Raw genomic sequence first — 288,358 nt, 5'->3', positions numbered from 1 at the left:
GCGGAGCCATCAAAAGTCACTCGCAAATGGGGTTGCTTCCACTGCATGACCGGGACCACAGACTGGACCAGTACCACTGGTGGTGGTGCCGGTTGTTGTCCAGGGATGGGGTGTCCCGGGGTCGGCTGCCCGGGAACCGGTTGTACCGGGGCCAGCTGCCCCGGAGGCGGTTGCACCCGAGGTTGCCCTGGAGCCGGCTGCACCGGAGCCAGCTGCACCGGAGGCTGCTGGCCAGGGGGTTGTTGGCCTGGGACCGGTGCTGGTGCCACTTGAGCTCGCTGTAGGCGACCGTACTCACACATCAACATGTCCATTTGGTCCTGCATACGGGCCATACGATCCAACAGCTCTCGGTTTTGAATCCACAAAGCATGGATCTCCTCCTCAGCCCCCCCAGTCCATCGGGCTTGGCTGACTCGGTAGTTGGTATTCCAGTCACCCTCCTCTGCATACAAGTCCTCCTCCTCCGAATATTCTTGCACATCAGGAGCAAAGGTGAGCCGTTGCCTGCGCTCTACTTCCCGGGGCAGGCCAGGTTCTGGGAAGCCCAAAGAAAACGAGGGGAAAGACCAGTCCAGTCCCCTGCTAACTTTTGACTGCGCTCCGAGCGGCGGCCGCAGCCACCAACAGTTGCTCCTCCGCTCGCCTCCGGTCAGTGAGCGCTCAGTCCACCTCAAGTTTGGCGACCGCGGCAGCTGTCACAATTGGTTCGGCCGCTTGATCCAAGAGCATTTGGATTTCCTTGTGCTGGCCCAACAGCGGTTGGATCTGCTGAGCAAGATCCGCAGAGGAAGGACCAAATTCAGGAGTTAGTACCTTCTCGACGTCGGCCGACGTAGCCGTGGTCGGCGTGAAATCCATAAGAACCAGGACTGTCCGGGCGGCAGCATTCTGTGCCTCCTGGTGGCATAGGGTGGGATCCGGAACAGTTTGCAGGACGTCTCCCCCTGAGCCCCCGCCATCGGGAAACGGAACTTGGGCCCCTGGATTGGGGCCTCCGACTCCTGTTGCGCCCCGCTGAGCACAAGCTCAGCCAATAACCAAGTTAGGAGAGCAAAGTCCTCTTGCGCCAACCAGGCCTCCTCCAGCAAAGTATCCAGTCCCAACAGGTCATTGTGGGCATGTAGATCAGCGTCCTGAGTCCTCCAGGGGGTCGCCGCTGCCAGGCAACACCACTGATCAATCACCAGCCCAACCAGCCGGGTGGACTCCGCTTAAGTCTGCTGCGCCTTCCTCCAAGACGGCACGCAGAAGGTTGGGGTCCTCGGAGAGCTCGTCTTTCGCTCCAAGCCGAGGAGACAGGTGTCCAGGCGAACCCTCCAGGGCTCCAGCCAAAGTTAGCAAGTAAGGATATAGACTAGTATCCTAATGTAAGCTCTAGTCCTGCGGCAAACCCATAAACAGACTTCAACAGACAGCAAATCCACAACAGCAGTTTTATTGGGAAGAATCGACAGGTTTCAGAAGCCATATTCAAAAGGATACTAGTAAGGGTCAAAAGCAAGGCAAGGCACATATATGGGAGAGCAAAAGGAGATAACCGGTTACCCAGGCAACCCCCCCTCCAACAGGCGGAAAGGAGCACTTGGCGATTCCACTATGGGAATCTATGAAGACTAAACATGGGACATAGACTGGCCTTGGACAGAATAGCACAACAGCACCTGGAAGCAGCACACCAGCACTACAGCATACCATCCTCATGGCCTGCTCCTGACAGCGGCCCACCTTCAACTTGTGGTGAGGGATGCCCTGGGCCTGGGCTCCCAACAGGAATCTGGGCTGGATGCCGCGACTTTTGATTTCTAGCATCTCATCATGAAATGCCGGCAGCTCATGAGTCACTTCTCATGCAGTGTGAAGGACAACTGCACTCTGCATGACATGCAGGCCCAGGAAGGCATGCCAGATCACTACATGAAGGCCGACGTCGACACTTGCTGGAACTCCACCCATGCCATGCTTGAGCGTTTGGTGGAATAGAAGAGAGCCCTCAGGGCATTGTTCCATGAGACCGATGACGTGCATCAAGAGCGGCAGCTCAGCCAGAACGAATGGCTCTCTCAAACTGTGGAGGTCCTTCAGCCCTTTAAGAACTACACGCAGTTGCTCCTCTCTGACACGGCGATCCTGACTCTGTTCGTTCCCGTGATGCACATGCTTCATTAGAGGATGGCCCAGTTTCTGGAGCCAGCTGAAGGACTTGAAGAGTATGTTCCAGAAGAGCGCATCCTGGTGCAGATGCTGCAAGCCATGTCTTCAGCCATGTGTGACCCGTGCATCAAGGGCAGCATTGACAAGCGGGCCGACCAGCTGCTGCACTGGAGAGATGAGCTCTCCCAGCGTGTGCAGTGAATGCAAGCCGAAAGGGGGACCTTGCCAGGGGAGGTGGAGGTGGGGGGCCACCAGAGTGTGTGCCGCTAGAGCGTGCCTGGGTGTGTGCCACCAGAGCGTGCCTGGATGCTGTGTCCAGCCTTTGCTCTGTGCATAGTGTAGGTTTGGTACCGGATGGCAAAAGGGCTCCCACTTTTGATTTTGTTGTGGTGTGTTGTGTTTAGGGGTTTTTGTAAAGAGTCTCAGCTCCATAGACTTCTCTACCTGCAAAAATCCTCCCCCAGGAGCTTCGCAAACCCCCCCATTGTCTTAAATTTTCCCAGCCCATTTTCTCCTTCCCTAACTAATGCAAGCCCTACAAAACCACCAGACAACCTAACATCATAACCCAGCTACCTAGAAGCACAACAAACTAGCAGCATGATGACCTTAAGCAGATGATGAGAGGGAGGGCATCTTGGCCATCTTCTGGGCATGGAGTAGGGGTCACTGGGTGTGTGTGTGGGGAGGTAGTTGTGAATTTCCAGCATTGTGCAGGGGGTTGGACTAGCTAACCCTGATGGTCCCTTTCAACTCTATGATTCTATTGTTGGCTCCTTACCTTAATATGGCTGATTTGGCCATCTGGATCCATGCCACAGAAACATCAAGACTAGACTACTGTTCTGCACTGGTGTGCATTGGTGTAGGATGCCACAGTGTAGGATGCCACATTGGTGTAGGATGCCACAGCCTGAGAATTATTGAGAGCCGGATGGAGCATGCTTATTACTCCCATTCTTCAGACACTCCATTAGTTACCAGGCTCAATTTAAGATATTGGCAGTCACATAAAAAGCCCTTCATGGCCTTGGTCCCTCATATCTATAGGACTGCATCTATGCTCTGCCACAACAGCTTCACTCAGCTGAGCAGGGCTTTCTGCAGGTGCCAATCCACAAATGGGCATAATCAACTGCCCATACATGTGCCCCCCACCTTATGGAACCACCTGCCTGAGGAGGTCAGGAAGGCTCCTACTCTCCTGACTTTCTACAAATTATGCAAAATTTAATTATTCAAAAGGGCTTTTCAATGCAGGAAATAGAGCTGCACTATACTAAATGATTTGTGAAATTACTTAGATAAATGATTAGGGATTGTGGTTTGTACTACTCTGTTTAGCTTGCTGGAACTAGGATCTTACTATGTAATTTTAGCATCATTGAATGTGTCATTTTAATACTTATGCTTGTTTTTAGATTTCTGATTGGTTCTACAACTCTAATCCTATTGTATTGTTGGTTGGATGTTCCATCCTGTTGATTGTACTAACTCTGCCTTGCGTCCCAGTGAGAAAGGCAGATTATAAATAATGTAAATAAATAATGTAATGTTAATATAAATAAATTGAGATGGGGTCTCTGAGGAGCCCTTGCAGGTCTTAAGATCAGGAGACCCTGTGTGCAATATGTGCTTTCACTGCAGCTTTGTGATTTGGCAACTAAAGAAGTAATGAAAGGCCAGAAATAGTGACCAGGGATGGTATACTTTTCTATATTTATATGAAAAGCCTCATACAGCCTTTTGGTTGTTCCGTAGTCCGGTAGAACCATCCTAGTTCTGTCTCTTTGCTCATATGGGCAGGGCTGGTGCCAGGCTTTTTTGCGCCCTAGGCAAGGCTAACTACTTGCATGCCCCCCACCCCCCCGCTAACCAATTTTTAAAAACAGATATCTTGTAGAAAAAAATTAAAGCACAAAGCTTGAAATTGCCAATTTAAAAAAACCTGCAAAAACAGCAGCCCATTCCTGAGGGGGTGGGGTGAACCATGGTGGCAAGGATGGAGCAGCTGAGAAGCCTCCTCAGGGGCTTCCCAGCTGGTGCAAATGGGGGGGGGAAGCCTTTTCCCCAAAAAATTGAAACAGGAAAAAGGCTTCCCACCACAGGAAGCCAGCTGGGTGACTTTGGGCTAGTCACAGTTCTCTTAGTGCTCTCTCAGCCTCACCTGCCTCACCAGATGTCTGTTGTGGGGAGAGGAAGGGAAGGAGATTGTAAACTGGTTTGATTCTTCTTAAAAAGTAGAGAAAATCGGCATATAAAAACCAACTCTTCTTCTTCCTTTGAGGGGACTATTCTACTTATCCTGTTGGGGGGGGGGGGTGCCAAATAGGTTTTCTTCCCCACTGCTGCCTGTGCATTAGCCTTGTATGCTAATTTATAACCCCAGGAGGCAGACCACGGTGGCCTGGTGCCTTGTCTTAAAATAAAAAATATAAATTGGCAGTTGCATTTTTTCAAGAAACTAATCTGTTTAAAACTGTGCCCCTCAGGTCAGTTCTGTGCCCCTCTGAGGTCTGCGCCCCTAGGCGACTGCCTAGTTCGCCTAATGGTTGCACCAGCTCTGCATATAGGGTTGCCCTGGGTTAGTGTTTGTACATTATGGAGGATCAGCTGCTAAACTGGTCTTCTCTCACTCAAGGGCATGTACATTTAGGTATGTACCTGCTGGGTCCTAGGTTTAATAAACAGCTCCTCATTCATTAATGCAAACACAAAATCACAACTCCAAGAGTGCCATTCTAAGCAGAGTTACTCCTTTTTAAACTTTACTGGACTTAGATGTAACTCTGCTTAAGGTGGCATCGCAAGTGTCTCAGTTCCCCCCCTCAGTTCCCCCCACCCACACCATATTGATGATTTGCACTGAAAAAGATATCCAGGGTATTAAATGCCAACATTTCAGCATGTGTTCTCTTAAAAATTCTGTGTACAATTCTGTACAATTGTGTACAATTCTGTTGCACAAAGAGGAATACTGTATTATTACTACCTTTAATTGCAATCTACAACTATATAGATTAAAAACATTCTGAAAAACTTTAACATATAAATTGAGTAGAACGAAGTCTTGAGTTCATTTCAGGAGTACAATATGCGAATCAAAAGGCATGTATTTTAAATGAAGCTTTTCAAAAGGTTGATTTGGGGGCAGGCAGCTTGTTCAGAAATATCAAATGAACTTTTCAGTCCTGGTCCAGCTGAGTTGTGATTGCATACATCAAAGAAATACCAAAAGGTTTGCATTTGTTTATTTCTAACATCAATCTCACAATGCAAGTAGAACAGCTTCAAATATAAGTGCTGTGTGTGAGTCATTCATGTAGATGTGATCAAGTCAGACTTAATTACCATTTTTTGTCACACTGAGCATGTCATAAATCAAAGGAAAAAATCAAAAGGGGAAACTCATTATCAAGATGCTGAACGAAAATGTCGGAGGAGATATTTGGGTTACTCCCTGATCATGTAAAGGTCCCCTGTGCAAGCACTGGGTCATTCCTGACCCATGGGGTGACGTCACATCCCAACGTTTCCTAGGCAGACTTTGTTTGCGGGGTGGTTTGCCAGTGCCTTCCCCAGTCATCTTCCCTTTATCCCCAGGAAGCTGGGTATTCATTTTACCGACCTCGGAAGGATGGAAGGCTGAGTCAACCTCGAGCCGGCTACCTGAAACCAACTTCCGTTGGGATTGAACTCAGGTCATGAGCAGAGCTTGGACTGCAGTACTGCAGTTTACCACTCTGCACCACAGGGCTCTTCTCCTGATCATGTAGCCAAATTTTATATTTAGCAGATTGTCAGAGATTTTCAGGACTCATCTGAGCAGAGATCCTTCTTTATCAGTAATGAAGAACAGTACATAAATAATGATGGGACTTGAATCATACTCAAGGAATCACATATAGTTCAGGTGAAAAGATGTTTCCGATGTTGTATTCTATTTAAAAGTTTAATCTCTGAATGCCTAGATTCTGACATCCTTGATTACATGCTATCCATAATGCAATACATTAAGGGATTTTGCAGTGCTAGTGGTGATACTGATACAGCAGGAGAGCCCAGCAACCAGAAGGTCCTTGGTTTCTCTGGATGTAAGCCACCCTGAGCCCGACCTTGGTCAGGAAAGGGTAGGTTTACAAACAAACAAACAAACAAACAAATAAATGTATTATTTATTATTTTACTTAATTTATACCCTGCCAGAGGCACCAATTCCTGGACACCCACCTGCACCCCCAATCCCATGGAGGCAACCCAAGTTGAAGATTTCTTATGACGGTTCGGTTGAGACTCTGCCCCGATTCTTGCATCATGTAGATAGTTACATGAGGGAGCAAAGACAATTCTTCCCTACCGAGGATAGCTGTGTCCGTTTCGTTGCCTCCCTGCTAACGGAGAAAGCGGCCGACTGGATGATTCTCCAGTTCGATACACGGTCCAGCTCCATTAGCTCCCTCAACAATTTTATGTTTGCCTTGAGGAGGCGCTTTGAGTATCCCTTCATGGGAGAGAGAGCCAAAGCGGAACTTTTGCAACTCAAGCAAGGCTCTCTGCCGGCCCCGGATAAGAAACGATGGTTTGCAACCGGTCTCTTGCCCAAGAAATGCACCTCAATGGAGACCCGCCCAAGTCATCGCTGATCTGATACCGGGTCTCGCAAGACAATGCCGGGAGCCCGGGAAGATCAGCCAGTTAACGCATGCATTTATTTCCTGTATGCATTGTCTTGTCTTTACCGGTAGTTAACTTCTGTATTGTTTCTTTGTTTCTAAAACCTAATCAACCCCATTGTGTTTACCCTATATATGTACCGATATTTCCCCATGTCTGTATTCTAGCCTTAAGTCTTTATGACCTGTTGCTGAGGCCTGACATTAGGTCATCTGGCAGAAGAAGGTCAGATATGGCAGGGCGGGGTATAGCACAAGTCCAACACAAGTCCAATCCTCAGAGACTTTTGGGGCAGAGCCTGAGGAGGGTGGGGTTTGGGGAGGGGAGGGACTTCAGTGCCATAGAGTCCAAATGCCAAAGCGGCCATTTTCTCCAGGGGAACTGATCTCTATCAGCTGGAGATCAGTTGTAATAGCAGGAGATCTCCAGCTAGTACCTGGAAGTACACAATAGGACATATGAGAACACAATAGGACATATCGTTCTCTGAATGACCTGTTTCCAAGAAGTGAGAAGTTAACGGCGCTTCTAAATTCCGAGCGCGTATCCTGGATCTGTGTTCGCAGATACGTGTTCTCACTGTTCTCACAGTGCTTCCTACCATGACACCAGAGGCGTGGGTGCGCTGCCTCTCTTCTGCGGAGAGGCTGTTCGTGCACGCTATCAAAGGAGTTGGGCGGCGGACACGTGACCAGGCTGCAGCGAGGAATGAATTACGGAAATCCTCAGGGATATCAATTTTTTTAATCGATTGGTTTTTAATTTGTTGATTTGTATTTGGGGAGGGGCTGTGGCTGAGTGGCAGAGCATCTGCTTGGCATGCAGAAGGCCCCAGGTTCAATGCATCTCTAGTTTAAAGGGACTAGGCAAGTAGATGATGTGAAAGACCCCTGCCTGAGACCCATGATGTAACTGAATAGTACCTGCTGTGATCATGCTCAACCAAAAATATACATGGAACGTAATATGGAACATAATACTGAACAATCATTGAAGCTGCAATATCACCTGCTGAAGCTACATAAACAGCTAACAGCACACCAGCACCTAAAAGAAAGAAAAAACAAAGATGAAGAATTTTTATTTGTAATTATTGACACTTACCAAATAATTGGAACAACCATACTTACCAACTGAAAAAATTCTCCTTGAAACAGGACTCATACCGGACACCTGTCTTGATGTGGTTGTTTAACTGAACAATTCATTTCTATAATTTGTGTTACATATACACATCCTATATACGTAATTTTGTTTTCTGAGGCCTTTGTGAAGTAACAAGGTTGTAATATATACTTGTGAAGTAACAAGAATTTTTGGGTTATAATATATTGTGCTTTAAACACCTTAAAATAGTCTATTTTATTTTTTGCCATAGTGGCTGTCTATAATTAATTTAGAAGTAAGTCAGCAAACATGAGGCCTAGTCAGAATATTGTAGGACTTGAGGGAAAGAAGAATTTTGGTAGGCTGGTTGATGTTTCTCAGAAAGTTTTAGTATGTTTATAGCCAAATTTCACCAAAAGTGAAATTAGGGTCAAAGTTAGCATGTCATTTTTAGGTAAAATAATATTTGAAGGAACTTGAAAAATTTCCATAAGACCAGTGACATTTGCCAAGGAACTTTCACATGAAGATCCTACACATTTCTGCTAGATCCCCGCTGCAAAGCTTGAATTTGAGAAAAACCAGAGAAATTCCTATTGTTTCTCTTTTTTCATGCAGTTCTTTCCCCACATAGACTATCAAGATATAATGTAGACACAATTTTAGTATCCACTTGCCTCCATTTTCCAATGCAATCGGAGTAGCCTCATGTCAAACTGTAGCAGTTTTGCTACTGCAGATGTTTTTAGAATTGCAGATACACATTTCATGCTGTCTCTGTAGAGAGACTTTTTGTCCTTTTGAAGAGGAAAGGATCAGTAATACAGCTGCCCCCTCTTTTATGAACATGGTCAGTGTCTTACAAATACAGCTACATATCAACACAGGAAACTTTCATGCTATGGCAATACAGAAATGGGGAAATCTTTACAAGCTGGTGTCTGCCTGTTATGCAGATGTTAAAGGCATGCAGGCACTTTTCTCAATAGCTGTGGCAAACCTGTTTGTTGCAAGAAATGAAGGAATTGTACAGGAATTTTGCTGTCAAAATTGTACTAAGAAGATCTGTCCTGAACTACGGCCCAGTGAAAAATAGAAGATTCCAAATTCAACCAAAATTATTTCTGACATTCAGTAGCCTTCAGAAACTTTCTGATTTGATTATATTTTTGTTTTGGATTGGTTTTGGTGCCTTGTCTTCTGATTTCATTTGGGGGGGGATGTGAGGGGGAGCAACTTGTGTATGGCAGGAATGCCAGCTAGGATTGCCAACCACCAGGTACTAGCTGGAGATCTCCCGCTATTACAAGTGATCTTCAGCCGATAGAGATAATTCACCTAGAGAAAATGGCTGCTTTGGCAATTGGATTCTATGGCATTGAAGTCCCTCCCCTCCCCAAATCTTTGGTGAAGATTGGGTCAGGGGATCCGAAGTTATGGGGACTGGAAGGCGTCACCCCCATGCCCCCATCCCCCCATTAGAAAACATTGGAGCCAGCCCCAGAGCTGCGGAAAGCCACAAATGTGTTTAAATGGCTTTAAATGGCTGAATTATTTGGGAATCCAAGATTTAAACACGAATTCCTAAGGGAATTCAGGATTTGGGATTTCCCGAGGGGGGAAGGCCATTTAAACCCGAATCCGAATTATACCGAATTTTTTTTTCAACAGCCCTAGTTCTAACCTAGTGGCTAGTCAGTAAAAGCCTGTTTGTGCTACAAAGCATTGAAGAAAAATAAACCACACTTTGAAACCATAACTAGCCAACTTTGCTGGTTATGTACCGAATAAAGACTTGATGAACCATAACTAGCTTAAGTTTATGTGTGTCAGCCAAGTTTCTCCTATGACTATCTAGAAACCTATGCTGCTGATCTGTTCTTTGAAACCCACCTGTAAATAAATAAATCTTCGGTGTTGTTTGTATACAATTCCTGCCTCGGTGATCTCCATATTCTACTTGCTCACCACAAAACTTACAAAACAAAAAACAAAGGGGAAGGTTTATAATTGAAACAAACCTCGTTCCCTAAAATCGTAGGCTGTGTGAGTTCCCTCAGCTGGTAAAAAAATACCTGTCACAAAATACTACCCCTGTTCATATGTTAGAGTGAACACATGTACAACATGCCTGCATGTGTGTATATAAGAAAGAGCCAACACACATTCACTTTACAAATTAAACCGGGGACCAGTACCTGGTTAAATAGAGGTTTAGTTTATACACTGAGCAGTACATGCATTGACTACAACATGATAATTACTCAGTATGCACTGATATTTCAGGAGATTCTTCTGCATCGCCTTTCTCTTGGAAAGCATTCAACCGGATCAGACCAAAGGCCCATCTTTTCCAGCGCCCTGTTCCCAACCATGGCTGATCCAGATTATAACCTTCCACGTGTTTGTCACCAAGATCCTGTATTTGTAGAGATGCTGCCTCTAAATGTGGAGGTTCCGTTCAACTGCCATGGTTGGTAGGGGTTGATAGACTCATTCTCCATGAATAGGTCAGATCCCTTTTTTAAAACCCATTGGAACTATTGCCCAGTGGGTTCCATAAATAAATCACACTTATTTATTTAGGCTATTTCTATGTGGCTTTTCATAGACCTGCTCAATGTGGCTTACAATTAAAACAATGTTAGAATATTAATATTGTCCTGAGCCAGCATGGAGTAGTGGTTAAGAGCGGTGGTTTGGAGCGGTGAACCGGGTTTGATTCCCCACTGAGGGATTCTAATCTGGTGAACCGGGTTTGATTCCCCACTGAGGGATGAGTCAGTGTTCGGCTCTGGTGTTCAGTTCTGGCCTTTCTTACATGCCCAGGGTAATGCCGATTGCCACTTTGGGGTCAGGAAGGAATTTTCCTCCAGGCCAGATTGGGAAGGGGCCGTGGCTCAGTGGTAATCTACATGGCATGCAGAAGGTCCCAGGTTCAATCCCCGGCAACTCCAGTTAAAGGGACTAGGCAAGTAGCTGATATGAAAGATCCCAGCCTGAGACCCTGGAGAGCCGCTGCCGGTCTGAGTAGACAATACTGACTTTGATCGACCAAGGGTCTGATCAGTATAAGGCAGCTTCATGTGTTCAATGTACATATAAAGAAAAGTCAAGCCTATACTGCTCACAGATTGTATGTGCATTCACTGTAACTTGTGAACAGGGCTACTGTCATCTATAGAGGGTTATAGGCAGTGCATATGGGATAGGAAGCAGAGGTGCAGGTCTGTTTCCCATAGCAGTTACTGGAAGCACTATTAAGCACGTGAGCCCAGAAACAGTGACAACTTGTGCAGCCTGCATGTGTGAGGATCCCAGGGCCACAATGAGTTTTGTATGTGATGTCCAGTACTTTGAATTGTACCTAGTAACTAATGTGCAGCCAATGAAGTGAATGCAGGGTAGGTATTATATGCAAATGCACTGCCTAGTTCCTGAACATTACCAAGGTGCAGCATTCTGCACCAACTGGAGCTTGTGAGCTGATTTTCAGGTGAGACCTAAATAGAATACATTACAGTACTGTAGTCACAATGTTATTGGGCATGGATCCAGGTTGCCCAGTCAGCTGATTCAAGGCTGGGGGCCATCTTCCACAGTAAACTGTGTGTGGCTGCATTAATTTGATTCTCCACCAGGACTGCTGTATAACACCTAGGGGCTCTTGACTGAGTCAGCAGCGGTCAGCTGAACCCCAGCAAAAGTGGGAAGCACAATGCTCTTCAAGACCTCAGGCTTCCCAACCATCAGTACTTCTGTCTTGTCGGGGTTCCATTTCTATTTGTTCGCTCTAAGTCATTTCATCACAGCAGTCAGACTGTGGCTCAAGACCTCATCTCCAGGAGATTTCTATAGAGAGCTGGGTGTCATCAGCATACTGATGGCACCCAATGTTAAAACTACAAATGATTTGTCCTAAGGGCTTTAAATAGAGATTGAATAGCAGGTGGAACAAGACTGTACCCTGTGGAATCCCACAGGACAAATCCCACACTTATGATAACTGGTGTCCAATGAAAACCTTTTGAGGCTGGTTCATAATTAATGATTTAAACCAATCCAAAGCACATCCCCTAATTCCTACTTCTGCCTCCAAATTGTCCAACAAGATAGCCTGGTCTATTGTATCAAAGGTAGCAGATGAATCTAGTAGGAACAAAAAAGATGCTTGGCCTTTCTTACGTTCAGATGGAGATAATCAACTATAGCCACCATCTCTTTTCTATAGCCTGGCCTGTAACCAGACTGAAAAGGGTCCAAGGCCCATGAGTAATCCAAGAAGGCCTGGAATTGGTCTGTCATGGCTGTCTTAATTGCCCTGACAGGGCAATGATTGGCCAATTTTCTGTAGGAATGTATTTTTAAGTAGGGGATGGATGACTGCTTCTTTGAAGGTGTCCTGAGTTATAATTACTTACTTAATTGTAAAAAATTACAATAAAGTATCAGAAAAACTCATGTTGTTTATGTACCTTCTTAACGAGTCAGAGCATTCATACTACATATACAAGTGTGAACCAAATTTTATACAGATAAAGGGTTAGATCATAAAAAGATATTCAGCTAGATTCATGATGCCAATAACGTTTGAATTGGGGGAGAATAATGAGACAGTTCCCCCATCCAAAAGCCATAATCCGTTTTGAGCCCAACTTGAAATGATTCTTGTACCTATCTCCCCTGCTGCCACCCATCCATCCCTTCCAGTTCCTCATCCTTCCAAGCCTTACCTTTGGGAACAGGGAAGGAATACCTGGTGGAGAGGCTCATGATGGACAGGAGACAGAACAGTCCATCTTTCCTGAGCAATATTTCCTGCCAGATATGAAGGAAGGGTTGTAAGGATTCCTCGCAGATAGAACTGGGATGTAAAAAAGACCACAAATCCAATATTTCTTAGCAGGAAACAGTCGGGAACAATATGACTCATAATCACAAGAGGCTTGTCTCCTGTGTTTAATGCTGCTGTTGACTCTCTTCCCTCTGGTGAATATTTTGTAATTTGAGAGGAGAGGTAGGGTTGCAAGGTCCTACCTGGCCACCAGCGGGAGCTTCTTCAGTGGGCTGTGTTGGAGCAATCCACATGCACGCATTGGGAGACAATGGCATAGTTTTTACTGAGGTGATAATTCAGTGTCTGGGCTATGACACTTCTAGATGCAGGTGGGCAACACAATTAAATGCTCCATAAAATAAAATATATCCAGACAGAAAAGTACAAGTCATGGGTAAGTGTTCTAACCTAATCTTCTCTCTTATATGCTGGTTTTCTATGTGCAGGATTTTTTTAGTGTGAGTGTGGTGAACATGCAGTCTGAACTATGCAGCCATATATCAATCAATCAATCAACCAATCAATCAATCTTTATTGAAACAGTCATAGACCAGCACAGCTTTTCACAATTTACCATTAAAACCCTTAGTGTTACACTCTACCCACAGGTTAATACAAATAGTAAAAAAGTTGTTTGAACTCTTTGTAGAGTATATAAACTACCCATTAAAATTATTGACACACCAGTGTTCTCAGCAGCGTTTGGAGGATTCTACAGGCCACTGCACAAAACATAGCCGTTCCTACTGTAACCTGTGGGTTTTTGTCTATAAGCAACATTTTAGTTTGCTCCTGACCTGAATGGCTGGAATGCTGACTAAGCCAGGGGGAGATAAACTTAGAAGGAACCTCTTGATATAAAGGACAGCGCAGTAGGACGTGCTCCGTTGTTTCAATTTCCTTTAAAGCACAGGGACACACCCTATCCTCCAGGGGAACCTTTCCATATCTCCCATCCACAATTGCTGAGGAAAGAGCTTGGCAACTGGCAAGGGTGAATGCTTTCCTGTATCTGAAGATTGGGAGAGTTAGGCAGTAGGAGAGGCTACATATCTGGACTGTTCTGCTGACAGGAAAGTTGGTGCCTTCTCTTGGTCTTTTTGGCTCTCCATATCCAGTATCCTTTGTTTTATAGCTTCCTCGCCTGGTCATATCCCATTTCCAAGGCCAATTGAGGGGAAAAGCCCATTTTGGCCAACTTGCCTTTGACTGCCTTCAGCCATGTAGACTGATAATTATCTAAGAGGATCAAGGGTTTAGGCCTTGAGGTTTTAGGTTTAACTTAAGCCAGAGATAGATCGAAGTAAGACATGCCCTAGTCTCTACTTTGATCTTGCCAGTCTCCAGGTGCAGAATAGCATTTGACATGCAGCAAGGAAGTTGGAGAGCTGCTCTCAAAAACTTCGTTTGCACCCATTCCGATGGTGCAAAAAGAGAAGAAGGAGGACCTATCATGGTCCCATATAGAAGTTGGGCCATTGTTTTAGCCTGAAATAATTTAAGAGCCGCTGGGACATAGTGTCCATCCTTTGTTCGTAAAAATTTAATTATAGTATGGGCGGATTTTTGTCCAGTATCTGCAGCATGCTGACAGTGGGCTTTCCTTGACCCTGAGGCCTGTAATACCACCCCTAGATACTTAAACCTAGTCACCTGCTCTAGCTTGTGTTCATTTATACGCCATACCTGAATTTTAGGTCTCCTGCCAAATGCCATGATTTTGGTTTTTTGATAATTTATTGCTAGGTGTTCCTTGCTGCGATACTGAGCAAGTGTCCTTGATGCTCTTTTAAGTCCTACTGGAGTTCTTCATAGAATTACAGCACCATCGGCGAACAACAGAACAAAGATTTGGCAGTGTGCTAGCTTAGGAGGGTGAAAATTGAAGTTACTTAGGCATTTAACCATGTCGTTGATATAAAAGATGAAAAGCAGAGGGTTTCTCTTCAGATCATATAAATCTTTCGCCTTTTACTAAAGATGCAGCCATATATAATCTCTGTAAGAATTAGGCATATAGGATTGTTATGTTTTTCAATACATTTATGGTTAAAGGTGTAGATGATTGACAAACTGCAACCTGGATTTTAAATCCAAGTTAAGATTTAAGGCTTCACATTTGAGCCTGCAGAGAGAGAGAGACACCTGTGAAAAATAAGTTGTTTGTGAGACAGGATATTAGACCACAGAAACCACAGAACAAGGTCAGATACAATGTTCCCAGACATTGTATAGTCATTTCAAGTCTGGGAATAGCCAAAACAAAGCTGTCAAGGTTGTTGATAATACAAAGCAGTGAAAAACTAGTCTATCTGTTTTCATGGTTTTTCCCTTGCTTTCAAGTCAAATATGAATAACAACTTTGTTTTAGTGGTTAATAAGCCTTGAAGATGAAAGTGTGAAAATTGGGAATTTATTTTGAGAAAAGATATATGTTTGGGTGATATTTCCTATGTCATCTGTTTGTCTGACATGCGATCAAGGTTTGAGAAAGATGTTTGTTAAGGGAAGTTTTGTCTTATTGGTACAAGTGATGTCTTTTGATGTCTGGGAATTTCGCAAGAATCTCATAACAATTTCTTGGTGATTCTCAAAGCAATTCTCACTGGTTCTCATAATAAGTGATCTCCAGAAGAGTATATAAAGGGGTTTGAGATTGTGGGAGGTGGGATATTCTTTGCCAGGCATGCTAGCATACTGTCTGTCTGAGAATCATCCCTCACACTCAATATTTTAAAGCAAACACAAAGTGTATTTATACAGAAGTGACAAGAATAAGGAACTACCTATCTATTAACATCCAAATAGTGTACAAACACATAGTGGTACTGAACAAAAATATGTACAATTATATACAATGAACAAAGTTGCCCCACAGCACGTTAATGTAAATTCTCAGTACAAAGGGTGATAATCTTTTCTAAGATTTTATCTTTGAAGAAAGAAATTAATAAGGAAGGTTATATCAAAGACATATCGCAACTTTGATGTTATGTAAATCAGTTGCTTCTATAACCGGCAGTTGCATAGTGCAATTGGTAAAATGTACAATTAAATTTAAAGCCAATCAATTTAAAGTTGATTAAAGTCCACACATTTTAATAGCCAGCTTGCAAAACTTTCAGCAAATACACAACATATTAAAGAACAGTAAGAATTATAAAGGGTTAGGTTTTTAGTGGTATTAAGATTGCCATCTTGCGCTAGTCTAATTGAACAAAAAGGGAAAATAGCCTTTTTGGCTGGACATAATTCTGGTTTTTATAATTGTCAAACTATTGAGATAAAGGGATTGATTTTGGCTTCTACAAATTATAACGGCTCCCTATATATAGGAGTTCAATGATGAGAGCTAATACAGGTATAGCTCTTTATGACATAAATCTGAACTATTATCCAAGGGTTATATGTGTGTTTATTTGGTTGCAAAACCAAATTTGGTTTAAAAATGCCAAGATCAAAGACTAATGTTCAAAAATGCTTAATGTTCAAAAAAGTTAACAGGCAAAGTACAACCACGGTAGTCTTTCTTTACAAAACTTATTAGAAGTATTTAGTTGCACTTCTGAGATGACTGTATTGAAAAAGTTAACTCAGCTGTGACTTACCGGCAAAAAATATTCGGGGGGATTGATTTTTAATGGGAGTAATAGTGGCACTATGAGGTTGCCAACCTAGTTGTCAATGGCATTTCATCTGAATGGAGAGAGTGTCCAATGGGTTACCACAGGATTCAGTTGTGAGCCCGGTACTTTTCAATATTTTCATAAATGATCTGAATGAGGGTGTGGAGGGACTACTTATTAAATTTGCAGATGACACCAAATTGGGAGAAGCAGCACACTCACCAGAAGATATAGAATTCAAAGAGATCTGAACACACTGGAAAAGTGGGTGGATGTGAATAGGATGCAATTCAACAAGGATAAGTGCCAAGTTCTACATCTGGGTAACAGAAATGAGGGACATGCATACTTGGGGTACTGGTGGACAGTAAGTGAAATATGAGCAGCCAGTGTGATGCAGGGACAAAAAAGGTGATGTTTTCTTGGGGTAAATCAACAGAGGCATAACATCCACATCACAAGAAGTCATCGTTCTGATGTACACTGCATTGGTCAGGCTGCACCTGGAGAAGAGTGTGCAGTTCTAGAGGCCTCACTTCAAAAAGGATGTGGACAGAATTGAGCGGGTGCAGAGGAGAGCATTTGGGAATGTTTAGTCTGGAGAAGAGGAGGTTGAGGGGGGACATGATTGCTCTCTTTAAGTATTTGAAGGGCTGTCACTTAGAAGAGGGCAGGGAGCTGTTCCTGTTGACAGCAGAGGATAGGACTCACAATAATGGGTTTAAATTGCTGGCGGAAAGGTACTGGCTAGATATTAGGAATTTTTTTTTACAGTAAGAGTTGTTCGACAGTGGAATCAGCTACCTAGGGAGGTGGTGAGCTCCCCCTCACTGGCAGTCTTTAAGCAGAGGCTGGACAAGCTCTTGTACGGGATGCTCTAGGCTGATCCTGCATTAAGCCGGGAGTTGGACTAGATGGCCTCTATGGCCCCTTCCAACTCTATGATTCTAAGAGGTTTTTTTTACTACACTCTTTGTTGTTTTATTATGTTGAATTTTCATAAATGTGAACTTTATTGTTTTTATGTTTTGTTAGCCCACCCTGATTTATTTTACAACCTATATTGTCCAGAATAAATGACAAGGCTGGGTGATATGAGTTTATACAGTACTTTCATAGATTGCTATGGCACATCCCACCGATGTCCCACAAAGAGGCAAGGGGGCAGCAGAGAGGTGCTAGAGGTGGGCCCCTTCAACTGTGTTGTTGGATAGGGTAGGGGGCACTGGGGTTGAGTTTGTGGAACCAAGGGGGTGGTGGGCCAAAAGGTTTGGGAACCATTGTGGTAAGGGCTCAACACACCTAACTTGTGTCCCCTTTTTACCTGATTGTGGGCAGTTGGGGTTTAAAGAATCCATAGGAGAGGCCAGAGTGGGGGATTTGAAGTTCTTCAGTCCTGTGGGCAGTTGCCTTGAGAATCCTGTCCCTCCCCACAGTGCCATTTTTGCCCATATCTTTGAAATCTCAGTAAAAATAAAAGCGATGAGAAGAGTTGGAGACTGAAACAGACTTACCTGAAATCTTAATCAGAGTCACATCCCTCAAAGTCCATTGAAGTCAACATTGAATTGTTGCTTTTGTTTTTTATATATGTATTTTAAAGTAGCTTTTCATGTTTTGATTGCCTTGGAATCCCTAAATTGGATGGAGAGGCAGCATAAAACGTTTAAACAAATGGTTTTAGAAGGGTGTAACTCTGTTTAGGGTTGCACTGCCAGAGAGCAATCCTAAGCAGGTATACTCAGAATCCTACTCAGGTCTATTCAATAGGGCTTATTCAAAGGAAAGCATTCCTAGAATTGCATTGTAAGTTCAGTTAGATCAAATACACAAATATTCAGTATTCAGAGAGTTGTGATGGTTCATCAACTCAAATGTAACATCCCATTTCTCAGGGTTGTATCTCACAGACGATGGCACTGCAGGGCCACTCAGCTTAGTGGGGCCAACAGTAGGCATTAGCTCACTCACTGTGTCATTCCCCAGATGGAAGCAGTGCAGGAGGAGATAGTTGGTGAGCTGACACCAATTGCCATGGATGATGAAGGCGACAGGCCAAGTACCCCTGAAGGTCAAGCAGAGTTGCTGGGGCTTGGCTCTGCTTGCCCCTGGCCACCAGTGGGCCTCTAGATAGGGTTGCCAGGTCCCTCTTCACAGCTGGAAGGTTTTTGGGGCGGAACCTGTGGAGGGTGGAGTTTGGGGAGGGGAGGGACTTCCATGACATAGAGTCCAATTGCCAAAGCGGCCATTTTCTCCAGGTGAACTGATCTCTATCGGCTGGAGCTCAGTTTTAATAGCAGGAGATCTCCAGCTAGTACCTGGAGGTTGGCAACCCTACTCCTAGAGCAGGGGCCCACCGAGAAATTTCCCTGCAAGTTAAATGGCCAGTCCACCCCTGCTCAATAAAAACGAGCTTGTCCTTTTACCCTCATGAAATTATAATAGCAGCACTACTAAATACTAAAAAAGTACACAAATCATACATTTGGTTTTTATTTAGAAAAAAATAGCAAATGTATTAAGAACACTGACCAGAAAGTTATTAAAAGCTTCATAGCAAAATATTTAGCCAACTTTGTTACAATATATAGGCTTGAGAGTCTAACACTAAGCCTTAATTCACCGGGCAAATAATGTTATTGATACAGAAACATTGCATTGGTAGAACAGGGAGCTTGAAATCTGTAGAAAAGTTTTTTTTCTTTCATAGTCAACTGAAGTACAACATTTTGGCATAACTGATTATTTTGGGATAAGCTATTAAAATAATTCCTGAGTTATTTAAGTAAGAACAACTGCTAAAATGACCAAATAACATGATGATCCTATTGGCGAAATCACACAGTAGACTGGACTACCATGGACTGCCAATGAGAGCAGGGTGTTTGTGAAACACAAAGACGTTTCTTTGTCGATCGATCCAAATTACTAATTTCTTTAACCATTAACTGTTTTCACTGGTGACCTGATTAGCAGACTTATGTTTGCCTTTCAGGTTGTCAACTTTGTGGCAGCTTTAATATTGTTTATCTGCATTGATTTTTTTTATAGTAGTGAAAAATATGGTCCATGGCAGCTTCACATTTAACATTCTCATGGTTGCCGAGCTGCAATATATGTTATTTTAATCTGTACCATAATCAGCAAAAGGTGTAATCAGCAAATGTTGTATAAGCAGAATTCCCCTTCTTCCTATATCCGTGTTTAACATGTGCTGGCTATTTGAATCCCCTGTGATCCCAATCCTGTTTCAAACAATGCTATGCAAACCAACACTCAAAACTGATATGAACTAGTAGATATGACCCTACTATATTCTACTTCATTTTAAATTCCTAATATATTCTAAATATTATTTATTTATTCACTTCATTTATACCCCATCTCTCTTCCCAATGGGGCTTACATCATTCTCCTCACCTCCATCTTCTCTCACAACAACGCTGTGAGGTAGGTTAGGCTGACAGAGAGTAAGTGGCCCAAGGTCACTCAGCAAGTTTTCTTGGCAGAGTGGGGATCTAAACATGGGGCTCCTCCCAGGTTTGAGTCCAACACTCTAGCCACGGTGCCACGATAGCTAAAAAAAGGCTGTTTTATTAGTAAGCGCCTTTGCTGGCTAGCACTGCACCTTACTCACTTCTCTCAGTTCCCACAGCTTATCTTCCTAGATTCCCCAGCTCATTTCATTCTCTTGCCCTTGCATCATTACCATAACTATTCAACACTTGACATCGGCATTCAGCATGACTGATGATAGCAAAGTCACAAAACTGATTTTCAGTCTGTATATCCTTTCCTGTCCCCCAAATACTGTCCCATAGGCACAACCTACTGAGATCTTGCTGTGTGCAAGCACTGCCGGAATAGATGCATGTTGCTTCTGCATATGAATATCACTTAATTATACATATGTTTCAATTGCACAAGAGAAAGATCTCCAAGAAAGATGCCCATTAGGGTCTGGATTCAGAGAAGCAGGCAACCAATTCCTCACACCTAAGAGAAATTTGGACTCCTGTTTCTCTGACAGTAGAACCCATAGTTCATGGCAAACTTCTTCTGAACAGCTTCAAAAGCTGTTTGCAATACAGAATAGGCCATTGACAAGGATTAAATTTTGCTATCCCATTGGAATCCTTAAATCCCCTTCTATCTTCAGCTAAAAGTACCATTACTAAAAGGTTGCTATCGTTGATAGATCTGAACACAGAAGCTTATCGGGTCAGCTCTTATTGTTGTCTTGTGGCAATGGAGGATAGCATGCTGAAACGGAAACAAAACAGCAATGAAACTGGTTGGAAACAGGATCTGAGGCACCCATACATGTTTAGTGGCAATAATGTACAGTATTTCAATTGTAAATCAAGAAGACATCAATTCTCAAGCCACTCGGCACAAAAACCATCCAGTTGGCATTATGCCAGTGCAAGTGTTTGGTTGAACAAGCTGCTTGACAATAAACACTTGGCATTGCAGAGGTGGAAATAACCTTTGCTAACACAAGGCAATTTTAATCTGATAGAAACATCTGGTAAAAACAGGTTTGCACCTGTTTCACTGGAAACAAGAAGACAAAAAAGTCACTTGTCAAAATTGTTTTCTTTAAAAAATACTGGCAAATACTTCATTAATTATACCAGTCTAAATATCAAAACCTAGTCTCAGAAGTTCCACGCTTTAGATTGTTACTCAAAAACTCATCGTGTTCAAAACTTAAATTATTATGAGATCTGGAAATCATAAGAAGCTTTTCTTTATTAGTGAAGTCCTTCTTGACTGAGGCTGGTGGTACAAGCAGCCTGTCCATTGGGTCCTCTTTGTTTTCTAGTTTCATATAACCTTTGCTGTTGTTCCGATCCAGTCTTGGCCAACTGGGATGTTTTCTTTGTTCAACTTGGACAGTGAGGGTCGAGGGTCCCCTTTCTAAGTCTAGGGATTTTGAATGTGCAGATAAAAGATGCAAAGAGGTGTTCGATCCAAACTGCTTTCTGGCTGCACCAGGTGACAAAAGTTTTCCAGTGCTAGATCCAAGATTCATGGAAGATTTGGACTGACTGGGTGAAGAGTCTCCATATAAATTGTTCCTTGGTAGCAGTCCACAGGCAGGTTTATAATGGTCATTGGTATCAGTTAATGGAACAGCTAGAGAGTCCATGGATAAATTTCTAGGCCGGCCTCTGGTGCTCGCACAATCCTCAGAGATATTGTCTACACTGGGTTCATCAATAACACAGTTATTTAGTTTAATTACAGGTAGTGTAAAAGCATTAACGGAGGATGACACAATGGACTTTGTTTCACATTTTAGAGAGCCACTGTTCCTATCCTCCTTTCCTTTCCCATGGTGAGGATAAAGGCCAAAAACTGAGCCAGAGTGTTCAGTCAGCAAAGGGGGTAAAAGACGAGTGGCATTTTTTTTGTCACTCACGGACATTTCATCCTCCTCAGTATTGCCGTCCACTCTAAAGTTGCTTGCAAAGCCTGAGAAGGGTGCGATTGTATTGGCAGCCAGCCGTGATGCACAGGAGCTTCCACCGTGCTTGATTTCAGGCTCTCCCACAAAGCCTGTGTAAGTGCCATTCAGATGCTTTTGTTCACTGATCCTCAGAGTATGTATGTCAATGACAGTGGAATAGATGTCTCTCATGTGTATGATCTTTGTCTCCTTGTCGCGGTTCTCGTGGAGCATAGCATTTGCACAAATAAAAATAAAGATTCCAATCCCCATAGTGAAAGGCCCCAGCATTTTCATCTTATCAGAATGTAAGTGCTGTTCGAAGAAACGAATGATAATTCCTCCTTTTTCTATCACATGAGTCTCATTTAGTGACAGGCTCTCTCTGGGCTCTAGAAAAGGGTCCTTTTGAGGCCAGTATCCAAGAACGGCCATAGCAATCCCCAGGAATGCAATAAGCATGCCCACAACAAGAAAAAATCCTGATGGGGAATAAAGTCGGATTTTACCACGGACAACAACTACATCTGCCCGGGGTCGGCGCTTGACTGGCTTTGGTTCTTCAGCGGCTGGTGATGTTGTCAGATTTAGATGATGCTGAGATCTGGCGGAGTCTTGCCTCTTTAAGGCAGCCAGTCCTGTTATAACTCCACCAGTTGCTATCATAGTTTTCTTTCTTGATCTGAATTGGGGGGGGGGGAATGGCAAAGTTATAAAAAGCCTTTAGTTGGAAGCAGTCAATATTATTTACTTTTTTTATCTGTATGTTTGTAATCTGCTTTCCAGCCCACAAACCCCAGAACAGTATAAATTAACCATTACACCTCTAAAATATTTGCATGAAATCAATTTTATCATAACTATCAGATGTAATCTCCAGTTGTACGTTTCAGACAGCAATAAATGTATTTTCAATGCAGTGAAGAACTATTGGGCTGCACCACTGTGGAAATGCTTGGCCATTACTAACATATCTGGTCTAGAAGAATTAATAAGTGAAAAGACTTCGCATATTGTCATATTGCTGTTCTGAAAAATTATGGAGAGCAGTACATATCAGGTTATACTAAGCCACTTGATCCTGAAGTCCTCATATACATAAGCAACCTGCGCATGCATAACTTTTTGCAAGGATCTCCTATGTCTTGCAGATGGTTAGAACTGTCAGCTCACCAAACATGTGAGTGGGAAAGGGGCATCTGGATCCATTAATTGCATTCCCAAAAATATGATTGGGCTGTCAGTGCCAACAGCATTGACCATCTGTTCACCGTGCATGCGCATTCCAGGTGCTTAGATGTAGGTCATCATCTGCCCCGCTCATTGGTTTCTACAGTGTTCATTTCTATGTGAAAAAAAATGCCTTTGCTGAATTGGAACAAACTTATTTTCACATGTAAACTTTCACAATAACTTACAAGTTCTATTGTACAACACATGGCTGAGAAGCTGTTTGGACCTGGCCCTTATTCGACAACTGACTGCTGAGCAGGTATTTGCTATTTTGCTAGCAGTCTTCTTAGTTGTCAGCCCTACAAGGTCTCATGGATTTATGTTGCGGAATATTTTTAAACAAAACAACATAGAACAACAATAAAAACAACAAGAGGGTGACATCTTGTTGGCAGTGCACCAGAAAAATTTCTGCTGCATTGGGATTCAAAAACATGGGGCACATACAGCACACTCTGTGTGTGTGTGTGTGTGTGTGTGTGTGTGTGTGTGTGTGAGAGAGAGAGAGAGAGAGAGAGAGAGAGAGAGAGAGAGAGAGAGAGAGAGAGAGAGAGAGAGAGAGAGAGAGAGAGAGAGAGAGAGAGAGAGAGAGAGAGAGAGAGAGAGAGAGAGAGAGAGAGAGAGTGCGTGCGCCCAGGGAGCTGACAAGGTGCTCCACCAGTATATCTCTTGAGATGTGCCGGCACAGCACCCCGGTGGTGCTCTGCCCCACGCTAGTGTGGCCATGTATGGCATAAGCTGCTGTGCCAGCTGAGAAAAAGGGTGAACTCCTCAGTGTGGCAGGAGTTTGTTGGCTCCAAAACCTCCTGGCAGTTTCCCAGGCAGTGTTGGGAAAGAAAAAAAGTGTATGGTAGAAAAAAAGTGGGAAGATGTATGGTAGGAAAAAAAGTTATAAACGTACAACAAGACTCCTGCTTTTTAAATCCGTACCAATTAGGCATGGCTACCCCTCTGACATAAATTTACAAGAGATAATAGGCAGGGGGTTTGGAAGAAGGAGGAAAGAGCACTAGAATATTCAAAAAGATGAGGGGTTTGGGGCCATAAGAAGGTGGTAAAAAAGGTAAAAAAAACAAATCAGTGGGTTATAGATCAAATCAAGCCTGAACTGACCCTAGAAGCTAAAATGACTACACTGAGGCTGTGGTATTTTGGTCATGTCATTAGACGACAAGAGTCACTGGAAAAGACAGTCATGCTAGGAAAATTTGAGGGCAGCAGGAAAAGAGGAAGACCCAACAAGAGATGGATTGACTCAGTAAAGGAAGCCCCAGCCTTCAATTTGCAAGATCTGAATAAGGCTGTCAAAGATAGGACATTTTGGAGGACTTTCATTCATAGGGTCGCCATGAGTCGGAAGCGACTTGAAGGCACTTCACACACACACACAAAAAAGGTAAAGGTCCCCTGTGCAAGCACCGGGTCATTCCTGACCCATGGGGTGACGTCACATCCCGACGTTTCCTAGGCAGTGTTTGTTTACAGGGTGGTTTGCCAGTGCCTTCCCCAGTCATCTTCCCTTTACCCCCAGCAAGCTGGGTACTCATTTTACCGACCTTGGAAGGATGGAAGGCTGAGTCAACCTTGAGCCGGCTACCTGAAACCAACTTCCGTTGGGATCGAACTCAGGTCGTGAGCAGAGCTTGGACTGCAGTACTGCAGTTTATCACTGTGCGCCACGGGGCTCTTAAATCCCGCTCCCCAAAAATTATGCTTGGACCATGGTCATCCTCTAAGTCAATATTCAGTCCTAAATAGCAGTTGCCCTTGTATTCTGTCCTGTGATAAACATAATGCAAAACAACACACACACACGCACACAACAAATATACACATATTACATATATGTGCACACAAACACACACATATATGTATAAAACTTTCACGTGGATGAAAAAGGATTTTTTAGAAGTTCTAAAATATACTAGTTTCAGTGAGATGGACAGGATGTTGCTGTTCATGATCGGTTAAGAAGCAACAAACCCTGCCTGGGGCGAGCATCGCCGGTGCTTAGCAACAAGGAAGCTCCAGCACTGAGCCTACAGACCTCTCAGTAGGAATGGAGGTACAACATGTTGCCATGGCAGCAATCACATAAGAACAAGTATACTGCTGCTGGCCAGCCTCACAGCAGGGCCACAGAATCAGGACGGAGTGGTACAAATGTTGCATATTTACTGAGTGTCTGAAAACAGAACTAAAATAAGGGAGCCACAGATATGCCTAATATGACATACGAGGGCTAATTAATATTTCATGTTGCAACATAGGCACACTCGCATTTAAGTGGGGTGTGCGACAGCAGACATGTAAAATGCATAGATGTTATGGCTCAGTGGTACAGGACATGCTTCCATGCAGAAGGTTTCTGGTTCTAGCCCAGGCACATCTGGTTAAAGCAGGGATGTCAAACATAAGGCCTGTGGGCTGGATCTGGCCCTTTGAGAGCTCCTATCCGGCCCATGAGTCAGGTGAGGCAGCCGCCGCCACCCCTCCCCCCCCAACTCTTGACCTGGGCTGGCAAGGCATGGCCAGGCCTGACCAAGTGGCATTTATGTCATATCTGGCCCTCATAACAATTGAGTTTGACACCCCTGAGGTAGCAGATGGTGGGAATGTCCATTCTCTGCCTAAGACCTTAGAGACTGCTGGTAGACACAGTAGACAATACTGATCCAGATGGACCAACGGTCTGATTCAGTAGAAGCCAATTTCACAGCCGAATGGTGGTTCTCTAGACGCACATGCTGGTGGAGCCATGATGAGCAGCAACTCCCTGGGAACTTTGGCTTAAATCTGTAGGCCAAAGTTACATGCCCTAGAAGATGAACAGCTGCCACTGAATACAGCAGTCCTTTTCTTCTATTCCCCAGTAATGTTTAATAATAACTTAAAATGCAACATGATATTAATATGATGAGAGGTTCTCCTCGTTTGCCGGTTTTACATTTATTATAGTTTGCAGCAAACATTGTCCAAGCAATTGCAAACTCATGATGTCATACAAGGTATGATTCAGTTTATTGTGTGTGTCATTTGTGGGGATTTCCATGCATGGATTTTTTTTTCCCTTGCTGCATCAGACCATCACAGAGCCAATGAGTTATCTGAGAAAGCTACTGCAGATGTGTCAAAGGAAATTATGTTTGGCATACTATTCTTTGTAAGTTGGTCCATAGCTCGAGAGTGATACTCTAAGGGGGTGGGAGGGACAAGGTTTTACCAACTCCAACTCTTCAACTGCATGAGGACTCTTAGGTCACTAGAGGGGAACCACCAGCATTAATTCTGAAGTCAACTCTGGCATAATGCCACAGGTCCAGTTTATATTTGTGGCTGCAGGCATGCCAGCATTGTAGAAGTATACAGGATCTCCACGAGGCAGTACCACTGAGACAACTGGTTTCTCCATGTGGGACTAGGGTTGCCATTCTCCAAGTACTAGCTGGAGATCTCCTGCTGTTACAACTGACCTCCAGCCAATATAGATCAGTTCACCTGGAGAAAATGGCCGCTTTGACAATTGGACTGTATGGCATTGAAGTCCCTCCCCTCTCCAAACCCTGCCCTCCTCAGGCTCCACTCCCAAAATCTCCAGGTATTTACCAACCTGGAGCTGGCAACCCTATGTTGGACCCATAGTCACAGCTGCAATAATGTGAGTGATCATAGCACCCCTTCTTTAGACTTTTGTGATCATGCAAATCTCAGTAACTGCACATGTAGCTACCATATGCATTTGAGAGGAGCCTGGATGAAAGGCCTGGTAGGAGCATCCACGTGTTCCTGAGGTGTTGGTTTGAGGATCACCAGAAATGTGAACCAGTCTACCAGCTAACATCTGCTAGTAGATGTTTCATTGAGAGGGGAGGGGGGAGTGATAACCAATAGGAACAGACCTCTGAATCCACTTCAAAAATATTTCAGAGAGTACTTTCCACAATAAACCCTACCCAGTTCTAAATACCTATGTTTTGTCTTCAAGTAACCTGGAAAGCTTGTCTTTGCAGCACAAGTAACCTATTTACTCACGAGGATGTAGGGTTGCCAGCCTCCAGGTACTAGCTGGAGATCTCCTGCAATTACAACTGATCTCCAGCTGATAGAGATCATCTCCCCTGGAGAAAATTGGACTCTATGGCATTGAAGTCCCTCCCCTCCCTCCTCAGGCTCCGTCCCCAAAACCTCCTGCCGGTGGCAAAGATGGACCTGACAACCCTAGGAAGATGACATGCTTTACCCTTTTTGGCTTCCTAACAAAGAGGGGGGGGGTTGTCTTCCACTCACGTATACAGATACGCTGAGCTTGAGAGGTGATTCACCAGCAGAGAGGAATGTCTGCAAAAGCGAAGCTGAGTCTGCTGCTTTTCTATCTGCTTTGAGTTTCAAGTCAAGAGTGGAGGATTCGGGTAGGATCACTGGCTGCCTTTAGAAACTGCAGTTCCCTGCCTGGCAAATGGTAAGAGGTGGTACAACAGTGTGTGTGTGTGTTTACTGTCAAATGCTTCTGCTAAGAGTAGCGCTCCACACCAGCTTTCGCTTCTTCCTCTATGCTTCAGGGCGAAGTTGCCATGTAGTTCACCTCTTTTTGTTCCCAGGAGACAGAAAGTGAAAAAACCCGGTGGGTTTGCAGCAGTGTAGCACACTAGCAATCGTTGTTATTAGGGTTGCCAGCTCTGGATTGGGAAACACCTGGAGATTTGGGGGGGGGGGAGCCTGAGAAGGGCGGGGTTTGGAGAGCTGAGGGACTTCAATGGGTTATAAAGCCATAGCGACCACTTTCCAAAGGGACCAGGTTAACTGATCTGTTGCCTAGAGATCAGTTGTAATAGTGCGAGATCTCCAACCACCACCTGGAAGTTGGCAACCCTAGCTGTTATGAGTCTTTGGCCATTTTAGACAGGGAAGGTGTCAAGGGAATGTGCGCCCGCCCTTATCCTGTCACAGAGGGGCCCCAGATGAGATATGTTACTGCGGGCATTTCTCACCTCTGGAACTCTCTGATGCTCCATTTGGTCAGAGTTTTGACATATGATTAATCAACTAGTTATTACATCCTGGGGATCTCATTGGGCCTTGAGCTCACCCCATTGAGACCTCTGAGGGCAAATATAGCCCACCCTGAGCTATAGGGTGTGGTGGTCTGGGCATGCGGATAGTATGTCGGATGCCACCATCCATTCATCTGATTCCTTGGGCAGGGATATGCCAAACGGAACTCTTGGAACACTTTTTGAATGTGCATCATCACTTTTGGAACGGGTAACGTTTTTGTAACTTTGCCAAACTCTTGAACCTAAGTTAGCTGCTTGAAAGCGTTGTTATTTTGATTTGCTTTTGCTTCACGGATAACCTCTTGTTTCTGTAACAAGCACAAGTATTCCTGAACAAACTCTCTTAAAGATAATTTGGTGTGCTGGTTGGCTTCCTGGCTTCAAGCTCTAAATCCAATTGCCTTGATAAGCTGTGGTCCTTTACCAACCCTTTTGCTTTGCTTCTACTTGCGAGGGCCTACTCTGCAAGGAGAGCGCTGCTTGTTAATTTGATACCAGCAGGCAGAAGTGGCTCTTATCTCCTGCCTTGGCGTGAGCTGGTTTATAAGAGCTGGTGGCAGCCTACTGCGGAGCGTAGGGGGTTTCCCTCTGCTCTGATTTTGGTAAAGTGTCTTTTGCATTTGCACCAAATGAGGAACTGGGAGCGGAGGCGACTGGCTTTTCCTCCACAGAAGGATAAGGAAAATAGTTAATTTTAAATGTCCTGCTGAACTGGAATATAACACTTTCTGTTGGAAAAGAATGACTTCCAAGCCTACAGAAAGCATTGTGAACCGGGGGGGGGGGGGTGCCTTCCAATCCAAAGAGATGACAAAAGTGAAAGTAATTTTTTTTCTTTTGTCTGTTATTTATTGTATATTGTAATAAAATTTTGTTTATACTGCTACCTTTTGTATTAAAATCAGGGTCATGTGCTTTTAAATGTATACCCTCCTTTTTTAAGGATTTACCGTTCCACGGTCAGGGATTTTTATCTGTGCAAGTAAATACTCATATTTTAGTCTACATTCACGTTTACTTAGATATTTGGGGTTGCAAGCAATTCTGATGTTCTGCACATCTCTCCTTTAGCAATGCAAGACAAATGCCTGTTATGTTCTGGGGCTGAAAGCATGTGTCTCCTTCTTTAGCCTTTCTCTTGCTCTGCTTTCATCAAGCACACAGTTTATGGAATAAATGCTCTGAGATTTCATTTTTTTAAATACTGTGTATACTCTATGCACAATACAAGTTAAACAGAGAACAGGGCAGATAAGGGCAAAGTGTAGGCGGAAAGAAAATTGCAGCTTTATTTTCATGCGTGAGGTCTGAATTTGTAGTGTAATTTCCCCTTTCAATATTACTTTCCATCACTTAAATTATATTTCCATCACTTAAATTACATTTGAACAAACTCTGTGATCACTGGAGTTGGACTGTCGATAAATTTCTGACTTCATATACTTACGTGTATATTATTGATTAGTATTCTTTCCCCTCTTAAATTCATACTGTTTTTAAATTGCTGCTGTGTTCTTACTTTTTGCCCCCTGATGACAAAGGAGTAGATGATATACAGTGAGGGAAAAAAGTATTTGATCCCCTGCTAAATTTGCCCGTTTGCCCTCTGACGAAGAAATGACCAGTCCATAATTTTAATGGTAGGTTTATTGTAGCTGTGAGAGACAGAAGAACAACAGGAAAACCCCCAGAAACCCAGAAGACAAAAGTCAGAGATTGATGTGCATTATAATGAGTGAAATAAGTATTTGATCCCCTATCAACCAGCCAGATTACGGTTAGGGTTCTGCTGTCGACAGAAGCAATCAATCCATCAGATTCCAAACTAGCCACCATGAGCAAGACCAAAGAGCTGTCCAAGGATGTCAGGGACAAGATTGTAGACCTGCACAAGGCTGGACTGGGCTACAAGACTATTGCCAAGCAGCTTGGTGAGAAGGTGACAACCCTAACCCTAACTGTCAACCTCCCTCGGTCTGGGGCTCCATGCAAGATCTCATCTCGTGGAGTTACAATGATCATGAGTGATAAAGCAGCCCAGAACTACACGGGGGGAACTTGTCAATGATCTTTTTTTTTAATTTTTTAAAATTTTCTTCATATAACATATCAGCATATAAAACAATACTAAAAATAATAACAATAATAAAAAATTCTAATAATATTGCTAATTTAACAATAAGACGACATCCCCCTCCCCCACTTCCATCTAAAAATAAATTGTATAAACTTTTGCTAACGGAACTAATCCCAACATTATGTTAAGTAATATAGTCTTCTCCTATCCAACATTTTTAAAACTATACCTAAATATAACATTAATATAAAATATAGATAAGGGATTAGATCAAAGAGTATCCTTTAAATGAACCCATTGAAAATTGATTTTCACAATACATTCTCCAAGGCTCCCATCCCCCAAAAACTGAATATTATCATTCTGGTTTATCATAGCTGTAAGCTTCACCATTTCAGTCAATTCCAGCATCTTTTTTATCCATTCTTTTTTGCCTGGTATCTCCAAAGACTTCCATTTAGCTGCATATATCACTCATGCAGCTGTGGTGGCATATATCAAAAAAGTTCGGTGGGTAAAAATGGTATCCAGTATCATACTTAATAGCCTCATTTCAGGTGTTTTAGAAATATTTCGTTGTAAAATCAGCCTTATTTAATTAAATATCATCTCCCAAAATTTCTTAGCTTTTTCACAAGTCCACCACATATGATGAAAAGATCCTATTTCTTTATTACATTTCCAACAATTTGGCGACATTGAGGGAAATTATTTTTGATCTTCTTGTGATTCCAGAATCAAATCTTGTTCAAGTTTTTGTAAATCCCAAAGTATAGTGTTAGTCAACTGTAACTGCTGTTTCCTCCATGCCGTATTCTTCTGGATCATAAATCCTCTAATCACCGCTTTAAAAGCATCCCATACCATATTTAAGGTGGTTTTTCCGTTCATGTTAATTTCAAAATAGTTTTTAATCAGAGTAGATAGTTCCTCCAACAGTTTCTGATTTTTCAAAAGTTTATAATTCAATCTCCATCTAAATGTTTGTCGGTTATTCCACTCAAAAGAAATCGGATTATGATCAGAAAAAGTTCTTGATACAATATGTATTTTACGCAGTTGTGTAAAAATAGATTTACTTGCCCAAATCATATCTATCCTGGAATGTGAGTCGTGTCTTGCTGAGTAAAAAGTGAATTCTTTAGCTGCCGTGTTCATTGTCTTCCAGATGTCCTGTAATTCCAAGTCAGCCATCATTTGACAGAAGGTCTTTGGAAGAATTACTTCTTTTTCACTTTTAGCTTGGGTTTTCTTGTCCAAAATAGGGGAAATTATTCCATTGATATCTCCCATCAATAAAATCTGTTCTTGGGCATGTTGAAGTAGGATCTCATGCAATCGTTCATAAAATTTAACTTCCCCTTCATTAGGTGCATAAATTCCAACCACCAATGTTTTTTGACCCATTATTTTTGTTCTAATTATCATTATGCGACCTTCTTCATCTTTATATACAAGTTCAGGGCTCAAGCTGGCATGTGCATAAATGACTACTCCTTTAGTTTTAGTTTTAGATGACGTAATGAACACTTGACCCAGCATTTTCCTGTCCAAGTATTTTCTATATTTTTTTGAGATGTGAGTTTCTTGTAGACAAATTAAAGTGTATTTCTGTTTTTGTAAAAATTTGAAGATCCTCTCTCTTTTAATCTTCTCATTTAAACCATTAACATTCCATGAAATTACTTTAGCCATGATGATTCTTTATATTAGTTTGATAGACTTATAATCTAGTTCCTCCAGCTGCTCCCTTCAGGGAAAGATCCTCTTCTTCTTTCTCATTTTCCTGCTCATCAGAAAGGACATCCGCAAATTCTCTTTTGTACTTTCTCAAGAATTTTCCAACATCTTGTAGTGAGGTGATAGTAGTTCTGACTCCTTTGTACATAAAGGTTAACCCTTATGGTAGTATCCATCGATATTTTATTCCATTTTTCCGTAATGTTGCAGTAAAGTCTTTGAAGATGTTTCTTTTTGACATTAAATGTCTAGGTATATCTTTGAGTATTATCAAGGTTGTTTCTCCTACCTTCATTGGCTTGTCATAATGAAGTTTCATAATTGCATCTTTCATCCTGATATCATAGAAGGTAATAATCACATCCCTTGGTTTAGTTTTCTTCAGCCTTGCCAGTAGGGGAATCCTGTAAATTCTGTTTACTGCATGATCCAAGTCCTGTTCATCTATTTGGGTTAACTCTGCCAGATTCCTTATCATTGCATCTCTGGTGTCACCTAAGTCCTCATGGAAGTTGAGTAAATGCAGGGTATATTCTCTAGTTTTCATATCCATCATAGCCAGCTGGTCTTTAACTGTGTCTTCCTGAACAAGAATTGCATCAATTTGTCTCTCATGGCTGTCAACCTTCTTCTTGACATCCTTCTGGTCTTCCATCACTTTCTTTAATGATCCCTCTAATGTCTTCATATCTGTTTTAATTGTGTTCACCTGAATTTTCACATCTTTAAGATCTTCTGTTACCTCATTCATTTTTTGAGTCATTGTCTGGGTAAAAGTGTTCAGCATGGTAGTCAGTTGATCCATCTGCTTTGACATCTGCTCCTGTTGTTTTGACAGCTGTTCATGCTGTTTTGCAGTTGTCTCATTTTGTTTGGCAAACATGTATTGGATTTTTCCCCCATATTTACTTCTTGTGAGGGTTCTTTAGATTTAGATATTGCAGGTGATACCGTATGTACTGATCCAGACCTTTGACGAGTTGAAGACATTTATAGCTGATGCTTTATTTTAAGCGATTTTGGCAAGTCTTAAAAAATGTTATTTTCAGTGTGGGTAGTTTAGTGACTCACGCTGAACATAATCGCTAAATTATTCCCATACAAATCCTCAAAAAACACCTTCAAATTATAAAATTTGAAGTACCATCAAGTTTTTTTGGACGCTCTAGGTCGGCAAGCAAACAGGAAGTAGGAAGTCGGCCGGAAACTGTATAGCCGCGGACCTTCTGTCGTCCCCTTTCTGTAGTTTTTTGATGTCGAACCTTTTAGTTGGTGCACCAAGGGGAGTCACTTCCGGTCCTGCGTGCCTCTGTGCTTCCCGTCTCCCTGTTGTCAGCAGGCGTCTTGCAATGCGATGGTATTGTTTCCTAGAGGTCTTCCAGTACTTCAAAGTGGATCTTGGGAACGTGGCTGGAGGACCTTCCCGGTCCGGAAAAGGTAGCGCAACCAAGGGGTAGGAGGGTTTTATTTCTCCTTTCCCCTCAAACGTCACGGAATCTGATTGGTAATTGCCACGTCTTTCAAAAAGTTCAGTTGTTTAGTCTACCCACAGATCAACTTGATAGAGTCCTTGCCGTTTTATCTGAGTGCGGGGGGGAGAGTGCGGAGTTCCCAGTTATTTCTGCCAACCAGTTCAACCTTCTATTCCCGGTAAGATCAAAAGAATTCTTATTACTCACTTAGATTTCAGAGGGTGAGGTATTTCTTCATTAAACAGTTCATAAGTTGGTTATAGGTAATGGAGGTCCAAGCCTTAAGCCAAAGAGATGCTTGCGGCGATGCCTTCTCCCCTCGATGCCAGTGGGACAAACATCAACACCTCTGGGAGACTTAAAAAAGCTCCCTCGGAGAGTATGGGAGTCACACCGCTTTCTTCAGGCTGCAGAGGAATTCCTGCATCCCGGTCCACTATTTAGAACCGGGTTGGTGTGCTAAAAGCACTCCAATTCAAAGCATTTCTTGGATTCCCTTGGGAGCTCTCCCAAGGGACGTGTGCTGGGACCAGCTCAATTACTTGAAGTCAACTTGTCAATGATCTCAGGGCAGCTGGGACCATAGTCACCATGAAAACAGTGAAGGACAGATCTGGCAGAGCCCGCAAGGTCCCCTTGCTCAAGACAGCATATGTACAGGCCTGTCTGCAGTTTGCCAATGCACATCTGAATTACCCAGAGGAGAACTGGGTGAAAGTGTTGTGGTCAGTTGAGACCAAAATCGAGCTCTTTGGCATCAACTCAACTCGCCGTGTTTGGAGGAGGAGGAATGCTGCCTACGACCCCAAGAACATCATCCCCACCGTCAAACATGGAGGGGGACATATTATGCTTTGGGGGTTTTTCTGCTAAAGGGACAGGACACCTTCACCGCATCGAAGGGACGATGGACGGGACCATGTATCGTCAAATCTTGGGTGAGCACCTCCTTCCCTCAGCCAGGGCATTGAAAATGGGTCAAGGATAGGTATTCCAGCATGACAATGACCCAAAACACACGGCCAAGGCAACAAAGGAGTGGCTCAAGAAGAAGCACATTAAGGTCCTGGAGTGGCCGAGCCAGTCTCCAGACCTTAATCCCATCGAAAATCTGTGGAGGGAGCTGAAGGTTCGAGTAGCTACACATCAGCCTCAAAATCTTACTGACTTGGAGAGGATCTGCAAAGAGGAGTGGGACAAAATACCTCCTGAGATGTGTGCAAACCTGGTGGCCACCTACAACATCTGACCTCCGTAATTGCCAACAAGGGTTTTGACACTAAGTACTAAGTCATCTTTTGCAAAGGGATCAAATACTTATTTCACTCATTATAATGCACACCAATCTCTGACTTTTGTCTTCTGGGTGTTTTCCTGTTGTTATTCTGTCTCTCACAGCTACAATAGACCTACCATTAAAATTATGGACTGGTCATTTCTTCGTCAGAGGGCAAATGGGCAAATTCAGCAGGGGATCAAATACTTTTCCCCCCTTACTGTAGATAGCGAGAAGGGAAGCGCTCCAAAGTTATGCCTGGAAGGAAGGTCCATTGAAATCAGGTTGCTGTCTTGCATTCCTGGAAGCATTCCTACATCTTTAAAGATGTACGCGCACACACACACCAGCAGTTAAAAAGAAGACTCTTCCCAGTCTTTTAATCCATTCCCTCTCACCAGTGCAGCACATATGAAGTGAGACAGGTGGGTGGATGATAGGTATTGGGACACAGGATTGAAACAGCTTTGACTGGCTTGACTCACATTTCATTAAGGGATACAACATTATGCAAACAGTGTCTGGGATGCAAGGTCTGAAGTCAGGGGACCTTCCTTTCCCAGGAGGGTATGCTTAAAATTCGATTTCAATGTTAGAACTGTAAATATGCCAAGAGGAATAACTTCCCCAGGGATATTTTAGTCAAATTTTTGCATAAAAAGACAAGAGAAGCTATTTTGGCAGACCAGAGACAAAATCCATTGGTGTATCAAGGAAAACAGATTCAGATCTTTCCAGATCCACCAGCAACTGTCATTAAATCAGATCATCACTATTCAAGAGATTTCAGATGCTATCAGAAGGTTGAAACCAGATAAAGCACCAGGCCCAGATGGACTTTCAGCTAACTACTACAAATTGATGGAACACATTTTGACCCCATACCTACAGAAAACTTTCAATGAAGTGTTACAAGAAGGCAAATTACCAGACTCATGGAAAGAAGCACACATCTCATTAATTCCAAAAGACAAACGAGAACATTACTCTCCAAGAGCTTATAGACCGATTTCCCTATTAAATGTGGATTATAAATTATTGGCGGCGATACTGACAGAAAGACTGAAGAGACATATCTCAAAAATAATACATCCTGACCAAACGGGATTTATGTCTAAAAGACAACTAAAGGATAATTTAAGAGTAGTTTTGGCAGCCATTCATCACACCAAAATCAACAAAAAGAAACCTGTTATTCCTTGATGCAGAGGAGGCATTTGACAACGTGTCATGGTCTTTTCTAAAGAATACGATGAAGCAATTGAATTGCGGAGAAAAGTTCCTGAATGCAGTAGACGCAATCTATTCTACACAAAAAGCCAGACTGCTAATAAATGGAATGTTGACGACACAATTTGATATTGAAAAAGGCACAAGACAAGGCTGCCCCTTGTCACCTCTATTATTTAATCTAGCAATGGAAGTACTGGCAAATAAAATCAGAATGGATTCAGAAATCCAAGGATTAAAATTTGAAGATCAGGAATATAAAATCAAAAGTTATGCAGATGATGTAGTACTAATCTGTCAACAACCCAAGAAGTCAGTAGAGAGAATCATCCACCAAATTGATACCTTTAGTTATTTTGCTGGATATAAACTAAACAAGCAAAAACAAACCTACTAACGTTCAATTTGATGCCAGAAGAAAAAGAAGAAATCCAAAATATTTTGCAATGTGCTACTCCAAAGAATGGCAGCTCAAACCCAACCCCTTTCTGACTATATATTACTCTTCCTACACACTTGACACTGAGAGACCCTGTCCTTCAGTGTTACTCCTCTGAAGATGCCTGCCACAGCTGCTGGCGGAACGTCAGGAAAGAAAATACCAAGACCATGGTTACACAGCCCGGATAACCTACGAGAACCAATGAACTCTGACAGTGAAAGCCTTCGACAATATTCTGTGTCACCTCTTTTGGCAGACTAAACTTAAAAATGTTGTGGTTCCTCTTCTATATTCTAAAACTTTCCTTACCTACTCTCATATATCAACTATGAAAAGATTCTGTTTTGAAAACCTTTTCCGCATACTGGAGTTACTCCTTATTTTCCTGGGAGTTGATCCACAAGCATTGGAATCTGTTTGGGAGCAGTTCTTCCACACATCTGTCCTCCCTGTGCATTTTTACAGTTGTGAAGTCACTTTATTTTCTTCCTCACGTAGCTTAAATGATGAGGATTTTCAAGGGAGGGTGCTGTTGTCATCAGTGTCGTTATCAGTGGTGGGACAACAATGAACCTTTTTTAAAAAATAAAAAAGGCCCCAAAACATTAATTCAGCAAACCTGCTTAAACTATCATTACAACACTACAGTGTTACATGGATATTTTAGGGCCTTTTAAAGTGGGCTGGAGGTGGGTGGGAGTGGGCGGGACAAAGAAAACGGATAGAAACATTACATACTAGGAAAAAGACAACTCAAAATCAGCTTCCAGAAAAACATCCAGGTAAAAGTGGTCTCAAAAGCGCTGGAAAACCCCACCAAAAACCCAAAGACCCACCATGCAGAAAAGCCCAAAGTAACTTCTCTTCAATCCTGCCTGTAGCTAAAATCACATTTCAGAACCTGTAGAACAGGGGTGGGGAACGTCAGGCCCAGGGGCCGTTTAAGGCCCGCGAAATCATTTGGTCTGGCCCTTCGTGGGTCCTGGCAGATCTCTAGCTCAGAAGGATCTAAGACTGGCGATCCACGCCCTCCCGTGGACAGGAATAGCCTCTACTTAAGGCAGATGTGTGTTTGTTTTACCAAGAAAAGGAACCTTCCCCACCTTGCAGAAGAGTCATTAGTTATGGAGCTGCTAGGACCGCCCAAGAAACCGTGTTAACCCTTTCCCACCCGGGCCGTGGAGATACGTATTGGTCGGCTAATTTTTAAGTTGATAATTTTGTATGGCCCGTGAATGATGTTATAAATATCCAAATGGCCCTTGGCGGAAAAAAGGTTCCCCACCCCTGCTGTAGAATGGTGGTTTTACTATTTGTGCAGGGCAAACGAACAAAAACAAAAGAAACCCATTTTGTAAGAAATCCAAACTAGGCTGGGGACTGTCCTAAGCTGTTTATACAGTTATTCTACCCTCTGTTTTGGGATATAATCTTTGGTTTCTCTATCCTGATTTTCACAATGCAATCTGTTTTCGATGTTTTTGACTCTAGAAATCACAACAACAAAATTTAAATGTTAAACAGATCAATTCCCATGGCTAAAAATTCCCTTTTAGCAACATTGCCTTTATGGGCCAATTAGATTGGTAAGAAAATAACATTTTGCCTTCTTATGTAAGAGGTTTTTGAAAAGGAAAGTTGGGGGGGGGGGCGGCAATGGCTGCTGCTGAAACAGCAACTATCTTTTTTGCAAAGAGGGCAATTGCTATTAGAGAAATCCTTTAATCTTGCTCTAAAAATGGGAACTCACAATGACTTCAAAACTCAAGAACTATATTCACAGCAAATGAGCAGAGAAGGGGTGGAGAGACAGACAGAATGGCAGCACAATACAGTGACATAATGTGCAATAATAATAGCTCTTTCTAAGCAGGAACAGCAATGCCAGAAGAGGCACAATTTATATTATTAGCCTTCTTGGTAATACAGATACCAATATTATTGTGACAGAATAAACAGAACTGGGTCAACTAAAGAACAAACCTTGGCAACCAGCCACAGATTCCCCTTTTGTCTGCTAGCTAATTACCCTTTATTAGTTTCAGAGGGTAGCCATATCAGTCTACAGTCAAATAGTTAGATCTCAGTACCTTAGAGACCAACAAGGGTATCAGGGTATGAGCTTTCGAAGGGAGCTGTGACTCCCAAAAGCTTATAACCTGAAACTCTTGTTGGTCTCTAAGGTGCTACTGAACTCAAATCTAACTGTCCTTTATTAGGGGTTTCTCTTTGCCATTAGGAGCGCCGTGGGGCAGAGTGTTAAGATGCAGTACTGCAGTCCAAGCTCTGCTCATGACCTGAGTTCGATCCCGACGGAAGTCGGTTTCAGGTAGCCGGCTCAAGCCTTCCATTCTTCCGAGGTCAGTGAAATGAGGACCCAGCTTGCTGGGGGTAAAGGGAAGATGACTGGGGAAGGCACTGGCAAACCACCCCATAAACAAAGTCTGCCTAGCAAACGTCAAGATGTGACGTCACCTCATGGGTCAGGAATGACCCGGTGCTTGCACAGGGGACCGTTACCTTTTACCTTCGCCATTCCTTTAAATATCAGATTGTTTTATGGCCAAGTTAAGTATAGCAATAATCCCCACTAGCACACATGTATTAAAAAACAAATCCTGTAACACACATGCGGCACACTTTTGCGTGATTTGCAGTCATTCAAATTCACTTTCAGGGAAGCCAAGGTGCTGCCTAAAGTGGCGAGGGCTGCTTAAAGCAATCCTCATAGCTGCTGCATGGACACTGCAGTACAGACAGGAAACAAGGTGGGGCCCCATCCCCCACTGGTGGCTAGGGGGTACCTGGCAACCCTATGTAAAAGTGGGGCATATATTTTGCAATCACCTGCTACTAATGGCTGTGCAAGGAGAGAGGGCAGCTGCATTGTATTCCATGATCTGTCATTCATTGTCCCCTTGTCGTGCCAACTTCTACACTTATTTTCATGAAAAGCTGTACATCAATCATGAAGAAGGGAGAAGCCTTCAGATAAACTAGTTGAAATCATACACTGGATGGAAGTCATGTCCTTCCCCTGCCCATTGCTCTTCTCTCCCCCACCCCTTCACTATCAGAATATTTTGCCTTTTACACCGAACTGAACCCACACATCTATCTCACACAGCACTCAACAGACAGGTTACACCACTGAGTGTACATTTGACAAGGAAAGCCAAAGTCAGTCCTTGTTCTCTTTCAAGTAAATGCTGTAAGGGTTGGTCCAGACTAAATTTTCCAGTGGAAGAATGGAAATTTCCTGCCTTCCCCCCTCCCACTGCAGCCCATTGATATCTTATGAAGTGCTGCTCCTGGGGCATAGAGGAATGTCACAAGGTTCATCTGCAGCAGGAAGGTGGAATCTGCAGAAACTGCAAATTTACTCTGTATCCAGCCCCAAGAATCCTGGTCAAGACCGTTCAGCTTCAGAGTGAATATTTCACATATCCAAATGGCACAGATATGACATTGTCATTTGAGAGGCTTAAGTGATCCTTGGCTGCAACACTACTTGAATCTAGCCCTGGTTTAGGATCCCTGGTCAGTGGCAGAAAAACGAACTCTGCTTATCTTGTATGCCTGCATGCATACAGGAAGCTGGAGTCAGTTTGTAACCAGGTTTCCTTCACTGTGCTCTATATGAGGGGTGTGTGGGAGAGAAGTGTGGCATGTGTACAAGCTCAGCAACAAGCCGGGCTCCTGCAAATTTTAACTTAAACCATGGTGAAGTCTGGCATCTGAATCTGAGTTTTGCCACCTGTCTTGTCTCCTTGCTTGCCTCCCATCAGAATCCTCAGATCCTGTCCTTTAAAAATGCAGAATGGCATCTCATACTATGATTTTATGATAATGACAAACCATGGTTCATCCAAACTGTGCCAGCAAACCAGCTTCAAAAGTGATTTGTGTTTGGCATTCCCACTTAGACCATCATGTAATGGTCTGGAAATAACAATGATGGTACCATTGTAAAACCTAACCTCATATTGGGTCTTATACAGACAGAAAAAGAAATGGTCTTGCTGGTGTTTTGAATTTGCTTCCCTGTGGCATTCAACAAGTTTTTAAGTGCTGAGAACAGTACATGCTGGCTCCCATTGTAATATCAGCAGGTAAATTCTGCTGAAAAACATCCTATTAAAGATTCATGGAATAACAGGCCCTGCCGAAGGGAATTAGGATCTGAGCCATTCCATTTTAAAACAGGATTTTAATGCTTATCAACAGTCCAGATGTTTAAAGATTTTTTAAAAACCCATCATACAGCTTAGTTGTAATCTTGATGGATTCCCTAGCAACTACCGGTATATTTGATAAAAACCAAATTGTACTTTCTCACAATTCTTTAAAGCAGCCCTAAATTTTTGAATTTTGTCATAATTCTTACACTTCTCCAGTTTTCATTTGTGAGTTTTCCCCCTTCTAATATTTTCTCATTTTTGTCTCTGCACTGATTTTTTAAAAGTTCTCTAAGTCCAAGATGTTTGGCAACAACAGAAGGGGGAGAAAACAAAGGAAAACTAGCTATATGTTTTCCCGTAATACAGAAAGTTGTCTATAAACTCGACATAGAATTATTCAGAACAGAGAAGATGCAGACACATCAGAAAACAATGAAAGGAATGACAGAAATGTCCTCCATAACCCCATAAGGAATCATTTCATAATACCAGTTTCAACAAATTCCATATATGCAGCAATGCTTTTATGAGCACAACAGTATCCTGGAAGCCCCATCTCTATTATAAACAGAAAAGAGTCCTGGAACATGGATGGGAAATTTTGTCTTTCATCTGAAATGTTTAAATTTCATAGAACAGACACTATCAGTATATCTTTCCTGAGCAACATACCAGAGAACAGCTGTGAGTTATTAGCCTAAACTGGCATTTGACTTATAGAGAGGCACAGGCAAATTTTGGAAAGGATGAATGTAAATAAGCTGGATGAAAATTAATAGCTGTTCAGACCCATCCACAAAAAACATGTTTTTCACCCTGGCCAGTAAATCCATGCTGCTGCAGCCGACTATTTTCAGTCCCTTGCATATATTAGGTCTGGAGAGAGAGGCAGCAGAAGTGGAGAACCTCAAAACACATATAATTCACCCCTCCTCCATTTTACCCTTACAACAACCTGACAAGCAGCTGTCCAAATCTGTACTGCTTCAAAAATAAAATAAAATTATGTGCAAAAAAGTATACCATTCTGCCTGATTAGGCTAGACATTTTGCTGCTGTTGGAGGTAACAATGTGGTGGGTGGGACTTCATAGCTGGGTAGCAGAAAATAACAGTTAGCCACCAAGCTCTATTATGGATCCTGACACTTGCTGCTATAACTTCCATTGAGCCATAACGTATGCCAGCTGTAACTGAAGTGATGCAATGACTGACCCCCAAAGTAGTCTTCTTTACCTGCCTGGTAGGTTGCTTTTCCTCCTTATGGGCATATTCACTAAGCAAAATGCTGGTGTAGAGCACATGTGGAGGACTTGTTTGCTGAAAGGATCCCCAAGTGCAAAGTGTCTCTATTCACAGACAAACGTTATACCTACTTGAGAGCAGCCTAACAGTGAGAGGGCCAGACCACCCAGCACCAGGGATGGGGGAAGGCCAGGGTTCCTATCCTTCCTCCATCCCTGGTAGCTAGAGATCTCCTAACTACTACTGGTGGCTGGAGATCTCCTAATTACTACTGGTCACCAGGTTACAGAGATCAGTTCCCCTGGAGAAAATGGCTAGTTTAGAGAGTGGACTCTATGGCATTATAACCCACTGAGGTCCCTGTCGTCCCCAGGATCCACCCCAGAATTTCCAGGTATTTCCTTACCCTGAGCTGGCAACCCTAAGGCTTTCACTTCACTGCAACAGTGCAGTGCTTTTTGACATATAGGTGAATTTCAACCATTAATTTATATGAAAGAAAAAGAATTCTTTCCACCTCCATAAACCCACCCTGAGCTCCATTACTTGGTCATACTAGCATGTGGTGGAATGTTGGAAACTGACTTTATATATATCATCATTATTTTTACTATAGTAGTAAATTGGGTGGCTTGTCCCAGTGATGAAAGCAGAAAAACTAGGTCAGTCACAGTTTCCAAAATATCCTAAATTCTCTCACATTCAGCAGTACACAAATAGCATCGAAGAAGAGCTGCAGATCTCCAGTTTAAATACTAACTTTTAAATAAAAGATGAGAATTGGCTGTGGGTTTTTAACTTACAGCATATTTTCAAAACATCCCTTTATAGCAAAGAAGTTGCCTCGTTTATTTAGAAAACAGGACAGCAAGAGTATATGCCCATTCTTAGAGTGGCAGTAAATGATGTATGAGTTCTACAGAAGGAAAAGGAGAGGGATAAACTTCTAGGAATGGACACTGTCTTTGACAGCTTCCAGTGATTTCAGTTGGACCTCTGAACCAAAAATGCACTTAACCAACCTGCATAATTTAATGGTTTGCAGATTGAAAAAGAGAGACTACAAAAAACACACCATATTTCTGGAAGTGAGAACTTTTTCCAGCCAATATGGATGCAGAGTAAAATTGTTTTGCATTTAGAAATTACACAATATACATGCCTTGTGCTATATATGAAGTAACTTACACAGTGCTTCATTTTAAAGTATAAATTTCTAAATATTTAAATGCTATAAAAGAAAATGCTATCTGTTCAGTCCTGAAAATTGATCTGGAAACTCACCTCTCAGTCTGGAAGAGAATTTTTTATGAAGAATGTAAATTGTATTGTCGAAGGCTTTCACGGTCAGAGTTCATTGGTTCTTGTAGGTTATCCGGGCTGTGTAACCGTGGTCTTGGAATTTTCTTTCCTGACGTTTCGCCAGCAACTGTGGCAGGCATCTTCAGAGTAGTAACACTGAAGGACACTGTCCTTCAGTGTTACTACTCTGAAGATGCCTGCCACAGTTGCTGGCGAAACGTCAGGAAAGAAAATTCCAAGACCACGGTTACACAGCCCGGATAACCTACAAGAACCAATGTAAATTGTGTTGAGCTTTAAAGACAGCAAGGATAAACTCTCAAAGCTAAAGCCAAACAATGTCCCCTGCACTTCCAAATTTCTGCTAAGGAGGTTGCAACTGAAAACATATGGTGCATTGGAAGAAGGCAGTTTTTTTGGCTAAGCAATTTCTAATCCTCACACAATTGAAAAGCATTCGCAAAGTGGCTGTAGTCAGATTCTATAGTGTGATCTTCAATATGTATCTCAATGGAGGAGCCGGGCTTTAAACGGTGGGAAAGTTTGTTTCACTCCTCCATAGAGATACAATGTCTCCAGATACAATGTATCTCTTGGAGGATACAATGTAGCCACTTTGCCAATGCTTTTCAATGGAGGAGGATAGGGTGACCCTTTCCAGACCCCATAACTCCGGACCCCCTGACTCAATCTTTACCAAACTTGGGAGTTCTTGCAAGGAGAGTCCCTTCTAGCTACTTTGAAAATTTGGGGGGAAAGCCGAATTCCCATATTTACCGGTATGGGAAATTCGGCTTTTGGGGTTCCCCCCCACCACCAAATTGGGACCAATAAACACGAACACAAATTCTAACAATTTTTTTTTTGGCACCGACCTAATGCCCATAACCTCCAACAATGTGGATGGCTTTGAGCCAGCCAAGCCCCTCTGCTATATTGGTGTCTTTCTTATTATGGTCCTCCCTCAGTGGCATGTTTGGAGAACTCAACAGCAAATTACAGGGCTGTAGCTGGGGTTGGGGGGACGAGGAGGGCAGCCACCGCCCCTGTGGCATGCAGAGGGGGCGGTAGAACTGCCTCTCCTACCTAACCCACTCCTCCAGTAAGAGAGGCAGTTCTGCCACCCCCTCTGCATGCCACAGGGGGCAGCGGCTGCCCTCCTCATCCCCCCCCCAACTATAGCCCTGGCAAATCAGTACACTTAGGGAAGGGTAGGAGGAAGTAAGAGCACTCTTCAGTCATGGTAGCTGCAGCTCAGCCACCACCTCATTTGCTTTCCATCTACTTATTACAGCAGGCTTGATAAGCAAGTGGATGGGAGAGGCCCTGGGGAAAAATGGGAGGGGGAACCACGGCAGTTTCATCTTGTGTTGATTAAAAACAAAATAATGGTGAAGAGCAGATCTCTGGTTTGTAACCCTAGTTCTACTTTAAAAATTATCTAAGCCAAACATTACAAAGATGTAGGAAAATAAGACCACCTGCACCTCCCTCTTTCTCTGTTTCTATGCTAATGTCTGAAATGCCTTCATTAGTCCTTATCCACAGCGATATTCCTGAGCTCTGCAAATTATTTTGGACTTGGTGAACTCACTGCGAGTATGCTCAGAAAGCCTTAGTACAGGCAAGGCCACCTGAATGGAAACATGCAAGTTCATGAAGCTCTGTTTAAAGCTGTGTTCAACTATAACTACTTTGGTAAGAACAATCAGAAATGTACATTGAATTTGGTTATAAATTTCCAAATGCCTGTTGGAGCTGTGCTGTTTGAGGGATCTCACCCATTGATGCCTCACCCAGCTTAGCACACTGAGCTTGTTTGGGCTTCATCAGTAGCATTTGTGTTGGTTCTGGCTTTTTAGCCATCTGTACCTATTGAATCTAGCTCTACCTTCTATTCTTTAACAATCGGTCAACGGAGTAACGTGCTCTTAGCAATTACAGGATTTTCTTCAACATTTATGGAACATTGTATCCTTTTGAAGTATCAGTTGATTTATATAGTTTTTCCCTTAGGGCAAAGGTTAATGTTTGTCATGCATAAATCAGCTGCATTTGTTTCAGTGATTAAAACATCATAACTAATGTATTAATAGCCTTATATATTGCACAACAGTTTATCAATAATGCAAAATGGAAAACCCTTGCCACATGCTTTGAATGTTGTTTATCATTATCAAAGTGACAGAATTCAAGAATAAATCCAAATACAGAACATCTGCAAACCATTTGGCATGAAATCCACTGCCTCATTACAGGTCGTATACATTCTGTCTGAACATCTGCTCTCATGAGAAAAGAATAGCAAACCAAATAAGGAACCAAATGCTCTCTTATAAAGCACTTGCCATCCTCAAGATTATAATAGATAGATGTTAATATGCACAGCTGCAGAATTTTTCCAACAATTGTCAAAGAACAATGCTATTATGTTTGAAGACTCTATTAACAACAGTTTTTGCAAAAGACCAACTCACTCCTTCCTGTATATGAAAAACAGAAATGTTGCAATCTGTTTTTGGAACTGGCAGCACCAATCAGTTTCAGACAAGCCCTTCCAGTACTTTATTTAATATTTTCATGTTCTGGTGAACTGAACCCAGTCCCATTCCAAGGATTTGGGAGTGGGAATAGTCTACATTTTCCCTGTTCTTCTCTATTTTAGTCCTCTACAAGCCACTTTGAATTAAAAAACAACACATCTTACACTGCTTTTGGAATATGTCTTCAGAGGAAGAGAATTTAAAATCTGAGGGGCAACCCTTTGTGGTCCTGCCTTGATGCATAGATGGCTTAATTGAGAGAGCATCCATGATGGCCATAGCTTGGCAAACTGCTATTAAATAACAGTATTACTTTATCTTTGCTTCAGTTGCATACCTTTTATACATTCATGCTAGTAACAGATGTACTTGTCAAGCACAGAATCAGCTGAACTTCACACCCATCCTTGCACATAGGCAACTGGATGCCTTTCTAAAATAAGCCTACAGAAGATGTGTTGCCTACTTTTTGCACCTGCACAGTTGGCAGCTTCTATCAAGAACTGATTAGTAATCTAAGTTCACTGGCAAACACCAAGTAATGCTGTCAGATGACTCACAGAAACACCAGAGAGAGAGAGAGAGAGAGAGAGAGAGAGAGAGAGAGAGAGAGAGAGAGAGAGAGAGAGAGAGAGAGAGAGAGAGAGAGAGAGAGAGAGAGAGAGAGAGAGAGAGAGAGAGAGAGAGAGAGAGAGAGAGAGAGAGAGAGAGAGAGAGAGAGAGAGAGAGAGAGAGAGAGAGAGAGAGAGAGAGAGAGAGAGAGAGAGAGAGAGAGAGAGAGAGAGAGAGAGAGAGAGAGAGAGAGAGAGAGAGAGAGAGAGAGAGAGAGAGAGAGAGAGAGAGAGAGAGAGAGAGAGAGAGAGAGAGAGAGAGAGTGTGTAAGTGCCATCAAGTCATTTTCAACTTATGGTGACCCTATGAATTAATGTCCTTCAAAGCATCTTATTGTTAACAGCCTTGCTCAGGTCCATTGCTTGCTTGGTTGAGTCAATCCACCTTGGGCCTTCTTCTTTTCCTGCTGCCTTCAACTTTTCCTAGCATTATTGTCTTTACATAATGTGACCAACGTATGATAGCCTCAGCCTGGTCATTTTAGCTTCTATGGAGAGTTCAGGCTTGATTGGATCTGCAACCCACTTATTTGTCTTTTTGGGAGTCCATGGTATCCATAAACCTCTCCCCCAACACCACAGTTCAAATGAATCAACTTTCTTCCTGCCAGTTTTTTTCATTGTCCAACTTTCACACCTATACATAGTAATAGGAAATACTATGACATGAATTAACTTGATCTTGGTCACCAGTGACATATCCTTTGATGGACAGAGTTACCTGTTCACCTATGACAGTATATATAGATATGGCAAGCATATATAAAATGGCTTTTAAGATGAACCAAAGAAAGTCTCCCGGTAAGGCCTGGAAAGTTCAAAAGGACAGAAAGCTGAAATTTTCCAGTTCTGTGAAACTACAATGGGCCTCTTCTGCTTTCTCTGCGATTAAGCCAGGAGTTTCCTGTTCTGAGCTCATGGTAGCAGACGGGAATCTAAAATAGGCAGAGGAGGGGGGAGAATAATGTTTAGACTTAGTCTGCTTTAAAAGTATATTCAAAGCTAATAGGAATGTTTCACACACACACACACACACACACATATAGATTAAGGATAATATAGGAAGAGCATAAAACATAGTGCAGACAAGGTTCTCCTCTTCCCATGGCTGAAAAATAAGCAGGCTTCTGTTAAAGAGTTGATGGATTAACCTGCGAGGCATGTGAGTCTCACTGGGTTAGAGGGCCAAAAGTGGAGACAACAGAGAAGGGAGGAGTAACCTGGTTCAATTAATGGATGGGGGCATTTCATCCCAGAATATCTCTGTTCACTAGTCTAGTCTCTGGACTTACAGTGAGTCTCTTGCAGAATCCCACCAACCCAGACAACGGGTGCAAAAGGTCAAGAAGCGCACACAGAGCCCAACACAAGGCATATGGGGAAAAGAGGAATTGAACCTAACAGCTCACTGAGATATAAGCTTGGCAATTGTTAAGGGAAATATAGAATTATGCTTAAAGGAATATATATAGTGAATGCAGGCTTGAACCTAATAGTTAATAGAAACAGTATTAAAGCCATATATTAGTATTGGCTTATATAGAAATCTTATAAGAAAACCAAGTCAGCAATGTAAAGACTCAGAAAGGCAGTTGCTAGGAAGAATTGCTTCACAAACTTGCAACTAAAATTAAACATGCAGCCAGAGCAGAAGTGAAATGATTTTTGGAAAGAGCTTTTAAATAAAATAGATTAAATGCTAGTTTAAGATGCACAATCTAAGGATACTGGAAAGGGAAAGACACTGGAAAAACCACCAAATAGATGATCCCAAAGGGGGAAGCAAACTTGCTGGAGAGGAATAAATGGGTAAAATGAATTATGCAGAGTTAAAAGAAAGAAGCCTAGATTTTTATACCACCAAATGTCATTGTTAGCTTGCACATTCTCTTTCTGAAGACAGTATACAACACAGTTAGAACTGTTGAAAGCAAACAGACTGTAGCAACACACTGTTTAAATGAAGAATGTTTGTGCAAAGTCCTTAAGTCTAATAGTTTGGAATATTGAGGAAGTAGTTTTACTCACAGGCTGGCTACTTCATGGCTTAGGTTAGGAGACTATTCCAAATACCTCCAATTATTGATTTCTGGACTTAGCAATAAGGTACTAAAAGATTTCAGGGTCCCATACAAAATTAAGAAAAGGTTAAAAGTACAGCCATGACTTAAGAAATAGAAGTCAGACTGTGGTCAGAGAAGGGAGGGGGAGTCTGGGGGAGTCTGGACTCTACCCAAGGAACCTAACAGATGGTCGTTGGGAAAGGGGAAGTGAACAGTAACTCCAGACAGTCACAAGGTCATAAAACATCAGAAATAACCTATACTGTCAGTAAGTGTTTTGCAAAGATAAGCACACCTGACCATAAACAACTCAAGGAGACATGGGAACTGAAAGTGTTCAAATCAGCAAAACAAGAACCATTTTTAATTGGGAAGTGGGTGCTTGAATGATGGCAATGTATGCCATATATGGATTGTAGGACGGCCGGGAAAAGAAGGCTGTAACTTGGGGACCCAAACAAGGGAAGGCAAGAGGGCTGGCGTTCGGGCATCTGTAGGGGCTGGACATCTGTGATGGCTATAAAAGAGCAAGCACTGGACCATATGCTTTGAGCAGCTAGAAGCACTTGCATGTGCTAAGCTGTCTCCCATTTATTATGGCCAAATAAATGCTTCAACAGATCTCTCTGTGTCTGGTCTTCTCTATCCCTAAGTAAGATTGGGTAAGGGGATAAGAGTGTTGATTATTGATTTATTGGTATTACTTCTGACACCTTACACTTAAGAATTTTTTCTAGCTCCTTCATGGCTGCCCTTCCAACTCTCAATCTCCTTATTTCTTGGTTGCTGTGTTCCTTTTGGTTGATGATGGAGCCTAGGAATACAAAATCTTTAACAATTTCAATTTTTTGATCATCAACCATAAAGCTGTGTAATTCCCCGTTACTTTTGTCTTCTTGATGTTCAGCTCTAATCCTGCTTTGGTCCCTCTGCTTTAACCTTCACTAGGAGTCATTTCACTATTTTCTGCCAGTAATATACTGTCATCTGCATATCTCAAATTGTTAATGTTCCTTCCTCCAATTTTCACACCTCCTTCATCTAAATCTAATCCAGCTTTCCTTATTATATGTTCTGCATGTAGATTGAAGAGATAGGAAGATAAAAAACATCATTGTTTGACATCTTTGTCAATTGGAAACCATTCTGTTCCTCCTAACAGTAGCCTCTTGTCCAGAGTACAGGTTGTGCATCAAAACAATCAAATGTTATGGCACACCCATTTCTTTTAAAACCAACCATATCTTTTCATGATCCACACAGTCAAATTTCATGATCCACACAGTCAAATTACAGCTTTCCTGTAATCAATGAAACACAAGCTGATTTTCTTCTGAAATTCTATGTTCCAGTAACCACCATAAATTTGCAATATGATCTCTAGTGGCCTTTCTTGTTCTATATATGGTAACAGTCTTTGTTGTAGGATTTTGAGCATCACTTTACTTGCATGAGAAATTAATACAATGGCTGTATTGATATCCCATCTACTCCTGGTGATTTGTTTCTTCCAGTTGATCTCACTGCAGCTTTCACTTCAGTTTCTAAAACTGTAGGTTCTTTAAGTTTCTTCTTGGAAGGAATCTGTCATCCTTTCATCTCTTTTGTATAGTTCTTCAGTGTATTGTTCCCAGCTTTTCATTATTTTGTCATGTTCAGTTAATGTATTTCCATGTTAATCTTTCAGCAATCCTAACTGTGCTTTATATTTCCCTTTGATTTCTTGGAACTTGTGGAACAGATCCCTTGTTCTTCCTTGTTGTTGTTGTTCTCTTCTGTTTCTTTACACTGGTTCTCTTTGTCTTTATGTGTGAATTACTGAAATGCTGCATTTAGACTTCTGATTCTATTTCTGTCACCTTTTACTTTTGCTTCTCAGCTATCTTTAACAATTAAGTGTTTCTTCAGTCATCCATAGAGGCTTTTCATTTCAGTTGGCCACGAGAGTAGTCTTTGCACATCTTTTCTTAATAATATCTCTGATTTTAGCCCACAGTTCTCCTGGTTCATGTTCACTTGAACTTAATAATGCAAATCTGTTCTTTACATGGTCTTTAAACTCTTCAGGAATGTTGTTTGGATTGTACTTTCGAACTATGAATGTTTTGGTGTTTTTCTTCAGCTTTATTCTAATTTGCAATATTACCAATTCATGGTCTGTGCCACCATCAGTTCCTGGTCTTGTTTTAGCAGAGAGAATAGAGCTTCTCCATCTTCTGCTTGTGGTTATGTAATCTATTTGATTTCTATATGGGCCATCAGGTGATGTCCATATATACAGTTGTCTGTTCAGTTGTCTGAAAGGTGTGTTCACAACGAACAAATTGCTGCCTTCACACAATTCTATGAGTCGCTCTGCTTCATTTTGTGCTCCTAACCCAAATCTGTCAACAATACTTGATTCTGCTTTGTTTTATGTTTTTGCATTCCAGTCACCTATGGCTATCAGCATATCTTCTTTAGGTGTGTGATCAAATTCTTCCTGGACACTTCATAAAAGCTGTTTTTTCCTCATCAGTATCTGGAGTTGGTGCATAAACTTGAATGATGGTTATGTTGATAGGCTTTCCACAAACCTAATTTATATTATTCAGTCAGACTTTGCATTATAACCCCTGACTGCTTGTGCTACATCTCACCACACAATTACAGCAACTCTGTTTCTTCTGTCACTCCCTGAGAAAAACACTTTGTAATTTTCTGATTGAAAATGTCCTAATCCAGAGTCCATCTTAGTTCATTCACTCCCAGGATTGCAATGTTTAAAAGTTCCATTTCTCATTTTACAATTTCGAGCTTACCTTTACTCATACCTCTCATGTTCCTATGCATCAAAAAGCTTTGGACTTTGCTTTTGCATCCATTCACATGAACAACTGAACATCCTTTCAGCTTTAGTCCAGTTGCATCGTTAAGAATAGTGCTAGTCATAGTTGTCCTCAGCTCTTCCCCAGTAGCTGATTGAGGGCCATTCAATCTGGGCATTCCATCTTCCAGCACTATATCTTTTTTTCATTTTGGATTATTTCATTATATGGTTTTCGCGGTAACAGATAGTCAGAAGTGGTTTACCATTCTGTGCAGTACTAACCAGGGTTAGCTGAAGTGGCAGTGCCACTTCCTATGAAAGATCTTCCGCCAATGTCACCTTCCATTACTGCTGCTGTTTAGTAGCCACCCTTCAAGGATTCCTCCACCCCTGACATCATTGGAATTGTCCGTTCTCTTCTGTTGATGTGACTGTTGATCCCTGAAGGGGGTGGATGCATCTTAGGTCTTTTATGCATAGATGTTTCCCTCGCCGTCACCCCTCCAATGACTTTGGGTATTTCTGTGCATTCCTGAGGCTTCGAGCTGATTCCCCTTAGGAGGCGGCGAGGTCACGCCGCCAGCATAAGTGCATCTAATCATGGCACAAGACGCACTTATGCTGGTGGTGAGGACAGTTCCGTCAGCGCCTGAGCGCTGTGGAGCTGCGTGCCGCTCCTCCGCTGGTGCAGTCTTCCCGTCGCATAAATGCTGGAGGAGACTTGCGTGGAGGGGTGTTCCAGGGGCAGAGCTGCCATTAGGCAACTCCCTATGCCCTTTCAGCCCTGGATGCAGGTAGCCAGGACAGCTTTGCTGCGTCTGCTTTTTAGCAGGTGCAGCCTCGCTGTTTTCAATCGGGCTTTTAGCTTTTTTCGTCCTGGCGGCATTTACGTGCTATTGTTAAGAGGAGTGGCTGTGCCTCTTCCTCGCCATCCCTGCACACCAGCAGCTCAGGAATGTGCTGTTAGTTTTGATTATGCATGCCATTTCTGACTGTCAGAGGTAGCCTCACTCTCCCCCTGTTTTTCCCGCATTTTCAGGGACCTGTTTGATCTCTAATTTGAAAATGCGGGGAAACGCAGGGGGAGAGCAAGGCGACCTCTGACAGTTGGAAACGGCACGCATAATCAAAACAAAGACCCAAAGTCTTCGGAGGGGTGACAGCGAGGGAGACAGCCATGCATAAAAGGCATTAGTCTGGTGTCTCAGCTGTGACCATTCCGCTTTGAGTGACTCTGCTAGGTGTTTAGCCTCTTCACAGAGTCTAAACTGCTTATGGTATTACTCTCAACTTCACTGAGACACACAAACCCCCTCACCATGTTAAGGTGCATCCAAGATGGTGTCATATGATGCACATGATGGGTAGCCATGTTAGTCTGTCTGTAGCAGTAGAAAAGAGCAAGAGTCCAGTAGCACCTTAAAGACTAACAACATTTCTGGTAGGGTATGAGCTTTCCTGAGTCACAGCTCGCTTCTTCAGACACAGCTAGTTTGTGAGTCCGCCTATCCTTAGGTAGAGAAGAGTGAATTCAGACACCCAATGGCAATAGCACGTAAATGTCACAGAAACACTAAAGTAGTAAATCCCAATTTCAAAATCTCAGACTTCTTAAAATAAAAACCATGTGCCTTTTTATAATTGGAGGTGGTGGTATATGGATGGTGGAGAGGCAATAGCTCTGAGAAAGCAGTGTGTAGTTGCACAAATGTATGCATCCAAACTATTTGGATGCAGCAAAACAGCCTGCTCTAGGGAGCTCTTGAGCCTTACTCATTCGGTATTCTGAAACAATGAATAATAATTTGCCATGCTTAAAGATCACCTAAAAGAGGACAATTCCAAAAACTGGGGGGAAGAGGAAGAAGAGGAGGAGGAAGAGGAGGAGGAAGAAGAAGAAGAAGAAAGAAAGAAGAAAGAAGAAGAAGAGGAGCTGGTTTTGATATACCAACTTTCTCGACCACTTAAGGAAGAATTACCTTCCCTTCCCCTCCCCACAACAGAAAGAGGCAAGGCTATAAGGTATAATTTTACAAGTAACTAACAACATGTCGCCCTGACCTGGATGGCCCAGGCTAGCCTGATCCCATCAGATCTCAGAAGCTAAGCAGGGTCAGCCCTGGTTAGTATTTGGATGGGAGACCACCAAGGAAGAGGAAGGCACTGGCAAACCACCTCTGTTAGTCTCTTGCCATGAAAGCCCCAAAAGGGGTCGCCATAAGTCGGCTGCGACTTGACGGCACTTTACACACACACAACAACATGCCATGAGACTTGATCAGGTATTTTATTGAGCAGTTACATCTCATTCTAATATACCATATGTAGACGAATTGTGTCTTCAAATATATCTGATGATCACAGGATGACATTAGACAGAAATGCAATTTTGTGGCTAACTACTGCATAAATTCTCCTGATGAAGACAGCCAAAATGCACTGGGGATTACTTATTAAATTATAATTGCTCTTTATTAGCCTTGACACTTGTATCTTTCCCATTAGGAGATGGCAACTCTAGTTGCAAAAAGAAGCAAAGGGCAGCAAAATCTACAAGCATAGCTCATTATTAAGGTTGGTATTTGTTTTGCATATAACAGACAAAACAAATACCGTGAAGGTACAGGCCATTCTGAAGATCAAAAGCAGAAGAATCTAGCCAGAACTCAAGTTCTGTGCCCTGTCTGAGTCACAGGATGCCATGTTTGCATCAAGGTTTGGAATAGATGCTGGGGCTAGGAGGTTCTTATTTATCGACTAGCCAAGGACAGAAAGCCAAATTCCAAAGCTTGCTACCAGTAAATTACAAACGCCTAAGTTAAAACCACAAGAGCACTATTGTATGAGACAAAAATCCAGTTAGTCCAACAAACTGCATATACTGAGTTCCTGTGATATGCAAGAGGGCAAAAAGTCTTTCTTCATGTCATACATAATTTCTGTCACATTTCCTTCACATACACACAATTTGGGGCTCTTTACCATCTTTTTTTCTAACCTAAAAAGTTCACAATACTTGGCGGGGAGCATGCTCCAATCCCTTAATCATTTGGTTGCCCTCTCCTGCACCTTTTCCACAATATCCTTTTTCAGGTGGGAAAACCCCAGATATACACTAATGTAACTAATGTAACCACAGCATGGTTTTATATAAATGCATTATGACAGTGGCAGCTTTATACTGAATCCCATTCCTAATAATAAAGAGGAAATTTGCCTTGTTCTCTGTGGCTGCAAGCTAAATTGACGCTTTTGTTGAATGACTCGTTATGATCCCAAAATCTCTCTACTGGTTAGCCAGTTCAGCTCTCATTAGATGTATGTACATCGTTTAGATTTATGCCCCAATGAGCATTACTTTACACTTGCTTACACTGAATCTCATTTGTGGTTTTGTTGCCCATTGACCCAGTTTTCAGATTCGTTTCTTTGCAATCTGCTTGTTCTCTACTGATTATTCTTTTTATCTATAAACTTGGCTGTCTCATTGCTTAACTTTTCTCCAGGTAATTTATAAATAAATAGCACTCAACCTAATACAGACCCTTTGGAGGCCCCACTGCTTGTTTCTCTCCATTGTGGAAGTTTCTGCTTATTACCCACATTGCTTCCTATTTTTTTAACCAGCAAGCAATTAGTGAAATGGCAGAAATAACCATAAGAGCAATAGTGGAAGAAAACTCATCTAGATGGTGACTGTACATAAGCCAAATTAATTTTTAGAGCCGACTATACCATTCTTGCATCTGCTTAATTTCATCTAGTAATGGTTCTGAGGGCTAAGGAGATCTTTTACATCTTGCCCCCAAGAAAAGTTAATGAATCACTGTGACCCTTTTGCAAAGTTCTTTGATGATGCCATCAATTATTGGTTCTCGTAGGTTATCTGGGCTGTGTAACCGTGGTCTTGGAATTTTCTTTCCTGACGTTTCGCCAGCAACTGTGGCAGGCATCTTCAGAGGAGTAACACTGAAGGACAGTGTCTCTCAGTGTCAAGTGTGTAGGAAGAGTCCTTCAGTGTTACTACAGTTGCTGGCGAAACGTCAGGAAAGAAAATTCCAAGACCACGGTTACACAGCCCGGATAACCTACAAGAACCAATGAACTCTGACCGTGAAAGCCTTCAACAATAGCCATCAATTATATTTGATTTAACCTAACTCTCCTTTAATTACCAAAGTGAACACATGAAGCTGCCTTATACTGAATCAGGCCCTCGGCCCATCAAAGTCAGCATCGTCTACTCAGACCGGCAGCGGCTCTCCAGGGTCTTAGGCAGAGGTCTTTCACGTCACCTACCTTCCGAGTCCCTTTATCTGGAGATGCTGGGGATTGAACCTGGGACCTTCTGCATGCCGAGCAGATGCTCTACAAACTGAGCCACGGCCCCTCCCCATGGCTCTTCAGGGTCTCAGGCAGGGGCTAATGGTTCCTGAGGTTTCCACTTGTCACGTTCATATGGATACTTTTCAGTTAAGGCATGGTGAAGCTGTAAATACAAGACACGGAAAAGAGACCCACCATTTGTTTACTTGACATTTGCCTGTCCTGGATGGTGAAAACTGACAAGAGAAAGAATAGCCAAATGGACAGAGCAGATCAATGTCTCTTTAATAGCTAGTGTAAGGCCTTGTTTTTTTTTGTTTTTTTTTAAAGGATCCTAGAGAACTAAACAATTATTGGCCATTCTCTAACTTGTACTTTTGGTGCAAGGTGCTCAAAAGCATAGTAGCATGTCAACTTCTGGTATGTCTAGATGACATGGATTATAGGGATCCATTACAATTTGGTTTTCAGTCTAGGCTTTCAATACCATCAGCCATGGTATCCTTCTAGACTGCCAGCCAGGATGGGACTAGAAGACACTGTCGCTTGCCTATTCTTCTGTGTTTAAATAAACCTTTAAGAGGTGAGCCAATGTAGTTCTGGTTAGCCATATTTCAGCCTTAGGGTGCAAGGTTCTTGGTTCAAACTCTGGATCCCCTGATATATCTGTGAAAACCTATTAAAGCCAGCTAAACAAAACTGGTTGGCTCAGGCTTTCTGGTGATAGTGCTTTTTTATTTTTAAGTGATGTTTCTAATATGTGATTATTGTGTATATTGCCTCTTAATTATCTGTTGGCCACCTTGAGCACCTTTGGTGAAGGCAGTGGGATAAAGATTATTCCAACAAATGGGAAAAAAAAACCCAATGGAAGAAAGCACAGGTGTATCTAGCAAGCCAATTATGAATGCAAGAAAATAATTTGGAAAAAAACACAGCAGGGCTCTAAAATCCTTATTTTTAAACCTGTTGAAACTTCTGGAAGACATCATAGCAGGGCTACATGCTGTCCTCTCTCATAAAGGCAGCAGCTTTTCTGCCTTAAGCGTTTTAAGATAATGTAACTATTGTTAACGGTCTGACAGAAAAAGAGAGATGTGCTCCACTTAGAGACCTTCTGCACAGTTGGAGCAAGACCGAATGAAAATGAAACCCTTCCAGTCCCTTAAAGAAAAGTTAGACAGTGTGCACCTTCTTTCATATATAGTATAATGAAGGCAATGGTTATCATAATGTGTCATTTTCTTGCTAAGTATAAATGCTTCTTGCTGAGGCCTTTTGAACATATTTTTCAAAGTCATCTCCTTTTTAATTTCATGACACAACCTACATTTTACATTCTTTCTGAAAGTTTTTGTTTCCATGATGGAGTTGGGTGGGTGATGTGAGTTACTTCTATTCCCCCTGCCTGAGGGGAATTGCTGACAGTATACTGTATACACAAAAGTGGCAGTGAGGCCCACAGATAACTGGGGCAGGTAACAGCCAAGCTACAAGTTATTTTACATCCAACTTTGTCCAGCTGCTTCTTGCACCATCACTAGGTAACAATGATGCTCTTGGCTCATTTCCCCATTCAACCTAGGACACCCACACAAGTTCCAGCTTGGGACCCCACTGAATGTGCTGTGATTGGCTGCTACTTCCTGTTTCTCCCAAAGTATCTCCAAATATGAGCATCCCATGCTCACTGACTGGTTGTGCGTAAAGCACAACCAGGAGCATCCTGGGAAAAGGAAGTTAATCTGGGCACACCTACACTTACGGTCAGAAGCCAGCTATGCAGGCAAGAGGAAGACCAGCAGACTTGGTCATATGTCGCAGGAACTTTAGGCACAGAAGATAACAACTGCCTGGATTAGAAGCCACATGTTCTCAGTATGTTCTGAGGACAGTTTAACAGAAGGTGTCATGAGTCAGCCTGCAGAGACCTCCTCTGATGAAGAGGAAATAGAAGCCAGAACAGAGGGTCATCCTCAGGCAGAAGTCCCACAGGAACAACCACAGGGCCTACAGCCTGCCAGAATAGAGGATCAGCCAAAGTCAGGAGATGACTCACCATGCTTGCAGCCTGCCAGCTCAAGGACTCCAGTTGGACCTGACACCTTGCAACATGCAGTGTCTCCAGAGGCCTCGCCAAGGCCACTGGAGCAGAGAAGAAAACAGGTTCATCTGGCAATGCAGCAGAGACGGCAGAGTGCTAGACTGAAGGCTTTACAGAGGAACCTCCCCAGTAGCAGTGATGAGGAAGAGCAGGGCTGAAGCACCACCTGTGAACTCAGACTCATCAGCATCAGCTGGCTGCTACAGCAGCAGGGGAAGGGATTTAAGCCATCAGTTAGGCTTGGCTGTTGTGCAAGCAACTTGTCACCAACCTCCTTGAGTACCTGCCTTGTTTACCTGCTATCCATTGGATTCCTGGTATCCTGACTTCTTGGACTGGCTCTGACTAACGCTTTGGACTGCCCTTGCCTGTATTGATATCTCGGACTCTGCCTTCACTGTGAATGACCTTGGACTGTTCCCCAGACTACGCTTACAGCCCTCGCTCCTTGCCTGCACCACGACAGATAGCCTATGTTAACAAGTTATATACGATGGCTGTTACAATGCTGTGTGCAATGCATGTGCTTCAAGCAATTCGAATCACACCAAATAGTATTAAAGAAATATTTTCACTAACATGCGTAGCACTTCTGCTGGGCTTGTGGTGAGTTGCTGCACACAAGCAATTCACCTCTGTGAGTTCATAAGAACAGATGTCACATGGAATATTTAACACAGCATCGACAGAACAGCTGTTCTGTAAGAAATGGCCCTGAAACGTGCAAAAAACTCATCCAGTTCAATCCACCATGTCCACGTGACTCTCCATCTAGTCCAGCTTCCTGTCTCACATTGCAGCTAACCAGTTCCTCTGGAGGTCCAACAGCAGGGCATAGAGGCTGAGGTCTTCCCCTGATGTTGCCTCCTGGCACTGGTATTCAGAGGCTTACTGCCTCTGATCGTGGAAGTTCTCATTAATGACCATGGCTAGTACCAATGAAAGACCTCGCCTCCATGAATCTGTCTAATCTGTTTTTAAGCCTGTGTCTGCCTGTGGCCTACATCCGCTGGCAGCGAATTCCACATCTTAAGCACTCATTGTGTAAAAAAAGTATTTCCTTCTGTCTGCCCTGAATCTCCTGTCCATCCGATTCATTGGATGCCACTGAGTTCTAGTATTTTGGGAGAGGGAGAAAAAAATGTCTTTTTACTTTGTATGGAGGGATCTGAGAGAGAACCAATTTTGCTTTTGTTCCTGACCAGCATGATTTTCAGGATTTCTTTGCAGCGCTTGCCCTGTCTACCTCTGCTGCCTCCCTCGAGCTTGCCTCCCAGATTCTCTTGCATCACAAGTAGCATCTCTGGAATTTTCTGATTTCATGCAATACACTTGCAATGTCTTGTATGAAGCAATGATACATGCATAGCCAAGCACTGCATGAGATGCCTTTCTGACTAGACACAATACTCCTGTCATTGTGCTCCTGCTTGCTGGGTGATGCTAGTGAGCAGCACCCAGAATGGGACTTCATATGAGGTGATGTTGCTCCTTCAGCAGATATTGCAGTGAATAAGAAGACACTCAAGAGGCTTCTTGGGCTTTGTTTGATTATGGCCGTGCTAGGAGGAAAACAGCAAAAATCAGAAGGTGGGATAGTGTGAAGGGAGCCTAAGAGCAGGGCTCTTGCAGGGGGATAGGTGTACAATATTCTAAGGGGGGCTTTGCTTTTTAGATAACCTACATGTTACCTTATTAATAAAGCTTACCCTTCTTTAAACAAGGCACTAAGTTTAAGGAAGATGTTCATCATAAATTATTGTTTTTCAGCCAATACATTTTTGATGCCAACAATTCATAAAAATTTGGGCATAACAACAGGATTATAGAGGTAAGAGGTTTACTAGTAAATCACTGTCTTACTATTCATTTATTTGAGCACCATCAGGAAGTTGTTGTAGCCCCACATACCAAGGAATGCTGTCTGAAAGCCCTGCTCAGCCCCGTTCTAAACTCGGTAAACTGGAAGGCTGTCAGCAGTTTTATGTTCCCCAGAACTCTTCATGCTTAGTATTCCACCACCACCCCTGCAAAGGGGAAGAAGATGTACAGTTTGGAATACAGGATGCCTTGCAGACTTCATACTAAGTGCAAAACAAATTTCAAGATCCACCAAAGGCTTACTAGGAGTTAGAAAGGGGGGGGGAACTGTAATCTGGCAGGGAGGAACTGGGGAAGATTCTGCTAATTAGAAGCAGCTAATGTTGCTGTCTTCTCTGCACATGGATATTTAAGGAGTCTTGCCTGCAGGTTGAAGCCTAGAACTAGGCAGAAGATCAGCTAGTGGAGAAAGAAGAACTGCTTGGCATTTGCAAGCCTCCATTCCCTTTTCTTGCTTGTTGTAGTTTTGAGTTCATAGCTGAACCAAGGACTTCTTGCAGTCCATCTCATACTCATAGCCGCTGCTCTAGAGGCATATATGTGCACGTACCATCCTGGCCTAATCACAGAGCAAGTACAGGAGGGGGAAGGATAGGGCAGGAGCTTGTATCTCCCCAGCCATAAATTACATCCCCAAAATAAGGCCCATCTAAAACTGGCATCCCTAGAATGGCTCAAAAGGTTAGGATATTCTCCTTTCCTCACTTATTTGGTTATAATTGTGCAATTGAATCCTAAATATGCAAAACTGACATGTAATGTTGGTAGTGTGTTTAGCTTTTAAACCCCTTAAATTAATAAATACCACAGTATCCTAATGCAGGATATATTTTGAGGACACTCAATCAAGATGACAGTTTTACTTCAATAAACCCTCATTGTTTAAAAGAACAGAATGCAAACAATTTCATTAGCACCAACCCCCTTCTGGCATTCTGATTAAAATCCAATTAAATATCCCCTTTGAGTGGATTACCAGTTACTGCCTTTCACTATAGCGTCATCCATTGTTATGATTCCCCAGCTGTTTGCTTGAATACCCCAAATTCCTTTGTATGAATTAATGGCTATGAAATACATTGTCAATACAAGTTGAAAGCCTTGTAAGATTTTATATAGCTTATATAGTTTACAGTTATATAGTTTATATAAGAATGTATATAAATACATAACAATTGTGACTAATCTGAGAAAGGATAGCTGCATTCATTATGCAATGACTGTTGAGCTGCTGGTTAAGAAATGCCAAGAGAAGGTGAGACACTTGATCATAAAAGTGGTTGCTTTATTTTAAGCTACAGCCTGTGCAGACTAACACACTCGCATTAACCACACAGAAACAAGAAGAATGGAAGGTTCACAGAATGCCAAGTTAAGTAGTTATCATCCAAAAGATATTCCTATTGGAAAAGCCCAACAAAAACTCAAACAAACAAAATGAAATTATTTTACAGCCTGCTCCTAGGCATGTTTATCTCAAAGTAATTTCCACTGCATTCCATGAGACTTACTCCCGGGTAACTGTGCACAGGATTTGCTTGCATAATTAAAACCAACACGAAAAGCCTTATGGGAAGAATTAATGCACCATCACAGGTTACACAGTCAGGAGATTGTACCTTAGGCACAATGCAGCCAGTGGTTAAGCACCATGGCAACCTGACCTTTCTCGTCCCCATTTAATTTCTCACCATTCACCGTCAGTCCCCGAGGCCATCTGCTGTTGCTGTCTTGTCTGCCTAATGAAGATTATAAACCCCTTGGGTAGAGACTCTGCCTGCACTATGTTCTACATGCCATTTAGTACACTGCCTGATGAATAACAATAGCAGCAGAACAGGACCTTGGTTCCTTACCATGAAGGTTCCTTCTACCCAGAGGTAAGGAGGGCATCTTGGAGACAGATAGGTGATTCCTTTCCGGTGCTAAGATAGGCAGGAACTAGTAAAAACTTTCCTAATTCCTGTTTCCTGCCTGGAATCGCCCTCTGTCTCCAGTTTCCAAACTTTCCGAGCTAGGGCTTCTCAGGAGGATAGAACAACAGGAAGCTGTAAAGAATAGGGCGTAAGGAAAAACAGAGACACGTGACCACATATCGGTTCTTGTAGGTTATCCGGGCTGTGTGACCGTGGTCTTGGTATTTTCTTCCCTGACGTTTCGCCAGCAGCTGTGGCAGGCATCTTCAGAGGAGTAACACTGAAGGACAGTGTCTCTCAGTGCCAGGTGTGTTGGAAGAGTAATATATATAGTCAGAAGGGGGTTGGGTTTGAGCTGAGTCATTGTCCTGCAAAAAGTATCAAGGTAATGTGCTAATCATTGTCCTGTAAGTATCAAGATAATGTGCTAATGAGGGTGTGGTATGTTAAAATGGCACCATTGTATCCTGAAGTGATCTGTTAATGTGTGAAATCCAAAGCTAATCTGCATGGCTATTGTTGACTGTAGTCTTTGTTAGTCTGGAGGTTTTCCGGACAGGAAGCCAAGCCTTATTCATTCTTAAACTCTCTTCTTTTCTGTTAAAGTTGTTTTATGAATTTATGAATGTTTATGAATTTCAATGGCTTCTCTGTGCAATCTGACAAAATAGTTGGTAGAATTGTCCAGTCTTTCAGTGTCTTGGAATAAGACCCTGTGTCCTGTTTGGGTCAGTCCATGTTCAGCCCCTGCTGATTTCTCAGGTTGGCCAAGTCTGCAGTATCTTTCATGTTCTTTTATCCTTGTTTGTATGCTGCGTTTTGTTGTCCCGATGTAAACTTCTCCACAGCTGCAAGGTATACGATATACTCCTGCAGAGGTGAGGGGGTTTCTTTTGTCTTTTGCTGATCGTAGAATCTGTTGTATTTTCTTGGTGGGTTTAAACACTGTTTGTAGGTTATGTTTTTTCAAAAGTTTCTCCATCCTATCAGTGACTCCTTTAATAAATGGCAAGAATACCTTTCCTATAGGAGACTTTTTCCTGAGTTTTCTGATTTTTGTTTGGTTTAATGGCCCTTCTGATTTCATTTCTGGAATAGCCGTTTGCTAGCAGTGCATGATTTAGATGATTAATTTCTTCCTTGAGAAACTGTGGTTCACAGATCCGTCTTGCATGGTCCATTAATGTTTTGATTATTCCTCTTTTCTGTCAGGGGTGGTGGTTGGAGATTTTGTGTAAGTAGCGATCTGTGTGAGTTGGTTTCCAGTAGACCTTGTGACCTAACTGAAAGTTTGTTTGACCACATAGTTGGCGTGGGTAACGCCTACTTTAGATTGTATCAACTGTAACATATAATGGTACGTAGAATAAAAAACTGAATCGGACTAAACAAGAAACACTAACAAACCATGGGAGCAGTGGTAAGTAGCAATTGCCTGCGTGGAGGAGGGCTGCTCTCTCCTGCTGACTAGCTGCCCATGTGTGAGGCCGTGGAGTGCTCCAGTGTTCACCCTAGGGTGGGGCAAGATGCCCTCCTTACCTCAGAGAAGAAGGAACCTTCATGGTAAGTAACCAAGGACCCGTTCTCACCCTGAGTTGGAGAGCATCTTGGAGACAGATGGGATGTCCAAGAGCTATGGCATGTACGGGTGGGAATTGTCCTTGTCAATGACATGCTGGAGCACCTTACAGCTGGAAGCTGTGTCTGCTGAGGAGCACACATTCAGCTGTAGTGCCGGATGAAGGTCAAGACGGACAACCACGTGGCTGCTTGCAGATCCCCTCGGCCGATGCCTGGTTATCAAATGTGGTTGATGTGGCTGCAGTGTGGACAACCTTGAAGATCTCTTCGACTGAAGGCTGGTTATCAAATGTGGCTGATGTGGTCGCAGTGCAGGCCAAGTGAGCTATGATGGCCAGAAGGACCGATCCATTGTTGGCTCTGTAAGCTTCCTCAATGCACTTGCATAGGGTCCTGCTGCTGGCTAGTTTGAACAGACTCTTGCCTTTGTGGGGACAGTCAGGGAGATGAATGGCGTGTCAGCCTGTCTGAATGGTCTGGTACAGCCGAGGTATATGCACAATACCTCCCTCAAGTCGGGGGTGGTGGTGGAGGTGCCGGTCCTTTTCCCTAGGATGGTGTGGTTGTGGAGCAAAGGAGGGCAGGTGCATCTCCTGTTGCCTGTGAAAGGTTGTGCTGTTCTAGGGACTGAGGGTGTGGCCCAGCCGGAGGACCACTTTGTCCTTGTTAAACATACAGAATCCCTTCCCTGCTGACAGGGCCTCCAGATCTGAGACCCTGCGTGTGGATGTGACTACTGTGAGGAACAGCGTCTTCATGAAGAGATATTCCAGCAAAGCTTCCCTTAAGTGCTCAAAGGGTGGTTGGCCAGCACAGTGAAAACCACGTGTAGGTGCCATGAGGGGAATCAGTGAGTCACCAGTGGAGAAGTCTGAGACACCCCTTTTAGAGATGCAACAACATGCAGGTGTCTTATGGTGGCGTGGTCCCCCCATGAGTGGATTGAGTGTAACGGCTGTTTGAGCAGGGTCGAGACCTTCAGTCCCTGCTGGACCCAGTCCTGTAGGGAGTCCAGTACCTCGGTCGTGGAGGGTCTAAGAGGGTCCACAATTTGTGCCTGCTCCAGTGCTGAAGGCCTTCCACATGGTGTTCTGAGGAACTAACCCTTGGGCCCTTTTTAGCCTGGAGTTGTCTTAGCTTCCTTCTCCCATCTCAAAGTCAAGGGCCATGGTGGCTTTGGTGAGGAGGGCTTGATAGTCCTATCCCCCGCAACCAGACTGCATTGCTGCTCTGGTGTGGGTTGAGGATCCTCCTCTTCCAAGGAAAACTCCCCCCTCCTCCCTTTGTCCTACTCCTAGACCACAGAGGAAGAAGGTTAGCTTGTTCTGTAGCTGGGTGTTTGCGGGGTCAAGCTTCTGCACTGCCGCTGTGCACCAATGTGCTGAGGGATCCCGGGGCAGTAGCCCTGGCTGCTTGGTTGCCCCTCTGGATCAGGGGAGGAATGGGTTGGGGAGTCTGAGATTCCCCATGCAGGGAGCCTGTACCAGCACCTGCAGGAAAGGGAAATTTTCCCTCAGGGCCTGATTCATTAAAGCCAGTGGGCCACGGCCTGCTGCCTGCCCCTGTTCTTGTGTTCCCGGGGCCCCAGTAGCTCACCGCACCACAGAGGCTGCATCTCTGTCCGACCCCAACTGGTTCTTGGGGTCTTCCAGGGGCGTCCTTGCTGCCTCCATGGGCTGAAAGACCTCTGCCGAGCCTTCTTCCTCACAGCGCTTCTTATTTCCCACAGTCCTTTTGGGCACCACTGCTTTCTTGCCGCTCTGGCGTGCTCAGGCTCTGCCACCTCTGCGGGAGCCCGGTCAGCCACCTTGGTGTTCCCAGGCTCAACCGCCTTCGCAGGAGCCCTATCAGCTGTCTCGGTGTTGCTGGCTACACCGCCTCCTTGGAGCCTGTGCAGCTGGCCTCTTCTTTGCCGGCCTGTTAAGGGCTGGCTCCACCGCTTCCGTGGGGGCCGCCCTTGGGAGCTACAAGAATGCTTCACCATCTGCAGCATTAGGAACCTAACTGGCCCCCAAGACCATTGGTGCTGATATTCTCTCCCCACTGAAGGTGCTGGAGGGGGAGGCTGTTTCTCTTCGAGGTTGGAGGGTTCTTTTCTCATGTAGGTAAGGTTGCTATGGATCAACCTCTGTAGCTGCCTTCCCTTAGCGAGGCAGGAAGGAAAACTGGATACAGATTCCAGGCAGGAAACAGGAAGTAGAAAAGGTTTTACTAATTCCTGCCTACCTTAGCACCGGAAAAGAATCACCCATCTGCCTCCAAGATGCCCTCCACCTTAGAGTGGCACCACACTTAAAAAAGGATATTGCAGAGCTTGAGAAGGTGCAGAAAAGAGCAACCAAAATGATCAGGGGACTAGAGCAACTGCCCTATGAGGAGCGGTTAAAACGCTTAGGGCTGTTTAGCTTGGAAAGAAGGTGGTTAAGGGGAGACATGATAGCGGTCTATAAAATTATGCATGGTATGGAGAGAGTGGACAGGGAAAAGCTTTTCTCCCTCTCTCTCGTAATACTAAAACATGGGGTCATCTGCTGAAGCTGGAGGCTGAGAGATTCAAAACAGATAAAAGGAAGTATTTCTTCACACAACGCATAGTGAAATTGTGGAACTCCCTGCCCCAGGATGTGGTGATGGCTGCAAACTTGGAAGGCTTTAAGAGGGGAATGGACATGTTCATGGAGGAGAGGGCTACCCATGGCTACTAGTAAAAATGGATACTAGTCATGATGCTTGGAACACAGGCAGGATAATGCTGCTGCAGTTGTTTCGTTTATGGGTTTCCTAGAGGCACCTGGTTCGCCACTGTGTGAACAGACTGCTGGACTCAATGGACCTTGGTCTGATCCAATAGAGCCTTTCTTATGTTCTTATGTAAAATGACTGTCTGCTCTCTGGGATGGGAAAGGTCCTACCTCTATTAAATAAAAGTCAGAGCAAGAAAAGATTGTATATAATAATCCCATGACATAACCTAATGTAACAGGTTTTTTTCCACAAGCTAAGATATAAAACTAACAATTTCTACACAACAGTGCTTCATTTACTAACCAGGGGTAACAGAATTGATAATTGCATAGAAAAATATATTGATTTAGTGAAAAATATACTGGAGCTCTCAATGGCAAATCGTTTGTTACAAAAGCTTTTCCCTCTTGAGTCCTACTTATTATATATTCTCTTAGGACTGCATAATTTGTGACCACCAAGCCAAATTCCACCCACCAGCCTTGCACTGTGGTCTGCCAGGGGCCTGACACTGAAAAGAATTGGCAGTATCAGACAGGAGGCCCCCAGGAGGAGGTTTATCAAGCCCCCTTGCATATACACAGAAAATCGCTGGTGGGATGAGTTGGGCTTGGTAGACCAAAAGTTGTACCAACAGGCAACTATTCTAGAAGACCACTAGTAGTAGCCACTCTTTTCTTCAGAGGAGTGCTGTGGCTTTAACAGCTTCATTGCAGGGACAAAGTCTACCGATGCAGCTTTTCATCAGCGTGAGTGGACAGTTATACAGGAAAGTCTCAAGAGTGGGATTTTTGTTTATCACTAATGCAGCTATTTGGCATAGGATAGCCCAACCTCATCAAGCTAAGCAGAATTGACCCTGGTTAGTACTTGGTTGGGAGACCACCAAGGAATCCAGCGTTGCTACACAGAGGGAGGCAATGGCAAACCACCTGTGTTCTTCTCTTGCCTTGAAAACCTATGGGGTTACGCTAAGTTGACTGTGCCTTGATGGACAACAACAAAAGTGCCTCACTAGGGAGTCTGGATCATCAACGAAGAACCACACAGGTGAACAGACTCTGTTTCAACACCTGTAATGTAAGTAAAGTCTACATAGAAAAATACTATGAATGGGGAGATGGAGGACTTGGGCTGCAATTCATTGGAGGGATGTGTCTGTAATTCATGGTGAACTACAATTCGGCATAGGTTTTTAAGACACACAACTGTTGTCAATCTCTTTGCAAGCCATGCTGCTGTCCTCAAATGTTGTTTACAGCAATGTGCAATTTGCTTCAAAAACTGGCAGCCTGCCCTCCCCCCAAACACACACACTAGTTGGCCCATAGTTTCCCAAATGGACCAACAAAATGCATCTGCAATTAGGCTCCTGCATGTATGAGACTGTTATTATTGCCACATTGAGGATGCTTGGAAGCACTGAGTGCAGTGTAGGAAGAACTGCCAACTTCAGCTGCTCTTCTGTAGCTGTATGTTTGATAGCAGGAATGACCCTGTTAAGTTTCTCCGGCAATGGAGGAAAACATTATCACCAGCTAATTGCTATTGCTGAAGCTGTGGTTAAAAGTATAGTCCCACGGACAAGTTCAGAAGTTGGAAATCCTGCCTGTGGGTTAGCAACAGGTTTATGCAATCGGCTATACAAGAGAAAAAGATCTCACCTGCTCACCCCTCAAATCTGTATGGCTGTTCCCCCCCCCTTTCTTTCCCTGTCAGCACCTTCTCCTCTTTTTGTCATCTCATCACCTTCAGCCTTAGAAAAAGGGGATGTACCAATTTAACAGCTGCTTTTCCAGCTCACGTTTCCAACTGGCTTGAAAAAGAAAACTAGCACGGTCTACTTCAACAGAAGCTTAGTATGAAGGAACTAGGAGCTGAAGTTTAAGGAGATAAGTATTATCCACCTGCTGATGTCTGCATGTCAAGCTGTTATTAAAAGTACATAAAAGCAGCTGGTAAAAAAAGTTGGTAACCCAATTCCCCTCCCATCAAGGGCTTACTTGGATCATAGAGAGAGATGTTGACAGGATCTGATCTCTGATAAGATTTTTAAAATTCATTCCAGCTAAGCCATACAAAGAAAAAGAGAATGAAGCATGCTAGGAAGCTTGGAGAGCATCGTGGGCCCCAAAGTCTGTTTCCTAGTAAGATTCTGGGCAGAAACTCTGAATGAAAAAGAACGAAAATGAAAACAACAGCAAAGGAAATGGAGAAACAAGGAGTGGAAAGGTTCATACAGATCAGGTTTGGCAATCACAGAAGAGTCTAGCTGCTCCTCCGAGGACACTTCTTTGAATACAGTTTAAATGATCTTTCCACTCTTGGGTTCTAAACAGTGGGATTTGAGGGTTCTAAACAGTGGGATTTGAGGCTGAAAACTGGCAAGGGGGTATGTATAGACAGTCATCTGCATAGGGTAACTTATCATTGTATGCATCTAAGCACATGGTAACCCAGCTGTCTGTTTTATCATTCTGCCAAGTGATAAGAAAATTTTACTATCTATCAGGTGCAGAGATGTTAGCAGATCTGGCTAAATTGCCTAGGTCGCTGCTGGGAACAGAAAGGAGAATGGAACAAGCCAGAGACTAGGCACAAAGCAGATATTCATAGCGTGGAGCCAAAATTATCTATGAGGATCTCAGAAGCCGCTCATTAGCAGGCTCAAGCAATGTGGAAGCCAGTCAATAGATGCTGGCTAATGCAGCAGTGCAGTTCCTGTACTATCTCTCTCTCTCTGTCTACCTAGTAGTACTCATACAGCTATAGCGTTGAGTAGAAATAAAGGAATAAAAATGCCGTATGTAGTGTTATTCTTTTGGTATTTAATTGTTGCCCCTATAAATTTTGCCACAGAGTAACAGAATCATTTCTATCTGATAGTAGCAAAGTCACCTGCACTCTCGTACTGCCAGATGTCTTGTTGGACCTTTCCATATTTTTAAATAAAGGATTAATTGAACTGGCCCTCAGCTTATTAAATATCGGACACTCCATGATCATATGTTCTATAGTTTCAACTTTATCATGTGAGCATCTACATGTTCAGTTTGAGTATGGAACTTTTTTATATCTGCCCTCCAAAACCACCAAAGGAAAAGAATTCACTCTTGCCAAAGTAAAAGCTCTTCTGAGTTTTGTCACTACCAGGCGATAGAAATATTTCAGCAGTTGCATCAGAAGGGCAATGCCCAAAAAGGAAGCTGAGCCCTAACAAATGTACTGTTAAAGTCCATTCCTTTACTCACATGTTGATGAACCTAATTATTTCTTTGGTTTCTGTAGTCTTTACCATGTCATTTGTAATTTCTAGACATTTCATTTTCTTTTCCAAAAAATGATCCCACTGGCTAATGTGAGCATCTGCCTGCACAAGTCCAAGTAAGGTATGCCTCCCCACAGATTTTAAGATCTTAACTTTCCAAAGGAATGCTTTTATCCATGCCTTAGCTTCCATTGATGATTTACCCAATTCAGCTCTCACTGCTATGCCCGAGACACATCTTGGAGTAGCCAAGTAAGCATTGGAAAAAGTTATGCTGAATGCAGTCCATCCTGTCAGAGACAGCACCAATCCAAATTTCCACACCATACCAAAACTGATTTGAGACCTTGGAATTATATACCTTTAAAGCAAAGGGGCAAATTCACCTCCTACTGTATTTTACAATTGTCCCCCTGACTTTTAAAGCATTATTCCCCATCAGGTCTATATGTGATTTCCATGTGAGGGATGCATCAAAATGGATTCCCAAGTATTTGAATTGAGGAACCTGTTCCATAGATTGGCTGCTTTCTGCCATCTGAAGATTTTCCTTTTTTCCTTTTGCTAAATGTCAGAGCCCCGTGGTGCAGAGTGGTAAGCTGCAGTACTGCAGTCCAAGCTCTGCTCATGACCTGAGTTCGATCCCAACGGAAGTTGGTTTCAGGTAGCCGGCTCAAGGTTGACTCAGCCTTCCATCCTTCCGAGGTCGGTCAAATGAGTACCCAGCTTGCTGGGGGTAAAGGGACGATGACTGGGGAAGGCACTGGCAAACCACCCTGTAAACAAAGTCTGCCTTGGAAACGTGGGGATGTGACGTCACCCCATGGGTCAGCAATGACCCGGTGTTTGCACAAGAGACCTTTACCTTTAAGTATCAGAACCTTAGATTATGCTACATTAATAGACCTTCACGGTTACAGTAATCCTCAAATTTTTAAAATCAATTTACAGAGCCCCACAAAAGTTCTGGACATCAACACTGCATCATCCGCATATAAAAGAATTGGGATTTTGCAATTGGATAAATATGGAAGATGAAAATCATTCCTCAAAATACAAGGTCTAAGATCATTAATGTATAAATTAAAAAGCAGGGGCAGTTGCTGTACTGGAAAACTGGGAATAAACTAAAAAAGTTGATGAGAGTGCTCAAACTGATATAGGTCTTGTAGTCAATTGGAGAACATCAATACTTTATAGACAGCTCTCTCTCTCTCTCCCCTGACTTTTCCAGATTCTTCACCCATTTAAGGAACTGCAAGCATAGAAAGGCCGTCACCAGGACTAAACTAAACTAAACAAGCCAATCCATTGAACACCATCCATGTCTCTTCCTCCAGATGCCAGATTGAGCTCAAGCATGCGTGTGTGCCTTATACCATGTTGGACTGGGGCACACATGCTGCTTAATTTATAAATATATGTCTCCCCTACATACTGTAGGAATGTTGCAGATTAGGACTGCTGCCCAAAACAAGAAGCGTTCACTAATGTGTAATAATAATGGTATCAACAACAGAATCCACATACACCCATCTTTGGTAGCAGCTTTTATTTCTTTCAAAAATTAAAAACCACACTGATCTATAAGTAACCAATGAATTAGACTGTTTGATTAATGGTTCCTGTTCTGGAGTTAATACGCTACACTTTCTCATTACAAGAATGAAAGAACATTTCCCCTTTATTCTCAAGTGTATTAGTGTTGACATGTACTAATGTGAAACTTGAATGTAACTGGCTATTAAAGATGGTAGAGCTTTTTAAAATATGTAACACAGACAAACGACAATGAGTCTTCTAAAGAGATTACATCCCAATATTCTCTGGGATATTTTCAGAACTGTAGGTTTATTATCTGAAACAGGATCTCAGGATTCAATCCTTCTTTGCATTCTAGCAAACATATCCTTCTTCATGGACTAAGGGCTATATTCAATAGCAAACCAAAAAGAGAGTTGCTTTTCTGCAAGTATCCTCTTCATTCTGCTGATCCTAATCCTATTACACCTAAAGCTACAAAACAGGGCTGAGAATGCTTGGATTAGCTTGCTGTCATAACAGGTGTTGGTTTCTATGCACAGGGTGAAAGTCACAACAAGGTCTGAATTGCCAAAGATATCCAAAGCCTTGGGTCACTCAGGTTTGAAATCTTCTGTAATTCATTCAAGCTGGATTCAGAAAAGGAAAGGCGCTAGAGATCATATTGAGAATTTATGTTGGTTACTGGAACATATGAGAGAATTTCAGAAGAAAATCAGGTTGTGTTTCATAGATAACACAAAGCCTTTGACTGTGTGGATCATGAAAAGTTATGGTTGGTTTTAAAAGAAATAAGTGTGCTACAACATCTGATTATTTTGATGTGCAACAGCAGGCTACTGTTAGGACGGAATATGGAGAAACAGAAAGGTTTCCAGTTGGCAAAGGTGACGAAGAAAGATGTTTTTGACATCCCTATCTGTTCATTCTCTATGCAAAACGCATCATAAGGAAGGCTGGATTAGATGTAGTTGAAGGTGGGGTGAAAACTGGTGTAAGGAACATTAACAGTCTGAGATATGCAGATGGCACAACATAACTGGCAGAAAATAATGAAGACTTGAAATGACTACTGATGAAGGTTAAAGCTGAAAGTGCCAAAGCAGGATTAGAGCTGAACATCAAAAATACAAAAGTAATGACTACTGGTGAATTACACAATTTTAAAGATGATGATGAAGAAATGGAAATTGGTCAAGATTTTTTATCCCTTGGCTCTACTATCAACCAAAATGGAGACTACAACCAAGAAATCAGGAGACTGGGAGGGGCAGCCATGAAGGAGCCAGAATATTCTTAAGTGTAAGGATGTGCTGCTGGCGACCAAGATCAAAATAATTCATACCATAGTATTCCTCATTACTATGTGTGGGTGTGAAAGTTGGACAGTGAAAAAAAGCTGACAGGAAGAAAGTTGATTCATTTGAAATGTGGTGTTGGAGGAGAGTTTTATGGATATCATGGACCATCAAAAACACAAATAAGTGGGTTCTAGATCAAATCAAGCCTGAACTCTCCCTAGAAGCTAAAATGACTAAACTGAGGCGATTGTACTTTGGTCACATTATGAGAAGTTAAGACTCACTGGAAAAGACAATAACGCTAGGAAAAGTTGAAGGCAGGAGGAAAAGAGGAAGACCCCCACATGACAGGGGTTGGCTCAATCAAGGAAGCCATGGACCTCAGTTTGCCAGACCTGAGCAAGGCTGTTCACGATAAGATATTTTGGAGGTCATTAATTCATAGGGCTGCCATAAATCAGAAGCATGTTGGAGGCACTTAACACAGAGATACATAATTTACTGGGGAAGTCTTGTACAAATAATGAATCTGTTAATTTAAAAATGCCCCTGGTTATGCAATTCCAGGCAGCCAGAAAAACCAGGATTTTTACAAACCCCTGATAGGCATACTCCAATCCTACATCAGAGAATCTTCTCCCTTTGTATAAAACCCAGAAGAAGACAGAATGACGTAAGCAGACATATCTGGGAAAAACAAGCTCAGCCATAAAGTAGGCAGCAATACAGAAAAGTTTACAGTAGTACTGAAAAAGACAGATACTCCATCACACTATAATGCACCCCTAGCTGAACTGTACCAGCACAAAGTTCATTTAGCAAGAAATACGTCTATTTCAGTTGACTCAGCTTCATTGCACTCCCTGGAGTAAACATCCAGAAGGTGATGTTTTAGAGTATTATCCTGAATCAAAACCCCTTAATTCAGCTAGTTTTCGGCATCTGATTAATTCTCAAAGTGACGGTAACTGTAATATACAGGCTTTAGAAACTGATTGGATGCATTTTACCATTTCACCGATTTTAATTACAATTCTGCCCCATATCAGTTTTCTTAACAAACATCTAAAAAGTACAATGTTAAAAGAATGCTTATAGAATGCATTCATTTATAGTTTTGTTTTTCATTCCTACAAGGTGGCTTACAATGCAATGTGACTTATGGTGACTCTATGAATTAATGAAGGAAGGGAAGGCAGCATGGTACAGCCCGATCTCATCAGGTCTTGGAAGCTAAGCAGGGCCAGAACTTGGCAGGGAGACCACCAAGGAAGGCTCTGCAGAGGAAGGCAATGGCAAACCTCTTCTGATTAATCACTTGCCTTGAAAACCCCTTGCTGGGGTCAGCATTCGTCAGCTGCAACCTGACGGCACTTTACACACACAGGTATCTCCAAATACAGTTACTAAATTATTATTGCTTTTGTAAAAGTAAAGTTCCAAGTGACTGATAAGGGGAAACCCTTTTCAACAAAGATCCAGTGAGCAAGCATAAGATGACTAAACAGAGAAGAGAATGTGAGGATTTTTCCACATCAAAAAGGACCTCTTTTCCATGAAGTCATAGAGAAAAATCATCTGACTTGTTCAATTCCTGGATGTAGTCTGAGGCTGTTCTGCTCAAGTTGATGTAGGCAACAAGCAGGAGAGAAGTTGGCACCCACCAAAAGACAATTAGGAAACAAAGTGGTAACTGCCCATCATATTCCTCTTCTCAACAAATGCAGCATGAATAAAGGTTCTTATCATTTTCTGGCTTTTGGAGCCCATTGGGCAACACATCTTTTCCTCCCAGTGCCCTTGGGCTAATAAAAAATGAGCACTTATACAATGCACTTCAAGTGTTGTAAGCTCTAGCCCTGCGGCAAACCATAAACAGATTCCAGCAGACGGCAAATCCACGAAAGCAGTTTTATTGGTTATCATCGACAGGTTTCAGAAACCATATTCAGAAGGACACTAGTAAGGGGCAAAGGCAAGGTGCAGAGCATATATGGAAAAGCAACAGGAGATAACTGGTAACCTAGGCAACCCCCCTCCCAGAGGCAGGAAGGAGCACTTGGCAACAGTATGGGAATTTAGGAAGACTAAACACGGGACGCAGATTGGCCTTGGACAGAACAGCACAACAGCACCTGGGAGCAGCACAATTGCACTACCGCATACCATTCTCATGGCTTGCTCCTGACAAGTGTACAAAGTATGTCACATACGTTATGTGATTAGGGAGTCCACCTGGTCTCCTAACTCATTTTCTAAATGTTTATTTAAGACATACTTATGTCAGAAGACCTTTGAGAGTGGGTTAGTGCTGAAGGTGCTTATGTATTTAACTGTTTTGACTTTGTTGGCAGCAGTTGATGATGCTGTATTTGGAGGAGGAGGAGACGACGACAACGACTTGGTTTTTATATGCCGACTTTCTCTACCACTTAAGGAAGAATCAAACCGGCTTATGTTCACCTTCCCCACAACAGACACCCTGTGAGGTACGGGGGCTGAGAGAGCTCTATGAGAGCTGTGACTAGCCCAAGGTCACCCAGCTGGCTTCATGTGTAGGAGTGGGGAAACCAGCCTGGTTCACCAAATTAGCTTCCGCCACTCACGTGGAGGAGTGGGGAATCAAACCCAGTTCTCCAGATTAGAGTCCGCCACTCCAAACCACAGCCTTTAACCACTACACCACGCTGGCTCTCTAGCCAAGTTTGCAAATAATACAAAATTATTCAACATGGTGAAAAACAATAACAACTGTGAAGAGCTTCGGGAGGATTTCCATAAATTGGGTGAGTGGGCAACAATGTGGCAAATAAAGTTCAATGTAGGTGTAAGGTGATGTACATTGAAACAAAAAAATCCCAACTTTAAGTATATGCTAATGGGGTCTGAACTCACGGAGACTGGGTTGTAGTTGATCCTAGCTCAACAGAAATGTCAACCCAGTGTGCCACACATGGGGATTATTAGAAAAGGGACTGAAATAAAATAGCCAATATTATAATGCCCTTGTATAGATCTATGGTGTAACCTCATTTGGAATACTATGTGCATTTCTCGTCATAGTATCTCAAACAGGAAATCGCAGAACTGGAAGAAGTACAGAAGAGGGCAACCAAGATGACCAAGGAGTTGGAGTACCTTTCCTATGAGGAAAGGCTGAAGACTTTGAGACTTTTCAGTTTAGAAAAGAGATGACTAAGGGGGGACATGACAGAGGTTTTTAAGATTATGCATGAGATAGAGTGGAAAGAATCTTTTCCCCCTCTCACAAAATACTAGAACTAGTAGATTCAGGCTGGACGAAAGGAAACACTTTACTCAATGAGTGGTTAAAACGTGGAATTGGCTGCCAGAGGACGTACTGATGGCCATAGGCATAGATGACATTAAAAGGGGATTAGACATATTCATGGAGGAGAGGTCTATCAGCGGCTACTAGCCATGGGGACTAAAGGGAACCTTTACATGCAAATACAGTAAACCTCTGAATACCAATGCCAGGAGGCAACATAAGGGAAAGGCCTTGCCCTCTAAAACTTTAAAGAGACATATCCTCAGAGAAAACACAGAGGTCTTACATTAAATACTTCAATCCAAATAATTTATATAGGCCAAACACATTTCCCTCCAGCATTTTATTATTTTCATTTTTAGACTGACATGATCACAGCAAGTAGTACTTTTGACCTCTGTCTGAACAAATGGTCATCATGCAATGTAAAAGTCTTTGGCCAGCCTTGCTTCTTTTTAGGGTAGAAAAAAATGGCTGTATTTATACAGCTTGTATAAAGGCAAAGGAGGTGTGCTGGGCAGTCCTCTTTCAGAGGACTTTTTGCTAAGGCTGTTACTTGTATTTGATGCACTGAGATTGTAAATGAAATGAATTTATTGTTCAATAATTGTATCCATTTGATGTTGATTGTTTCTGTTTCTGTCATATCAGCATATTGTTAGCTGCCTTCACTCTCTAGAGAAAGGCAGGATAGAAACATGTGAATTAATACATAAAGGAAACTTCTTTCCCTTGACAACTAGATCTGAGAGATTCCTTTTTGATTATACCAAAAATTTGATTATACAGAAATGCCACACAGAGTGGAAATCTGGGCTATTACTCCACATCCTCAGTCTTGTGCTGAGTATTTAGTATTCAACACAGGAAACCTTTCACACCATGATGCTGTGCCAACACTGTGAGCCTTATGAAATTATGAATGTGACTTCCTATAAATATCATCTACTCTGTCTGGCAGTGGTTCTCCAGGGTTTTAAGCAGAGAGATATCTTTCCCAGCATCTTCTACCTAAGATTCTTATCCAGAGCTGCCAGAGATTGAAACTGGCACCATAAACATAGCCTCACCATAACCGTTCCTGAATCATAACATAACACTTTGCCAGCATTACTGGGATGTTGCTCAGGAATTATTATAGCAATACATATGGCTTAGAATCATGAAATCAGCCCTGCCCTACAAAAACAATCATGAAGCCCTATTTTGGATTCTCTTCTACTTATGATCTCCCACGGTCTTCCTTTCTCGTGCTGCTCTCAGGCTGAAGACGTGACAACTTGTGATCTTATTTTATGGTAGTTTGGAAATGACAAGATGTTTGGCTTCCACATACTGTATGAAATCTTCAGATTTCCAAGTCAGGGTTGAAATAAACACTTGTACATTTCCCTAGACAATCAGTTATGTATCTTTTAATTCAAAAGTGAATGCTTGTAAATAAATAAGTTGAGTGAAATTCTGAAATGTCTACCCGAAGTCCTAACATGGAACTGCCCTAGAGAGATACTTGTAGAGTCATGCCACGTGAAGAATGCTTGAATCAACATTTTTCTTCAAGCTACACAGAAAATGCAGTGGTTCCTTACCTATCCTATCCCTGTTGGTCCAAACGAGGTGATACAGTCCAGACAAGGGCTGCACTGCACAGTCCCCTGTACTTCTCCCAAGTTCTACTACCCTTACTAACTCAACAATCAGTAGTACTGGCAGTAGTCTATTGGATGCAGTTATAGTTTACCTTTACAAAGGTTCCTACACTGGCCATATGTGCCAAGAGTATTGGGAGAGAATGTGTAATGACAAACCTATTCCACAGTGCAAGTGTGGCAACATAGAACTGTTCATACACTTATCTCCATGTCAGAAAAAGATCATGGTTGCATTACAAAAAGGTCTTAAGAAAGGTACAAGACCCCTATAATGAGACACTATTCGCACATTATGAGGCATAAACTTTTTCCAACAGAGATTCACATTCACATCAGAAAAAGTAACATATCAGGTAGCCTTTGTATTCCTTGATGTAGACTAAGTCTTTATGTCATTTCCTTCATTAGTAAGAATGAGGGTAGCTGGATTGATGGGGAGGGGAGCAAGTGAGTCTGAGTTGCAGTAAACCAACCTGCAAGTGGCACCTTTTATCTCAAATGCTATCAGTTAGAAGTGCCACCCTAAGCAGAGTTACACCCTTCTAAGCCTGTTAAAATGGTATAAGTTTGCCTATGATAGGGAGGTGAGTCTAGCAGTACATAGAGGTTGTTCTCAGGACCTGAAGCTGCACCCTCTTTTCAGGTTCCCTCTATAAGACCAAGTTCTACATAAAGGGACAGGACTTGTTCCGACCTTCCACAAATAAAGAGTGAGTTTGGGTCAATAGCCCTTTTCCCATGTTGCACTTTCATTTGAATCATACTGAGGCCAACAAAGGTGCAACAAGTAAAATATGTTTCTATGCCAACACAATCTAAATTACATACGCTTTCTTTTCCATATTACTATATATCTGCACTTGAGCTTTTTTCCCCATGCGAACACAGCTTTCTGCTCAGGACAAAAATTTAATTGTTACTCGCGTACTAAATTACTCAAATTGCCTCTTAATTACCCTCTAACAAGTATTTTTCTGGAAAAGAAGCATTACTGGCAGCATGGTGTGGATGTTAAAATATTCCAGTTTAGGAACAAGATACAGCACTATTGCCAAATCATTCAACTACTCAGACTTCTATGTAATATGAATATAGATTCTCTCTTTTTTTAAAGTACAGAAAGGGGGGGTCCCCCCACAGGAATCAGAGTGCTTTACTTACACCATATCAAACTACATTCCATTACTGAAATAAGTACTTCATGTTTAAAAAGAGTTTTATTGAGCAGGATAGTTCCAGCTTTCAACACCTTGGTTACAACTCTGTATAGTCAAGTTGTGTGTCTTCAGCTGTGAAGTCAAAGTGGTATGACTAAAATGCCCTTTTCAATGCTGTATTTGGCTGCAGTGTTCCAAAGAACAATGGTTACTACAGAAAGAGATGCACTAAGGAATACGGTCAAATTTCAGTTCTTTGCAGCCGAGTGGCACAACTTTAATACCCTTCCATGGAAATAGTACTTTACCATTTGGAAAATAATGTTTTGTTTCACTGTCAGTTCTTATTTGGGATTTCACTTTGCAGAATGTAGTTTATCTAGATCCTAAATAAATACAAACGGATAAGTCTTCTACAGTAACCTAAAAGGACTACATCATGTAAGTCAGCAAATCAGATATTTACATGGCAATGCTAAACAGCTTTAAACACTAGGCTAGAGTTAGAAGGGTGTAGCTATGTCTTGGATTGCATTGTCACCCTAGTCCTGGAAAAAATTGACAAGTCTCTTTCTCCCTTCTACAGAGCAGCATATGAATTCAGTTCTATGTAAAGTAAAAAAAAAAAAAAGGCACTGCAAATTGTATCTACTGACCATTTTGTTAACAGGTCATCTGAGTATGACACTTTTCTTGCAACCATCTGTCCTATAATTAACAATGCAGGCTGCAATCCTAACATGATTTAGTACCAGAGTGATGGCCATTGCTCATCATTTCTATCATGGGAATGAGAAGTACACCCCCCCCCCTTTGATAGTTTCCATCTGTCCCTCACATCCAAGCAAACATTCAGTAAACACACTGCTTTTTTGTGAAAGAAGGCATAAAGCCTCAATTTTTTTAAAAAAAAAATGAAGCTCCTTTTAAAATGGACAGGACGTGCCCCTGGGGGAACACTAGCGTCCCCTCCCATTTCATTTTCTTGAGGCCAGTCGTGAATTGTTGCTGAAGAATTTCAGAATACTCTGAGCCAAACAAAAGAGGGTGTAGCAGCTGCAAAGAGACACATGGACTCTTAACATGCTAACGGGCACTATTGAGAAGGCAAGGGTGCCCTATTTTAGGAAATGTAACCAACCTTGCTCTTTCACTCTTTCCCCTTCCCAACTGAAGGGCGACTCCTTCTCTTTCCTCTGACACTTGTCAATGGGAAAATACATCCGATGCAAGGGCGGGGGGGGGGAGGGAGAGAACAACTAGTGGTTTCTGCCATCTATGTGAAATTCGGAGACAGATGCAATTTTTGCTCGTTGAACCTTCCTGCGAAGGCATTATACGTCTCCATAAGAAACAGATCACAAAAGAGTATGTTGGAAAGGTTGGTGATCGGGGAAGGATGCGATCCTTTCCCACCCGTTTCGGTTACCTGTAGCAAGCGTGTGCTGTCTCACAATCCCTTTTGTCTTCCCAGAAGCCTCGCCTACTTCTTGGGCTCCTTCACAGCAGAGGAAAAGGCTCAAGGTGAGCCCAGCCGGCAGCGCATCTCTCCATCCGTCCCCCTCGTTCTCCGAGGGGTCCAGGCGGAAAGGCACCCGCAGGGCACCGGCGTGGGGCCAGGAGGAGGGAGACCCGGGAAAAGACGGAGAGGCCAGGACAAAAGAAGAGGGCGTTGATTGCTGGCTTGAGCCAAAGTCTTCCGACGCGCAGGCAGATGCTGCTGCTGCTGCTGCTGCTTCTTTAACCTCCAGCCAGATGTTGCAGCTCGTCCGTGGGAAAAGCATCCGTGCCATTGGTGGGAGTCTCGGCGGGGCGGGGCGGGCGAGCCCCACCCCAGCTGCTGCGAATGGGCGGTGCCTGTCAAGGGGGGGGGGGGAGAGAGAGAGAGAGGCGGGCGGAACCGACGAGCCCGGAGAAGTTTTCGCCGCGTCCCTGACGGCCGCTGCGGAAAAGCCCTTTGCGGGTCCGGAGCCGGGTCCGAAGCCCGCGTGCAGAGGGCCCGGCCATTGGCGCCCCCCCCGGGGGGGGGCTAACCTCCTCGCCCTCCTGCTGCGCCTTCTGGGGTCGCGCCTTGCACTGGCCGCTCTCCGGCCGCGCGGGATCCGCACCCGCAAAACTCTGCCCGGAGGGCGGTTTTTGGGGCTGGGGGCCGGGCTGCTCGCCCAACAGACCACATGGGGTCCAGAAGCCCCCCAGCCTCTAAAGCTTAGATGGCGCCATGGGGGGGGGGGAAGGACCCCTCGGTGGGCCGTGCGCCCGTTTGCCCTTCTGCAGCCCGCCTGGCTAAAAGGCGGCTGGCGAGGGAGGGGCGCTTCTTGCGGCCGACCCCCGCCCCGAGCCCACGGGCCGGGCCTGACGCAGGAGTGGCGGGGGGCGGCCGCGCCTCGCCCCCCACCCTCTCTCTCGGAGAAAGCAGCCCCCGGGCCAGACGGCCGCGCAGGTGCCGGCGGGGGGGGGGGCGCCCTGGCCGCGCCGCTCTCTGGCTGCGCGTGTTCCCCCCCCCCGAATTCTCCGGGCTCTGCAGGGGGGCGCGGAGAAGCTGGAGGGGGGGGGCACGTGCGGCCCGAGAGCGGCAACGCTGAACCAGGAGTCAGAGTTCAAGATAATAAAAGTGTCACCCCTCAAAAACCGTAAAGGTGAGCACACCTGTTGGGGAAATGAACAGATTTTCGCCTAGGGGGTGGAGGGAAGGATGGTCAGTGTCGCCAGAAAATTTATTTTTCCAGTATGAAAACCAGCCCTCTTCTCTCTCATGCATTTCTCCCCCCGTCCATCGTTCATAAAGTTTTAATTCGACTGCCTGTTTTCAAGCGGACACTATCCACCTATTCCTTGCTCTGGCATTCCCATTATTATATTTTGAGCACTCGGTCTCTTCACAACTCTGAGTGTGGGGGTGTGAAGGCGGATCTCTTTGGGCAAGCGGCTGTCTTTTGTGTGTGGTTGTACAGCCAGTAATGCCCATGGTCAGCATTTACCAAATTTATAACCGTCATGTTGCCCCGCAGCTGTTGGTAATGAGAGCTCTCAGCACATAAAAGGTCAGGAAGCAAATCGCTCCATTTCAAGAAGCAAAGGGCCACATTCAAATCTCATTATTAGATTTCTGTTGCTAGGTGGAAGTGATGTATGTTTGTTCCCTCTGGCCATGGCAAAAGTGGAGATATTTACTTGTTATTCTTTTTGAACTGCGGGAATCGGGGGCATTGAAAGAACCCAGATGTAACCCCCATATAAGACATATGTCGGAGTGCCTTCAAAATGCCTATCGCTAATCATTTGAATGAGACTATTTAGCAGCTGCCTGGAGTTGATGTATGATATTGTCAGGCCTGTGTCTCAGTTTCACTTTTCCACCAAGGATTGTTTTGCATTCTTGAACTCTTTGAAGTAGACTGTACTCCGTGAGAACGGAGGCATCTCTACACTATTTTGGAAATAGTAATCTCTTGAGCCTGACCTGTGCTGCTGAATACTGAATGCTTTTTTCTATGCTTTTATATAGTCAAGTGTATCCCAGTGCCCTCCATTGCTGTCTTAGATCCTGTATGCTCTGCAAACCTATGCTGCCAGTAAACCATCTTCCTTGGACCAGTGTGTCTCCTGTCGTGGTTATTGGTTCTGAATAGGGCAAGAGCTGACAGATATCAAAATATTTGAAGCATCTGGGTGTCAGTGATAGGGAGAGCACAAGGAATTGTCACCTTTTATTTTCTGGGAAGGGAAAAAATGTAGTGTATGATTAAACAGCCTGATTCCATAACAACAGGCTTCCCCCACGTTATGATGTCGTGAATATTTGTAAGGCTTTGTACGAAATACCTTCAGGGACCTCCAGCTGAACTGATGAAACCAAGAGGAAATGGAGTATCATTCTCCCTGGGAATAGACAGCATCTCCTCAGTTCCAGCAGCAGAGAAATTATCATTCTCTTTGTGTATGTGTGCCTCTGTCATGTTATCATGTGGAGTTATTTCACAATGACATCTCTGAGTGGAGAGTATACTTTGAATTACTTGGAAAATTCATATTCTTGGTCTTAAAAAAGAGTGGGGAAAATGCTGGTTTTAAAATACACAAATACAGAACAAGTGAAATTGTTGGCAGACTTGTGACTAGGGTTGCCAGCTCTGGGTTGAGAAAGACCTGGAGATTTTGGAGGTGGAGACTGAGGAGGGTGGGGTTTGGGGAGGGAAGGGACTTCAGTGGGGTGTAATGCCATAGAAATCACCTTCCAAAGCACCCATTTTCTCCAGGTGAACTGATCACTGCCACCTGGAGACCAGTTGTAATCCCAGGAAATCTCCAGCCACTAGGACTGCTGGGGAAAAAAATTCGGTAAAATTCAGATTCGGCAAAATTTGGCCCGTTTTTATTCAGGAAATGCCGAAGTCCGAACTCCCCCGCTTTGGGTCCGTGCAATTCGGCATGAGATCCAGAGTTCAGGGAAAAATTCGGCCGAATAAAGCCATTAAAAACATAATAGCGCCTTTCCACGGCTCCAGGGGGGCATTTTGGGGGGGTAGAGGTCCCAAACTTTCAGCGTAGCTTGAGGGGACCCAAGTTTTGTGAAGATTGGGTCAGGGGGGGCTGAGATATGGGCCCCGAAAGGGGTCCCTCTGCCCTTAATGTGCATCTCTGACAATGGAGGTTTGCAATCAGCAGAGCTTGCTGCCCACTCCCAAAGCTCCCAGCCCCAACAAACAGCTGAGCTGGGGGGAGCAAGGGCGGGGCAGGTGCGAAGAAGTTTGCAAACCATGCAAAGCAACACGTTTACAACCATGCAAAGCAACACGTTTGCAACCATGCAAAGCAACACATGACGCCTGCGAGTTTGCAAACCATGGAAAGGGACAGAAGCACGCTAGCTATGCATAAGGAGCAGGAGGGGGTGGAATTTCCCCTTTTGCATCAGACTCGGGACCAGGCAAATGCATTCCTTAAGTCACCATTTGAAAACCAGTTTTGAGCAAGCATCAAAATAGACCTAACCGATCTTATGAATGAGGGAAAACCTGAGGACACACAACTGAAGCCCCCCCCCTCAAACCAGGGAGAGAGAGACTCGAGGGGGCACACACCCCCAGGCAGAATGCGCGAAAGCCCCCCTTGGCTTCCCCCACCCACCCACAGAAACTGCTCCCTCCCCCCCCCCACAGACTCTTCTTCCCCCACACACACACAGGAGAAAAATTATAGAGAAAAGCCCCCAAATGGGTCTTACTGTGGATGTCTTCTGTTCCATCTTCTTTGCACCTGCCCCGCCCTTGCTCCCCGCAGCTCAGCTGTTTCTCGGGGCTGGGAGCTTTGGGCGTGGGAGGCAAGCTCCGCTAATTGCAAACCCCCATTGTCAGAGATGCACATTAAGGGTGGGGGGACCCCTTCTCGGCCCCATATTTCGCCCCCCCCAGATCCAATCTTTACAAAACTTGGGGGTTCTTGCAAGAAGGGTCCTCTGAAGCTATGCTGAAAGTTTGGGGCTCTACCCCCAAAAATGCGCCCCCTGCAGCCACGGAATGGCTCGAATGTGCACACGCACCTTCCCCCAAGGGGGATCTCTCTCACACACAAACAGATTCTCTCTCTTTCTCTTCCTGGGCCGCGCAGTAGCTGGGCTCATGCACTCAATCGCGACTGATTGGCCAGAAGAAGACCCAGCTTGGCCACCGATCGGCCGCGGGAGAATGCTGCTTACTAACTGACGGTTATGCTGCTGCGCCGAACCCCTAATTTGCTGAATTTATTTGCCGAACTTGCTGAATTCGGCTCCCCATTTTTCCCTCCTTTTTTTAGTTCGGTTCCATCGGCTACATTTGTGAATGTTACCCTTCGTGGGAATTGAACTGTATCCAGCACTTTGTAATTTATTATCAAGATGTGCAATATAAGAGGAAAATGCTTGAAGGACTGATGAAGAAACGGCCGTGAACTATTTCCATTCACCACCATCCTAGAGATGGTTTTGTGTATGTGTGTTACAACTGTATGAATGGTTCTTTTTGTAAATTTATGAAGTGCGTATTGTATTAGACACGGTAGCATATAAATATTTGTTTGCACTTATAAGTATTCTTCGCTCCTGTACTGAATTTCTTATCCTTTGATACTAGTACAGTGGTGTCTATTTTCTCCTCCATCACCTGGAGGTTGGCAACCCTAATTGTGACTAACTGTTACATGAAGGGTATCTGCTCCACAAGTTCAAATAAAATGTTGTTGGGGTTATCTAAAAATTCCAACTAGAAATCATTTCTACATCGGAGAACAGAAATTTACTTCTGATTGTGTTCTACAGAGTCAATTCTACATAGGCCATTCCACTCAGAGTCAATGAGATGATACTTTAATTTTAAGGACCTTTACTCGGTACAGTCACCACAACAGGTTGTTGTGGCTAACTTTCCTCAGAACAATCTTTTGCATTCTGAAATCTGAAAAAAGCACCACTAATTTGAGGCTCATAAGGTTTCATTTTCACTAGAACCAAGTGAGCTGTGTGAAATCACAAATTTACATATTCATTGTAAAAATGGAAGGCTATTAAGCTTTGGAAAAAAATAGGATCAATCTATGATCAAATGGAAGGAGCTGGCATATCTGAAGACTGAGTCAATTTAAAATATTTCCTGCTATGTTGTCTAGCAGAAAAAAACTTTTTACCAAGAAAGTTGGAAAGATTATTTGAGTTTTCAAATAAATATGAAATGAATTGCTGGATATGCGTTGTGAAAAACAAAATACTTTGCAAGCACCTTTTTTCTGCAGATTTGACATTTAACTGTGTGATCCTGTTTGTAGATTTATCACATCATTTTTGGCCTCCCATATCTGAATTATTTCTTCTCCAGCTCCCAATACACCGATTTCAAATGTTGAGACTGAAATTTACAGGGATTAACTCAAAGAATGTTCAAAAAAGTCCCAGAGCACAATATACTTTTTTTTTTTTGCCATCAAGTCACATCTGACTTATGGCAATGCCTGGTGGGGTTTTCAAGGCAAGAGAGGTTTGCTATTGCCTGCCTCTGTATCACAACCCTGGCATTCCTTGGAGGTCTCTCATCCATATACTTGCCAGGGTTGACCCTGCTTAGCTTCTGAGATCTGATGCGATCAGGCTAGCCTAGGCAATCCAGGCCACAGTACAGTATACATTAGGAGACAAAAAGGGGTTTCCAACCCTTTGGACTGGCTCTTGTTTTGAATGGGCCTTTCTTTTTAAACCTCCACCCTCCATAGGGCTGCCAATTCCAGGTTGGGAAATTCCTGGAGATTTGGGAGCAGAGACTGGGAAGGCAGAGTTTTTTTGGGGGGGATGCTCAGCAGGGCTGTAATGCCATAGTTTCCACCCTCTGGAGCTGGTGTTTTCTCCAGGGGAACTGATCTCTGTAATCTGGAGATCAGTTATAATTCCAGGAGAACGTCAGGCTCCGAGGAAACGGCAGCCCAATAATTTTTGTTGTGCATATAAATCAAGCTTGATGAATTTATATTGTTATATGTGTAAAGAAGTGAGCTCTGATACACAAAAAAATGTACTGGAATAAATTTTGTTAAATCTTTAAGCTGATGCTGTATGCCTGTTTTATTTTGCTGTGGACTAACTTGATTACCCATTCGGATCCTGCATAGCTTTAAGTGAGTTTATAAGTGCCAGTGTCTTCTTCCTCCACAAAGATTACATGCAAGGAGCCTCATTTTTGTCTTGTGTTTGTGCTGTGGTCTCTCATTGTGTGTGTGTGTGTGTGTGTACGGGGGGGGGAGTGACCTCGGCAACGGCACCCACACTAGGGGGTCTTACTGTCCTCATCATGTCGACAGTGCAATATTTTCTCAAGTTGTATTTGCAACGGATATTCTACATGGAACAGTGTAACCCGGTATTAGTAGTGTTTCCCCTTTTACACCAAGTATGCATTACCATCACCCCCTCTCTACATTGCTTTCTGTCCTCCTTTACGAATCCATGCCCATCCTTTTAAAAAAAATTGGGCGCACAGGTAGTGCTGAGGAGGAATTTCATGATAACACAAGTTGTTGTTGTTGTTGTTGTTGTTTAACAACCTGCACATTTCCATAGTGCTGCTCAGGAATAATGCAAAACTTTTAAGTTTTCCACCCCTTGTATTTGCCTGCCATTATAGCCAACTCCCCCCTACTTAATGCACAAGCTCACCTCTCCTGAGTGTGCTACATTTCAGTGCTGGGCAGGACAGTGTGGGTTGCCCCCCTGCAGGGTTAATTAGCGCTGGGAAATTCACAGGGTAACCCCCAACCTTAATGAATTAGCTCCCTTCTCCCATGTTCATGACTCCCATGTTCAGCACAGGACAGGAGATTGTGGGTCATCCTCCCCAAGGGCAAAGGAAACATACACAGAACTGTGGTTTTGAACTGCAGCAGTTGAGTAACAGTGCAACAGCATTAGGATGTTACAGAGATTAAAAATAAAAAATCTTATGGATACATGGAGAAAGGGAGCTGTTCCTTTCCACTGAGACTGAAGGCATTCTTTCCATTTGGAAATCTTTCCTTTGCAATCCCCTTCCTGTCTTTATTCTTAATGCTGAGATTCATACAGTGTGACAGACATAGTGCAATTGCACAGTTCCACATTACATTTCTTTTTTAAAACATATTTAGAAAAGCCTAAATGCAGCCTCCCTCTTGCCCCTGCAGTGAAGCTGAGAGAGATTTTTTTTAAAGTGAAAAAACACAGCAATGGATAAGTGGAGGAAGGGGGAGAAGGTGTTCCTTCTCACTGAAATCAAAGGCATACCTTCTATTCAAGACACATTGAAAAGAATGCCTCTGCAACACCATGCAGGGAAAAATTGGGGTTTTTTTTAGGGTTGTTTTCCCCTCCTTGAAAAGTGTTTTTTTAGAGAGAAAGAAAAGGCAGCCTACGGTTCGGGCTTCAATGTAGGACATCATGTGGCATCAGGAAAAAAAACCCTGCACGAGTTTGGATGCCTGAAATGTTATTTACAGGTAGCCAAATATTGTTCTGCAACAATTAAAATCCATTCAGAGAAGGTTACTAGTGTCAATAAAGTTAATTTTAATTGATAAAATTGTATCTATATTTTTACAAATATATTATTTTATCATGTGATGGGTTTGTTTTTTTTTTGTTTTTTTGATAAGGTTTGTATCTTTCCTGGCGAATGCCATAATAATAAATCTTACTGGATGGCTGAAATGGGGGAAATCCTTCATGTGAAAGCAACCCACGTTGGAAGCAACTAAGAGACCTGTTGTTGAAGCTCCCAGAGTCTCCTGTATGTTTTTGCACAGCAGAACTAAGGTCTGCCATGAAAGAAGGACAGGTAAGCCCACCCTTTTCCTCACTACACCACAGAGAATATCACACGACTGAGAGAGATGCTCTCTCTGTGTGTCTGATCTGGAAGTGCCAGAGTTTTCATTCCAATATTTCTCCATGTTAGCAACCTGACTTCCTCTCCTAGTTGGCCTCCTCTGCTGCTCACTTTAGGGTGAAGCTGAATTCTGGTTCACTGCAGTGAATTGATGATGAAAATCAGTTTACTTCTTAATCTATTCCTTCTTTTCCTAGTGCCTTGCATGGATTGGCTGAACTGTTAAAACTGGAAGTTAGTTCCATGTTAGTCACCTAAGAATGCTTTATATGTGGCTGTGATGAAAAAGCTCCAAATTCCCCCCCCCCCCAAGTCTATGAACAGGTCTCCCACTTTTAAATGAGGCTATGGTCACTTGTGCACGGTCGGTTTAGCCTCCTTCATTCCCTGTTTCAGCCAGGATCAAGTTTTTGAAAATGCACGTGACCTCATTCCTTTTTGGCTCAACCCCATTTCAACCTTAAATGAACTTGGCTTTTCCCATTCCTCTTCTTGCTGGAGTCAAACGGTGTTTCCTAGCTGAAACCAGATCCAAAGAGCGTGCATAACGCCTGCCTCCCATTGAGCTTTCCCCGCCCCCTTTCCAAACCCCTCTTCTGTTCTGTTTGCTGATAGCCATACAGGGCAAGCAGTGAAGATTGGCATCTCTCACAGCCAATCACGAAGAAGTGTGTAAAGAGGCAGGGATTCAATTGCTTCCTGGGAGCTCTTTCTGGGAGAAAGAAAGGATTTTTTAAAATAAGGCTTGGATTCCCCCCCCCCTTTCTTTCAAATGGCTCCATTTTTTGTTTTTTTGTTCCTAAAATGCTTTTTTATGCGGCAGTTGGATCTGGGGGGAAGGAAATGTTCTCTCACGAGGCGAGCCAATCACAGACCAGCACTTAAAGGGGTGGGACTTGATTTGAACTTGGGAGGCTGCTTTCCTGTATTCAGGCTCCCGATTTGCACACAGTTTATTCCCTGATCGTTCAAGCCAATGCATACCGTTTTCCCGAACCCAGGTTGCTTTGATCCTGGCTGAAACGGGGAATAAAGAAGGGTAAAGTGAGCATGCATAATCAGCCTATATCTTGTTTCTCAGAAGGGAGTTTTTTTCTTTTTCTCATCTAAACCTACTTTAATGGACATCCTAACCAATTAGTCAATCATTGGTTCTTGTAGGTTATCCGAGCCGTGTGACCGTGGTCTTGGTATTTTCTTTCCTGACGTTTCGCCAGCAGCTGTGGCCGGCATCTTCAGAGGAGTAACACTGAAGGACAGTGTCTCTCAGTGTCAAGTGTGTAGGAAGAGTAATGTATAGTCAGAAAGGGGTTGGGTTTGAGCTGAGTCATTGTCCTGCAAAAAGTATCAAATTCAGCTCAAACCCAACCCCTTTCTGACTATATATTACTCTTCCTACACCCTTGACACTGAGAGACACTGTCCTTCAGTGTTACTCCTCTGAAGATGCCTGTCACAGCTGCTGGCGAAACGTCAGGAAAGAAAATACCAAGACCACGGTCACACAGCCCGGATAACCTACAAGAACCAATGAACTCTGACCGTGAAAGCCTTTGACAATAATTAGTCAATCAGCCTGTGCTACCACTCCTGCTCATATCTGTGTCAATTTAGTATAAAAAGGATGGCAAGACTTTGCTCTAGAAAGCATTAATTTTTGAATTTTAACTGTCAGAGGAAAATTCCACCTGCAAATTGAAGAGATTAGTGACATTTTCTTAACATTTCATCTCTTCTCTTTTCTCTGCCCTGCTCCATCCTCATGGTATTGACCCTGGATTACTGTTTAAATTCTTCTTTCAGAAATTACATTTCACTCTCATGAATTCCACCAGTTATTTCGATTTCTTAGCACCATTGCTTTTACTCAGTAACCTAAATTATTGTATAGAGAAACTCTGCACTTCTAAATATTCTATAGGTTAGTCAAGAAGTCTAGATAAATACATTGTTCTTTTACTATATTAAAATACAAAAGAATCCCCTTCAGGGATCTTTTATCAGAATCACTGAATCCTATTCCTTGAAGAATTAAAGTCTAGGGCTACTATTGAAGGCTTGGCCTAGATTGCATGTTATGAATCTTGGCCCTGGCATACTACATCCATTTTAAAGAAACATTCCCAGAGTTGTTCATTTCGGAAAACCTGTACCGTTTCACCCAATATAAGAGTTCTGCACAAAAACTGAGGCTTTGGGAACCAGCAGTAATGGGTTGGCAGGGCTCTGAAAGCCTACCTATCCCACTACCACAAAAATTGGCCAGCTTCTCTTGTGACATTCAGCCAATTCCAGGAGAGGTGTGATGTCACTTCTGGGTTTTCCTGGAAGTGTCATCACATCCTTGGTCAATGGTCACTTTTTATTTTAATTTTTCGGAACCACAAGCTGGGTGGCTGGTACCCCTATGGGGCCCAGAGGATTAAGTTTAAAATCAAGGTTATTTTCTTGAAAAAATGGGAAGGGGCAAAGGTAATGTAAAAGTTATGCACCCTGTTGAGCCAAAGATGGGAAAGGGGGAATTCTTGAGAAGTTTTCCAAATAAGGAACGAGAAGAAACGTGGGAAGAAGACATGATGGATGAAGCTGAACTAAGAGCCTCTTAGTAGAAAATACTAATGCGTGCATACCTCTTTGTTGGTAGGAATGTCAATACAGCAGTATTCTTGATATCTAAGCATACCTTAAATAATAGCTTAAGAGGTCTTGGTTAATACTAATCAAATATTAATCCACTAATTAATCTAGTACTAGGTTTGCCTCAGGTTCTCTCCTAAGAACATAAGAGTCCTGCTGCATCAGAACAGAGGTTCATTTAGTCTAGCAGCCTGTCCCACACAGTGGCCAACCAGTCACTCCAGAGGGCCAACAAAAGAACACACAGGCCTAGGTCTTCCCCAATATATTTATTTTATTTTACAAACTTTATACCCAGTCTTTCTGCCTTCATAAGGGCTACCGAGGTGGCTAACAAATTAAAATGTACATAACAAAACCACACCTTAAAAATCATTAAAACCATTGCTCTCTTCCATCACCTCAGGATCCCAGAAAAGTAACAAGAACACATCTGCGTATTCACCCCGCCATACCTTTAGCTTAGTTGCTGGCAAGAGGTGATTTCCAAGCGGCAACAATTGCTAAGCATATGGATAATGTTTGGATGGAACCTGCTGTTGACCTAACTTGAAAAGCAGACCTGTTAAGAGACCTGGCACAATCAACCCTGAAGCATTAGGTGTGAGAGAGCCTGTACAGCTGCATTCACCAGCTCTGCTGACGCCTCCCAGACCTGCCCACTTAGTTTAAGAGGGATACGACAGGTGGGAAGGGGTCCTTCACCCTCCCCATAGGCCACCAACCCATTGCAGTTCTTCACCCTCCCCTGTGGAGGTGTCATGTGTGTGCATTGTCACATCATGGCACTCTGAGTAAATTAGCGGTGGTTAAGTCTCACCTGGACTCACTGGCCCCCTTTGTATGCCAGGTGTAGCCAGCCCTCTTGTTTTGAATGATGAGGAAGCCAATTCCCTGGCCTAACCAGGCCCTGGAAGACCAAACACTCCAGCCTCCACAGTTTCAGTGCCCTGCCTGATACGCTTGCCTCCAATGCTGCTACCCTGCCAAAGAAATGGAAGGTCAGTTAGACTAGGCACCTTCTTGGGACAAAGTGCTAAGCCAGGCACTTGCCCAAATGAAACCTGGGGCTGCCTGACAGCCCGTTCCAACTCCTCAGTCCTCACCAACAATCCTTGCATTCCCTTCATCATCCTTATCAGAGGACATAAGCACAGGCACTCTCTTCACAGGCTGCCTTTCACCAAACCACACCTTTTCTGCAGAGCTTTCTTGGGAGCCATCCTGTAAAATAAGCTGGGAAAATCAGTTTAGCAATCACAGAACCAAGATCTAGGTCGTATCCCCCTTGGACCACAGATGGCAATAAGACACTCCAACTGGTCCAACCCGATTAAAATCAAACACTCCAACCACTAGACCAAAGATTAAAAGAAACTCTAGCCACTCGACCAGATATCCAAATCACATTGATTAATCAAATGCTCTACCACTAACCAGCAAGATGCAACACAGGAGTAAAACTAACATGCTATTAACTATGCCTATATATTCACACTATCCTATAAGCATATCTATCAGTATCTAATTTTTTAAAATTTAAATTTATTTTTAACTGCTAACTGTATAACAATTAATAAGCTCAACTGCCAGCTAACCTACTGCTATATAAAGCACTTCAACAAAATCTCCCCCGCACCTCAGCCTTCAGATCCCAAGGATTGCTAGACTAACATCAGGAGGAGGTAGCATCTGACTTAAGATGGCAGCTCACAGCTGGTTTAAAATGACCACAGAATGGCACCCAGAGGCAAAATCAGGAAACCTTCATGCTCCTGAGACACAGACACAGGACCTAAAATGGCAACACACCACCGCAATTAACCGTCCAAGCAAATGAAGCAGTTTAACAGTGTAATTCTAAACAGATGTATACATTTGTACATCTTAAGAAAAGTATAACTCTGATGAGGCTGTAAGCCATCAACAGAGTTATGCTTCACAGGCAAACTGAATGAAAACTGGAGAAAATGGGAGCAGAAACTTCACATCTACCTAACAGCCACCAAGGTCAATCCTCAGCCTGAAGAAATTAAAGTTGATCCATTGTATTAGAGAAGGTCATTGTAAAATTATAATGAATGAAACATTGGGCAAATAAAACCTTGGCAGAAGACCTCAAAACATTCAGAGGACCAAGAAAAGAACTCGGTTTTTGAAAGATCCCAATTGTGGAAGCAGCACAACTTTTATGAGGTAGCAGAAACAGAAAACTTTATAACAGAACTAACACATAAAGCAAGAGAATCAATTTGGAGCTGCCGAAGGCCTCCTGCTGAGGGATAAAATTGTGTATAGCATTTCAGATGGCAAGTTAAAAGAGAGGCTCCTTGAAAACCTCCATCTGACACTTGCCCATGCTGTTGATCATCCAGGAGCCTGAAGCCAAGGCACAGCCAAGAGCCGAGGCACAACGGGTGCAATTGGCTGCTGATCAGTGTGAAACAAAAATACAAGCCATTAGCAACAGACGCACAGAGCCCACACTTTAAAAAAGGAAGACCATCTAAATCAGCTCTTCCGAAGGATAGCAGGGCAGCACAAAATTACCCCTGAAAATGCTGTGGAAGTGTGCACAAGCCCAAATATCAATATGAGGAATGCTGCAACAACCCTTGGGAAGATGCAGACTAAAAAAGCCATTATTGAAGAGACCGACTCCACTATCTAAATCAATAGCATATTAATCACAGATAATAAAGAGAGCTCTCTCAGATTTTCCCTTGAAATGCTTCTCTGAAGCTAAAAGGAGACACAGACCATATTCTTGAATGGAATAATAGGGTCCTTTGTTCCTTTGCCTAGCTAAGAGGAGACAAGCCTCTAAATGGACTTTTATGAGAGTTATGATTCTCAAATAGGGAAATTCTGTCTATGTACAATAGTGATATAACAGTTCATATGTTCTCATATGTCAAAGCCTATAACACTAGGTTCTTGGAATTGATGTTTTTTAATTTCATGAAATAATGGCTAAACAATCCAAGGAAGTGTTTGTTTTAGGCTAAGAAGAATAATGGATGTCATTTATATCTAGGCTTTCAAGAAAACTAATAAGTGTGGTGTTCTTCTGTTTCACTCAGCATCTTGTCCTATACTCAAAAGGTTGCCAATTTTTCAGCCAGCCCCTGTTGCTGCTTGTTAAAGTGGGTAGAACTGCAAGAATTAGCCAGTGGAACTTTTTAGGGTATGGAGGTGAACACTGTCATCTGCTAAATGCTGCACACTGAATCTGCTGCTAAAGGTACTGCTACATAGGCCATTTGAAAAGCTGGCAACCTTATATATGCAGTGTATCCTGCATAGAATGATTGCAAGTTTTCAACCCACAAATCACATCCATCTCTGTAATCAGTCTGTGGCTATGAAAGTGGATGCATTCATGACTTCTCAAGCTCTGTTTCTCCTGTTGCTCACATTCTCTTCCTATCTGCCAAAGCAAAGAAGATTCTCATAACTGGCCCTCAACAGGAAAGAAAGAAGGATGAACAAGAGGACTGTGGGAGTAGCTGAATGGGTCACGTGACGGTTGCATCCTCTTTTGCAGTGACAGATCTATTAAAGAGACTAACGTAGTCCCCATTTGACCATCAGTCTCTAGAGAAGAAACTCACAAAGAAGAGTCCGTTGCAAGTAGATTAATAGATACACAAAAGCAATGGGATCTACCTTCTAGTTGCAATGTATATTTTGCTCATGATTCCATGACAGAGGCTTACACTTACTATTGTGCTTTAAAAAATCCCCACTGATCTGTGTTCGGAAGAAGATGCCATTCGAAGGCTGTCACACTGAAATCAGGTGCACCTGGCAACGTACCATTTGAAAGCATCAATGGAGGTGTACAACTACTCTGGCAACTGATTTTATACATACTAGCAAGTGAATTTTGCTATTAGTTTTTTAAGGCTGGAGTCATCAACCCTCAAAACTTAATAAATTGTCTTCCTTCCCAGATTTAAAACAAAATTAACATACACTGCAAATAAAAAACTCCAATATAAGGTCTATTGCTTTCGATTATTACAAAGCACTATTACACTGCCTTTCCATCACCCAGTTTCCTTGTGTTACAGGGGTATAAAGGAATACATCATTCTTGACTGAGCAATGCTAAAATTTAATCAGGGTATGCCGCTGAAATCATATACAGCCCAAGCACAGCTCAATCAATTTGTGACTGGCTGCAAATCCCTGTGATTAAATATCAGAGCTAGAATTCACCAGGGTACTATTTTCAATCTAAAAAAATGTTTCTTTAATAATGAAAGGAAGACCATGAGTGAAGCAATAAATGCCTACACAGTACTCTAGGGATACAGGCATACTGTGGGTAAAATTAAAAGTGATACACACAACTGATTTTCATAGAAGAAGAACCTGTCCACAGTTTGTAGCAGAAAGAGGTTCTTAGACAAGGATGTGAAAGCTAAAGGACATATAAGAAACATAACCATTAGGCCTGGGGCTAGAAGCAATTAGATAGGTTTACTGGCTGAACAAGAAGACTTCCCAGAGTGAAGTAGATACTTAATTATATTTTTACAAGGTATGACTTTAACACAGAGACGAGCATCATAAAACCATTATTAAGCATTTAGGATCTGGAGAAGGTAATATATAGCTCTACAGGGCACTTAGGAGTGCATGTACTCTGTGCGAGCTTTGTTATTGTGCTGGCTTTGTTATTGTATGTGTAAGTAACATTGCTCCATATTGAAGTCAACAGGAAAGTTGGGGTTTGCACTGAACTTCGAGTTGCCAGCACTACCTCAGCAAATGCCAGGAGATTTTGAGGGCAGTGCCTGGGAGTTTGGGGACAATGTGACATCACATTCAGATAATGTTCTAGTAAAGACCGTAGAGATATGGGGAAATTCCTAGAGCATCACCATGGAGGCCATTTTCCAACCATTTTTAACTCCCGCCCCTCAGTTTTTCAAGGAGTTGGGAATAGGGTTAGGTTGGGGGTCTACTTGCCAAGGGCAAGCAAATGGCAAACCCAAGACCGCCCCATCCCACCTTCAAAGAAGTAAAGGGAGGGGTGGATTTTGGCTGCAGGTCACGGGAACAGAGAGCCAGTCCCTGTTCATTCTCAGGCCTGACGTATGAAGAGGGGCAAGCCAAGGGAAGGGGTTTATAGGGTCTGGGTCAAGCAGTTCCTCCATCTTTGGAAGCGAACAGAGGAGACAGCAACTTCGGGAGTGGAGAGACTCACAATCAAGCCACGTGGCTAAGTACCAGGAAGGGGGCGGCGGCTGGAGCCGCCTTTGTACTCACAATCCCTTTTTGGGGAGCCGGGAGACAACGTGTTAACTGCTTTGTTTCGGTGGATCCTTTGTTGTTTAACTGGGTTCAGTGATCCTTTCCGCATGTGTTTGGGAGGACGGGCTGTGAATCGGCAGCCCAGTGTCTTCAGGGTCTTACTACCCAAAGCAATTAACCTTGGTTTCTCCTTTGCCTATATTCGCTGCTGCAAACACAGTTTCAGCAGCCAGCGATGGGACCAAAGAGAGTGTAAGCTCTAGTCAAATCCCATAAACAGATTCCAGCAGACAGCAAGTCCACGAAAGCAGTTTTATTGATTAAGAACAACAGGTCACAGAAGCCAATATTCAGAATGATACTAGTGAAGGGCTAAGAGAAAGCATTAGGCATATATACAAGCAACAAGAGAGAACCAGTAACCCAGGTAACCCCCCTCCCGGAGGAGAAAGAAGTAATTGGCAGTTCCCACACAGAAGGACTCTATGAAGCCAAAACATGGGGCATAAATTGGTGATCTAAGCTGGCCTTGGAGAGTTGCAAAACAACATCTGGGAGCGCGGCCATGAGCTGTCCTCAAAGCCTGCTCCTGACAGAGAGGCGCACAGGGGGCCAACAGCCCACAGGCTAAAAGGCCCAGTAACCCACCCAAAAAGTGCAGGAGGGGCAGGCTGTTAGCCAGGCTGCCTGGCAGCAACAAGCCACCAGCCCGGCTGCCTGGAGGGCCCCTGGCCCAAGCAATGTGCTTGGTGCCCACAGGGTGCACATTAATTCACAACCAGTAGCCGGGGCACAGGGCGCCAGGGCCCGTGGTCTAAGCACGGTGCATGATACTCGCAGAGCACGTATTAATTCTCAAGCAGAGGTCAGGGCACCAGGGATGGGGCTGCGCCTCAGGGGGCACATGATCTTGAACCCATCTATCAGTTTGTGTCAGCGATTGCAGGGCGTTTGGATGCACTGGTGCAGGGGACTGCCAGGGAGCCCTTGGAGAGCAATGATTCCGTTCCTGCGACGATCCTGGAGAGCTGCGCGCCGCCTGGGCCCTCAGAATCAGGTGAGTCCCTAGTTCACAAACATTCAGTGGCCGCACAACCTACTGGGGAGTCTTTGGTTAACACTCAGGCAGTGGACTTCCCACCCCCTTACCGGACAGTTGAGGCAATGCAGACAATAGGGGCCCCACAGCTATTGGGGCTGGCCCCAGGGGCTGCCTTGTCTGGGCACGGGGGGCAGGTTCCTCAACAACCTGCAGCCGCTGCCCATGGGCAAATGTCCATGATCAGCCAGGTGTGGCAGGGACAGCGAGCCCCTGAACCAGGGGCACAGGGTATGGGAGCCGCAGGGTACGGGAGCCGCCTGCAGCACCTCCTGCCTCATCCCAACTCAGGCAGGGTCCTCAGGCAATGCAGATGGCAGTACAAAGGGGTCCAGATCTGCCTCAGGTGGTGATGGCAGATGGGTTAACCCAAGCTGTGGGAACTGGAGCCTTGCCAGCTCACGGGGAGATGGGTTTGCCATTGGGATGCCACCTTCCACAAACTACAAGGGATAAAGTACTTAGAAGGGAATATGTGGATCTCGTCTCACTGCTGAACAGGGAAAAGGAGTCAAAAGGGAAGGACAAAGAAGGGAACAGGGTTGAAGGCAAGTTGCGGAGAAAGAAAGTGGATCGTACTTGGTCCAGCTGGCTGTCGGGTTACCTCATTTACATGGGGGTGATTGTGCGTGAGCAGCCGTTGAGGGCCTCGGCATTGGTCAAGTATCTGGATATTATTAATTACACTTATAATGAGTTTGTGGGTCAGGCGTGGCTCCAATATGATGAGAACTTTAGAGCGCGAGCAGCTCGTAACCCAGCCCTCGCCTTGGACGTCCTGCAGGGCGAGTTGTGGATGCAGTGCATGATGCCTGCAAGGGCAGTGCAGGGTGAGAGGTCACACAGTGGACACCTCATTAATCGCTCCCCAAGCTTCCGGCCCCCAGGGGGCCAGGTGGTTCAACCCTGCTTGCTTTGCTGGGAGTTCAGTTCTACCGGCCACTGCGATCATCACCCATGCAGATACAGGCATGAATGCTCCATCTGTGGGGAACCCCCACCCTGTCACTTCCTGCCCCAAGGGGCGAGCCATAGGCAGGGATGTAGAGACCAGGGCTGGGGCAGAAAGGAGGTGGGGGAGCCAACGCAGGCACTGCTCCAAAAGGTGCCCAGTCCAATTAAAGTTGCGGAGGCGCTAGCCAATCATTCAGAACATTTCTGGTGTGACAATAGGGCCGTGGTCCACATCGTTAACACACTGTCCTCCCAATCTCCTAAGGTCATGTCACTGGTGCGGGCTTTTGTACTCCAGTGTCTCAAATATAACATTCTTTTTTCAGCACGCCATGTTCCTGGAATAACAAATAATTGTGCCGGTGTGCTATCCCGTTTTCAGATAGAGCTCTTCAGGATCCTGGCCCTCTAGCTCAGGAATCACCGGAGGAGATGCCCATGGCACTGTGGAGCCTTGGAGGGGTGAGGCCTGGTGAGCCATAGACAAATCTTTGGCCCCGCGTACCCAGAGGGGCTATGCCAGGAGTTTCTGGGCATTTGAGGAATTTAGGGTGAAGGAGCAGCTGCAGCCAGCCTGGCCTGATCATAAGGGGAGATGAGAGGTATTTCACCTGTACCCATGAGCAGCAGTTGCCATTTGCCCCATGCAGGCCTTGAAGGGCTATGTTGCATTGCGGGGCCAGGGGACCGGGCCTTTGTTCCAACATGCCGATGGCAGGCCGCCTACCAGGTGCCAGTTCTGGGCGGTGGGGAAGAATGTGTTAGCTAGTCTGGGAGCCCCCACCCCACCTTTTTGGCACTCACTTTTTTCGCATAGAGGCAGCCTTCACAGCAGCCACCTTAGGACAGGGTGATGACATGGTCAAGTCGGTTGGCAGGTGGCGTTCCGCAGCCTTCAGGTCTTATGTCAGGCCCATGGTATCGGTAGCACAGCTGCAAGAAATAGGGGTGGGGTGGGAATCCTCTCCGGCAACACGCTGACTTTTTGTTGTTACAAGTGGGCATCACAGGAGGAGGCGGGTTCTTGTCTGTGGCCACAGCATCATGTTTTGGGCTGGCCGCAGGGCAGCCACTGGAGTTTTTGGCTCGCAGCTGGGTGTAAGCGAGACAATGCTGATTACATGGCTGGGCAGAAGGGGCATGCTGTGGGAACAGTTGTTGCCAACCCTCCACGACCACCTGAAGGCTTTTCCCCCACCCCATGTAATCGTCATCCACTTGGGCGAGAAGGACATGGGAAAGCGGGCTGGGAGGTCCATCGTTTGGCAAGCCCTGGTGGACTTTGAACACCTGAGGGCCCTGGTGCCGGGTGTACTGTTGGTATGGTCAGACATGCCCCAGCGACGGGTCTGGAAGTGCGCATTGAACCCAGGGCGCTTGGAAAGGGCAAGGGCGAAAGTGAAGGGCGAGATACGACGTGGGGTAGTTCCCATGGGTGGTTTGCACATTGCTCATCCAGAAATCAAGCATTGTTTTCACACCAGTACAGGCCTGATGGTGTCCACCTTTCAGATGTCGGCTATGACATCTTCTTGGGGGATCTGCAGTGTGGACTCCTGGCGGCCTTTGAAGGCAAGTGGGGCTGTGGGGCAGACCAAGCATTAGGCTAATCCGCCCCCTGTGGCAGGAGCAGTGCAGGAAAAAGTGGCTTCATGATGCATGGTACAACTCCTGTGAGCACCCTGAGGCATCAGTTTGGAAGATGAAGGAGTAACCCTCAGACCAGGCCTGGGGGCTCAGGGCCTGGCAGTGACCTGGACAGGAACTCCTTGAGGGGTGCTGCTATCGTTGACCTATAGACCTTGCAGCTTGGGGGATTGGATGTGGCACACCTCCCTCGAGCACTAAAGAAGGCTTGGTAAGGAAGAGCATGAGCCGTACCATACGTGATGGCTCTGAGCCCTGAGCCAGGGTGGTCTCGCCCTAAGATCGGTGATGCACAAAAAAGAGGAGGCCTGACTCTTCTGCATCTCGGCAATTGCCCGCACTGCAGTTAGTTATGGGGATGTTTTTGACTTGTGTGCGCTGCAGATCCCTCTTGAACAATAAAAATAAAGTTGGCCCTTTGATTATCCCAGCTCTGGTGTCAGCTCTAGTTATTACGCATCCGCGGACAACTGAACTCTTTGTGAGTGTATGTGCTCATATATCAGAAATACAGATGATTATAACATCTGTATAACAAGTTCATTAATGTGTATAACAAGTTCATTAATGTGTCCCACCAGCAAAGATTTTATTTAACTAACGTTTAACTTACTCCTTGAGGTTTTGTTCTAATATGACGTTGTACAGTCCTAAGAAGAGTTATACCATGTTCTTCAATGGAATCAGGAGAGTGTAACTCTGTTTAGGATTTGGCTGTTAATTAAGCTGTGCAATGATGAGGAAATAGCTCCAAACAGCCCCTGCTAGGGCAGCCTAATGTTTAAATGGAAGCAGTTTAAATAGGAATGGAAGCAGCTCTTCACAACTGGAGTGCATGGTAAGAATGCAACTCTTCTCCTGCCTGTCTTTGCATGTTAAGAAGAATGTATGTCATGGTACCTGTCAGGCTTCAGCAAATACACAGCGTTTCAGGCAATAGACCTTCAATCCAGGCAGAGCAGCGATTCAAAGATTTATTCCAGAAGTCAGTGATTTCAGTAAGAGACGCGCAAGGTTGGAATATATGACATGGGGAGTGTGGATACATTTATAGGGCTGATACAATAGGGTTACAGGAACAAAAAGACAATGTAGTTGTTTCCTGCCGGTAACGACTTAAGTAAAACTGAAACAGAAACAATTATGAACGATCAGTGGAGGAGATGGCCGAGCTCTCGGCTTTGTGCGCGGGACCCGATATCAGATCGAAGATTTATACGGGCGGGTCCCAATACAATTGTAAATCTCTGGCTGGAGCTCGTGTGCAAAATGGGGGGGGGAGTGCACGGAGAACTCCATTTTGTTTGCGGGGAAACCATCTTGTTTGAGGACGGAGCTGTCAGAAGCCCTATCTGACAGTACCATGCGGGCCTGAAACAAATGCTGAAAAATGAATTTGAAATGGCAAATGAGAATGCCAAATTTAGTACTTGGATGGGAGACCACCAGGGGTCACCACTTGGAGGCAGGCAAAGGCAAACCACCTCTAAATGTGTTTTGCCTTGAAAACTCTGTGGGGTTGCCATAAGTCAGCTGAGACTTGATGGCCCTTTCCAACACCATTTGGCATTCCAAGACAGCTTCTCAGTTTGTGACCAGGCTGCTGTGTCACTCAAGACACGTGTGTTCAGCACTGACTTTGGGTGGGGGGATTTTGTTGTCTGTCCTGCATTTTCATTATAGTATTTTATGAACCAAGTGAACCTTTGGCTCATGGATGGGGTTTCTATTATGTTATATTGTTTACTTGATATTACATGCTAGTGACTCCCAGAGATGTAGGGCAGAGAATTTTCCAGTGCTTTATTTTTCCATAGAACACTTTTCATTTCTAAAGATTCAATGTTTCATAAAATTAATAACAATCACTAGATAGCACTGGCAATATGAGTCAAGTTTGGCAGTTTCAGAATTTTAATCAGTGTTTTTCAAGTGATTGTCTTTAGGAATTGTGTTAGACAGCATGTGTGTATTTTATTGATTAGTAAAACGGGTGAGGGAATAAAACAAAAATACATATAACAGTCTAAATAAAAATTAGGGTATGAATTAATCTGATCGGCTATGCAGGTCAAATCAAAACCAAAGGTAAAATTCTCATTTTTAGGTCTCAAATATTAGAAGGATATTGTAACCATCAATCTGATATTGAACTAATAAGCAATGCAAATTTTGGGGTGCCCCAGTGACCTCCATGGACAAGAGTTAAATTCTGCTGAAATAAATGAGTAGATGACTATGTCCATGGCATGCCATGCACAGTTCTTGGGTGTGCTAAAATTAATGCGTCAACATCACTTCTGACTCTAAGGAAGGTGTAATTTTAGCACCAAAAGGAAAAGATCCAGAGGTTTCAGCAGTGTCAGGAAAAGCCCTAGGTAAGAGATCCTTTGTTGGTCCTGGCAAGTATTTGGATGGGAGACCACCAAGGAATACCAGAGTCACTATGCAGAGGAAGGCAACGGCAAACCACCTCTGTTAGTCTCTTGCCTTGAAACCCTGCTGAGTTGCCGTAAGTCAGCTGTGACTTGATAGCACTTTGCACACACAAGAGATCCATTGTGCTGGGAACATAAGTTGCTATCTATACTGTCACCTTGTGGAACGTGTGCATCTCTGCAGGGATTCCCTGCTTCAGCTTTCTTGTTGCTTCATCAACAGAATCAAGAAAGCTTAATTTTAATTGACACCTGTGATTAAGATGATTCTTATATGTGTGTTATTCGTGTGTAAAATCTCTGGGCATTTCAAAAGCTCTGAGTTTCCAGAGGTCAGTTTATGATAGTTTGTTGTGATTCTTTGATCCAATAATGCATGCTTGAATGCAGCAGTACAAACAATGAGGAAGATTTTGTTTAAAATATGGTTTAAACTAACTGCTTGGCAATATAAAAGTTACACATCTGAGCCAGTTCTCTAAACTATGTTAGACCATTTCCTTCCAAGCTGAATTTCTACTGAATGTTGACAAGATTTGATTCTCGCATTCAGATCCAACAGAAGCAAAACGGTTTCCCAAAGACATTTGCATGTGTAAATGGTTCATTTCCAGATAGTTTTAAAAGCAAGCAAATACCGCCACAGTACTTTTAGGCCCTCTAATTCATCATAGTGAAATTGAACAGTTGCTAGCCAACTTAGCCTGACTTTGAAGCTCTGACTTTTCTGTCAAAGTAATAAAATACAAATTCCTACCCATACTGGAGGCTGGTATTATTATTAGTACTACTAGTAGTAGAACAAGCCCAGAATGTGCTGCAGTGTGATCGATCCTGGTTCGGTTTCAGACCTGCTTCCTCCACCTGACTCAGACCATTGGTTGATCGAACTCTAACTCTGTTTCATCTACTCTGACCATCAGTGGCTCTCCAGGGTCTAAGTTGGAGATCTTTCATATCACCTACTATCTAACTTCTTTAAATGGAGATGCCAAAAATTGAACATGGGACCTTCTGTACTTCTGAGCCTGTCCCAAATTGTTGAGGTGCCTGGGCACCTTATTTGTTTATCTTACTTTGTTGCCTTCCTCCCAATGAGGACTCAAAGCAAGTTAAATCATTGTCCTCTCCCCCATTTTATCTTCACAACAGTTTGTGAGGTAGGTTTGGCTGAGACTGTGTGACTGGCCCAAGGTCCCACAGCATGCTTCCATGGCTGAGTGAGAATTCAACCCTGGGTCTACCTAGTCAGACACTCTAACCACCACGCTGGTGTACACCACAAATTAATGGGACTTTAAAATATTTGTTTGGCTAGATTCAGCTCAATCTGGTCAAACAATTACAGTGTTGGAGGAAATTCAGAAAAACTGACTACAAGAAACATTCAAATTACTTCTGTAAAAGGATTCTTACAAATACTCATTTGTGGCATATACATATGCCCAAGACCTACCTCCACAGTTGTAAGATGCAGCTGTTTCTATACAAACATTTTTCAGATTTGATTGAGCTAATTAAGATAAATGTTATTAATGCATCAATATTTACTTGCTATGCTTCCAAAATATTTCTGATCCATGAAAGTGTTCTCATGCTACAACTATGGAATGCCAAGGCTGCAAATAAATATTAAGATACAGTGAGAAACCATGATTTCTTAAACACCGTGGTTCAGTTCAGACATAACCAGGGTTTGGTTTAGCTGTAGGTAGTTTGGGAAACCGGGATCAAGCTTGCAGACAATCATGTGCATGTAAAGCTAAAATTAATGGGACTTAAAATGCTTAAATTTGGCTAAATTGAACCCATCATTTTGACTACTGGCCTATAAAGAGTAATATGTAGAAAGGGACATTCTTACTTATGCCTGCTCACCCAGTGCTTTGGTATTGGTGCTGCTTGTATATGATTCCTATAGAAAAAATACACATGATTTTAGGCTGGGCTCTAAAATCCATATAGGTTTTTAAAAACAAACATGAGAAGGATGTGCCAGGTCACCATGTCCTGCTCAGAGATCGTTTCTGGAAAATCCGCATAGATGTCACATCTCAGGACAATATTATCTACATATTGTTAGAAAATGTTTGTGTAGGCACTAAAACTCCAGTTAGGTTTTGGGGAGTGCCACACAATTCTCTAGCATGCTGTTTTTAAACCCAAAGCCTACAGGGACGGGAGAGAAGCTCCAAACAGTCCTGTTGCAACTCAGAACAAAAATATTTTCTGGCAGGGTATGAGTTTTCTGGCAGGGTATCTGAAGAAGTGAGCTGTGGCTCACGAAAGCTCATACCCTGCCAGAAAATATTTTTGTTAGTCTTTAAGGTGCTACTGGACTCTTGCTCTTTTGTTTAGCTGTGACTTGCTCAGCGAGGCTAGAGACAGATGGACAAAGCCTTTTATCCAGGAATCTGTCTCCAAATTGGACAATTTGAGGGTTATTTTAGCAGGGGTGGATTTTAATATTACATTGGCAGTTGCCAAATTTCTTTCCCAGACAATTAAGATTTAAAAATATTAATTTCTTTATGGGCTAGTTAGATAGTTACTTTTTCTTTTTTCTCATTTTGATCTCAACGTGACACTGTTCAGGGCCGAATTGGCCATGTGATCAATATCATTAAAGTAAGCAACTCAGAATTCATTTGTCCCAATCTACTTTTTGACCTGTGGGAAGAAAGATGCAGGGTGCCTCAATCTTTCCCACATACACCAGACTACCACAATAGATGAAAAAGCAGCTTGAGGAAGGTGACTTTGAGTGGGAAAACAGCAGGAAACGAAAGCATCAAGCAGCCTTTCCCTCTTGGCCTTCAGCCTGCCCAAGATGCTTTGAGTAAAAAAAAACCAAAAGTGTAAGGAATAATCACACAATTTTACTTAATGTGAAGTTTGAGCCTATGATGGTTGTTTATCAAAAATTCAGAAGCAGGAAGGTAGCGGGGGTTGCTTTAAATTTAGCAGCGCTGCATGAAGCATAGCAACAGCTGTAGAAACGCAATACTGAAAATGTCAGAGACATAAACCAACTACCAGGTCTACACGTGTTAAGAAACACAGGTGACTGTGCCATAACAAAGTGGATGGTAAGATGTCACTCATGTGCTTGAAAAGAAAATGGCTTTCCAGACAGCCTAAATAAAAACCGAGACGTTGAGAAGCCCACTTTCCAACACAATTGCAGTGTGAAGTGTATGTTTGAGAAGTTGTTTAATTGACACTGACATCCTTAAACCATCTTGTTGAAAAGCGATGTGATCTGTGAAATGCAAGAGCACGAGGTTAGTGCAGTTACACAGAAGCTATTATCTGATAGCATTCAAAGTATGAAAGCCTTAAGGATTTAATCCTTTAATATTTTGGGTGGGGGGCTATGTAATTGTAGCAAGGAACCTGCTATTGAAGTGCACTCACTGTAATTTGCTCTAATGTATTATGTTTTCTCCCAGATCAAACTCCGAGGAAACTAGTTCTGCATGGTTGCTTCAAAAGCCAGATGTACACATCTCTAATAGGCTATATCCAGTACACCATGAGATCGCGCGCCCCCTTCACCAAAGAGCTTTCCAAGAATTTTAAAATTGGTTGTGCTTCTTTAAAAAAAAAAAAAACAAGTAGATGGCTCTATTTTTAATAAACATACATGCAGAGCTTTGAAAGTACAATATATGCTACCATCTGATGAGGCCTCTGTGTTCTGTAGTCACATGACAGTGTAAGTATGGTTTTACTGATCCAAATGAGCCCAAAACTCACAAAACAGTCTTCAAGAAACAAAGCTTCCTTCTCTCCATAGCTTCTCATTCTAGTCTTAACTGTTGATCCATATTTTAACGCTGGTTTAAGCCTGACCAAAACATCCCAGGAAATAATACTCTTAAACACTCCCCAAGACCTGATAAATACCGGTGACCACATGCCAGCAACAGAGATCTTTGAGTGGATGATGAGGTGCTACCACAGGGCTTGAAGGGACAAAAGGAAATTCAGAGAGACCCAATGGAATAAAAGTAAACAGGAAGGACAAAAGTCATAAATAGGGCTGCCAACTTCCAGGTGGTGGCTGGATATCTCCCATTATTACAACTGATCTACAGGCAATAGAAATCAGTTCCCCCGGAGGAAATGGCCCCTTTGGCAATTGGACTGTGTGGCATTGAAGTTTCTCCCCCTTGTTGTGGTATGCTGGCAGGCCTAGGCTACCCTGTTACGCTCGACAAAGTGTGCAGGACTGGAGCTAGTGCACAAGGATGGAACACTGCTGTATAACCAGAGACAACCAGGGGTCTCCTGGCACCTATTTTGTGTTCCAAGCTTCACAGCCAACTGGACAAGTTCAGGCTTGGTTCTTGTAGGTTATCCGGGCTGTGTGACCGTGGTCTTGGTATTTTCTTTCCTGACGTTTCGCCAGCAACTGTGGCAGGCATCTTCAGAGGAGAGACACTGAAGGACAGTGTCTCCTTCAGTGTGACTCCTCTGAAGATGCCGGCCACAGCTGCTGGCGAAACGTCAGGAAAGAAAATACCAAGACCACGGTCACACAGCCCGGATAGCCTACAAGAACCAATGAACTCTGACCGTGAAAGCCTTCGACAATATTTTAAGTTCAGGCTTGTTTACCATATTTTCCCTTGGGAGAACATCTGGTGTTCCTTGGAGACAAAGGGACCAAACTCAGACTCGTTTAGCATTTCTTTAGCTCTCCTGCAGGAGATTTGACACACCTTGCTAAATCTCAGGAACAGCACTCCATTCAGAGAATCAGGATAGGCACAATAATCTCATCAAGTTGCTAGCCAAGCCTTTTGACTCATCCTGGCAGATCCTTTCCCAGACCTTGCCTTCGTCTGCCCAATGCTCAGAGGTACTTAGCCAAGAATACCTTGGTATTGTTTCTGAACTGCCTCATCACCTGTGCCTTTCTCCATCCTACTCCTAATTCAGTCTAGAGCAATCAAGCTTTTGTTCACTGGCCATTGTTCACAAGCCATTGTTCACAAGCCATTTCCAGATATTGCCAGGCGCAGTGAGACCAAACCTTCAACTCCTCTTTTGGGTATAAATATCTACCCTCTCACAATGACAATGTGTGCGTTCAACCCTGCGCATACCCCCCTTGCTTGCTTGTGGGTCCTCTTCTTTTTCCCTTCCTGCAGCTGCCATTTTGGACTTTGCTCTTCTGAGAGGTAAATATACTTCCCCCGGGAACCTCTTACCCTTGTGCCCACCCCTCATACCTTTTATTTCCTAGTTCTTGAGTGTATTGGGGTTTGTGTATTTTGCTGTGTGTGTGTTTAAAAGTTATTTTTACAATAAAAACCAATTAATCTTAAAACAAACCTCCTCTTTATTAAGATTTGACCTCTGTATACAAAGGGTAAAAGGTCCTGGTTACTCCGCCTCTTGCAAAATATAGTATTCCCAGCTAATTCCCCCAACCGAAAGGGAAGACTATCTAATTAGGGTAACACCCACTCCAAACCAGACTCCGCAGACTCCACCCCCAAAATCTCCAGGTATTTCCCAACCCAGAGCTAGCAACCCTAGTCATAAAAGCAGGTGGTAGACCTCAAACCTCCAAGGATCCTGTCTGTACTCTCAGACTGAATAAATAAAAAAAGTATCCCAAAACAACTGGATGGATCAGCACTCTGGCACCATTTGATCCTGTAACTACTAACATAAAGCCCAAGTTGGACTGGATGTGAGGGATTTTATCGGCAAAGCGTTGAGCAAAATGGTCACAGGAGGCCACCAAGCAGTCCACCTCCTCCTGCAGGCCAAATCTGAACAAGCCTCTGACCTCTGACCACCTGGAACAACTCTGCTAGCCTACACTGTGCAGCTGCCGTGGTGGCAGAAAAGTGTCGTTTCTTTGCTGCCATCACTGCTACGGAGTACATTTTAAAATGAGCTTTTGCTCATGTCATATCATATTAATCCTGAGTTTTCCTCCACTGTTGTGTTAGCAGTCTCCATTGTCATTTCATCCCCTGCAACCCTTCAGTAGACCAAGAGGTTCCTGGGCTCTAACACTTGAGAGAGGGTGCGTGGAAGTGATCATTTCAACTGCCCTGGTAATTTCTTCATTCCAGAGGTCAACCAGGGCCTCAGCAGGTGTACCAACCATATCAACAGGAACATCCCCTAGAACCATGAGAAAACCATTCGGAGTCATCTGGCTCCAGCGTAACATGAGTCAAGAAGATTTAAATATATTAAAATCATTCTCTGGTGATAAGACTATCACCATTCGGCAGGCGGACAAAGGTGGGGCAATTGTCATTATGAATTCTGTAGAATATGATAAAGAAAATTGGAGACAACTTCGGGATCCTAAATATTACCAGAGGATCCCTAATGACCCTACCCCTAGGGTTACTAACGTCATAAAAACTGTTTTATATGAAGGACTGTCCTTGAACTTCATAGATAAAGCTACAGCAGAATTTCTGACTGTCCAGTTCCCTCGGGTCCCCGTTTTTTATTCCTTGCCAAAGATCCACAAATCTTTAATCAAACCTCCAGGGAGACCGATCATCTCAGCCATTGGCAGCCTTTTGGAGCCCATTTCCAAATATATAGATTCGTTTCTACAACCACTTAGCATCATCACACCATCCTACATAAAGGACACAGGGGATTTTATTCGAAAAGTAGAGCATTTACAAATTCCCCCCAATGCGGTGTTTGCATCTTTAGATGTATCAGCACTCTATATTAACATCCCACTTGATGGCGTTAGAGATATCATTCAAGATAGCTTAGATGCTAGAAGCAATCTGACTCCACCAACCCACTTTTTATTATCTTTAATTGATATTTTATTTGAGAATAACTTTTTTCGTTACAAGGATCAGTTCTTCATTCAGACACAAGGAGTTGCAATGGGCGCTGCCTGTGCCCCGGCAGTCGCCAACTTATACTTGTCGTCATTAAAAAAAAAATCTCTTGTTCAATAATACTGTTTTCCAATCAGTTCACCTGGAGAAAATGGCTGCTTTGGCAATTGGACTCTATGGCATTGAATTCCTTTCCCTCTCCAAACCTTTCCCTCCTCAGGCTCTGCCCCCAAAATCTCCAGGTATTTCTCAACCCGGAGCTGGCAACCCTACTCCAGGGACAGATCATTTTAATAGATCCCGCACCCCTGCAGAGTCTTGGTATCCTTGTAAGTCTAAGCCAAAGCAAACAGTGATTTGCCCATGACAAAGGAACTGTCATCAATTCCTCCACCCTCAGATCACATTCCTCCTGCCCAGAACAAAATACCAGATCAAGAGTGTGACCTGCACAATATGTAGGACCAGTTACTACCTGACGGTTGTGATGAAGGGCATGGAGTCTTGAACGTCTGACAAAATATCCTTGCCATGAATGCTGAAGTCCCCCAGAACAAGCAGCCTAGGGGTCCTCAATACCCCCCCAGACCACTTCTGTAAGCTCAAGGAGCTAGAATGTTAAGCAGTGGGGTGGGCAATACACAGAATCCCAATCCTGTTTCTCAGTCTCAGTATTAGGTATATAGCCTCAAAATCAGTACCATTCTGGACGGGGCACCATACTAGGGGGGTAGTGTTGGAAAATCTGCCCTTCCTAACGGTGTCATTTGCCTGCACATTGGGGGGGGGGGGAACTGACCACAAAGTCAGATAGATAGACAGCACAAGGGGAGGTCATCTCTAGTTACACCTTGCTCTCATTTCCTGTCCCTTTGATGTTGAAAGGATGTATTGTCAGGGAAACTTCCCTTCTCACTCTCTTCCCTTTTGCCCATCATCCAAGCAAGACCTAGGAGCTGGGCGCTCTCTGCGCCCAGGCCTTCCCACCCCAAGATGGAGTGGAAGGCAGATGCCCTTTTATACCTAGAGAAATAGCAAGATAGATTAGGATAGAGAACCCTCGTTTGTCCTTTCCTATCCAAAGTGTATTTCAACTAATAAATGTACTTTAGTTTGATTAGAGCATACGACTGATGATTTCTTTGTTTTCACACACGCACGCACGTGCAGCTTCTGCTGTTGCTAAGCTTAACGCACTCTTCTAAATACGGGAATATCTCCACGACAGATATTCCAACAGGGTATGGGCCCAGAATTTTTGAAAGCCCAGAATTCCCAAAGAGAACTGGGTGACCGATCCTGAACAGCCACCTTTCGGAAAGAGATTTGCTGCTGAGAGATCTTCCTGACTACGAAGGGTTACAGATTCGCATTCCGGCCGTCTCCACGAAAGACTGGTGGAATCGAACATTCCCTTACAAGAGGAAAATCAGCTGTTTAAAGAACAAAGGTGAGCTCAAAAAGCCCCGAGGGGAGGAGGTGCTCGAATTGATTTTTTGTGTGCGTGTTTACTGCAGCCTGCTACGATGGTTCGGCAGAAAGATGACCGCCACAGAATTGAGCTTTTGAGTGATGAAAATTATAATGCTTGGAAAAAGAGGATAGCAGTTGCCATGAAATCGGAAAGTTTGATTAAATATCTCCGCGAAGACCCACCCGATAACCCTAGCAACGATTGGCTGAGAGGGGATGGAAAAGCGCAAGACCTTATTCTGACTAATATTACCGACTCCATTCTTTGTGAATTGCGCAATGCACAGACAGCTAAAGAAATGATGACAATCATTGATGGGATGTTTACCAAGAAGGGTTGGCCCTACTTCCTAGCCATGAGAAGAAAATTGAACTCTTTAAAGTACAGAGATGGACAGAATTTTAGAGAGCATATTTACCAATTGAAGGAACTTCTTGCGCAAATAGAGTTGGCAGGTATGCCAGTTACCGAAACAGAGAAATTATGTACCTTGATTATAAGCTTGCCAGAATGGTGCATTCCACTCGTTGGGCAACTAGAACGTAAGCCTGATTTAACTTTTAAAGAGGCATGTCATGAAGTTACTATGGAAATTGTGAGAAAAGGAATGTGGAATGACCAGTCTTTGTCTGAAGAGGTTGCTTACAAACTTACAGTGAGGGACCACCATGTTGCACAAAGGCCCCCTTCCCCCAAACTTCGGAACAAAGACTTGAGTCACGAGGGACGAAGGGAGGGGCTGAGCAGAGCAGGAAACGGTCAGTTTGAAAGGAGCAGTTTTGGCGCGAGAGCAAGGAGCCCCTCCCCACGGATGGGATCAAGAATTTCATCTGTAGTTTGTTTTGGCTGTTCCGAGAAAGGCCACAAGGTGTCAGACTGTCCCAACAAACGTGATTCAGGGTCAGAGGGCCACCGCAAGGACTTTTATGAACGAAAAGACGATGGAAGGGCCAGACATTTTAACTACTCGATTGGGGAAGCGCCGTCTGAGGCCTCTCATTTTATCCTTGATTCTGGTTCAACTGTAAACATTTGTAACCAAAAGGTCTCTTTACCACACTAGAATATGTTTTCCCACAAGAGGTCGTTACAGGCAATGGAGAAAAGGTCATTGCACGGCAAAGAGGGGATATTTTTTTGACTTGTCGGCTGCAAGATGGTGAGATATGTGAATTTCCATTGAAAGATGTCTTATATATACCTGATTTTTCACGTAATGTAGTTTCTTGGAGTAAGCTTGCTAAAGAAGGTTACGAATTTCATGCAAATGGAACCAGATGTACAATTTCATTGGGTGGGAAACCTTGTATGATTACTGAACAACGCAATGGGTTGCCAATTGTTCAAGAGGAACAAGATGCATTTTCAGACAAAAGCCAAGAGGATCAATCGCATGAAGTGTACGACAATATTCACCAAGATGAAGTTAATTTGGAAAAATGCTGTGGGAAGACAGAGTGTTCAACCTTGTGGCATCGGCGTCTTGGCCATGCCAATCTTCAAAAGATCAAGGAAATGGCAAAGGGAAATCTAACCCAAGATTTTGTTTTTACAGACTGTGATTCTGAAACTAACTGTGTTTGTTGCATCAGGTCCAAAGCAGTGAACAGGCCTGTTCCAAAGGATGATGAAAGGAAGACCACAGCTCCGCTTCAACTCATTCATAGCGACCTATGTAATGATCTGCCACCAACACTGGGTAATTTCAAATGTTTTCTTACCCTGATCGACAACTATTCACATTATATTGTTGTGTTTTTGCTTTCTGAGAAATCACAGGTCTTTGAAAAACTGAGAGACTATGCAGCCATTGTACAGAACAAGTTTGGACGGAAGATACAAGTTCTTCGCTCGGGTTCAGATGGGGAGTACATCTCTAAGACAATACGACAGTTCCTGAAGGATGAAGGCATTCAGCATCAGACGACAGCGCCATATAATTCATCTCAGAACAGTGCTGCAGAGAGGTGCAACCGGGCACTAGTTGAGATGGTAAGGTACATGCTTAGAGACTCACATCTCCCACACAGCTACTGGGGAGAGGCTGTCATGGCAGCTGCATACACCAAAAATAGATTACACGCAAAGGCAACAGGGAGAACTCCTTACAAATTATGGCACGGCCACAAGCCCTCCATACAGCATCTACGTGTTTTTGGAAGCAAGGCCTATGCCTATATTCCAAGAGAGAAATACAGTAAACTAGATGACACTGGTTATGAGGGAATTTTTGTTGGCTATTCAGGTAAAAACAGGGGTTACAGAATAATAGACCCAACCACTAAGAGGATTTCTGTTAGTAAAACAGTTTACTTTGATGAGAGCCGAGCCCAACCAGCTTCAGAGGGGGCGAAGGTTGAGGTGAAAAGCAAACTCAAATACCCTGGTGACACCAGTCCCAAAGAAGAAGAAGCAGAGGAGACTGAGAAGCCTGTGGTGAACGCAGAAAAGGAAGAGGCCACAGATCTCCATCCAGAGGGGGATGCTGAACCAGAGGTGCCTGACGAACAGGAGGAAAACACGGAGCCTGTGATGAGGAGATCTGAATGCACGAACAGAGGTGTGCCCCCGCTGAGATTCTCCTACCTTGCCAGAATGGCAGAAGACTTCGAACCAACTTGATAGAGTGAGTCAAGTTACACCGAGAGGGGGTGTTGGAAAATCTGCCCTTCCTAACGGTGTCACTTGCCTGCACATTGAGAAGGGGGGGGGACTGACCACAAAGTCAGATAGATAGACAGCACAAGGGGAGGTCATCTCTAGTTACACCTTGCCCTCATTTCCTGTCCCGTTGATGTTGAAAGGATGTATTGTCAGGGAAACTTCCCTTCTCACTCTCTTCCCTTTTGCCCATCATCCAAGCAAGACCTAGGAGCTGGGCGCTCTCGTTTGTCCTTTCCTATACAAAGTGTATTTCAACTAATAAATGTACTTTAGTTTGATTAGAGCATACGACTGATGAATTCTTTGTTTTCACACATGCACGCACGTGCAGCTTCTGCTGTTGCTAAGCTTAACGCACTTGCTAAATACGGGAATATCTCCACGACAGATATTCCAGCAGATAGTCTTTATAGACCACAGCAAACCTATCTCCTATCTCCCCACTCACCAGACCTATGTTGATGTATCACTGAGTACCCTGGGGCACACAGTTGAGAGAGGTTAACCCCTCCCCACTCCTCTAACCAAGTCTCAGCAATACATGCCAGGTTAGCCTTCTCATCCAAGATTAAATCCTGGGTGGTTGCTGTTTTTCCTATGACTGCCCTGGCATTTAACAGCAGGATTTTATAGCCTGGGTTGTTGATATGGTTACCAACATCACTTTGGCTGGAAGAAGGGTCAGAAAGAGCAACAGCACGCAAATGTCTGCTGTCCCTTCCTTTTACCCAGCCTGCTCTTCTCCCACTACCATAACTCCCTCTACCCCACACACTAAGAATAGTGGCACCATCTTTCTTATGGAAAACATAAAACACAAAACAACTCAAATCCAGACCCACCTCTCACCTGGGTCTCAGAAAATATAAAACAGACACAAATCTACATGTATGTCTCTATATGGGAAACTAGATCTGAGAGATATTTTGCTTGATGGTTGTTCAACCATTATGAGTCTTCTCTGTCTAGCTTTGTATACTTTTGGTCTAATTCTCTTTTTGCAGCTTGAAGAATTGTTCTGTGAAACTGTGCCAATAAAAATCTCACTTTGGTATCTTTTGAAAGAAGGAGATCTTGGGGTAGATCTGTTTTGTTTTGTTTTGTTTTGCTTTGCTTTATTATAGAGTATACTACAGTTCTCTGATGACTGGGGAAGGCACTGGCAAACCGCCCCGTAAACACAGTCTGCCTAGTAAACATCAGGATGTGACATCACCCCATGGGTCAGGAATGACCCAGTGCTTGCACAGGGGACCTTTACCTTTACTTATTTTTACAGTTCTCTGAATGGTGGAATTTCTGTCTGAGAAAACAGACTGGGTGGTTTTGCTCTGGGTCATGAGTCATGACCCAAAAAGGAAGATCAGTTTAGCTTCTTCATAGATCACCGGCCTATTTAAAGGTCAGCAGTCTGATTTATTATTTTACTGATTGCGGGGTGGTAATGTACTCAGCCTTCTAAAACACCCAAGAGTATTTATTCAAACAGCATAAAAATAAATCACTTCTCCTTCTGTCCATTCAAATGGACCATGATGAATAAGTATACTTAAGACAGATAATAGAGTTTGATTACTTGCCTTAGTCTTAAGTGCTACTACTAGTGCTGATCTTATCACCATAAGAAATCACTTTCAGCCACTTTGCAAAAAACAGAGCTTTGTGCAACTGCAGGGCCAGTCTAGTCATTCTGAAAACAAAACCCTAAATGCTGTAGGCCTCTCAGATTCTCTCTGCAATGCCACATGCACATGGTTGTGTGCTGCTTCTCTGGCGCATGTACAGTGAAATCCTAAGCAGACTTACACCATTCTATGTCCACTGAATTAAATGTGCTTAGAAAGGTATAACTCAGTTTAGGATTGCACTATTACAGTGCATTCCTGAGCTTTGGTGGCGAAAGTGCTTAGGAGGCCAGTAGGGCCTCGTGCAGGCGCAAAAGGCACTTACACCGACGCAAGCAGCCTGAAATGTCACTTGGCCTTCCTGTTGCTGTCTGGTCATTTTGCAAATAGCCATTTGTCCCTTTCAGCGAGCCACTGGCCAAACTGAGCAAAGTCCAAGGCTGTTGTCTGAGGGGCATCCTTGAAGTGATCACCATCTTCAGCCTCCAGCCTCATGCTACTGGCAGTGGGTGGGCTTACAAAGGTTGTGGGTCAGACATACAGCCTGCTCACTCGCCAACCTGGTGGGGCGAGGACACCTGGCATGGGTGGTGATTCAGGGTAGGGGTCGCACTGCCCACATTCTCCATCACTTTGTAGGGCCCTTCTTGGAAGCCCTCTTCAGGTGGTGGGTCCACATCACACTTATGAGGGGGAGGCTGCCCCCCTCTGATGATGGGTCTGTTGCATCCTTAGGGGTTCCCCCTGTCCCCCCTGGGCTTGAGCCCAGAATCAGAGCAAGGTAGAGCCCAAGCTGGGTTTTCCCCTCCTTGCCCTGGCTGCAGAGCCTGTCTTAGGCAGCTCCGACAGTCCTTCTTTTTCCTGGCCTTGGCTACAGCCCTAGTTGATAGCACAAGTCCTACCCCCCCTTGTCCCAGGCTTCACCCTGCTTCTTCCTCCCCACCTTCTCCCGAGGCGATATGGTAATATCATCATCAACCTTTATTGCTCATTGATAAGAGTCTTAAGCATTTACATTGTACAAGGGAAACAGTTTTACAAAATTAGCCGGATCCCGTTTAAGCTTAGCACAGAATAGAACCATTTTGTCGTGACAATTTTACAGCCATTACATGCATTAGATATTTCACAATCTGTTAAATTTTCTTGGTATCAGCATCAAGATCAGATAAGAGGAACGGCGTAATCCAAGGTTCTAAGGGAAGATCATATTTGGCTAGAATGGGTAAAATCCGGCGAGTTCTCTCTACTTTCCATTTTTTTACAGAAGAGGAGCAGATGGGTCTGGGGGTTTCAGTTGCACTGTGTCTCCAGTCACACAGGCAGTCACTAAAAGGAATTTTCAAAAAAGCAACCGTTTAACACCTGTGTGGGAAATTGCGTTCAGCCTCACTAGGGTAATAGCACACCTTTGATTTGGGGAGGTTAAAATATTACAATATAAGGGGAGGACTTCTGGCGGGGAGATTCCCATTGCGGCAGTAGAGCAAACTTGACGTGCTCTGCATAAAATCTAAGCTAAATACTCTTCGCCTTATTTCTTCACTGGCTTTCTGTTGGTTAAGGCTGGTCAAGGGTTGCAAGGGAAACCCCCCCCCCCCAATTTTTTTTTAAGGTTTACTAGGTGTTCCCAAGAAGTTATCTTTGGCAACAAGATGTAAAAAACCGCTCTGCAAGCTGGAGTCAATGAACATGATTTTAATTTTCATTTTTAGGGTCTCTAGCCAGGCTTTAGATTCAAGGGAGCACTGTGTGAATTCAGTTCTCAGTGCAGTACCGGCCACACAGCCTGGAACCCCGAGATGCTTCGTAGAAAGTATAAGAGCGTTCCATCAAGTTTTTCTGTCACTCCCTTGATCCAAATGCATACTCCAAATAATAGTTGGGGAACTATTTTGGTGTTAAATGCCTTGAGAGCAGCAGGAATATATCTGGCACCTTTTGAATGAAAGAATCTTAATATGCCCTTGCAGAGACTCTACTGCTTGGGACACTGAACATATATGGTTGTTCCATGAGAGGTTGTAGCTGAATATAATGCCTAAATATCTAAAATGAGAAACCTGCTCTATTCTCCCTCTCAGTACCTGCCACACTTTAGGGACACGTGTGGGAGTTTTAGAAAATCTCATTATTTTAGACTACTGGTAGTTTACTGAGAGACCTTCTTTACTGCAGTAATCAATAAACACATTGATTACTGCCCAGAGTCCAGGCTCAGATCTTGATAGTAATAGTGCATCATTGGCATATAATAGGATCGAAATTTCCCGACCTGCTAAGATTGGAGCATGTTTTGCTGCTCCTTTAATGTAGGACCATATCATTTATATATAGGTTAAACAGCAAGGGGGCCAAAAGACAGCCTTGTCTAACTCCCCTTGCGAGTGGGAAATTGTTGGTCAGTTGGCCCTGTGGCCCGTAATGGCCTTGTGCTGTCTGATTTTCATGTGTAGCTTTGAAATTAGCCATAAAACTCTGCCATCTATGTTGGTTTTTGCAAGTTTGGTCCATAGTCAAGTTCTCGGGACAGAATCAAAAGCAGCGCGAAGATCCATGAATGCAGCATAGAGTCTGCCTCCAGGGAACGTGGAATATTTCTCAGCTAGACATAAAGTATAAAGTAAAACAGTGGTCAAGCACAGAAGCGCCTTTTCTGAAACCTATCTGTTCAGGATGGAGTATTGCTTCAGCATCTACCCATTCCTGCAATCTTTTTAATAAAAAATCTGCATAGAGTTTACCTGGGACAGAGAGAAGGCTAATTGGACGGAAGTTTGTACCCGAGGCTATTTAAAAGCCCCAGCTGGTTTCCCCGCCCTTGTTAGCCCCTTTGCTCTGCCATCTGTCCCTGTTCTTGCTGCTACCTCAACTTTGCCTGCAGGCATCAGCTGTTGGGCGGGGAAGCCATCTGCCTTCAGCTATGCCCAATTCACCGCCCCGCCTCTTGATTCCAGCGGCATTGCTCTGGTTGGAGCTGGTTGGGTCCAGGCGTTGTTTCCATCCTGGTGGGTTAATTGGGCCCCATACTGGGCCATTGCTGGTGTTCCTGGCCCCAGACCTTCAGCTCAGCTTACAGGGCTTCAAGGTGCATATGTTTTAGTGCCATCTTTCTCCCGGGCCGTGTCTGTGGCCCCCATTGGACTTGGACTTTACTTCTGGGATTAAGGAGGGAGTCCCGAGTTGCTGGAGGGTGTCTCATGACAGAAAGTACCAGATCAGCTGTCATCAGGGTGTATTTTCTGTTTATTTTAATGCTTTGATTCTCCCTTATTAGAGGGTGACAGCTTCTCATAGTGGACAATGTAGAAACCCAGGATTTTATAATTTCAGTGATTTGGCAGTATCTTGTTATTATTACATCCCCAAAGTAGAAGCAAAGACAGATATTGGGGAAGAAGTATCAGTGGTGGATTAATTTTTGAAGTGGTCTTTTTTTGGATTTTTGGCACTTAAGATACACAAAGTGCAATCCTATGCTGAGCTACTCCAGGGTAAATTCATTGAAGACAGTGGGCATAAGCTGACGTAACCATGAACAGGATTGCATTGACAATGAAACTCCAATGCTTCTGGAGTAGTTTTCTCACCAATAATTTCTCACCAATAATTTCTCACCAATAATTGTCTGCAATTGTTTGCAGACAATTTTATTATGATGCTATAATTTATACACAAATATATATATATATATATTTTAAAGGAAATGTTACCAAATTCTTTGCAATTGTGATACATCATATCCTTTCTTTAAATTTGTCAATTTGATTAGGAGAAAGATTTTCTTACATTCCAGAATCTACTTGTCAACTGTAGGTCTTATCAATATCTTAGACTGGAGCCTTGTCAAGAAGGCGAAGAAAAAAGAGGGGAATAAGACCCAACCTAAAAACAGAAGCTGAGTAGCCGAGGTTGGGTAAAAGGAATATATATATATATATATATATATATATATATATATATATATATATATATATATATATATATATATATAAATACTGTAAATATAATTTATTGGAAGCACTATGTAAAGGTTAAAAATATTTTTAAAACATTAAAATAGCACAATGGCATATCCTAAGGTTGACATCTGACAGTTGGTTGTGGTTACAGATGTCAACCTTAGGATATGCCATTGTGCTATTTTAATGTTTTTAAAATATTTTTAACCTTTACATAGCGCTTCCAATAAATTATATTTACAGTATTTATACACACACACACACGTATATATATTTCCTTTTACCCAACCTCGGGTACCCAGCTCCTAGTCAAGAAGGCACCATTCTTGTGGACAAGAAAAGGACCTGAAATGTTAGACTGAACTGCCAAAAATGCCTTGTATGCCCTAACTGGGCAAGTCCCTGGTCCGCTGGCAGCATAGAGACACAGCCATGCTCCTTTCCCTTCTGATTGGTTTTTTTTTTACAACAACAACAATACAACACCTTTATTGGCATCTTGAAGTAATAAAACACACCGAACAGCCAGCGAAGATAGGTTAAAATCATTCTTATGATTCATTAGCAATGACAATCTATCGATTAAAATTACAGTTTTATATAATATTTGAGCTATCGTTTTTTTAACACCTTATGATCAGCCGGAGCTTTTCTCTGGATAAGGCCAAATTACCATTCTGCAAAGCCCTGCCAGGTTTGCCACCCGACGTGCAAGGTACCAGCTCACCAACCCTAAGTGCCCCCCAAAAAAGACCAAAGTGTAGGTCGCGTCAAACAAATAAGCCTCAAAAGGAGACCAACACAGCCTGCTAAGGCAGTGTATCAACTGGGCCAATAAGCCCAGAGTAACTGGCCTGCGGGCATTAGGAGAGGGTGGTGAAGCCAGCCTCCAACCTTCAATGGCCTGGCGTGCAACAAAAAAAGCACATGGGTCATTGTAACCATGAGCTTTGCTACAGAATGAAACAGCTGCCATGTGAACTCCAATGGACTTTGCTGACAAACTCTGCTGCCTGAGTTGAGCCAAATATTGGAGTACCATTTGCTCAGGTACTGGCCATGCTCCCAGTCCCCCTGCTTGGGTAGAAAAGTCCAGAAATTTTGCTGCTGCTGAGTTGTAGGCTCGTAAAGTTCACGGACACATTGTCACACCAAAAGCAGACACGTCTGTCCTTGAAAAGGTCTTCCCAGATGATGACAGCTATGACAATGGGAAAAAACTGCAAGAAGGTTAAATCCCTGGTAACCCTCATCCCTGACCAGTGGCTGGCCCACTTCTGAGTGCACCACCTGCCATTGAAATAAAGTCCAAAACTAATACTTCCTGATGCGTCAAATTGGCGATCCCTACCCAGATCCAATGGCACCTGCCAAAGTGTGATACCATTATACCCATCTAGAAAAGTAAGCCAGGTTGTAATGTCCTTTTAGGCCTTGGGTCAATCGGAGACGATGGTGCAGTGACCTGGCCCCAAACGTAGCTCTGGCCAAACAGGAGCAAAAGGCCCACCCAGATGAAACTACCCTGAAAGCAAAGTTGAGGTGTCCTATGACTGACTGAAGCTCTCTTAAGGTGCATTTTTCCCGATTTGGAAAGGATTGGCCTTCCTTCCAAGGAATGTGGGGCCCATTCCCTTAGGATTGGGGCAGCCACTGTGGCCGCCGGGTTTGGTAAGCCTGGCAAATGAATTCAAGCTATTGGGAGGTGGTGGTCCGCAGCATACAACAGTAACATTAGGCCTCATCTTGACAATGTTTAATTTCTTTGCTTGAGTTTCGGTGGGGCCCCCTTAAGCAGGTTTGGATCTGCAGGCACAGTATTGTGCAATGGGCAGGGGTGTACATCATCAGGTTGGGGAAGACACATGGGCCTGGAAGGATGGCTGCTCATCTCCTGGTTTGGCGTGAGGGGCATGTGATGGATGTCTTTGGTGCCTCAGCTAAGACAGTCAGCTCGGCTGCACGGTGTTCCTAATGCCCTGGTGATACAACTGGGGGAGAATGACCTTGGCAAACACAAGGGGAAAGATCTAATAGCAGTCCACACCAAGCTACAGGCTATTGCAGCCATGTTCCCTTGCACAGTACTGTTGTGGTCTGACATGTTGGAGTGGCGCGCATGGCATGGAGCCACTCATCCAAAAAAACTGGATCTGGCTAGGAGTTAAGCCACTAATTCTATTGGAAGGTCTTCGGTTGCCCTTGGTGGCATGGTTATCCATCATTGCGACATTTCCTTCCTGCAGGCGGCTATGTTTAGGCCAGATGGGGTCCACATCTCAGAGTGGGCTATGGACTCCTGGTTGCATGGCATCCAACAGGGCCTCAAGGATTGGCTTCAGCTGTAGGTGTGTTGGCAGGAGCAGGGAAGGGCCATGGGCCCCTCCCGGCTCTTTGGCAGTGTTTAGCATGAGGCTGGAATCAGTTTTTGAGGAAAGCAGCCTGCAGCAGATCCCATTATGGGATTTGGGGGGAGACTTAGGGATGGACATGCCCAGCTCAGGGGTTGTCCAAACAGCCTCCTCCCATGAGGTGGGGGAATCACCAAGTGGCTCATGTTCAGATGAAACCCTTGTTCTGCCATCCTACGCTACTCCAGCGGGCTTGCTGGTAGTAGGATGATGTTAGAAGCATTGGGGTCAAATGATGTCACTGATTTAGCCCACATACTGCGCCAATGCATTTCAGCTGTTGCCAATTAAGTTGTGGCCAGTTTTCTCCAAATAAAATTGTTCTGATTAATGTTGTGTTGTTCAGGTTGCTTATTTAACAATGGTTATACTAATGGGTTGTTGGCCCCCATCTTCCTCTCCACATTTGGCCCTGGAGTGGCAAATGACAGTACCTTTTCTGTTGTAGCACCTTGATTCTGGAATGCTTTCCCACAGCTATTCATCTGATGCCAACTGAATGTTGAGCCTTTCTTGGACCCTGAACCTAGTCTTGACTGTTTTATTGACTCTGTTTCTTTTGTTTGACACTCTGTTGTGATTTTGCTTTTATTGGTTTTATGATGCAAACAGAATTTTAAACATTTATGTTGCCTTTATTATGCTGTGAAGTGATTGAGCTTTTTATGCTGTTTGGCTGATTGGCTTTCTTTTACTGTTGTTCTTTTATTGTTGTGATTTACGCTCAGCTTAAATGTTGAGGGTTTTTGTTTTTGTTTTATGGTCATTTCATTGTGAGCTGCTTTGGGAATCAATTGATTAACAGTATGGGTTACAAATATTCTGCTAAATAAATAAATTCCTGGTGGAGAGCAAGAGCTCCAAATGTAAATGGATTCATCAGAATGTGATTATCAGTATTCCCATTTATGACTGCAGCTTTTTCTTCCTTCTGTATTTATCACTGTAATATGTAAGGACTCTCGTTTTCCTGCCAGATCCTATGTGGCTTCTATAATTAAATTGGTGCCTTACCACATTTCTACATTTGTATAGTCTTTGCAGTTTTAATATGTTTTTGTAACATAGGTGACAAAGCTCTCTTTTATAATGAGGGAGCAACAGCCTTTGCCTTTTAAAATGTATTTTTAATTTAAGAATTTAAAAATGCAATATGGGTTATTTTTCAAGTCAAATATATAATACTGTGAACTCCATTTTATGTTTCTAGTTGGAGTTTTTTGTCCTAATTTTCTCAAGGGTGCACGAAGTGTGACAGCAAGGTGTGATTTTTAATTTACACCAAAGTTCTTGGTTAATGATTTTTCACACCCTCTTATTGCTGCTCAGCCTGGACGAAGAGCTGAGTGGCGACTGTTGTCATATTAAGTCAAACCTAATGCTGTAATTCTCAAAGATGTTGTATCCTTCTACAGTTTTGTAAACCTAACAGAGAAATATCAGACAAATAACATTATATGAAGACTAAGAAAATCCCGATTGCCAGGACATTTGATTTATAGTACCTAAGCATTTGAAACTCTTTGTCGGCTTAGTGATACGTCCCTCTAGAACTGTGATTTATAGAACCTTATTTTCTTAGGCTGTTACCGCACTAGGTATTCCCAGCGATGTATTAAGAATTTTAAAATGTTATAAAAAAATACTGTTCGCACTTTCTATGTATTCCCCCGATACCACTTTGCTGAACGGCAGTAGGGAACAAGGGGCTCCGGCTGGTATGTGTCCTGCTATAGTAGGAGACCTAGCCCCTAGCAGGGTGGCACCTTCAAAGGCTTTGCCCAGATGATAAACAAGGGATTTGCACCAGGGAACTTGCTGAGTTAGACTCTGGACATACTCCTACACGCTCCTTAACAGGACCGTGTCGATGGATCAGTGAGATCATCACATGGAGATGGCATTGGCAGCCATAGCTTGGATTGTTCTCAGGCAGGAAGAAAATGTGGCGGGGGTGGGGCAATTCAGTGTTGCACTGATGCGCAATGTCAGTTCTGGTGCAAAACCAAAAGTAACTTCATCGTGCCAGTGAGGATGCTCTAGGATTCACTCAGAACTCTAAAGTAAAGAGAGAAGGGACCCTTTCATATTGACCCGTGGGTTGCAGTGCACTGGAGGGGGGGGTCGAGGCCTCCAACGAGTGACACCAAAGAGGAACTACATAGAGAGACAGTTTATTTTTCCCTCCTATGGTGGTTCTTGACAGGGCTAGACTCTTAAAGTGCTCTTCCTATAAATGCCTCAGTTCCTCATGTGTTAGAAATATCTTGCACTATATGGAAAAGAAAAGGTGACTTTCAAAATGTGCGTTTTGTACCTTTTAAAAAATTCTCCCATTGACTTGCATGTTTTTGAATAGTTTCTTTGTAGTACAGTGAGGGTTAATATGTTTCTCTTGCTATAAATGTATATGTGGAAGATTCCTGTGTGGTTTATTTTTTTTCCCCTTCTGTAAAATGTAGCTGGTTTCTGATGAGCATGTTGATGGTGAATTTCACACCTTTCTCATATCTGTGTGAAAACCTGGGTGTTAATGGTGTGGGAACTGGGAGTGTTCAGTGTTATAAAGAATGAAGCTGCCTGTTTGGAACAGAAGAAAACAAGGATGGAATACGAAAAGCAGATGAGAACAGCCATCATAAAACTGGCTGCATAGAGCAGGCTTTAATGGGGCATGCCAAAATAGTGATATATTAGAACACGTTATTATCCAGTAAGTGTGTGGAATAGTCCTCATTCAAGGAACTTGTGCCTATTTGGGGGACAAGAGTGGACTGAATGTTCACTCAAAGATTAATTTTAAAAAATCTTTTACATTTTATAGTGAAAGTTACCCTCACAGCACATGAAGATGGAAATGTGGTCAGTTGATCAAGTCTGCACCTGGTTGGTACAGAGAAACCTAAGGGAACTAGTTCCTAAATTTTGTGGTAAAATAATTTAAAACATGTATGCATTTCTGTACATGTATGTAATTACATGTGTGCGAGTATAAAGATAGACAGACAGACAGATAGTTCATAGGATTAAGGATGGAATCAAGGTACAGTGCAATCCTAAACAGAGTTCCATCCTTCTAATCCCATTTACTTAGAAATGTTAAGGATTGCCCTGCAAGACTTGTTAAGCATTGGGACTGCAGGGGTTATTTGTAAATATTGTTTTTAAAAAACCCAATTAGTTCTCTTTTGGAAGTTAAACCCTGAAAGACATCCTGTGCAATGTGATGGATGTTTTGTATTTTAACTAATGCATTTTGGATAGTAAACGTGTCTTTCTGAAGTGTAGAGTGAAAAGGCTGTAACATGCTGAGGGAGAGTGTTTGAGTTTCCAGCCTAAGAAAGGCTTCTGCTTCTTTTCAAAAAGCTGGATCTGAAACAGGCAGAGGGCTTAATTTATGTCCAGGCTTTGCCCCTTTTAGGGCATAGCCATGTTGACATTTGAAGCAATCGTAATGAATCGTTGAGCTTGTGTCGAATACTTGCTCCTTGTTCAACAAGAACCCAACCTGTACAGCTGGGATTAGCAAGGGAAGATTCTTAGGATAGCCTTGGCAGCCCTTTTCTTAGGAATTAAGCACTGAGCACACTCTAAGCCCATTAAGTCAAAAGCTTGGGTAAGAATATCAATATTCTGACACTGCTAAAAAGAGAAAGTTTGTGGTCCAAATTGATTGCTTGTTACAGTTTAAACAGAACTCTTCCTTTTAGATGTGAACAAAAAGAGTCGATGCCTTAGAGATCCCAATTTCCTTTAAACATCCTTCTTCCTGCAGCAAGGCCAATCAATAGGTAATGATTCCTTGCTTCTTCTCTTAGAGGAAGAAGTGAGTGGAGTGGCGCTCTTGGCTTTTAATGACAGGATGGTCCAGCAGCAGGTGGAGAAGATGGGGCACCAGGCAGAGCTAATGGATCTGATTACGAAATGCGAACAGCAGACCAAAGGATCAACATTTACTTGTGAATCACCTGCCTCTCAATCGCCAGGAGCAGTGGAAGGGTATGTCTGTGCAAATGAAGGAAACAGAAATGCCAGCAATGTACATACCTAAGACAAGCTCTCCGCTGCAATGCAAGCATTTGATCATTTTTACACTTGCTGAGTTTTTATGTGAATTTGGAAACTTTGCAGAACTGTACATCGATGGGATGTTCTTGAATAGTAGTTTAAAAAACATTCTCATGTATTTATAAAGCAATCTTGTAATGTTCCATTTGATCTAACTTAGTGGCAATATTTAATTACTCAAATAAGAGGTGATGGGGTTAAAGACAGATACTGCCATGAAAGCAGAGCCCTCTTTCTGTATTACCAATGTCTGTTTTCAGCCCAAATCTTCAAATTGCTATCCTTGGGCACTGAAATAGTTGGTAACTTAAATCTCTTGTGTGGACGGGTATCCAACAACTCAGCAGTATAATGATGTTGTCAATGTATGGTCTCCCGTGGACAATTATTGTTAAAAATGGCAAATACAATAATAGACAAATGCCTTCTTTACCTGATTATGAAACTTCATGTAAACACAAGTTTACACATAAGGTATACTCATGAAGGTCGATTGTCAAATCCCATTCTTACACAGAAGGGTGTGAGACAAGGATGCCTCCTAGCTCCGTTCCTGTTTAACATGTATGTTAATTCCCTCATAAAGTGTTTTCAGGAGATGGACATTCATGCACCTAAACTAATGGAAGGGAAAAATCTTCCCATCCTAATGTATACAGATGATGCGGTTCTTCTCTCCCAAACCAGAGTGGGACTAAAGAGAGCAGTAAGAGCTTTGGTCCAGCAATGTCAAAAGGAACGACTATTAACTTTGCAAAAACTAAGATGGTACATTTTAATAACAAGTTTCATAAATCATTTTGGCTAGTGGATGGGCAACGAATTGAACAAGTTAAGTAATTAAGTATTTGGGAGTAGTGTTTCAATTTAATAGGGAAAAATAGTGCAAATTCCAGCTGTGGTACATTCTGCGCAAAGAAGCTCCAATGCAATTCTTAGGTTGTTTAGAACCCAAGGGGGAGGTTTTATCCCATTGGCTATTGTTATATCTCATATATTAAGTTATATCTCATCTTATGTATGAAGCACAATGAGATGTGAGGCCAGTCTGCATAGGGATGAAACTAAAGTTTGGATAAACGTTATCAACTATTGGTTAAAAATCCATTTAAATCCAATCAGGCTAATAATGCAGCTCTTATCTGCAGCTCCATATCCATCATGATCTGATAGGATCATCAAAAAATTATTTACAATTGGTTTTGATCCACAACATCTGATGGAGCTGGGACTAAAGAAAGCCAAGTCTGTGGTCCATCAATGTCTTATTGACATTGAGCTACAAAATGATAATGCTCTTCTTCCTAACCCTTTTAAAAACCTTAGGTCATGGATAGGCAGTAATTCAGCCCCTTATCTAACTTCAATTACTTCTCCTACATTAAGATGGGCCTTTTCTAGGGCCCGATTTGATGCCCTTCCATCAGCTGTACTTTTGGGAAGGTTTCTTCATTGCCCAAGAGAGACACGCAAATGTTCTTGCCCTATGGATGTGGTGGAGACGTTAGTACATATATTGTTTTACTGTGAATACTATGATGATGCCATAAATTGTTTAATTACTCCCCTGCTAACTCTGTTTGTACATTCTCACATTTCTGAGACCTCTTTGGTGGAATATATACTGGAAGACAGGGTGACTCTTATTTTGCACTCTGTAGCAAAATTCTGCTTTTATGTTGGAAAAGAAAGGCATTAATGATGAATAAAGGTTTTATGGGTAAATCTTCAGATTAATCAGTAAGGATGAGATGCTGTAAGTAGGATCTGTAGAGTTTTATCATAGTTTTATCATATTTTATGTTGGCCTTTGGCTATAATAAAGATGATGATGATGTTGCCAGTGCATTGCTGCAGGCTTACCCGTTTCTTGATGAAGATGTGTGTGGCTTTGTAAGTATCAAAACAAACATGGTAACAATCCTGTGTTTCTTGTTGCGTATTACATGTAAAATTGCTTTAATTTGGATATTGGAAGGAATTCAGTTGAATGTGGTGGTGGAAAGTGCCGTGAAGTCACAACTGACTTGACCCCATATGCTCATTCACCATATGCTCATGGAGTCGTATGCTTCCAATTGGCTCTCACACATTCAAAGCAAAATCAAATCTATTGGCCTGAATTTTGATTCCCTACTCATGCTCTGTGACAGAGAAGCTTTCCAGATGGTAAAACACAGACTTTTAGACATGGGCCTTCAGGATCTATATAGGGCTGCTAATAAAACCTGCTTGCCACTAAACTTAAGGATACCTTTTGATGTTTACCAGCCTTCCCCATATCTATCTCATATGTATGATCCATCTTATCGCAGAGCCATCTCCCTAGCTAGGTTTAATGTTTTGCCATCTGCGTTACTCGATGGAAGATTTAGCAAAATCCCTCAGTCAGACAGACTTTGTCCTTGTGGCAGTAAGTGTGCTGAAACAGTTGTCCATGTTTTATTTTATTGTAGTCTCTATTCAGAAATTTGTAATGAACTACTAAGCCTTTTGCAGACATGTAGACTGAATGCCTCCGATTCCTGTAATTCTTCCTTTCTTTTGAATAACTGTTCGCCCTATGTTCTGGAGAAGGCAGCACAATTTTTAAGATTGCTATAGAATGCTGCAGATTATTTAAATAGAGGGATGTGTTAGCTCACAACGCTATCTTATGCAAGTGTCTTTTAACCATTTTGTAAGGTTATATCTCAAATATTTATATTTTTACACGCTACCATATGTACAGTGATTTTATGCCAATAAAGAACGATATGACTATGACTTGACCTCATAGGATTTTCAAGGCAAGAGATGTTTGGAAGTGGTTTGCCATTGCCTGCCTCTGTGTGGGCTAAGAGAGTTCTGAGAGAACTGTGACTAGCCCAAGGTCACCCAGCAGGCTGCATGTGGAGGACTGGGAAAATAAACCCGGTTCATCAGATTAGAGTCCAATGCTCTTAACCACTATATAGGGTTGTGCAAAAAAAAAAAATCAATAAATTTCGAGTTTGGGTTTATTGGGCCCAATTTTTTAGGTAAACCCGGAATAAGCTAAATCCCCATACCGGTAAAGGGGTATTTTGGCTTTATTTCCAGGTTTACTGAAAAAAATCGGGTCCATTATAGTCTATGGGTTTTTTCCCAAAGCTCCTGTGGGGGCATTTTTGGAGGTAGAGTCACCTACCTCACCTGCAAAGGACTGTCCTGAAATGGTGACCAATGTTTGGTTAACTTTGGGACAGTAGGTTCAATTTTATGGGCCCACAAAGGGGTTGCCCCCTTCTCCAGGCAATTGTGAGCTGAGCTATCCATCTGTTTTCAGGTTCAGAAGTTTAGCATTGCTGAGGACTGGCAGAAAGAGCTGATTGGCATGCTGGTGCCTCAGTCTGGGGGCTCCCTTAGTACCTGGGGTGCATAGCATGATGTCCATGCAAATTAGCTTCCAAACTGAGGAAAAAGGCATAAATGTAAGAAAAATGAGGCATGGAAAACATTTCTTTTGGTGGCAAATGACATCCTGTGAACAGTCCTTTATTATGGTAATCAAAAATCTGATTTCAAGAGATGGTCATGGTGCAGGGCAACGAAGCCTCTACTCAGAGTAACGAAGCCTCTACTCAGGGCAACGAAGCCTCTACTCAGGGCGACTTTCAATTTGAGAGCAGATTTTTTGGGGGGTGGGGGGTGATATTGAAGCCAGTCGAAGTCATGACCAAGGCAGCTCTTATGAAGGAGATTGCTCATCCGTGCGGGTAAGGAGTCTTCTTCAAAAGCCCAATACGTAGCTCTAGAAGCGGGCATTTTTTAGTTGGAGGGTAAATCCCTCCGGATGTGACTGGGTGAGCCCTGTCTTCTGCCTCCAGACTATCCTGATCCAGATTACTGCACTGAATGGTGATGAATAGTTTGGTCATACCAAGTTGGCTCCAATTACACAAATCCTACCTCAAAAGGGCCCCAACTATGGGGCCCTAACAAAACCAGTCAAAGATAGAAAAGTGAGAGAAAGCACAGAGCTGTACATCTGAGCAAAGGCAAATAGCCAAAACCCAAAAAAGCCAAATATCTATATCTATTTGGCTTTTTCAGGAATTGCCTATTCAGCTTTGGGCAGATTCCCACATTTTGGTATTTGGTCTATCCAAAACATGAATATTGCCAAAACGGCTAATTTCAGGTTTATTTTCGGTTCAGGTATATTGATATTCACAATCCTACCACTTTACCACGCTGGCTCACGTTGAATAGAGCTAACATTAAACAAAATGTAATGGTGACCTCATTGACTGGTGGCTGCATTTCTAAGACTGTTTCTTTCACCCTATGTATGCTTGAAATTGCTCTTACACAACTTTGGCATTATGGGAATCATAGCATCATAGAATCATAGAGTTGGAAGGGGCCATACAGGCCATCTAGTCCAACCCCCTGCTCAATGCAAGATCAGCCTAGAGCATCCCTGACAAGTGTTTGTCCAGGCTCTGCTTAAAGACTGCCAGTAAGGAGGAGCTCATCACCTCCCTAGGTAGCTGATTCCACTGTCGAACAACTCTCACTGTAAACCCCCCCAATATCCAGCCAGTACCCTTCCGCCCTCAATTTAAACCCATTATTGTGAGTCCTAACCTCTGCTGCCAACAGGAACAGCTCCCTGCCTTCCTCTAAGTGATTGCCTTCCAAATACTTAAAGAGAGAACTCATGTCCCCCCTCATTCTCCTCTCCAGACTAAACATTCCCAACTCCCTCAGCCTTTCCTCATAGGGCTTGGTCTCCAGGCCCCTCATCATCCTCGTCACTCTACTCTGTACCTTTCTGCACTACTATGATGATCTGGAAAGCTCTTGACCATGCAGGAGGAGCCCATGATGTTGCTCCGCCATATGAACTTGGGAGGAAATCCAGTGTGGACTCTTCCTGTGCCCTTCTAGGCTTGTCATATTACATAGAACTCAGTTCCACACGATTGTATTAATGTACAAACCAAGTCAAAGATCTGCAGAGGTGCTCCATTGGAGATGGACATCAGGAAAGAGATGTGCACAATGAAAGGCAGAAAGGACCGTTTCTGTGCTGGCAGCTGAACTGAATATAGCAACAATTAAAGAGGCAGTGTGCTGCCCTTCTAAACAGTTTTGGTGGAGTAAGTCCATTGGAATGAATGGGACTCGGAAATAGGAACTTAAAGTCATGTGAATGGAATTATAGAATGCTATGCCAATTTGGGACTGTATTGGAGCTATGACTTTAATACAGAGGAAAGGTAAACAGACTTACAGCTCATTCCTGAGCTGGCGGCGTACAGGAATGGCGGGGAAGAGGAGCAGCAGTGCCTCTTACTAAACTGATTCCCGTACGCCGTTAAACAAAAACAGCCATTTCGCGGCTTTTTTTTGGTTTGTTTTATTTAACTGGGGCTTTTTGCCCCATAGGAAACAGCGAGGCTGTGCCTGCTAAAAAGCAGGCTCATCACCGCTGTTCTCGGCACTGGCGTACTGGGCCGAACAGGGATAGGAGGTCACCTAACCGGCAGCTCCTCCCCTGGCCCATCCCCGGAATGCCCTCCTGTGCTGGAGCAGCCTCTCTACGCCATGGCCTGCACCATGGAGAGGCCACACCAGTGGAGGGGCAAGGCGTGGTCCCGCGGCGCTTGGCCGCTGGCAGGACTGGCCTTGCCGCCAGCGTAAGTGTGTGTAATCATGGTTTTACACGCACTTACGCTGGCAGCGGGGTGACGCCGCCTCCTAAGAGTTTTCAGTCGTCTCCCTGGAGGCTTCCAGAGGAGAACCAATAACGTCTTAAATAGGGGCTTAAATGCACCCACGATTCCTAAATAGTGGAACGGGTGGCAGGAAATCTGCAGCCTCAGAGTGCGGTTAGACTCCTGATAATCTCTGGGTTTTACAACTTGGAGACTCAGTAGCAGTCACCGCCAGCTAAGGAGTAATAAATTGCCGAAGACGTCTCTTTGGAATTTTTTGGCTTCGCTCTCCCCTATACCTGCTCTTCTGAAAACTGAGTAAGTTTGAAAAAAACTCTTTTGTTTTACCTGGATCTGGAAGTCCCAGGAAATTGCTAAATTTATCTGGTGAATCCGTATCTCGCCACTCAATGATTAAATGACTCTTTAAAAACAAGAAAAAATCAGATAACGCGGCAGGAGCTTATAAATTTGATCAGTGGGAAGACATAACAATTAAGACTTTTAAAAGACGCTTCAATTACCAATCAGGAGCCATTACAAATTAAAGGGAGGGAGGAAGGCAGTCTTTCTCACTAAACAATGCATTCCTGCCACGTCCTTCCTGGAAATGGTCTATCATCGCGAGAGAGCCAGTGAACTCAGAATTGGAAGTGTGGCACCAGTGTGTTACTAGCAAATAACTCCCAAGTTCCTGACTACAAAGAAGAGGGAAGGTTTACATTGTTTGATTCCTGCAGTACCTTGGTTCCTGTAGGTTATCCGGGCTGTGTGACCGCGGTCTTGGTATTTTCTTTCCTGACGTTTCACCAGCAGCTGTGGCAGGCATCTTCAGAGGAGTAACACTGAAGGACAGTGTCTCTGAAGATGCCTGCCACAGCTGCTGGTGAAACGTCAGGAAAGAAAATACCAAGACCACGGTCACACAGCCCGGATAACCTACAAGAACCAATGAACTCTGACCGTGAAAGCCTTTGACAATATCCTGCAGTACCTCTTTGCTATTTATTACATTGGAACCTGCTCGGATTTTACTAACTGAGTTTTAATAGACTTCTAGAAGGGCAACCATGGAACACTTGATTAAGCAGATGGAACAACTTTTGGCTTTGACGAGCACTTCATTTCAATGCCTTATTCAAAAAATGGATATTATCCTAAATGATGTTAAAGAATTAAAAGCCCAACTTATTACAACTGGATCAGAGGAGACACCAAAGGGCACTCCAGTTCTCAAGAAAGATGAAGAACAGAAGTATTTTGCAAAAGAAACGAGGAATTATAAAAAGCAATTTACAATAGCCCATTGGATAATAATGGAATTGAAAATGACTGACTCAGGAATGCACTGAGTGCTAGAGAAGAACAAGAGTCCAGTAGCACCCTAAAGACTAACAAAATTTCTGTCAGGGTATAAGCTTTTGTGAGTCACAGCTCACATCTTGAGATACCTTCAGATTTAGTACTGTTCTGCTTGTGAAAGATCTTGTTCAGCACCTAGCACTTTCCTCTTGATATCTTATAGTGCCCAATAATTGTTTGTACAATGGCTTGCACAAGTGAAAGAATGGCTTGGGATATGCTACATTTAACTTACACTAGCAAAGGGCTAGTGTAAGATTTTTTCATACTTCCGCTTGTACAAGGACCCTAACACATGCAGAAATCTTCTAGTGGATCTAAGCCTTTGGTTCTTGTTATTCTTCCAACTGACAACACAAGAGTTATCCTACAGCAGCAGTGCTTAATAGGTATTACTGTGGAAAGGATCAATTACAGAAACATCAGAGGATTATTTAATGTGTGATAACTGTACTCTTAATGACCATGTTGAAGGACAACCATACAGTAATTGTCTTGCATTTTCAATTTCATTGGTTGTAACACTGTTGTTCACTAGCATTTCAAGGCAGCCACTCGATGCTTCCCCAAGAGGAACTGGATCCAGAGAGCTTTTGAAAAGTATAGCTGCATTACCCCCCCCCCCAAAAATCTGCTGAAAGCATGCACTAAAAAGTTCTTGTTAGATGGGGAAATAGTAGGTAGTGACCTGCTTTGAAAGAACAGATAAGGCTCCTGGAAGATGCTAATTTTTAATATATGCAGTTTCTATGGAAATGAATCCTTAAAGACCATTTCAAGAATGTGAGGAAACCAATAGAAGATGATGAGCAGGTAGTGAGAAAAAAATGCAAGTTTGGACACAGGAAAAGACAGACCAAGAAATCTACTGAAAACTGAAATGAGGCAGCAGAAGTAGTGCTCATAAAAGTAAGCATTCAGATCCCAACAGGATGGAGGAGTTAAGAATGTTCCTGTGCTCCTTGTTCTTTTTGACTATGCCTGAAAGAAGTAGCAACAACTGGACTTTCCTTCCTTTTCCTACAGCACAAGACTTTTTGGCCTTTGGAGAATAAAAGGGCTGGATTCAGATGTCACCAACAAACCTCAATTTGTGAACAAGACTGGAATTCATTGTTCTTTGTGTGTGGTGTAGAGATTAAAGGCATCCTGGTTTAGAACAAACTGCAGTTTGTCGTGACTTCTGAACTAGGCAAAATGAGAGTTTTATTCACTTTCCAGGATTTTCATTTTAGTATCTTAATCTGTACACAAGAGAAAAAACAGCAGTTATTCAGATGTTGCAGCAAGCAGCTGTTAGTTGTGGACCAAGAAGTCTTTGCACAGAGGGAAGGAAGAAGCTGGGAGGGAGTGAATGTGCTTGATGGCTTCCTGCCACATTTTTTTTGTCACAGACGGAGACTTGTTTATGATATCTTTATGCTTTGTTGCATAAAGTCTAATACTCCTGCCCTGAATTCCCAATTTTTGCGTTCCCAATATTGTATTTAAGACTGGAGTGTAGTGTTTAGTAATCCTAGGACATTTACCCTAGAACAATGGAAGACATTTGGGGTGATTTTTCATGGTAGATTTTGCTTCTCTTTTGCCGTGGAGCAAAAAAAAACAAAAAACCTGGTTTAAATTATTTCTTCATGACAGCAGACCTTCCCCCCAATCTCGAAGCAGTTTTGTTTTTTCACAGGAACAACTGCGCAGTATTCTGCACTGCTTACCTCTGTCCCCTTGTCCTTCCCCTTCCATTCCACTCGTGACTCACCGCTCCAACTCCGCCCACTTTGCCCATGATGCTGCTTTGCTCCATCTGGCCTCTAGATGTTGCTCCCTCGCTGGTGATGTGACAACACTCTCCCGGACGTGCACGGGCACTGACTCGAAATTGTCACTTCCCCCTCCCAATTGCCTACTTTGGCATGGTCATTCCGTTGGTATAGCAGTCGGTGGGTGCACGTTTACAGGTGGTTGTATGTTGCTGCCACCCACAACGTCCACTCACTCCATTAGGGGTGATTCCAACGGTGCAGCCTTGCCAACCTCTCTCCTCTTGCTGTACAAATTGTAAGCAAAAAGGAAAACAGCAGTGCAGAACTACAGTTAAAAACTCTGTTTTATTGATATTTGCGTGTGTTTGAATGTTTCATGCTATTCCACAATGCCTTGTGCAATATGTAGATGGACTCTCCGCTTCTCTAGGACTTGCTAAACCCTTGCTATAACCGGTGGAGACAACAGTAGAAGGAAACGCGCAAAAGCAAAAGTACGACAGGCACACTAGCACCTCCTTTATAAGGAAAGGCACGAGAGCGGCCGACAGATACCGTTGGCTGCCCCCCCTCTCAGTTTGGGTTCTACACTTAAACTTGCATAGGTGGGACTACCTTTTAGGCTTGCCCTGGGACAAAAATTACCTGGAACTTACATTTTCAGTACAGCCCCAAAGAGGTGGACAGACCTGCCTGATCTGGCATTGATCACTACCGTAAACAGTGTAAATCTGGCCCGTTTTGCAAGCATCCACCCAGCACTGATGCTGCACCGGTTTCAGACTGACAGCACGCTTCCTGCTGATACGTGATACCTACTGCAATGTTACATTCAATGTGTTTGTTCATGCCTACTTGCGAATTGAGGTAATCCTGTTTCCTGTTTGACAAAAGTGTCATGCATTCCCTGGCCTGCCCATTTTTTATCTGGCAATGGTTTCCACAGGTGCTTAGGAGAAGGTTATTCATGGCCACTAGTAAAACCAGAGTTTCATTTACCTGTAACTGTTGTTCATCTGGTGGATCTTCTATGCAGGCACACATTGGGAATGCACAGGCGCAGGCCAGCCACGGATAAGATTTGTCAGCTTCTAGCAAAATCTAAGAGAGTGCTCCTTCTCCCTTTGGGGCATGCAATCTTCCTGCCCCTTGGTCACATGACCCAAGGGGGAGGGAGCACTCTTCCCTCCAGTTCTCCAACCTGCCACCACGGAACCAACCACTGGTCTAGCGGAGAGGTCCCACAGCGGGGAAGGAGGGAGGGATGTGTGCCTGCATAGAAGATCCACCAGATGAACACCAGTTACAGGTAAGTGAAACTCTATTTTTCATCTGCATGGTTTCTATGCAGTCCCACATTGGGAGAGTAGCGAGCTCGGTTACCAGGATGGTGGGTGTGGGACAGTCACCGAAATAAAGACTGCAGTACGACACGTCCCACGTCTGCATCTCTCGCAGAGTCCACATCCACAGCGTAGTGTTTCATAAACGTGGAGGGTGTGGACCAGGTAGCAGCCTTACAGATGTCCTGGAGTTCAATCTTTGAAGAAAAGGCGATGGAGGCTGCTTACGCTCTGGTAGAGTGTGCTTTAATCATAGGAGGGCATTCTTGGTGAGCAAGATCGTAGGCCAATTTGATGGTAGATGTGATCCATCTCGAGAGAGTCTGAGGAGAAGCACGATGACCTTTATGGTGTCCCCCAAAGCAAACAAAAAGGTTATCGTCCTTACGAAAGTTCTGAGACCTCTTAATGTAAAAAAGGAGGGCTCTTCGGACATCGAGGGAGTGTAATGCCCTATCAGCATCTGAGGATGGGTGAGGGGGAAAAACCGGGAGGACAATGTCCTGGGTAAGGTGGAAGGCTGATACAACCTTGGGTAAAAAAGAGAGCTTTGGCTTCAGTACCACCCTATCCAAGTGGAACTTAGTATAAGGAGGGGAGTGTGAGAGTGCTGATAAGTCACTCACCCTCCTTGCTGAGGTAATTGCAACCAAAAAGGCCGCTTTAAATGACAGCAGAGCCATTTCACAAGTGGCCAATGGCTCAAAGGGAGGTCTCATGAGTTGAGAAAGTACTAAGGAGAGACTCCAATGAGGAACGGGTGGAGTGACGGGAGGATACAAATTAGTGAGACCTCTCAAAAACGTTTTGGAAAGGGGATGAGAAAAGACTGAAAAAAAGTCGATATCCAGGTGAAAAGCCAAAATTGCGGCTAAATAAACTTTAATGGATGAATTAGATAAACCATCATCTTTGAGGGTTAGCAGATAATCAAACACAACAGACAGTGGGCAAGTAATTGGTGAAACATCTTTGACCCTAGCCCAATCAGAAAAATGTCTCCATTTTGCGTCATAAGGTCGTCTTGTGGAGGACTTTAAGGAGTGCAATAAGACCTTAGCTACCCTGTCAGACCACTGCCCTGGGGCTGCACCCTCCAGGCAGCAAGTTGTAGGTCTGGGGGGGAGTAGGAGGGATCCTTCGGGGGAAGGATGTAGTTCTCTTATGCAAGTGACATGAGCACTGCGAACCACGACCTCCTGGGCCAAAAGGGAGTGACAATGATGGCATCTGTCTTGTCGTGGTTCAACTTGGCTAGGACCTTGTGAAGTAGAGGGAATGGGGGAAAGAGATAAAACAGAGCCCCGTTCCAAATTGTCTGAAAGGCATCCCCCAATGAGCCCGGGCTGGTTCCCGCCGTCGAATAAAACCTGCAACACACGGAGTTGAGGTGTGTTTCAAAAAGGTCTACTTGTGGGTAACCCCACTGTCGGAATATTTGGTGGAGACAGTCATCGCTTAAGGTGAGCTTGTGTGTTTGATTGGGAAGGCGACTCAGCGCATCCGCTAATGTGTTGCTCTTGCCTGCAATGTGAATTGCTACGAGAGTAGCATGATGAGCTATGGCCCATTCCCAAATGTCGCTGGCCTCTTTGGAGAGCGAAACGGACCCTGTGCTGCCCTGCTTGTTTATATAATACTGGGCGGTGGAGCTGTCCGTAGCGATCTGAATGTGAAGTCCGTCCAGGTGCCCTGCAAATGAAGACAGAGCTAGACGGATGGCACGAAGCTCTAATAAATTTATGTGCAACCGGGATTCTAAATATGACTATGTACCCCGTGATGTAAGGTTACCACAATGAGCACCCCATCCAGAAAGGGAAGCATCTGTGAACAGGTACCTCTCAGGGGAAGGACAATGAAAGGGGACACCTGAGAGGATGTTGATGTCATATGCCCACCACTGCAGGGAAGCAATGACATATCTGGGGATGGATAGGCGTTAGTACTGGGAGTCGACATTGAGCCTGAACGCCCGGAGGAACCAATTTTGGAGCGGGCGCATACGAAGTCATGCAAACTCCACCACAACCGTGGTGGAGGCCATGAGGCCTAACAACTGCTGTATATGGTAGGCTGTCTGAAAGCGTTTCTTAGTGAACTTGGCCACCAATTTTTGGATGGCACAACCTCTTTGAACAGGGAGGAAGGCCCTGGCTTGTTCGGCATCCAAGCGTGCTCCAATGAAGGTCTGTACCCGTGCCGGGACAAGTTTGGATTTGGAAAAATTAACTAAAAGACCCAGATTATGAAGGACTGCAAGGACTAAATCCACTTGCGTGGCCAACTGTGATTGAGAAGGACCCACGATTAACCAGTTGTCGAGGTAGGGAAATATTACACAACCCTTCAGGGCAATGTGAGCTACCACAACTGCAAGGCACTTTGTAAAGGTCCTGGGGGCCGTAGATAACCCGAAGGGTAACACATTGTACTGGTAACATTTTCCGTTACATTCAAACCTCAGGTATTGGAGACACTCTGTGTGAATCGCGATGTGGAAGTAAGTATCGCGGAGATCTAGCACCGTGAACCACATGTGCCTGTCCAGGAGGGGAAGCACTTCTGGGTGTGAGAGCATATGAAATTTTCTGGTCTTAATAAAGGCATTGAGGTCCTGGAGATCCAGGATATGGCACTTCCCCCCCTTTTATCCACAAGAAAAAAGCGGGAGTAAAACCCGTGGTTTTGGTAGGCAGATGGAACCTCTGAAATAGCCCCCTTAGAGAGGAGACTGTCAACCTCTTGAACAAGTAGATCAGGGGCTGGTAACAGAGAGCGGGCCAATGGCCTATGTGGAGGTAACATAAGAAACTCTATGAAGTAACCAACATTTATTATTTTCAGAACCCATACATCACTGGTAATTGCAAACCAAGCATGGAAGAAATCAGACAGGCGATCACAAAAAACAATGGACACGTCTAGTCATGCCTGTTTCGGTTTGTTGAAATGGCCCGGAGACCCTGTGGGGCCTTTGCGGACCATAGGTTTGTTTTGGAACTTCCTTTCGTTCTGAGGGCGAGGAAAGGAAGGGCGGAATGAAGGTTGTGTGAAAGACCCTTGAAAACGGTATGGGCGGGAAGGTTGGTTGGTTTGTTGGCCAAAATAACGCCGCTTGAAATCAGGCGCCTGAGGGGCAATCTCTAGAGACTTTGCATTTGTCTTATTCTTTTTCAAGCAATCCAGGAAGGTATCTGTTTGGTCGCTAAATAGGGACATCCCTTCAAAGGGAAGGTCTTCGATACGTGCCCTAGTATCATAGGGGAGCGCAGATTGACGCAACCAAGCGTGTGTCAGGCCCAGCCTGGGCAGTGTACCAAAACGGCCAGGCATGGTCTGACAGAGGATGTTGTGTTATCACCAGGTGCTGGCCAAGGTCAGCGCTACTGCCAAGTATTTGTTTTGACTCAGGACTCTGTGGGGGACAGTTACCATTGATATCAGTTTGCACTTAAGACATATGACTGATCAACTGCATTGGATTCTATAATGGTAAAACAGGTGCAGTTGATCAGTCATATGTCTTGGATTGGATTCTAAAATGGTAACTTAACCCTCACTTACCTGCATTTGCTTTAACTTATCCATTGTGTAGTTTTAAAAATATTTGAACTCTATCCCAGTTCCCCCTCACCCCCCAAATATGCTATTTCTAATTATCAACTACACCTAATAATTACTAGTTTCATTATCTTACTGGTAAGATTAAATTTAGTAACACTATTATATACTCTCCTTACCAATTTAAAATTACCAGCTCTTCTAGAATATCAACATTTAAATTACTTAATTGTGGTGACAGTAAGAGGTGGTTTCTTTCCCCATGTTTTTAGCTTAATGCATAATAAACACTTGAAAATTGGCATAGAAGAATGTTTCTAATTTGGAAAGTAATGATAAATAAAGAGCACAGTATCTACAGAGCTAGAATGTGCTTAAGCATTCCAGTTCTGCTGGAAGACTCAGCAAAATCACTGTTACAAATTATGGTTACAAGCAGAGGGCTTTACTTTGTGAGAGACATTAAAAATGCCATTAACACCAGGGGAATAACACAAAAATGTATTTAGGATTCTGGAAAGAAATATAAAGTGGACAGCTGCTTTACTATTGAAAGTATGAAGGTATTAATGAATTTCTTTGATAGAATGGTTTCATTATTACCTCTAAAAAACAAAACTGGGGGGGAACTGAGGTGGAATTTATTATAATGATGTATGAGAATCATTTAGGTGGATAATTAAACTTGAACATGTACTACCAAAATAAAGATACCTTACAAAGTTGATGAATGGCACTATGTGATATACTTCTGAATATTTTAACAGGCTGAAAAATATTTATAATAAAGAGTTTCATGTTGAGATAAGTGGACATATTAAATGGTTTAATGAAGAATGCATGAAAACTGAAAGGAATTGGGTGGAGGCGGACAACTGTGTGGCGGGACCCCTGTATACCCAGCATTCCTGGCACCCATGAATCAGTGCTCAGGACTGGAGCAGTACCATCCAGCAGGAGCGCTGCGCTGGAAAAGGACCCAGAGTTTCTGGCATACATGGACTGATGTGCAGGACTGGACAGAAAGAAGTGTGCAGGACTGAAGTGGAACCTTTCCATAGGCATGTAGTGCTGGATGTCAAGGACAGGAAGTGCCCTGGACTCCATCTTAGAAGAAGATTCCCTCCACTGGAGAAAATAACCTCTTCTCTTCACCTTGCCACCCCCAGAGCTGTGGAAGGACAACACCTATTCAAACATTAGAAGGACTTTGCTACATTTTGCATAGCCATCAAATTGGCTCCTCTATCAAGATCTGCCTGACAACTGGAGAGAGAACAATGATGGCTCCCTCTCACACCTTGCATTTCCTTTCCTGGGACAGCCTGAAAGCTTGCTAATCCCACCTTGTAGGTCCTCTCCACCCCTTACTTACACACAGCTAATTAATGGCTGAGATCAACTGGCCATCAAACCTCTATTCTTCTTGTATTGCCCTAGTAGCTCCTGTCCATTCTTTCTATAATATTCCAATACTTGAGAAGCAACCAAACCTTTGTTTGAGTGGCAATGATCAGTCATTCACAGCCATCGCCAGACATTGCCAACTGTAGGGAGACCATACCTGCTCCTCCTCCCTTCCTTGGGTATACAAATATCTCCTTTTTGGCACAGTAGGTGGCTGCCATTTATTTTTATTTTATTTATTTTTGTATTTCTAGCCCACCCTCCCCCGGCCGGGCTCAGGGCAGGTTACAACATTAAAATTTCCAATATAATAATAAACAATAAAATATATGAAACCATAAAACCACAAAACAACCCAATTAATTTAAAAGATGGCCGCCGTATATAAGTGCTTACTGTAGCAGATGAGGCCAACCATAACATATAATTGGTTTGGCTATCCACCCTCAAATAGATCACAAACTGAGGGTGGGGAGTAGGGAGGCCAGCACAGATCTCACTTACTCACCTGCGGCCGTCCTCAACCGTGGGCCTGGTGGAATAGCTCTGTCTTACAGACCCTGTGGAACTCCTTCAGGTCCCGCAGGGCCCTGATGTTATTAGGCAGAGCATTCCACCAGGCCAGGGCCAGCGCCGAAAAGGTGTGAGCCCTACACCTGGAGGGCAGTCCTTTCCCCCTTCCCCTCTTGTAGCTGCCATTCTGGAACCTCGTTCTGCAGGAAAGGTGACTATAGCCCACTTGGGAATCTCAAATCTTTACTTTCTTAGCTCTGGGTGTGTTGGGAATTGTTTGTTTGTGTGTTTTTACCCTATTTGATTACTTTTAATAAAACCCTTAAAATTCATAAAAGCCTCCTCCTTATTGGGTTGCTCTCCATCTGGCTAGCTCACCTAGGGGCGGAATTGGTTAAAAAGGTCCCCTTGCCAGCCTTTTGCATATCTCTATCTAGTTTCCAGCTATTTTCCCCCAATAAAGGAGACCCCGTGTCTGGCGTAACAACAGGATGAGCAAGACTTTAGAAATAAGATGATAAATAATAGGATGCCTTTGAAAGACATTCTGAGACTGTTCCCCTTTTTAAGATGTCCTCATCAGGTAAAAATATTTTCTGAGGAATTCTAACAACATCATTTTGTATGATACAAGTGTGCCTTAAATATTTTCCTACATGTTACTGGTAAAACAGTAATTTAGCTTCTCTAGAATTTTTGCTTGCAAACCATCACTTTGGTCTACTGATCCCACAGTAGCATAAGGTTGGATCCAAATGTGTCCTTGGGAGAGTGGAAGACAACTGTTCACACAGGGTGGGCACATTTTTTTTCATGGATTTCCCACTTTAGAAGAAAGCACTTCACTCTGAATCTCATACTGTTTTTGAGCAGATCACAACTCTTATGTGCAACTTTTCAGGTGGCAGAAGAGACTGCAGAAGAGAGGGAGAGGCAGGGTTGCCAAGTCCGGGTTGGGAAATACCTGGAGATTTTTGGGGTGGAGCCTGAGGAGGGTGGGGTTTGGAGAGCGGAGGGACTTCAATGCCATAGAGTCCAATTGCCAAAGCAGCCATTTTATCCAGATTTCTGTCACCTGGAGATCAGTTGTAATAGCAGATTTCCAGCCACCACCTGGAGGTTAGCAACCCTAGGGAGAGGTGAGAAAAGATCTGTTCCGCTCACAGTTCTTTGAATCCAACCCATATAACAACTCTTCTGATAAGTGGAAGGGCACTTCTGTTCATGGAATAGGGATGGTGTGACTTGCCAATTCCTTCTTCCTAGTTAAAGCCTCTAGGTTGCATTCCTGAGTATCCCTGACCCCTCTGTTGAAACTTTATCCCATGTGTTGACTGCCCCTTTGAGAGATCTGTGCATACAGTCAGTAATAGTTTCCAAGGTTTCCAGTTTCCATGTGTTCCCTGCTAGCTGCTCCTGATCCTGGTATTACTTTGGCTTTGGCTGAATTTCTGTCAGCTGTGGCTTCTATGAAAGGATGGAAATAGAGGATGGTATTTGTAAGATGGATTCTGTCCACGACTGCTGGGTCATTGGATTAACTAAAGTAAGCAAAAGAAAACTCAAGTTCCATTTAAATCAATGGGGCAGGTTACTTGGTTTCAGAGGGACTTTAGCCTCGCTAACATTCTCTAGAAATGGGACGGTTCTTGGAATTAAGTCTGGCTGACTTTGAGCAAAAGAATTCAGTAAATTGTAAATTAAAGCATTCTCTGTTTCATTTCATGATTTCCGTCCCCCCCCCCCATCTTTAGCTTTATAGAGAGTTTTAGTCTCTAGCGCAGAAGGATATTTATAAGAAAACTGCAGGGATTTTGGAGCCATATCCAGACTTCAGACTTGGTGAAGAATAATCCAATCAATGTTATTCTGCAAAAAAGTCTGAAACAATATATGGAAGATGACATTCTGAAATGTTGGCATAAACACTTATATCTAGTTTTTAAAGTAGTGAATGGATTTGCTATTCTGTTTGTGTGATAGAGAAACTAAGCAATCATACTGAAGTGCACTAAGAAATGTGTGTTTGGTTTTTCGGGGTAGATTTTAAGTAGAGTCTAAATGGTTTATTACCTGAAGAAGAGAATTTAATTACTCATTCATGAAATGCTGAACTTAATCTTTAAAAGGTATGCAATGTGTGGGAAAGCAACCCAATGTCACTGCTAAGAGTAGGAAATACATCTGAATACAGCACACTACTCAGGCAGTTATAATTGCTTCTTGGAGCTGTTACTCTTCTGCCTCTAATCTTCTGACCTGTAATTTTACTTTTGCCAGTTATGAAGATGACCACCACATGTTTACTTTTGCCAGTTGTTTTTGGAGAGGATTTCCTTTTGTTTGCTGCTATAAATGAGGAGGTACATAGATAACCAAGTCTACAGATAAGTTGAAATCCTGCACTGTTCTATCCTCATGTAACGAGGTCCTCGGACAGGGTCTCTTGGCGACTGCTAACACCATAAATATGTAGAAATGGTTTTCTGTTGCCCAGCCTGCCAGTTAGGCTCTGCCTCCCAAGCCCTGTGCCTCTGCCTGCAAAAGTAAGGTGGGTAGTGACCAGAGATGGAACATTTTCAAAGGTAGCATTTGGCCTTTGGAATAACCTCCTTCTTGAAGCTCACCCAGTGAGCTTTTGATGGGGTGGGGGAGTATTTATTTTTGCTGTTTTATTATCTGCTCCTAGCTAGGGGACTGTTTTGTGGGTTTGTTAGGCTGTTCAACAATGCTTCATGCTGTTTTATGCCCATGGCATAAAATAATGTTCATTTATTTTTTACAGAGGCAACTAAAATATATTAAGCGCTGTACCAGGAGAAAAAATGTTCTGTGTACAGGCTCGTAATCTAGATAAAAATGGGAGACACAAGGAAAGGGGGCTTTAAACACAAGAAACCTTTGATTTTTTTTCATTGTTTGTCTCAACTAGGTAAAAGTGTCAACATTAGAGCTAGAAGTAAAATACCCACGTGTGAGTTTTCTCTGTGGAAAAGGAGAAACTGGCCCAACTGGATGACTGTAGAATGGCCCTGGCTGCTCTGCTGGCCACATATCATGTCTTTTGCATTCCATTCCTTGAAATGCTGTACAATTCACTCACCTTCTGGGAATCCCTCATCTTTGAAGTGAAATAGCCACAGTTACTGTTTGTAAATACAAAAGAATGCAAAAATGTGAGCAGCCCAATATTTAACAATGCACTTTTTAGCAGCATTCCCTTTAAAGTAAATTGTTGAAGGTCTTCAATATAAAACTTACTTGTATCTTTACACAACCAATATTTTTCCCCTAATGAACAAGAGTTTTGATATTAACTTTTGGCTTTATGGAAATAACTTGTGTTTACCCAACAAGTATTCAGTGTTATGATCAAGTGTAAATTTAGTCAACGTAAGCAATGTGAGGGAGGGAAGGCAGCATGGTAAAGCCCGATCTTGTCAGATATTGGAAGCTAAGCAGGGCCAGCCCTGGTTAGTATTTGGATGGGAGACCACCAAGGACCACCAGGGTTGATATGCAGAGGAAGGCACTGGCAAACCACCTGTTAGTCTCTTGCCTTGAAAACCCCATAAGGTCAGATGGCACTTTACATACACACACACATTGTAATGTGGATTTCTTTAGGATAGCCAAACAGTAGGATAGCCAATTCAGCTTTTCCACTGAATGATATGTGTATCTGATTTCAACCCTTTGGTGGCATCCGTAAATGTTTACAAACACTTAGCATAACTTTATTTTAAAAATAATTCATAGAAACGGTATAGCACCAATTATTAAACGTATTTGTGATACTTTTGACTCTGTGTCTCAATGGTATATAGAAAGGGCATGGGGATGTGACTGGAAAAAAAAATCATGACAAATTCTACATATCCATTTTCAGATGAATTCTAAAGATAGGATGTTCAAGATGCCTGCCTGACCCACCCATATTTTTAAAATCTGAGAATCCAAGGAATATGTGGTCTCAGATGTTATGGGTGCAGTGTTGCTTTCCCCCTTGGCTCTTCCATAATGTGTAAACAAGTCCCATGAAGGACTGCCTACTCCCTTATGAACCCATCCGACCACTACAGTCATCTTTGGAGGCCCTGCTTTGGGTGCCTTGGCTTCTGAGACCAGACAGGTGGCAACCGGGGAAAGGGTCTTCTCAGCCATGGCACTAAAACTCTGGAACTCTTTGCCCAGGGAGATTTGTCTATCCCCTTCTGTTGCCATCTTCCACCAGCGAGTTAAGCCTTTTTGTTTTGTTTGGCATTCATAGAATCAGAGTTGGAAGGGACCACCAGGGTCATCTAGTCCAACCCTCTGCACAATGCAGGAAATTCACAACTACCTCCCCCACACACACCCAGTGACTCCTACTCCATGCCCAGAAGATAGCCAAGATGTCCTCCATTTCATCATCTGCTTAAGGTCATAGAATCAGCATTGCTGACAGATGGCCATTAGCCTCTGCTTAAAAACCTCCAGGGAAGGAAAGCTTACCACCTCTCGAGGAAGTCTGTTCCACTGAGGAACTGCTCTGTTAGAAAATTCTTCCTAATGATCCATCCTTCCTAACCAATGTTTTAATCGTTGTCTTTATGTTTTGTATGTAGTCTGTAATTTTATCTGGTTAAGGGCCGTAAATAAACAATCTGAAACTGTTTTGTATGTACTGTAACTGTTTTAATGATCTGTGTTGGGGAGGTGATTGTAATGGTTTTAAAATGTGATTTTATCATGTATGTTTTAAATTTATAGTTACCTTGGTGGCCCTCGTAAGGGCAGAAAGATGGGATACAAATTTTGTAAATAAAGAATAACTAAAATGTGGGCAGAATGACAGGTTCCAGTAGGGCTGCAGGACAGCAGTATGCACATCACCACATTCACACCATGTTTTCCCCACAGATTACCAACTTTGGACCAACCAACACCAAAGCAGATACCTTGCTACTAGCTTCTGTGATTCTTATGAGACATTACCAGCACATTTCTTATTTTTGCATCCTTATTAGTTCAATAACTCTCTACTGGAAAATGGATGTTGAGATCTTGTCAGATAGGGCTTCTGACAGCTCCGTCCTCAAACAAGATGGTTTCCCCGCAAACAAAATGGAGTTCTCCGTGCACTCTCTCCCCCCCCCCCGTTTTGCACATGAGCTCCGGCCAGAGATTTACAATTGTATTGGGACCAGCCCGTGTAAATCTTCGATCTGATATCGGGTCCCGCGCACAAAGCCGAGAGCTCGGCCATCTCCTCCACTGATTGTTCTTAATTGTTTCTGTTTCAGTTTTACTTAAGTCGTTACCGGCAGAAAACAACTACATTGTCTCTTTGTTCCTGTAACCCTATTGTATCAGCTCTATAAATGTATCCACACTCCCCCAGTCATGTATTCCAGCCTTGCGCGTCTCCTTGCTGAAATCACTGACTTCCGGAATAAATTCTTGAATCGCTGCTCTGCCTGGATTTGAGTTCTATTGCCTGAAACACCGTGCATTTGCTGAAGCCTGACAGATCTGCAGGTTGTTGAATTCTACACCAACTACTAAAATAATACCTTCACAGAATTTCCTACAGCCCTTATTAAGAAGGCTGCCTGATTCAAACCAGTCACACAATTGTCCAGTCACAACTTTTGTGGCGTTAAGTTCATGGAAGCTATTTTTACCATCTTCCTTGCTTGGGTATGTGTATGTAACTTTTTCTGATTCCTCCATGAATTCCCATACAGGGCCATGGTACAGATCACCTTGTATTTCCCATACTATATTCTGGATAGTCTTCCCAATCTTCAGCAGCAGCTTTTAAGAGATACAGAGACTACTGAAGCAGGTAGTAAAAACTGCTGCTAGGAAACCACTCCATTTGTGGAAGTCTTGAATGCAAGAATGCAGTCTAATCTTTATAACCTACATGTTTTCAATGGCACATGCTGAAGCCGCAAGGTGCCTGAATAGAAGGAAGACTTGCTCATTTTAGACTTATTTCCAATGATATCCTCTCTGTATAAGCCTAAAACTCATAACACTTTAATTAGGTCAAACATGTTAAAGAAAGAGCTATCTCCTGCTGTCTTTCAATTTCTTAATGTAACACATTCTTCTGTTTAGCTGATCTTTAAATTCCCCAGGAAAATGAATATGTCAGTTATAAGATTGGATTTTCAGTTAGCTACTTTAATCCAAAGAAAAATCCAACAACAAGCCATATACCTTTTATTAAGATCAACCAAAATATCATAAAATATCATGCAGACTTTCACATACTCCAGAACTCTTCCTCAAGCTGTCTGTTAAGCCCCCCCCCTAAAAAAAAAGGGGAGGGAGAATGTCTCAGGCCATATGTTAAGGACTCCTGTCTGCTATGTAGGCCTGGTGTTAATTTGCACTTTAGCCTTCTTGGAAGAAGGGGAGAAAGTGTAGTCTATATAAAATTGATCAGATGTGTCAGTAGCACCAAATGGAACACACAGGTCCTTTCAAAACCCAAGAGTAGAGGAAAAATGTGAGAGAATGTTAACAGAAATGGCAATTAATTTTGATGATACAGGAGGTAAAGATTCAATGGAAGACACATTGAGTAATATTACTTAGTGAATGGCTGGAAATAAACTCCCCAGCAAATGATCTTCTTCCAGTTGAAGAGTCACTGTCTTTAATGAGATAAATGTGGTATTTCCCAAAATAAATAGAGCTGTAACTGTTTTGGTCCAAAGAAAAATACAAAACAAGTAAGACTTTTTATTAGGACCAGTCTAAATATCACAGAACAACATGATAGTGAAGACTGAGTGCTATTTAGTGATATTTTAGTTGGGCCTCATAAAAGGTATTACATGGCTTTTATTTTACGATCGAGATATTACCTTTTACACATGCACTTTTTATTTACCTCTAGTGTCTCAACAGGCTGCAGACTAAAACATGTCAGTATTGCAATACAAAAACAATTGCTTCCTGGACAGTGAATGAGGTTTGCTGGTAGTTTGTGGTAACACCAAGAAGGCTGGTGGAAGAATTCATTAAACTTTTTTAATCATGCAAAAATGAACTGTCAAAAACCAGTGTTGTCCTCCAACAGTTATTTTTTTCTTATAAGAGAACAGTTAACTCAGATGTAGAGCCCAATATCAGTTGACAACCTGACCTATGGCACAAAATGGAAAAAACAACAGGTCAAGTAAGCAGTGAATAATTTGTTATGGAAATATTAAATGAAAGGAATAAAAAATGCTCCATGGTGAATTCATGTGACTCCTTAGAATAAAAGTAATTTCCATAATTTTAATATAAATTAGAGATCCCTCGCTTCTGCTGAATTAAAGAAGCCTAGTTGTGAGCTGTCAGTTGGTAGACTCCTGCTCTTTTTAAGAGTATTTTTGCTAAAAAGCATAAGCAGTTTCCAAAAGTGGCTCTCAGAAAAGATCAACACTCCCACCATTCCAGCTCACTCTTCCTCCCTTTGGAGAGCTCTTCTGTGATGATCCCTTTAAGTTTTTGTGCTTTGAACAAGCTTGGAGCTGCCCAGGACAGGCTTCTCCTGGGCACGCTTCCCTATCAGAGCTCATGGTGAGAGTTCTTCTCGGCAGCTTTGAACATCAGGATTGAGTTGAAGATTTTTAGAGCCGGTCCCAGTTTAATGGTCATTATTTTGACTATGTCTGCTTGAGTCATTAGCAGAAAAGCTTCTCCATCAATTTGCTTGAAAAGAAAAATGCAAAACAAAAAATCACGTTAATCACTCTGAATGATTCAGAATGTACAGACTTAAGAACTCCATCATCATCACCATAGAAGCATTTGTCTGTGTATATGCAGATAATGTAAACAGATCCTGGGATGCCGCAGTGAGTGGGGTGAAGGAGGCAGAGGGGAAGAAGAAGAGGAAGAGTTGGTTTTTATATGCTGATTTTTCTACCTTTTAAGGAGACTCAAACCAGTTTACAATCTCCTTCCCTTCCTCTCCCCACAACAAACACCTTATGAGGTAGGTGGGGCTGAGAGAGTTCGGAGAGAACTGTGACTGGCCCAAGGTCACCCAGCTGGCTTCCTGTGTAGGAGTGGGAAACCAACCCGGTTCACCAGATTAGAATCTGCTGCTCATGTGGAGGAGTGGGGAATCAAACCCAGTTCTCTAGATCAGAGTCCACCACTCTTAACCACTACACTACTCTGGCTCTCAGCCGGAGGGAAAGAGAGTGTGGGCTGTAGGGCTGTCAAAAAAAAAAAAAATTCGGTACAGTTCGGATTCGGCCGAATTTGACCCTTGTGGGTTCGGTACGTGCCGAAGTCCAAACTCCCCCGCTTCGGATCCCCGGTAATTCGGGGGGATCCGGAGTTCGGGGGACAATTCGGCCCCAGTGCGCCTTCAGAGGGATTCCCTGAAGGCGCGCGGGGCCCCTTTAAACTGATCTGAGCCTCCCAGCTGGGAGGCACAGGTCAGTTTAAAGGGCAGCCCGCGCCTCTCCAGCGGAGCCCGCTGAAAGGTGCCGGCTGCCCTTTAAACTGACCTGCGCCTCCCAGCTGGGAGAAAAGGTAGAAAAATCAGCATATAAAAACCAACTCTTCCTCTTCTTCTTCCCCTCTGCCTCCTTCACCCCACTCACTGCGGCATCCCAGGATCTGCTGTCCTCAAGACTTTAAGAATTCTAGAATGGGTGATGTCTAAGGTTGAGGAATGCTAACATTTTTAGTCATAATCTGAGAATAGCATTTGTATCTGGGGTCAAGGTAAATGCAGGACACCGAAGAGCTATCAATCCCAAAACATATTTGAACTTATTTTCCAATTATTTCCTTGGAAATATAGTTACTCTGCAACTCTATAGGATTGCTGATGCCCTCTCTTATCATCACCCCCCCCCCCCCAAAGCTTCTTTGTGATTACTGAACCACCTATTTGAACTGGTTACTGGCTGGTTTCTTGAAGGGGGAAAAGAAAGGAATGCGTGTGGTGGGGTAATTTCCAGGTTAGATTACAGGCAACATAGACCTCTTAGGTACAGTGATGATAGAAGGTTTTTACTGATTTACACAGAAGCCATGCTTGGATATCTTCAGAAATAAGACTAAAACCAGTTACAATTATAATATTGTAACACATTGTTATAACAAACTCCCCCAACATTGTTGAGGAAGACAGTATCTTCTCTTCTTCATGATAACAACTAAAAAACATCCTATATTCATTTAAATAGTGAGGATTTTCACTAATTAAAGTATTCATTTGTTAAACTTACTTCATCTTTGAACACCTTGCCATGTTCCTCGCACCCTGGTAAACTTCGTATGAACTCTGAGACCTGCCAACAAATTGCAATAGGTTTTTAAAATAAAAGCCTAACCACCACTTCACTGGAACATCCCAATAGTCCACCTAGTTCAGTATTTGGTCTTAAATAGCAGTAGATGACCAGCAGATTTTTAATACAGAAGACAACAATAATATCTACTCCACATGAACTGGTGTCTTGTAATACATGTTCGCTTAACTGAAAGGATCACATTTTTTAATGTACTATCCAACATATTGTCATTTCACTAAAACTTGTGTGACTATCTAATTTGGATTTAACTATATTTTTTACCACTTCTCCTTGTACTGACTAGTATTTTCCAGAATAGTTTGAACTGGTTGCAATTGTTCTTGTAATGGAAGAAGAGATAGGATCTTGTATGAATTCATAGTTTCCACTAGCTCGTTTAGATGAAATGGCCTCCCTATGCATAATGGAGAGTGAAAGGAGGGCACCTTATCTTCCAGTCCACCAGATGTGCCAGCCTGGCCTCCAACACTGGCAGACATCCACACATTGCTGAATCATCTGATCTGACACATATAGGCTTTCTATTCATAGTTTATCAGATTTAAGATAGTTAAGGCAGGACTGGCACACCTGAAAGAAAGGCACCCCCCCTTTTCAACCCACTCTTCACCATCATAGGGCTATCCAAATGTTACACTACTCAAGAGAATGGTTAGGCTTTATAAACAGTAAATTTGTTGAAATCAGCCACTAACAGTCCATTCCTGAAGGGGGGGGTTGGAGCCACATATGAGCCAGCGTGACCCCTATGGCAGTGTCCGTGCCACTTGTGCCGTTCAAACTGGTATGGATGCCAGCATAGGGCGACTTACACCAGCCCTCAGGATGGCAGCAGCAGCGCAGGACTTGGGCACCAGCACTGCCTCCTGGAGGTGTTTTTCCGGTTTATCTCCCCATGCCAGCATCCAGAGGTGTGTTCCCAGGGGTGGAGCTGCCTTGGGAAGGCAGCTTCCCAAGCCCCTTTGGGCCAGGAACACACCATTTTGCAGGCATTCAGTTACGTAGCCCCATGGAACTCTATGGGGAGTTCCATGGTCCCCCCTCCCCAGAAAAGTGCTTTTTAATTAATTATTTTTTTGGCTTGCTGCTTTGGCTTTCTGCACTGTCATCTACAATCACACTACTGTCAATCCTTGTCTGTGTACCATAGCAAGCAATATACAAAAAGGATAAACTGTTTTTGGGGTGGATCTATGTCTGGTTTAGACAACAATATTAGCATACACCCTGGCTTTATTTAAGGGTAATCTTCCTTCCTATATGGATTCTCTGGTTAGTCCAAAGTTATGTAGAATCTTTATGCATTCAAGATTTAATGGTCCTTTTTCAATGGTTTTTCTGGGCTGTATGTTAAAGATCCCTTTTTCAGACTGGCTGTGTCCCTGCCCTCTTCAGTTAGTCGACTCCTTGGTACCTATCCTTTTGCACTGCCTTACATATACAAACTTAGGCTAAAATGGATTATACCATGTTCTAACAAATGGTCTACATCTTCTCGAGCAACCTTGGAGCAAAAGGTTCAGTTCCTCTTAGAGGACTTTGATCCTCAGCGTACTTATTTTGTTGCTTGTTTTCTGGAGGCTGCAGAGAAAGAGCCTTGGCTACTTACCGTGAAAGCTTCTTCTGCTCAGAGGGACGAAGGGCATCTTCAAGATGGATGTTTCCTTTTCCTCTTAGCTCGGGAGGCAGGAGTTAATATTTAAATTTTCCTTGACTTCTGAGGGTTAAAGCCCCCTAAACAGTTAAAAACTTTCCAAGCCTTATAGAGTTAACTGAGAAAAAACTTGCAATACATAGTTGACAATGAACTGTGAACAGTTATCAGGAAAGAACATGAAAACTTAGAGAAGAGTAACCATTAATGAGACTACTAGATTAAGACATAACTGATAACATTAACTATGGAATGAGTAAACACTAAGGTTAGAGTGGACGTCTGGGAGGGCAAGATGCCCTTCGTCCCTCTGAGCAGAAGAAGCCTTCACGGTAAGTAGCCAAGGCTCTTTCTCGGCTCAGAGGGACAAAGGGCATCTTCAAGATGGGACATACAAGAGCAGTCCCCACCCAGGGTTGGTTAGACATCCTTTAATATGCTTTGCAACACTCGTCTACCAAATGCTGCATCTGCTCAAGAGTATAGATTTAACTTGTAGTGTCGTACGAAAGTTGACACCGACAACCATGTGGCTGCCTTATGAATTTCATCTATGGGAGCCTGTCTGTCAAAGGCGGTAGAAGTGGCCGCACTCCTGACTGAGTGTGCAGTTATGCCCCCTGGTACTGGTAATTTGCTTTCCGTGTAAGCTGTTTTTATGCACAAGGAAATTGTGAGGCTGATCGATGCCCTTGACATGGGTTTACCTATTCTTGGCTGTGAGATGTTAATGAATAGGGCTTCAGATGCTCTGATACTCTCTGTTTTGGATATGTAAATGTGAATGGCCCTCCTTACGTCTAGTGAGTGCCAAGTATTTTCCTTTGGTGTCTTTGGATTGGGACAAAAGGAAGGCAGAACTATGTCCTGTTCTCTGTGGAATTTTGTATTACACTTAGGTAAAAAGGAGTGATCATGTCTGAGCACTACCTTGTCCTTGTGAAAGGTGATGAAACCGGGACGAACCGATAATGCACCTATTTCAGATACTCTGCGAGCCGATATTATTGCTGTCAAAAAGAGCACTTTCATCCTAAGCCATTTGAACCCAACTTTCGTGGGCGGTTCAAAGGGAGGTTTGGGGAGTGCGGTTAGAACTGTGTGTAGGCTCCAGGTAGGGAACCTGTGTCTTACCGTTTGTTTGATAATGTTTAGACCTCTAAAGAATAATTTGATGTGAGGGTGATTGGATAACTTGTAGCCTGCCACTCTTTGAACGATGGTGGCTACAGAAGCTAGTTGTCGTTGCAATGTAGATGTGGCTAAACCCATCCTTTGACCCTCCTGTAAGAAAGATAGTATACCAAGTGTAGTCGGTTTGAGTGGATTAAAGCCTTTTCGTCTGCACCACCTAGTAAAAGCCTTCCAAGTTGAATTATAGATTCTTTGGGTGGAAGGTTTGCGTGCAGCTTGAACAGTATTGATTATGTCCTCGCTGTAACCTAAATTGTAGAGTCTCCTCCGTTCAATACCCATACGGTCATTTTGTACCATCCTGGATTGGGATGGCATACAGGTCCCTGTATCAGGAGGTCCTGTCTGTCTGGAATCCTCCAAATGTTGTTGTGTGACATTTGCACTAATGTCGGGAACCAGGGTCTTCTGGGCCAATATGGGGCTACGAATATGACATGTGCGTTCAATGTTTTTATTCTCCTCAGTACTCTTGGTATGAGGGGGAGAGGAGGGAAGGCATATAGCATCCCCTTGGGCCATGGAGCCGTTAGCGCATCCGTCTGTTCCGCCCCTTGCTGTGCAAACCTGGAGTAGTACCGAGGCAGTTGGTGGTTCAGATTGGAGGCAAATAGGTCTATTTTTGGTGTTCCGAATCGTTGTGTGATGTTATGAAATATGTCTGGGTGGAGGGACCACTCTGCTTCGTTGATGGTCTCCCTGCTGAGCCAATCTGCTTGTACATTCGTGATTCCCTGAATGTGTTCCGCCTGAAGTGAGGCTAGGTTGGACTCAGCCCAGTTTAGTATTTTCAGAGCTTCCTTGTGGAGGGTTGATGATCGTGATCCTCCCTGTTTGTTTAAATGTGCCTTCGCGGCCACATTGTCCTTATTAGAATGTCTTTCCCTCGAATTAGCGCTGTGAAACTTTGGAGAGCTCTGAATATCGCTCTTATTTCTAGTGCGTTTATGTGTAACTTTTGTTCCTGGCGAGTCCAATTGCCTTGTGCTATGTGCTCGTGAAGGGTTGCTCCCCACCCAGTTGTGCATGCATCTGTGTAAATTTGTTCTGGTATTGGGAGGATGAATCTGAGACCTTTTGAGATTGTCCCTTTGTGACCACCACAGTAGGTTGTGTTTGACTTCTTTGGGAAGGAGAATGTTTAGGTCTCGCTTCTTTTGAATGTCCCTCTGATAGGGTCTGAGTAACCACTGCAGAGGTCTTGAATGTAGACGAGCCCATTGTATGGTGGGGATGCAAGCTACCATGTGTCCTTGTAATTTGGCAAGGAACATGAGTTTGGATTGATGGGAATTGTATGCTTTTTTGGCCAGTGAGGAAATAAGGTTGACCTTCTCCTCCGTCAGGAATAGTTTGTTGTGTCTATGACTACTCCTAGATGTTGTAGGTGTTGTGAAGGGCTTAACTTGCTCTTCTTGTAATTGACTATGAAACCGTGTTTTGTCAATTTTTCTAGTACTTGTCTTGTGTGTTGTAGACTTTGTTGTATAGAGTCTGCACATACCAGAATGTCGTCTAAGTATGGATGTATGCTTATGCCCTCCTTGCGCAAGTAACCAGTACTTTGGTGAATACCCTTGGGGCAGATGTTAACCCGAAGGGGAGGGCCCTGAACTGGTAGTACGTCCCCTGATAGAGGAACCTCAGGAAGCGTCGATGTTGTGGGCATATGAGGATATGCATGTATGCTTCTGTGAGGTCTATGGACGTTAGGAAGTCCATTGGTCTCAATGCCTCCGAGACTGACTTCAGTGTCTCCATTCTGAAGCGCTTCAGTGGGATAAATCTGTTCAGAAACTTCAGATCTAGTATGGCTCGCCATCCGCCATCTCTTTTGGGAACAGTGAAGAATACTGAATAGATTCCCAATGAGCATTCCGATGGAGGCACTATCTCGATCGCTTTGATGTCTATTAGGTGTTGTATCGCCTCTGAAGTTCTTTGCAGTTTGTCCTTGTTCTTGGGTGTTGGGGGTGTCAATAGTCTGTCTACAGGTATGTGAGAGAACTCTATTTGATATGCCTGAGCTATTATGTTTGTACCCACAGGTCTACATGGGGGGTTGGCCATTGTGGTAGAAAATGACTGATCCTGCCCCCCACAGGCTGTAGGTCGGCGTCACTGTTTGGATTGTTGGTCGGTTTTGTTCCCCTTATCACTTTGGAATGAGGAGAACTTTGAATTCCTATTGAATCTACCTCCTCTCCGAAAGGAATGACGGTTTTGGTGCCATTGGTTATATTGGCCCCATTGGTTTCTACAGTGGTAAGGTCTAAATTTTTGTAGGGTATGGTATGATCGAAAGGAGGCGGAGTTGGAGGAGCTCTTAAAAATCTTTGTGAAGACACTTGGGTAAGGCTTGCTTTTTATCCTTAGTCTCCACTAAGATGGTATCCAATTTCTCTCCAAACAAGCGCTTTCCCTGATAAGGGTAACCCATCAGAACTGATTTTGATCTGTGCTCTACCTGCCAGGGGCACAGCCATAGGGCTCTTCTAGCCGCTGCTGACGTAGCCAGGGCTCTAGCCGCATAAGCCATGGTGTCTAAGGTAGAGTCGGCCAGGAAGGACACAGCCCTTAGGATTCTAGAGACACCTTCACAGGCCTGTCTTTCTTCCTGTGGAATAATTTGGGTTAACTTTCTGGCCCAGATAATTGCTGCTCTCGAGAACAGAGCGCATGTAATTGAGGCCTTGATAGCCAAGGCGGAAGCCTTGTGTGATTTTTTACAGGCCAGCTCTGCCTTTCGATCGGCAGGATCTCTGATCAATGCCTGGCCTTCTTCTGTGACTGTGTTTGAGGTGTGTAGTGTAGTTACTGGTGCTTCCACCGGGGGCACCTTGAGCATCTCAGAAGTGACCTGATCTAGATTGTAAAATTTCTTTGATGTTATTGGGAACTGTTTTGAAGCCATCGGCTTGTCCCATTCTGACTTTATGAGAGATATAAAATATTCCGGTACAGGTATCACTTTGTCTGGAATGTCATGCATATGAAAGAATTCTTTCATCCCCTTTTTTCTTTGAGTGTTTGAAGTATCAGTGTCATCAGAAAGATCAATGGCTGCTAGAGTTTTAGATAGTAGTAGAGGAAATTCCTCAGCATTAAAAACTCTAGACTGTTTTGGCTGTTCAATTATGTCCTCCCCATCGGAACTGAACTCGCCCTCCTCTCTTTCAGCTTTCTCGTCACTTGAAGGTATTGAGTCATCTCCCTCCTCCCCTTACATAACTTGTTGTCCTGAGGTGTCTTTAAGGGCCGCCTTCGTGGGCCATCTACCGTCCCCAAAGTAAGTATTGCCAGCACAAGTTTGCTTTGGGTGTGCACCCAAGGACGCATAGTCCTTCAATGCCTGGGTTTGCGTGGCTGGAGAGGGAGGTGAATATATTGCCGGAGGAGGTAGTTGGGCTGCTCTCAAGCCTTCTGTGAAGGCGTCCTTAATAAGAGCCGAGAGCTCTGCTCTAAGGAAGGCTAACCCGCCTTCTTGTAAAAGGGGGGGGAATCCTACGGAAGCTGATGTCTCCGTCGAAGCTTCACGTCCTTGTGCTAAAAGCGAGCCGCCAGAGGACAAAGCGTTAAGAGGCAAAGGCGAGCCACCAGCCTGCTGATTTTCACTTTGCATTTGTTGAGGAGGAGGAGCGGCAAGAGCCGCTGTATTCCCCGCGGCGCTAACCGTAGCGGGAGCTCATCCGCTTCGTTTTGGCGCGCCTGCAAGTCGGGCAGTGTCTACGAGACGTTTAGCGCGCTTGCCACCGGCAGAGATGACCCTTTTGCGCTTGCCGCCGCCTCCGCCACTTGTGCCGGTTTTCTTTTTATTTTTGACCCTCGAGTCAATAGATTGGTGGAGCGTTCGTTAGGATCCGGCATGGCCTTTAGTAGGCTAGGATCTAAATCGGCTGACGCTATATAGTCGACTTCTTGCCGATCCGCCATCTTGTTTTGGCGGGAAGAATCTTCCTGATTAATTTGTCCTTTATCTACTAAGGACAGAGAAGAGGAGATATATGAAAAAATAGCAATATAGGTAAGAAATTTTAGAGATAGGATAGTAATAGTTAAGAAAGGCAAGAATAAAGGTTTCATTTTCCTTAAAGCTGAGAGCTGCGAAAGGCTGCTCTCCCGATAAAGGCAGGAAATAGAACTGGCTTTAGGGGGCGTTTACCCTCAGAAGTCAAGGAAAAATTTAAATATTAACTCCTGCCTCCTGAGCTAAGAGGAAAAGGAAACACCCATCTTGAAGATGCCCTTTGTCCCTCTGAGCCGAGAAGAGATGAAGGGAGGTGTTTTTAGAGATGGGTCTTATTTAAGTTTTATGGTTTTATTGTTCAAGACCTCGGTCTAAGAACAGGGGGGGAAAGAAAGAGAGCCAGGCTTTATTCATTAGGTTTTTTTATAGCACTAGTACAAACAATGCCAGTTCTTCAGAACACATGGAATGAAATTAATTACAAAACCCACATGGGTCAGGAGCTTTTCCAGTTTTCATATCCTTGACTGCTTTATCTCTTCCAACTGCATATGTGCATCCAAAATATCTCTTTGTTCAGTGTTAATGTGGAACCTCTGACTCTTTGCGAAGAATTTTTTAAACATCATCTGGCTGTACCTGCTCTTCTTTGTATATCTCAGAAATAAAAGTTTTGAAATTCTGAAACTACCTGTTTATGAGAACAAACTAGTAAAAAGGAGGAACTCAGATTAAAATCTAGCATGGGATCTCTGCTTAAGTAAACATACCTCATCTGTGCTCCACTTGGAAACTTTACTGGCAGGGATTCCAGCGACGCTAGGAAGGAGCTTACTCTGTTGTTCCCACCATAATGGCAAGCCTGGGATTGACAATTTGGAAGACAAAATGACTGGCTGAGGATGGAACCTCTGATTACTGGGTTCCTTATTGTCTGCAAAACAAACAAAACCACACATTTAATGAATGAAACACAGCCACTACCAATAAAACTTATATCAATACACATTTAATATACTTAGTTGGTATAATGTATTCATATCAGTAACATTTTTAAAGCAATTAAACTGTACTGACTCCATTTCCTGTCCAAATGCACAATCACTTTTAAACTTGGTATTTTATTAGAAACTTTAAATTACAGTTAGCTAATTTCACACTAACGTATTAAAATATACACTATGGCTTAAAATCATAGAAGTAATAAAAGGTGAGCAAAATCTTTGAAAAGCCTCTGTGCATTTTAAAATACTTTTTTTAGCTTTACTGTTTCATTTATTTATTCTCTCTTGGTAATCCATTTGTTTAATGTCAGGGATGCCTAAACGTCAGCTAGCTTCTCTGTATATTTAAGAGAAAAATAAAAGCTAAAGAAACTAGTGCAGTTCTATATTGCTCCTGTAGCACTACTTTTTTAAAGTATTTCACGGTGTCAGAAACTTCATTGTGTTTCTTGACTCTCCGCAGCTTCCAGTTAGCATAGCACTTCTGAAGATGTTTCCTGGAGCCCACTTCCTGATCCTTCCAGACAGCTTCACTGTCTCCTGGCTTCAAGTTCCTTTCTTCTCTTTGTCCTCCACCCTGTTCACTCTTCTTTTCTACTCTTTCTTTTATCACCTTTCACATTCCTTCCTTCCCCATTCTCTGCCTGTTGACATTTAATCAATTTTTATTTAAAAATGGAGGGAAGTTACAGACCCTCATAGTAGCCACTTTGGGGTGGCACCTAACAATTGCTTTGTTGTATTGTTTTAGCTGAAAGTTGCCTCAAAAAGGTCTCTGGACTGGTGACATATAAATTTTCTAAATAAATTAATAAATACTGTTGCTCAAAATTCCTGGAGGGTCTGCAGGTTCAACAAGACTAAGGACCTTGGCCCAGCAATTTGATGGCTGCAATTCTAAACTGGGCATCTCATTCTAAATGAGGAGGCATCTCAAGCTCTGCTTGTTGCAGGATCCTGTTCCTTCCTGGAACTTTACGTTCACTCTCCAGGTGTCTTGCATCGCAGTTTGAGAATCAGTGCTCAAGTGACTATTCATTCCTGCTTTTCCTCACAGAGCTTTATTCTCTTTCCCCTGAGAACTTTCTTCTCAGCTGACCAGCAATTCTCTCTTCTTCTCAGAAGTCTCCCTTAAGGCACAAAACCCTTTCAGTAACACATTCAGTCCAGACTCAGAGTTACAAACATATTCCATGCATCCAATCAACTTTGGTCAAGGGTTTTTTTCCAGCTCCAAACCAAATATCTGCAACCACAAGCACAATGGGTGCAGAAGGGTTCTCTGGCTGCTCTTAGGCTGCCTTTTGTCAATATAATGTATTATTTATTTACTGTGATGTTTCATAATATTTAGTATAAGATAGGTGTTCACAAGGAATTGTGATATGTATGTCTGTGCATAAAATGCAATCTAGAAGTTCCATCCCACCTCCAAAACCTCAACCTTAAAACCTCAACCTTAATAAGCTCCCAAGGGCTTAAACAGGCTAATTTCTCTCTCCTACTCTTTTAACTGACATCCAGCTAATCTCAAAATTTTGACCCTTCTGGACAATTGCTAGCCCTCATCAGGGCATTGTTTGGGTTATTTTTATTCTTTTGGTTAATTTATGAAGTCATAAATGTCTGCATATTTAGCAACTTCCCTGAAAATGTAGACTGCTCCCTCCCCCAAGCTGCTTTTGTCATCCACACAAGGGCCAGCTAACTGGTTATTAGATAGAGTGATTTGATTTCTACCTTGCCCTTTCTCCAAGAAACTCAGGGCACAATCCTCTCTTAATTTTCTCTGCAAAATAACTCATTGCATTCCAGTCTCCCCTGAACTAGTCACATTCAATGGTTATTTTGATAATAAATAATAAACTGAGTCCTCCCGTAAAAACTTTACAGCATTGATGTGCTTTGTCTACAGCAGACACTATCTCCTTTCTCCATAAAATACTATGCACAACCCTCTCAGCAACTAGTGGAAGAGAAACAGCACTGTATAAACACCTGATACTAAGCCAGCTCTCTTGTTTTATCAGAGCAACTTATTCCCAATTCAGCTGGCTTCATACAGCTAGATAACTGAATAGTTCTTATTCAGGTTTTATCGGAGGAGATAATCTCACTGCAGCTGCCTCGCCGTCACTATTTTGAATGCCATGTACTAACTGAAAGGAATGTGGTGCCTTGCTCAACTAGTCACATATTAAACACTACAACACACTAGCTCTTTTCATATCTCAAGATTTAATATAGACATATATTATAACCTCGATCCCAATGAAATTCCAGCCTCCCTCATCCCATTCCAGTCCACCAATCTCCCCCAAAATACTGCTTCTGAAGGACAGCGGTCCCCTGGAAACAGTGTGAGGAGAGAATCATATATCTGAAGGGCGGAACTGGTGAAAATCCACCCCTCCTCAGTCCCTTAGCAGAAATTATCGCTGAGCTCTAATCCTATAGCTGCGCTATAGCCTAACTCAGATTTTACTGGGCAAAGTATTCCATAAACACTAAACTGAATGTGTGACATTTGGAAAAGCTTACACTGCTAAATTTACCTTTGGTTTCATTTAGACAGGACTCTGTGCTTTCCATCTTCCTTCCTTCACACTCAGTCTTCTTAACAAATTCCTTAGCTGTATGGCATTCCCTAAGGAATATAAAAACATCACCTTTAATTCATTGAATATCAATTTTTATAATGTCTACATAAACAAGTCTTGTTATCTTCACACAGAAGATCTAACCCAGGGCTGTAAAACATAAGACAACCAAAAAAGGGGGAAAAGAATGCAGCCAAAAAAGTACAGGGAACCTAAGGGCTGAGCTGGAAACTAAAAATTCTGATAAAGTAATATATATATTAGGTGTACACAATAAAATGGATTAAATCACTGGGCTTGGAATACAGGCTACATATAAAACCACTAGTATAAACAGTTACAAAAAATATAAATTACCAATAGACCATACACGTTTCGGCCTCTTGGGCCTTCCTCAGTGGTCAAATTATATAAAACATGATTATTAAAAACACATCCAGAAATGCACTTTACAAGGTATTATATCAGGAATTTATAAACCTTATATCCTGTGTGGCTAGATGTAAATGAATAGCACCAATCACAAGTCTTTCCGCATGGTAATTTGCTCACACAAGTGTCTGGTGCAATTTTTTATTATTTATTTATTTCCAGATGTGTTGTAACATCAGCAAGTGACAAATCATATTAGCTCTAGAGAATCGGCAGTGGCTTATTGCCACCCATTAAAATTACTGAACTCTCTTCAGGACTAGAAAGCAATGTCCTTAGAAGGATAAAGAGATTGTTCCACCAATTGCTTCTATTGCATGCCACAGCATAAGCCTAACCTCCCATACATTTGCATTAGCCATCAAGAATTGTGGAAAATTTACAGCATGTATAGTCAAGGGAAAAGGATGTTATTTGCCTTTGGTCAGTAGAAAAAAAGAGGAGCATTAACTGGAATATTTAGTCTGGCAGGATAGAGAGGAGACCAATTGTTCTGGCATGCAAAAAGATTTTGAAGACCAAGCAGTGGAAGGTGGTGAGAGGCAGGTGTACTGGCGAAGGGATTTTGCATATAGAAGAATAGCACACTGGAGTTCATGGTCAAGGTCTCCCATTTCTATCAAGATGGGTGTAGTTCAAATACAGAATTATGGTTGTATCAGATTACTCCCCTTCAACTCATCTGAGTTTGATTTACCTCTTCTAGCATATTAATTAAAACAATACTATTCTACTGATGTATGCAGCATGAATTCAAAAACACAACTGGACATAAAATCTCATGTGAAGAAATTACCTTTGAGGTCTCTGTGGTAAACAAGAAAATGAGAATCCGTATAAGCACTGCTACTAGAGTGAATTGTTTAGACTTGCTAATGGATGCTTCAAGGTAGCTTCAGGGCCAAACTACACCTTATGCGGGACATCGGTGATCATATCCATATACAAGCAGCTATAAAACTTTATTCGGCTGAATCCTTAGCTCGACTTACTTATGGGGTCCAATTAGGTACAGTTAGTAACTACAAGGCAATGAGGAAGGTCCAGTCGGGGTTTCTTAGAGCTCTTTTTAAAGTGCCCAAATGTACATCTAATGTGGTTCTCAGACACGAGGCTGGGTTATGCAAGGTAGAGACAAAAACATGGCTGACCACCATCAACTATTGGTTGAGAACTCACTTAAACCATAATGGGCTTCAATTATTTGCAGCGACCCTATACCCAAAATGGTCATCCAGAATAATAAATAAACTATATACGGTCGGGTTAGACCCAGAACATGTTCTGGAGATGGGGCTGAGGAAAGCAAAATCACTGGTCCAACAGCGGCTCTTAGATGAAATCCAATTTATTAATGTTTTAGTCACAGACCATAACAATGTCCAGATTAAAACCATGCACAATGTAAAACCCACAACACCCAGAGTTACATGAATAAAATTTTTAAAATGTTACATGCAGATGCATATATACATATTTGTTACTGAATTGGATGTTATAGTTCTCCTAAAATTATTCTTTCTGTGTCAGCTTTGGAGTGGCTCTTAGATATTGAAAGTCAAACCAAGTTGCCTTTACTGCCAAACCATGGTCAAGAAAAACTGCATCCCCCTAACTTCCGCTAGGGACGCTGATCTGAGCGCCACGTTTCTCGGGGGCTCCCGAGAGAACCAAGAAACGTTTGAATTTGGGGGCAAATTTTTGCACCTCACCCCGGTTCTAATTAGTGGACAGAGGAACAGGAACACCCCTGCTGCCTTCAAGAGCAGTCTGACCCCCAGTTTTGCTGAGAGAGTCTTCAGACAACTCTCGGAATCCTGGAAGAGGTCCCGCCGGCCTGAGGGGGAAACACTGCCGAAAATATCTCTTTGGAATTAGGCTCAGATCTCCCCTATCTATCACCATCTAAGCAACTACACAGAAGCAAGAATACCTACTCTCCTAAAATCTGAGTAAGTTAAAAGAACTCTTTTGTTTTACCTGGATCTGGAAGCACCGGGAGATTGCTAAATACATTTGCCGAATCTGTCTCTCCCCACTTAATGTTTAAATGACTCTTTGAAAACAAGAAAAGATCAGATAAATCGGCAGGAATCTTATCAATTTGATCGGTGGGAAGACACAACAACTAAGATTTTTTGAAAGACGTCTCTGCTACCAATCAGAAACTATGACATATAGAGGAGGGAGGAGGAGTAATCCCCCCACATTGTGAGGTGTCGTCTTTCTAACTACACTAAGTCTTCCTGCCACGCCTTCCTGGAAATAATCTATCATCGCGAGAGTAGCAGAGAACTTGGAATCGGAAGTGTGGCATCATCGTGCAACTGGCAAATACCTCCCAAGTTCCTGAACAAAAGGAAGACGGAAGGTTTACGACACTGATTCCTGCAGCACCTCTCTGCTATTTATAACACTGGTCTTTGTCGGGACTTTACCAACTAAGTCTCAACTTTCAGAAGTAGCAACCATGGAACGTTTGACTAAACAGCTGGATCAATTTTCTGCTTTGATGAACCAAAAACTAGATTTTATCTTCGATGACCTTAAAGATATAAAAATTCAAATCATCACAATGAGGTCGGAGGTGAGATCAGAGGGTTCTTCAGACGACAAGAAAGACAAAGAACAGAAGAACCTTGCAAAGGAAATGGAGAATGACAACAAACAAACTGCAATAGTCCAGGAAGGCAACAATGGATCTGAATGTGAGCGACTTAGATCTTTGTTTTTATAATCTGCCTGAGGAACTTTTTAACACCAGCTTGGAGGACTTAAAGGGTAGAAAAACTGGAGCTATGGGGATCTCCTTTATTGACTTTGAGATGGAAGAAACTGCAACACAGATCTACTATGAAGATCATTCACCAGCAGAAGAAATCTTACCAACAACTTCCAAGGATGCTCTTAATGAAGAAAAGAAAAAAATGCTGGAAATTCCGGACAAAGGAACTGATTTAAAAGAGTCTGGCTTGTCTTTTGGAAGGGATTAAACAGGAATTGGTTAAAAGGCTTGTCGCGGTTCGGGCCGTTAAGTGCCTACACTCTTAGAATGTACCATTTACTGAGAAATGGAGTTATCTTATTCAGCGAGACACCACTAGACCGGAATCAACGGTTCCTAGAAACTTGTTATTGCTTCTAGGACATCTCTTGAACACGCCAATAAATTTATAATAATGGACAAGAGTAGAAGTATATATAAAAAACACATTTATTTACATTATACAATATATGCTTTTTGGTTGCAAAGCCTTAAAATATCATATAAGGATAGACATCATTAGTCTTAAACATGTTTATGTAGCAAGTAATCATTCACATTCTCTATGCCTCCATAAAGGAGTATCTTAGTCAGAATATACTCATAAAGTATCCTTAGTGCAATGCACCTTCATTCAGAATATAAGGTTACAGAAATCCTGTCAAAATATGGTTAATTCTTTAGAGAAAGATTTGGTTAGAAACATCCTAACTTAAATCATTCAAAACATCATAACATTTCTGTACAGAAGACACACTATACCTTGCTGTGTCATCTGTGTCACCTGGAGTCCTTTAAAGACTTCTATTAATATTCTTAACTGATCATCATTAAGATCAGGCATTGTATATGTACATGCTATGCATGCTCTTTCTAGTTTTAGACAGCAATGCTGAATATATAAATACTATGTGTTAGCTTAAAGCTGTTTACAGTCTCTTTGACTGTGCCAATCTGTGTATGTGCATTGTGCATATCTCACAGAGTACAGAGAATCTCCTTTCCCTTCAGGAACTTCTCTGGTCTCTTGCTCTGAGGAGGTTCAGAAGTCCCTCAATTAAGTAGAGGACGTTCTGACACAATCCCAGAGGTCTAGCTATTAGCCCTGTATTCAGGATGCTTCTTAGCATTGGTAAGCCAAATAGGCTTAGTTTGTAAGAATCCATAAATCTGATGGACTCTCAGTGTTCCAATACATGGAAAGATCTCTGCACTTAGATTCCCATTCAAAGAATAGGAATTCTAAGGGTCTCTATCCTCTTCTAGGAATAGAGCAGTCTCACAAGAAGACTGTAAGTAAGATATGTTGAAATATCCAGATCTTGATATTTCAAGATATCTGAGAACTTCTGTCCACGCAAGGATCAGAGTTTCAATGTTTTACATCTCAAGCCTTTTGAGATGGAGAAGTGCTACATCAGACAGCTGCAGTCTGCCAGTCATAGCATTCTAAAATGCAAGCTGGACTGTGGCTGGTATTTATACTATTTCTAGACCCATTAAGAGTGAAGATTGTTCCTTTCCCCTCTTCCTTAGCCCTCAAAAGGGTACTTTTATTTTCCCTTTCTTATCCAATACCAGGAGCTTAGTGGTTTCTTTTCCTGTCTTCTGTCCTTATATGGATTTCCTTCTCTTTCAGTCCTCTGTGCCTAAAGTATAAATACTCATTTCTGAGTTACATGATCAAGTTACATATTTAATTTCTATACCATCCTCTTCGTTAGGACTATACGCATTAAATGAGACTACTTAGAAACCTGTAGCACAACGTTTAACTATATAACTCATGAAACACAATTATTGTTTACATTTGTCACTTTGTAACATCTTTTAGTAACTGACAGCCTTGGGCAGATTACAAAAGGCAAGAAAGCTTGTTACTCTTATCCTGAGAGAACTTATAATGCCTTTAGGCTATACTTTAAGCACAAGTTCAACTATTAATGCACTCTTAGTACATTAAGATATCTTAAGACCTTGAAAAGGCCATTTAAGATTCTGACATCTGGCAGCTGAGTCAGAAAGGTGACTTTTACACTGCCCCTTCAAGGACAAAGCCAGAGTAACTTTAGTAGTTAGCTTTGATAGAGCTAACCTTGAGAGTAGTCAGTCAGCCCGACACAGAGCTTAGCCTGTCAGCATGACACAGACTTTCATTATACATTACACAAACCTCTGTATGTGTATGATGTGTTTAAGCTCTATATGGAATTAATTCTGCACATGTTCATAAGATACCATAATCATGTCAGAGACTGCTACAGGCTTGGTTTTAATGAAAATGAAATAAGATATCAATATACTAGAAATATAATTTGTATTAAAATGAATGTTTGGGAGAAATGGAGGGTTTACTAAATAATTAATTTTTAATGAAAACAATGTTTCCTATTGTTCTAATGCATTTATTATTAGTGAGATTTACTATTTTTTTCTTTTATTCTTTTTTATGATTGTATTAATCATTAATCATTCTCTCTTTAAAGAATATAAATGCCAAAGAGATTGATAGGTATTAGTAATAATATTAGGATTAGAAGTTTATGCAAAAGAGATTACTAATTAATCAATAGATGGAGAGAGGTGTAGGGGAAGTCAATATATTTTTGATCATACTTAACAATGTTTTCTATTGCATTTTATATTTTATTCTTTGTTTATACTAACTCATGAACTTTGGGTTTAATAATTTTGAAAAATAATAAAAAAATTATTTAAAAAAAGAAAAAAAGAGAGAAAAACTGCATCCCCCTGTTTATCGAATATTACTCATGCCAAATATAGATGGGCTTTTCCAGAGCCCGCTTTGATGCCCTACCTTCTGCCATTTTATATGGAAGATTTCAACATCTGCCTATGAAGTAATGGTGTTGCCCATATTCAGCCAATGCAGTCAAATCAATCACACATATAGTGCTGCACTGTGAATTCTATGATGAAATCAAAACAAATACTATTTCCCCTATGCTTTCGCGTTTGAAGCATCTGAACTTTTCGCTGGGGTGTACAGAGTTAGCCACGGTCAAACTATTGCTTGAGGATAGGGATACTGCCATATCCCATGCAATAATAAAATTCTTCTTTTTAGCCATTAAGAAAAGAAACAAACTCACAAGTAAGGAGGCGGATTAATGGTCTTATATACACAGTACTTATTTTGTAGCTGAGGTTCGCAAATTCACTTATGACAGCTATATAGTTATCCTTAGCTTATTTATTCAATCAGGGTTTTTAAGTTTTTGATTTTATACAGTTTTTCTCTTTTTATAACAATTGTAATTTGTATATATGCTGGCCTTTGACTGTTAACAATAAAGATTGATCTGTGATTGTCCTTCAGTGTTACTCTGAAGATGCCGGCCACAGCTGCTGGCGAAACGTCAGGAAAGAAAATACCAAGACCACGGTTACACAGCCCGGATAACCTACGAGAACCAATGAACTCTGACCGTGAAAGCCTTCGACAATATTTTGAACCCCAGTAAATGTTACTATTTCATTCACCACTGGTGGAATTGAGTATCCTTGTGAGATATGCAGGTGGAGAACCTTCCTCCTGAAGCCACTTCAGCCTGTCATGAGTCAGCCTGCAGAGACCTCCTCTGACGAAGAGGAAGTAGAGGCCAGAATAGAGGATCAGCCAAAGTCAGGAGATGACTCGCCATGCCTGCAGCCTGCCAGATCAAGGACTCCACTTGGACCTGACACCTTGCAACATGCAGTGTCTCCAGAGGCCTCGCCAAGGCCACTGGAGCAGAAAAGAAAACAGGTTCATCTGGCAATGCAGCAGAGACGGCAGAGTGCTAGGCTGAAGGCTTTACACAGGAACCTCCCCAGTAGTAGTGATGAGGAAGAGCAGGGCTGAAGCACCACCTGTGAACTCAGCCGCATCAGCTGGCTCTGCTACAGCAGCAGGGGAAGGGATTTAAGCCATCAGTTAGGCTTGGCTGTTGTGCAAGCAACTTGTCACCAACCTCCTGGTGTACCGGCCTTGTTTCCCTGCTATCCTTTGGATTCCTGGTACCCTGACTTCTTGGACTGGCTCTGACTAACACCTTGGACTTCCCTTGCCTGTATTGATATCTCGGACTCTGCCTTCACTGTGAATGACCTTGGACTGTTCCCCAGACTACGCTTACAACTTACAGCCCTCGCTCCTCGCCTGCATCACGACACAGCCAAAGCAAAAGTTCCCAAACTCACAAAGGAGGAGGTGATTCTCAAGTGGTGATTCTACAAATGTATTCCAGAAGGGCTATTGTCATTTGGCTTCTGCGTGAGTTGAGACAAGCTGTGTGGTAGCAGCAAAAGTGATATTCTTTTTAATGCCCTTTGGCATAATGTCAGTTCCCTTCTCTAACTGAGTAAAATGGTGTGTGTGTGTGGGGGGGGAGTAAAATAAAAGAGAAAGCAGCTGCTAAGACCTAGTAACAAAATAAAAATAAAAAGCAGGGCTCTGAGAAGTCTGCCTGACACTACAGCATAGGCAGGACACAGACTGGTAGAACCTCCCATAGGAACTGGAAAAGCTCTCATTTACTGTGCATTGCTCCTCCTACAGAAGCAATGGGAGGCTGAGCTGTTATAAAGATGTAACTCTTACAAAGATGACCCTCAAATGGTTTTAAATCTCACCACCACCACAACTCAGGGCTGCTGTGAATAAACTGACAACTCTCCTGCAGCTATATTTGTTTGATACGGATGTGAGGGCGATCTGGCTGCGACATCTGTCACCCTATTGATCTCCAGGGCTGATTCGGCTGATCTGGCTGGCTAGGTGGGTGTCCTTTACCTCCCTTACTGCTCCATGTGCGTCTCTCCCGAAGCTGCATGCTTGGTGGAACAGGACAGCCATCCCAGATCGAAGGAGTGTACCGTTCTTTGGTCAAAGGTATATTTGTTAGGTAGAGAGAAGGGGGTCTTTCACAAAACATGTAGTTTGGCATTCGCTATCCCTTTTGGGTAAATGTCTGACACATCATAAAGTCCATTAAAAGGACAAGGGTAGGCATTGTCAGTCAGTACTCTTTCCAACTACCCCTCTCAAATACATTAAGCAAAAAGAGAGGAAGGCATTCCAAGCCTATGTTTGCTGCCACTACTTCCTGCTAACAATTGTGCTTTCTCCTTGCTATTTTGAAAGCCCATACATGTACTAGAATGGCTTCTAAGAATACTTGGGAAAAGCCAAAAAGGCCAACAAACAAGTTGATGCACAACCTGAATGGAAAGCTGACTCATGGGGGCTTCACCTTCAACAATAAAACAAACTGAGTAAACGTTTAGAGGAGATGCACTCCTTTCCCACTTGCAGCCTCTCCTCAGGAAAACTCTTACCAAATTGCACCATACCAGCCCACTTGTGCAAAGGGGAATCTGCAAGGGTACGTGGGGGTATCTCACTTTCCTCTGTATCCCCTCCCCACACTATTTCCTCTTTCCCTCCTCCTGGCAGCCCCCATATCCTCACCTTTCTGTGTTTCCTTCCTTCCCACCCACCCACCTTTTATCTGCCCCCCTTCAGCTATATTATTTATTTATTTCATTTATATCTCACCTTTCTCTACAACAGGGACTCAAAGCAACTTACATCATTCTCCATGCTTCCATTTTATTCTCACAATAACCCTATGAGGTAGGTTAGGCTGAGTATGTGTGCCTGGCCCAAACTCACCTAGTGAGCTTCCACAACAAAATGGGTATTTGAACCTGGGTCTCCATGAAACTCTAATGACTCCACTACACTGGCAATTGTGGGGTGACTGCTGTTGAACAGTAGCAAGCAGCTGGCCTGGGTGAGTCATGCAAGTCACAGGGCAGCAAGTTGCCTGGTGGTTGTTGCTGGGCTTGGCCCCAATGAAGAATGAAAATGAGAATTTCCTTCTTCCCATTGATATACAGACCTCCCTTAACTATAAAAGAAACCAGTGTGCTTATTTCTGATTATTTTGTTCTGCTTTCCAGTGAGACACAAATATTTAAAAATAAGCTTTTAGACACTCTAATTAAAGAAAAATAATTTGGAATAGGTTTCAAGAGATTGAATTGCTTCTTAATTAGAAATGTTCAGTAATCCAAACACTACTGTGAGATATCAACTGCATATAATTAACTTTTCCATACAGAATGATTCGCCTCTAGTTACATGTTATTATAACCACTTAATATTGGGGATGTTATGACGATATACTATGAATCCCTCATACGGCACATGTTAAAAACTTCTGAAATCACAGAGTTCCAAAGATGTTTTCTGGTATGACACAGGGGTGTGCAGCTCAACATTAAAAAGAAAAAGAAAAAAAAAAGCACTGGGAATGTCTAAGCCACTGATAATGCCTGGAGCAGCAATCTGGATCCCAGCCTTGGAAGGGCATCCCAGTAATTCAACAGAATTTGCATGTAAGCCATCACTGGCCCATGAGTTGCTAATATTCCCCAGCAATTGACAGTGCACGGCACTTATATCTAAGCCTTCAGACACTGAGAGCTATATAATAAAGCAGAAATGTAATTTTGCTGTGGTCATAATTACTCATATACAGGAGAGGTTGATCTTTCAGTTACTTCTGTCTTTCTGTTCCAATGCCCTGGTGGATTATTTAGAGGCATCTCACCACTCAAACGATCTGGAAGGATATGTTCTTTGTTCAGGTTCAACTCGGAGTATGGGCAGCTGACAGCACTGAAAAATTGAAGGGGACAAGAGAGGCTTCCATTAGCTCAGATCCTGAAAAGACCTCTTAGTTGAACACCTTAAAGACTGCAACTTGTCAGGAACTTGTCTGAATTCATTAACACAGATAAGTGGAAACACCTTGTGGAATTCCAGCTTCAGAACACTGCCAATTAAATTTGACTTCCATAGTGACACAAAGCACAGGTTCCTAATTAGGGACACTTACTGATGCAGACACTGCATTTTTTATGGAAATTATTGAGATATACAGACAACTAGTTTCTTCCATTTCAATGCTATAAGAACTAAGAGCGAGTAGAGCAAATTTCAAACTTCACATTTACCCCCCAGGGCTGTATTCCAAAAACCCCAGTGAACAGCATTTCCCACTCTGAAAGTGCACTGGGAACCCTGCATGACGGTTGCTTTTTTGTTTTGCCTTTTGGAAGCGACCATATAGAACACACTACAGCTTTTTAAAATATCTTACCGTCTCTTTGTTTTAGTTTACAAAAGAAACATATGATCTAATCATTTGTGGTATTTTTAGGTCTTTCAGTTCCTTTCCGTTCACTACAGGAATAAAAGGCAATGATGAACAGTACAAGACCTCCATAGGATGGACTGTGTCTACATAGTCCCTTTGACAGCATTTATGTCACAAACAGGCATCATGCTCCAACCTCAAGATCTCTGGTTCTTCAGTCTGGCTGCTTTTGCCTAATAAATGAATGTGTATGTTCCTCTCTCTCGTAGTGTTCAGGAGTAATTCCATTCTCTTCACATTTTAAGTCTGTTCTGATCACATCTTTTCAGGACTGAATCTAAGTCAATGTGCAATTGGTCTTCAAACTCTTGGCTACTTTGTTCCTGCCTTACCTCTTCTAATTCTATTAGCTGATCTGCTCTGATGTCACACTGGGGTGTTGGAAAGGAAAACAGGATTTCACTTACCTGTAACTGTTGTTTGAGTGGTCTTCTGTGCAGGCCCCCATGCGACTGCACACACACAGGCCAGCTGAAGAGAGGAGTTCTCCAGCTTTCTAGAGCTTTCCAAGCTGCTAGAATACTCCTCCCCCTCCTGATGATGAGGGCACTGACACTAAGGATGGTGTTCAGGTCCTTTTCATAGGATGTGGCTGGTGCTTTTCAGGCTCTATTTGTGGGGGCCCCAGCACTTTCTCCCAGAGGGTGGCCTTTAAGCGCATGGCACTTTTGTACCTGGCTTTGGGGTGAATTGGCAGCATATTTCACAAGCTGTGGTATTATGTGACTCCCCCATGCAGAACAAATAGGACGTGTGGTCATCAGTGCCATTTTGGCTCCATAGTCTGCAAAAAATTTTAAGAGAGCCATCCTCTTTTCCAGGGAAATAGAAAAAAAAGGACTCCACTGAACTCACAAGAACGATGAAGGAATGCTTAGAGAAGATGAGCTCTTCTTATGGTGATGAAGAGAATACTGAGGGAGGACAGCTCCCCCATCTCCTGTCACATGTCCAGTCCTCTCTGGACTGAAACGGGAAGAGCGATCCAGCATCTTGGGAAGCTCTAGAAAGATGGAGAACTCCTATCTGTGGCTGACCTGCACATGCACAGTCCCATGTGGGACTTCACAGAAGCCATGATGATGAAGAGCAGTTTACTTACCTTCTTCTGATATTTTTCAAGTAGCCATCTGTGCAGGCACATAACTGGCACTGTGCTTATGCAAAGTGAGCTTCTAGAGCTAAGCTAAAAGAAACATGGAGGTTGGCCAAAGTCAATTTGAGAGAAATTGCACTAACATCCATGACTTGAGGGGTGAAGTAATATCTTCCTGATCAGTTCTTCCCTAGAACTATTCAGTAGGTTCAAGAGTGCACTTGTTGTGGGGAAGGCAGGAAGTGTTACTCCAAAGATGACCAGCTGAAGGTCAGTTACAGGTAAGGAACTTATTCTTTTTTGTCTCTGTGAAGGCACATTATTGGGAGAATAGCAAGCTTACTGACCTGAAAGTGGGAACAGATCAGATTAGTATAACAGAGTTGACCACCGCTCTGCTGAAAGGGCATCCATTCTAGTTTGGACCAGTAAGGCACATTACTTCACAAAAGTAGATTGCACAAGCAGGTATGGCAACACCTCTGCCAAAGGATGAGAATGTGATATTGTAGAGAGGGCTCAAACACCTCTGCCAAAGGATGAAGATGTAATGGATGACATGCTTGCTCATACCAAAGTCTAGCAGCAGACACTAACAAATGGTTAAAACCTTGTGGGAATGCCTACTGGCCTTTGCCTATTCCTCCATTGCAAATGAACAGGCATGAGTCTTGTTTGAATAAGGCAGTTGTGATTGACAGTTGTGATTGACAGTTGTCATCACCCAGTTGTGATTGACAGCAGAAATTAAATGTGGTGATTACTGTCAGACTAGTGTCTGGGAGAACCAGGTTTGAATTCCTGCTGTGCAATGAATGCTCGCTGGGTGACCTTGGGCCAGCCATTCTTTCTCAGAATAACCTATCGCATAGGGCTGTTGCTCTGATGATAAAATGAGGGGAGAAAAACGTTGTAAGCCACTTTGAGTTTCCACTGGGGAGAAAAGCATGCTATAAATAGTGTTGTTTTAAAGTCTTTAGAGGCAAAAGACAGATATACGTGCTACTAATGGTTCAAAGGAATGCTTCATAAGCTCTGTGACCATCAACTAGATGTACAACATTGGAATGGGAAATAGAGATAGAGAATGAAGGAAGGGAAAACAGATAGTGCCCATGAAGGGGAGGATCAGCTGCATAAATAGTCTCTTTCCATGCAACCCACCAGGCAGCTATCAGTGCAGTCTTAAGCAGTTACATGATTATAAGTCCATTGACTTCAACATACTTAAAAGAGTGTAGCTCTGCTTAAAACTGCACTGTTGGACTTTGGAAATTCAAGTGTAGGAAATACTACAGGACTGCAGAGGTGGAGCATAATAAAGAATCCCAAAGTGGGGATCTGGCAAAGGTACAAAAGTATTTCCACTCAGAGGCATAGGAACAGCATACAGAGGGTTTTATGGTGTTCATAAGTTCCTCCTCAAGTTGTGAAGAGACTTCCTGGAGGAACTGATTTGCCAAGCTGTTAGCTTCAGTGAGAGAACATCTGAGTGTAGGATTTTGCCCCAATCCTATAACAGGTCTCTGACCAAAAGAACAAAGGCAATGTTGTGTGCCCTGCAGAAAAAGCTTCAAGAATCCGCTGGTAACCCATGATCATGTCAGGTTTTGTCATAGTACGGTGGGCACTTGGTGTTGCTGGTTAAGGAAAAGTCATCTACTGACAGCTAACCCACTTTGTAAAGATCAGGTTCAGGCAGGTAAGCCCAAGCGGCCTCTCAGGAGCTACCTCTCCCTGTTTACTAATAGAATCTGCTAAATTGTTGCCTCATCCTCATAATGGATGACTACTAGCATGCTTCGATGTCAAATGCACCATTGCCACAGATAACAAAATAGGTAAAGAAGGACCAAGAGCCACTCTTCCCATTTGCACACATATTTCATGACCCTGTTGTCTATTAGAACAGCTCTTGTATATACCACTGGTAGGAAGGTTCAGAGAGCATAACAAACAGTCAGGAGCTTTAATACATGGTTGTGTGAGTGGAATTTCCAGAGTGGCTCACCAATCATGTGCTCTGTGAGAAGGCGCCACTCCCCAAAGAGAGGCATTTGTTATATAGCTTTTATAAGAGTACATTATGAAGTACAGTTGCAGAGTCCCAATAATGTGCCTGCACAGTGGCCTGAAAGAAGAATGAAAGGATACAGTTATTGAAATGTCACAGAAGATTGGGTAGCCTGAAAGATCTTGAAATCTGATTTTTTTTCTCACACATTTTTCACCTTTGCCAGTACAGCAACGTACTTTTCAAGGCCAAATTGTTGGTGAAGATTTGAATAATTTCAGAGCCTTTTACCTCTTATTGTAAGCTGTCTTTGAGGTTTGTTATATGGCTGAAAGGTGGCATGTAAAGATTTCAAATACTTATACTGGAAACTGGCAGTCTTCCTTATGTATTTGATAGCATACATTAAACCAGAAGGGAAAACAGGATAAAATTCACATTTCTTTTATCAGAAAAAGTTTCAAAGTCAAAGTAATCTAATTAGGAACAGATATCTGCATTGTACTTCACAGAGCTCCTATGTGCCAAACAATTTCTCTAAAATTACCCTTTCACATTTTGACAGTAAGATAGATATATTACTAGCAACAGAATGCACAAAATGGTGTTCCCATTTCCGCTAACAGAGATAATAGAAAGTATATCAAAGTGATTCTCCCTTTCTTGTCAGTAAGCCAAAACATTTGCCGTGAAATAGTACTCTTTCTTTTTCATTTTTCCTAATTCCAAGGAAGTCAGTCTTTGTATAACAAAAAAAGCTCTGTGCATTATACTTGTTTAATTTTCAGTACTTTACCTGTCATTCTATATACCATTCTATGTTCACCACTCTGTTACATGCTTGACTTTAATACCATAAACTCCTTTTCCAGAAAAGTAACCTTTACAATGAGCTAGACAGATGCATAACCACTCTGAAATGATCAACATAATGAAACAGGCCACCCCAGTAATGCAAGAGAGCAAGCCCACTCGCGTTTACAATCTTTAATTCTTTTTGTTGAGTTTTATGTGGTAAGGTGCAATTACTGTATTTGTCCTACCTTATTTATAATTTGCATCCCCATCCCATTTTAAAAATGAGATTACCTGGGTTCATGCATTCCCTCCTCTCCTTTCTTCGCTCATACAGCTTTATTTTCAGTTTGCCTGCAGCACAACCCATAGTTTCCCACAATTTTCAGAAGTGCAAATTATTGTTTGCACTTGTCTCCTAACATTACATCCAAGGAGCACCTGGAAGGGCAGAAATTAAACCAGTGGAAGCTCCACCTCCTTTGTCTGGCCGTGATAGGTTATGGGAACATGGACTACTCAGCACTGCTCTGTGTGGCGGTGGAAGCAGGAGATGGACAACACCCGGCAGACAGAAAGGTCAGCCAGCAACAGCTGGATACAAATAATTGATTTGGAGCTTCCACTATCTAGTAGTGCCAAAATCTGACTCCTGGCAACTGCAACAGTTATCACCAGCAGAGGGGACTGGGGAGTTCTATATGCTACTTGCATGATGGTCTCCCACCCTGCATCGCACTCCATCAGCACATTGTCTCTCTGATAAAAGGGCCTTATGCGCTGGTCTCTTTGCTGTCTTTTGATGTCATTTTCTTGGCTATTTATTCATGGAAGGTTTTGCATTGGATTTGCCACTGTTTAGATGCACTTTCCCCCCATCCATATTCTCAAAACTCAACAATAAGCCGCCATGCAGAGTTTTGAGAATTCAGATGGGGGAAATGTGCATCAATAGAGTGACAAATCCAATGCAAAACCTTCCATGAATAAATGGGCCTTGGGTGGAGTGGTTCCGACACTTGGGAGTGATGCTCATCCTCTGGTTGTTGGACGTTTCCACCAGAGAATCATTCTCAGTCCTGGAGGGCGGGGCCCCACTCGGCCTGTCCAGTCCTTGCCGCATCAGGCCTCCCTCGTGGTGAGCCTGCTAGTCCCCAGCCTTCAGATTGGCTGCCCTTCTTTGAAGGGTCCTGGGGCTCGGCAGCCAAAAGTTTTTCTCACAGGACTGCTGTCTCTTTGAACCCTTCTGGCTGGCTGCAGGGTAACCAATGGTGAGCTCTGGGCAGAAGGCTCTGCAGGAGTTGTTCCATCACCACCTGATCCACAATCTTTTTTCCCCCTTTTGTTGTTGGTTTCAGCCATCAGTAAGCAGCATCCTGGAGGACCATGATCACGCCTTTGGCACAATCGCTCTTCCAGCATGTAATGGAACTAAACTTCTGCCGTTAAGTTTGTTGTAGTTTTCAATATATTAGTTTCAGGTATTGACATATTAAGGCTTTTCATCCAGTTCTAGTCCTCTAGTCCTGTTTAGTCTATGTAACTAACAGAAGTCTGGGACAGTAGAAACAGCTGTGTAACCACAAAACGAATTGGCTCAGTGAACAGCTGACGTCTAGGACGGGAGCCAAGAGATAATAGTACAAAAGAAAAAATGAAACACCTTTCGCATTCGGCTTTTCTGCCCTAGATGCCTAGACGATTTTTTTTAGATATTCCTTTGCTTAGAAGTATAATGAAAATGCTATATAACTTTAATATTAAAGATGTTTTGACTTATTAGACAGACAATGAGCAGACATATGTGTGAAACTTGGAAATGTTATGAGAAAGGTGTTGTTGATATGAAAGGTTTTAATGCCATCCATCAATTTGTGACATCAAGGTTAAAAAGTATATGCTTGAGAACAGACATCTAATCTGATCTCATACCTTACAAGTCCCTTTGAAGTCTGGGAAAATTACAATATTCCCATAACAATATCTCATTGGTTCTTGAAGCACCAGCCTCCAAAATGTATAAAAAGGACTTCAAAATTGAGAGAAATTGGGACATTGTCCCCCAGACATGTTGCTAACAGTCAGTATGGGAAATTCTCCCATGCTTTTATGCTATCTTGAGAATTCTCCCCAGCATCCTCAGATCTATATTATTTTGTTGTAACTTGTATTATATTGGGCATATATCTTTTCATTTTACTATTTCTGAAGTATTTACAACAAAAAGGAATTGTTTTACAATTCAAAATAAGTTGTAATATCACGTACAAGTGGCTGGTTAAATAAGGTAACATGGTTTTTAGTGGATCACAAAATCTAAAAACCTAGTCACAAAAGTACAGTGATTGAAGAAGAGTTGGTTTTTATATGCTGACTTTCTCTACCACTTAAGGGAGACTCAAACCGGCTTACAATCACCTTCCCTTCCCCACAACAGACACCCTGTGAGGTGGGTGGGGCTGAGAGAGTGTGACTGGCCCAAGGTCACCCAGTTGGCTTCATGTGTAGGAGTAGGGAAACAAATCCAGTTCACCAGATTAGCCTACACCACTCATGTGGAGGAGTGTGGAATCAAACCCGGTTCTCCAGATCAGAAACCACTGCTCCAAATCACCGCTCTTAACCACTACACCATGCTGACAGCTTCAAGTTTCTGGGGTGGCCTTGTACGGGTCAAGAATGGCTGCTTTTAACTTTTCATAGTTGGCACCGGAATGCTTCAAAGTCAAGGGTACCAGGCTGGTAGTAGGTCCCAACTCGGACACTTTTGACAGAAGCTGGACCTTTGAAGTAGAAGCTTCAGGTCTGCTTCGATTGCCCTATTTGGAGACTTTATCAGGGTGTTTGGACTTCTTCTTAGAATGTTTGTCAAGGGGCTCAGTAGCTGCCCTTTTACGTGGGAATGATGACCCTTTCTTGGATTTTGAAGAAGTAGTTGCGGTAGCCAAAACTGAAGCTACTGAGCAGTCTCCCTTTTTATGATCATCCTGGTTCGATGGATTCAGGGATTTTTTTGTAAAGAGTGGCCTTTACGCGCAACACCCTTTCTTGGCGGGCCGTGGGGGTAAAGAGACTACAAGCTCTACATGACGATGGAATATGTCCTTCCCCCTAGCAATATAAGCATTCAGAATGTTCATCAATTTGCGCCATTTTCATTCCACATGTGGAATAGTTCTTAAACAGCTCCATATTAATGAAGAAAAGCCTCTAAAAGCCTCTAAAAAGGCATCGTTGTCCTCTGATCCCAGCTTACGTCAACTAATTCCAGGGCACGACCCTCCCTGGGGTCAGCATCTCTGGGGTCAGCTCCTGATGGTCCTGCTACAGTCAGGACCTGGATATGCCCAAGGGCATGGCAGCAGTCATGCACCAAGAGAGCCTGGGTCTCCCTGTGTTGCTAGGTGAGGTTTTGGAAGAGCTCCTCCTGGTTGTCATGGGTCAGCCTGCTGAGACCTCCTCAGATGAAGAGGAAATTGAGGGAGTCAGTCTGAGAACAGAGGAACAGCCATAGGCAAAAGTTAGTTTAAGAACAGAGGATCAGACACCGGCAGAAGAGGTCTCACTGTGTCTGCATGCCTGAGAAGGATCTCCAATTTTTTACTATGTTGGATGTATATATATACCTTTTAAGGGTTGTTTACCCTAAGAATCAGTAAAATTATGTTTTGGGAAAGTTATAACGTTCTCATACATCAAAAGACATGTTTTCACACATCAAAAGACATGAAATGCATTATCAATTTCCCTTGATAAATCTTAATCCTTAACTTTGATCCCATGTCAGATGGACAGATAACGTAGGAAAATACATATATCAAAATGCATTCTCAAAATAAAATTTCCACTTCACACATCCTTCTTGAAAGGCTATTGACCACAAAGACTAAACAAGTCATTATTAAATTTGCATATAATGCATTTCCATATACTTTAAAGGCTAAAAAAAATCACATAAGTAAGGAAATCTCCTTTCTATTTCCATTGGCGGGGGGAAGGAGTGAGAGAGTTTAAAGAGTCACATTGAACCTATTTTTTTGCGCTTTCATTATCAGCAAACCACAAGTCTGCCTGGTCCCTGTTTCCAAGCAGCTGATTTCTGCTGACTGCACTATGTCTCTCTGTCCCTCCAAACATCCTTTCCCATCCATTCATATTTCCCAGTCGTTTTAATGTCTTATTCAGGAAAATCCAAAGAATCCATTCAAATCTATGCTGAAGTTTGTCAATAATCTACACTTTTAACACTAAATATATTTAAAACCACTACAGATATTCAACCAGCCACTGATCAAATTAGTAGAGGTCCATTGTGCTGGCTGCATCCCTTGATGCATTCTCTAGAGAGTGCTAACAACACTGGTAGCTGGAGTATGGGCTAGTTGCTGGTCCCTGGAGGGGCTGGGAGGTGGGGTCTAGAGAGCCTCACTGCTGGACCTATGCCCACATTCTCCACCACATTGTAAGGCTTCTCCACCCCCAAGATGGTCTCTCTGCCATCTGCTGTCCCACCATCAAAGAGGGCAACTGGCAACTGGGAAGGGGAGGGGAGGGGGTTCTGGCACCTGGGTCCTCTTCCTTCCCCAAACCGGATCTTCATATTTTCTCTCTTTCATGCTTGTTTTCTCTCTCTGGTCTGAGCTCAGCCTGTTGCTTCCTTCCTAGCTAGATGTAGAGCTTCCCCTTTTACAGGATCCCCTGGTCTCAGCCCACCTGGCTCCACCTTCCACCTGCTCCACCTGGGAAACTGTAAAAGGAAAGGGAAGCCTGGCCTGCTTCTTCTCCCTGCTGCTTGTCTCCCTGCCCTGCTCCTCCCCTTGTTGCTCAGAACTTGGCTTTGCTTTCTGACCATATTCCCCCTCACACACATACACTGTCTAGCTCCTTGCCTTGCTCTCGGCTGTGTCAGAGTGATGTGACTGGGTCTCAGCCATCTCCCTCACCTGGCCTTCCTTGCATGGGTGAGTCTGGGCCTGCTGTCCTCAGCTTGGGCAGCCAGGGAAGGGTCAAGTCCAGACTGCCGTTGGCTCCCGACAATATCAAGAGTTGTAACTCATCATTACAAATTCAGTTGAACATTCCTTTAATTTGGTATTATTGGGAGAGTATGGATATGATGAAGGCTGTGTAGAAAGAAGTAGGATCAAATTAAGTATGAGGAAACTGAGAGCTGCTGCTAAATAGGAACAGACTGAGCCAGATTGGTGTAGTGGTTAAGACTGGTGGTTTGGAGCGGTGGAATCTTGGAGAACCGGGTTTAATTCCCCACTCCTCCACATGAGCGGTGAACGCTAATCTGGTGAGCCAGGTTGGTTTCCCCACTCCTCCACATGAAGCCACCTGGGTGACCTTGGGCTAGTCACAGCTCTTAGAGCTCTCTCAGCCCCACCTACCTCACAGGGTGTCTGTTGTGGGGAGAGGAAGGGAAGGTGATTGTAAGCCGGTTTGATTCTTCCTTAAGTGGTAGAGCAAGTCAGCATACAAACACCAAGTTTTCTTTATGACACTTGTGCACAACTTCCCAAATCCCTGTAGCTATGAGAACTTGTTATTTTCATTTTCTGCTCCAGGCTCCTTCTCTACAGTTGTACAAAGAATATTTTTAGGATAGCAAGGCAGAGGTGCTTTTTTTGGGGGGGGGAGGAACTTTGTTTTCCAATGCGAAGTATTTCAGCACAGAGAAAGGGAGAAACCACTTTTCTTACACAGATGTTAAGTCAATGGTGGTTTTCAGAAATTAAGGTTTTGTGTGATGCTAGTCTTCTGCTATGAGCAATTTTTCCAGGCTCCTTCCTACCCCTATTCATCTGGCCTCTGATTAGAAGTTATTAACGAGTAAGGAAATTTCTTGCTTTCTCCAGCACAAAGTTCCCTTCAGTCAAGAGATAAGACTACTTATCAGGATCAGTGCTTTTTGAGTTGTGTCCTTGCTTTTCAAGGGCAGCTGATATAGGTAGATTGTTTGGAGAATACAAGGGGTCAGAAGCCTATGTGGGACATGTGTGCAACTGCCATGCATACTGTGAAAAAGGAACACTGGACACTCACCATGGAAGTTCTTTCTACTCTGATGTGGCGAGGGCATCTTAACATGGGTATTTCTACTAGTAAGAACAGAAACTAGCAGTTAAAGGAAACAAAAACAGTGTTAAGAATATCAATTTGAAATCAACTGAAGATCAGCCATCCAGAGTCGCCCTATCTCAAAGTAGAAAGAACTTTTGCAGTAAGCCTCTAATGTTCCTTTCTCACTCTGAGGGGAAGGGCAAATTAACATGGGATGTCCAAAAGCAGTTTCTCCCATGTTGGGTGCAAAGGGTGATTTTCTTCTGTGGATACAAACAGAGTTTCACTTACCTGTAACTGTTGTTCATCTGGTGAATCTTCTATGCAGGCACACATTGGGACTGCGCAGGCGCAGGGCAGCCACAGATAAGATTTGTCAGCTTCTAGCAAAATCTAAGAGATGCTCCCCCTCCCCTTGGGGCATGCAATCGTCCCGCCCCTCGGTCACATGTCCCAAGGGGGAGGGAGCACTCTTCCCTCCAGTTCTCCAGCCTGCCACCACGGAACCAACCACTGGTCTAGCGGAGAGGGATGTGTGCCTGCATAGAAGATCCACCAGATGAACAACAGTTACAGGTAAGTGAAACACTGTTTTTCATCTGCGTGGCTTCTATGCAGTCCCACATTGGGAGAGTAGCGAGCTCACTTACCAGAACGGTGGGTGTGGGACAGTCACCGAAATAAAGACTGCAGTATGGCACATCCCACGGCTGCATCTCTCGCAGAGTCCACATCCACAGCGTAGTGTTTCATAAACGTGGAGGGAGTGGACCAGGTGGCAGCCTTACAGATGTCCCCGAGATCTATCTTTGAAGAAAAGGCGATTGAAGTTGCATACGCTCTGGTAGAGTGTGCTTTAATCATAGGAGGGCATTCTTGGTGAGCAAGATCGTAGGCCAATTTGATGGTAGACGTGATCCACCTCGAGAGAGTCTGAGGAGAAGCATGACGACCTTTATGGTGTCCCCCAAAGCAAACAAAAAGGTTATCGTCCTTACGAAAGTTCTGAGACCTCTTAATGTAAAAAAGGAGGGCTCTTCGGACATCGAGGGAGTGTAACGCCCTATCAGCATCTGAGGATGGGTGAGGGGAAAAAACCGGGAGGACAATGTCCTGGGTAAGGTGGAAGGCTGATACTACCTTAGGTAAAAAAGAGATATTTGGCTTCAGTACCACCCTATCCGAGTGGAACTTAGTATAAGGAGGGGAGTGTGAGAGTGCTGATAAGTCACTCACCCTCCTTGCTGAGGTAATTGCGACCAAAAAGGCCGCCTTGAACGATAGCAAAGCCATTTCACAGGTGGCCAATGGCTCAAAGGGAGGTCTCATGAGTTGAGAAAGTACTAAGGAAAGACTCCACTGGGGAACGGGCGGAGTGATGGGAGGATACAAATTAGTGAGACCTCTCAAAAACTTTTCGGAAAGGGGATGAGAAAAGACTGAAAAGGAGTCGATATCTGGATTATTTAGCTGAAATTGCGGCTAAATAATCTTTAATAGATGAATTAGATAAACCTTTAAGCCCTTGGCCCGAAGCATCCCCAAAAGCAACAACCCAGACAGGTGGTCCTAAGGCAAGTTGACTTTATTGGAAATCAAACGGGTTAACACTGCTTGCAAATTAACTAGGCCAAGAATGGCTGGCTGGTGCAAATCAGTAATATATATTAGCATAGCTGATATGGCAGGTTGGCATAGTAACTCAGTTTCCCACAGGAGAGGAATGCACGAGATAAAGTGTCCGTTAGAACAACAAAGCAAGGCAGCTGCGAGAAGCCACGAGAAAGTCATAACACCTCAGAGGAGCCGAGGAGCCGAACAGGCCCGCTCCTGACATCCTGCTCCCCTTAGGGCCCCCTCCCGACCTGAAAGGGGGCTGGCTTCTGGGGGTAGGTGGAGTGGAAGGTTCGCACTAGCCGAGGTGCGGCGACATCACAGCGAGTACCCATTCGTCATAGGCAGGGGGGAAGTGCTTCCAACAAACAAGATACTGGAGGGAGCCGTGGCGAATGCAAGAGTCCAGGATTTTAGCAACTTTGAAATGCTCCTCCCCCCCACCATCACCGGTTGCTCAGGAAGCGGGTCGGGATGCCACTCCGGGGAGGGAGTGTGCGGTTTCAAAAGGCTTACATAGAAAACTGGATGGATACATCTGAGTGCCTTTGGCAGAGTGAGTTCCACTGTCACGGGGTTGATGATACGAGACACGGGATAAGGTCCCACATATTTGGCACTTAGTTTGTCACAAGGACGGGTGGAACGAAGGTTCCTGGTATACAGGTAGACCAAGTCCCCCACTTTATAGTCCTGGCTAGGAGATCGATGTTTGTCAGCTTGAGCCTTGTATTTACGTTTGGCTCGTTCCAAATTCTTTATCAGCCAGGGCCAGGTGGTATGAATTGCCTCTACCCATGTAGCTACATTTCCATCGCCCTCCCCCCTGGAAATATTTAGCTGTTCGATAGGACCAAAGTCTTGACCATATACAGCTTGAAATGGACTAAACCCTGTGGATTGGTGAACAGCATTGTTGTAGGCATATTCAGCAAAAGGCAACAGTTCAACCCAATTATCTTGGTGATAATTGACATAACAATGAAGGTAACATTCTAACACAGCATTGACACGTTCAGTTTGCCCATCAGTCTGGGGATGGAATGCACTAGAGAGACCCTACTCCACCCCCACCAATTTAAGGAAAGCTTTCCAAAATTTGGCCACATAGGTGCCCCCCCTGTCACTCACTATCTTCCACGGGAAGGAATGTAGACGGAAGACATGTGACACAAAGAGGCGGGCCACCTTTGGGGCGGAGGGAATACCTGCGCACGGGATGAGGTGCACCTGTTTGGAGAAAAGGTCTGTAACAACCCATAGAACAGTTTTACCCTCACTAAAAGGGAGGTCAGTCATAAAATCCATTGCAATGACTTCCCAGGGTCTGGAGGGGATTTCTAAGGGTTGCAAGAGTCCGGGGGGTTTCCCTTAAGAACGTTTGACAGTGGCACAAGTTGGGCAGCCGCGAACGAAGGAGTCCACGTCAGTGCACATGCCCGCCCACCAGAATTGCCTACGCAACAAGTGTAGAGTTTTCAAGAATCCAAAGTGCCCTGCTGTTTTAGCTCCATGGGCTAATTTTAACACTTCCTTCCGCAAGTCCTTGGGCACGTATAGTTTAGTCTTTGTACCAGCAACCGCCACATTCCAGAAGGGAGGGAGGGTGTGAGTGGAGAGCTCAGCCTGGCAAAGGTCATGGAGTGAGTCCAGGAAGGAATCAGACAGGTCCATCTTACTCGGTGAGGTGGACGAGGTTGGTTGTGGAACTGGAGGAGCAATTGGAGGAGGGTGGTACATCCAAACGTATGGGTGCCGGGGGGGTGGCTGTGGAGGGTGAGGGAGTCAGGTTCGAGTTCTGGACATCCCCCCCCCAGTGCGGGGCTGTCATAGGGTCTGTGATCTGGTCTGGATGGCGAGGGTGGGCAAGAGACTTCTTTGCGCTGGGGTGAATAAGGAGACCGTGGGATGGTCAACTTTGGTAGGATACTGGGAGAGCCTGGAGAGAGCATCTGCCAGTATGTTTTGCTTGCCCGGGACATGTCTGAGTACAAAACGGAATTGGGAAAAGAAGTCAGCCCAACGAAGTTGCTTCGGGGACAGTTTATGGGTCCCAGTTAGTCCCTCCAGATTTTTGTCCAGACTTCAAAGGGGACCCGGGAACCCTCAAGGAATTGTCACCATGTAGTCAGAGCATGGTAGACGGCGGCTGCTTCTTTTTCCCAAATGGGCCAGTTGAGTTGGGAGTGCACAAACTTTTTAGAAAAATAAGCACAGGGGTAAAGCAGACCATCATTGCCCTGCTGCAGAAGGGCACCTCCCACGGCTACATCCGAAGCATTTACTTGTACTATAAACATATGATCAGGATCAGGATGTTTTAAAACTGGTTCAGAGGTGAACAAACGCTTAAGGGTATCAAAAGCAGTTTGACATTGGAGAGTCCATAGAACTTTGGCTGTGGGGAGAGAGGCGGAAGCCCCCTTGCCTTTGGTCTTGAGGAGATCACTGATAGGCAGAGCAATTTGGGCAAAGTTGGGAATAAACCCCCGATAAAAGTTCGCAAAGCCAAGGAATTGTTGCACTTGCTTACGAGTTGCAGGGGGAGCCCAATCAACAACCGACTGGACCTTGGCGGGGTCCATGGTGAGACCTTGGTGTGAAACAATATAACCCAGAAATGTCAATTGGCTTTGGTGAAATTCGCATTTGGATACTTTAGCATAGAGCTGATTGTCCCGGAGCCGTTGTAGTACTTCTCGCACCAAAGCTACATGCTCTTCCATGGAGTTAGAATAAATGAGGATGTCATCTAGATAAACCACCATGCCCCGGTATAACAAATCATGGAGGATTTCATTAATGAATTGCATGAAGACTCCCGGAGCCCCCTTTAATCTGAAGGGCATGACAAGGAATTCAAACATACCAAAACAGCTGGAAAAGGCTGTGAGGGGCTCATCCCAGTCACAAATGCGGACTCTGTAATAGGCTTCAACTAGGTCCAGTTTGGTGAAAATGGGCCCCTCCTTTAGCTGTCCCAAGATATCTGAAATCAGAGGGATGGGGTAGGCATTAGTCTGAGTGACAGCACTGAGCATCCGAAAGTCAATGCAGAGGCGCAAATCGCCTGTCTTTTTGCAGACAAAAAAGGCAGGAGCCGAGCAAGGAGCTGAAGAAGGTCGAATGAAACCACGAGCAAGGTTTTTATCCAAAAAGTCACGCAATACAGTACGTTCAGCAGTGCTCATGGGATATATTTTACTTTTAGGCAATTTACCGTCCCCTACCACTTCAATAGCACAGTCCGTTCTACGGTGGGGGGGGGGGCAGAGCATCGCACTCTTTGACATCAAAAACGTCCGCAAAATCCTGAAACTCAACAGGCAGTATTAAAGGAGGGGAGTGTCAGAGACTAAGGCTGTGGCTGTCGGGAGAACTACTGCGGCTTCGTGTCAGTGTTGGGCGCAGTCAGGATGCGAGAAGGTGATAGTATCGGCTTTCCAGTCTATAGAAGGGCTGTGTCCCTTTAGCCAGTTTATTCCCAAAATGACTTCGTATCGGATGGGGGCTATAGTGAAGTCTGTTTGTTCCCAATGAGAACCGATACTCATCGCAACGCTGCGAGTGCGACGGTCTACCGGGCCACCCCTAAAGGTGCTGCCATCCATCTGAGTGAACTGGATAGGGTCAGGTAGTGTCTCTGACTTAACTTTAAGTGCCTTGAAAGTGGCCGCATTGATTAAGGAGCGCCCACAGCCCGAGTCCATGAGGGCTTTAACATGTAGTTTGGGGCCTCGTTTGTAATGTTGTAACACTACGTCCACATATACAGTATTTTCAACTTCACTCACCATAACAGGAGCCTTGGGTTTCGCAGGAGAAGCTGCAGAGGTCTTTGGTGTCGCTCCGCTCACCGCAGACCCTGCCCGTTTTTTGACAAGTCAAGAGGTGATTCTAGGTTGGGGGCAGGGGGATCCCAGGAGCAAACCTCATCAGAAGATTGAGAGCTGTCCCCAAATGGGGCACTTGTAATCCGAGTCCCGGATGGGACGGTAGGAGTGGGTTCACCAGTGACTTCTCTGACGTGAAGTGCCGAGGGCGCGTGTCGTCCTGGCGCAGTGCTGCGTGCGGCAGCGGTGCCTGTGCGTTGAGGTTGTCCCCGAGCACGGGGAGGTCCTTCTGGACGAGAAGGAAGAGGGAGGTCTGGACAGCGCAGGCAGGCTGCTGCGAAGTGGCCCATGGTGCCGCAAACGAGACAGGGTTCCCCTCTGGAACCGGGATTCGCGGTCCTGTGAGGGTCGCGTTGGTCTCCGAGGGATGGGGGTTAAAGCCTTAGAGGGAGGATTTTGGCTGCTCCCCTCTTTGGTCCGACGCCGAACCAGGGAGATGAACTGGCAGCGGCTTTCCACTTCTTCCCCAAGCAGGATCCAATCCTCCAAGGTGTCAGGATCCCCTCGCATATATGCCCAGTTCAAAATGTCGGGGTGTAATGCCTCCCGGAAATAGTGTATGTGTCAGGCTGTTATCTCGGTTTAAATGTTTCCTTTCGTTCCTTTGCTGAACCGTCCAGACTTCAAGGACGGCTTCACATACCAAAGCCTGGGAACGCCACTCCTGGGAAATAATGCTCTGTTTATGCTTTGTAATCTCCCGCCGTTTCTCTGCCTTATATTTCCAACTAACGAGCAAGTCAACTCATAGCTGTCATCTTATCCTCAATGCAATGTATTGCCTATTTGACCAGTAAAAGCCATCTGCTTGGAATCTGATTGTCTCTGTGGTGATTTCTGGTTCTATGGGTCAAGAGCGCACAGTATGTGGGTAGCTTCTGGCCAGTCCATTATTTTACTGGCGAGTCGTTGAAACTCGTCGGCGAACTCCCGAACTGGGGTTGAGCCCTGCCGGAGCTGTAAAAGTTCAGCTTTAGCCCTTTCTCCCAGAAAGGGGTCCTCGAAATGTCTCGGCAGGGCCCTCATGAAATTATTGAGAGAGTGTATGGAGCGAGCCCAAGTGTCAAACTGGTGAATCATCCAGTCCGCCCCTTTTCCCGTTAAGAGGGAGGTGACAAAACGAACCTGGCTGTCCTCGGTGGGGAAAAACTGGCCTTGTTCCCTCATGTAACTGTCCACATGATGCAGGAAACGGTAAAGCCTCGACCGAGCCATCATAGGTGATCTTTAGTCGGGGTTGTTTCCATTGAATTGGTTGCACAGGGAGCGGTAACACCGGCGCTCCAGGGGGCGGCGGTACACCTGGCGCCCCGGGGAGCGGCTGACCTGGCACGACGGGCGCACCAGGCATGATCGGCACGGCGGGTGCACCTGGCTCGATTGGCGCGGCGGGCGCGCCAGGTCCCCCGCCAGGTTCCTGGGGTGGATGTTGCGGAGCTGGCTGCGGAGGCTGGGTAGGATCCGGTGGAACAGGGGTGTTTTGAGCCCGTTGCAACTGTTCATTCTCGCGGAGCAGTAGTTCCATCTGTTCCTGTAGACGGTTTACCTGGTCAGCCAATTCCCGGTTCTGGCTCCGCAAGAAATAAGTGTCATCGCGGATCCCTCTGGTACGTCTGGATTGGCTGACCCAGAGGTCGGAAGCCCAGTGGGATCCGTCGCCATATAAGTCCTTGTCAGGCTGCTATCTCGGTTTCAGTATTGTTTCTGTGTCGGTACTGTACTGTCTAGCCTCAAGGCCGACCACACATACCAAGGCCTGGGAATACTGCTCCTGGGAAAGTTGACTCTGTCTGTGTATGCTGATGTTGTATAATCTCCCGCCATTTACTGCCTTATATTATCGTTCGGCTAGTGAGACTCTCATAGCTGCCATAGTTCCCTGTATGCACTGTATTGCCTTTTTGACCAGTAAAAGCCATCTGCTTGGATTCTATATGACTCTGTGGTGATTTCTGGTTCGAAGGGTCAGGAGCTTACATTATGGCAGCTCTCTATCATCTTCTTTATTGTACTACTAGTCAGGCTGGAGCCCAGGGGGGTTCGCCTGCCGCTTGGATGGGAGCTGAGAAGCTCTCCGAGTGACCTACTATCCTGGATTCCTCTCGGAAGGACCCCACCCTGTTACAGGACATAGTCGCTGAACTCTTCAGAACTACCCTAGAGGTTTGCCGCTTGAGGGGACTGGTACAGGAGCAGTGGCAATCTCTTAAAGGGACTCTCTGGATGTTGACGTCGGAGGATACTGATACTCGTTTAGATCTTCAAGACTTGGATCAATTACTGGACGATGCCCAGTCGGCAACTGAGGATTTACAAGTACTAACTGGACTTTTGGAGAACCTTATTTCTCGAGAGACTCTTTCCTCTAGTTCTACCATGGCAGGAGCCCCGCCGGAGGGTTTTTCCCTGATCCCGGATGCGGCCAGCTGTCAGGCTGAAGCCAAGCGAGTCGCTATTCACACCGCTCTTCTCCTTGTGGAATGTACAAAGGACACCCCGGTCGCCACCTTGGCTCAAGCTTTGACCTCGACTTTTGGAGCCGATGCACCTGCACTGGCGGTTCGAATACAACCCTTGCTGGGCGGGGAATCCGACCCCATACTCTCACTCCTGGAAACAGAACTTTTACCGCGCATTACGGCGGAGGCTGCCCTAAGACTTGAGAACGCCAAAGTTCTTGCGGATAAGGATGCCGCCGAAGCGGCTAAGGTCGCAAGAGAGAGAGAGGCTGCTGACGCAGCCAAGGCAGCAGCAGCAAGGATTAGGGATCGGGCGAGAATGGATACGCGCCCCAAGGGCACTGTACAAGGGCTATCAGGTCTGTCTTTTCCCCCGGCGTTTGTCCCGTCGCACGCGACCCAACGCGCACGCCGTTTGGCTGACCAACGTCGAGACTCGGGAGAGTCTGAAGACGAGGATCTTTATGGAGATAGCTCTCAATGGGCCACGAGCTTCCGGACCAGTAAACCTCATCTTACTGGTGGCCCAAGTGAGGAGGTTCACCTCTTACGAGCCCAGAATCGGGAGCTCTCCGACCGTGTTGATCAACTCCAAGAACTAATGGAACGTATGCTTCAGGATAACAGGCAATTACAACAAACCCTGATAGCCCAAGCACAGCCTGTTCCGATACCGGGTCAGGGGGTGCCCATCCAGCCACCCCAACCACCCGCTAATGTGCCTGCTCCACCCTTGCCTCCCGGAGCTCCCGTTGTTCCTCCGCCCGGACCACCCGTGCAACCGGGCCAACCTGCGCCCGGCCCTTGGAAGCAACTTAAATTGAGGACTACGTACGACGGATCTCTCGAGACTTTGCCTTGTTTCTTGCATCAAGTGGACAGTTATATGCGAGAACAAGGTCAACTTTTCCCCACGGAAGATAGCCGGGTGCGTTATGTAGCTGCCCTTCTGACAGGTAAAGCAGCTGACTGGATGGTCCTCCAGTTTGACACCCGCTCTCGGGCTATTCGTTCCCTCAACAACTTCATGACTGCCCTGAGAAGGAGGTTTGAAGACCCCTTCCTGGGGGAAAGAGCCAAAACGGAACTTTTACAACTAAAACAAGGCTCTGCTACAGTTCGAGAATTTGCCGATGAATTTCAACGACTGGCAAGCAAAATTGTAGGCTGGCCCGAGACCACCCTAATTCATCATTTCAGGGAAGCCTTGCACCCTGACGTTCTGAACTGGTCATACATGCGGGGCGATCCCGATACCCTTGAAGACTGGATTCTATTGGCCGAGGAAGTGGAAAGCCGCCGACGCTTTATTTCCCTAGTCCGTCAAAAGCACAAGGAAAAAGGCACCCAAAAGCCTCAATCCAAGGCACCACCGCCCGTCCCACGAAATCCTCCACGTCCGCCCCAGGAACGTGAAGTCCGATTTCAGAGAGGTGCCTGTCTTACTTGCGGAGAAATGGGCCACTTTGCAGCTGTTTGCCCGCACCGCCATGAATTATTTCGTCCCAGCACGACGACCCGCGCCAGAGGTCGTCCACCACGCAGAGGCACCGCGGCCACCCGCAGCGCAGCTCCGGGAAGACCCACACCCTCTGCACTCCATGCCGGAGACCCAGCCTCCCTGCCTACTACCAACGACCCCGCCGGGTCTCGGATTACAAGTGCCCCATTGGGGGACAACTTTCCCTCTTCGGATGAGGAAAATCCTTGGAATTCTCTAGCCTTAAACCTGGAATCTCCCCTCGACTTGTCAAAAAACGGCTCCGGTCTGTGGTGAATGGAGCGTCTCCACAGACCTCTCAGGATCCTCCTGTTAAACCGAATGCTCCTACCAAAATCAAAGAAGTGGACTCCACCGTCTACGTGGATGCAGTTTTACAACACATTAACGGTGGCCCACAACTACCCGTCAAAGCACTAATCGACTCCGGTTGCTGTCGCACTCTCATAAGCAAAGCCACTTTTGCTGCACTCAGAGCCGAATCTGAGGCTTTACCCGCCCCTGTCCAATTTGCTCAAATGGACGGGAGCCATTTCCAGGGGGGTCCAGTTGATCACCGCACCATAGGGGTGGCAATGGGAATTGGCTCCCACTGGGAGCAACTAGACTTCACTATAGCCCCTATCCGTTTTGAAGTGGTCTTGGGTATTAACTGGATTAAAGGACATAGTCCCAGTATTAACTGGGAAACAAACACTATCTCCTTCGCCAGCCCCATGTGCAATCAGCACCGGCAGAACTTTGCACTGTTATATCCGCCCGTACCAGCATTGGCCTCCGATGTTCCAGCACTTCCAGTCCTACCTAATGTATATCGAGACTTTGCGGATGTCTTCGACCTTAAAGAATGTGATACCTTACCCCCCCACCGGGCCTCGGACTGTACAATTGAGGTGGTCAAGGACTGCACATTAACCAAAAGTAAAATTTACCCTATGAGCGCTTCCGAGCGCACTGTTCTCCGGGACTTCCTTGACAAAAATCTCGCCAGAGGGTTCATTCGCCCATCGAATGCCCCAAACTCGGCCCCCGCGTTTTTTGTCCGCAAAAAAGAGGGCGACCTTCGTTTATGCATTGACTTCAGGAAACTCAATGCGGTTACCCAAACCAACGCCTATCCTATCCCATTAATATCTGATATTTTGGGACAGTTACAGGAGGGCCGGGTGTTCTCCAAGTTAGACTTGGTGGAAGCCTACTACCGAGTCCGCATCCGCGAAGGAGATGAGCACCTCACTGCCTTCTCTAGCTGTTTCGGTATGTATGAATTCCTCGTGATGCCGTTTGGATTAAAAGGGGCCCCGGGGGTCTTTATGCAACTCATCAACGAAATCCTTCATGACTTGCTGTATCGCGGGGTGGTGGTTTACTTAGACGACATTCTTATTTATTCAAAAACCATGGAAGAGCATGTAACTCTAGTCCGAGAAGTTCTACAGCGCCTGCGCGACCACCAACTCTTTGCAAAACTGGCTAAATACGAGTTTCATCAAAGCCAGCTCACATTTTTAGGATACATAATCTCCCACCAAGGTCTTCGCATGGACCCTGTCAAAGTCCAAGCCGTTCTCGATTGGACTCCTCCCACCAACCGCAAGCAAGTGCAACAGTTTTTGGGATTTGCGAACTTTTATCGAGGATTCATTCCTAACTTCGCCCAAGTGGCCCTACCCATTACTGATCTACTAAAAACCAAAGGGAAAGCAAACACAGCTACCTTACCCTCCGCAAAAATCCTGTGGACTGATCAATGCCAAGCCGCGTTTGTGACTCTCAAACGCCTCTTCACATCCGAACCCGTACTACAGCACCCGGACCCAAACCAAATGTTTATTGTGCAAGTCGATGCCTCCGATGTAGCTGTGGGAGGGGCCCTCCTCCAGAAAGGTCCGGATGGCCTCCTTCACCCGTGCGCTTACTTTTCGAGAAAATTTGCGCACGCACAATTGAACTGGCCCATTTGGGAAAAAGAGGCAGCGGCCGTTCACCATGCCCTGACTCTATGGAGACAATTCTTAGAGGGGTCTAATATCCCCTTTGAGGTTTGGACCGATCACAAAAATCTAGCTGCCCTCACGGGGTCCCATAAACTGTCAGCAAAACAACAACGTTGGGCTGAATTCTTCGCTGAGTTTCGTTTCATCCTAAAGCATGTTCCTGGGAAGCAAAACGTTCTCGCAGATGCCCTCTCCCGGTTACCACAATACCCGGTAAAACTCGAGAGACCAACTGACTCTCTGTTCACCCCTACGCAAAGGGGAGCCCTTCCTGTACTGGCCGTGCAAACTCGATCTCAGCAACAGCATCCCAGATCCAGTTCTCCAGCACCTCCAACCCGAGCGGCTACCCAACCGCCCTCGCAACAACAACGAACCGACGATTCCACTCCTCCAACCCCACCGGCTGCCCTACCGCCTACAATCTGCGCACCACTGCACGTAAGCACTACCCCCATAGCTGATCCTAAGACTACTATAGCCGGGGGGGGGGTTCCCGCCAAGGTTCCCATCTCCGAATCCTTTTTAAATACCCTTCGGAACCACTGCCTTTCTGAACGCTCCACTCACACCCTACCCCCTGGGGTAATAGAACAGGGAGGCTCATGGTACAAAGACTCTAAATTGTATGTACCCAAGGCACTTCGAAAAGACGTCTTACACTTAGCTCATGGAGTAAAAACAGCTGGACACTTTGGATTCCTAAAAACTCTCCACTTATTGCGCAGACAATTTTGGTGGGGGGGAATGCGTTCCGACGTTGACTCTTTTATTCGCAGCTGCCCTGTTTGCGCCACAGTGAAACGATCACAAGGCAAACCCCCGGGGCTACTGCAACCTCTAGAAACACCCACCAGACCATGGGAAGTAATTGCTATGGACTTTATGACTGATCTCCCTCTCAGCGGGGGAAAAACTGTATTATGGGTTGTTACTGATTTGTTTTCCAAACAAATCCATTTAGTTCCATGCGCAGGGATCCCCTCTGCTCAAAAAATGGCCCGCCTCTTCGTGACACATATCTTCAAATTACATTCGTTTCCGCGCAAAATAATCTGTGACCGCGGCAGTGGCTTTGTTTCCAAGTTTTGGAAAGCATTCCTCAAGTTGGTGGGGGTTGAACAAGGATTGTCTACTGCGTACCATCCTCAAACCGATGGTCAAACTGAACGTGTAAATGCTGTCCTCGAATGTTATTTACGCTGTTATGTAAACTACCACCAAGATAACTGGGTAGAACTGTTACCTTTTGCAGAATATGCCTACAATAATGCTGTACATCAATCTACAGGTTTTAGCCCATTCTATGCAGTGTATGGACAGGATTTTGGTCCTGTTACGCCCAGAAGTACTGTGGAGGGGGAGGGAGATCCTGACGTTGCTTCCTGGACACACACCCTCCGTACCACTTGGCCTTGGCTCGTTAGCAATCTCGACCGAGCCAAGCGCAAATACAAAGCACAAGCTGATAAACATCGTTCCCCCGGGGGCGAACTGCGAGTGGGTAAATTGGTCTATCTTTCCACCAAACACCTACGTTCCACCCGTCCGTGCCTTAAACTCAATGCTAAATTCATTGGCCCTTTCCCGATCACACGGATCATAAATCCTGTCACGGTGGAATTAGCTCTCCCGAAAACCCTGAGGCGTGTGCATCCCGTTTTCCACATTAGCCTCCTGAAGCCCCATACGGCCTCTCCACAATGGCATCCCGATCCGCCCCCGAACAGCCCATTATGGTGGGGGGGGGGGGAAGAGCACTTCGAAGTCTCCAAAATCCTTGACTCTCGTGTTCACCATGGAAACCTACAGTATTTGGTCCGTTGGAAACACTTCCCCCCTGCCTACGACGAATGGGTTCGCGCACGAGATGTCTCCGCCCCCAAACTAATCGATGCCTTTCACACTGCCTACCCGGACAGACCATCCCCCTTACAGACTGGGAGGGGGCCTTAAGGGGAGCAGGATGTCAGGCTGCTATCTCGGTTTCAGTATTGTTTCTGTGTCGGTACTGTACTGTCTAGCCTCAAGGCCGACCACACATACCAAGGCCTGGGAATACTGCTCCTGGGAAAGTTGACTCTGTCTGTGTATGCTGATGTTGTATAATCTCCCGCCATTTACTGCCTTATATTATCGTTCGGCTAGTGAGACTCTCATAGCTGCCATAGTTCCCTGTATGCACTGTATTGCCTTTTTGACCAGTAAAAGCCATCTGCTTGGATTCTATATGACTCTGTGGTGATTTCTGGTTCGAAGGGTCAGGAGCTTACAGTCCTCGTCGTGGGAGAAGTCCGACTCAGGGTAATGTTCAGCAAGGCGCCGGACATGTTGCGTGGTGCGAGAGGGGACGAACGTTGGGGAGAAAGAGGGCCCGAAAGAGAACCCTGATCCCAAAGGTCCCTTGGGACGCACATCTTTCGCATTTGCCCTGGCGCGTTTGGCAGCCAACTGCTGCTCTCTTTCCTTGTCGGCCTGAGCCTTGGCTGCCGCTAATATCGCTTCCTGCTGTTGTTCCTCGGCCTCCTGGTTTGCGAGCGCCTGGTCTGCTTCCAGCTTCAAAGCAATAGCTGCAGTGACCAACGGAAGAGCTTCTCGCTCCAGAAGGGTGAGGAGCGGGGCCTGATCCTGTCCAAGTAGAGGTTGCACCTGGACAGCCAAGGCAGCTGCCCCAGCCCCAAACGTAGGAGTCGCGTTAAGTTGGCCACTGTAGTTGTGGTCAAGGGTAGATCCACAAATAGTAACGCAGTCTGAATAGCGAGGGTGCGTGCCTCGGCTTCACAAACTTTAGGATCAGGAACCAGGGTCTGCAGTTGTTGTCCTGCCATGTCGCGGAGTGGGTCGGGAAGGTCCGGAACCACCGTTTGATCCTGTTGCAAAGTCAATATGGCTAACAAATGAGTCAGAAGAACCAAGTCCTCTTTTGCCTCCCGCACCTCTTCCAACAACCCGTCCAGGGCTAAGAGGTGATAACGGGCTGCACGGTCCGCGTCGTCAGACGACCAGGGAGTCGTTTCCATAAGGCAGCGCCACTGATGCCGAAGAAGACCCACTAGGCGGTTAATTTCCACATCAGTCTGTAGAGCTTCATGCAGTAGAGTAGGGTCATCAGGAAAGATGGATGATCCCACTAAGAGTCCAACGGGTTAAGTCCTCCAGGATTCCAGGCGTGGAACCCGTGCTCGGGGAGACGCGACCTCCATCCGAGATGTAGGCGAACCCTCCAGGGCTCCAACCACGCAGGTGAATAGGGGATTCTTGGCTTAATGTAAGCCCTTGGCCCGAAGAATCCCCAAAAGCAACAACCCAGATAGGTGATCCTAAGGCAAGTTGACTTTATTGGAAATCAAACGGGTTAACAGTGCTTGCAAATTAACTAAGCCAAGAATGGCTGGCTGGCGCAAATCAGTAATATATATTAGCATAGCTGATATGGCAGGTTGGCATAGTAACTCAGTTTCCCACGGGAGAGGAATGCACGAGATAGTGTCTGTTAGAATAACAAAGCGAGGCAGCTGCGAGAAGCCGCGAGAAAGTCATAACACCTCAGAGGAGCCGAGGAGCCGAACAGGCCCGCTCCTGACATCATCTTTGAGGGTTAGCAGATAATCAAACACAAGTAATTGGCGAAACATCATTGAAAAATGTCTCAATTTTGCATCGTAAGATCGTCTCGTGGAGGACTTTAAAGAGTGCAATAAGACCTTAGCTACCCTGTCAGACCACTGCCCTGGGGCCGCACCCTCCAGGCAGCGAGTTGTAGATTTGGGGGGAAGTGGAAGGGATCCTTCAGGAGGATATAGTTCCCTTGCGCAAGTGACAGGAGCACTGTGACCCACAACTTCCTGGGCCAAAAGGGAGTGTCAATGATGGCATCTATCTTGTCGTGGTTCATCTTGGCTAGGACCTTGTGATGTAGAGGGAATGGGGGAAAGAGATAAAACACAGCCCCGTTCCAAATCATCTGAAAGGCATCCCCCAATGAGCCCGGGCTGGCTCCTGCCCTCGAATAAAACCTGCGACACACAGAGTTGAGGTGTGTTGCAAAAAGGTTCACTTGCGGGTAACCCCACTGTCGGAATATTTGGTGGAGACAGTCATCGCTTAAGGTGAGCTCGTGTGTTTGATTGGGAAGGCGACTCAGAGCGTCTGCTAACATGTTGCTCTTGCCTGCAATGTGAATTGCTACGAGAGTAGCATGATGAGCTATGGCCCATTCCCAAATGTCACTGGCCTCTTTGGAGAGCGAAACAGACCCTGTGCCACCCTGCTTGTTTATATAATACTGGGCGGTGGAGCTGTCCGTAGAGATCTGAATGTGATGTCCGTCCAGGTGCCCTGCAAATGAAGACAGAGCGAGACGGATGGCACGAAGCTCTAATAAATTTATGTGCAACCGGGATTCTAAATGTGACCATGTACCCCGTGACGTAAGGTTACCACAATAAGCACCCCATCCAGAAAGGGAAACATCTGTGAACAGGTACCTCTCAGGGGAAGGACAATGAAAGGGGACGCCTGAGAGGATGTTGATGTCATACGCCCACCACTGCAGGGAAGCAATGATGTATCTGGGGATGGATAGGCGTTTGTACTGGGAGTCAACATTGAGCCTGAACGCCCGGAGGAACCAATTTTGGAGCGGGCTCATACGAAGTCGTGCAAACTCCACCACAGCTGTGGTGGAGGCCATGAGGCCTAACAACTGCTGAATGTGGTAGGCTGTCTGAAAGCGTTTCTTAGTGAACTTGGACACCAATTTTTGGATGGCGCGACCTCTTTGAACAGGGAGGAAGGCCCTGGCTTGTTCGGCATCCAAGCGTGCTCCAATAAAGGTCTGTACCTGTGCAGGGCCCTTCTACTTATATCCCATACCCTCCTCCCTCCCCCCTTGTTTTGTTAAATTCAGTTTATAGTTGTTCAGCCCTCTTTCTCATCTGACAGGGAATCCTCATCTAGTCCAATTGGCAGAGCCCCGCCAGTTGCTTCTGAGGCCTTCTCTTCTTCAGTATTACTTTTAAATACCCTTTTAAATCTCCTTCTTCTGCCTTTTCCTTCAAACCACCAATACGAATTGAATTTTCCTTAATCTTAAACTCAATCATTGCCATTTGGTCCTCTTGTTTTTCATCTCTCTCGTGGGATGCTTCCAGTGACATTTCCACAGTATCCATCCTCTTTTTGAGATCCTTATTCTCCTGTGCATTTTTTAAAAGCTTGTTCTCCATCTTGTCTTGTCTTACAGTCATAGAGGTGATTGAATCTTGCAAAGCTGATATTGCAACTGTATTTTGTGCTATAGTCTTTGAGTTTTGGGAGATTGCAGCTGTATTTTGACTCCGTTTCTGCTTCATTTCTGTTACCTCCTGATATGTTTTAGATAAAAGTTCATGCAAGGAGTTGAGTGTCACTTCTGGTTTTGGTTTGGGCAGCATCTTTGCAAAAGCAGATGTGCCTGCAGAAGGTGAAATAGCTGGTATTGTTATGTTAGAAACAGAAGCTCTGCGTTGCTGAGAAATTTCCTGCACTTGGAGCTGTTTAGAGTCTTTGAAGAATTCCTTGGTGTGCTTCTCTTTTTTTTCTCCCATTGATCCTGGGAGGCTGAAAAACCATAGATTTGTAATCCACAAAGGGGGGGGGCTGACGTTTCTTGTTTAAATCATCACTTTTAGGATGTTAGTTAAAGATAAAAAACTTTTCAATTCCAACTTGACCTTAGAGAGAAAAGTCTCGTGTAAGCTTCATTAATGTTGATGTTTCATGCCAGTAGTTTTTCCATATTGAGTCGAAGCTGATACTTCACTCACTGGCAGAAAAATTTTAAACTACGCCACAGATGTTAGAAGGCTGGCAAAAAGCCAAGTTTCGTTCAGAAACAGTTAATGAAGTTATAGTCAACTCAAATGCTTTGCTCTATTGAAGTAGACTGTCAGACACCTCACTTTTATCTTTAGTGAAAGTAGAAATGTAGAATAAAACTTGCTGTTTTAATCGGAGATTCTCCTCCGCATTTCCTGGCTGCTGTATGAAAATGGTGTCCGCTTCTCGGCTGCACCCGTCAGAGCGACCGCTGCCGATTTCTCGGCGGTGATCGCTACAATGACAGGCAGCCAGCCGGCGCCCGATCGAGCATCCCCTCTTACGCCGAGGGGTGCTGCTTGCCAGATGGTAGGGGGCCGTGCGTTTCGCGGGGTTTCCCCTCCGACCCGGAAGCCTGAAGCTGACAAATCTTATCCGTGGCTGGCCTGCGCAGTCCCAATGTGGGCTGTATAGAAGCCACGCAGATGAACACCTGTTTCAAAACCCTTTTACCATAGGAATCATGGGCTGAGTCTGCTCCAGACTCCCCGGGCATATCTAACCTAGCACGTGGCTATGCTTAGAACGGATACTGTGATGTCTATAAAAGTCACGAAGTCATTGTGCCTTAAGGCCTTAGCTATGGACCTCAGGGTCTCCACATGGAAGTGTCTGTGTTTTACAAATCACTTTAGAGACTTTACGTGCAGTATCGTTCCCAGCCTCCATTTTTCTTTGTGACTGTGAAAAATACAAAGTAAATTCGGGGATTCTTGTAGGTTATCCGGGCTGTGTGACCGTGATCTTGGTATTTTCTTTCCTGACGTTTCGCCAGCAGCTGTGGCAGGCATCTTCAGAGGAGTAACACTGAAGGACAGTGTCTCTGTGTTACTCCTCTGAAGATGCCTGCCACAGCTGCTGGCGAAACGTCAGGAAAGAAAATACCAAGACCACGGTCACACAGCCCGGATAACCTACAAGAACCAATGAACTCTGACCGTGAAAGCCTTCGACAATAAATTTGGAGAATTTTTCTAATGATGGTACCTGCTTTATAGCCCTGATTTCCAGTACATATTGTATCACCGTGATTGTGCATTGGTGATATTCTGGTTACCTGGATATGGAAGAAGCCACTAGCCTGTCTCAGGAAATGGCAGCAAACTCTACAGCACAGTCATGGAAAATTGTATCCCTCATCCACTTCTCTTTAGAAGAAAGATTCTATGTTTAATGAACATCTGGAGTCAGCCGGCAACCGGGGGGGGGGACCGGGGTTGGCCAGGTTTGCTGCTGCACTGGGGGAACCCCTGCTTTGATGTTGCCTCACACTACTGTCTTCTCTAGGCTGGAGCCACTTATGTTTTTACTTTGAGTTATGGAAAGGAACCCCACTTTGAACAGCCTTCAATATATATAAACTGTCACGTAAAGCCAAAAAGAGGACAATGAAAAATCCAATGCCCTAATCAGTATATTTTTGCTTATTTGTATGCAGGTCTGAACACCTCTACCTATTACTACAGAACCCCTATTAACATTTACATTTTAAATTATGCTCACTTTAACCCTAACATAATTAATCAACCATAAATTTTCATTCAGCTTTTGAGCAGTAAGACATCAAAATTATTCCCAAACTGCTTAGCATTATAAATGACCAGTCTACCTGCTTTCAGACATTGCCTCTAAATGTACTTGTCATAATATTTTTTTTAAAAAAAACATAGTGAAAGTATAGTCTCAGCTAGTGAGATGAAAGAACCAATGGACTAAAGCCTGAGGTAGATAATTGCGCCAATTTTACATTGTTTTGTTAACTGAAGTGGAAGATCAGGGACTGTTTAAGAGTTCTAGAATGACTTGGATTTTCAAACATCTAGGCCCCTGATATCATCATCAAGTCTTTATTCGGTACATAACCAGCAAAGCTGCAAAAAGTCTAATACACAGGTATATCTAACCTGCCATCCAAATGCAATGGATGGGATACAACACCCCACAATAAAATTTGAAGCTGACTATAAATATAAAATACACATATAAAGCCCAACAAATCACCCATATAAGGTTATCTTTGCTAGGTAGCCCTTCATTTAGATCACCACTTTATCTTTGCAAATTTTAAGGGCTATAGCTAAAAATCTAACACAATTCAATATAAACTCCGGGTTTGTCTCAAATAATAGTTTCTGGCTTATTTTGGCATCGGTAATTCCATGCCATAGCTTTATTATTGGAGAAATAAGCTTCATTCTACTTGCTTCATAAAACCTACAGTGCAATATGATATGGTCCATTGACTCGATCCTCCCTGATCCACAGGGACAAAACCGCTCTTCCAATGGTACCTTTTTATACCGGCCTTCTGTATGGCTGAGGGGAAAGTATTACATCTTGCCATTGTATATGCCCTACGGTGTGATGGGACCTCTAAGAGTGAAAGATATAATGCTGGGGCGGCTATATATTTTGTTGTTTGTTGAGCCCAATATTTAGAAACACATGCAATGTCATTCTGCCTTTCTATATCATACAGCCTTTGCTTAACAATGTCCCTGGCCCTTTCAATCAGCATCATCTGTAAGGACTCAAATGAGAACCCCAGTAAGGATATCCTATGATGAACAGCCTTAAGCCAGGCTGAAGAGTAGCTGTCACTGAGAAGTATGGAAGTAAAATCAGAGGAATTATGACATAGTCTTAACCAGGTGTTTATAGATCCTAAAACTATCCTAGCCTCTATTTTAATCAAACCTGATTCTAATCGAAGGGTAGCATTAGACACTAGATGGTACTTGATAGATTTTAAAAATTTTGATTGGATCTTTTCCAAAGTTGAGTGACTTGTAGTAGAAGGGCCCAATAGGACCCCATACAAGAGTTGTGGGGTTATCTTGGCTAAATATAGCTGAAGACCAACAGAGATGGCGTGTCCCCCTTTTGTTGCAACGAACTTTGCAATGCCAAGAGCTGATTTACGACTCTTACTAGTGTTGTACTCGAGGTGGGTCCTTTTCGCTCCTGAATCCTGAAACATTACCCCAAGATATTTGAAGGTGGCACTTGTTCTAATCTATGCCCTTTTATGGTCCAGGAACTTATTTTGGGCTTCTTGCTGAAGACCATAACTTTAGTTTTCTGATAGTTGATCTCCAGTTGATTTTGATCACAGTAAAGATCAAGCTGTTTCAATGCACGTTTGAGACCAACCTCCGTTCTTGATATCAGGACCATATCATCGGCATAGAGAAGAGCCACTATAGGGTAATTTGCTATAGATTGTGGGTGTGTATCTACCGCCCTGAGGTTGTCAATCAAATTATTTATATACAGAGCAAACAGATAGGGGGCCAAAACACAACCCTGCTTGACACCTTTCTCAACAGCAATAGCATTTGTTAGATGACCCTGTTTATTACATCTAATCCTGATTGTTTTATCCGTGTGTAAATGTTTCATCAGAAAAAGAAGTCTCCTTTCGATCATGGAACTACTCAGCTTATCCCAAAGTTCCGCCCTAGGGATGGAATCAAATGCAGCCTTCAAATCTATGAAAGCTGCATATAAAGGAGCACCACTGTTTAATGTGTATTTATCTATTAAATGTGTTAAAATCATAACTTGACCTGTGGTAGAGTGGCCTTCCCTAAACCCTGCTTGTTCCTTTATTAGGAGTTTTTCATGATCTAGCCATTCTTTTAGTTTCTCCAGGAGATGGCTTGCATACAACTTCCCCAATATACTTAATAGACTGATTGGCCTGTAATTTGTTGGCTCATTTCTCGTCCCTGCTTTATAAAGGGGAACTATCACGGCAGTTTTCCATGACTCAGGGATGTTGCCTGTTGAGTCAACATATGTAAAGAGGACCACTAATAGCGGAGCCCACCAGGCACTGTTCTCAATTAATGATCAGATGGTATAAAATCGGGACCCGGTGACTTGCCCCTTTTTAATTTACCAATTAATGTCTCAATCTCTAAAGCAGTCGCAGGTGGCCAAACTGGCAACTCCTCATGATTTTGTATTACAGCTGCTGAATGATTACCTGAGTAATGTTTTTGAAAGAATTCTTCCCATACCTCAGCTGTAATATAAGAGTCAATGGCATAAGTACCACTGTGGGAATGTACTGATATTAATTTCCAAAATTGCCTATTGATATTCTGTTTGGATGAGGCCATTATTTCTTTCTGCAACATCCTCAGATGTTCTTTTTTCTTCTTTACTATCAAGTTCTTATAAGATTTCTTACAATGGAGTAAGTACTCTGAAGCGTTCTTGATTTCCTGTCCCTTCCTTCTCTTATATAGGGTATAAGCCTCTTTAAGTTCTCTTTTTGCTTTTATACAGTCTTTATCAAACCATCCCTTGGAGACTGCCTTTGTATCTGCCTTTGAGTTGAAGCATCACGAGTCAATACTGGCCTCAACAATTGGAGTAAATTATCCAAAAATAACAAAGGGTTTTGTTCTGTTGGATTACTCATGACCGCTAATCTCCTCTGTTCAACCTCATCTCCCTCTAAAAGTTCCTTTACTTTCTTAGCAAGGTCCTCTGACCATTTGGCTCAACATACCGTGCTCCGTATTAATTCTATGCATGGACCCTCATCTATACTACATTGAATTTGCGGGACCAGCGGTGCCAAACTGAGTTGAAGGGGTAAGTGATCACTTTCCAGTCCTAGAAGAATCTGAAAATCTTCAATTTTGGAGATCAAATTAGAACTTACAATCAAGTAATCTATGGTACAACACCTAGAGCCAGCAATATACGTAAATTCACCTGGGTAATCCCCTGATGTGGATCCGTTCAATATAAAAAAGGCAAAACTCCTCACCAATTTAATCAAGTACTGACCGCCAATATTTACTTTAAGGTCCTTAAATAGGTGGGGGACTGAGAAGGGATCCCCAGCCGCATTTTGTTCTAAGGGGATAGACGCACAATTGTCCAAATCAGCTCTACCATTTGAACCTATCCTTGCATTAAAATCTCTTCCCAACAGCACCATATCAGAGGCTCCTGATATATTAGTGTTTTTTTCTTGGGTGCTATTTAAATTGTAGTTCCCAATTGAAGACTTTAATAGCACTGGATTATGTAAAAATGAACTAAATGAAAGTGAAATGAAGATGAAACATCAGCAAATACAACTGGACAAAACAGAAAGGAAAATGACACAACCTAAAAACAAAGTTGGGTACCCAAAAGGTTGGGTGAAAAAAAATTCAATTAAACAAATAAGTATATTTATTAAAAAGTGTTCATGCATGTATTAAAAACAAGCCATTTTGGCAACAAATATAGGGTTGATAATATAAACCACGTGCCAAATACATTTCAGCCCCCAGGCCTTCTTCAGTGGTCTAGTAAAACATATTATGCAGACATAAATATAAATTAACAAATAGAACTATTTTATTGGTTCTTGTAGGTTATCCGGGCTGTGTGACCGTGGTCTTGGTATTTTCTTTCCTGACGTTTCGCCAGCAGCTGTGGCAGGCATCTTCAGAGGAGTAACACTGAAGGGCAGTGTCTCTCCTCTGAAGATGCCTGCCACAACTGCTGGCGAAACATCAGGAAAGAAAATACCAAGACCACGGTCACACAGCCCGGATAACCTACAAGAACCAATGAACTCTGACTGTGAAAGCCTTCGACAATATTTAGAACTATTTTAAATCAGCCCAAGTAGGTATTTAAAGATGTATTCCAAATGGACCTTGTGCCTTTGATATCAGATTGTTACTAAAATGTGTTTTGAGTTGTAAAAAGCACACATCTAAGGAATGCAGTCTAAATATTTCTTTGTGGAATGGGCTGATATTACATTCAAATCAAATCAAAATCATTGATTGTGGTCAAAATACCAGTTCAACACAAACTTTAAAACTCTACAACTTTTAGTTTTCCCCATATAAAATGTACAAATCCACTATTATTTAAAATTCACACACTTCTTAACAAACAAACAGATATTGATTTTAAAAGGACTGCCTATTAAGACCATAAGGCCCTATCCTGCTCAGGGGTAAAAGTATGACTCAATTGGCCTTTCTGATGATGAACCCATCTGCAAAACCTGGCCACTTGTTTTATTATCTCTGTTGGGGCATTGAGGAGAAAATTTACTCTGTTTCATTAAAACCTATTCTTACCTCTAAAAGGGGGCCTAATAAAGGAAGAGAAAGGAAATTTTGTTGCAACATCACGGTTTTTTTTAAAACTTAATAAAACTATTTGCATTTCATAAATATAACTTAATTAAATCATTCAAAGTGTGCATGCCAGTATCAACTAAACAAATAGAAAGCACTGTACTTTCAACTGTGGATGTTTATTTGTAGAGAATTCCAAATACACACATATATACAAAGTTGAAGCAACACAGTTGTGTTCACTGGCAACACAAATTTGTGAGTCACAAGAACACAAGAATATGCCTTATACTGAACCAGACCAATGATCCATCAAAGACAGTATTGCCTGCAAAACGGTTGTCATACAACGTAGTTTAAAATATAAATATAGCTAAATGCTCACCATGGCAACTTAAATGAGCAGCTGCCAGGTTGGTTTCTTCCTCCTGGCCCAAATTTATGTCTCATAAACTGTGATTAAACCAAATACATGAAGCATCCTAATTAGGTATCTTCAGCTACTCCTACAATAGTAACAGGCAAGACATACCTGTGGTGGCCCATGTGCTTGGCTCTTTTTGTATGTCCAACTCCTTTGCATCCTGAGGTAGGACACCCTCCTTGTTCTAAAGCTTCAACTAACTCCAACAGACCTATACAAACATTATGAGAGGTAAAAAGATACATCTGTTTTTCCCCTAGGAAAAGCTATAGGCACATGTTACATTTATACAAAAGTTGTAAACACTAGCTTCCCTTCCTAGCAGTGCAACTCCTTCTGAATATAGCCTTGTCTACTGCCATCTTGGTTACTTTTTAGATGGTAAGCAAAGTCCAGCCTGTTTACCCAGTCAGTTAGTTTTGGTTTTTATCAGTTTTGTATTACTTATATTGTAGGTGTTTTTCTTATTAATATTTTTATTAATATTTTTCTTATTAACATTTTTACTGATATATACATGGTTTGCTGTTACTGATTTTAAGTGCAACATTTATAATTCACTTTAGGGTGGTTCACGAAAAACCTAAAATATAATAAAATTATAATAAGAAGTATCAATAATGTAAACATTTTCATCAATAATTACCGAACAGCAATACCATTTTTTGATGGAAACAGCCTTGGTTGACTTGCCTTCGCCAGGAGAGTGACTGGGGGAATGCATCCCTGTTGATTCTGCAGGACCTCTCAGAAGCTTTTGATACTATTGACCATGGTCTCCTTTTGGAGAGGCTGGCTAGGCTGGGAGTAAGGGGCGCCATGCTTCAATGGTTCCACTCTTACTTCACTAAATGATTCCAGAAGGTTGCGCTAGAGAACTGCTACTTGACCCTATGACATTTATGCTACGGGATCCTGCAGCACTCCATCTCCATGCTATTTAACATCCGTCAAAGATAGGCTGTCAAAGACAGGACATTTTGGAGGACTTTCATTCATAGGGTCGCCATGAGTCGGAAGCGACTTGACGGCACTTAACACACACACACATTTAACATCTACATAAAACCACTGGCAGAGGTCATCCAGGGATTGGGAGTGAATTGCCACCCATATGCCGATGACACCCAGAACTATTTCTCTTTAACAGATAAGCCATGTGGGTCCATGGAAGTCTTGAATAGGTACTTGAAGAAGGTAATGGGATGGATAAACTGAAGCTCAATATAGACAAGACTGAGGTGCCATTGGTCAATGGACAAGTTGTTTGGGGATTGCAGAGCCTGCCTGTCCTGGGGGAGGGTTGCACTCTCCCTGAAGCAGCAGGCTCAAAACTTGGAGGTGCCACTAGATCCTGGCCTACGGTTAGAGGCTCATGTCTTCTTCATAGCACCTTTTATCAGCTCAGGCTGATTTGCCAGCTACAGCTGTTGCTTGAATAGTGAAATCTAGCCACAGTGGTCCATGCTCTGATCACATCTAAGTTAGAGTACTATAAGCTGCTCTAACTTGGGCTTCCCTTTGAATAGTTTGGAAACTTCAGTTGGTCCAAAATACAGTGGCCAGGCTACTGTCAGGGATCATATTACCCCTGTGCTGAAAGATCCACACTAGCAATGCATCTGTTTCCAGGCCAATTCAAAGCACTGGTTCTTACCTTTAAGGCCCTAAATGGCTTGGGGCCAGGGTACCTCCTCTGATACCAGCCAGCCTGTCACTTAAGATCTGCCTTTCTAGTACTGCTCTCTGTGCTCCTCCTTCACAGGTGAAGCAAGCAGCGACTACAGACAGGGCATTTTCTGTGAGGTCACCTCACCTTTGGAACGTCCTCCCCCTTGAGGCTTGCCTGCCACCTACTTTAATTTATTTTAGGTGTCAGGCTAAAACACAGCTTTCTACACAGACTTTTAATTAAAAGGTAAAGGTCCCCTGTGCAAGCACTGGGTCATTCCTGACCCATGGGGTGATGTCACATCCCGGTGTTTACTAGGCAGACTTTGTTTTCTGGGGTGGTTTGCCAGTGCCTTCCCCTGTCATCTTCCCTTTACCCCCAACAAGCTGAGTACTCATTTTACCGACCTCAGAAGGATGGAAGGCTGAGTCAACCTTGAGCCGGCTACCTGAAACCAACTTCTGTTGGGATCAATAAAGCTCTCTTTACATTTAAAGAATTTAGCCTTTACCATCAACTGACTCTGGGTTGGGGAAAAGGTGGGTAGGGTTAAATCCTGTAATGTATGGATGTTCGACACAACCTTAGGTCAATGTTGGAAGCTAGTGCGAAGAACCACCTTATCAGGGTGAATTTAGTAAATGGAAGGTCATGGCACAAGATCACTGATCCTCCTAGCTGATGTGATGGCCACTAGAAAAGCGACCTTATAAGACAATTGTGCCAGATCACATGTAGCGTAAGGTTCAAATGGTTTTCCCATCATACATCCTAGCACCAAAAGACTCCACTGGGGAATAGGTAACTTAACTAGGGGGGAATGGATGATTGAGCCCTTTCAGAAATTTCTTGGAAATGGGATTATAAAAAACTGAAGCCAAATTGATGCCGTATTGAAAAGGGGACCAGGCAGCCAGATGAACCTTGATCAAAGTGTTAGAACAAGAAAAAACACACACAGCACGGGGCTCACTGAATAGAAGAAATAATCAATGCTTATTTATATGTGATTACAATCACTCACTTCAAAAATCATATAGTATACAATTCATATAACAAATGTGATTATCTAATACAAAAACACTCCTATATACATAGAAAGATTGACTCACATTCCAAAGGCAACACAGTGTGACAACATGCACTTCCCACATCACAAGCACCAAAACCTAAACAGTCAAAAAATGAGTGGGGGCAGTCGCGGGACAGCATCAGTGAATCAAACAGAAAGACTGCTGGAAAGTGGGCAAGAGCCCGGAGGCTGTAAATTCCTGTGCGGAAGTTAGATGATGAAAACTTTGGAGATGCTAAAAGCTTAAACACGTCCCGCAATGCCAGCGACGCCCACCCACGCTGACGTCGCGGTCCCTCTCCCACCCGCTTCATTTACTCATTCACCCTCGGCGTCTGGTGGGGGGAGGCGAAAGGGGCCCTGACGCGGTCATCGCCGGCGGAGAGCGAGAGCGGAGCGTGTGGCGTGAGAGCTGGGAGGAGCGGGGGGCTGACTGACAGCTTACCACCGCATCCTCTCTTCCCCGCAGGCAGCCCGGTCGGGAGGGGAGCGCAGCGAGTGACCTCTCCCAGGCACCCGGAACAGCCAGAGAAGGGCCAGGAAGGAACGTCCGGAGGGCAGAGCCCCAGGCCGGCTCCTTCCTCGCGGCTCACTGGCCAGCTGAGTGGTGGGCGAGCCCAACCCGGAAGGGGGCAAGGCAGAGGGAGACGGGCAGGGTTACAGGAAATCCCGGCCCAGTCCTTATGTAGTTTGGGGGTGGGGCTTGAAGGGGAGCGGCCCCTATAAAAGACAGAAGAGAGTGGAGGCCGAGGAGGATAGAGTTGGGGGAGGGCAATCTCTGTGTAGCCCACAACCCTGGCTGAATCCGACGGAGACGATAGTTCCGAGTCTCCGAACGAGTGGTCTGAGGCCGAGGAAACTCCGTTAGAACAGCGAACCATTGGGAAGTCGCCCATAGGGGGCGCAAAGGAGGGCTCCAAGCCCCACACACATATTACCAGCATACCCAAGAGAATTGTCGGACTGCGTGTGCAATTGCTCATTGGTAATAAGGAGCTGGTAAATCTCAGATGTCAGTAAAGACAGCGCTCACTGGGAGTCAAGCTACGTGCATAATCGCCAAGCTGCTAGGAAACAGCAGCAAGAACAATGGGAGTATGTAAATAAACGGCAATCCACTGCTGTAAATCAAGCTTCCCGGCGGAAGTGCGGGAGTACGGGAGATAGTAGAGCCCTGCAGGCAATTGCTCAATCAAGATAAAAAGCTGGTTGGTCTCAGATGGTAATGATGATAGAGTACGCTGATCAGAGCCAGAATGAAGCTGCGCACGCGATCACCTGGTTGCTAAAGAGAAAGCGGCAAAAATAATGGGTGTGTGTAAACTAAATGGAGATCAGCTGCTGTAAATCAAACTTCCTGGCGGGGGGGCGTGAGTACAGGAAATGGTGAAGCCCTGCCACAGCCGGTAGGCAACTTAAGAGCCCAAAACAATGTTGGGAGGGAGAGAAATGGGCAGGCAACAGCCCGCCATTGGGAGGAGATGAATTGGAAACGCTCTTTCCGAACTAATCTTGCACTTTCACTAATAATTTAGCTTCATCAGCCAATACTAATATCAAAATTACTACAAGGATTCAATAGTCCTTCAAAGGTCCTGATGTTCTCCCGGCCCACCCATGAGTCCAACACAGTCCCAATAAACTCAATCTCCTGAACTGGTTTGAGTTTCAATTTTTCAAGGTTGACAACTAAGCCTAAATCATTGAGTAAAGTAATAGTGGTTGCCACACTATCTACTAGGCCTTCTAGGGAAGAATCCACCTGCAGCCAATCATCTAAGTACAGGAAGATTTTCATCCCTTGAGTCGCCAAATAACCCACTACAGCTCCAACCCATTTAGACACACCCCGGAGGCAGTAGTTAAACTGAAGGGTAACACATTGTATTGGTAATGTGAGTCCTCACAGGTAAACCGTAGATATTTCCTGCATGATGGGTGGATAGAGACATGAAAGTAGGCATTTTTGAGTCAAGGATGGCAAAGTACATCTCTGGAGTCAACAAGGAAGCTATCTCCGAGATGGACACCATTCTGAAAGAACGTACGTGAATAAATTTATTGAAGGCTTGGAGAGCCAAAATAGGCCATTTGCCTCCGCTTTTTTATCAACTAGGAAATATCTAGAATAAAACCCATAATTGACCATGTGATCTGGAACCTTTGAAATTGCTTCCTTGAGGAGTAATTGTGAAACCTCTTGAATCAGTTCCAGAGGACTTGTGGTTGGGAAACCTGGAGGTGGTCCAGAAGGAGGGATGTGAGACCATTCCAACAAATAACCATTTTTTATTATTGAAAAAAACCCCAACCATAATTGGAAATCCGACACCAAACATAAAAAAAACCCAGAGTTTTACTTACCTGTAACTGTTGTTCATCTGATGGAACTTCTATGCAGTAACACATTGGGACTGCGCAGGCGCAGGCCAGCTACGGATAAAATTTGTCAGCTTCTAGCAAAATCGAAAGTGAGAGTGTTTCCCCTCCCCTCGGGGCATGCAGCCTTCCCGCCCAACGGTCACATGACCCAGGGGGAGGGAGCACTCTCCTCTCCAGTTCTCCAACCTGCCGCCATGGAACCAATAACCATATGATTGCGTAGAGGTCCCACAGCGGGGAAGGAGGGAATGTGTTACTGCATAGAAGTTCCATCAGATGAACAACAGTTACAGGTAAGTGAAACTGTTTTCATCTGAATGGCTTCTATGCAGTCCCACATTGGGAGAGTAGCGAGCTCGCTTACCAGGACAGTGGGTGTGGGACAATCACTGAAACAATGACCGTATACGGCATGTCCCACTACTGCCCCACTAGATGAATCCACGTCGACTGCATAGTTCTTAATGAAAGTAGAAGGGGTCGACGATGACAGCGCTGAGCAGATGTCTCAGAGGTCAATATTAGACGAAAAGACGACGGAGGCAGCGTAAGCTCTTGTGGAGTGAGCCAAGATCATGTCCAGGCCATCCACGCATGCTCTCTCATAAGACAGTTAATGGTTGAGGTAATTCACCTGGACAGGGTCTACTGGGAGGCTCGGTGACCCTTACGGTGGTCGTGACAGCAATGACATATTAATGTTTTTCCTGCAAACAAGGTTCTTTGTGATAAGAAGGGAGGGCCCTCCATACATTAAAAGTATCGAGCCCTCTCCGCATCGGAAGAAGAGGTCGGCAATAACACTGTTAAAACGATACCTTGTGTAGAAGAAAGCTCGGGTTTCAACACCACTTAACAGCGTGAAAGTTAGTAAACGGTGAGGAACGACAAAGAGCCACTAAATCTCTGACATGACTGGCCGATGTGATTGTGACCAGACAGACAGTCTCATATGTATAGCAAAGAAAGGCCCAACGTGGCCAAAGGCTCAACAGTGTTTCATGAGGCGGGACAACATGAAGGGAAAGCTCCACTGAGGAACAGGTGGAGATACCCTGGGATAGTGGTTGATATGTCCCTGTAAAAAAGGTTCTGTAAGTCTGGTGTGAAAAAAGAACACAGAAAGAGAGTGCAACTCAGCATGAAGGGCCGAATTGTAGTCGAGGTAGCCAAAATTGACAACAGGAAAGAAGTAGCTCTGAACAAACCATTGCCAGTAGCCCACAGAGACAAATGTCTCCGTTAGTCCTCATAAAAAACACCTCATGGACAACTTAATGGGGTGCATCAGCACCTGAGTCACCCTATCTGACTATACATTACATAGAATTCTCCATGCTGCCAGCTTAATTCTGGAAGGAATGTGAGAAAAAACTTGGGGAGGAACAGTACTCCCTTGAGTCAGGGGCATTAGAATCGTGGACTGGGATCTCCTGGGCCAGATGGTGCCATCAGGACGCCATTTATCTTTTCTGACCAGATCTTGACCAGAACCTTGGTCAGCAAGGGAAAAAAAAAGGGGCGGACGGCCAAGTACTTGGAAGCATACCCCATGGTATGTAGGTTCACCCCCGCTCGGGAGCACCATGAGGAAATACTGAATTGTGCTGAGTCACAGAAATACATTTGTGTGGTGCCCCAGATTAGAACTAGATAATGGAGACAACGAGCGTCTATAGCGAGCTTGTGACAATCGTCAGGGTTGTGGAGAAAGCCATGAGCTTCAAGAAATGAATTTAGTAGTCGTTTGGAACCTTTCCTAGAACAGATTAACTAACTGACAATTGGAGCGCATTTCCTGTATTAGAAGGTAAGCTCTAGCTGTGGCCAAGTGCAGGTGGATACCATGAATCTATGACCTTAGAAGAGGTCAACAGAGACTTTTATAGTTGACCAGGAGACCAGGTCGGTTAGGACGGAAATTAAGAACCTCCGCCTGACAAGGAAAGGCAGGCTCTGAGTAACCGACTATCGGCCAGTCATATAGGTATGGAGAATGACACTTCCCTGCAGGTTCATGTGTGTAAGTGCTATAGATAAGCACGACATGAAGGTGCGAGGTGCCGCAGCACGACCGGGGGCAAACTGCATATCCACAGTCCCTGCCCTTGCAGAGAAAACGTGACAGAGCCCGCAGTCTTTGAGGATTGCAATGTGAAATATGCATCACGCCAGCCCAACGGCAAATGCGCTCATTTGGGAGTGGCAGGACATTGGGTATTTAACATATAAGCAACATATGAATTTGTGGAACTTGACTATGTCATCCAATCCCCAGGTCTAGAGAGGGGAACTCCCCCTCTCTGTGTTAACTAGGTAGAAACAGGAATAGTACCCATAGATCCAATCCTCAGAGGGGAACACCCGGATGGCCCTTTTCCATGGAAGTTCCTGTGGGCGGGAGCCGGCGACGTAGAGCAAGCCGGAAAGAGGTAGGGAAGCAGCATCTCGAACTCAATAAAGCATCCGTGCTTATCATTTTGAGAATCCAATTATCATCCATGATGGACATCATATACTGTAACAATCAGACAACCGGTCTGTGAAACGCACTTGAGTGTCTAGTGATGCCTGGTTGGGCTCGAGAGATGGGCTAGGACCCTTGCTGTGTCTAGGAGAGCCCAAAAAAACTCCCTATCCTGCTGAGCAGAAATGAGATTGGGGTGGAAGGTACCCTGGTACCTGTATAGGTGAGATGTTTGAGACTAGCTACCAAAGTGTGTTGGCTGTAAGCTGGCACAGTGGAGCAATGCCCAAGGACATAGCGGTTATCCTTCTTGAGACGATCAAGAAGGCATCGTTTAATCGCTGAAAGTGAACTGCCCTCAAAGGGTGGGTTCCCAACACGCGACGTAGGCGCCCTCAAGGGTGAGGTGCTAGATACACAGCCGATTGTCATACACAAGGGTGGATTGGTTAAGTCATGTCTGCTTCCAAAGGACTATGGACGAGGCCCTGACCTTGCTGGAAGGGTCCGCAACGTGACACGCTGCAACAAAGTGCTAACTGTCGAGGGTCATGTTTATGCTCTGAGCCATTTATTATGATGGCCGTTGATCCTCCAGTAGGATATTAATTTGGGATGAAATTCCACCACATGGGGCATATTAGTATCTGGCCATAATTGCCATGAAATAGAAATGTGAAAACCAGTGGCACTGGAAGTATAAACATTCCTGTGTAAAGCATCCAGCCTGCGTCCCCCCCCCCCCCGGTTAGGGGCAAGGAATGTGAATATGATCCATATTTGCCCGACAGGGCGTTGACCACCATAGAGTTTGGTACAGGCTAATGGTACGGAAAATAACCGTCCTCACAGCGGATCTGTAAAGGCTGTCAACTCTTCTGGCGAAGAGGGAGCCAGAAATTGGCTTAGAAATGACGACCTCCAAATGCTTGTAACCATTGGAAGGGCCACCGGACCTGCCTCTGAGGACCGCCATGTACCCATGATGGTTGTTGTCCGAGATGTCAGGGAGAGAATTTATATATAAGAACCTTAGCTAGGCTGATTAGTTCTACATATAATCTCACATCCCCTGAAGGGGATGAGATTTAGTATTTCCTGCAATGTCCACAGGTGAGGGTTGCAATGTGTGGAATTCCAGGTCAGAGACCTGAGTAGCCATTGCATTGGACTCAGAATGGACCATATCCTTTAATGTAGAAGGAGACCTTGGTTGGAAGAGTCCCCAGGGGAAGTCTTTGCCTCAGCAACGTAGGCGCCAAGAACTTAGGCTCTGACAGCGTAATCGCCGAAAGCATAGACGCCGAGGGTGCCGAGAAGCCGTAGGCTCCGAGAATCCGTAGGCTCCGAGAATCCGTGGGCGCCGAAAGAGGCGTCGAAAAGCCATGGGTGTCGAGAAGGTCATCAAGAGACTATGGGCGCCAAGAGACCGTGGGTGCCGAGAGTTGTGGGCGCCGAGAGCCGTGGGCGCCGAGAGGCCATCGGCTCCGAGAGGCCATGGGCGCCAAAAGGCCATCGGCTCCGAGAGGCCATGGACGGCGAGAGGCCGTCGGCTTTGAGAGGCCATGGGCGCTGAGAGGCCATTGGCTCCGAGAGACCGTGAGCGCCGAGAAGGACGTCAGCTCCGAGAGGCCGTCAGCTCCGAGGGGCCATGGGCGCCAAGAAGGTTGTCGGCTCCGAGAGGCTGTTGGCGCCGAGAGGCTGTCGGCTTTGAGAGGCCATGAGTGCCGAGAAGGCCATCGGCGCCGAGGGGGCATCGACGCTGAGGGGCCGTGGACGCCTAGAGAACGTCGGCTGAGAGGTCGTGGGCAGCGAGAAGGACATCGGCTCCAAGAGACCGTGAGCGGCGAGAGGCCGTCGGCTCCGAGGGGCCGTCGGCGCCGAGAGGTTGTCAGTTCCGGGAGGCCGTAGGCGTCGAGAGGCTGTCGGCTCCGAGGGGCCGTGGGCGTCGAGAAGGCCGTCGGCTCCAAGAGGCCATGGGTGCCGAGGACGTCGGCTTCGAGAGGCTGTGGGCGGTGAGGCCGTCGGCTCCGAGGGGCTGTCGGCGCCAAGAGGCCGTCAGCTTCGAGAGGCTGTGGGCGTCGAGAGGCTGTCGGCTCCGAGGGACCATTGGCTCCGAGAAGCACGTCGAGAGGCCGTGGGCGCTGAGGACCGTGAGCACCGAGAGGCCGTGGGCTCCGAGGGGCCGTGGGCTCCGAGAAGCCGTTGGTGCCGAGGCCGTCGGCTCCGAGAGGCCGTCGGCTCCGAGAGGCCGTGGGCGCCGAGGCCGTCGGCTCCGAGAGGCCGTGGGCGTCGAGAGGACGTGGGTTCCGAGGGGCCGTTGGCTCCAAAAAGGACGTCAAGAGGCCATGGGCGCCGAGGAACGTGGGTGTCGAGAGGCCGTAGACTCCGAGAGGCCGTGGGCGCCGAGAGGGTCACCAAGAGGTCGTGGGTTCCAGGAGGCCATAGGCTCTGAATGTCCGGAGTCAGAATAGCAACACCCTTATGCGGCTGCAAAAGGAATTGAGTGCAGAGTTGCTCATCCTGGGACCCGCTCGGAACAGGAGCAGAGGGGATTACCAGGGCATCCTGGGACCAGCTCTGAACAGGCAGAGGGGTTAGCCAGGGAATCATGAGACGTATCCTCAATCTCCGTAGACGTCATCGCTCGGTATCGATGGACAATTCGGGTAGGCGCTGAGGTGACTCCGAGTTCCGAGTGACGGGGAAAAGAAAACTCAGATGACTTGTCCAAGTTTCCGAACGGGGAATTTTCTCAAGGTGGAGGTAACCTTGCCGAGGACTCCATGTAAAAGTGATCAGTCCGAGTCTTCAATGCCCTCTGAGCGATCCAGCACAGCTCTTACATGAGGAAGGCAGTTTTTCTGTGACAATCGGACTTAATTATTTCAAAAGAGAGGAGCCTTCATAGACTCCATAATGAAGAGAAGCTAAAGACACGTTCTCTCTCCGTGGCAGCAGAAAGAGAACTGGAGGGGAGAGTGCTCCCTCCCCCTGGGTCATGTGACTGTTGGGCGGGAAGGCTGCATGCCCCGAGGGGAGGGGGAGCACTCTCACTTTCGATTTTGCTAGAAGCTGACAAATCTTATCCTGGGACTGCATAGAAGCCATTCAGATGAAACATGGATAACCTGTCAAGGAACATAGGTTTGGCCCCAGATGGAATGGTGCCTAGTCATGCCTGTGGTTTCTTGCCCACACCCCTGGTAGGGGAAGGATGATCAGATTTCTTATTTCTACCCCTAGGGTTGAACTTTTTCTGGTCCTGTTGGGGGTAGTACGATTTCTGCAACTGATATGGATACTGGCCCGACTGGTAATGGTATCCTTTGTGGTAGTCTAAATTTTTGCTTCCGACCAGTTGAGGCAAGTTGAGCCTTTACACCCAGGAACTTTGCCATCACACAATCTTTCTTGAACTTAGACAGAAAGTCTTTCATTGACTCATGGACGACGGCATGGCCATCAAAGGCCATATATTCCAATCTAGATTTAGCCTCCTGAGGCAGATTAGATGCCCTGAGTCACGAATGCCTGCTCAGTAATATGCTAGAGGCCATCGCTTTGCTGGCCACTTCAGCTATATGACAAACAGCATAAAGTTGGTGGGAACCCAGGTGGTATCCTTCTGATTGCATCTCATGTCCCACCAACAGTTTCTCCAGAGGGAGATGCTCTATGAATTGATGGAACTGCTCCCTCATGAGCATCTGGTACCTAGCCATCAGCGCACTGTGACTGACAATCCAAACCCCAAGTGACTCTACTGAATAAATCCTGCACTCTAGGAGGTCCAACTTCCTCCCTTCCTTATCCAGGGGCGCAGAGTGGGGGCCTGGTTTACCCTTAGCAGGAAGGGTTTCCGCCACTACCGAGTTATTCTGGGGATGCTGGTACAAAAACTCAGTATCCACATCCTGTACCCTGTACAAATTGTTGACCTTGCGTGGAACCTGTAGATAGGTCAAGGGTTTGGCCCAGTTGGCTGAGGCAATCTTCCAGATGCCCTTTACTATCAGTAAGTGGATCGGGGTCACCTCCTTAGAGTGGAGGACGTCCATTACATAATCCTGTTCCTCAGGCTCTATTGGGGTCACCACCAAACCAATGGCGGTGACCATGCGAACTGTTTGTTGTAGGCCCAAATATCCTCAGTAGATGACACTGGTGAGGGGTCCCCTACTATGTTGTCCAGGGAAAGCAGGGATGTGGTGTCTGAATCCTTGTCTGATCTTTCCCGGGAATCTGACCCATAGTCCAGGTCAAGTGTAAACACCTGCCTGGTGTCCGGTGGTGTCCTACAGTGAGACTCTTGTCAACACTGGTTTCGAACGTTGGTCTCAGGTTTGGTCCCTTTGGGATGCCTCATTATGTGGAGAGTAGTCTTGGTACCAATGAGTTGGTGTGTCTCGGAACCGGGAACCTCAGTTCCTGTCAGATGAAGAAGAATGTCAGTACTAGGAGCAGGGTGTTCTGAGGAAGGAGAAGCCTCTCTGCATCGAACCTCCCTCAGTGGTGAGCAACAGGGGTAAAATGGTTTTGCGCCGCATGTCTCAGTGTCGATGGACAGGATACCTATCATGGTGCCGGGGTGACCAGCTCCGATGGGGCGAGAAGGTTTTTTCTTTCAATCCCCAGTGGTGGTGAGATTCTGTCCACGGTCTCAAGTGCCGAATCGAAGTCACTGACCTGGAACTGGATGGAATATCAATATGAATACTGTCATGTTCCAGCGAAGAGAAATGCATCACCGAGGGGGTGAGGGGGTATGGGACTTCCTCTCCCTTCGAACTCTAGCTGAGGTCAACATGTGTGGAGAGTGACAAGGATGGGGCATGGTGGCGAGGTAACCGATGTCTCGGTTCTGATTATTGTTTTGTCACAGACAAGCTCGCCTTAGGAGAAGGTGACTTAGAGAGCTGATGCGCAGCACTGCCCCAGTAATTTTCTTTCAGAACCGAAGGTGTATGGCACCAAGGCAATCAACCTTGACTTTCAGGGTTTGCTTGGAACCATCAGAACCAGGAAAGCAGGTTTCTTCTTGGGCCCCTTGGTGGTTGCGTGAGTAGCTGCCCGTTTGCCTGGTATTTTACCTTTCTTTGACTCAGAAGAAGTCCATAGGTTTATCCAGCTTAAGGGACTTTTTGTACAAGAAGGCCTTCAGTCTAGCGTCTCGATCTTGTTTAGCTCTTGGCGTGAACAAGTTACAGGCCGGGCAAGAGCCTGTAACATGTCCTTCTCCCAGACAGTACAAACACTTGCGGTGCTCATTATTTTGGGACGTTTTCATTCCACAGAAGGAACAATTTTTGAAAAGTGCCATAATTGCGTCCCAAGAACAATGAATACAGCCGAAATGGAAGCCGAAGCAACCTACGTGTCCTCTCTCCACAGCGGCAAAGAGAGAAATGAGGGATGGCCAATCCACCACCACCACCCTGTCCTGTGACCGTTCTGGCGGGAAGAGCTGTTGGCTGAAGCGGGAAACTGATGGAGGGGGAAGAGAGTCATCCCTTCTGGAAGCTTTCCATTCAAAAGTTATCCGCAGCTGGCATACACATGCTGTAAGCACTTGTCCCCGTGGTAATCCCACAAACAACATCCGTAGACGAGGAGTCCAAAAGAGAGTTGATTTATTGGAAAACCTACAGGTTTACAGAGCTAACAGGTAAATTGGCACGACTGGGAACGGGTAGCACAGTACAAGGCCTATATTGGAAAGCATGAGTCACAACGGGTCACGGTAACCCCCCTCCCAACGAGGAGCCGTTCCCACGGGAGATAGCACTGGAACATGAATTCAACAGTTAGCAGGCACGACCTTGAGAGGCCTTGAAACCAAAACATTCTCAGTCTGACAGACTGCTAAGAGCAAAGGAAAGCAGGCCTGCCCTCCTTTAGCCCCCCCCCCCGCAGTTCCATCCAGGAGCGCTGGTTTGTGAGGGTAGGCAGCATGGAATTGGTGGATCAAATGGGGTGCAGACACATCACATGCGAATACCCACTCATCGTGAGCGGAACCGAAATGTTTCCAATGAACTAGATATTGGAGAGACCCATGACGGATACGCGAGTCCAAGACCTTTGCGATCTCAAAATGTTCCTCCCCCACAACCATCACCGGTATTTCAGGGAACGGTTCAGGATGCCAATCGGGAGAAGGTACATGTGGTTTCAGCAAACTGACATGAAAGACAGGATGAATCTGCCTGTGTGACTTTGGAAGTGAAAGTTCCACAGTCACTGGGTTAATGATACGAGCAATGGGGAAGGGACCCACGTACTTGGCACTGAGTTTGTTACATGGGCGGTTGGACCGTAGATTTTTGGTGGACAAATAAACCATGACCCCCACTGAGTAGTCTTTGCCTGGTGAGCGATGTTTATCAGCTTGAACCTGTCAGATAGGGCTTCTGACAGCTCCGTCCTCAAACAAGATGGTTTCCCCGCAAACAAAATGGAGTTCTCCGTGCACTCCCCCCCCCCCGTTTTGCACATGAGCTCCGGCCAGAGATTTACAATTGTATTGGGACCCGTCCATGTAAATCTTCGATCTGATATCGGGTCCCGCGCACAAAGCCGAGAGTTCGGCCATCTCCTCCACTGATTGTTCATGATTGTTTCTGTTTCAGTTTTACTTAAGTCGTTACCGGCAGGAAACGACTACATTGTCTCTTTGTTCCTGTAACCCTATTGTATCGGCCCTATAAATGTATCCACACTCCCCCTGTCATGTATTCCAACCTTGTGCGTCTCTTACTGAAATCACTGACTTTCTGAAATAAATCTTTGAATCGCTGCTCTGCCTGGATTGAAGGTCTATTGCCTGAAACGCTGTGTATTTGCTGAAGCCTGACAGAATCTTGTATTTACGTTTAGCCCGCTCCAGATTTTGTACCAGCCAAGGCCAGGTTGTCTGAATTGTGTGAACCCAGTCAGCAACATCTTCATCCCCCTCCACCCTGGAGACATCAGTATGGCTTATGGGCCCGAATTCTTGCCCATAAATGGCCCGAAAAGGGCTAAATCCAGTGGACTGATGTACAGCATTATTGTACGCATATTCAGCAAAAGGTAACAAATCAAACCAATCATCCTGATGATAGTTAACATAACAGCGCAAGTAGCATTCTAGTATAGCATTCACTCATTCCGTCTGGCCATCGGTTTGGGGGTGGAAAGCACTGGAGAGACCTTGTTCTACGCCCACTAATTTTAAGAAAGCTTTCCAAAATTTAGCCACGTAGTTACTTCCGCAATCGCTTATCACCTTGCGCAGAAAGGAATGTAGACGGAAGACATGTGACACAAAGAGGCAGGCCAGTTTTGGAGCGGACGGAATACCTGCGCAAGGAACGAGATGCACCTGTTTAGAGAACAGGTCAGTGATCACCCAAAGTACAGTTTCCCCCCCGCTGAAGGGGAGGTCAGTCATAAAATCCATAGCAATTACTTCCCAAGGTCTAGTGGGGGTCTCTAACGGTCGCAACAATCCGGGAGGTTTCCCTTGGGACCTTTTAACAGTAGCGCAGACTGGGCAACTGCGGATGAAAGAATCCACATCAGTTCGCATGCCCGCCCACCAAAACTGCCTCCGTAACAAATGTAACATTTTTAGAAACGCAAAGTGTCCCGCGGTCTTGGCTCCATGGACTAGCTGTAGTACTTCCTTCCATAGCCCTTTAGGCATATACAGCTTAGAGTCTTTGTACCAAAACCCTCCACGTTCAGCCAGAGCGGAGGGGAGGGTTTGCGCAGAGAGTTCGGCTTGGCAATCGGAATGAAGTGAGGCCAAAAATGAGTCTGACAGATCCAACCTATCTGGCGGTGAGGGCTCCATGCTGGATGTCCCCGAGGGGGGTTGGATGGCCGGACTGTCAGAGCGACCAGGTGCCGGCGGAGCTGGCGAAGGAGGTGAGGGGGGTGGCGCGGTCGGGCCGACTGGCGTGGTTAGGCTTGAAGTGCCCCCCCTGCGGAGGATGTGGCGGGAGCCGGGTTTGCGATCGGATATGGACTGCTAGAGTGGGTAGCAAGCCTCTCTGAGCAGGAGTGAACAGGGACTCCGTGGGGCATTCAACCATGGTTGGATATTGGGGAAGTCTGGATAGAGCATTAGCCAGGACATTTTGCTTCCCCGGCACGTTTTAATATGAAACAGAATTGAGCAAAGAAGTCCGCCCAGCGAACTTGTTTCGCGGACAGTTTACGGGCCCCCATGAGCGCCTCCAGGTTCTTGTGATCGCTCCATACTTCAAAAGGGACTTTAGAACCCTCCAAAAACTGTCTCCACACCGTAAGGGCATGGTGGACGGCAGCCGCTTCCTTTTCCCAGATTGGCCAGTTGAGCTGAGATTGCGCGAACTTCTTAGAGAAGTAAGCGCATGGATGCAGAAGACCGTCCCTCCCCTGCTGTAAAAGCACACCCCCCATAGCCACATCTGAGGCGTCAACCTGAACTATAAACATCTGATCGGGATCAGGGTGCTTTAACACCGGTTCAGAGGTAAACAGTCACTTGAGAGTATCAAAAGCGGTTTGACATTGGGGGAGGGCAACGCGGCGGCGCTGCCTTTTCCCTTAGTCTTAAGGAGATTCGTGATGGGGAGTGCGATTTGAGCGAAGTTGGGGATGAACCCCCGTAGAAGTTAGCAAACCCAAGAAATTGCTGAACTTGCTTACGGGTGGAGGGTGGTTCCCAACTGGTTACCGACCGCCCCTCGTCAGGGTCCATAGTGAGTCCGTGGTGTGAGATTATATAGCTCAGGAAGGTTAACTGTTTTTGGTGAAATTCACACTTGGACACCTTAGCATAAAGCTGATTGTCTCTGAGGCATTGCAATACTTCCCTTACCAGAGCAACGTGTTCGTCCATAGTTTTAGAGTAAATAAGGATGTCATCCAAAGAAACCACCACGCCCCTATACAACAAGTTATGTAGGATCTCATTAATGAATTGCATGAAGACCCCCGGGGCCCCTTTTAATCCGAAAGGCATCACTAAGAATTCATACATGCCAAAGCAACTGGAAAAGGCTGTTAGAGGTAGAACGCCCTCCCGAATCCTGATTCTGTAATAGGCTTCCACCAAGTCAAGTTTTGTAAAAATACGCCCCTCCTTCAATTGTCCCAAGAGATCCAAGATCAAAGGAATGGGATAGGCATTGGACTGGGTGACTGCATTGAGTTTTCGAAAGTCGATGCATAAGCACAAGTCAGCTGTTTTCTTGCGCACAAAGAAAGCAGGGGCCGAGGAAGGGGCAGTAGATGGCCGGATGAAACCTCGAGCCAAATTCTTGTCCAAGAATTCACGTAACGGTACGTTCGGAAGCGCTCATGGGATAAATCTAACTTTTAGGCAGTTTTTCATTCCCCACTACTTCAATAGCACAGTCTGTTTGGCGGTGGGGGGGGGGGCTCAGTACATCACATTCCTGCACATCAAAAACGTCTGCAAAGTCTTGATATTCAACAGGTAGCGGATAGGACGAGGTAGTGTCTGAGACCAAAGCCGAGGTTGACGGAGGTACAACAGCCACCTCGAGACGGTGTTGGTCGCAGTTAGGATCAGAGAATTTATAGTTTCAGCCCCCAGTCAATACAAGGGCTGTGTCCCTTGAGCCAGTTAATTCCCAACACCACTTCGTATCTGATAGGGGCTATGGTAAAGTCAATTTGTTCCCAGTGGTGGCCAATGCCCATCGCCACCCCGCGGGTGCGACGATCCACTGGCCCACCCTTGAAATCACTGCCATCCATTTGGGCAAACTGGATGGGGGCTGGTAGGGTTTCTGATTTGACTTTGAGTGCTTTGAAGGTGGTTTCGTTGACCAGGGAGCGGGCACACCCAGAGTCTATGAGTGCTTTGACTTGTAACTGGGGGCCCCCTTTATGGCGCTGTATCACTACGTCCACATACACAGTCTCTTTGATTTCACTCACCTTCACCAGAGCTTTGGGTTTTGCAGGGATAGGTGCGAGGGTCCGCGGTGTCGCTCCATTCACCGCAGACCCCGCTTGTTTTTTGACAGATCCAAAGGTGATTCAAGGTTCAAAGCAGGGGGGTCCCAGCTCCTGTCCTCATCCGAAGATGGTGAGCTGTCCCCTATTGGGGCACTTGTAGTCCGGAACCCCGATAGGTCTGCCAGTGCAGACTCGCGAGGCACATCTCCGACGTGGAGAGCCGATGGTGCGGTCTGTCCTGGAGCAGAGCTTCGGTTGGTCGCGGTGCCGCGGTGCTGAGGTCGCCCCCGATTCCAGGGCGGTCCATCCAGTCGAGAAGGAACCAACCGGTCTGGCAGGCGGCTGCAAAGTGGTTTATGGTTCCGCAAACGAGACAGGTTCCCCTTTGAAACCAAGACTCGCAGTCTTACGAGGGTAGAGCAGGTCTCCGCGGTGTAGTAGCTGCAGTCTTAGTAGGGGGCTTTTGGTTGCCCCCCTCCCTTGCTCGACGTCGGGCAAGGAAATGAATTGGCGACAACTTTCCACCTCCTCCGCTAGTAAGAGCCATTCTTCAAGAGTGTCTGGGTCTCATTGCATATAAGCCCAGTTCAATATCTCAGGATGTAAGGCTTCCCGGAAATAATGTATACGGGTAGCCTCAGTCCAGTCCACTATTTTACTTGCGAGTCTTTGGAATTCGTCTGTGAATTCCCGCACTGGTGTAGAGCCTTGTCGAAGTTGCAGGAGGGCTGCCTTGGCCTTCTCTCCCAGGAAAGGGGCCTCAAAACGTCTTTGTAACGCTCGCATGCTCGTTGAGCGAGCGTATGGATCGTGCCCGGGTGTCAAACTGGAGGACCATCCAGTCGGCGGCTTTTCCAGTCAATAGCGAGGCAACGAAACGCACCCGGCTGTCTTCGGTGGGGAAGTGCTGCCCTTGTTCCCGCATATAACTGTCCACTTGGTGTAGGAAACAGGGTAGGGCCTCAACTGAGCTGTCGTAGGTCACTCTTAACCGAGGTTGTTTCCACTGTATGGGAGGGGGCGCTGGGGGCAGCATTGGCGGTTGCCCTGGAGGTGGTAAAACCGGTGCTCCTGGGGCCAGCAAAACCGGAGCTCCGGGGGCTGGCAAAACTGGTGCTCCAGGGGCCTGCTGAGCTGGAAGTCTTGGAGGCGGCTGGGCCGGTTTTCCCAGAGGGGGGAGAAGTGGTGCCCTCAGTGGCGGAAATTGTGGTTGTGGAGCTGGCAGAGTTGGCACCGGTGGGACTGGGGTAGTTTGAGCTCGTCGTAAACGTTCATTTTCTCAGAGTAACTGCTCCATTTGGTCCTGCAGATGGGTCACACGATCGTTCAAGTCCCGGTTTTGGCCCCGCAACAGGCGCATTTCGTCCCCAGCTCCCCCCGTGCGTCTGGACTGGCTAACCCGGAGATCAGTAGCCCAGTGGGGTCCCTCACCATACAGGTCCTCCTCATCCAAGTAGTCCGGTTCAATCAAGTGATCCGCAAGCCAACGTGTGCGTTGCACATCGCGACACGGGTCAAAAGTCGGGGAAAATGGGGGGATAAATCCGAATCCTGTGCTGTCTCTGGGAAGTGCGTCTGTGACCGTGCGGGCTCAAATGGCGGCCAAACGTTGCTCCTCTTCTTTCTCGGCCCGCGCCCGAGCTGCCGCCTCATCCGCTGCCCGCAACTGTTCCTCGGCTCGCTTTCGGTCAGTGAGCACTTGGTTGGCCTCTAGCCGTGGTGACGATCGGGAGAGCTTCTTGCTCTAGAAGCAGGAGTTCAGAGGAACCTTGTAGGTCCAATAACGGTTGAACCCGAACTGCCAGAGCAACAGCGTCTGCTCCAAACTCAGGGGTTAAACGCTTTGTAAGTTCAGCCACCGTGGCCGTTGCCGAGGTCAGTCCCGCAAACAGTAAGGCCATCCGGGTTGCCACATCCCATGCTTCTTTCAAGCACAAGTTGGGATCAGGAGCGGCTGGGATCGGGACCTCCTCCGCTCATGTTCCCGCCATGGAGCGGAGCGGGGCAGAGCGGGACTGCTACCGGCTCTTGTTGCTTCTCACATATGGTTAGCCCCGCTAACAAACGGGTCAAGGCTGCTAAATCCTCCTGCGCCAGTCGAACTTCCTCCACCAAACGGTCCAGTATTCGGAGGTTGTGCTGGGCACTCTGATCTGCGTCGGGGTCCGTCCAGGGGGTCGTGACAGCCAGGAGACGCCACTGAACTCGAATGAGTACAATCAGGCGATTGATCTCTGCATCCGTCCGCAACGCCTCAGCAAGAATGTCATTCAGCAAAGAAGGGTCGTCGGGGTACTCGTCTGACGGTTCCAACGGAGGGTACACCAAGACACTCCAGGGTTTTGGCCAGAAACCCTCTACCCGGGGAACGCTGTCTCTACTCCCACCCGGGACCTGGGCGAACCCTCCGGGGCTCCAGCCACAGGTATTTCACGCGGAGAGCACGTTCCCTGCTCCAATCCGAGATCTCGGCAAACCCTCCAGGGCTCCAGCCAGGCAGGTAAAAAAAAGAGGAGGGAGTCGAGCCAAAATGTAAGCACTTGTCCCCGTGGTAATCCCACAAAAAACATCCGTAGACGAGGAGTCCAAAAGAGAATTGATTTATTTGAAAACCTACAGGTTTACAGAGCTAACAGGTAAATTGGCACGATTGGGAATGGGTAGCACAGTACAAGGCCTATATTGGAAAGCATGAGTCACAACGGGTCACGGTAACCCCCCTCCCAACGAGGAGCCATTCCCACGGGAGATAGCGCTGGAATAGGAATTCAACAGTTTGCAGGCACGACCTTGAGAGGCCTCGAAACCAAAACATTCTCAGTCTGACAGGCTGTAAGGGCAAAGGAAAGCAGGCCTGACACATGCGCAGATCCCCTGTGGGACTGCACAGCGGCCACATCGATGAACCTGGGGTGATGTCTTTCTGGCTGCCTTTGTTGGCCAGGGCTGACTAGCTTCCACAGTTTTGGACCTTGATTTGTCTATGGGCCTTGAAGGGGTGGGGAATTGGCCTGAGAATCTAGGGATCCCCCTAAGCGATGGAGCCTGGCGGTAGCTCTTGTCTAAGGCCCAGTTTCATCAAAGATATGGCTTCTATGTCCACTTGTCCACCCACATACACTCTCCTCTGTTAATTCCTTGGCTGGTGAGGCCCTTACAGTGTGCAGTTTGCCCTCATTGCCACCAGGGGCTGAACGGGCTGAACAGGTGGCTTCCTCCTCATTGCGCATCTTTTTGACACCCCTTTTTTCCTGTCAGGGCTGACTGCTTTCGTTTGGAGTCCCCAGCCTCGGGATCACTCTCCTTCTCTGCAAATCCATGACAGCGGTCATCAGAGGGAGCATCTTGCCACCTTTGGGGAGAGAGGAGCCCGACCACCTGTTCCTTGATTCCAGATAGGAGCTCATCTCCTGACCATTCCTCTCTGGTTGCCATTGCCTCATCGCGTCAGCAACAGTTTAGGAGGGCAAGGGAAAAGTGCGAGGTAAAGTAGGAGACGGAATAAGAGGAAAAAGGAATTAAGCTGAAGAAGAAGACTAGTATGGATAAGTCGATTATGTTAGAAGGAACGAGGTAGGATTGTAGCTGTTTTTTCTTCCTTAAATCTCAGTAGGCTGCAGAGCTGGTGCTTTAGCTGCTTCTCCCTCTGAGGCAGGAGGAAAACTGAAAATAGGGGCGGTCCCAGCTCAGGTCACAGGAAGAGGAAATAAAATTCTGCCTCCCTAAGCATGGGAAGGGAACCACCCACTATTGAAGATGTCCTCTGCCTCAGAGTGAGAAAGGGGGGTAGATCTGTGGCAGCTGGGAGTGGCGGTTGCACCACCTCTTTAGAGGTTTCCCGGCCACTGCAAAGGCAAAACAAAGAATAATTAAAAAACCATTAAAAAGGGGGAAATGCCCCATTGTACAAAGTGAGGCTGCGCCACCAAAAAAGGTGTGGCAGCCACGCCACAGCTTGAGGGGGCATTCCCGGGGCAAACGGCATTAAGAAGGCAGCTCTGCCATGGGAACACCTCCCCACGCTGGTGTGGGCTTTCCCTTCTAGGAAATCCCTGCTGATGTGGCTGTGCTGGCAGCAGGGGCCGGTGGCCCATGGACGATGGCATGTTTGCCCTGTGCTGGCAGAGTTGCTAAGGTGGTCACGCTGGCTCCTAATGAGCTTCACCCCCCTTCAGGAATGGGCTGTTTATGACATCCTTATTACACAGGTTCTTACTACGTTCTATTTTTCTCATACATTCCTAAACAGAGATGATCTTCAAAAGGCAAAAGAAGTTCCAAAGATTTAAGTAAACAGGATCTAATGGTGACAATTGCAATGAGATCCATGGAAGTCTGTAAGGCACTGGTAAAACTCCTTAATGTATGCAAGCCCCTAATTTATTTCATTGCAATCACTAGGAGGTTGAGCAGAAATATAACCACGGACCTAAGATTATGCACAGAATCTCATGATCTACCACTACAATTTCATTCTCTCCTTATCAAAACTCTTAATAATTGCTTCATTCTGTTGACATAAACATAAGGCCAATATTATGACTAGCTTACATGAATATTGATCATACAACAGTGATTCATGCCATTCTGTGAAGAAACATTCTGGCATTCAGGAATCTCAATTCTTTTTTTTTTTAAATGGACTATTAAGCATTCATGTTTTTCTCTGTTTTTTGTTCCTGAACATTACCTTCCTAAATTAGAAAAGAAAGGCAAGAACAAAGAGAGACACAGACAAAAGCCAAAGTTATGAATAAGAAAGCAGAAATCTAAAACTATTTATAAAGTCTTCATATACATAAAAGGTCAGTGTTGTGTAATGGTCAGAATACTAGTCTAGGATCTGGGAGACTGAAGTTCAAATCCCATTTCTGCCAACAAAACTCATGGACCAGTCACTTTTTCTCTCAGCCTAACCTACTTAATAGGGTTGTGGCTGTGAGGATAAAATGGCAGAGGGTGAACACTGCTGTAAGCTCCACTGGGCAGAAAACCCGGGTATAAATATCTAAATAAATACAATTGTCAACATTTTCCAACATGCTCCATTGACTGCAAGTATTCAATTTATTACAGCAATAACCAGGTTGGCTGGAACATGGCATTTCATTTTGTCTGCTATTTAATAACATTAATACTGTTTTGAACATGTAATCTTAATGCTCCTTCACCTGATGCATAAAATTAAGGTAGGTGTGTAGCTAAATTCCACACATGTGTATCTGGAAGCAATTCAAATTGTGTTCCGCATGTTTTCACCCTGAATAAAAGTGTGCATGCACAACTGCTCCCCAAATGTTTACTGTATTATAGTGCATCTTACTAAGAGGAGGCTGAAGAGGGTGTCCAGTTTTCCCACACCAGCCTGCAGGATGTATGTCGGGGTTATCTGCATCAATCCAATAATCATAAATACTCTCCCAGCCATCAAAGTGGATCTAAAACACAAGAAGTAATAAATTTTAGTCGATGAAAAAAACCTGTAATCTCCAGAGTACTTATTGGTTCTTGTAGGTTATCCGGGCTGTGTAACCGTGGTCTTGGTATTTTCTTTCCTGACGTTTCGCCAGCAGCTGTGGCAGGCATCTTCAGAGGAGTAACACTGAAGGACAGTGTCTCTCAGTGTCAAGTGTGTAGGAAGAGTAATATATAGTCAGAAAGGGGTTGGGTTGACCTGAATCATTGTCCTGCAAAAAGTATCAAGGTAATGTGCTAATGAGGGTGTGGTATGTTAAAATGGAACCATTGTATCCTGAAGTGATCTGTTAATGTGTGAAATCCAAAGCTAATCTGCATGGCTATTGTTGACTGTAGTCTTTGTTAGTCTGGAGGTTTTCAGGACAGGAAGCCAAGCCTTATTCATTCTTAAACTCTCTTCTTTTCTGTTAAAGTTGTGCTGATGTTTATGAATTTCAATGGCTTCTCTGTGCAATCTGACAAAATAGTTGGTAGAATTGTCCAGTCTTTCAGTGTCTTGGAATAAGACTCTGGGTCCTGTTTGTGTCAGTCCATGTTCAGCCACTGCTGATTTCTCAGATTGGCCAAGTCTGCAGTATCTTTCATGTTCTTTTATCCTTGTTTGTATGCTGCGTTTTGTTGTCCCGATGTAAACTTGTCCACAGCTGCAAGGTATACGATATACTCCTGCAGAGGTGAGGGGGTGTCTTTTGCTGATAGTATCATTTGTTGTATTTTCTTGGTGGGTTTAAACACTGTTTGTAGGTTATGTTTTTTCAAAAGTTTCTCCATCCTATCAGTGACTCCTTTAATAAATGGCAAGAATACCTTTCCTATGGGACACTGTTTTCCTATAGTTCTCCCATAGGAAAGGTATTCTTGCCATTTATTAAAGGAGTCACTGATAGGATGGAGAAACTTTTGAAAAAACATAACCTACAAACAGTGTTTAAACCCACCAAGAAAATACAACAGATGCTACGATCAGCAAAAGACAAAAGAGACCCCCTCACCTCTACAGGAGTATATCGTATACCTTGCAGCTGTGGACAAGTTTACATCGGGACAACAAAACGCAGCATACAAACAAGGATAAAAGAACATGAAAGAACATGCAGACTTGGCCAACCTGAGAAATCAGCAGTGGCTGAACATGGACCCAGGGTCTTATTCCAAGACACTGAAAGACTGGACAATTCTACCAACTATTTTGTCAGATTGCACAGAGAAGCCATTGAAATTCATAAACATTCATAAATTCATAAAACAACTTTAACAGAAAAGAAGAGAGTTTAAGAATGAATAAGGCTTGGCTTCCTGTCCTGAAAACCTCCAGACTAACAAAGAATACAGTCAACAATAGCCATGCAGATTAGCTTTGGATTTCACACATTAAGATCACTTCAGGATACAATGGTTCCATTTTAACATACCACACCATCATTAGCACATTATCTTGATACTTACAGGACAATGATTAGCACATTACCTTGATACTTTTTGCAGGACAATGATTCAGCTCAACCCAACCCCTTTCTGACTATATATTACTCTTCCTACACATTTGACACTGAGAGACACTGTCCTTCAGTGTTACTCCTCTGAAGATGCCTGCCACAGCTGCTGGCGAAATGTCAGGAAAGAAAATACCAAGACCACGGTTACACAGCCCGGATAACCTACAAGAACCAATAAACTCTGACCATGAAAGCCTTCGACAATATCCAGAGTACTTACTTTTATTATTGTTGGAGAATCCATTTATTTAAATTACAGACATTATATGGTAAAAAAGTGTAACAGCCAAGTAATCAAAATTTAACTACTGGATTCTTATATGTTCCAATTATAATGGCTTTTACATTATCTTATAGAATCATAGAGTTGGAAGGGACCACCAGGGTCATCGAGTCCAACCCCCTGCACAATGCAGGAAACTCACAACTACCTCCCCCACACACACCCAGTGCCCAGAAGATGGCCAAGATGCCCCCCTCCCATGAACTGCCCAAGTTCATAGAATCAGCATTGCTGATGGCCATTTAGCTTCTGCTTAAAAATCTCTGGGAAGGAGAGCTTACCACCTCCCAAGGAAGCCTGTTCCACTGAGGAACAGCTCTGTTAGAAAATTCTTCCTAATGTCTAGATGGAAATTATTCTGATTTAATTTTAACCCATTATGGAGATATTATAGTAAGAACAACTAGTTTATTAAGCTTAAAAACTTCTTGAATACACATATTGTCATGGATGCAAGTCTGTATCAAGCCTGCACAACCCATGGAGTTCCAGACTGAACACAGTCCCACCAGCCATGTTTTGGGGCCTTCCTGGAGCGTAACATGTTTCCATTTTTAAAGATCCCAACATACAGCAAAAATCAGACACTTATCCTGATAGGCTACAATACATGGCTTCATGGGCTATGCTGACCTTTATGAGTCACAGCTTGTTCAGGCTCGATTTCCCTTATCACTATGTTCAATAAAATGGTTCCTGAACTACAACTGGGTTAACTCCTGAGTTAACAGCCTGGCATGACACATTCCATCAGTTTAAGGTGCATTTCACTGACATGGAACTCCTGTGCGCAGGGGCACCTTCACTACCTTTAACTGAAAGGAACATTTATGCACCTGGGAAGCTTCCCCCCCCCCACCCCTGAAATGAATGGAAGACTCATGTAGGGGAAGGGGGTGATAGGTAGCAAAGCATTCGTACCCACAAGATATTGTTAAACTGTTGTGAAAAAAATTGAAAGTATCCTTGTAAACCAGATGTGAGGGAAAATAAAGTTTTAATTACTTTAATTCTGTGGTCATCAGTATCTACAACTGTGGTTACCCTGATAAGTGCAGGGTTCCTCTTATCAACTACTTCAAGTCTCATATTCTTCTGAAATCCATGAGTAGGTTTCTAAAGCAGAGAAATATAGTTATTTCAACACTGTTTTAAAAAGAAAATATAGATAAAGATTATCTTACAGTTTAAAATGATGTTTGTCTAAAATTTATGCCAGTGTCTACAACTGCTTAAACTGGCATCAGGAACTTCCAAGAAACCCTTACTGTTGATTTTTGCTGCTGAAGTGATTCGATACATTTTCAAGCAATATCCAGCTACAGTACAGCACGGGCAGCCCATTCCTAAAGAGGGGGTAGATCAGAGGCTTCCCGGCCGCTGAAAATAAAATAAAAGCAGTGTCAAGAAGTTGAGGTCCCTCAATTTCTTGGGTTTCATTATTTCCTTGGTTCAGGCCTGGAGGCCTATGATTTTGTGATATTGGGACTTTGTGAACAGTGAAAACTGCTTTTGTGGAGGGAACAAGATAGGCAACCAGCTGCTTCTCGTTAAAGCCTTCTCTCCCCTTTCTGGAATGCAAGGCCGTGCGTTGTCACGGCAACTAATCGGTCAGCCATCATGACAATGTCCAGGTGCAGGGAGTTCTGCAGGCTTCATCACCTGAACACATCAATTAGTGAGTCAGCATTCTGACCAAGCAATAACCGCAAATCACTTTCGTTTTCTGATTGGCCTCTATGAGCTCAGGCCATTGAGAAAACGAATGTAAGGACAGACCAGTCCTGAGCAGATCATGCACGCTTTGGGGTACAGCAGGAGAGCTGTGCTGGCGGCATCAGAACCCATTTGATTTTGGCCCTTGAGGGGGAAACTCTGGTCAAGCTGACCTTTTGGAGAAACCTTTGGACAACCTTTTGAAACTCTTGTATGCTGAAAGTACTCTTGAAACTGGTAACTATTGGAACATTGCTTTTGAAAAAGCCTTGACAATTTTGTGAACCTTGGAAAACTGAAGTATTGTATGAATTAGCTATGCTAAATCATTTTGTTATTTTCTTGCTTAAAACTTCATGACTTTTCTTTTCCTGTAACCAGCATAAATCTTATAAAATAAATCATAAGCCTTTTAATTGATTGCATCTACCGTATATACCCGTGTATAAGCCGACCCGCGTATAAGCCGAGGTGCCTAATTTCTCCCCAAAAATGGGGGAAAATTAGGCACCCGCGTATAAGCCGAAGGTCGGCTTATAACCCCTCCCCCCCGCAGACTTACCTTCTGGGCTCCTGGCGGTGGGAAGCGGCGGATCCGGCGGGGGTGGCTTCCTGCAGCTGCAGGAGGCCCCTCCCCCCAGGCCGCTCCTGGCGGCGGGAAGTGGTGCGGCCCGGCGGGGGTGGCGGAGCAGCCTCCCCGCTGCCGCAGGGGGCCTCTGGAGGCCGCTCCCCGCTGAGAAAAGGCGGCGGGGGCGGCGGAGCGCCCTCCCCGCGACCGCAGAGGGCCTCTAGAGGCCTCTCCCGGCCGGGAGAAGGCGGCGGGGGCAGCGGAGCGCCCTCCCCGCGGCCGCAGAGGGCCTCTGGAGGCCTCTCCCGGCCGGGAGAAGGCGGCGGGGGCGGCGGAGCGCCCTCCCCGCAGCCGCAGAGGGCCTCTGGAGGCCTCTCCCGGCCGGGAGAAGGCGGCGGGGGCGGCGGAGCGCCCTCCCCGCGGCTGCAGAGGGCCTCTGGAAGCCTCTCCCGGCCGGGAGAAGGCGGCGGGGGCGGCGGAGCGCCCTCCCCGCGGCCGCAGAGGGCCTCTAGAGGCCTCTCCCGGCCGGGAGAAGGCGGCGGGGGCGGCGGAGCGCCCTCCCCGCAGCCGCAGAGGGCCTCTGGAAGCCTCTCCCATCAGAGAAAAGATGGCGGCGGTAAGTTCCCTCCTCCCTCCCCCCTCTACCGTATTGACCCGCGTATAAGCCGAGGCCGGCTTTTTCAGCCCTTTTTTTGGGCTGAAAAACTCGGCTTATACGCGAGTATATACGGTATGACTCTGGGATTCCAAGCCTAAATCTAAGTGCCTTGTGTGTATGAGTGTGAAAATCACCTACCAAAAACCTAAGACAGTTTTGGGAAGTGTGAACAGTCCTGGCTGTCTCAGCCTGGTGTCACACTGAATTTGGAGCTTGGCAGGGGTTACTCTGGACCTCTTGCCTGGAGGCTTAACTTTTGGTCCAGAGTTGGTGGCAGCTACTCATTGGACTTGGGGCGAAAGCCTAGAGTTCAATATTTTGTTTTTTGGGGAAACTTTTGACTAAACCAAAGCAGCCCAACAGGATTTCACTGTTGGCATAGCAGTGCCAGCGGCGGAGTCCCATGTCTTGTCTCTTTAAAAGAGTCTTACATTCCTGACCTCCGAGGACGAAAGTCCTCAAGAGGCCAAAAAGGTACATTGTTTACTCACCGAGAAGGTCCTTTCCGCTCTGAAGTAGAAGGTCATCTTGAAATCATTGGGTGTTTTCTTCATTGGTGTTTTCTTTATTTCTTGAAATCATTGGGTGTTAAACTTCAGTCCTGCCTCTCCAAGCAATGGGAACGAGAAACACCCAATGATTTCAAGATGACCTTCCTTCAGAGCGGGAAAGGTTGCCTCCCCCCGTGCCCGGGCTACTCATGCTGCGGTGAGTGACCCCAACACCAGCAGGGAGGCCTGGACGCGGGTTTCCCAGTGCTGCCGTGGCAGCGCCACCCAGGGATACTGGCTGGGCCTTCCACCAGCAACCCATCGGTGCAAAGCCCAGTACCGGCATCCCGGGGGGCGTTCCAGTGGCACAGCTACCAATAGGCAGCTTCCTGTCCCCTTTCGGCCCAGCACACCGGCGGGGAGAACAGTGTTGCTGCGACTGCTTTTTTGCAGGCGCAGCATCGCCATTCTCATTGGGGCGAAAAGCCCCATTTAAAAAATAAAAAGCCTTTTAAAGGCTTTTTAAAGCTTTTCAGCGCCCGGGGTTTGGCTTAGGAGGCGCCGCGGCAGTGTCTTGACCATCCCCGGCCACTGAAATCTCAGGAATGGGCTGCTAATGTGCAGAAATAGGCAGGTGAAGGTTTTCAAGACATGAAACTAAATATTATCATCTGCTAAATACCATTTCATTAAGTCTCCATTGAAGAGACAAGACACTTTTTCTCCAGGCTATTGGCAAATCCACTAAAATGCATATTGATCCCAATAGCAGCAGTAGCAGATGTATCTTATTAGCAAGATAAAGTGTAAAAAACTACAGCAGATATTTCTTACCACTTTAAAAGCTCTGGCAGGTGCAGGTAAGGAACTGGTTTCCTCCAAATATTTCTCCCAAGAAAACTGTTTTGCATGTGGATAGTCTAGCACAATAATGATAACACAAGGATTAATTATTTCCTGTGGGATACATACTGTGGTCTCTGAGCAGGTTGTTAATTTCAAACAAAGTAAGAAATCAGAGCAACCGGCACATTTTTCATGACAACTTTTGAATATGTGAAATTTAGCCTGTCTCATCCTTATGTTGTATACTCCTAGCTATGAACATCTCTCCTCTCTGCATATCCACCATGCATCCCATTTATTCCTCCTTCCTCAGACTTCTCCTTTCTATTTTCACAACATCAGCTCTTTCCCCATTTTTCCTGTGCACAATCTTAACTTCAGTTGTTTACAACTGGACTCATTCTTCATGTTCAATCCTCTTTCAGTTCCATCTAACTCTATTGTTACTGTATTCTGCTAAGCACACATTCTTTCCAACTTCCAGCAACAATCTTTGATCTTCTACTCTTGGTCTCCCTTTTCTCAGCCTTCATTTATCAACTGTTAGCCCTGATGAGGGCACAGTACAAATGTTGTAAATAATTAAATAATTGTTATCTTCCCTTTCTTCCAGCCCTCCTGCTTCCTCGACTCTTTCTCTTCCTGCTCCACTACTTCCTTAGCTTGTCCTGTGGTGCCTGAACAGCTAACGGTAGCCAAGGCAGGAGACTTCAATACTAGAAGAATATAGGTTCATAGAGAAACTATTACTATGTACACTTGAAAAATTCCAGCTGTAAAATACTTAAAGAACAAAAGACATCATGCAAGCCTGCTGTGGCTATGAACATGTAGGAAACAGTGATTGACAGGACTGTGCGTTTCACTTTAAAGCTGCAGAGTAAGTGCTAATTTCACCTACAAGAGGATGCATTTGTTTTAAATATAGATGGCCACCTACCCAGCCAACAATCTCTTAGCGAACTTGTTTTAAACAAAATTCCTGCTGACACTGTCAATGCAGAGTATATCTTCATATCGACTGATATCATGGGGAAAATATTACCACTGTGAGAGAGCCAATTTGAGCTTTCAGTGTTTATAAATGCCTACTGTTAAACAGTGGCAGCTTTCAAAGCACTACTTTCCCAAGGTTTGGGTCATAATATGGCAGTGAATTTTACCAGTGCCCTGTGTGGGCTATTTTACAAAATTTGCTAAACAACGAGTGGCAATTAACACGCTGACAGGTTAAATATTTATAGTACATGTAAAGGTTGGGCTATAAATAGATCGCATAAGGTAATTTCATAGTCCCAAGAGATGCTATATGCTTTCTGAAGCTTTTCTCAGTTTATTGATTCACATTTGCTGGTTATTACAGTTTTCCATAATGAAATGTTTCTCTCACAGTAGCTTGCTTCACTTTAGTCATGTGACCTTCTCACTTAATTAAGTTCCATACACTGTTAACATCTTAAGTACTTTCTACTAAATAACCATGACAATTTCTAGGACAAATGGGAACCTGAATCTCTCTGACATGGAGGGTTGAATATGAATATCTGTGAGCATAGCTCCATTCATGGAACGGATCTTTTCCATCTCTCTGTGTGTTCTGCAGTCCTCTTGTGCCAATTGAAAAACAACACCTGAGTACTGGGAACAGCATGGAATACAGTGCAGAGGACCGTAGCCTGATGGGGGAAATCTGCAGAAACTATGGACATCCCTCATCCCTGCACTGGCTGGCTTCCATTCACTTTGGGTCTAACTCATAATGTGAATTATTCCAGTCCTTACTGTCTGGTTCTTTTAATTTCAAATTACAGTTTTAAACCTTCTGAAATGAATGTGTACAGATGTGCCGTTTCACACAGACCTGGAGGTGTAATAAGAGTCCTTCTGTGTTCTTTACACCATCCAACAGGATGAATATGCGGACTAGCTGCTTCACACCTGCAGGGAAAACGCAGACTCATTTTTAGTTTCTTTACATGGCTTCATAGCAGCTTAGGCTCCGTTTAAAATAATGTATAAGCTTGTGGGACATATAAAAATAAAATCTGGATTGTCTGCTAAATAGGGAGGGGGTTTATATTTCCTAGGGCTAAAGGAGCTCTCAGAGACAAGTTATTTACAAGCTGGGTGGTGGGGGCTAATTTGCTAGTAATATTATATTGTTCTTTACAGGGTTTTTTGTTGCTGTTTTGTTTCTTACCATATGTTTTAAAAAGACTTCAAAAGTTTTCTGCTACCTTTAGTATATGGAGAACCAGGATAGAAATATTTGAGATAAATAGAATAAGGGAAGTTTATTTTTTTTTCCTGTATTAGCACAACTTGCTCTTTAGCCCAAAACAATCCCAGTTATTTTAATAGGATTACTTTCTAGAGGGTAGTTTAATGACTGCTGCATAGGTCGTTTATGCATGGGGAGTTTTACCTGAGGTTCGTTGCTCACTGGACCCACACTTTCCTGTTGGGAATCTATGCTCTAGCAGTCTCCAAGTTCAAATCCCCACCCGTTTAAATGCTGCTTTTTAATTGGCTTACTTTGCTGAGCTTATTGTGAGAGAAAATCCCCCCAAACCCAATTGCTACTTAAGAACAAAAAACAGAGCATTCTGAAAGGAGGGGAGAAACAAAAAACAGAGCATTCTGAAAGGAGGGGAGAAATTCAGGCCTCAGTTTTAAAAGGCCTTTCTTCTGCTCAGAAAGAGCTCTGAGGAAGCAGGAAGCATTTGAATCCCTGCCTCTTTACACACTGTTTTGTAATTGGCTGCATGCTTTCTGTGAGAGAAACCAAGCTTCTGTGTCCCGCACTTTGCCTTATGAACAGGGATTTCACCTGGGCTGAGCTCAGGGGAGAGGGAAGAATCAGGTTAACAGAGGAATGGGAAGTCCCGGGATTTGTGAGGGAGAGACAGACTGGGGGCAAATGTGAGTGAAAGTACTCATGCATAAATGACCATAGAGTTTTTAACTTTTTTATTTTCTGAATTAGGTGGCTCACTCTCTCACTGGTGAAAAAAACAGAACCCAGATGTATTTGGATAAAGATTTGGGTAACCATTTAATATGAGTGTATCTATAATGCTAAGAAAACAGTCTTTCAATAGCGCAGTCTTTTATAATTCACAGTGGTTCACTGCACAACCGGTATTTTGATGAATTCCTGGAAGACTAATCTGTTATCTAATAATACAGAATCCATAATACAGAAGCCATAGACCCCCATCTAGTGTTCACTGTGAATTTCACATCTCAGCACATGCCTTGGACTAATAAAGTCAAAATGTTCATGATCATAATTAGGGTTGCTACTAACCACTGGCTGGCAACCTGTGGGAGTCTGGGGAGGGGCAGGGATATGGAGCCGCTGCCAAGTGGTGTTACATCACTTCTGGGGAAAACCCAGATGTGACATGACTATAGTTCCTAGAGAAGTGTAACATCACTTCTGGGTTTTTCTTGGAAGTCACATAGCACAGCACCCAACGACATTTTTTCCCCTCCCAGTGGATGCCTGAGTGCCAATTGAAAACAGGAGCTGGGGACAGGAGATCTCCCACCCCCAGCAGAGAAATGGCAAGCCTAATCATAGGGCAAAGGAATATATGGACTATGAATTGTATGTATTCCCCCATTACCATTACACAGATAAGTAGTTTTTATTAGCCTGAAGTCTTTTGTGAGCAGCCACTCCCTCCCTTAAAGAATGCTTTCTTGGTTACAAGCCCAACATGGAATTATTATTAAAGAATCAAAAGAAAACAAAGAATTCTCATCCCAGAAGCTCATGATCATTTTCAAATTTAGTAATTTCAAATAATCACCCAGTATCATGATATGGTAGCAGAAGCAATATTTATCAATTGCTTGCATTATGTAACCCACATGGTTAGAATATTTATCCAAATTCATTTTGTTATTATTCAAAGCAGGAAGGATGTGAAAATCAAGCCCACTGTTGTTGTTTTTATGCCTAGATGCAATTTTAATAAATGCATGATATTCTGTTTTCCTCCCAAAGCGACTGCCAATCACTTAACCAGTTAGTTATAATTATTATTATGTGATACGTGCCAAATTCTGGGTGTCATTGTTTATTATTGTAGTTCCAGGAAGTCCCAAGAGTTTAGATAACTTAATGCTTAAGTTTGATTTCCCCCACCATTTCATCTTTCTTTAATGTTGAACAAATTACTATTTATTTATTTTTAATTATACAAATACAGAAAGAGAAATTTCCTGTTATCTTCAACTTATCACTAAATCCAGATTCCTTTGTCTTCAATAATACTTAGCTGCAGTTATCTTTATTTATGCAGAAAATGTATATGTTGCCTCTCCAGAAACCTGCTGTAGGTGGCTCCTGCCATTCCACAAAACCCAACCAACCATGACATAAAACAAAAGCTGAGCAGCCTAAAATTATGGTAAAAGCAGACCACAAAACAGTTTAAAAAGTTGGAACCACTTAGTGAAAAGCTTGGGTAAAAAGTAATGTTTTGACCTAGCACCTAAAGGAAGTAAGGCAGGTGCCAGGTACAGCAAGGACATTCCAAAGGCAAGGTACCACCAGTGAAAACCTAGACTCTGGTCACTACCTGCCTCTTTTCTGCAGGCAGGGGTAGATACAGTAGGACTTGAGAAGAAGGTCCTAACTGCCAGGTAGGACAGCATGGGAACAGGCAGCCCTTCAAGCACCCTGGCCCTAAGCCATTTTGGGCCTTAAAGGTAAGCACCAGAACTTTGAATGATTTCCAAAGACAGATAAGCAGCCAGTTCAGATATTTCACCACAGGGATAATACAATTTCTGCACCCAATTCCTGACAATAACTTGGAAGCCACATTTAGGACTAGTTGAGGTTTCCAAAGAACTTTCAAAGATGGTGAAAAGCATTACAGTCATCTAACCTGGGTGTGTTCAGAGCATGCATCACTGTGCCCAGGTGATTCATCTTCAAGGACTGGCTGTAGCTGGAGAATCAGCTGAAGCTGATAAAAGGCATTATGTGATATGAAGGGCACCCAAGCCTCCAACCCAGATCAGTACTGCATTACTAGCAGTACTGCTAAGCTTCAAACTTGCTCCTTCAGGAGAACTGCAATCTCTATTGATCAATAAGAACATAAGAAAGGCCCTGCTGGATCAGACCAAGGCCCATCAAGTCCAGCAGTCTGTTCACACAGTGGCCAACCAGGTGCCTTTAGGAAGCCACAAATAAGACGAGTGCAGCAGCACCATCCTGCCTGTGTTCCACCGCACCCAAAATAGTAGGCATGCGCCTCTGATACTAGAGAGAATAGGTATACAGCATGACTAGTATCCATTCTAACTAATAGCAATGAATACCCCTCTCCTCCATGAATATGTCCACTCCCCTCTTAAAGCCCTCCAAGCTGGCAGCCATCACCACATCCTGGGGCAGGGAGTTCCACAATTTAACTATGCGTTGTGTGAAAAAATACTTCCTTTTATCTGTTTTGAATCTCTCACCCTCCAGCTTTAGCAGATGACCCCGTGTTCTAGTATTATGGGAGAGGGAGAAAAACTTCTCCCTGTCCACTCTCTCCAATGTGATTGATTAAAAGCATCTCTGTCTTGTCTGGATTAAGTTGCAGTTTATTGACCCTCATCCAAACTATTACCTTCTCAAGACACTTGATCAGGTCTTTCACAGACCCACTTCACTCAGAAGTTAATGAGAAATTACTGTAATGTAATGCACCTAGTATTTTAAATGCTGAAGATTTCTAGCAGGATCTTTAAAGGTACTCTTTTTCAAGAATATAAGAATGGCTCTGCAGGATCAGACCAGAAGTCCTTCAAGTCCAGCAACCTGTCTCACACAGCAGCCAGTTACTCTGGAGGGCCAACAACAGGGCACAGAGGCCAAGGTCTTCTCCTGATGTTGCCTCCTGTTACTGGTATTCAGAGGTTTACTGCCTCTGAATGTGGAGGTTCTCCCCTTTAGTCATCATGGCTAGTAATAATTAATGAATAGACCTACCCTCCATGAAATCTTCTAAACCCATCTCTGTGTGTAGCCATCATTACATCATCCAGCAGCAAATTCCACACTTTAATCACTTGTTGTGAAGTATCTCCTTTTGTATATTCTGAATCTGCTGTCCATCTGAATCTGATGCCCTGAAGTTCTACTATTTTCAGAAGGAGAAAAAGTTCTCTTTGCCCACTCTCTCTACTTTGTGCATCATTTTATAAACCTCTATCATAACCCCCTTAGTTGTCTCTATTCAAACTGAAAAGTTCCAGGCTCTTCAGCCTTTCCTCACAGGAGAGGTGCTACAACCCCTAAATCATCTTAGTTGTCCTTTTTTGTATTTTCCACAGCTCTGCAGTGTCTTTTTAAAGATATGGTGACCAGAACTGCATGTAGTATTCCAAATAAGGGTGCACTATAGGTCTATACAAGGTCATTATAATATTGGTGGCTTTATTTTCAGTCCCTTTCCTAATACTCCCCAGCATAGTTTGCCTTTTTCACTGCTACATCACTTTCATTGAGTTATCCACTACAACCCCAAGGTATCTTTTCCTCTCAGTTTCAGCAAATTCAGACTCCATTAGCAGATACTTGAAACTGGGATTTTTTGTTCCAGTGTGCATCACCTTATACTTACCTACACTGAACTTCATTTTCCACACTGTTGCCCACTTGCCAAATTTCTGAAGATCCTCCTGGAGATCTTCACAGTTGGCCTTGGTTTTCAACAATCCTGAATAATTTGGTGTCATATATGCAAGCTTGGCTGCTACACAGCTCACTCCCAGTTTCAGATCATTTATGAACAAATTAAATAGCACTGCCCCCACTATAGATAAGTTTATTGCTTATCTTGATGCTTTTAGTAATGTGCTCTTCAAATTCTCTTTTTGCATGGCTAACACGTTCTAACATATTCCTTTCACTTTCTGTATTTTCTTCACTCTTTTAACCATTTTCAGTTTAATTCTGCCTTCACTAGATCCCCTAGCAACCATCTGCATCTCATCAAGAAACCTGCCTCAGTTAACCATGGCTGATTAGCCAAAGAGTAGCAGAAGTATTAAAGCAGACCAATGGCTGTTTGTTCCAACAAACATTCCAACAATTATGGCTCGTCCATAATGCTTTGCAGGGCCCCAGCTTATTAATTATATCTCAAATTCTATTTCAAAAAAATCTGAACAATTTGTGAATAAAATGTAATAGAGCAAATACAATCAATCAGAGTAGGGTCCTTTGTTGAGACAATGAATTTAAATGAATGTAATTATTATGCATTCATAATACAACTTTATACAATACAAACTCTGTCTGCAAACTGCAGTGGAACTATACCTGAGATGTTTCAGATGTAACATCAAACTATTGTCAGGTCTTATGTAATTATATGAACAAGCCTGGAATTGTATGCTCCTTCTGTATGCAGTCAATTCCAATGTAGCACACACTACAGTGTCATTAAATTCATAAGCAAACCATGGCCTACACTGCTTAGTGATGTTTTCATGGTTGAAGTGTATTATTTTCCAATTCTCCCTTTCTCCGGGCATTTCTCTGTGACCCTTGAAAAGGCACTATTAGAAGTTGCAGGACTGTTAAAAACAGAAAAGCCATGTGGGCCAAGGCCACAGTAAGAAGAGGAATCAGGCAAGATTGCCTCTCTTCCTTCAGTGAAATGACCAAAAGATCCAAACTCTTGCTTGGAGTAGAAATATAAACTATAGTTTGCCTGTTTGGATAAAGTGGTAAACTATAGTTTGCATTAAACGGTAACCGCTAACTTGACTACAAGTGCACAAAAGGAGTACATACTATTTACATAGCTAGGAGCTATGTAACCATCTCACTGTAATAGGCCAAAGAGCAGACATTGATTTACAGATCCAAGAAGTCTTTTGATGATTATGAGACTGAAAAAAAAGTTGGTCAATTATTTCAGTGTGATCAGCACTTTGAATTAGCAAATTATCATAAGAGGCATGCAATGATCAGGCCACTGCACACTGTTGCACTTCTTGCATTAAAAATCATAAACCTAGGAACACTCTGATAAAATACAGGAATTACAGTTCATGGAAACCACAGAAGAGGAGGGAAAATTAATCAAAATTCCAATTATTACTACTGCGTTAAGAAAACTTTTAACAAGACATACCAATAATCATAGCTCTTATCCCAGTTGTCAAAATGAACCAGGAAACGATTTTCCACCATGTCTTTTACTGTAGCAACACATACAAATGTAGGGTTCTTTTTGTCTACAGCTTCAAGCTTCATCCCCACTCGAAATCCTGATGGAATTACCGTCTGAAACATAAAGAGGTTGAAAATAAATTATCAGTAGGAAGATGGTGTATTAGCTGTATTAAGCACAACCAGCCACACCATATAAAGCAGAAATAATGAGACCAGATTAGACGAGTCATATATCTCCAAAAGCCCCTGAATTATCTACAGCCAACATTCTGTGGTTGAAGACCATGTAATAGTCAATTGCAGGAAAGTGGCACAATAAAACAGCTATTCATCATCATGCATTTTGAATGCCTAAAATAATCCAAATGTGTCAAAAACTGGTTTTCATTCTGAACTATCCAACAAGTCTCTAACAAACTTCGTAGTTCGAAAAGACATGAAGCTGGAGGTCTGCTAGCCTGTTACAGCCTCATGCTCTCCAAATGGATGATGGATCCAGTGAACTATTTTACCACAACCAGTATCTAGGAACATTCTCCTGAAACCTTGATAGTCTAATTCAGAGTGTGGATAGAGGAAATCATTTGCCCCAGTGCAAGTGTAATTATTTGAGCCAAGAAGTAAGATGGGGTATAAATATTTTAATTAATAAATTAAAAACATACTCGCACAGCAAATATCTGTGAAACCCTGGCAGCCCATTCCTGAGGGTCTGAATGCCGTGATAAGGGACAACCTGCTAGTGGGGCGACTGCCACTGCGCGTGCCAGGGCCCCCAACGCCCCCCCCAATTGTGGCTGCCCCTCTGCGATGGTTGTGGTCATACCAAGCATCGTAGACAGATGGCCCTGGCAGCAGTCACCACGGCTGCCAGACTGTCCTTCCATCTGTCAGTCCAATTGGTAGTCCCCTGCCACTCACGCCTGATGCCTCCCCTGGTCCCACTCCCCCCTTTCCAAACTCGCAGCCCCTCAACAGGGCTTGGACACTCCCATGATTGGGTTAGTCCCGACCGCATGCAGGATGTGCTTCAGCTGCCACACAAGGTGAAGGTGGGAGGCGACTCCAGGTGTGGCAGCTCTCCCCCTCCCATAGTCTGCCAGCTGCCTCCACTGTACACCCTATTCAACCAAGCCGCTCACCAGCCAGGTGATCGCTGGCTGCCTCCCTCCCACCACAGGAGGCAGTGAGGCATGGTGACTGACTGGGAAGCTCATGTTGCCAGGAATAGAATGGCCAGCACCAAGCGTCGTGCTGAGCCTACTCCTTGCACACCGCTGGATGGAGGGACTATTCCAGGCATCTGGGGTCTCCTAGGCCAGCCATACCCATGGGCACAGTCCTCCTGCTTGGATGGCCACTCCTGCTGCTGGCCAGGGTCAGAACACGGCACCTATGCCCTTGTGGGGGCCAACACCAGAGTCTGACCTTCAGAGGCCTATATCCTTTATCAACTGAAAGGTCCCCCTGAAGAGTGGGCCGGAGTTGGTTGGCATCCAAGCTTGGAGGTGCCACGTTGTGGCAAGTGCAGCCAGGCTGGACAGGGTAGGGGCAGACAGCAAGTGCCATCGGCCCCAAAATGACAGGGGAATGGTGAAAAGCATTCCACCACCAGGGCGGAACATGGGAGCAACTCATCTGACCAGATGGCTGTTCCTGTGTCTGTGCAGGTCCTGGGGATCCCCGCTTCGATGGTGTGGGACATCCAAGCTCGGATGGTGGCCAGACCACATGAGGGATGGGAGAGTGGCGATGCTTCCGCCTGCCCTGACAGCCATGGCTGGCAGGTGATGGTGGACAGGGCTGGGGAAAGGGCCCCCCAGTACGGAGTGACCAGAAGATGACTGCAGGACTGGGGGTAGGGGGCTCTGGGGCCTGTGGGGCCCCCATTTGGGCCGCCTCTGGCAACATGCAAATGCACACATAGAGGGCTGTGAAATGACAGGGTGATGCCGAAGAACACTGCTCTAGCGACCTCTCCTCTCCAACCTTTGCCCACTGTGGAGCTGTCCAGCTGCTATTCCCCTGGGTCACCTGCCTGTGCCAGAAGGTGGCCCGGGCTGCTGTCCAACACTGCGGTCCTGGGTCCCTTGACAGGCCCACCACGCCCTCCAGTGCATCTTTGTTAGCCGGGTGTCAACCAGGCCAAGAGTGGTCTCTCCTTGCCCCCACTGTCCATAAGGAGGGAAGTGGAGAAGGCAGCGGTGACAAGGAACGCTTTATGGGGGAATGGGGGTGGCAACTGAGGAGGGAAGTTGGGGGGGGCTGATGGGTGAGTGACTGGCAGTCCGGAGTGCGGGTCTGCCAGGGCGAGAGGCAGCTATTGCCATCCATGCCCCTTTGCCAGCTATGACACGTTCGCTGCCAGGTGATGCCATCCTACCCTGCCCAACCCCACTGGCCACTGTTCCAGATGCTCTCTGTCACAATGCGGGCCGGGAGGCTGCCAAGGCTGTCTCCCCAGCTGCGCCTCATTGAGAGCACCAGAGGCAGCAGGTGCGAGCTGCCCATGCACAGGTGTGAGTGTGGGTGGAAGGATGGAGCAGGAGTGGGGAACAACATCCAGGGCCGACACCTGGAATAGCAGGGAGACATTTGATAGGAGAAAAGAGCTTGGCCATGTCACACCAGTCGACAGCAGATATTCAAGTTCCATTGTTCTGCATGCTGGGCACGCTCCATATAATGGCCGCACATTTGGTTCAATGCCTGCACTTGGAAATTAGCGACCCAGGCCCCATGAGCCCTTGCCAGGGGCAGATGCCCTCTGATCGGATGAGTATTCCTGCAGTAGTGCAATGTCCTGAGCTGGGCAGTGGCAGGGACGAGGAAGCTGCCGTGAAATAAGCCATGGCAGATTTCCTCCACCTCAGGACCAGCTGCCAGGTGGTATGGAGGGCAGGCGCCCTCCAGATAGGGTGGGGTGGGGAGTGACCTTGCCAATGGGCTGGATGCCTGCAGGACCTCCTCCCATTGGCCATCCTGGGCCGTTAAGGCGGCTGTGAGTGGCCAGGGCTGGCTGGCCCAGCGATCCGAAAGCAGTCTGTGGTAGCATACAAATGAGTGTCCAGCACCTGAAGTAACAGTTGGGTTGAGCTTTCTGGGCGCACCTCCCATGGGTTCCCAGCGTCTCTCCCTCGCCCTGCTCTCACCAACCTGCAGTGGTCTCATTGCCGTGACCACCTTGGATTGTCATGGGACTTGCCCCCAGACCCACAGTGAGGACTGGAAGCTCCTCACAAGGCCCGCAGCCCACCCATCCCCAGGGGGCCCACCAAGCACTCAAGTGGCGCATGTTGCCCCAACCTTGCCATCTCCGAGGGGCTGTCTCACCTCTCGATCCCTGAACCCCCATCCCGACAGACAGAAATGGACACGAGTTCAGAGTGAAACTTTATTAGGCTACTGTCGAGGGCCTGCCGGTTCCACAAGGCGGAGTGGGACTTGGCAGTCAATAAAGGTGCAGGGCAGAAACATGCAGCTGTGGCACTGCTGCTGCCCTGGAAGTCCATGAAGCCGTAGATGGCCTCCCCGCACGGATTCCTGTCTGTGAGAGGTGTTACGGGTGAGACACCTCCTCATCCAGAGCAATCGAATCAGAACAGGGGGAGCTCTGTTGGGTGGGGCCACCTCACTGGTGGAAGATGGAGGATTCCTCGAGCCAAGCCGCCAATCTGTCGAGGTGGTGGCACCCTGGCACCGGGTCTGGAGCATCCTCCCTGATACAGTGGCCGAGTTGGCAGGAGGCTTGCTGCCGGGGCTCCGAGTCGGCAAAGAGTGGTCTCTGGAACAACAAAGGAGAGTGTGAGCATTGCCCCACCAGGCAATGGCCCGGCCTCGGGACCTTCCAGGGCTGCCGGCTGAGGAAGACAAGAGGTCCTGGGGCTGGCCTTGGCTGCGCATCTGGGAAAATAGGTAGCCCCCAAGAGCAGCGTCCTCAGACTGGCCATGGCAGCTGGGGCACTGCAAGGTTAACTGGGGTGGCCACTGGATGGACACCACCGTCGAACCCCAAGAGTGCCATGAGGGATCAGCACACGCCGAGGGCACAGGAAGGGACCTCTGTCATCATTGCCTCTGCTCCGATGGTGTCAATGACATCAGCAGAAGATTTTACCCCAGGCGTGTCTAGACTCATGAGATAGCAGAAGCTCATACACAATTAGGTGCAAACCAGTGAGTATTTACAGTACAAAGAACCAAATCCGACAGAGTAACTAGCCTTGTGAACACCAACTCTACAGAGTTAAATCTTACATATGTACACTTCTTAAATACATGTATGCAGCCAATCACAATACAGACTCAATTAGTGCTTACATCAGCCCTTAATTGTATAATTGGCAACTTCCCTTACTCAGCACTTTACAGAATTTGACAGCTGTCAGACTAGATCACTGAGATCTGAACATATGATCCTGAGCACAAACATTCCCTACATGACACTCCTTCTAATGTTGTTAGAAGGATCATGTTAGTTAACTGCTCAAATCTTGTCTTGTCAAAACATTTGGTAAATAGATCTGCTACATTATCAGTTGAATTACACTTTACAATTGTTATTAGTTTTCTTTGAATTGCATCCATCACATTATTGTACCTGTTTGTTATGTGTTTACTTTTATTTGAAAAACAGTTTCCGTTACTACAATGTTTAGCAGCTGCATTGTCACATTTCACAGTTACAGGTTCAGTTACAGGCATATACAGTCCTTCTAGTAGAAAACAGAACCATTCAATCTGAGTAGAGACACTGCTGATAGCAGCATATTCAGCTTCACATGTTGACAATGACACAAATTTCTGTTTTACAGCTTTCCAATGTATTGGTGCATTTCCATAGTAAATTACATACCCAGTGGTGGACCTTGCAAATTCTCTATCCCCCCAACTGGCATCTGCGTAAGCTTTAAGTATACCATCGCCTGCATCTAACCTTAGCTCAAAATTTATTGCACCCTTAAGATGCCTGAGCACACGTTTTGCAGCCTTCCAATCTCTTTCTTTTGGTTCCACATTTTGTTTACTCAACATATGGACTGCCATAGTTATATCGGGCCTGGTCCATTTTAAGATGTACAGTAAACATCCAACTAAAGATTGGTATAATTGTTTATGTTCAAACACTGGCTCCTCAGGTTCTTTTGCATATTGTGATGTCATAGGATTGCTAACTACATTTGCTTCAGTCATTTTAAACTTTTGCAACAGTTGTGTTATTTTTGCCTTTTGAGTTAAAGAATATACACCATCTTCAGACCTTGTCACTTCTAGACCCAAGTAACTTTTGACAGGACCTAATTGTTTTAGTTTGAATCTGTTGCCCAGCTTTTGCTGAAACCATGCAACCTCTGATTCATCTTGCACCATGAGACACAAATCATCAACAAAAACTACAAGTACAGACAGTTCGTTGCCATTCTTTTTCACATACAAACAAGGATCTGCTTTGGTTTGAGTAAAACCTATTTGTTTTATTTCCTTATCAAGACATTCATTCCAATTATGGGCACTTTGGTGGAGTCCATAAAGAGCACGTTGTAGTTTGAGTACCTGACTTGGTTCCTTCAAAGGAAACCCTAGTATTTGGTTCATAAACAGATTTTCTTTGAGAGGTGCATTTAGGTGTTTCTACATCATAATGGTATGCTTTTAATTTTTTCAAACTGGTAATGGCAAATGCAAGTTTTACCATTTCATCTTTGACTGTTGGTGCAAAGATGTCATCGTAATGGATATCTTTTTTCTGATCAAAACCTCTACATATAAGGCGAGCTTTGTATTTTACAACATTATTTTCAGCTTGTTTCACTTTATAAACCCATCTACAACTCAATGGTTTTTCTCCTAGAGGTAAAGTTACTGGCTTGAACACTTTATGTTCTAGCAAGAACTCATATTCTTTTTGCATTGCTGCTTGCCACACCTCCTTCTCACTTTGGTCAAGAATGAGTACCTCATCATATGTTTCAGGTTCGTACACATGACAACATAGATGTGTTTCATCAACAATCCCTAATCTAGCTGGCGGTACTCCCTTATTGCAACGATTGGATCTTCTAGGTTGTGTCTCTGTCTGATTATCTTCCTCTGGCTGTGTTTCAAAGCCTTCCTGCTTAGGACTAGCAGTTGTTTGCTGTTTTACAGGCACATCAGATGTTAAAGGAACTAAAGCAATTTCCTTTGTTTCACCATGAACCCTTTCCCAGCCTTCATTCTTATTTATACTAGCTGAACGGCTAAAGGTGATCGTATTATTAGGATTAGAGAATCTATAAATTTTGGTACCTGTTTCATAACCCAGAAACAATAACTTCTTTGATCGTTTGCCTCCTTTCCTTCGTTTGGAGACAGGAATGCTGACCCAACTGGTCCTTCCCCAGACTCTCAAATGCCTCAGTGATGGTTTTCTGTTATAGAGCAATTGGTAAGGTATCTCTTGACAACCTTCAGAATACACTCTGTTGGCAATGTAGAATGCCACCTTTACAGCTTCTGCCCAATAGCTAATTTTCAATTTAGCATCAGCAAGAAGACTGCTCATGATGTTTTGCAAAATGCCTGCATGACGCTCAGCCACAGAATTCTCTTGTGGAATACCTGGGTTTGCAAGACGGTGTTGTATGCCCTTTTTTTGTAACCAGCTTTTAAACTAATTGAACATAAATTCCCCCCCTCTGTCTGTCTGGAAGCTACAGACTGAGGTATTAAATTGACGTTCCACCCTTGCTACCCAGTATTTCATTGTTTGAAACACCTGGGACTTGTATTTCATGGGAAACACCCAGTAAAATTTTGTACAATCATCGACCAGAATCAAAAAAATCTATTCCCTGATATACTTTCTGGAAAGTTTCCTACAACATTTGAATGCACGAATTCAAAAGGCTGTTTGGTGGCAGTGTTACTTTTTTTTAGTATTGTATATGCCTTCGCTTTTGTCTCTCTGCATATTTGGCAATTAAGATACAGAGAACATTGACTAACACTACAAGTATCTCCAAGAATGTCTAGAGTTTTCTTTATTGTGGAAAATGCCACATGTCCTAAACGTCTATGTAACAAATGAATACAGTTGTGATGAATATTTACAGTGTCCACATTCTTAGCATGATCACATTCATTAATAACCTTTTACACATTATTTTTCTTCACACCCCTAAGCATTTTTACACCATTTTTAATATTAAACATTCATTTTTGTTGAATTTAACTTCAAAACCTGCTTGTGTTAAAGAGGAAACACTAAGCAACTTATTCTCAAGACCCTGTACACACAAAACATTCTCAAAAGTGTGTTTAAGAGCCCCAAAAGTTAGTTTGGCCTGACAAGAGACAGGTAACCTGTGTCCATCCGCCATACATACTTGCCTTGTAGACACAGGGGGGACGTCTTCCAGACAGTCTTCAATGTTGCAAAAATATTGAGATGCCCCACTATCAACTAACCAGTCCACAGAAGATTTGGGGGACTCTGCGAGCTGCACTAAGGAGACTTGGTGAAAAGACTTGGCTGGTACTTTCCCTCTGCCTCCCTTCTTTCTCCTCTCTGGGCAGTCATAACGAAGATGGGTTGACGATCCACAGGCATAACACCTGCATACTCCCAAGGCTTTTTCCAGCAATGGTTGGGGGAGGTGCTGCTTGCTGGACTCCTCCTCAGCTGCAGCTTGCTTGCTTCCACAGGCTCCCTGCTGGATGGTCTGATGAGAAACCGCAGCCTCTTTCTGGCGAAGAGAATGGTCCATCAATAGACCCGTTATATACTCCCAGGTTAACTTGCCAAAATCACACGTCTCCAGGGAGGTCACGGGCACATCAAAGCTTGGTTCCAGTGAACTCAGCAACAGGAAAACCTTATCAGCCTCCTCAAAATTCATTGCACGTAATTCCAAGTCACGGTAAATGCCAGCCAGACGATTTATGTGATCTGCCACAGGCTGACCAGGCTGCTGAACAGTTCTGTAAAGTCTCTTGGTTAAAGACAGCATCGACCCAGCCGAGTCTCACTGATAGACAGCTTTTAAAGCTTTCCAAGCGTCTCGAGCAGAACTTTTTTCAGCTACATATCCGAGTTGTGAGTCATCCACTGTTAACACAATAGCAGCCAGCGCTTTGGTGTCAGCCTTTTCCTCCTCAGGAGTCTTCGGTCGGCTTTCAGTTATCGTCCACAGCTCCTCTCTTTTAAGATAATGTTCCATGCGGACCGACCAAACCGCATAATTAGAGGAGTTTAGCTTCTCCATCGGCAACACTTCTCCTGGTTGAGCCATTTCCAGGCAGCGTCTGCTGTTTTTCCCGAGCTTTGCTGAAATACGAAACCTTCAGTTCTGCAGCTCCTTCTGGGACACAGCAGCACACTCACTTCGCTCACCGAGCTCTGTTACTCACAAGTAGACCTGGGGCCATAACCCTGACATCAGCAGAAGATTTTACCCCAGGCGTGTCTATATTCATGAGATAGCAGAAGCTCACACGCAATTAGGTGCAAACCAGTGAGTACTTATTTACAGTACAAAGAACCAAATCCGACGGAGTAACTAGCCTTGTGAACACCAACTCTACAGAGTTAAATCTTACATATGTACACTTCTTAAATACATGTATACAGTCAATCACAATACAGACTCAATTAGTGCTTACATCAGCCCTTAATTGTATAATTGGCAACTTCCCTTACTCAGCACTTTATAGCATTTGACTGCTGTCAGACTAGATAACTGAGATCTGAACATATGATCCTGAGCACAAACATTCCCTACATGACAGTCAATGCCTCCTTGACAGCCTGACTGCCATCTGGAAAACACACAAACATATTGCGCTGAGAGGTGACACCTAAGAGCTCTGTTGTGGCTCTCTCCATAGGGCTTGTCAGAGCTCCCCCTTAATCTGTGGAGATGGGTGCCTCTGTCAGGCCTGTATCTCAGTTGCTTTCGTTTTCTCGCTGATCAGACTCAAGGACTGTTATGCATACCTAAATGCCTTTGAAGCCGTGTGAACCACAGCGCTGTTTGTGTTCTGTAATCTCTTGCTTTTTTTCATGCTTTTATATTACCAAGTTCAAGCCAGCAAAAGCCATTGCTGTCACCTTTTCCTTTATGCTCTGTTAACCTATTTTGACCAGTAAAAACCAGCTTCTTTGGACCTGTCTCTGATGTGGTTTTTGGTTCAGATTGGGCCAAGGGCTTACATTGTGACAGCAATCTCCTTCTTTATTCCTACGACCTACCTAGTGAGATCCTGGAGGACTTGGACCACTGGGCCCTGCAGCTGGGGTCGTCGACTTGCCCTGACGACCCTACCCTCTTGCGGGATGTGCTATTGGAAGCAATACGGACTGATGCGGAAATCAACTGCCTAGTGGAACTTATTCGAAGCCAGTGGCAATCAGTAGCCGCTGCTCAACCTTGGACTTCCGAGGACTCGGATCAGAGTGCCTACCACGACCTTGTGATCCTGGACGGGCTTCTGGAAGAAATACATGCTGCCCAGGATGACCTGGTCACCTTAACCCGCTTGTTGGCGAGGTTAACTTTGCAGGAGGCTCAACAACGACCTTTGACAGTGTCCCCAATCCGCCCTGCCGTATCCCGAGCCATGGCGGGACCGGTGCCGGAAGGTGCTTCACTGGTGCCAGATGCGGCCACATGTCTGGCAGAGGCACAACAGACTGCTGTCCAAATGGCGTTACAGTTTGTGGGACTACCTCTAGATACCACGGTAGCCGATCTAGCACAGTTGTTGACCCCGACTTTCGGGGCTGGGGCACCCGCACTAGCGGTCTAGGTTCAACCGCTGCTGGGTGGGGAGTCTAAACCGCTCCTCGCCCTTTTGGAACAGGAGCTTCTGCCAATTGTTACTGCGTCCGCCGCCCTGAAGCTCGAAGCTGCCCAGGCTCTCGCGGACAAACAGGCAGCAGAAGCGGCGGACAAGGCTCAGGCCGAACGGGCAAGGGCACAGCAGTTGGCTGCCGAACGAGCGCAAGCGGACGTACGCCCCAAAGACACCGTGCGGACCGGCCCCTCGTTGGGTTCAACGTTTGCTCCAGTCTTAGCTCCGACCCGCTCTATCCATCACGCGCGTCGCCTGGCAGAACGTCTTCAGGGTTCGGACAACTCTGATGAAGAGGATCTGTATGGGGACGGTTCCCATTGAGCCACCGGTCTGCGGACCAGTCGAACTCGTCGTACAGGGGGTCCTGAGGAAGAGGTGCACCTCTTGCGAGCCCACAACCGGGAGTTGAACGATCGTGTAGACCACCTCCAGGACCAGATGGAACACTTGTTCCGTGAAAATGAGCGCTTGCAGCAGGCACTGACAACTCTGGCCCAACCGGTCCCAGCACAACCCGTTCTCCCTGGCCCAGCAGCACCAGCTCACTCACCGGCTCAGCTGCCCCTTCAACCGCTAGTCCCTGGAGCCCCGGTTGTACCGGCTCTGCCACCCGGTCAACTGCCAGTCCCTGGAGCCCCAGTTGTGCCAATTCCCGGGGCACCCGTGCAACCGGGACAGCCCATGCCCGGCCAATGGAAGCAGCCTCGGCTGAAAACAACCTACGATGGTTCGCTCGAGACTCTGCCCTGTTTTCTACATCAAGTGGACGGTTACATGAGAGAACAAGGTCAATACTTTCCCACAGAGGATAGCCAAGTTTGTTTCGTAGCCTCTTTATTGACAGGGAAAGCAGCTGACTGGATGGTCCTCCAATTTGACACTAGGTCCCGATCTATCCGCTCCCTCAACAATTTTATGTTTGCTTTGCGGAGACAGTTTGAGGACCCCTTTATGGGAGAACGAGCCAAAGCAGAACTGTTACAACTCAGACAGGGATCCTCTCCAGTTCGGGAATTTGCAGATGAGTTCCAGAGACTGGCCAGTAAGATTGTGGACTGGCCAGAGGCTACCCTTATTCATTATTTCAGGGAAGCATTGCACCCCGACATTCTAAACTGGTCGTATATGCAGGGTGATCCCGAGACCCTGGAAGATTGGATTTTGCTAGCTGAGGAGGTAGAAAGCCGCCAACGTTTCATTTTCCTGGTCCGACAACGGAACAGGAAGAAGGGCTCCCAAAACCCCCCCTCGAAAGCGCCGCTTTCCAGCCAACGAAAACCTACGCGGCCCCCTCTGGATCGCGAAACAAGATTCCAGAGGGGGGCTTGCCTCGTTTGCGGGGACTTGGGCCACTTTGCAGCGGCTTGTCCTCAGCGCCCGGAGACCACTCGCCCCAGCATGCCACCCCAAGCTCGAGGGAGACCTCAACGCAGAGGCACCACGGCCACCCACAGCGCAGCGCCGGGACGACCCACACCCTCTAAACTTCACGTTGAGGAATCGGCTAACCTTCCTGCACCAAACAACCCCACAGGGTCCCGGATTACAAGTGCCCCAATGGGGGACAACTCTCCTTCTTCTGACGAGGATTATCAATGGAATTCTCCAGCTTCAAACCTGGAAACCCCTCTTGACCTGTCAAAAAACGGATACGGTCTGTGGTGAGTGGAGCGTCTCCACAGACCCCTGCAGAACCTCCTGCTAAACCCAAAGCTCCTGTCAAGGTGAGTGAAGTGGAAACCACTGTTTATGTGGACACAGTGTTGCAACACTATAAAGGGGGTCCCCAATTGCCTGTCAAGGCACTTATAGACTCTGGCTGTGGCCGCACTTTAATTAGTGAGGCCACGTTTGCAGCCCTCAAAGTCCGAGGCTCTGCCAGCTTCCGTCCAATTTGCCCAGATGGATGGAAGCCATTTTAAGGGGGGGCCAGTCGACCATCCCACACGGGGAGTAGCGATGGGTATTGGTTCTCATTGGGAACAAATAGACTTTACCATAGCCCCCATTCGATTCGAAGTTGTTCTAGGGATTAATTGGCTCAAAGGTCATAGTCCCTACATAGACTGGGAAACTGACACTATTACTTTTGCCAATCCCAAGTGCGACCAGCACCGTCTTGAAGCTGCGGTGGTGCCTCCACCCGCTCCGGCGTTAACCTCCGATGCTTCATCACCGACACCTTTGCCCAAAGTATACAGAGACTTTGCGGATGTTTTTGATATTAAAGAATGCGATGCTTTGCCCCCCACCGTACCACAGACTGTGCAATTGAGGTGGTAAAAGACTGCACATTGACTAAGAGCAAGATTTACCCTATGAGCGCTTCCGAACGCACTGTGTTACGTGACTTTTTGGATAAAAATCTTGCTTGAGGGTTCATTCGGCAATCGAACGCTCCCAACTCAGCCCCTGCATTCTTTGTCCGGAAGAAGGAGGGTGACCTGCGTTTATGCATTGACTTCCGCAAACTTAACGCAGTTACCCAGGTCAACGCCTACCCCATTCCGTTGATTTCAGACATTTTGGGACAATTGCAAGAGGGACGTGTTTTCTCCAAATTAGACTTAGTGGAAGCTTATTACCGAGTCCGTATCCGTGAGGGGGACGAACCCCTCACTGCCTTCTCTAGCTGTTTTGGAATGTATGAATTTCTTGTGATGCCTTTCGGGTTAAAGGGGGCCCTGTGGGTCTTCATGCAACTCATTAACGAAATCCTCCATGATTTACTTTATCGCGGCGGGTAGTTTATCTGGATGACATCCTCATTTATTCAAAAACCATGGAAGAGCATGTTGCTCTAGTCAGAGAAGTTTTGCAACGTCTGCGTGACCACCAGCTCTATGCAAAGCTATCTAAATGTGAATTTCACCAGGAAAAAGTGACTTTCTTGGGGTACGTAATCTTACATCGTGGCCTTAGCATGGGCCCCGCTAAAGTCCAATCGGTTCTTGACTAGACTCCTCCCTCCACCCGCAAGCAAGTGCAGCAATTTCTGGGCTTTGCTAATTTCTACCGTGGTTTCATTCCCAACTTTGCTCAAGTGGCGTTGCCAATCACTGACCTCCTGAAAACAAAGGGTAAAGGGATTTCTGCAACGTTGCCCTCTGCCAAAATACTGTGGACTGATCAATGCCAATCCGCCTTTGTAGCCCTCAAACGGCTTTTCACTTCTGAACCTGTCCTGCAGCACCCAGATCCGAACCAAATGTTTATTGTACAAGTCGATGCGTCCGACGTAGCCATGGGGGGGCCCTTCTCCAGAGAGGACCGGACGGTCTCCTTCACCCCTGTGCCTACTTCTCGAAAAAGTTTGCGCATGCCCAATTAAACTGGCCCATTTGGGAAAAGGAGGCATCAGCCGTCCACCATGCCCTTACTCTGTGGAGACAATTCCTGGAGGGATCCAGGGTCCCCTTTGAAGTCTGGAACGATCACAAAAATCTAGCTGCCCTCACGGGGACCCATAAGTTGTCCGCAAAGCAACAGCGTTGGGCGGACTTCTTTGCTCAATTTCGTTTTGTTCTTAAACATGTGCCTGGGAAACATAACGTGCTCGCTGATGCCCTATCCAGGTTGCCTCAATACCCAGTAAAACTTGATCGGCCGACAGACTCTTTATTCACCCCTGCGCACAGAGGGGCCCTGCCCGTACTGGCCGTGCAGACCCGATCCCAAACTCGGCCCCAACCTGGAAACCGCACAGTAGCCGACAGAACATCCAACACTGACCAGCCGTCTCCCTCGCCGGCTCCTCTTGCGCCGCCTATACCCGGCGCCCCGCAGCAGCCAGTTCCCCCCCCCCAATCGCCACCAACTCCCGATCCGCCCTCTTCTGCGGGAGGGGGGGAGTGATCCTATCCAACTCCTTCTTGGACTCCCTTCGTGCTCAGTGCGTAGCCGAACGCACTGCCCAGACCCTACCCCAAGGTTTGCTTGAACAAGGTGGTTACTGGTACAAAGACTCGAAGTTATACTTGCCGAAATTACTTCGAAGAGAAGTCCTGCAGTTGGCCCATGGAGCTAAAACTGCAGGGCACTTTGGGTTCCTGAAAACCCTTCACTTATTGCGCAGACAGTTTTGGGGGGGGGGGGATGCGTTCTGATGTGGACTCCTTCATTCGTAGCTGCCCTATTTGTGCCACGGTCAAACGATCTCAAGGCAAGCCCCCGGGACTGCTGCAACCGCTAGAAATTCCCAGCAAACCCTGATCAGACTCAAGGACTGTTATGCATACTTAAATGCCTTTGAAGCTGTGTGAACCACAGCGCTGTTGTGTTCTGTAATCTCTTGCTTTTTTTCATGCTTTTATATTACCAAGTTCAAGCCAGCAAAAGCCATTGCTGTCAGCTTTTCCTTTATGCGCTGTTAACCTATTTTGACCAGTAAAAACCAGCTTCTTTGGACCTGACTGTCTCTGATGTGGTTTTTGGTTCAGATTGGGCCAAGGGCTTACAGCCTCCCCCATGGCTCCCATCACCAGAGTGAGCTCACCGATCCATAGCCAGGGAGACTTGAGCATTAGACCGTCGTCCCCTGGTATCCAGGGGAGGCCCAGGCCAAGTTCTCCTTGAGAAGGGGTTGAGAGGGGAAAAACTGCAAAGTCCCCACCTCAGGGAGCTGTCCGGGAGCATGCCGCCCCGCACAAGGCTTACCTGTCAGATGAAGGACTGGCTCAAAGTGCCACTTTTGAAGGATTTCCTGGCCAGCCAGATCACTCCCCCCGGGGGCGCTTCCACTTCCTGCCTTCCACCATTGGCAGGCCACCTAGTCGAATTCCACAGCTGCCAGGGCGAGGTAGGTGAGGCTCTCGTTGGGTGACTGGTCTGGTTGTGGGGGGAGACTGCATGGAGCTCCACTGCATGGAGTTAATACCTGGCGTAACTGCGCCATCAAAAGTGGCCGTTCCTTGGCCAAAACCACTTTGGAATGCTCCTAATGCTTGGAACGCCCACAGGAATGCCCCTTCAGGGGACGGTGGTTGCCTCTGTGGCGCTGGCATTGTCCTTGCCCTGTTTCATTCGCGCCACCGCCAGCAGCCAACTCCCACCACCAGCCTAACTTCACATACGCCGTCACCCGGCCCTTTCTGGAAGGCACAAGTGCCCCTAACACTGGCGTAAGCTCCTTCACGCCTCCTAAGTCCTTTCGGCCCCCAACCTCAGGAATGAGCTGTTAGATGAGAAAAACTGATCTACACAGAACTGTTTGCGTGCCACTGTGTGGCAAAAGTTTTTTGTATCCACCTAAGGCCTGTTCCTGCTGTATTATGTGTAGCCTCTGGAAGGGTTGTTATGGATTGCAGTGCCTCTTTTCTGAGCCATGTTTCTCTTGCAGTTTATTTCTACATCTTCTTGACATTCTAATGCTACCAAGTTCATACAAAGCAGAGCTTATGGCATGACTAACCCAAGTCACTACTGGAAGAAAGTGCTGTCTCAATGCTCATTGGGATGTCATTGTACCACAGCAAACAGCCAGGGAGTCAGTCGTGGGAAAGTGCAAACGCTTTTTCAGCTATTTTATTTAAGAGGTTACATCCCTCATTTTAGACTTGAATGGTCCAAAAACATACTGATAAGAAACTACTGTATTTTCAACAATCAGTATATTACACAGAAACAACTCTCAGCAGAGAGGAAATCGCAGAACACTTACTGTATTTTGGTTTTCAAACAAGGTTTTAGGGGCAGCTTGAGCCTTACATTTCTTCAGATATGAGTGCCAATTAAATTCATCTTCTTTATATCCTGGAGAAGCCCATGAAAGAGAATGAGAAGGAAGCTAAAATATTAATGGAACTTGAGGCACTATTATATCAATCACAGTCACCTGTCAGCTTTGCAATTCATTTTTGCTATCTGCCAAATCATCAAGCCTAGAATTAAATATTTCTTTAAAATCCTTTTCTTTTGGAATATGACGTCTGTCCCATGCTAACTTGGAATGCAAAAGCTGTTGCTTATCCTGAATGCATTAGACACTGTGGAAACAAAAACAATGATCATACCTACTTGTCTTCAAGAACTATAGCTAGTAAAGCAATTAAATGCATAGTATTTGCGGTCAGCACATACTCATGAACTATGATGAACTCTGCTAACAAGATGCAAGTCTGTCCTGCCTTATAATTTTTGAAGGAAAACAAGTTGCAGAAAGAGTTTCCCGTCTCCAAAATTCAATGACAAAAAATATTCCAAGTTTTGTTCTATCCATAGATGCACAGACAATAGCTCTATAGAAGCTGTTGAAGCAGGCTGGATTGAGAAAAATGTTGTATATTGTGTGTTATCAATTTTTCTTCTTCATGTTTTACAGTTCCTGGTGTCTATCATATATATGCTGGGTATCTATACAATAAAATTTAAAACAGGGCAATGAAGTCTAAGATAAAACCTATATAACCTTCATCCATAAAAATGTATGCCATGACACCAACCTATATAAAGCTTGTAGGGTTGCCACCCAATTAAAGAAATTTTAATTGATGAGTTTTATTAATTCCAATTAATTGCTTAAATCTGCAAATATTTGTTTATAAATAACACAATAGTTTAGAAAAAAGTTTTTATATGATGTCCACACAACTTGCATCAGACATCATGGTGATTTTAAAGAGAAGGGGCATCGCTTCTAACATAGCATATACCATCAAATGTCCTGTGTCATGCACAAAAAATATTTTTAATTACATTTTTACAGTGTTTATGGCATTTAAAAAATTGTAGGCCTTACTTCATAATTCACGACTAAACATCACCTATTCAGTAAGACAAATGCCGATAAAATGCGTACAAACAGAAAAATCTATTTAAACATGATTGTAATGGTAACTAGACAACTACCTAGTCACTCTTCTTTTAAAATATGTAATTACCAAGGAGGAAAGCCTTCTGAAAATATTTTAATCATAATTAACTACTGGCATAGCTATACTATGGACAAGACTTGCACAATACCCAATATTAAAATCCTAAATTCTGCCATAAAGAAAGACATTTTGTGGTTCTTAATTTCCATAAAAACCTGAATTGCTATACATTTGAAACTCGCATTTGACTCTTCAGAACACAGTAAAACCTGTTATAATTATTAAGCTTACAAATGTTATTTCATAAACAATCAAGAGAAAAAAATTCTGAATAAACCAAATTTTGCACCTAAATCAAAGCCCTGAGTTGTGCAAAATGTATATAGATCACGGCCCCAACTCTGTTAAACCTGTGGGAGCTTCTGGAATGTTGAGAACAGATCACATTAGGAGGTTCCAAACTGAGAACCTTCCTATGGTGGAGGCAGCTGTTTCCCAATGTGTGTTCCCTGCAAGGCCTACAAAGCTGATGCCTTCTGGCTCCCATTTCAGTGAAGCAGAGAAAAGCCAGGGCTGGTTCCTTGGTTTGGGTAAGAAACCATTGTGTGCACAAGGAAAAACAGATGGGGTACTGCTGCTACTTTCCTTTTCTTTTTCAAGCTCCCATGACCCAAAAGTCTTGAGCAGTAAATGGGGAGCCTTTATTTCTTTAAGCAAAATATGGTGGAGAGACACTTGGCCACCACCAGTGTTGTTCTTTGATCTCTATCCACCAGCAAAAAGGGGACTATTTTATCTTTTGTTATGGTGGCAGGTAATTTAAGTAAAATAGGGTAATCCATTGATCACGATAAGAATTGCATTGGGGACATTCCAACATCACATGAAACAGTGTGTCAACTCTCTTCAGATCACACAAAGTCTATCTGAATAAGGTAAGTTATCGTATCTTCCATTTAACACCACCGAAGGAGCAGCGTTCAAACGAGTGAGCATAAAAACTCTGTGGTAACAAGGGACTGTTAGGTTGCTAAAATAAGCTGGGGTTCGCAGAGATGGAAGGATACCCCAAAATTGGGTAGAACATACTCTCCAAGCATGCATTATAGAGCTGGATGTCAGGCCTAACCTGAACAGGAACTGCCAGGCAAGGTCCGATTGAAGATGTTATGCTTACTGCAGGTGCTGGCCAAGGTCAGCTGTAGAAACTGCCAACTTGTGTTTTGACTCTGGACTCTGTGTGAATCTTGCCTCAAGGGGAGGGAGGTTCTCATGGCATCCAATGCTTTTGATTTCATATATACCCTGTACCATGCTCTTAGTTCTCATTAGTGCCATCTTGCTTCTAGCTGCTGTAAACCTATGGATCTTCCAATAAATCAACTCTTTTGGACTACTTGTCTATGGATGTTGTTTATGGGATTGTCATGGGACAAGTGCTCACACTGGAATTATCTAATTTTTTAAATATAATTATTGATGGTTAATATAGATTCTCTTTTTCCATACTTAATAAGATATCCTTAGGTTTGATAATTTCTTATCAATTTCTTGCATCCAGCGGGAGCAGAACTGGTCTTTACTTTGCAGATAAGGCCATCCTTTTCAATTGAAAATATGACCTTTACAGTCCATTCCTGAGATTTCGGTAGCCAGGGACGGATTCGCCTCCAAAGCCATTTCCCAGCTGCCAAAATGTCAAAAAAAGCCTTTTAGAGGCTTTGTGTTTTTTAAATGGGGCTTTTCGCCCATTGAAAACAGTGAGGCTGCGCATGCTAAAAAGCAGGCACAGCCTCACTGTTTGTCCCAATGGCATACTCAGGGTGAAAGGGGACAGGAGGCTGCCTACAGGCAGCTCTGCCCCCCTGGCACACCCCGGGAACGCCCCCTGGGATGCTGGAACGCCCCCCAGAATGCTGGCACAAGTCTTTACATCAGAGGGCGGCACTGCCGCAGCAGCGCCAGGAGACTGGCATCTGGGCCTCCCTGCTGGCGGCTGTGCTATCCTGCATGGTGCAAGTGGCCCCTTCCTGGCCTCCTGAGGACTTTCGTCCTTGGAGGTCAAGAATGCACTGTTAATCTATGTTTGAAGGCTTGTAGCCATGCTTTCGTTTCAATAGAACCTTGGCCTAATTCTAACCTTAAACTTACTCCAGCTACACATCTTGGGGTCCCTGCAATTTGCCACAAAAACTGACATAATGGGAGGTCAACAATCTCATTGACCTGAAGAATCCATATTGAAGCACCATATAAAAGCTGTGGGATAATTTTCATGTTAAACACTTGTAATCCCCCTGGAATATATTTACCTCCCTTATGGAAAAAGAAATGTTAAATCGCTGCCACCAAAGGTTGAATTTTTTTGGTTATAAATTTAAGATGGGGTTTCCAGTTAAGGTTAGAGTTAAAAATCACGCCGAAGTATGGAAATCTGGAGACTTGTTTTAACTGATTACCATCAAAAACTGCTGATACTATTAAGAGCTGGTTAACAAAATTACAAAAAAGAAAGAAGCAACTTGCTGTAGGAAATGTAGCATACAGAATGATATGCACACAACAGCTTGTGGGTGTAAAAGCTTCCACTCTTCCCCACCATTTGCACATCTTTTCAAGGAGTTGCTGTCCTCATAAAACTGAATATTGAAAATCAAATATCATAAAATTGATACTAGTGTTTCAAATGTTTCAGAATTCAATAATTTTCAGTACAAAAAATATGAATAGAAAATGAATATTCTTAATTGTTCCACAACTAGAACTTGTAACATGCGTACCAATTTACTACTAGTGTGCCTCAAATCCCTTTCCGCATATTGTTCACTATATATATGCAAAGCAAAGGAAAATGCCTAACAATTAATAGGTAAAATAATACCTTTTGGTGGATGAAGCTTGTGTCCTGTTTTCTCACACCAACCAACTGGGTGAATGTCAGAAGAATCAGCATTCACCCAAAAATCATAACAATCCGGGTATTCATCAAAGTGAAGTCTGATTCTATAGCCACAAACCTAGAACAGTAACAGGCAAAAACATATATTCAAGTGTTAGCAAAATACTCTTTTTAAAATACTATAACCAAAAACAACCAGAAGAATTCTGAAAACAGTATACAACTCCAGTGGGTAGCACAGAGATAACTTTGTTCTTTGAAGGGGCGGGATTTAGCACCTGAAGACAAAATGTCAACCACAATGGGAAAAGAACATGAAAACATAATTCAGTAGTGTGAGCACATCAATATACATTTGCATCAGGATTAACTAGGTTTATATACAGTTTATAAATGGTAAATTTGTTATTTCTTTTCTGAAACAATTGTCATCTTATAGCTCCCCATTGCCAATGTGAGCCCAATAATTGTTTAGTAGGTTTGTTTTCCTATTGACTACAATAATACTTTACTAGTATTCTCTGCTTGGTATCAATGTTGTTTCTGCATGGTTCTTTTGTATTTTTTATTTTACTCACTATGGTAACCCAATTTGGGGGTGTGTGCAAATGATTGTGAAAAGAAGGTTTTTTGGCCCCTTACTTATTTCCTTCATAGAATTGTGCCAAGAAGTACTAAGCCCCAATACCCACAGCTCTTATACTCACCTCAGCCACTGTAACGACGCAGTACATTGACTGGTGTTCAGGATCCACTCCTTCTAGTTTCATTCCAACTTTAAATGAATTTTTGTTGTATGGGAAGGACTGGTACTGAAATGTTAGGTTTTGTTATTTATTCATTTAAATATTACTATATTTCCAGAATAAGCAGTTCTACAGTTAATACACTAAAGATAGGCTAATATTTCAAGGTATGATGGCTCTTCTGCCAGTAAACAGATTCAGCTGATCTTTAAAACAAGCCAGAAATAGCCCCAGGGAACAGTTAGGCCTTCAGTTCTTGAGAAAACCACAATTAACCCAATGCCTAAACTGCACAGAATTATTCTTAACTGACATACAAAGAGGAAGGGAAATAAAACAGGCTGTGTACAGCAGTTTGCGGCTCGTGGGTCTCTTCTTCCCTTAGTGACAGGACCTGGACATCAGTTAAAGAGCATAAGAAGTATCCCTTAGAGCATAAAGGATTTGGGGGGGGGGGGAAGTGCCACCTCTTTTTCCATTGCCATATGAGAAACCTGCACCATGGCTAAATCTTCCTTATGTCACTTGAACTCTTCATCCAGGTGGGTAATAAAGCATAAAGCACAAGAATTTTCCAAGGCAGATACACTCTAAGCTAAAGAAAATAAAATTGATAAAATATTTTGTGCTTACTGAAATTGGGTGGAAAGTGGAATAGATTATCTATGCAGTTCCCCCCTCCCCAGGAGTAATCTTATAAACAATATCCTACATTGCCACTGACCCATAGAGAAGTTATAGTGAATGAATTCTGATAATTTTTCCATGTGCATGCCACCATAATTGCATTCGCTGCACTGAAAATATAACTGACGTAATGAGAAAACACTGAAAATGTTGGCTCTGCCATGCTGTACGTCATAGGTTCAGGCAAGCCAGTCCCTAAATTGGGACAGGAAATAATAGCTTGCAGGGTTGTAGTAAAAATTTAAAAGATGGGATTGGTTTCCACCTAACATTTCACAAGGGAGAGATAATTTTCACCAATTCCCCCATTCTGCAGTAGACTTTCAAGTACCCCAGCTATTTCTGTGGGTCCTCATCTCTCAGAGGCACAATTTCAAGGGAGGCAGAATTCCGGGCTGCTAAAGGATGGGGGAGCTAGGGAGGTCACACTTCTGTGGACACAGAATTTTTAGGTGAGATCGAAGCCATAATGTGTTTTGAAAAATCCTAAAAGTGCTGTATGACGCACACTCTTTGATATCCTACTCTCTCAGCCTGACTGTATCGCTGAGGGAAAGCGTTAGCCTGAGTGTATTTGTGAGGAGATTATTTTCCTTCTCCTCCAGTCCCACACCTGTATTTACCTCAGAGAGAAATTTGACACAAGAGACTTCTTAACTTTAACAAACAGAACAGGGAAGTTTACTGAACAGAACTCACAAGATGGATTCTTAAGGAAACGGCAAAATCGGAGGGAAAACTCAAGGTCACATATATTTACACAAGATTACTTCAGATAAATTACTTCAATTTGCAAGACTTGAGCAAGGCTGTCAAAGATAGGACATTTTGGAGGACATTGATTCACAGGGTTGGAAGCGACTTGACGGCACTTAACACACACACTTCAGAGAGATAGCTTAGTGCAGATGTTATTCAAGTTGTCTTTATCTTAGATGTTTTCACAAGTTACGTTTCTTCAGTTCTTAGTTTTCAAGCCTAGTTCTGTCCCTCAGAGCCCTTCGCAGACTCAGATTCACAGACTCTGTTCCCAGCCTGGCTCACAGGAGCAGAGGAGGGACTTTGAATCCCTTTCTCTCCTCAGAGAACTTCCGGAAGTATGGGGAAATATCCCAAAACCCCTCTTCCAGTTCTCACCGACTACCCCACCACCAGTGGCAGTAATCGTCCACACCACCCTGCCTCCGGAACAGCTCTGCCCCAGAGACTAATTCCCCTTTGTGACCTGAGAACGGGCCCTGTTTCACCCATTTCTCACTCCTGTCACTTCCACAGGTTGCATGCTCTACTAGCTTAGGCTTTAACAGAGCCCCTCAGGTTCCACAGAGTACAGTCGCACTTCTGCTCAGTCTCGCTACCAAGCTCAGAATCTATCTCAGCCTCCTCTCAGGCTGGTTACAAATCTTAGACTCTTCTCTCAGCCTCCTCTCAGGCTGGCGACCAAGCTTCGAAACCCTTTCTGTCCCTCAGAGTTCAGAGTGTCAGCTTTTTGGCTTGGCCCACTCTTGGTTTCTGTGAGCTTGCTGCAGATTAACCCCTTGCCTGTCACATGCTAAATAAGCTTAAATATTATTAACTGGGACTGCACACTGCTGTCCACAAGAGCCCAACCTTCTATGGATTAAATTCTTCTTTCCCCACCCCCTCATCATCTGCCAGCCTCCACTACAGTTAACTCTCATCTCAGCATCACCACTGACTGGTTATGGCTAACTAATGAGCCATAATTAAAACTACTACTGTAACAGAAACTGAAGTATAGATAAGGCCTTCTATGTATTTTGCAGTTAACTCAGACTTCAATTTTTCTTAGCTTTGTGCACAAGAAAATTCAAAAACTATTTGTGGGATCTGGATGCATTTAATTGTGCGTAAGACTGAAGCACTACACAACATTTTCTCTTGGTCATTATCCTCCAGGTTCGCCATTGAACTGCAAAGAAATCTGTCACATAAGAATCAATTATATCCCCAGCAGCTTAATTATACTACACATCATTCTCAATTATATTGAAATAGGGTTGAACAGCACCAAAAATAGATCTGTAAGGAGACAAAAATAGTTGCAAAATCATGCACAGAAATTACTATAAATTATACAAAATTGAGACAGCCTGAACTTTTTGCAAAATTATGGGTTTTATGATCTGTAGCTCCCAACATAAAAAGCTCATCCCTCTGATTTAAGCACAAAATTATGGTATATAGCTATAATTTTAACAGCAACAAAAACATAAATGTCAACTATTGTCCTATTACTGTGTAAGTTGGGGGCACCGCCCACCGAGCTCTTTCCCTTTTCCTCCATCCTGCCAACGACGCGCTCCCCTACCTGAGCCAGCCTCAGAAAGGGAACAGACCCTGGAGACACCTTTCTCCTGTTTCAGCCTGCCCAGAATATCTACCTACTGGTCTCTCTGGGTCAGGCTTCAGTCCACTCTTCTCCCCGGCATGGCTCATTCTGAAGCCTTTTATCCCTCTCTCTCCCCCTTCAATCCCAGCCCCCAGCCCTTTCACCCAGGTGTTTCCTTTCCCTCTGTGCCTCTTTTAACCCATAGTTGTCTGAGCCTGGATCTGGCTCTCCCTGTCCTCCTTGTGAGCCATCTTGCCCAGCTCTGCTGGCCTTCCCTCGCTCCCTCCACCTGGGACCTTGCCTCCCAGGTGTAGGCATTCAGCAGCTTCTCCTCCCTGCTTGGCAGCCAGTGCTTTTGCAGGGCTGCTGGCCTTGCCAAGAAGGTTTCTGCTGCTGCACCTTCCACTGAGGCGGCAAGGGGCCAGGGCCGGTATCCTCCTGGACTGTGGGTGCTGTGGGTGACTGCTCTTGCTCCCCAGCATGTACGTGGGGCTGGGGTTTTCTGGCAGGGGCTGGCAGAGGAAGCCAGGAAGGCCTCCATGCCTGGGCTGTTGGCTTTGAAGGCTGGGATGAACTCTGACGTCGTGGCAGAGACCACAGCATCTGAGTCCGTTCCTGGACACGCCCCCCTTAGAAGAAGTTTGTTGTCATCGAAGATCCAAGAGAGGAAGTCCACATTGAGGTGATGCCGTCCTTTGTCATGACATACAGTAAAACTGAAAGGTAAGAGTGCCCAAAACCACCTCATGACCAGGGTCTTGTGGTTCTTCTGAGTCCGTTCCCGGGCACACTGTTAGGTGGATTTGTAACTGGTTGACAGATCGCACCCAAAGAGTGCTTGTTAATGGTTCCTTACCCACTTGAAGAGGATTGACTAGTAGAGTGCCTCAGGGATCTGTCCTGGGCTCTGTGTTGTTCAACATCTTTATAAATGATTTGGATGAAGGAATAAAGGGGATGCTTATTAAATTTGAAGACAATACTAAATTGGGAGGGGTAGCAAATAAGGTAGAAAACAGATGATGACAAGATGATCTTGACAGGCTGGAGAATTGGGCTAAAACTAATAAACTACATTTCAACAGATATAAATGTAAAGTTCTGCGTTTAGGCAGAAAAAATCAAATGCATAATTATAGGATGGCGGAGACTTGTCTTAACAGTAGTGTGTGCGAAAAGGATCTGGGGGTCTTAGTAGACCAAACACTGAACATGAGTCAGCAGTGTGATTTGGTAGCTAAAAAGGCAAATGCGATGTTGGGCTGCATCAACGGAAGTATAGTGACCAGATCACATGAAGTGATGGTATCGCTTTACTCTGCTCTGGTTAGACCTGACCTAGAGTATTGTGTCCAGTTTTGGGCACCGCAATTTAAGAGGGATGTAGACAAGCTGGAACGTGTCCAGATGAGGGCAACAAAGATGGGGAGGGGTCTGGAGACCAAGTCCTATGAGGAAAGGCTGAAGGAGCTGGGTATGTTTAGCACGGAGAGGAGATGACTGAGAGGTGATATGATAACCATCTTCAAGTATTTGGGCTGTCATATAGAGGATGTTTTCTGTTGCCTCAGAAGGTCGGACCAGAACCAATGGGTTGAAATTAAATCTAAAGAGTTTCCGTCTAGACATTAGGAAGAACTTTCTAACAGTTAGAGTGGTTCTTCAGTGGAACAGGCTTCTTTGGAAGGTGGTAGGTGCTCCTTCTTCGGAGATTTTTAAGCAGAGACTAGATGGCCATCTGTCAACAATGCTGATTCTATGACCTTAGGCAGATCATGAGAGGAGGGCAGGTTTACATCAGAGTTTGGCTCTCGGGGCCCTTTCTTGCATGCCCAGGGTAGTGCCAATAGCCATTTTGGGGTCAGGAAGCAATTTTTCTCCAGGCCAGATTGGCCAGTAATCCTGGAGGGGTTTTTGTTTTTGTTGTTGCAATCTTCTGGGCGTGGAGCAGGGGCCCCTGGGTGTGTGGAGGGGAGGTAGTTGTGAATTTCCTGCATTGTGCAGCAGGTTGGACTAGATGACACTGGTGGTCCCTTCCAACTCTATGATTCTATGAAGTATTACGTGTTTGTTCTTAACTATTTATAACAATTATTTTCTGTATTTGCTCTAGATCAGGGGTGTCAAACCCCAGGCCCGCAGGCCGGATCTGCACCCCGGAGGGCTGTTCTCCGGCCCCCGAGCCGAGGCAGCAAGCCCCCACTCCCTTTGTAAGTTTCTTAGGGACGCGGCGGCCCACTCGGCCAGCCAGTGACCTCGCCCCATCCTTTCCAGGCACAGCAAGGCCCAAGCAGCCCCGCTGCCCCCCCTCCCATGCACTCACCTTGCCCTGTCTTTCCCGGCCACAGCGAGGCCCGCGCCCACCTTGCTGCGGCCGGGAAAGACGGAGCGAAGTGAATGCGTGGGGGGGGGGAGCGGGGCTGCTCGGGCCTTGCTGAGGCTGGAAAGGACGGGGCGAGGTTCGCGGAGAAGGAGGCAGTGAGGGGTGCAAGACACAGCCACCCTGGAGGGAAGGGAGCCCAACGGCCCCTGTGCGCTCCTCCAGCCCTGCAGACCCGCCTTGGCCGCGCCGGCAGTGGCAGCCCAGAGCGTGCCCCCAGCCTCACCTCGCTGCTCCTGGACGGCGCCCCCCGGAGGACCCCAGGAGATGAGGGCAGCGCTGCAGAGCTCGGAGGGGCCAGTCGCTGGGATGGGGGGGTACTGGAGGGGAGCTGGTTGGATGGGCATCTGGGGCGGCACCTATTGGACGGGGCTGCCTGATTTCCAGCCCGGCGCTTGCCCACTTTCCTTTCCTTCCTTCTTTCTTTCCTTCCTTCTTTTCTCTCCTTCTTTCCTTCTTTCTCTCCTTTTTTTCCTTCCTTCTCTCCTTCTTTCCTTCCTTCTTTCTCTCCTTCCTTCTTTCTTTCTTTCTCTTTCTCTCCTTCCTTCCTTCTTTTTTCTTTCCTTCTTTCTCTCCTTCCTTCTTTCCTTCCTTCCTTCTTTCTCTCCTTCTTTCTTTCCTTCCTTCTTTCTCTCCTTTCCTTCCTATGAGACTTGAATGGGGGGGGGAGAACAGCAGCAGTTTGGCTGGGTGGGGGCTGTTTAGGGGCATGGCAGAGAGTTATGGGACCTACAAGTTAATCTGCATAGAGGTGAAAGGGGTTTTATAGAATGTTGTTGTTATTATTATTAATAATAATACCATGGACCCTTAAAGTTGGGGGAAAGGAAAAGGATGCTAAGTGTTTCCCCAACTTTAAAGCTCGATGGTATGCGACACAGCTTGTGGGGCTGGACAAGAATTGTGGGTCAGGTAGCAATTTTCCTCCAGGCCAGATTGGCCAGGGATCTTGGAGGGTTCCCCCCCACACACCTTCTAGGCATGGAGTAGAGGTCACTGGCATGTGTGTGTGTGGGTGGGAGTGTATAGTTGAGAATTTCTTGCATTGGGCAGGGGGTTGGACTAGATGGCCCTCTGAACAAATGAGTTCAACACCCCTGCTCTAGATGTTTCAACACAGTGTTTAAAGACAATGTGTTACAATGCGTCACAGGTCTTCTCATTGCATACTCAACATCACGGGCCAACTATAGATGCGGATGGTGTACATACACATGATGAGGAGAAACAGGTGTATATTCCCAATTTGAGGATACATCAGAGAGTCTGCCTGTGGGGGGCCTGCCTGTGGGGAAGCTGTGTAAGCTTCTTTTTAATACAAATTCAGAAAAAAGTATACCATTAGTCAACCAAGGTCACTTCCATCTCTTCTGACTAGAGTAGCTCTCAGTATCTGGACACAACACCTATATTTAGATATTTTCAAATTTATACTAAATAAAAGATCAAAGCTACTTCCAAGAGACAGCCAGCTAAAACTTTAGAGGGCAGCGTACCTCTTTAAAAATCTTAGGAGGTGCAGCTATAGCCTTTTCTTCTTCCAAGTATGATGACCAACTCCATGCTTTCTTTTCCTTTGACATTAAAGCTGAAATTAGAAATTAACAGCTTTATCTATGCACACAGGGGCAGTTTTGCAATAAATTATAGGCATAAATCACTGGAAATTATTTATTTAAGGTAGGTTTGCCTTGACCTGGAAAGCCTCATGCTAGCCTGATCTGTCAGATCTCAGAAGCTAAGCAGGGTCGGCCTGATTAGTATTTGGGTGGGAGACCTCCAAGGAAAACCAAGGTCGTGACACAGAGGCAGGCAATGGCAAACCACCACTGAACATGTCATGCCTTGAAAATCTTATGGGGTCCCCATAAGTTGACTGTGACATGACAGCAAAAAAAAGTAGTTCAGTCAATTAGAGAGCTCTTCTAATATCATCTCATACACTTCTGAGATATGGCTGATTTACATGTTCTGCCTTTAAACTGAAGAGCAGAGCTACATTTTGCTTAATGTTTATAAATAACTAACAAAGATAAATGGTTACTGTGAAAGGGAAAATCCTTGCCAGTAATCAAGCAACTTAATTATCCTAATCACATTTATATTTCTACTTTAAAATCTCCTGCAGAAAGGTATTAATAGAGGTCAAGTGTAAATGAAACTATTAGACAAAATAAAACTTTTAAAGACAATACCCAGAGCTTTTACTTTTACAAAATACAGAGTAGTTGCTGTATCACAAATGGATTAGGATCTCATGTCACAGCAAATAGCAGGCCACTCCCTACAAAAGATTATCACAGATTACATCTTTGGGTATAGGCCCAACTAGGTATTACCTCTGAACCGAAATGCCCATTGGGGGAGCTATCTGGGGTTTTAAGCTTTTATTATATGTTTTAAATGCTGCCATATTTATGTGTTTTATGTTTATTGCATTAACTATTGGAAGCCATCCTGAGCCCAGTGGTGCCAGGGAGTATAACTGTAATAAATGTAATAATAATACTAAATAATAAATAAATGTAATAAAAACAAATAAATACTTGCCCCACTGTTGGGCTGTATGTGCTGCAGTCAATACATGAGCAGCCCCACAGTGGGGCAAATAGCCCCCATGTCGCAGCTGTTTTGGCTTGGGAAAATGCTGCAGGAGAAAAGGCTGAACTCCCTCCCTTCTCCACACCACACTCCCGAGCCAAATTAGGCCCTGGCAAGGTTGGGAACGTTAAGTTCCCCAACTGCATGACTTTCTGTAAAAACTACAGTTAGGTCAGGGATACAATTATTTATACTCCACCTCCAGGGGAGGGTGGAGTATAAATAAAAGATAACCATGATGATACCAATGAAATGTCACAAACAGACTTACTTTGTTTTAAAATCGCCATCTCTCTTTTCCTTTTCCTTGTAGCTCTCTGAGAAGCTCTTAGTATCCTCCCTTCATCCTAAATTGCAAAATTAGACAATTACTAAATTTATCTTAGCAGTAGACCAAAGGGTAAAGTTGAATCATTTATTCATGACCTCACAGACACTTACCATGTTGTAATAATACAATCGATAATGAAGAGTTAAACATATACGAATAAACATAAATTAGTATTTTACAAAGATAGCATCTATTTACATTTTGACTGTTCCAGAATTATCCCACCCTGCAACCTTAAAAGATAAAATTTGACTCAATTTGAATGATTTAAAAATGAATTAAGATCTATAACTTCAGAACAGTTAAGCTATTAGCCCATCAGACAGTCCATACTATTTCATTTTTTTCCTTCTCTTCTCTGTCTTGCACACATTCTCCCTTTGGGGGTGATTTGTCTTTTCTTTTTTGAGTGCCCTTAGAATATTCGTCACCGTTGAATTCTGATACTTCTTTGTCTTCTTTTTGTTCTCTAGAATTAAAATGAAATTACAATGTCTACATTAATTTCTTCCATTTATAGAAAGCAAAAAAGTGGCAATGACACTGAAGACTAAATGTAAACAAAACCCAAAATGTCTGTTTCTAAAGATACAATTAAAATGACGAGTGCTAAAAATGTAAATATGAGATACTACAGAAACTACAAAAGGGAAAGTTGACAGCATTCACTGAACAGATTTAGCCAGATTTAAACTGTGCCTTTCCGCTGTCATTAAAAGCAATAATTTCAACTATTTAAAACATTGGTGCACCTTAAAGAAAAGAAAGAACTAATAAACTTTAATATTAACAAAATGCAGCTAAAATAATAAACTGAACCTCTATGAACCATGAAAAATATAAACTAATATGAGAAAAATCTCAGCAAAAGAAACTACTGAAATACAACACAAATGAAAGCATGGAATCAGTATTCTATGGTGATTAGATTAACTTCATTTATGTGTTACCGAAACAAAGGAAACCTAGGCAGAATGATTTAAATCAAGTTTCCCATTTTGAAATTCATGCATTTCTTGAGCAAGCACACATGATAAAACAGAGTTGCACTTACCTGTAACTGGTATTCATCGAGGTACTCGGTGCAGACACACATTGGGACTGCGTTTGTGCGCAGGCCAGCCTTTGGAAGGTTTTTTCTAGCTGTTAGCCTATCAGGGGGCACCCCTCTCTAGGAGCGAGAGGGACAGCTTCCCGCCGAAACTGTCATGTGTCTCCTGGCAGGCATGCCCCATTCCCCTCAATTGCTGCCTGCCGCTGCCAGCCCACAACAGGATAGAGATGGCAGTAAGAGAGCTCACAGCAGGGCAAGATGGTGGGTATGTGTGTCTGCACCGAGTTTCTCGATGAACACCAGTTACAGGTAAGTGCAACTTGGTTTTCATCTTTGGTATCGGTGCAGCCCCACATTGGGATTCTAGCAACCAACTCACATGTAAAGGTGGCAGGTGGTGATCTTACTGAAACATTGATTGTAGAACAGCTGTGCCAACCTCTGCCTCTCTTCTGGCTTGCAGATCCATTGAATAATGTCTAAAAAGGTCTCCTCCGATGACCACGTCACCGATCTGCATATCTCCTTCTTGTAGAAAGCTGTAGAGGAACCCTGCGCCCTGACTGAGTGAGCTTTTATTCCCAATGGGCAGGGCGTTTTTACAGCCTCATAGGCCGTTGATATGGCAGACATCACCCATATAGAGATTGTCTGGGAGGAAGCAGCTTTACCCTTCCTCTTGCCAGAGTAACAAATAAAGAATGATTTAACAACTCTAAAATGTTTTGTCCTCTCCAAATGGTAAAGTATTGCCCTCCTGACATCTAATGAATGTAGCTTCTTGTCTGCTTCTGAGGAAGGGGAGGGAAAAAAGACTGGCAGGACAATATCCTGTGACAGGTGGAACTTTGACATCACCTTAGTGGCCAGGGGCTCAAATAATGGTCCCTTCAGGAGTCTCTTCGACAAAGGAGAAGAAAGTAAGAAAGTAAGAACATAAGAAAGGCCCTGCTGGATCAGACCAAGGCCCATCAAGTCCAGCAGTCTGTTCACACAGTGGCCAACCAGGTGCCTCTAGAAAGCCACAAACAAGACGACTGCAGCAGCACCATCCTGCCTGTGTTCCACCGCACCCAAAATAATAGGCATGCTCCTCTGATACTAGAGAGAATAGGTATGCAGCATGACTAGTATCCATTCTAACTAACAGCCATGAATACCCCTCTCCTCCATGAATATGTCCACTCCCCTCTTAAAGCCCTCCAAGCAGGCAGCCATCACAACATCCTGGGGCAGGGAGTTCCACAATTTAACTATGCGTTGTGTGAAAAAATACTTCCTTTTATCTGTTTTGAATCTCTCGCCCTCCAGCTTTAGCAGATGACCCCGTGTTCTAGTATTATGGGAGAGGGAGAAAAGCTTCTCCCTGTCCACTCTCTCCAAACCATGCATAATTTTATAGACCTCTATCATGTCTCCCCTTAGCCGCCTTCTTTCCAAGCTAAACAGCCCTAAGTTCCTAATCGCTCCCCATAGGACAGTTGCTCTAGTCCCCTAATCATTTTGGTTGCTCTTTTCTGCACCTTCTCAAGCTCTGTAATATCCTTTTTTAGGTGTGGTGACCAGAACTGTACACAGTATTCCAAGTGTGGTCTCACCATAGATTTGTACAAGGGCAGTATGATATCAGCAGTTTTATTTTCTATTTCTCGTCTGATCATGGCCAGCATAGAATTTGCCTTTTTTACAGCAGCCGCACACTGGGTTGACATCTTCATTGAGCTATCCACGACCACCCCAAGATCCCTTTCTTGGTCAGTCGCTGCCAGCATAGATCCCATTAGTGTATATGTGAAGTTGGGATTTTTTTGCCCCAATATGCATCACTTTACACTTACATTGAATCTCATTTGCCATTTTAATGCCCATTCTTCCAGTATGCAGAGATCCTTCTGGAGCTCTTCACAGTTTTTCAGCCAGCTCTCAATCCATAAGAGGACTTGTCCTCTTATCCCGTGACTATGAAGTTTGCTTAGCAGTCTTTGGTGGGGGACTTTGTCAAAAGCTTTTTGGAAATCCAAATACACAATATCCACAGGCTCATTCCTGTCCACATGTTTCTGACGCTTTCAAAAAACTCTAATAGGTTAGTGAGACAGGACCTATCCTTACAGAAGCCATGTTGGGTTTTGCCCAGCAGACCTTGCCCTTCTATATGTGTGACAATTCTATTTTTAATAATGCTTTCCACTAATTTACCCGGAACATACGTTAAGCTAACTGGCCTGCAATTTCCTGGGTCCCCCCAGGAACCTTTTTTATAAATGGGTGTTACATTGGCCATTCTCCAGTCCTCTGGTACAGAGGCTGATCGAAGGGACATATTACATATCTTTGTTAGAAGTTCAGCAATTTCCCATTTGAGTTCTTGAAGAACTCTAGGATGAATACCGTCTGGTCCCTATGACTTGTTAGTTTGCAGTTTGTCTAGACGTTCTAGGACTTCCTGCCTTGTTACCACTATTTGCCTCAGTTCCTCATTTTCCCCTCTCCAAAATCTCTGTTAAGAAGGAATCTGCTCTGTATCTTCAACAGTGAAGACAGATGAGAAGAATTCATTTAGTTTTTCAGCAATCGCTTTATCCTCCCTTACAGTTCCTTTACTCCCATTTTCATCCAATGGTCCAACTGCTTCCCTAGCTGGTTTCCTACTCCTAATATCCATCTACTGGCTCATGGTAGGCCAAAATGGCCACCAGGTGAACCCTGATAGAGGCTACTGAAAGACCCCTAGGGGCAAGTGAAACCAAGTAATCTAGTACTAGGGGGATCGCACAGAAGAAGGAAGATAACCCCCTCTCCCTGGTCCAACACTCAAACGTACTCCATTTCCTGGAATATGAATACCTTGTTGAAGGTTTCCTGGACTGAGACAAAGCCTCAAGCACCCTTTCCGAAAACCTCAAAGGGTTGGGTTGAAATGCCATGCCGTGAGGTGCAAGCAGTTTGCATCGTGATGGAGAAAACCTTCCCATCTCAACAGGTCTGGAACCATAGGGAGCTGGATGGACTGGTTGCCTGTTAACTCTGTAGCTCTGAGAACCAGATCTGGCAGGGCCAGTAGGGAGCTACCAATATGCAATTTGTTCCATTTGTCCTGTTCTTGCCTAGGATCCTTGCTAAGAGAGGAACTGGGGGGGGGGGAAACACATACAAAAGATATCCCTCCCAGCGCATTTGAAAGGCATCTCCCCGAGACAGTATGTCGCCCCTCACTAGGGAGCAGAATTCCCTCACTTTCCTGTTGCAATGGGTGGCAAACAGGTCTACTTGGGGTAGCCCCGTCTCTGAAAGATGGGGAGTAGATACTTGTTCTGTATGGACCATTCGTGGTTTGTCTGCAGAACCCTGCTGAGTTGGTCTACCAGTGTGTTCTGCACTCCTGCGATGTGAATAGCCCTTAAAGCCTCTTTGCAAAGGGACAGCGAGCCTGGGCCCCCTTGCTTGTTCAGGTAGAAGACCACTGTCATGTTGTTGGACTGTACCAATACGTTGGAACCCTTCAAGATATCCGTGATTGAGGTAAGGGCATAACAAACAGCTCGAAGTTCAAGGAGATTAGCGTGTGCTGTAGACATATCAAGGTTCCATTCCCCTTATATAGATATGCCCAAAAGTGAGTGCCCCAACCCTATAGTGAGGCGTCAGTCAAGGGAAAAGAACATACAGGGACATTCCCAGTGTGGGGCTGCCCTGATACCAAAGATGAACTTGTTGCTATAACACTTAAATAGTGTTTATTCAACACAAAACCATGTTCTATAACCTTTGCTCACAAAGCCCAATAGTCATTCTCCAAGAGCAGGTCTATCCTTCCCTCCAGAGTTACATACTAACAGGCAACATTTTCTTCATGGTTTGGGGGCCAATATGTGGCCCTTGTTGTGCAGATTTTAAAAGCCCACTAGCATTCCTTGCACATCATAGAGAACTGTGCTGTTGCAGCTAACCAGTGGCTGTCGCTGCCAGTACTTAAGGTGAGTGTGTCAGGTCTTTGTACTGCAGTCAAAGCTCTGCTCACGACCAGAGTTCGATCCCATCGGAAAGACAGTTTCTGGTAGCCAGCTCAAGGCTGACTCAGTCTTCCATCTTTCCGAGGTCAGTAAAATGAGTACCCAGCTTGCTGGGAGTAAAGTGTGGAGGACTGGGGAAGGCAATGGCAAACCACCCCATAAATATAGTCTGCCTAGTAAGCGTGATGATGTGACATCACCCAATGGGTCAGTAATGACCCAGTGCCTGCACTGCACAGCAGACTATCTTTACCTTTACTAAAATCAATGGAACATTTCCAAAGAAATGCATTTAGCAGCCAAATGTCATTTACCTGCTTGTCAATGTTCAGTCTGCAAGTACTTTATTTCTGGTATGACATTTACAAAAAAGTTTATAGCCCATTGAAGGCAACAAAATTCATAGCCCATTGAAGGCATCTGCAAAATTCCCACTAATTTAAATAGTCATGGATAGCATCCAATATATTTTATGTTATATAGCCTTCAGCAGTCCCATATATAAGAATATTGTTTCGCTAAAGATACACAAGCTAAAACAGGGATAACTACAATAAAACTATCATGTAGATTTGAAGTTGGCTGATTCAGTTATATGGTAGTTTTATTTTGTCGTGTTGGCTTGGTGTTCTCTTTCAACGCAGCAACAGTTAAGCTAACTAATACATTATTCTGTATGTGGTAGGCTAACTCTTACCTGTTTTTAATCGGATGGCAACATTTTTGGCTGCAAATCTCTCCAGCTACATACTCTTCCATGGAACCAGAAAGAGAACAATTTTCACAGACACTATTCCCATCCACTTTAGTAGTTTCTTTCAGTTTGAGTGCTATTTCTGTCTTTTCTAAAAAGACTACAAAATGGAACAATGAGTAAATGGTCAGCTGTACAGCAGGGGAAATATCAGACCTATTTGTAAATCAAGTCAACAAAAGACATGTTCCTGACAGCAGCAGTACAGTTTATGTAAGTCCAAGAGGGTTTATGCATACTCCTGTAATATTACAGTATACTCAGTCATCATTCTAACCAGTCTACTTTTAACTATAATTTCTACCAAGTGTAGGCTGTGGTTTGAAAGCATCAGAACTTGAAAAATTAAGAATATATTTTACCTTCACGTATTCTGGAATGGAAGCCAACATCAGTGATAAAGTACAGTACATAATCTGATGTAGCAATATCATAGGAATATGCTTCGTTTCAATCATCAGAAATTGTAAAGCGGTTTCTAAGGACACATCAGTCTGTGGTCATGTTTCACTTTTACCACGTGACAAACTATCCAATAATCTTGTTTTAAAAAAACAGGACTTCAACCTTTATGCTATTATTGATACATGAACACACGAAGCTGCCTTATTTTGAATAAGGCCACTGGTCCATCAGGATCAGTACTGTCTGTTCAGACTGGCAGCAGCTCTCCAGTGTCTCAGGAGGACTTCCATGTCACCTACTACTTGAGCCTTTTAACTGGAGATGCCAGGGATTGAATTTTGAACCTTCTGCATGCATAACGGGCTTCATTTTACTAGTTAAAAATTCTCAGAAATCTTAATCTCTGCCAGGTATACTAAACAACTTGGCTTTTGTATACTAATGCACAAACAAAATTACTATCTAACCTTCTTGAGCAGTTGGCACCATCCATGTTGTAGTAGCTGTGGCCTTCTTAACACTTTCCATCTCCATTTCATCTGTGATCACTTCCAGTGCTCCAAATTCATTCACTCGAAACTGATTTTAAAAAACAGGTAAAAAAACTACTTTTTGTTCCATTATACAAACGGAATTGGAGACAAGTCAATAATTGGCTACATCGCTTTTCTGTAAGAATTATTTCTTAAGTAGGATACAGATGACCGCCTCTTTCAGTGGCTGAGGTGCCCTGAGTCAGTTACTGATTTAGGGTAGATAACTCATTCATGTGGTTCTTCCATAATTTCAGCTATCAGGATGGACAAGGATTGCACAAATGGAAGCCTTCACAGATAGCTGAGCACAAGCAGCAGCCTTCACAGACCCCAAGATCCTGTCACCATCCATCATGGTAACTGGGTCAAAATAATCCATACAGACCAATGTGTTAGATATTTCTTCAGTCCGATCCATGTGACAACCAGAATCAAATTTAGAGTACATTCAAGAGATTTGGTCAGCAAAGAACTCTGCAGTGGAATCACAACTAATTTCCTGTTCCTGAGACAATAAAGGCTCAAATTTACACATCAGTCAATGTCAAGATACCATAAACAATTTGAATGGCCATGAACTAGTTGGTGAACGGGAAGGAGAAGTTACACTTCTTTGCTGTTGTCACTGCCACTTCATCGGTCTTCCAGCGAGCACTAGAACACGCTCCTACAGATTCAGTACAAGTTTTCTACACATCTCCCACCCTTCTTTAAACCACAGGGCTGTGTTCTATTCCAAGAATGGGGGTGATCGACAAGGAGCAACCTTGTCTCAATAGCTTCTAGGAGCTTTACATTCCAAGCTCCTAATAATAATAATTCCAAGCTAATTGATCATAGTATTCTCCTGGACTGCCTTTCAGAGTTAGGTTTGGGAGGAACCATTTTGTGGTGGTTTTGGTCCTGGAAGGTAAGTTTCAGAAACAGGTGCTGGAGAACTGTAGCTCAGCCCCTTGGCTCCTAGACTTAAGGGTCCCATAAGGATTCAATCCCACCCCCACCCCCCATGCTTTTCAACATGTACATGAAGCCCCACAAAGAGATCATCTGGAAATCTGTGTTGGGTTGTCACCAATATGCAGATGGTAGCACTATCTTGCATTTCCAGCAGATCCCAGGGAGGATGTGGAAACCATGAACCCGTGCCTGGAAGTAGTTTTGGGATGGATGAGTTCTAAAACACTGCAACTTAACCCTGACAAAATGGAGTTGCTTCTTATTGTTGGGAGAAAAGATTCATCCAGGAACTGAAGTGTTTCCTGGTTGGAGTCCCCCTACAGGAATAGGTTCAGATTTGGATTGCTACTGGACCTGTGCATGGTGAAAGAAGTGGTCAGGAGCACCTTTTACCTGCTTTGGCTAGTGAGCCAGGTGCAGCCTTTCCTGGCCAAAAAAGATAATGCCACGGTGGTGCATACCCTCGTAACAGCTATATTAAACAACTGCAATGCAGTTGTTGTGGGGCTGCCCTTGAAGAGAATATGAAAGCTACAACTGGCACAGAATGCTGCAGTCAGAACTCTGGCTGGGCTGGGTCATAGAGACCATATCACTCCAGTCTAGTTCTACATTGCCTCACAGTTTGCTTCCAGGCCCAAGTCAAGGTGACAGTATTGATCTTTAGAGACCTATACGGCTTGGGGCCAGCATACCATAAGCACTGTCTACTGCCTTATCAATGTATCCAGTCACTCCAGTCATCTCCTGGAGCTGTGGCTGAAGAGCCCCAACCATCTGAGGTTGGACATGTGGCAGCATGAGAAAGGGCCTTTTGGGTCATTGCACTAAGATTATAGAATTATCTTGCCTTTACAGGGAAATTTATCTGGCCCCTTCTATCGTTGTATTCTACCACAGATGAAGACTTTTGTCTAGCAATCCCTAATAGATTCTCATTGACCCTTGCTCCTGTTCATTTGTTTTATTTAATTTGTAGTTATACTTATGTGTTTTTAATCTTCAGTGTTCTTGATCTTGTTTTAATGTTTGATCTCTTTGGGGATCCTACGCTAGGTGGAAAGGTGGTTTAGAAATGTTATTAAAAATATATTTCCACTTTACACAAGCTTCCCAACATGATTCTTTGCTTACAATTCTACTTTGCCAGAGAATCTAGCACACAACTGTTTAGAAGGCTGATTTGACTATGCTTTTCAAATGACAATGTAGGGTATAAATCAGACAGCCAAAAGAATGTCTCCTCTCCTGCACTAATGAAAATGTAATTATTGAGGACTTATTTCTGTAAGACATAGGGTTGCCAAGTGCCCGGTGGTGGTGGGTAAAATCCCGCCAATCCATCGGGCTGCCCATCGACCAGCTGAGGGCCGGCGAGCAACGTGTGCCTGCGCGACATGCCTACATCACTTCCTGGTTTACCCGGAAGCGACACGGTCGCTCTAGCAACCTCCGCAGATACTCTATGGAAACCACAGAGTTTCGGCAGAGATTGATAGAGCGTTTGCATCACTTCCGAGTAAACCCAGAAGGGATGTAGGCACGTTGCGCGGGACGTGTGTGTGCATCACGCCAAGTGCGAGGGCGTGTCCTGTGCTGCTGAAAAGCTCTCGCTGATGGAGCTATGGATCTGGTAAGCCTAATAAGACAGCCAGTGTGGTGTAGTGGTTAAGATTTTGGATTAAGACCTGGTAAACCTAGGTTCAGGTCCCCACTCACACCATGGACCTTTGCTGGGTGACCTTGGGTCATTCAACCCTGACCCTGGCAAGTATTTGAATGGGAGACCTCCAAGGAATACCAGGGTTGTAATGCAGAAACATGAAATGGCAAACCACTTTTGAACGTCTCTTGCCTTGAAAAACCTACAGGGTCACCATAAGTCAGCTGTGACTTGACGGTAAAAAACAATCTGTAAACTAATTTGTAAATGGGCCACATGGGCTCAGACTACTGAGTCCATGAGATGAGATTCAGATAATAACCTGACCTACTCAGATGCTCACTACTGCCTGGTTATGGATTAGCTAACAACAGGAATGAGCTTCTGGAACCCACCTTAGGGAGAGATGGCTATACTGGTGACCATATAAAAGACACTTTGGATATGTGAAATACATATTAGTTTCCAATCCTTCCTTTTTACAGACAAGAAGATGGGAAGTGTTATATTAGAGCAGAAAAAAATAGGTGTCTATAATTAAATGGCATTAAAAGAAAAAGAAAAAAATGTAGCATATTGCTACCATCTAGTGAGCATTAGAAAATACATAATATAATTCCACTGAAAATGTAACTGAACATATAGCATGTAAAAATTATTACATGATTTTTGCTGTGGACCAACATGGATACCTAGTTTCTTTGTCCTTTTCTTATACTGGGCTCCAAATTTTTTTCCATTTTGTTTTATGCTTCCAGAACAAATTAGGCTTCCACAAATGTCACAGCAAACACATCTCAATAGCTAGTCACTATCACTTGGGAACTGAGCCTTGGATCTCCTTGCCTCAATATCTGGTTTGAGAATGGCAGCAAACAGGTATGCAGCCACCGCAACAGCTGCGGTTGGTGGTGAGGTTCCATTTCCTTCTGCCTTGTGGTTAGCTTTTTTTTAAATCAAAACAAATTATGAAATCAATTGCCTAGGAAGTGTGGGAGCTTCCACAGGGTTAGCAATCACATAGGAGAATTTACCCAAGTTTGATTTTTTCCACTTCACTTGTCTGTGTGCACAGAAGGTGCGAGATATCCCTTTATTATTTTTAGTTTAAAAAAAGCATATTGGTAATGATCAGGGATGAACTACAACTCTCATAATGCTATGCAAGAAAGTTGCATGTAAGACCTATGGTTAATTTATACAGATTGGCAGCCATTAACATGGCTTAAGAAGGTTATATGAAGAGACACCATTCCCTGGTTAATAAATCATTTGTATAGAGGGATACAAAACAAACAACAAAAACAAAACCCCAAATTCATGTTCTTATGTTCACTCCTAGTTCTCACCACCACCTTCCCAATCATTCCTATTGTAGTCTCCCATTCTGTTTTTTTTTTTTTTTAAACAAAACAACCTCCATGGGGCAGAGTACCTTATAAAATTCCTTCCTACCTCATCTGTAGTTTCACAGATCTTTACAAAGGAAATGTCTACCCTACTCCAAGGTCTGTCTGTCTGTCTGTCTATCTATCTATCTATCTATCTATCTATCTATCTATCTATCCATCCATCCATCCATCCATCCATCCATCCATCCATCCATCCATCCATCCATCCATCCATCCTACTTTATTATAACACTTATAAACTTTATTCTGCAAACCCTGAGAAGCATTTCTTTTCCTTAACACACTTCTTTCATACACATGCTCTCGTACTATTCCCAAATGTTAATCAGTGGGCTTGTGCCCTGAAATCAGCCCAAGGAGGCTGTTATTAGACAATTGTCATCCCTTGCAAATAGACACTAATGATGCCTCCATTGGCAGAGACTGGATAACAAAACAGGTTTGATGGTAGATGCATCTCTAGCTACCCTTGCCAGGCTATTAGCTTTCACCATGTTGTTTTTCTGAACAAAGTTCCCTGCTTCTGTCTAGTTTGAGGATGGTTTTTAAGCTCATACATTTACTTGTTTAAATGCAGTGACAATACATTAGGCACACTTTGTAATTCCACTCTGGGAATATGGCAGTTGTGAAAAAGAAAAACATGAAAGCCTAAATACTCCATATACCACCACTCTACAAGGGAGCAATTTTAAATTATTGCAGCTTGTCCAATTTGATGAAAGTCCTTGAATCCAGAGGTGATGGTGATTGTGTGCACTCACTCAGAGCGATTAAAAAAAGCAGGACACTTCACATTTATATATGCTTTTCAGTTTTGAAGCTATCAACCCTTCTGTCCCTCTACACAGTGCACAGAAATTTTGAAGCACTGAAGTGTTTCTGATTTGAACATGCTGCTTAGCCTGCCAATCGGAAAAAGTTCCAAACCTTGTAACCCATACTAGACTGCTATTGTCTACAGCAGCAGGACCATCTGTACAGCCGCTTTTCTTTTTCTACCTCATCTGTAAATTCATCTGTACTAGTCATTTGGATTTTGAAACCAACTGCAGTGTAGCACAAAGAAACATATCGGGACAATGAACAAGACTCTAAGAACTGCCATTTGCATGTAAACAATAATCTAAACTGTCAGACTCTGTTGGGTGGGGGGGCAGAGTTTGGAAGATGCCTTCCAGCATCTCCTTTTCCAGTGTGCCTGTGAACAATGCCTCAGCAAGTGGGGTGGAGGGGAGTGTTCCTTCACCCTGGTTCCCTCTCTCTCTGGCCTCTGCCTGCCCTCTGTCTGAGGATGTGACCTGGCCTCCTTCCTTCTTGGCTGTCTCCAAGCAGACCTTATAAAGAAATACCTGGGGCAGGACTTCCCCGGGCTCCCACCAATGCATCCCAAGCATAGGATGACTGGTCTCCAGGCCATGGGCTCTTGTCCCGCTACCCTCCAATTTGTCAAAAGCCTCTCCTAGCCCATCTTCCTGAGAGCTACAGTCCATTCCAGCCTGCCTCTGGCCTGTTGGACCTTCCACCTGCTCCGAGGAGTCCCCAGAGATTGCCCTTCCTTCCCCCACTTTCCCATTGCCAAACAACTGTTCCCTGTTGGCATCACTTCACCTTTCTTCCCCTGCTCATTCTCTGGCGGCCAAGGATGGCTGCCAGAGGCTCCTGCCACCCAGGCAGGGCCAGTCAGCTGCAGGAGGCTGAAAGGCTTGCCGGGTTCCTCAAAAGGAGGTAAGTGCGGGACCATGGGGTGGGAAGGACTCTGTCCTTGGAAACTAAATAGCTGAAATGTGTCTCTGATTTTGTATTAAAATTTTTAAAGGAATATTTTAAGAGATTAATATCACAATCATATGCTGATATAGTACAGAGGATACTGTGAAGAAGACATAACAGAATTAAAAATGGCAAAATTAAATTAACCACCTGAAATTAAAATAGGTGTCTAGTGACTCACGGGAACTCAAAAACATTCCATCAGAAAAATAGGGTGCTTACTTGTAACTGATGTTGCTTGACTGATTATCTACGTAGTCATACAGTCACACAGAATCTGCGCCTGCGCATAGCCATCTTTAAAAATAGTAGCTCTGTTCAGTTATTATGATTTTGGCATCCAACCACATATAAGGGGAGATCACCGTACAAGTGATTCTTTTGAAACCTGCAGTTGCCATTTCGTGTGAATGGGGCAGCACGTGTATTTTCCAGCTTCAATATGCATAACTGGTAAACTAGGTTTATGAGGACACATGTTTGTTGCTCTATTTAGACAAAATGGTAATTGCATGATTCAGGAGAATTATGGGCAATCATAATGACTGAACAGGACTATTACAGAGTACTAACCATAGAGCTAACACTCCTGCCCTTCTCCTCATGAGAAAGGCTTTGCTATCCATGTATGCCTCAAGGGGGCAAACAAAGCATTGTCCCAAACAGTTCTTTCTTAGTGTCATGTGCAGAAATATAGTGCAAAAACATGATAATGGGGGGTGAGGAGAGACAGGTTGTATGACAGTACAGATGACTACTCAAAGAACATTGGTTATAGGTAAACAGCCAGTTGTTGTTCTTTGTGATCTCTGCAGTCCCACATAGAGATGATTAAGTAAACTAACATATCTACAGGACAGCACAAGTGGCCTCAAAAAGCCAAGCTGTGAGGGCTGCTCTGTCACATTCTGCAACAGCTCTCACACACTCATTCAAGGCACAATGGCCGGCGAAACTAAAGGTGTAGACCAGGGGGTAGTTTCTGCATAACTGCAACAACCACCCACCAATAAGATCTCTGAGAATAGAGAGTCTATTTTTAAGTTTAGGGTAAAAATCAATTGCCTTTAAATAGCTAGTGTTTGCAGACAGCTCTCTTTTTCTTCCTTGGAATCTGGAAACAAAATAGGAAAGACTATGTATATGACAGATGAATATCAGAAACCACTAGTGACAACTATGAAAATTGTGATCTGTAGGAACCTGGAAGACATAGATTACAGTTGTCAGTTGTTTTAAAGAGTTTACACATAAACAGAGAGAACTAAGCTAGAATGGGATAGATACAGGTTATAAAAGCCCTTCCTCCGATTGTAAGAACAAAATAATTGATTTAGAACACAGTGTTCATCACACACCCCTAAAAAAGAAGACAGAAATGACTGCCGCATGAGCACATAACAAGAAAACAACTAATCCTGAACTTCATAAATGCAAACAAGTACAGAGGCTGCAACAAGAGTTAAAATTAGACTGCTCTATATAATGGATGAAGCAAGTCCATTCTGCCACATGGGATTTCCTTCATAGTGTTCAGGAGAAACTGTTGGTGAGATTCAACAGTTCTACCACAGATGGATTCTTCAGGTCATTACATATCCTACGGACTTCTTGAAGGAAAATCCTTCCCTAGTTTGTATTAGGAGGTCAGGTACTGCTATAGATGCGAATTCATTCCATGATATCAGAAGAAATTTTGTTAGACTAAGGTTACAAACACCGCCTTAGTTCCACCAAGGTTGTACCCATGAGTGTATAATAAAACCCCGTCTTCCAAAAAAGCAAGAGGTTTGAGCTATTCACGATGGACTACAAGTACTAGTTGGCAATGAATGGAAAATACCAAGTGAATTGGAATAAGTTAGAAAACAGCAGTCAATCGAAGCTGCCTGATCAAGTGGGAAATAAGACTAAACCTTTATGGGATCAAGAACGCTGTCAATGAAATGAATGCTCTGCAGTAGTAACTGGCACTTCTAGCAATTGATAAAGTAACAGTGTTCGTTGATGGTAGCATAGATTGTCCTGAGAATGCACAGAAGCAAGTAGTAATGAGGCTTTTGTTGAAACAGATATCAGATTGACATTCCACTGGAGAACTGACAGGTTGGCATTCCATTCTATTATAAATTGACACTGAATGTATTATAAACAGAGCAATGTTATCACATTAATGAACTGAATCATATGCATTTTTACATTTTCAGTAAGTTAAGGATGCATACTTTTGAATTTCCATTTGCCTCTGCAAAAGACTGTTCCCTGCTTTGCCACAGACTGCCACTGCTTTTGGCATTCCACTGCACTAAGAGTATACATCAAAAACACAGCCTTTATACAGCATTAAACTGCAGCCTCTGCATGCATATCTCTATATCTGTAGTTATGCTACTTGTTCCAAAGCATACTGAAGATTATAAAAATATTACCTTTAGATCACTTCCAGGCAAGGTACCAATTCCATCCTTCCAGTCCATTACACTAAATACATCAAAATCTTGCCCAGTCCCGCTAGAAGCTGGTTCATTCATGGTGCATACACTGTAAAATAAATAAGAATGACAGTATTAAAATGTTGCCTAAAACTCAGTGTCACATTTGACACTTCTTCAAGCACACCACACATCACATGATTTTTAGAAGTTATTCCCCACCCCCACAATACTGATAACAGCCTGCTGTAAATAAGAATTATTGGGCGAGATTCAAACAGTCCAGCTTGCCATCCCAGTGATAAATGGGGGTGGGCGAGAGGGCAGCAGGAGCATAACAGTGAATCCACTCCCACAGCAAGCAAAACCAGCACACAGATTTGGACATCCACAACTTCATTGGTTACAGCTGAACAGGGCCTTGGAGCAGTATAAAGGCTGGATCCAGGCACCGGCCAACCTGCCTACTGACCCATGAATCACCTCCTACTCCCAGCCTGCCTGGGATGGCAGTATGTGGTACTCCACCTGGGCTTGAGTCACTTGGTGATTCCCCTGCCACTTGGAAGGAGACTGGCCGGACCGCCCCCAAGATGGGCATGTACTCTGCAAAGCCTCCACCCAAATCCCTTAATGAGATCTCCAGGGTGGGAAAAGGGGGCACGCAGGCCAGTTCCCCCCTCAAAATAGATCAGGCCCCATGCAAACACTGCCAATAAGTTGTGACACAGGCGGAGAATATGTGAGCAGCCGTGGCAAAAGAACCGCAGCCAACTGCCTTCTATTGGGTGGTGTCAGGGTGGCAAGCACGGGAGGGCCGCCAAACATAGGGTGGCTCTGGGTGAGGGGGCAACAGGGGCAAACAGGTGTGCACGATGTCATACATGATAGCCTGGTGTGTGCTCAGCGTGCCCTGGATGCATGGGTAGGCAGGTATGGCCGGACAGAGGGCGCAATTGTTGGACATGCAAATGAAGGGGCAGCTCATGGCAGCTGCAATGTATCAGCAGTAGCAAGCCACCCCGTCGAGGCTCACTGCCATGCTTTCCGACCCCCCACTTTCCACCCTCCACCCTCTTGACAGGGCTCCCACCCAGCAAGTTCACAAGATTGGAAGAGACCACAAGGGCCATCCAGTTTAACCCCCTGCCATGCAGGATCCCACAATCAAAGCACTCCCGACAGATGGCCATCCAGCCTTTCCTTAAAGACCTCCAAAGATGGGGACTCCACCACCTTCCGAGGCAGCGCATTCCACCATCGAACAGCCCTCACCATCAGAAAGTTCTTCCTAATGTTTAGGTGGAATCACTTTTCTCTTAGTTTAAATCCATTACTCTGTGTCCTAGTCTCTGGAGCAACAGAGAACAAGCTAGTTCCCTCATCAACATGACGTCCCTTCAAATATTTAAACATGGATTTTTTGTGGACAGATACACTTGATCTTAAGATCCCACCCTGGTGAACAATGCTTATCCTGCTCCTTATATTTGTTTTTTGCTCGTCCCAAGTTTTTCTGGAGCCAAGGCCAGGTGGTTTGTATTACGTGTACCCAGTCATTGATTTCCCCTGCACCCTCCACCTCCGGGGTAAGTGCCGTGTTCCCAAAAGGTCCAAATTCTCTGCCACAAACCACCCGGAAGGGGCTAAGACCTGTTGACGAATGGGGAGCATTATTGTAAGCATACTCAGCAAAGGGCAACAAATCTACCCAATTGTCTTGATGGTAATTCACATAACACCGTAAATAACATTCAATCACAGCATTGACTCTTTCTGTTTGTCCATCCATTTGAGGGTGGTAAGCTGAAGACAACCCTTGTTCCACCCTCATCAATTTAATGAAGGCCTTCCAGAGGTGCGCCACAAATTGTGCCCCCGTCGGAAATTACCTTACGTAGGAAAGAATGATATTTCATCACATGTGTAACGAACATACGTGCCAACTTTTGGGCAGAGGGCAAACCTGAACACGGAACAAAATGTACTTGCTTGGAAAATAAGTCCGTTATCACCCACAATACTGTTTTCCCCCAACTAGGAGGAAGGTCCGTAATAAAGTCCATGGCAATGACTTCCCAGGGAACAGACGGAACTTCCAAAGGTTTGAGGAGTCCTGGGGGCTTCCCCATGAGTCTTTTTGAGGTTGCGCAGGTGGGACAACTGCGCACAAACAGATCTACATCCGCCCTCATGCCCGGCCACCAAAACTGACACCGCAGCAGATGCAAAGATTTAACAAACCCAAAATGTCCTGCTGTTTTGGCCCCATGAACCAACTCTAACACATCCCTCCTAACAGTTTCAGGCACATAGAGTTGTTTGCCATGAAACTACAGGTCCCCTTGGCGAGTGAGGGCTTGAGGAAGGGTCTGGCCTCCCTCCTCCTGAAGTGCGGCTTCGCTCAGTTTCACCTGGAAAGACTCTGGGAGCCCGCTGGTCACAGCGGCATCCTTTGTCCGGCTTTGAGCCTGGGTAGTCATGGCCAACCCCGAAACCTCTCCCCGCTGCTCTGGGGCGAAGAGGGAATCAACAGGACGATCGACTTGACCACGGTACTGGGGAAGCCGGGACAACGCGTCAGCCAATGAATTGTCTTTTCCTGGAACATGTTTTAGCACAAACTGAAACTTGGCAAAAAATTGCGCCCAATGAACTTGCTTTGCTGACAGCTTTCTAGAGCCTTTAAGCACCTCCAGATTTTTGTGATCAGTCCAGACCTCAAAGGGCACCTCAACCCCCTCCAGAAAATGTCTCCAGATTGTGAGAGCATGTTTCACAGCGGCCGCCTCTTTTTCCCAAATAGCCCAGTTAATTTCGGCTTGTGAAAACTTCTTTGAGAAGTAAGCGCACGGCTTTAAATGTCCATTCTCATCTTTCTGTAAAAGGGCTCCCCCCATAGCAACATCGGAAGCGTCCACTTGTACAATAAAGGGTCTTTCACAATCTGGATGTTGTAGTACTGGTTCAGACGTGAACAACTGTTTGAGCGTATCAAACGCCTGTTGGCATTCAGGAGACCACTGAAGGGACCCGCAGCCGCTTTGCTAAGGCAAAAGGCAGGGGAAATCGGGAATGGGAACAGCACAGCAATTATGCAAACACTGGCCTAACTCATGTCAAGAGCCTGACCGCTTGTACTGGCCAGCCCAAGCATGGCTAGTAAAGGAATCAGGAAACCTTCAGTGAAGAATCAAAAGACAACCTCTGACACCCTTAACTTTCTCTTCTCCAGACTAAACAAACCCAGCTTCTTAGGTCTCTCCTCATGGATTCCAGACCTTTGGCCATTCTGGTCGCCCTCCTCTGGACACGATCCAACTTGTCAACATCCTTCTTAAATTGTGGAGCCCAAAACTGGACACAGTATTCCAAGTGAGGTCTGACCAATGCAGAATACACTGGTAGTATTACTTCCTTTGATCTAGACACAAT

At 44.4% G+C, this 288,358-nt stretch overlaps 3 protein-coding genes across 3 annotated transcripts; 1 reads left to right on the top strand and 2 right to left on the bottom strand.

Moving 5' to 3' along the window:
* Nucleotides 1-20,975: 20,975 nt before the first annotated feature.
* On the bottom strand, nucleotides 20,976-22,532 carry TMEM200A (transmembrane protein 200A). Its single transcript, XM_056856462.1, has one exon. It carries the CDS (start codon nucleotides 22,517-22,519, stop codon nucleotides 21,047-21,049), a length of 1,473 nt encoding a protein of 490 aa, XP_056712440.1. The 5' UTR covers nucleotides 22,520-22,532; the 3' UTR covers nucleotides 20,976-21,046.
* Nucleotides 22,533-123,147: 100,615 nt separating this feature from the next.
* SAMD3 (sterile alpha motif domain containing 3) lies at nucleotides 123,148-143,137 on the top strand. The gene is given in 9 exon segments (XM_056856228.1): nucleotides 123,148-123,226; nucleotides 124,115-124,255; nucleotides 126,190-126,257; nucleotides 132,155-132,280; nucleotides 140,491-140,583; nucleotides 141,755-141,828; nucleotides 141,830-141,915; nucleotides 142,281-142,363; nucleotides 142,997-143,137. Coding segments are annotated over 9 exon segments (891 nt in total).
* Nucleotides 143,138-147,554: 4,417 nt separating this feature from the next.
* L3MBTL3 (L3MBTL histone methyl-lysine binding protein 3) lies at nucleotides 147,555-285,028 on the bottom strand. The gene is made up of 20 exons (XM_056856280.1): nucleotides 284,921-285,028; nucleotides 276,618-276,729; nucleotides 275,689-275,845; nucleotides 270,258-270,393; nucleotides 269,865-269,940; nucleotides 268,489-268,580; nucleotides 261,534-261,638; nucleotides 260,809-260,944; nucleotides 256,775-256,866; nucleotides 241,238-241,389; nucleotides 234,943-235,019; nucleotides 233,070-233,155; nucleotides 229,808-229,918; nucleotides 226,869-226,983; nucleotides 204,101-204,203; nucleotides 169,477-169,626; nucleotides 159,698-159,789; nucleotides 156,909-157,072; nucleotides 149,237-149,299; nucleotides 147,555-147,698 (listed from the first exon to the last, which is right to left on the bottom strand). The coding sequence occupies exons 1-20, from the start codon at nucleotides 285,020-285,022 to the stop codon at nucleotides 147,555-147,557; spliced, it is 2,265 nt and encodes a 754-aa protein (XP_056712258.1). The 5' UTR covers nucleotides 285,023-285,028.
* Nucleotides 285,029-288,358: the final 3,330 nt, after the last annotated feature.

The sequence above is a fragment of the Euleptes europaea genome, chromosome 10 (assembly GCF_029931775.1).
Source record: "Euleptes europaea isolate rEulEur1 chromosome 10, rEulEur1.hap1, whole genome shotgun sequence".
NCBI lineage: Eukaryota > Metazoa > Chordata > Lepidosauria > Squamata > Sphaerodactylidae > Euleptes > Euleptes europaea.
Note: the sequence above shows the minus strand (reverse complement) of the source record. Positions and strands in the feature narration are given on the sequence as shown.

Bases quoted from the DNA above. Each gene is read 5' to 3' on its own strand.
- TMEM200A (XM_056856462.1), bottom strand. From the start codon at position 22,519: ATGATAGCAACTGGTGGAGTTATAACAGGACTGGCTGCCTTAAAGAGG.
- L3MBTL3 (XM_056856280.1), bottom strand. From the start codon at position 285,022: ATGAATGAACCAGCTTCTAGCGGGACTGGGCAAGATTTTGATGTATTT. The intron at 275,846-276,617 runs GTTAGATAGTAA...TCCATTTTGTAG, and splicing joins GGTGCCAACTGCTCAAGAAG to TCTTTTTAGAAAAGACAGAA. The intron at 241,390-256,774 runs GTAAGTGTTCTG...TTTATGTTTCAG, and splicing joins TGTTTGAAAACCAAAATACA to ACGGTAATTCCATCAGGATT.